At 38.8% G+C, this 254,220-nt stretch overlaps 8 protein-coding genes and 1 non-coding gene across 22 annotated transcripts; 5 read left to right on the forward strand and 4 right to left on the reverse strand.

Annotated features, from left to right (window-relative positions):
- Nucleotides 1-38,443: 38,443 nt before the first annotated feature.
- On the reverse strand, nucleotides 38,444-49,467 carry NDUFB3 (NADH:ubiquinone oxidoreductase subunit B3). Its single transcript, XM_066233054.1, has 3 exons — nucleotides 49,324-49,467; nucleotides 43,370-43,523; nucleotides 38,444-38,721 (listed from the first exon to the last, which is right to left on the reverse strand). The coding sequence occupies exons 2-3, from the start codon at nucleotides 43,519-43,521 to the stop codon at nucleotides 38,565-38,567; spliced, it is 309 nt and encodes a 102-aa protein (XP_066089151.1). The 5' UTR covers nucleotides 43,522-43,523; nucleotides 49,324-49,467; the 3' UTR covers nucleotides 38,444-38,564.
- HYCC2 (hyccin PI4KA lipid kinase complex subunit 2) lies at nucleotides 49,442-118,390 on the forward strand. Of its 7 annotated transcripts, XM_066233051.1 has the most exons (16): nucleotides 49,620-49,773; nucleotides 50,562-50,595; nucleotides 63,516-63,615; nucleotides 69,267-69,465; nucleotides 70,999-71,071; nucleotides 71,926-72,027; nucleotides 72,626-72,680; nucleotides 88,556-88,735; nucleotides 92,060-92,140; nucleotides 93,462-93,577; nucleotides 96,499-96,594; nucleotides 101,570-101,686; nucleotides 102,682-102,769; nucleotides 104,712-104,871; nucleotides 105,626-105,793; nucleotides 110,739-118,390. In XM_066233051.1, the coding sequence occupies exons 6-16, from the start codon at nucleotides 71,954-71,956 to the stop codon at nucleotides 111,338-111,340; spliced, it is 1,737 nt and encodes a 578-aa protein (XP_066089148.1). In that variant the 5' UTR covers nucleotides 49,620-49,773; nucleotides 50,562-50,595; nucleotides 63,516-63,615; nucleotides 69,267-69,465; nucleotides 70,999-71,071; nucleotides 71,926-71,953; the 3' UTR covers nucleotides 111,341-118,390. The 7 variants fall into 7 exon arrangements, with proteins under 7 accessions (XP_066089146.1, XP_066089148.1, XP_066089144.1 ...); XM_066233047.1 differs by lacking the exon at nucleotides 72,626-72,680; XM_066233052.1 differs by lacking the exon at nucleotides 69,267-69,465.
- Nucleotides 118,391-122,563: 4,173 nt separating this feature from the next.
- ORC2 (origin recognition complex subunit 2) lies at nucleotides 122,564-178,662 on the forward strand. 3 transcript variants are annotated; one of them, XM_066280833.1, is made up of 19 exons: nucleotides 122,564-122,828; nucleotides 122,937-123,024; nucleotides 130,923-130,971; nucleotides 132,165-132,268; nucleotides 133,234-133,377; nucleotides 139,772-139,861; nucleotides 144,616-144,708; nucleotides 145,765-145,796; nucleotides 148,165-148,225; nucleotides 152,508-152,695; nucleotides 153,708-153,806; nucleotides 156,703-156,812; nucleotides 159,628-159,760; nucleotides 160,583-160,679; nucleotides 164,455-164,601; nucleotides 165,187-165,358; nucleotides 172,548-172,609; nucleotides 173,668-173,786; nucleotides 176,301-178,662. In XM_066280833.1, exons 4-19 carry the CDS (start codon nucleotides 132,172-132,174, stop codon nucleotides 176,382-176,384), a joined length of 1,728 nt encoding a protein of 575 aa, XP_066136930.1. In that variant the 5' UTR covers nucleotides 122,564-122,828; nucleotides 122,937-123,024; nucleotides 130,923-130,971; nucleotides 132,165-132,171; the 3' UTR covers nucleotides 176,385-178,662. The 3 variants fall into 3 exon arrangements, with proteins under 3 accessions (XP_066136930.1, XP_066136929.1, XP_066136931.1); XM_066280832.1 differs by lacking the exon at nucleotides 122,937-123,024 and having other exon boundaries at nucleotides 176,301-178,661; XM_066280834.1 differs by lacking the exons at nucleotides 122,564-122,828; nucleotides 122,937-123,024 and adding an exon at nucleotides 123,408-123,439.
- On the reverse strand, nucleotides 129,291-129,790 carry LOC136337936 (large ribosomal subunit protein eL42). Its single transcript, XM_066279860.1, has one exon. The coding sequence runs from the start codon at nucleotides 129,704-129,706 to the stop codon at nucleotides 129,386-129,388; it is 321 nt and encodes a 106-aa protein (XP_066135957.1). The 5' UTR covers nucleotides 129,707-129,790; the 3' UTR covers nucleotides 129,291-129,385.
- A 6,717-nt stretch (nucleotides 178,663-185,379) lies between the features above and the next one.
- Nucleotides 185,380-202,449, reverse strand: NIF3L1 (NGG1 interacting factor 3 like 1). Of its 5 annotated transcripts, none has more exons than XM_066279751.1 (8): nucleotides 202,139-202,376; nucleotides 197,786-197,799; nucleotides 196,826-197,286; nucleotides 195,381-195,543; nucleotides 192,035-192,161; nucleotides 190,108-190,246; nucleotides 187,962-188,045; nucleotides 185,380-185,793 (listed from the first exon to the last, which is right to left on the reverse strand). In XM_066279751.1, the coding sequence occupies exons 3-8, from the start codon at nucleotides 197,259-197,261 to the stop codon at nucleotides 185,609-185,611; spliced, it is 1,134 nt and encodes a 377-aa protein (XP_066135848.1). In that variant the 5' UTR covers nucleotides 197,262-197,286; nucleotides 197,786-197,799; nucleotides 202,139-202,376; the 3' UTR covers nucleotides 185,380-185,608. The 5 variants fall into 5 exon arrangements, with proteins under 5 accessions (XP_066135848.1, XP_066135850.1, XP_066135846.1 ...); XM_066279753.1 differs by having other exon boundaries at nucleotides 202,335-202,373; XM_066279749.1 differs by lacking the exons at nucleotides 197,786-197,799; nucleotides 202,139-202,376 and adding an exon at nucleotides 202,383-202,449.
- A 57-nt stretch (nucleotides 202,450-202,506) lies between these two features.
- Nucleotides 202,507-223,004, forward strand: PPIL3 (peptidylprolyl isomerase like 3). Its single transcript, XM_066279754.1, has 7 exons — nucleotides 202,507-202,813; nucleotides 203,356-203,425; nucleotides 204,441-204,515; nucleotides 205,548-205,641; nucleotides 206,361-206,428; nucleotides 216,226-216,344; nucleotides 221,293-223,004. Exons 2-7 carry the CDS (start codon nucleotides 203,423-203,425, stop codon nucleotides 221,417-221,419), a joined length of 486 nt encoding a protein of 161 aa, XP_066135851.1. The 5' UTR covers nucleotides 202,507-202,813; nucleotides 203,356-203,422; the 3' UTR covers nucleotides 221,420-223,004.
- Nucleotides 223,005-226,136: 3,132 nt separating this feature from the next.
- CLK1 (CDC like kinase 1) lies at nucleotides 226,137-235,613 on the forward strand. 2 transcript variants are annotated; one of them, XM_066280105.1, is made up of 13 exons: nucleotides 226,137-226,278; nucleotides 227,530-227,690; nucleotides 228,175-228,403; nucleotides 229,386-229,476; nucleotides 229,870-229,936; nucleotides 231,431-231,547; nucleotides 231,629-231,795; nucleotides 232,488-232,582; nucleotides 232,671-232,800; nucleotides 233,325-233,407; nucleotides 234,170-234,249; nucleotides 235,061-235,151; nucleotides 235,262-235,613. In XM_066280105.1, the coding sequence occupies exons 2-13, from the start codon at nucleotides 227,530-227,532 to the stop codon at nucleotides 235,403-235,405; spliced, it is 1,455 nt and encodes a 484-aa protein (XP_066136202.1). In that variant the 5' UTR covers nucleotides 226,137-226,278; the 3' UTR covers nucleotides 235,406-235,613. The 2 variants fall into 2 exon arrangements, with proteins under 2 accessions (XP_066136202.1, XP_066136203.1); XM_066280106.1 differs by lacking the exons at nucleotides 226,137-226,278; nucleotides 227,530-227,690; nucleotides 229,386-229,476 and having other exon boundaries at nucleotides 228,268-228,403.
- Nucleotides 235,614-238,188: 2,575 nt separating this feature from the next.
- Nucleotides 238,189-250,936, reverse strand: BZW1 (basic leucine zipper and W2 domains 1). Its single transcript, XM_066280108.1, has 12 exons — nucleotides 250,816-250,936; nucleotides 249,591-249,664; nucleotides 247,359-247,535; nucleotides 245,912-246,006; nucleotides 245,077-245,142; nucleotides 243,954-244,089; nucleotides 243,231-243,340; nucleotides 242,925-243,095; nucleotides 242,373-242,519; nucleotides 241,545-241,683; nucleotides 240,208-240,330; nucleotides 238,189-239,821 (listed from the first exon to the last, which is right to left on the reverse strand). Exons 2-12 carry the CDS (start codon nucleotides 249,652-249,654, stop codon nucleotides 239,790-239,792), a joined length of 1,260 nt encoding a protein of 419 aa, XP_066136205.1. The 5' UTR covers nucleotides 249,655-249,664; nucleotides 250,816-250,936; the 3' UTR covers nucleotides 238,189-239,789.
- On the forward strand, nucleotides 248,897-249,024 carry LOC136307271 (small nucleolar RNA SNORA27). Its single transcript, XR_010725928.1, has one exon. It is a non-coding gene; the product is annotated as a small nucleolar RNA SNORA27 (small nucleolar RNA).
- Nucleotides 250,937-254,220: the final 3,284 nt, after the last annotated feature.

The raw sequence follows: 254,220 nt of genomic DNA on the forward strand, positions 1-254,220 counted from the left end.
TCCGAGTTTTCATAGAATCAAAGGCTTCCACCTAATCAGTCTTTTTTCTTCTTTTTTTGTATCTTTCTGAAGCTGAAAACGGGGAGAGACAGTCAGACAGACTCCCACATGCGCCCCACCAGGATCCACCTGGCACGCCCACCAGGGGGCAACGCTCTGCCCACCAGGGGGTGATACTCTGCCCCTCCGGGGCGTCGCTCTGGCGACCAGAGCCACTCTAGTGCCTGGGGCAGAGGCCAAGGAGCCATCCCCAGCACCCGGGCCATCTTTGCTCCAATGGAGCCTCTCTGTGGGAGGGGAAGAGAGAGACAGAGAGGAAGGAGAGGGGGAGGGGTGGAGAAGCAGATGGGCGCTTCTCCTGTGTACCCTGGCCGGGAATCAAACCCGGGACTTCTGCACGCCAGGCCGATGCTCTACCACTGAGCCAACCAGCCAGGGCCCATCTAATCAGTCTTATTCACCTCTGTTCCCTATCTCCTTCTCCTCTATGAACTGGCTTCTCCTTTCCCCATTCCACCATTCTGGCTGCCTCCTCTACATGGCTTCCCTGCCCTGCTACACCATGGGCTCTTCCTTTTACAAGAACAGATCACTATCTCCAAAATGGCCTCCTAGCTCTACCTTTTAAAACCTTTTGGCACAAAAGCCCTCCCCAACACATTTGCATAACCACGCCCCTTCCCAAGCAAGAAGGGCATTAATATTTTCACCTGGGCGACAGGCAGCACCATCTTTAACAATAAGGGTGAAAAAAAAACTTGATCTGCCCAACAGTGGCCCTGGCCAGTTGGCTCAGCAGTAGAACATCGCCCCATGTGTGAAAGTCCTGGGTTCAATTCCTGGTCAGGGCACACAGGAGAAGCAATCATCTGCCTCTCCAGCCCCACTCCCCTCTCTCTCTCTCTCTCTCTCTCTCTCCTCCTCCTCCTCCTCCTCCTCCTCCTCTTCCAGCAGCCAAGACTCGAACAGTTTGAGCAAGTTGGCCCTGGGTGATGAGGATGGCTCCATGGCCTTGCCTAAGGCTCTAAAACAGCTCAGTTGCCAAGCAATGAAGCAAAGCCCCAGATGTGCAGAGCATTGCCCCCTAGAGCTTGCTGGGTGAATCCTGGTCAGGGTGTATGTGGGAGTCTGTCTCTCTCTGCCTTTCTGCCTCCTAATTAATTAATTAATTAATTTTTTTTTAAAGAAGAAAAGGAAGATATGATAAGAATGTCATATTAAGACTCCGGTCAAGATGGTGGCATAGATAAAGATGGTACTTGCAGCCCACCCTTTCACATCAAAATCAGAACTAATCTACAGAACAACCATCATACAGAACCACCTGAAAACTGTCTGAGTGAAAGTCCTACAACTAAGGAATTATAAAAGAGTCAACCTCAGACTGGTAAGAAGGGCAGAGACCCTAAATGAGCTAGTCTCACACCCACCTGTGGCAGTTTTTTTTAAGACTTTATTAATTCATTTTAGAGAGAAGAGAGAGAAGGGGGGAGGAGCAAGAAGCATCAACTCTCATATGTGCCTTGACCAGGCAAGCCCAGGGTTTCAAACCAGCAAACTCAGCATTCCGAGTTGACAATTTATCCACTGAGCCACCACGGGTTAGGCCCACATGTGGCAGCTTAAAATTGGGGGGTGGGGACCCTGGCCAGTTGACTCAGTGGATAAAGCCTCGGCCTAGCCTGCAGACATTCCAGGTTCAATCCCGGGTCAGGGCACACATGAGAAGCAACCATCTGCTTCTCATCCCATCCCTCTTCCCATTCTCTCCCTCTTCTCCTCTCGCAGCTGGTGGCTCAATTGGTTTGAGCATTGCTCTGTGCTCTGACGATAGCTAAGTTGGTCCAAGCATCAGCCTCAGGTGCTGAATATAGCTCAGTACTCAAGCATCAGCCCCAGATGGGGTTTTTCAGATGGATCCCAGTCAGGGCGCAGGCAGGAGGCTGTCTCATCATCTCCCCTGCTCTCGATGAAAGAAAGAAAAGAAAAGGAAAGGAAAGGGAAGGGAAGGAAAGGAAAGGAAAGGAAAGGAAAGGAAAGGAAAGGAAAGGAAAGGAAAGGAAAGGAAAAGAAAAGAAAAGAATTCACTGGTATTCTGAAATCTCACAGTATATGCCTTGGATCCACAATTGGCATACATTGTACTGGACACCCAAGGTCTTCAATCTTGAAACATAACCTTCAGTTCCTGGAGACTTTAAGTATTTAGTTAGTGATTTGTCCCATCCATTTTCCATTCTCTCTGTCTGTCTATCTGTCTGTCTGTCTCTGATATTTTTGTGTCTCCTGAACTTGTTTTGTACTTTTTTCTCCTATTTTCCCCTTTTTCTTTGTCTTTTAACTCTACATGCTGGAACTTTTAAATTCTATTTTCAAACCCTTTTATTGAGGTTATTTATTTATTTTTCATCACAGAGGTAAGAATTACAATAAAGCTAGAGTTCTTTGATTTTTTTTTTAATTGTAAAAAGTAAATGAATTTTTTTTGTATTTTTGTATTTTTCTGAAGCTGGAAACAGGGAGAGACAGTCTGACAGACTCCCACATGCGCCCCACTGGGATCCACCCGGCACGCCCACCAGGGGCGACGCTCTGCCCAACAGGGGGCGATGCTCTGCCCCTCCGGGGCATCGCTCTGCTGTGACCAGAGCCACTCTAGCGCCTGGGGCAGAGGCCAAGGAGCCATCCCCAGCACCTGGGCCATCTTTGCTCCAATGGAGCCTTGGCTGCAGGAGGGGAAGAGAGAGACAGAGAGGAAGGAGGGGTGGGGGATGGAGAAGCAAATGGGCGCTTCTCCTATGTACCCTGGCCGGGAATCGAACCCGGGTCCCCCACACGCCAGGCCAACGCTCTACCGCTGAGCCAGCCGGCCAGGGCCGTAAATGAATTTTTTAAAAGTGCATAAAACATAAAAACACACACATTAATAAAGAATCATTAATAAGACTGACCAGGTGGTGGCGCAGTGAATAGAGTGTAGGTCTGGGACCCTGAAGACCTAAGTTCAAAACCCTGAGGTTGCCGGCTTGAGTTTAGGATCACAGACTTGACCCCACGGTCACTGGCTTGAGCCTAAGGTTGCTGGCTTGAGCAAGGAGTCACTGGCTTTGCTGGAGCTGCCTCCCCCCATCAAGGCAGTACGAGAAAGCATTCAATGAACAATGAACAACTAAGGTGCCACAACAAAGAATGGATACTTCTCATCTTTCTCCCTTCCTGTCTGTCTAGCCCTATCTGTTTCTTTCCCTGTCTCTGTTGCTCTCTAGCAAAAAAAAAAAAGGAATCTTTAATCCAACATTCAGGTAACAACTACCCAAGGCACAAATTAGAAGCATCTCAAAGGTCTCCTGTGTGCCTCTGCCTTTTAATAATACACTTCTGCCCCCTAAAGGTAACTACTACTATCCTAAATTTGGAGATAATAATTTCCTTCGTAAGTTTTACCACTTATATATGCATCTCCGAACAGAATGGCTTAATTTTTACTGTTTTTCACTTTTTATGAATGGAAACAAATGTTATTCTTCTTGTTTTCCTTTTTATGCTCAGCATCATGTTCATGAGATTCATCGTGTTATATATGGATATAGTTCATTGCTGTATGCTATACTGTGGGAGACTACAAGTAGCAAAGCTCTTGTAGTTTGAGGCTTAGCAAAAGGCTAACTTCTCCCTCTCCCCCCTCCATATTGGCTATAAAGCTGAGTATTTACACTTACTCCAATTCCCCACCGTACTTGCTTGGTTAAGTTGCTAAAGGCTAAGTTTTTCTCCACACCTCCAGGTTAGCTGTAATGCTGAATTGTTTGTACTCATCCTATCCTCCATGTCCCTCAGAGAGGCTGGAGGCAGTTTCTTTTTTATTCTTTGTTTCGTGAAGTTAAGATGTTATGTATGATGGGGTTTTTCTGCACTTGAGAGAATTCTTGGGTTGCCTTGGAAATGTGACTTTTTGTTTTAATGAAGTTTGATTTGTTAATGACTTCACTTTGCCTTATAAATAAAGCAGGTAGGGTGGTGGAGACTCGCCTTTTGCAAGCTATCCTTTGCGTTGGAAGGAGTCCTCCTGAGCCCATCCTATTTCTCTTTAAGTCTTTTTTCTTAATTCCACACTCAGCTGTTCCCACTCAGGACCTGGAATTACTAGCCACACTGGTTCGCAGCACTATACAATTTTAGAAGAAAACAGGAGAAAAAAATTGCAACGTTGGGATAAGCACATATTTCTTAAACAGGACATCAAAAAGCACTAAAAAAGTTTTATAAATTGAGCCCTGACCAGTTGTCTCAGTGATAGAGTATCGGTCTGCAATGTGGAAGTCCCAGGTTCAATTCCCAGTCAGGGCACACAGGAGAAGTGCCCATCTATTTCTCCACCCCTCCCCTCTTGCTTCTCTCTCTCTCTCTCTCTTTCTCTCTCTTTCTCTCTCTCTCTCTCTTCCTTTCCTGCAGCCATGGCTCAATTGGAGTGATTTGGCCCCAGGCACTGAGAATGACTCCATGGCCTTCGTCCCAGGTGTTAAGAAGGGCTTGGTTGCTGAGCAATGGAGCAATGTCCTAGATGGGCAGACCATTGCCCTCTAATGGGCTTGCTGGATGGATCCTCATTGGGGCATATGCAAGAATCTGTCTCTGTCTTCCCTCCTCTTGCTGAATAAAAAAAATTATAATTTGTCATCCACCAAAATTTTAAAATCTGTTCTTCAAAAGACCACCATTGGCCTCACCTGTGGTGGTGCAGTGGCTAAAGTGTCGACCTGGAAATGCTGAGGTCGCCGGTTCAAAACCCTGGGCTTGCCTGGTCAAGGCACATGTGGGAGTTAATGCTTCCAGTTCCTCCCCCCCTTCTCTCTCTCTATCTCTCCTCTGTCTCTCCCTCTCCTCTCTAAAATGAATAAATAAAATTTTTTTTTAAAAAAGACCACCATTAAGTAAATGAAAAGGGAAACCATAGACTAGGGGAAAATAATTCCATTCCATTTTTCATGATGGACATAAAGATTGAATATGTAAAGAATTTCTGGCCCTGGCTGGTTGGCTCAGTGGTAGAGTGTTGGCCTGGTATGTGGATGTCCCAGGTTCGATTCCCAGTCAGGGCACACAGGAGAAGTGAACATTTGCTTCCTCCCTCTCCTCCTCCTCTTTCTCACTCTCTCTCTTTCTCTCTCTCTTTTCCTCCCACAGCCATGGTTCGATTGGTTAAAGGGAGTTGACCCCCACCACTGAGGATAGCTCTGTGGCCTCTGCCTCAGGCACTAAAAATAACTCAGTTGCCAAGTAACTGAGCAACTTCTCCAGATGGGCAGAACATCACCCTATGTGGGGTTTGCTGGGTAGATCCTGGTAGGGGTGCATGTGGGAGTCTGTCTCTCTGCCTCCACTCCTTTCACTTAATAAAAAATAAAAAAAAGAATTTCTATTCTGAATAATAAAATAAATGACCTATTTTAAAAATGGGCAAAATATTTGAACAAACATTTACATGATAGGTTACACAATGGCCAATAGTACATTAAAAAGTACTTGATATCAGTAGTTATCAGGGAAATATAAATTAATATTCTACCAGAATGGCTAAAATAAAAAAAACTGACAAAGTATTAATGAGAATGTGAAACAACAACAATAATATGTTGTTGGCAGAAATGTCAAATGGTACAACTTGGAAAACAGTATGGCTGTTATAAAGTATACTTACCATTTGTCCCCAAAAAAGCACTCTTAAGTACCTACTTAGGAGAAATAAAAGCACATATTCATACAAATACATGTATCCCAACATTCACAGTAGCTTTAATCATAATAAGTAAAACACCAAAATAACTTAAATATCCATCAAATGGATAAAGCATCGTGGTATATTGATACAATGGAATACTATTCCGCAGTAAAAAGGAACAAACAGATGATTTGTGCAACAACGTGGATAATTATGCCTGCTTATGCATGCTAAAGTATTTAAGGGAAATATACTGCTGTCTTTAAAATACATCAAAATATAAGATGGATTTATAAGATATATTGTTATGTAAGATAAGTTACCATATGCATATAAGCAAGTATACTAGAATCTAATGATATAACCTAGTGGTAGGTATTTGGTTGCTCACTGTAAAATTCAGCTTTGCTTTATGATTGAACATTTTTATAACAAAAGATTTGAGAATAAAACATTGTGCTGAGTCAAAGAATCCAGACACACAAAAAGTACGTACTGTATGGTTTATTTATACAAAATTCTGGAACAGACAAAACAAATCTATAGTGACATAGAATACATCAGAGGTTCCTATGAGAAGTGTTGATTATAAAGGGGCATGAGGTACATTTTGGAGTAGTGGAAATATCCTATATATTGACTGAGTAGTAGTTACATGGGATATACATTTATCAAATTCAATAAACTGTCCACTTAAAATGAGTGTATTTATTTACATTCTATGAATTTTACATTGATCAAGTTGATTTTAAAATAAACAGGCAAACAAAAGTGGATTGGCAGCTCTGAGCTCCTCTTCTATGAATGATCTTCTAGCTGAGCTATTAACTTGGGGAACTTTCATTATCGATATTTTTAAAATTTTCCTTTTAAATTGATCAGATTTAGCAGAGATGACAATTCTAATCTGTCCACAGAGGAAGGGCTGGGTTGCCAGAACTCTCAAAGGGGAGAGGGAAGAAACTGATGAGGTTTCCTAATTCAAAAAGCATACCTCGGCCCTGGCCATTTGGCTCAGTGGTAGAGCATCAGCCCGGCATGTGGAAGTCTCAGGTTCAATTCCCGGCCGAGGCACACAGGAAAAGCGCCATCTGCTTCTCCATCCTTACCCCTCTCCTTTCTCTCCATCTCTCTCTTCCTCTCCAGCAGCCAAGGCTACATTAGAGCAAAGTTGACCCAGGTGCTGGAATGGCTCCGGTTGCAGCAGAGCAACAGCCCAGTTGGGCAGAGCATCGCCCCCTGGTGGGCATGCCAGGTAGGTCCCAGTTGGGCGCATGCAGGAGTCTGTCTCTCCGCCTCCCAGCTTCTCACTTTGAAAAATACAAAAAAAAAGCATACCTCTCTTTGTTGGACACTCCTGACCTCCCCCATTCATGAAACCTTTTCTTTCTTTGTTTCTAAACCCCAACTCTCTAGTTTTACCTCCCATATTTCTGAGGTTGTCTCTCTCTCTCTCTTTTTTTTTTAGAGAGACACAGAGAGAGAGAGAAGGGAGAGGAGCAGAAAGCATCAACTCCCATATGTGCCTTGACCAGGCAAGCCCAGGGTTTTGAACCGGCAACCTCAGAGTTCCCAGGTCGACACTTTATCCACTGCGCCACCACAGGTCAGGCCCCTCAGTCTCTTTATGCAGTTCCTTTTGTTTATTTGTCCCTTAAATATTGGTTCTTCCTTGACCCTCTTCTTTTGGTCAACCAGGGTTTATCTTTTGCTTTAGCGATCACGCATCTCTCTACTGCTCTCTATTGTGTTTGTGTAGTTTTCATGTCCATCTAATTTGTCCCATGGCCTGTTGCAGTTCTGTCTATCTGTTGACTACCTTTACAAAGCACTAAAGGAATGTGTTGAGTACAGAGTATGACACAGAAACACTCAAGGCCAGAGGTGAGAAAAATCATCAGAGTTCAAAGGGCACCAGCTGAGTCAACAACATGCCAGGCCTGGAGGTAGATGTTGACACAGATGAGGACCAAACCCAGGTATAGAGGTGGCATTCCTGTGTCATACTGCTGCTGGTTCTTACTTATGATGACTTACTTCATGATGTGGCTCCCCAGCAAGGAGCCCCTTCCCCACACAAAGTAAACGCTCTGGCACTCATTATGACTGAACATTTTATTTATTTATTTATTTATTTATTTATTTATTTATTTATTTATAGCAAGAAGGACAGAGACAAAGAGAGAAACAGAGAGAGGGACAGACACAGACAGACACACAGGAAGGGAGAGAGATGAGAAGCATTAATGCTTCCTTGTGGCACCTTAGTTGTTCATTGATTATTTTCTCATATGTGACTTGACTGGGGGGCTGTAGCAGAGTGAGTGACCCCTTGCTCAAGCCAGCGACTTTGGGCTTCAAGCTAGAGATTTTTGGGCTCAAGCCAGCTACCATGGGGTCACATCTATGATCCCACATTCAAGCCAGTGTGACCCTGTGCTCAAGCTGGTGACCCTGTGCTCAAGCCGGATGAGTCTGCGCTCAAGCTGGTTACTCCAGGGTTCCAAACCTGGGTCCTCTGCATCCCAGTCCTACACTCCATCCACTGCACTACCTCCTGATCAGGCTGATTGAATATTTTATAATAAAATGTTGAGGAAGAAAACATTGTGTTAAGTGCAAGAAGTCAGATACCAAAAAATATGCACTGCTTCAGAGCCTAACACTGAAGTTAGAGATCGGGCTATTCTAGTCCCCCAAGGCTGAAGGCTTAGACTCCAAGGAAGAATCTGTCGTATCTTTTCCTGGGGTTTGCAAAGGTAGTTTGACAAGGGGAGTTACTATTTATTTTAAAGTAGGTATGTAGTAAATGGTAGTTATTATTTTAGCCTGTATATATTTTCATGCTTTTTATACACATCAGCTAATGTAATTCTCTGATAGGGATCATTACCCCCATTTTACTAATGGAAAAACTGAGGCTTAGAGAGGTCAAATAATTAAGTAATCAAAGTATAAAGTCATATAGGTAATGAATGGCAGAAGTTGGGTTCAAAAGCAAGGAGTCTAGCCTGACCAGGCAGTGGGGCAGTGGATAGAGCGTCGGACTGGGATGCAGAGGACCCAGGTTCAAGACCCCAAGGTCACCAGCTTGAGTGCGGGCTCATCTGGTTTGAGCAAAGCTCACCAGCTTGGACCCAAGGTCGCTGGCTTGAGCAAGGGGTTACTAGGTCTGCTGAAGGCCCGCGGTCAAGGCACATGTGAGAAAGCAGTCAATGAACAACTAAGGTGTTGCAATGCGCAACGAAAAACTAATGATTGATGCTTCTCATCTCTCCGTTCCTGTCTGTCCTTGTCTATTCCTCTCTTTGTCTCAATAAAAATAAAAAAAGCAAGGAGTCTAACTCTAGAGCTCAGGCTATAAGAGAGGTCTGTTGCCTGTTGTTGATCAAAACGGTGGCCATTTTGGGAATAGAGACGCCCCCTGTTCCCATCCCGTATAGAGATACTGCTATGACGAATTTTTTACTGTGTTCATCGTTTTAACTCTTTTAGAATGTTGCATAGTTGAAATCATACAATATGCAGCCCTTTCAGATTGGCTTCTTTCACTTAGTAATATACATTTACGTTCCTCTAGGTAGTTCAGTTGGTTAGAGCATTGTCCGGATATGCCAACGTTATGGGTTTGGTCCCCGGTTAGGGCACATACAGATCAACCATTGAATGCATAAATAAGTAGAACAGCAAGTCAATGTCTCTCTCATTCTCTCTCTTTCTAAAATCAATCAATAACATTTAAAAAAAAAATTTCTCCAAGTCTTATCATGACTCGATAGGTCATTTTCTTTTTAGCACTGAATAATATTCTATTATCTGGATGTACCACAGTTTATTTTTCTTGGTTTCTTCCAAGTTTTGGCAATTGTGAGTAAAGCTTTATAAAGCTATGTGCAAGTTTTTATGTAGACATAAATTCTCAACCCCTTTTGTCAAATGCCAAGAAGCATAATTGCGGATCATGTGGCAAAGGTATGAATAGTTTTGTCAGAAACTGCTAAACTGTCTTTCATACACATCATTTTGTTTTAAAAATGTATTGAATTTTGGAGGGATATAAATACAAACATTTTCTATACAAATATTAGTCAAAAAACACTGTTTCAAGGCAGGAATACATTCTCTGAAGTTTGGGTTTTAAAAATCCAGATGCATTCTACTGGGAAGCCATGAACCAGGCAGGTGCTTTGAGGGATATGATAGTGTATGCATTTCTTTTTTTGTTTAATTTTGTTCTTCTTGACTAACCTTTAAGATACATGAAACCCAAGATACATGTCTCTTTCTTTCTTTTTTTTTTTTTTAGTGAGAGAGAGAGAGAAAGAGGGAGAGGGACAGATAGGGACAGACAGACAGGAAGAGAGAGAGAGATGATAAGCATCAATTCTTCATTGCAGCTCCTTAGTTGTTCACTGATTGCTTTATCATACGTGCTTTGATGGAGTAGAGGGTGGGACTCCAGCTGAGCCAGTGACCCCTTGTTCAAACCAGGGACCTTGGGCTTCAAGCCAGCAACCATGAGATCATGTCTATGATCCCACGCTCACGCCAGCGACCTCAGGGTTTCGATCCTGGGTCCTCAGCATCCCAGGCCTATGCTCTATCCACTGCATCACTGCCTGGTCAGGCTGGATCTTGACTCTTCTGTTTCTCTTTAGACATTTAGCACTTAGCACAGTTCCTGGCACACAGTAGGTCCTTGAATTAACTGGTTAACACTTACTCCTTTAACAAAATAACTCCCAAGGCCCTGGCCAGATAACTTAGTTGGTTAGAGCATTGCCCGGCAGTGCAGAGGTTGCCAGTTTGATCCCTGGTCAGGGCACATACAGGAGCAGATTAATGTTCCTGTCTCTCTCTCTCTAACTAAAATTAATTTAGAAAAATATAAGAACCCCCAAATAGCGGTAGCTTAACACAATAGAAATTTATGTTGTCAATATCTAACTGATCAATGCAGGTGTTTCTGGCAGGCAGCTTCCCTCTATTCAGTGATTTCAGGGACTGAGACCCTTTCATATTTTGTCTTCACCATTCCCAGGGGACTTGTGATTCTCAGCAGTCAGTCAGCACCTCACTTCCAATCACATCCCATTGGTGAAAACTAGACATATGATCACACTGACAAGCACAGTGTGTGTATGTGTGCGTTAGGGGGGAAAGCGTGTGGAAAACCATAGACCCTGGCCTGCCAGCCACTTTTCAAGAACAACTCCACTATATCAAAAAGGGAAAGATTTTAGAAGGCAGACAGCCATCTCTGCCATAGTGTTTAAATATTTGTCGAATGAATGAACACGGTTTTTGGAACTGCCTTATTCTTTGCAAATGTAATGCCATGTAATTTCAGGATATGGAGAAGCTCAGATGCAGTCCATGCAACTATGCAACTATTAGTGGTTCTGTTGACTTTATAAGTTCTTTGGCAACATGTGGTAACAAGGTGTGGAGAAACCTCCTGCCTGAACCAACTAAAAAAAAACATCAAAAAAATGTTTTCAGACATTGGACATCAAGTAGTACAAGGCAGTGATCCTTCAGACAGGTGAGCCCTATGATTACCCTTGCTTGCTGCCTGGAAATACTTTTTCTTTTTCTTTTTTTCTTATTAAGTGAGTGGCAGGGAGGGGGTGAGAGACAGACTGCTGCATTTGCCCCAATCCCCCAACCAGAATGTACCTGCAAACCCCTGAGTGATGCTCTGCTCCTCTGAGGCCGCTGCTCTGTTGCTCCATAACCGAGCTATTTTAGTGCCTGAGGTGAGGCCATGTAGCCATCCTCAGTGCCAGGGGCCAACTTGCTCGAACCACTTGAGCCATGGCTGCAGTAGGGGAAGTAGGGGGGAGTGGAGAAGCAGATGATCACTTTTCCTGTGTGCCCTGACCGGGAATTGAACCTGAGACTTTCACACGGGCCAACGCTCTACTGCTGAGCCAACTGGCCAGGGCTGAAAATAGTTTTCAAGCCATAACACAGAAAGGGAAAACTCAAGGAGAGCCTGGTAGTCTCCTTAAATTGAGAAGACATAGTCCAGAGAGGACAAGGTGCCTAGAGTTTGCAGGGCAAAGGACAAGAGGTGAGAAACCCGCACAGAGAGCACAGAGTCCCTCTTGAGTTTTCTGCTGAATTCTAATTAGTACATTTGAGGAAGGAAACTACCTAAGTCTGGACAAGAACTACCTGAAAGGATCATGGAAAATTATTTTTAAAGACCAACTAAGGGAGTGACGTCACGGAAATGGCGCCGTGAGAAGTGCGTCCGACAGCTCTCCCCTAAATCACAACAAATTTATCAACTAGAAACAGAAAAATTTATCCTCGGAGCATTCCGGAGTTCCACACAAACTGAAAGCAAAAGGACTGTTATCACTTGAATCTGAGAGACGAGGGTGTGGAGGAAGCTACCGCAGCAGCGACGCTCATTCAAGCCGCGAGGGAGTGCGCCTGCGTGCTATCAATAAGACCACCCTCAGATGCCGATAAGAAAGAGGAAATCAAATATTATGGATACAAAAGAAAGAGAGGTAACACAAATAGATGTGGAAAAATCTATGGAGAAAAGACTTAACATATTGGAAGCCTTGCAGCTAAATGACAGAGAATTTAAAATACAAATCTTAAAAATACTCAGAGATATACAAGAAAACACAGAAAGGCAATATAGGGAGATCAGAAAACAACTCAATGAACACAAAGAATATATTACCAAGGAAATTGAAACTATAAAAACAAATCAAACAGAAATGAAAAACTCAATTCACGAGCTGAAAAACGAGGTAACAAGCTTAGCTAACAGAACAGCCCAGATTGAAGATAGGATTAGTGAAATAAAAGACAAACAACTTGAGGCACAACAGAGAGAAGAAGAAAGAGACTCAAAAATAATAAAAAATGAGAAAGCCCTACAGGAATTGTCTGACTCCATCAGAAAGAATAACATAAGAATTATAGGTATATCAGAGGGAGAAGAGAAAGAAAATGGAATGGAGAATATACTCAAACAAATAATAGACGAGAACTTCCCAAGCCTGTGGAAGGAACTAAAGCCTCAAATTCAAGAAGCAAACAGAACACCAAGTTTTCTTAACCCCAACAACCCCACTCCAAGGCACATCATAATAAAGATGACACAAACCAATGACAAAGAAAAAATTCTCAAGGCAGCCAGGGAAAAGAAGAGTACAACATATAAAGGAAGGCCTATTAGATTATCATCAGATTTCTCAGCAGAAACTCTACAAGCTAGAAGAAAGTGGACCCCAATATTTAAAGCCCTGAAAGAGAGGAACTTTCAGCCAAGAATACTATACCCATCAAAGCTATCCTTCAAGTATGAAGGAGATATAAAAACATTCACAAATACAGAAAAGATGAGAGAATTTATCAACAGAAAGCCCCCACTCCAGGAAATACTAAGGGGGGTTCTCCAACCAGATTCAAAGAACAAAAGAAAACAACACCACAAGTAACAGCTCCACCAAGAACACAATAAAACCAAACTTAAACTGTGACAACAAAGGAAAAAAAGGGGGGAGAGGATGGAGATTAACAGTAGCAAAGGATGATGAAGTGCAGAAATACTTATAAGATAGGGTACTACAATGAATATGGTAGGTACCCTTTTCATTACTTAATGGTAACCACCCTTAAAAAAACCACCACAAAAACACTTGACTTAAAAAAGGTAGCAACAGAGGAAAGAAGTATGGAACACAAACAAACAAAAACAAATGATAGAAAAACAAAAGAGAAGAATCAAACTAGATACAAAACTAACAGAAAGCAATTTATAAAATGGCAGTAGGGAACCCACAAGTGTCAATAATTACACTAAATGTAAATGGATTAAACTTACCAATAAAAAGACACAGAGTAGCAGAATGGATGAAAAAAGAAAATCCAACTGTATGCTGCCTACAAGAAACACATCTAAGCAACAAGGATAAAAACAAATTCAAAGTGAAAGGCTGGAAAACAATACTCCAAGCAAACAACACCCAAAAAAAAGCAGGCGTAGCAATACTCATATCTAATAATGCTGACTACAAGACAGAAAAAGTACTCAGAGACAAAAATGGTCATTTCATAATGATTAAGGGGAAGTTGAATCAAGAAGACATAACAATCCTTAATATATATGCACCAAACCAAGGAGCACCAAAATATATAAGACAGCTACTTATTGACCTTAAAACAAAAACTAACAAAAATACAATCATACTTGGAGACCTCAATACACCGCTGACGGCTCTAGATCGGTCATCCAAACAGAGAATCAATAAAGATATAGTGGCCTTAAACGAAATACTAGAACACCTGGATATGATAGACATCTACAGGACACTTCATCCCAAAGCGACAGAGTATACATTTTTCTCTAGTGTACATGGAACATTCTCAAGAATTGACCATATGTTGGGCCACAAAGACAATATCAGCAAATTTAGAAACATTGAAATTGTACCAAGCATATTTTCTGATCATAAAGCCTTGAAACTAGAATTCAACTGCAAAAAAGAGGGGGAAAAACCCACAAAAATGTGGAAACTAAACAACATACTTCTAAAAAATGAATGGGTCAAAGAAGAAATAAGCGCAGAGATCAAAAGATATATACAGACAAATGAAAATGAAAATACGACATATCAGAATCTCTGGGATGCAGCAAAAGCATTAATAAGAGGAAAGTTCATATCACTTCAGGCCTATATGAACAAACAAGAGAGAGCCGAAGTAAACCACTTAACTTCACACCTTAAGGAACTAGAAAAAGAAGAACAAAGACAACCCAAAACCAGCCGAAGAAAGGAGATAATAAAAATCAGAACAGAAATAAATGAAATAGAGAACAGAAAAACTATAGAAAAAATCAATAAAACAAGGAGCTGGTTCTTTGAAAAGATCAACAAAATTGACAAACCCTTGGCAAGACTCACCAAGGAAAAAAGACACAGGACTCAAATAAATAAAATCCAAAATGAAAGAGGAGAGATCACCACAGACATCATAGAAATACAAAGAATTATTGTAGAATACTATGAAAAATTATATGCCACCAAATACAACAATCTAGAAGAAATGGATAAATTCCTAGAACAATACAACCTTCCTAGACTGAGTCATGAAGAAGCAGAAAGCCTAAACAGACCAATCAGCAGGGAGGAAATAGAAAAAACTATTAAAAATCTCCCCAAAAATAAAAGTCCAGGCCCAGACGGTTATACTAGTGAATTCTATCAAACATTCAAAGAAGACTTGGTTCCTATTCTACTCAAAGTCTTCCAAAAAATTGAAGAAGAAGCAATACTTCCAAACACATTTTATGAGGCCAACATAACCCTCATACCAAAACCTGGCAAGGATGGCACAAAGAAAGAAAACTACAGACCAATGTCTCTAATGAATACAGATGCTAAAATACTAAACAAAATACTGGCAAACCGAATACAACAACATATTAAAAAAATAATACATCATGATCAAGTGGGATTCATCCCAGAATCTCAAGGATGGTTCAACATACGCAAAACGGTTAACGTAATACACCATATCAACAAAACAAAGAACCAATACAGTAAGGTCGCAGGATACAAAATTAACATACAAAAGTCCATAGCCTTTCTATATGCCAACAATGAAATATTAGAAAACGAACTCAAAAAAATAATCCCCTTCACGATTGCAACAAAAAAAATAAAATACCTAGGAATAAACATAACAAAGAACGTAAAGGACCTATATAATGAAAATTACAAAGCATTGTTAAGGGAAATCGAAAAAGATACAATGAGATGGAAAAATATTCCTTGTTCTTGGATAGGAAGAATAAATATAATCAAAATGGCCATATTACCCAAAGCAATATACAAATTTAATGCAATTCCCATCAAAATCCCTATGAGATTTTTTAAAGAAATGGAACAAAAAATCATCAGATTTATATGGAACTATAAAAAACCCCGAATAGCCAAAACAATCCTAAGGAAAAAGAATGAAGCTGGGGGCATTACAATACCTGACTTTAAACTATATTATAGGGCCACGATAATCAAAACAGCATGGTATTGGCAAAAAAATAGACACTCAGACCAATGGAACAGAATAGAAAGCCCAGAAATAAAACCACATATATATGGTCAAATAATCTTTGATAAAGGGGCCAACAACACACAATGGAGAAAAGAAAGCCTCTTCAACAAATGGTGTTGGGAAAACTGGAAAGCCACATGCAAAAGAATGAAACTCGACTACAGCCTGTCCCCGTGTACTAAAATTAATTCAAAATGGATCAAAGACCTAAATATAAGACCTGAAACAATAAAGTACATAGAAGAAGACATAGGTACTAAAATCATGGACCTGGGTTTTAAAGAACATTTCATGAACTTGACTCCAATGGCAAGAGAAGTGAAGGCAAAGATAAATGAATGGGACTACATCAGAATTAAAAGTTTTTGCTCAGCAAGAGAAACTGATATCAAAATAAACAGACAGCCAACTATATGGGAACTGATATTTTCAAACGACAGCTCAGATAAGGGCCTAATATCCAAAATTTACAAAGAACTCATAAAACTCAACAACAAACAAACAAACAATCCAATAAAAAAATGGGAAGAGGACATGAACAGACACTTCTCCCAGGAAGAGATACAAATGGCCAACAGATATATGAAAAGATGCTCAGCTTCATTAGTTATTAGAGAAATGCAAATCAAAACTACAATGAGATACCACCTCACTCCTGTTAGATTAGCTATTATCAACAAGACGGGTAATAGCAAATGTTGGAGAGGCTGTGGAGAAAAAGGAACCCTCATTCACTGTTGGTGGGACTGTAAAGTAGTACAACCATTATGGAGGAAAGTATGGTGGTTCCTCAAAAAACTGCAAATAGAACTACCTTATGACCCAGCAATCCCTCTACTGGGTATATACCCCAAAACCTCAGAAACATTGATACGTGAAGACACATGTAGCCCCATGTTCATTGCAGCACTGTTCACAGTGGCCAAGACATGGAAACAACCAAAAAGCCCTTCAATAGAAGACTGGATAAAGAAGATGTGGCACATATACACTATGGAATACTACTCAGCCATAAGAAATGATGACATCAGATCATTTACAGCAAAATGGTGGGATCTTGATAACATTATAAGGAGTGAAATAAGCAAATCAGAAAAAAACAAGAACTACATGATTCCATACATTGGTGGAACATAAAAATGAGACTAAGAGACATGGACAAGAGTGTGGTGGTTACCAAGGGTGGGAGGGGAGGGAGGACATGGGAGGGAGGGAGGGAGAGAGTTAGGGGGAGGGGGAGGGGCACAGAGAACTAGATAGAGGGTGACGGAGGACAATCTGACTTTGGGCGAGGGGTTTGCAACATAATTTGATGACAAAATAACCTAGACATGTTTTCTTTGAATATATGTACCCTGATTTATTAATGTCATCCCATTACCATTAATAAAAATTTATTAAAAAAAAAAAAAAAAAAAAAAAAGACCAACTAAGGCCTGATCTGTGGTGGCGCAGTGGATAAAGCGTCGACCAGGAAATGCTGAGGTTGCTGGTTCGAAACCCTGGGCTTGCCTGGTCAAGGCACATATGGAAGTTGATGCTTCCAGCTCCTCCCCCCTTCTCTCTCTCTGTCTCTCTCTCCCTCTCTCTCTCCTCTCTAAAAACAAATAAAGAAAAAAAAATTTTTTTAAAAACCAACTAGGGATGAAAATAGTTTGTTTGCACCAGAGAGGAAAATCTTACAATTCATGGATCACTGAGTAATTGGGGAAAATTAGTCCTAGACAAAAGGCTACTGTGGTCCCATACAACAACGCTTAAGAAAAAGTTTCAAAAGGATTAAACTGTTTATAAATAATAACTGCTTCTCAGAACAAAGCTAAAAAATATTTATAGGAAAGCAAAAAAATATCTAGAATCCAACAAGGTCAAGTTCACAACATCTGGCATTTAATTAAAAATTTTTTTAAATGCAAAGAACTGGGAAAATATGATCAGTATCAGTGGTAGTCAACCTGGTCCCTACCGCCCACTAGTGGGTGTTCCAGCTTTCATGGTGGGCGGTAGCGGTGCAACCAAAGTATAAATAAAAAGATAGATTTAACTATAGTAAGTTATCTTATAAAGATTTATTCTGCTAAACTGAGTGAAAATCTGATATAAAGTACTTGGTAAGTAATTATTATTATATGCTTTAACTTGCTGTAACTCTGCTTTATAAATTTTATAAAGTAAAGTTCCTTCCCTACTTTATAAATCACCATTACTGTGGAACCAGTGGGCGGTTAGAAAATTTTACTACTAACAGATACAAAAGTGGGCAGTAGGTATAAAAAGGATGACTACCCCTGATCAATATGATGACTACAATCAGTCAATAGAATCAGACCCAGAAATAGCAACATAATTAGCAACAGATTAGACACTGAAAAAGAAAAGATTAGTGCATCTGAAGACAGAGATATAAAAACTATAAAAAAAAGAACACAGAAAAAAAGACTGAAAGAAAAAAATAAACACTATTAGGATAGCTGTAATTGAACTCCAAGCAGCCTAATATACATGTAATTGGAGTCCCTGACGGAGGGTGTGGAAGACAGAAAAAAATACTTGGAGAAATAATGGCTGAGAACTATAAATTACATAAAAGCTGTAAACCCACAGATCAAAAAAGGTTAAAAAAAAACACAATCAAGTATAAAACACATGAATAAAATTACATCAAATGGCATGATAAACTGCTTAAAACCAGTGAGATGCCCCTGGATATAAATGACCTTTCCCTTTGGACTGGAACTGACTGAACTAAAGACACAGTATCCCTGGAGCTTGGCCAGAATGTGAAGTTTAGCATCTGTTCCATTCCAGACTCTTTACATGAATTAGGTCAGCTCTAAAACAGGAGATTCAGTCTCAAACAATACCAACTATCAACAGGTTTTATTCAAAGAGGTTGCCATTTATTTACTCTTTTTTTTTTTTCCTTCCTGGCTTGGCGATCTTCTTGAATTTTTTATCTATGCTCACGTCCTTTTTACTTGCACAATCCATTTGGACAGGACTTTTTGTCTTTAAATCCCAGTGTTTGCTCCAAACCTGATTTAGTCACCACCTTCTGCCCTAGCCCTCAGGACTTATTCCAAATAAATCAACCACTTCCCTACCAGTTTCCTTGTGAAAGTTTTCCAGGAAATTTTAAGAGAGTTGATCTTAAAAGTTCTCAACACAAGAACAAAAAACCTGTAACTATCTGAGGTGATGCATGTTAATTAAACTTATTCTGGTAAGCATTTTTAAATGCATACATATATCAAATTACTATGTTGTACACCTAGAATGAATACAAAGTTGTATGTCAATTACATTTCAATAAATAAAAATTTTCAGAAATAAGTTAAACCTTCTGACTATGTGGCCAAACTCTAGACAATGTTGGGATCCACTTCAGTGGTATGAAATTTTTATCAAATTTAAAGTTGAGTTGTTCAATTGCATTTGTTATATAAATTAGAAGCCTGAATTGAAATATGCCTTCACATCAAATACACTTTATGAAAAATACCTGTATTCTTGAGCAATAACGACTAGTACTATTGACACAAATATTTATACTAACTCTACAACAAGGCACTTTTGTATAAGTAAATCTGAATAAAGTATTTTGGAACACTTTTTGCATTACTGCAAAATTGAATATTTTTAATTGCTTGCTTCTTCAATGGTATTAAAATCATTAGCCTTCCACAAACATGGGTTTCTGATCATATAGATCTTTGTCAAAGACACTTGGACACACTTCTGCTGTATATAAAAAAAAAAAGCTTAAATGTCTATATAGAATCATATGTGTATAGCCCTAACATAAACCAGAATGGATGGTATAGCTTTAGTAACCCAAAAGGAAGCCACCAGAGGCAGATTTAACAGCGGGCACACCGGGCATGCGCCCTGGGCCCCGACTTCTGAAGGGCCCCGCAAAACCCCAACCTTACACTTTTTTCTAATGACACCGAGTTTGGTTTCATATGTGCAATTTTAACATTAATACTACATAATATTTTTTATTTCTTTAAAAATATGGTTAACACATATTTTTATTTTCCCTGTCTTTCCTTTTTTTAAGGGGCCCAATATTTTCTTCTGCTCCCGGGGCCTCAACCAACATTAATCCACTTATACTAAGACCAAAGAAGTTCTAGAACACAGCTTTATTTTTATATTGGTGAACATTTGGACCTGCAATGGGGTAACAGGGAAGAAGTGAAAATATAAAAGTGGTTTTTGTTGGAATCCATGGGAGTCCGAAAAGACCAGAGTAACAGGCTTTATTAAAGGAAGAAAGGAACCCTGCTGGGCACTTCTCTGGGGGAGAAGAGCGCTGGTTACAGACTAGGGGTGAATTTTATAGCGTTTGGGGGAGCCTGAGGGGGTATTGAGTCAAAAGTTCTGGTATGTTCCCTTTTACGGTTTTATGGTTTCTGCTTCCTGGAATGCTTCTCCTTGAGAGGTTGATCAGCTTTCTGGGACTCTTCCGCCTCAGGGGCGATTTTCCAGTAAGTAAAGGTGAGGTCAGGGACAACAAAAGGGCAGTTTGGATTTCTGGTGAATTCATATATCTATCAGTTTTAGTCTCAAAAAGTTCAGAAAGCAAGACAATAGTCAAACAAAGGCAAATAAGGTGAATCATAAATTAAATATTTATATAAGCAGCAGGCTAGGGGCATGAAGAAATGAAGTTTATTACAGTTTTGTCTGAAATTAGGTTTCATTAAGTAAGCAAGGAGTGAAAGGGAATGTGGGACACTAAAGAAAACAACCTGGGTTTTAAGCAGTTGCTAGATGTTGAGCTTTGAAACTTTTATGACACAGAAGCTAAAATCTATGTGGTTTGTGGTTTAGCGAACAGATGTTTCAGTATTTCCTGTGGCCTTTGGAGACTGTAGGACCCTGAGAACAGAAGACAACGTTTTTCTATTAATCTAGATAATCAGGTTAGCTTCACTCTATCATAAACATACACAAGTCACCTCCCGGAGGAATGAACTATTTAATATATGAAGCAAGTATAATAAGTGCTTGTAAGTAGATAAGGAGAGGCAATCGATATATAAATTGGGTAAAATTATCTATTTTGATAAAGATGGAGATTTATCTGATGTAAAAGAGAAGACTGGTATACATTAAATAGAAAAGTGACATTTTAAAACTCTTTCAACATCTGATGGTTGTGTTTTTATTTCCCAAGTTACTCTTTTATTTCTTTCCTATTTAAAGGATTGATTTTAGGTGGTCAGGCAAAAGGGAAATGTATTGCCCTCACAAAAGCTGATTCAAAATAAAATTTAAAGTAAAATTACTTTAAACATTTTCAATTCAATTCAGCAAATATTTATTGAGGGTTTTCCTTTTACAAAGCACTGTGGGAAAAATAATGTAATTGTGTATAACTAGTTCAAATGAGAATTTATACTCATTAAAACAATTTTGATAAAGTCTTCACTGGAAAACAGAATTAAGTCCAAATTAAATATTTGTTGAACATTTACCATGTTTAAGGTATTGCATAATGTTGTAAGGTACCAAAAAGCTGAAAATTGATATTAATATTCTGGGAGGAAAGGTCACGCTTTCCTATCAGGCTTTCCTGTCCTGTCCCTCCTTTAGGGAGGGGAGGGAGAAGAATGTAGAAGTTTCTGGCTTGCAAGAACAATGTGTCATTCAGTTTTAAATCTAAAATAAAGGTTAACCTAGAAACTTCTTCTCTTTCAATAGGAGGCAGAATTTACATACCACCTTGCATTGATTGTAGTTCCTCCCCCTTCGTGGAATCTTGAGGGTAAAATATCTTCACTAGTGAGTGAAGATGAACCCTGAAAGATTTGTAAACATCTTTGATTGTGTTACCTTGAAAGTCTTAATGTTTCTATGTATCCCTAAACAAATGTTACCAGCTCCTATGGTGATGTCATGCTCTCCCCTGTCTGTGTGTGTGATCAAGGGTATATAAGCAGCCCCTGAACTATTTTTGGGACTGCACAATTTGGGTCTGATGCCCTGTGTCAGCCATATGCAGCTGGCATATTTAATAAATCTCCTCCTCTAATAAAATTCCTCAAAATTCATCTGGACTGGGTGTCTCTACGTGAACTCGATGAAATGAGGTACAGTGCCTTTCAAAATCTGGGGTGCGGTACTTTATAACAATAAGAGATAAAAGGATATATAAAGGAAGGTTTTTCAAGACTATAACTTCTGGACAATAGGCAAGTATAAAAATACCTAAGTTACAAGATATGACAAGAAGGCCTGGCCGGTTTGCTCAGTGGTAGAGCGTTGGCCTGGTGTGCAGGAGTCCTGGGTTTGATTCCCAGTCAGGGAACACAGGAGAAGCGCCCATCTGCTTCTCCACCCCTCTCCCTCTCCTTCCTCTCTGTCTCTCTCTTCCCCTCCCGCAGCCAAGGCTCCATTGGAGCAGAGTTGGCCCGGGCGCTGAGGATGGCTCTGTGGCCTCTGCCTCAGGCGCTAGAATGGCTCTGGTTGCAACAGAGCGACACCCCAGATGGGCAAAGCATCACCCCCTGGTGAGTGTGCCTGGTGGGTCCCGGTTGACCCCATGCGGGAATCTGTCTGACTGCCTCCCCGTTTCCAACTTCAGAAAAATACAAAAAAAAAAAAAAAAGATATGACACAATATGTTTTATTAAGAGTACAAAGTTCTGTGCAGATGGCAGTGAAAAGATTACTGTCAAGAATCAAATCTCACTGATTCCAACTACACATGTATGTTCCACACACAAAAAAATATCTGGTTGGCAAAATATACCATATGTGGACAAAACGTCTGTGGACTTGCTCAACAGTAACGAGTCCCACTATCAGTCAGCATCAGGAAAAGAGTACTATCAATCTGCACCAATGTGTAAGTACCAAGAGGAGAGAAATTTGTTTGTTTCATACATTGATGTATCCTGAAGGCCACGGAGATCCCTGCTACAAGAAGGTGCTCAAGAAATACATAAGTGAATTAATAGAATGTGAAGAAAAAGTTGAAATCTCTGCCTCTGTTCTAGTTGAAACTCCCTGGAGCTCCTTGACTTGGACCGTGGAGGTAGCCTGGGGAAGAATGTCCTATTTTTTGTGTGCAGGGGTTCTGTTCCTTGTAATTTTGACAAAACAGAACAAAAAATGACCAGTGTGTTGAAGGAAAAACATTTATTGCATGCAATGACCATAGAATAATTGGTTGCTTTTAGCAGAAATTGGTCTTTTTGATGGGTAGTATTTTTATCATCAACTCATCAATAGTAGGGAAGGTTACATAGCATGTGTCAAAAAGCTTAGGCCTAGCCCAATTGTAACACCTTTGAATTGGAACTGGGGAGTGTCTTCTAATCTCATAATCCCACTATGCCCAGGTCACCATAGTGGGCCTTTTGTAAATGGTCTCAGTTTTCTAACAAGCAATTAGAATGTAAGAAGCCTCCAAAACATTGGAAAGTATGTGAGTCTTTCCAAACTTTCATTCCCACTAAACCTTTAAAGATTCATAAAAAAGGTGTTAATCCTGTGACAAGTCATCTCTTAACCTCACTTGTATTTTTAGATCTCTAATTATTAATTCGTTCATCAGAGACATTCTAAATAAGTATTTACCTGTTACACAGGTGTGCAGGTATGGTTCCTGTTTTCAAGGAGGCCAAGTAAATAATTACGATGCATTATGTTGTTATAATAGAAATGTATATAGGGCTTAAGGCTATAAAATTTTTCTTTCATTTATTTATAAATGTATAAATTGATTATTAGAATTATAATTTCTGATTAACAGCCTTGTCCCAAAGTGCGGAGGTTGCCGGTTCTGATCCCTGGTCAGAGCACATACAGCAACAGATCCATGTTCCTGTCCCTCTCTCTCTCTCTTTCCCTTTCTCTCTCGTGCTAAAATCAATAAATAAAAATTTTAAAAAATTACTGATAAATATAGATCAAATATAAGGAAGCATTTTATAGGTCATGAATTAAGAAATTAATACCCTGAGTTTAATTCTTGTGCTGTTAAATAAATGAATGTGACAGGGTTCCTTGTTGGAACTTAGTAGCACCTATAGATACAGTTGTAATTTTTAATTATGTTTCACTAGAAAGTCTGGTCTAAATATATGCCTCTGTATGTGTATTAAACCCTCAAGCTCTTGTATTATGTTACTGTCTAGTGGGATTCCCAGCTCCAGGTGATACCACTGCCTGGGAACTTGATTCTTCCTCTGTAAGAGGAGCCCATCTGTGCTGATACAGGCACTCTTTATTTTTAGGACAGTTATTGCTATGGTTACTGTGAACCACAGAGTTGGCCTTCAGTACGGTGTTTCTGAAGTTGGTATTTCCCATGGCAATTTTGTAGCAAGAAAATAAATATATTATACATATAGCATAAGAAGAACTATAATCTCAAAACATTTACTTAATTGTGTAATTCATTTAAATATATAATGTAAATATTTTTTTAAAATCTTTTAACTATTCTACAAGGTAAAAATGACCAATGTACTTAAAATAAGTAAATTTAGAAAGTTGTTTGATTAATTACCAGATCAGCAGAAAAATGTAAGTTAGATGTTATTATTTCCAAATTCAGTTTAGGAACTGAGTAATTAAACTGAATTGGAACATTCAGTTCCAAAAACTGAAGGGGATACCAAATGCTTTATTTAGAATGAGATTTAATTAATAATTTACAAATACTATAATTGATAAAAATCTAAAAGCAAAATATTTCTTTTTAACCATAATATGCTTTAAAGAGCACTGGAAAATTATTAAGAATTATCCTTTTGCCTGACTAGGCAGTGGCACAGTGTATAGAACATCGAACTGGGATGCAGAGGACCCAGGTTCGAGACCCCGAGGTCGCCAGCTTGAGCGCAGGTTCATCTGGTTTGAGCAAGACTCACCAGCTTGAGCCTAAGGTCTCTGGCTTAAGAAAGGGTTACCTGGTCTGCTGTAACCCCCTGGCCAAGGCACATATAAGAAATCAATCAATGAACAACTAAGGTGCTGCAATAAAGAATTGATGCTTCTCATCTCTCTCCGTTCCTGTCTGTCTGTCCCTGTCTGTCCCTCTCTCTGTCTCTGTCACACACACACACACACACACACACACACACACACACGAATTATCCTTTCATTTTTAAAATAGAAAATGCAAACATATGGTATTTCCAAATTGCACAAAATCTTCTGATTTATATCTGAACTGTAGATAACGTTTTTATTTTGTAATGATTCCCAGAAACATGTCTTTAGCAACAACTAAATTTTTTTTCAGTTAGTTTTGTAATATGTAACCACATTTCAAAAGAGTTACTTCACCTTCTGGCATGTGAGATTAAACAGAAAAATGTACAGACCTTGAGACAAGGGATTTTGTCTTTTTCCAATGGCTAAAACCATGTTTTAAATTGTCTATATTTATCAAAGGTAAGTCAATCAAGTAGAATATGGAATTTAATCTTTTATATGAGTGAGCATTTTGAATAATAGTTAATTTTTGTGTATATAATTTTATACTATATAATGTAATACTATATAAAATAAAATGCAGAATACATTTTATATTTAACATAATATTTAAAATTAAAATAAAACTTTTTTGCAGTAAATTCTTTCTGATAGAACTATTGGCAACTGAATACAATTCCCACTGGGTGTTTTAGTCTCTGATTCTCTGAAGTTGCTGTTCTGACCCAAAATGAAAATAAACAAAAGCAAAAACAAAATAAAACAACCCCCCACACACACCTCAACCCCCCTCTGCAAACTAAAGCTGAAGTTAAACCAGGACTCAACCTGAAGATTCTACCCTGGTTAGCATATCTATTTGAAGTGGGATACTTTACAACTCTAGAGATTTTAAGAACCCAGGAGGATTATACCACAAAATTTTGAAACTCATATTGACAACTGAGTGATAGGTCATATAAAGTAAAATTTAATTTTTCTAGCTATACTACCTGGGTTTCATATAAAAGATTCATTTAATAAACACTTTAAAAACCCACTACCTGGGTTTCATATAAAAGATTCATTTAATAAACACTTTAAAAATAGCATTCTTTGAATGCTATTTTTTAACAACACTTGACTACTATGAGGAGAAATCATATTAAACCTCAATCTTTGTCTTAACCTTCTATATGTAATATATAAATATTATCATCTATGTACACTAAGAATGCACAAATTAAAGGTAAAACAGAGATTAAACATTTTTAAGCATTTTACTAAACAGGATGACTACATGCTATCACTAGTTAATACATGAAATCAAGACACTCTTGGGGCAAGGTTCATTTTATACTACTAATAATGAGTCAGAGTCCATATTTCAGTCTTCTTGATTACTATTATTATTTTTTTTTTTTTTGCTGGATTTTTTTTCATGATTAGATCATTGTATTTGCCTGGTAATGTTGCTGACACGGAGTCCACAGCTCTGTTATTTTCTTCTTGTTTACTTGTTCTTGCCTTAGTGGTATTAGCTTTAAGCAGCAGTTTCTTTGTAAAAATCTTCTTAAGCTTCTTATCTACTTTATGAAGGTTAGTTTTGTTAACACTAGTAAACAGTAAAGTTCATGAGCACACATCAAGTACAGTCTGTAACAATTTGCTGAATAGTCTCTTTGTTCTGCCTGGTGGCGGGCAGAACTCTGCCTTTCCCCTCACAATATTTTACCGCCATTAATTTTATGTGGCCACTTGGTATCCACAAAGTGAGGGAAAGCCCATTATCAATCTGTACATGAAACAGTAGCAAAATCGAATTCATTTTTATTAAACATAAAAATACATAGGCCTGACCTGTGGTGGCGCAGTGGGATAAAGCGTCAACCTGGAAATGCTGAGGTCGCTGGTTCAAAACCCTGGGCTTGCCTGGTCAAGGCACATATGGGAGTTGATGCTTCCAGCTCCTCCCCCCTTCTCTCTCTCTGTCTCTCCTCTCTCTCTCTCTCTCTCTCTCTCTCTCTCTCTCTCTCTGCCTCTCCCTCTCCTCTCTAAAATGAATAAATAAATAAATAAATACATAAATATAAGTTTAAATATTTTTTTCTTACCCTAATGGATGGTCTTGCCCATTCCCTGAGTTGTGTTGTTTTCATTTGTGGGATCACCAGGTTAGAAAATGAGTCTATTGCCTGACCAGGCTGTGGCGCACTGGATAGAGCATTGGACAGGATTGCAGAGGACCCAGGTTCAAGACCCTGAGGTTGCCAGCTTGAGTGCGGGCTCATCTGGTTTGAGCAAAGCTCACCAGCTTGGACCCAAGGTCGCTGGCTTGAGCAAGGGGTTACTCTGTCTGCTGAAGGCCCATGGTCAAGGCACATATGAGAAAGCAATCAATGAACAACTAAGGTGTGGCAACGAAAAACTGAGAGATGCTTCTCCTCTCTCTGTTCCTGTCTGTTTGTTCCTTCCTATCTCTCTCTCTGACTCTCTCTCTGTCTCTGGGAAAAAAAAAAGAAAAAGAAAAGAAAATGAATCTATTCTCTGACAACCAAATTCTTACTTAACAAATGGCAAATATGACCAGTCATAGGAAAGAAAAAGAGAACAATGAAGGTTAAGACTCGATTTATTTCTACTAGAATACGTTTATCTAGCCCCTACTCTAAGACATTGGGGTTTGCCAATGTCCTACCTCTCCGAAGTTAAACAAATTTTGCATTCATGTGCAGACTGTGCATTTTCTTTAAAATCTAATATTAAACATTTTCCCACAGTATCATTAAGGTTTACAATTAAAACAGAAGGAAATGATTGTAAGTTCACCCTACTACATACCAAGTTCTGGTTTCATCATATCAATATCAAAAACACGTTTTTTACCTTTTTTATTTTCTCCTAATTTGTTTCTTCCACCATATTAACTTTCCACATGGATAATTCCGTTCTTTTCATGTTTTTGTTTTTGTACACATTTTAATGCCACTGAAGTCCTTATACATTTAAAACAATGTCTGAATCTGTTTCATTAAATTATTTCAAAACACAGTTCCCTTTCGCAGGGGTCCCCAAACTTTTTACACAAGGGGCCAGTTCACTGTTCCTCAGACCGTTGGAGGGTCGCCACATACAGTGCTCCTCTCACTGGCCACCAATGAAAGAGGTGCCCCTTCCGGAGTGCAGTGGGGGCCGGATAAATGGCCTCAGGGGGCTGCGTGCGGCCTGCAGGGTGATAGTTTGGGGACGCCTGCTGAGTTTAAAGTATAGGTATACAGTAAAATTACTGTAATCATTATTTTTTCTTTTCATGAAATATTACATGACATATTTTAGATTTTTAAAAATTCTTTTTTTTTATTTTTTATTTTTCTGAAGCTGGAAACCAGGAGGCAGTCAGACAGACTCCCGCATGCGCCTGACGGGGATCCACCTGGCACGCCCACAAGGGGGCGATGCTCTGCCCCTCTGGGGCGTCGCTCTGTCGCGACCAGAGCCACTCTAGCACCTGGGGCAGAGGCCAAGGAGCTATCCCCAGCGCCCGGGCCATCTTTTGCTCCAGTGGAGCCTTGGCTGCGGGAGGGGAAGAGAGAGACAGAGAGGAAGGAGAGGGGGAGGGGTGAAGAAGCAGATGGGTGCCTCTCCTTTGTGCCCTGGCCTGGAATCGAACCCGGGACTTCCGCAAGCCAGGTCAACGCTCTACCACTGAGCCAACTGGCCAGGGCCTAGATTTTTAAAAATTCTTACTCGTTACATCAAGCATAATTAGAAAGTAGTTCTAAGAAAATAACCAAAAGACAGTGGTTAAAGTCCACCATTTCATAGTAAAGGAACTAAAGAAAACCTGGAATCATAAATCGTCTCTTAAAGATGACTTCATAATCATACTTTAGGCTGCAATTACTTGAGTTAGTAAGGTTCTAGCTGGTGCACAAGGTCTTCTGCTCTTCCCCTGTAATTTACTCATAATTCACAAGGATTCACTTTTCTTTATTTTTTTTAAAAATTTTATTTATTGATTTTAGAGAGATGGGAGAGAGAACGGCGGGGGCATCAACTTGTAGTAGTAGCTTTTCATATGTGCCTTGACTGGGTAAGTCTGGAGTTTCAAACCAGAGACCTCTGCATTCCAAGTCAATGCTTTATCCACCGGGCCACCACAGGTCAGATACAAAAATTCACTTTAATTTTTATTTTTTATTTATTCATTTTAGAGAAGAGAGAGAGGGAAGGAGTGGGGGAGAAGCAGGTCACATCAACTCCCACATGTGCCTTGACCAGACAAGCCCAGGGTTTCAAACCAGCGACCTCAGTGTTCCAGGTAAAAAATTCACTTGAATAGGTGAGGAAATATTCCTGCTGGTTAGTAACAGACTAGGAATTAAACTTCTTGCTCCTGAAGTCCAGTCCTTCATTTAAGCCATATTGCTTTTTCTCAGCACCATAAGGATTGTGGATACAGAGTAGCTTTTCCTTTGACTTAATGATATAAGAGATGTTTTATTTAACTGGTTTTCTGACCAGCACTCTTGTTGCTTTAGCATTTTCCATAATTTCATACATGGCCTTATGACCATTTGTATTCAATATCTACTTTGAATTGTATAGCCATCTTGCTTATACCAGGCTATTGTTACAAAGTAAAGCTGCAAATATAACTTTTACCCTTACCAAAAAATAATATAAAAGGCCCAAAGAATAATTTTATGGCATCTTATGGTACTTATCACCTATGACATGATAGTATAATATAGTGGTTACTATGGGCTGTGGAGTCAATCTGGGATTCAAAATCTAACTCAGGAACTTGCTGGCTATGCCATCTTAGGTTTTGTTACTTTACTATGGACTTGCCCTCCATAAAAAATGGGGCTAGCCTGACCAGGCCATGGTGCAGTGGATAGAGCGTCGAACTGGGATGCGGAGGACTCAGGTTCAAGACCCCGAGGTCACCAGCTTGAGCACGGGCTCATCTAGTTTGAGCAAAGATCACCAGCTTGGACCCAAGGTCGCTGGCTTGAGCAAGGGGTTGCTCAGTCTGCTGAAGGCCCACGGTCAAGGCACATATGAGAAAGCACTCAATGAACAACTAAGGTGTGGCAATGAAAAACTGATGACTGATGCTTCTCATCTCTCTCTGTTCCTGTCTGTCTGTCCCTATCTTATCCCTCTCTCTGACTCTCTCTCTGTCTCTGTAAAAAAAAAAAAAAAAATTGGGGCTAATAATTTTATATATAATCATCTACAGGGCTTATTTTTAGCCTAACAAACACATAATTAGCATTATTTTTTATTGTACTTTGGATATACATCAGAAGAACAAATACCACGTTAAGTGGCTTTAGTCCAAGTAATGGCAATAGCTCTACAGTTCCTATGGAATCCAGGCAAAAATTCTCAAATTAACAAATATAAGAAAAACTTCACTCCTTGCTTCCAGTAAAAGTTACAATGGATAAAAAAATCAGCTCTACAATGGGAAAGCAAAACTACTGTTATTTTCCCTACAAATGTATTAAGCACTGCACTTTCCATCTTTTCTCTACCTAACCCAGCAAAGGAGTATATTCTTGGCTATTTGGGTTACCTACTATTTGAGGTTATTTGTCTTTTTTATGGACATTGCCAATTTCATCAAAATTTATTGGCATAAAATTGCTGGTAAAATGCCCTTATTTTAATTTTCTCTATAATCTGTACTGATGTCTCTTCTTTCATTAATATACGGTCTACCAGAAAGTTCTGTCCGTTTCTGGAATAAAATAAAATACAAATTTTTCTTACCATCAATAAACTTTATTAAATAATATAATTGCCATTATTATTAATGATTTCTTGCCAGCGTGAGGGCAATTTGTATATCCCATTTTTGAAAAATGTTTTATCTTTGGATGCGAAAAATGGAACCAGTGCTTGTTTGATATCTTCTTCATTTTTGAATTTTTTGCCCTTCAAAAAATTTTGTAAGGACAAAAACAAGTGATAGTTGGAGGGTGCTAAGTCCGGGGAATATGGTGGATGCAACAGAATTTCCCAGCCTAGTTCTGCAATTTTTTGACGAGTCCCCAAAGCAGCATGTGGCCTGGCATTATCATGATGCAGTATGATGTTCTTCCTATTGAACGTCGCCGGCCTCTTTTCTTTGCTGTCTTTAAATTATCCAGTTGCTGACAATACTTCTCCGAATTGAGCTTTTCATTCGGTTTTAAAAGCTCATAATGTATTGGTCCTCCAATGTCCCACCATATACACAACATTTTCTTATTCAGAGTCAAATTTGTTTTAGAGGTGGAAGGGCTAGGTTTTCCGGGTTCACAATATGCCCTTTTCCTTACAATGTTTTCGTAGGTAATCCACTTTTCATCCCCAGTTATCATCCTGTTCAAGAAGGGCTCGATTTTGTTCCGAGCAAGCAGAGATGTGCATATGATGACTCCATCAACCAAATTCTTCTGACTTAACTCATGTGGAGTTAACCACATGACTTAACCCATCTTGAATATTTCCGCACCAATCCTATCTTCCGAATATGGTCCGAAATGGTTTGCTGAGCTGAATTAAGCCTTTCTGCGATCTCCGATGTTGTCAGAAAAGGATCTTGCTCCAACATGGTCTTATCAACATCTCATCATTGATCAAAGATGGTTGCCCAGAATGTGGCTTATCAGAAAGGTCGAAATCACCTGTTTCGAATTTTTCGTACCATCTTCTGCATGTCCTATCAGAAACTGTACCTTCACCAAACACTTTTAATAAATTTCTACATGCTTCTGTAGCATTTCTCCCTTGTTGAAATTCATAAAAATTACAGTGGCGTAAATGAACATTATCAGTAGCCATGGGTACACTATCGCTTCACACATAAGACTAATGTGCATCAACTTTGTTTTAGTTAATTTGCTACGTCAGTATGTATACATTAAGTGATAAAAATAGAGAGGCATACATGAGCCAAATAAACATGTGCTTACGTGTCGAAACTTGTTGTGATAGAAACGAACAGAACTTTCCAGTAGACCTGATAGTATTTCTATTTTATGTCATTTTTCTCATCAGTCTAACTAGAGATCAACTTATGAGCTGCATCCCATACATTTTTAATTTTGTTTCCATTTTATTGAGTTAAAATATTTTCTAATTTCCCTAGAATTCTTTTATGAGCATGACATATTTACATGGGGTATTACCCAGTTTCCAAATATTTGTAAATATTTCAGGTATTATTTTAGTCTAATATTTTTGTGTTCTGAAAATATAGTTTGTGTGATTTCAATTCTTTTAAATATATTGTGCTATGGCCAAGATTACACTCTGTTGTAGTAAATGTTTCATGTACACTTGAAAAGAATGAATGCTGTTTTGATTGGTCTATAAATATTACATCAAGTTAGTTGATAGTGTTGTTCAAGTCTTGTCTTGCTAATTTTTTATGTACTTGTTAATCAATTGCTGAGAAAGGAATGTAGAAATCTCCAACTATAAAGTAGATTTGCCTGTTTCTCCTTGTAGTTCTTAGTTCTTGCTTCATATATTTTGGAGCTCTGTGCACATACATTTAAGATTTCGATGTTTTCTTTTTTTTTTTTTTGGCAGAAACAGAGTCAGAGAGAGGGATATATAGAGACAGACAGACAGGAAGGGAAAGAGATGAGAAACATCAATTCTTTGTTGTGGCTCCTTAGTTGTTCATTGATTGATTTCTCATATGTGCCTTGACTGGGGAGCTATGGCAGACCAAGTGACCCCTTGCTCGAGCCAGTGACCTTGGGCTCAAGCTGGCGAGCCTTGCTCAAACCAGATGAGTCCGCACTCAAGCTGGCAACCTCGGGGTCTCGAACCTGGGTCCTCCACATTCCAGTTCGATGCTCTATCCCCTGCGCCACCGCCTGGTCAGGCTCGATGTTTTCTTAATGAACTCACTCCTCTATTATTACGAAATGTCCCTCCTTATGACAATATTCTTTATTCTAAAATCCGTTTTGTCAATATTCTTTTAATTAGTGCTTGAAAGCATATCTTTTCCCATTGTTTTGGTTTTTTTAACAACAGAAATTTATTCTCACAGGAAACCATGAGTCCAAAATTGAGGTGTCAGTGGGGCTGTGCTCATTCTGAAGGCTTTCAGGAGCAATCCTTCCCTCACTTTCTCCAGCTTCTGGTGGCTGCTGCTAATCCTCCATGTTCCTTGGCTTGTAGGTGCATCACTTCAACAGTGAGCAGTACCTATTACCTGTTCAGAGGACTAAATAATAGGTAATGAGTATGAGAGCTAAGCACAGGGTTGGCTGGATACATGCCAAAGTTTTTAGTAGTATTAGTCATTTTCTGTTGTAATTATTATGTTACTGGCTGCTCAATTATATGCTTTTTGAGGAGGCACTGATTTGAACTGCCAGCAGCCAAAATCACAAGAGCAATGCATTGCCAGAAGATAACTGTGGTTTCTGACAAGTGAATGCCTAGGGAGTCAAAGTTAATTTAATTACCAAGGAATAATTAGCATGTCAATCTAGATCTCAATCTCTTACACTTTTTTTAAAAGACTTTAACAAAATTTATTATAGGGGATGTAAGGTCAGAGCAGAAATATCAACCAGCAATTCTGCACAAATTACTCTCCACTACCAGATGCCTGTTATAGTGCTATTTTATAGTATAAGTCAGAAAGATGAAGTTTTGTGGTTTTTTGTTCACAACCACTTTTATACAGTGGGTTTGATGATATTATTAAAATCCCAGGTTCTCTTCATTTTCCCTCTCAGCTGTCCACAGCATCAGTTTCATCAAAGGTCAATTCATGGTCACAAAGTGGCTGCCAACAGCCACTGAAGCATCTTGCTCTCCTTCAAATATATGAAGATAATTTTCACATCACTGCTTTGAGTTCTCTTTTCCTGGATAAAGAGCCCTAATTCCTTTGTCCACTCCTCATGTGACACATGTCAGATTCTTCTTGCCTACTTCTGTTACACCTAGATCCTGGCGAGGATCTTCTAAGGTTGTGGTGTTGATGTACAAAATGTTCAAGCCTTTAGATAATTTTTGTGTGTTTATTTGAGGCAAACGAATGAAATATGCCAGGTAGCAATATCTCAGATGGTCCCACTCTGTTGGGGATCGAAAGCCAACAGGGTCTTTGCAGTTTAGATTTTTGGGGGACTGAGGTGTGGGGAACTGGCAGTAAACTGACAGTCTGCCCAATCCCCCACCTCACCGTTCTGTGAAGTTGCTAAAGGCTATTTTGCTATGGTGCTGGATTGTTTATACTCATCCTACCCCCCATGTCCCCCAGAAAGACTGGAAGTAAGTTTCTTTTATCCTTTGTTTTGTGAAGTTATGTTATGTATGGTGAGGGTTTTCTGCACTTGGTAGAATTCTTGGGTTGCCTTAGAAATGTGATCAGAGATCTCTTTGATTTGCTAATGGCCTTACTTTGCCCTATAAATAAAGTAGAAAGTGGGTGTTGAGCACACTCTGTTCTTGCCATCAGCATTGCAGAGGCCTCCCAGCCCAACCTTTTTCTCTAAGCCTATTTTCTTCATTCTGTGCAGTTCCCACTCAGGACCTGGAATTACTAGCTGCGCTGGTTCACGGCAACACTCTGTATCTTTGAAGGGGTTTTCATATAAAGTTTATAATTGGGTCTTGTTTTTTGCCCAAGTTGACAATCTATCTTTTATTTATTTCTATTAAGTTTCAGATGTGTTGGTCAGGACACACAGGAGAAGCAACTATCTGCTTCTCCACCCCTTCCCCTCCCCCATCTCTGTCTCTTCTCCTCCCACAGCCATGCCTCGATTGGTCCGAGTGCATGGGTCCCAGGTGCTGAGGATGGCTCGGTGGAGCCTCTGCCCCAAGTGCTAATAGCTTGGTTGCAAGGACAGCCACAGATGGGCAAAACATTGGCCCCAGGTGGGGGTTGCTGGGTGGATCCTGGTTGAGGCACTGTGAGAGTCTGTCTTTCTATAGCCCCTCCTCTCACTTGGGAAAAATATATATAATATGTGTAAAATTAATAAAAATAGAATATTACTCAGCCATAAGAAAAGATGGACTACTGCCATTTGCAACAACATGGATGGGCCTCGAGAGCATCCTGCTAAGCAAAATAAGACAATGTCTTTTACCTGGAATGCTTTAAAGTTTAAATTTTAGACAATTTACACTTACTATAATTAATATGATTTTTTTGTGTGTGTGTGTGACAGAGATAGACAGAGAAAGGGACAGATAGGGACAGAAAGGAATTGAGAGAGATGAGAAGCATCAATTCTTTGTTGTGGCACCTTAGTTGTTCATTGATTTTTCTCATATGTGCCTTGACGGGGCATGTTTTTTCTTTTTCTCATATTGCTTTCTCATATATCCATACAGCACAGTGAGTGACCCCTTGTTCAGGCCAGCGACCTTGGGCTCAAGCTAGCAACCTTGTGCTTCAAGCTAGTGACTTTGGGCTCAAGCCAGCAACCATGGAGTTATGTCTATGATTCCACACTCAAGCCAGCGACCTCTCAGTCAAGCTGGTGAGCCTGTGCTGAAGCAGCATAAGCCAGCACTCAAGCCAGATGAGCCTGCGCTCAAGCCAGCAACCTTGGGGTTTCCAACCTGGATCCTCTGTGTACCAGTCCAATACTCTATCCACTGCACCACCGCCTGGTCAGGCTATAATTAATATGATTAAGTTTAAATCTACCACCTTGCTATTTTTACTTGTTCTATATCTTCTTGTTTCTTGTTAAACTCTTTCCTTACTGTCTTTTTATTTTATCATTCCACTTTACCACATTCCATTTACCACTATCAGCTTACTGTGAATTTGTCCCATTTACTTAGTGATTTCTCAAGCTTATATTTACAAACAAAAATTTATAAAGAAAAATCACTCAAATTTTATATTAGCTTTGTTATTCAAGCCAAAAATATTACCTCTTAAACCAGTTAAGTTTTAAAAATCAATTTTAGAGATTTAATTAAAAATTTGTGATTCAATGATGTGGGAAAAAGGTATTGTTAGACATATAGGAAAGAAATGTCAAACTTTTCATAACATGAGAAAGAGGACAGAGGTTAAGAATAGAAAATATCATAAGGAAAAATGAGCCTGAGCAGGCAGTAGTGCAGTGGATAGAGCACTGATCTAGGATACTGATGACCCAGGTTTGAAACCCCGAGGCCATTGGCTTGAGAGTGGGCTTACCACCTTGAGCAGTGTTGCTGGTTTGAGCATGGGATTATAGACATGACTTCATGGTAGCTGGCTTGAGCCCAAAGGTTGGTAGCTTGAAGCCAAAGGTCACTGGCATGAACAAGGGGTCACTGGCTCAGCTGCAGCCCACCTGCCCAGTTTCAGGCACATATGAGAAAGCAATCAATGAACAACTAAGGTGCAGCAACTATGAGTTGATGCTTCTCATCTTTTTCTCTTCCTGTCTGTCTGTCCCATTCTGTCTCTCTCACTAAAAATATATATACATATACATACATATATACATATATATACATATATATATAAATGTGCATGCCCTGGTTAGTTAGGTCAGTTGGCGGGCAACCAGTGGAGCCTGACCTGTGGTGGTGCAGTGGATATAGCGTTGACCTGGAATGCTGAGTTCGCCAGTTCAAAACCCTAGGCTTGCCTAGTAAAGAAATATCTGGGAGTTGATGCTCTTTGCTCCTCCCCCTTTCTCTTTCTCTCATCTAAAATAAACAACCCAAAGATTAATAAATAAAAGAATCAACCAGTGGAACAACAAATTGATGTTTCTCTCTCTCCCCCTTCAAAGCCAAAGACTGGGAGAGAGAAAAAAAAAAAAAAAGAAAGAAAAGCCCTGGCCTGATAGCTCATTTGGTCAGAGCAGGGGTCAGGAACCTATGGCTCTTGAGCCAGATGTGGCTCTTTTGATGGCTCCATCTGGCTCGCAGACAAATCTTTAATAAAAAAATGTTAAAAATATAAAACAGGCCCTGGCCGGTTGGCTCAGTGGTAGAGCGTCGGCCTGGTGTGCAGGAGTCCCAGGTTCGATTCCCGGCCAGTGCACACAGGAGAGATGCCCATCTGCTTCTCCATTCCTCCCCCCCTCCTTCCTCTCTGTCTCTCTCTTCCCCTCCCGCAGCCAAGGCTCCACTGGAGCAAAGTTGTCCTGGGCGCTGAGGATGGCTCTGTGGCCTCTGCCTCAGGTGCTAGAATGGCTCTGGTTGCAACAGAGCAATGCCCCGGATGGGCAGAGCATCGCCCCCTGGTGGGCATGCTGGGTGGATCCCAGTTGGGTGCATGCGGGAGTCTGTCTGACTGCCTCCCCGTTTCCAATTTCAGGAAAAAAAAAAAAGTGTGTGTGTGTGTGTGTATATATATATATAACATTCTCATGTATTACAATCCATTCATTTCCTACCGCTCATGTTCATGGTTGTGGGTGGCTGAAGCCAATCACAGCTGTCCTCCCAGACAACACCAAATTTTTATTGGATAATGCTTAACGTACATGGGTTGTTGTATAGCTTTCATGGAATTACATTTTAAAATATGTGGCGTTCATGGCTCTCTCAGCCAAAAAGGTTCCTGACCCCTGGGTCAGAGCATCGTCCCAAACTAAACAGGTTGCTAGTTCAATCTCCAGTCAGGGGACATACAGGAACAGTATGTTCTCTCTCTCTCTCTTTTTTGCTAAAATCAACAAATTCTTAATGAAAAACAAAATTTTTTAATGAAAATAAAAAAGACAAATGAACATGATACATAGATATGTCAACCAGAACTGGGCAGGAAGCTTTTGATAGTATAATCTAGGTCTCTAAACCACCTGCAGAGGATGGTGAAAGCAGCAAGGCCAACTCCCACTTAGAAACCTATTAGAGCCATGTTCATAGGAGCACTATTCACAATAGCTAAAATGTGGAAGCAACCTGTGTCCACCAACGAATGAATGCAAAGCAAATTGTGACATATACATACAATGGAGTATTATTCAGCTTTAAAAAGAAATTTTGACACATGCTATAACACGGATGAAACTTGGGGACATTATGCAAAGCCAGTCACAGAGAAAAATACTGTATGATTCCACTTACATGAGGTACTTAGAGAGTAGTCAAAATCAGAGATAGGAAGTAGAATGTGGTTGCCAGGTGCTGATGGAAGGGGAAACAGGGACTTATTGTTTAATGGGCATAAACTTTCAGTTTTAAAAGAGTTATGGAGATGGGTGATGGTGATAATTGCACATTATGAATGTACACTATTCACAAAAATTAAGGGTTTAGGGAACGTGCAGATACTCCAGTACTTTCAGCCTTTTATATAGTGCGTTTTCACCAATGAAATAAAAGCTGGTTTTGCATCTCATTTGTATAATTGAACAATTTTCTTTGATTTGATGTTTGCTTTTCTGATGCTTTTGTTTAATAAAAAAAAATCAAATGCTTCTTTTTATCACTTCATATTCATTTTGAAATATCCCCTAATTTTTGTGAGCAGCATATTTAGAACACCGTACACTAAAATATAGTTAAGATAGAAAATGTTATTACAATTTTAAAAATTAAAAAATAAAATTCTGTTAGAACATGCCCATTTGTTCAAGTATATGCTGGCTGTTAGCTATATATGCAGAATGCACTGCTGCTTGTACTCAAACCCTGTGTTCAAATCTCAGATGGCATAAGACACTTTTGTTTTTTTTAAAGAATGACAAAAACAGATGTGCACATATATTCTTTATTAAATCTTACTTGTATTCTTTAAGGGACACACAGATGAGTGAAGAAATCTTATTTTTATAAGAAAGTGAAGAAGCTACTAAGATACTTCCAGCTATGATCTTCAGTGATGCTTATTATCTTTATTCTGGGACTCCAGGTAATATTCAGCCCCTACAGCCACCACAAATGCAGCAAATCCCCATTTGAATCCTTTTAAGATTGCACCAAAAAAGGAAACATTGTTTGCAAAGCCACCCATGTATCTCCAAGCTTCGTTGCTAGAAGAAAAGGAAAAAATTGTAATCACACACAACTTATGTATAGTCATTGAGTAAAATACATTTAACTTTCATCTTTATAACAGTTATAAATGCAATTTTATGTAAGGTAAGCTAAGTGGACCAGGAATCTTTCTGAGGCATTGGATAATGCAGTCTATATGACCACATTTCACATATAAAAGAGAAGTAAAAACACTTGATTTCACATTCACAGCCATAATACTCAGAATTTTAGAAAATTCTCAAAAGCGAGACTTTCTTTGGCCCTATCTGCCACAGGTCAGCTGTGTGGCTTTGCCCATACTAGTCATTACAGCATCATGGGAAGAGGTAGTTGAAAGGTATTAATCTTTGCTCTGCCACTTACACTAGATTCACACACTTTATGGTGGGCAAGTTACTTAACCTGTTAGGGCCTGCTTCCTCTCCTACTCAGTGATGATCTATTTACCTTATAGTGTTGATATAAAGAATAAAAAAAGTAATGTATGATATATTTTGGCACAGAGAGTAAGTATATAACATATGACATTATTATTACTATTAATAAATTTCCCTGTCACTTCAGAAGACTGATTTCCTGCTCTGGCAATCATTTTTCTGAATACCCTAAAGAGAGACTGAAACAGAATTCAAAATAGACCTCTCGTGAAAGAATATCTTCTCTCACAGGCAGGGTAAATGAGTGGAAAAAAATCATGTTATAGAGGACAAAAACAAAAATCTGACTTAATAGAAAACATGAGAGCTAATCAAATATAATTGAGATACCAAAATCAGACAAACATATTAGAAGAAAGCTACAGAGTAATATCCTTCATGAATAGAGATGCAAATATTCTTAACAAAATTTTAGAAAATTGAATCAAGCAACATACATAAAGGATTATATATCATGATGAAATAGGATTTACCTTAGAAACTCAAGATTGATTTAATCTTTGAAAATCAATTAGAGTAATTCATCATATTAATAAAAAAACTATGAGCATCTAAATAGATGCAGAAAAAGTGTTTTACAAAATTCAACACGTATTAATAACAATAATAATAGCAATTCACAGTAACCTAGAAATAAACGAGAAATTCCTCAACTTGGTGAAGGGCATGTATGACCAGCCTATAGTTAAGATTATACTTAGTGGTGAAAGACTACATTCCCCCAACTAGGAAAAGGCAAGAATGTCCATTTATACCACTTTTATCCAACATTATACTTGCAGTGTCAGCCAGTATAATAATGTAAAGAAAATAGAATTAAAAGTTTATAGACTGAAAAGAAAGAATACTGTATTTGTACACAAAGGGATCAGTTATGAAGTAAAGTCTAAGGAATCTGTAAAAATAACAACTGTTAGAACTAGAAGTGAATTTAGCAAAGGAACATGATGCAAAGTCAATATATAAAACTGAATTGTATTTTTATATATTAGCAAAAACAATTGGAAATTGAAGTTTAAAAATACTATTTACAACACTATAAAAACATGAAATAATTCAGAATAAATTTAATAAAATACTGTATGTACAATACCTGTATAGAAAGCAATGAAACATTGCTGAGAAATTAAAGAGGATCTAACCTGTCCATGGACTAGAAGAGTCTATAGTGTTAAGATATTAATTATCCTCAACTGAGCTATAGATTCAATGAGATTCCAATTAAAATCCAAGCAGGTTTTTTATAGATACTGAAACTCAGTCTAAAATTTAAATGTAAAAAAAAAAATAAAAAAAATTAAATGTAAAAAAAAAATTTTAATGTAAATGCAAAAAATCCTGAATAGCTTAAAAAAATGGAGAGCTTATACTACCTGATTTGAAGACAGTGTGGTTTTGGCATAAGGATAGACATATTGATAAGGATAACAGAATAGAATCCAGAAACAGACCACACAGATACTGTCAACTGATTTTTGCCAAAGGTTATCAGCGTAAATCAATAGAGGAAAGACTGTCTTAACAAACAATGCTGGAACAAATGATGTCCAAATGCAAAAACATTAACTTTCACCTGACTGTTGGTAATACATTGGATAGAGACACTGAGGTCTCAGGTTTGAAAACCCGAGGACACCAGCTTGACTGCAGGGTTACCAGTTTAAGAGTGGGATCACGACATGATCTCATGGCCGCTGGTTTGAGCCCAAAGGTCATTGGCTTGAGACCAAGGTTGTTTGCTTGAGTACTTTCATTTTTAGCTCACGATATAAAAATTAACTAAAAATGGATCCTATGCCTAAGTGTAAAAAAGAACACCATAAAAACTTCTAAAAGACAGCATAGAAGAAAATTTAGGATGCAGAAAACACAAAACATAATAGAAAAAAAACGCCAGACTGGGACTTCCATCAAGATTTAAAACTCTGATAACATTACTAAGACAATAAAAAGATGAGCCACACTCCAGGAAAAAAAACATTTGCAAGACTTATATCTGATAAAGGACTTTAACATTAAAAATATAAAAGAAACTCTCATAAGTCAATAAAAAAATAAAAGAAGACAAACACCTGATAAATGGGCAAAAGATTTAAATAACAAATGTATAAGGTCTACTGGAAAGTTCTGTCCGTTTCCATCACAAGTTTCAACATGTAAGCACATGTTTATTTGGCGCATGTATGCCTCTCTATTTTTATCGCTTATACATACTGACGTAGCAAATTAACTTAAACAAAGTTGATTCACTTTGTGTGAATCGATAGTGTATCCATGGCTACTGATAAAGTTCATTTACGCCACTGTATTGTATACAAATTTCAACAAAGAAGAAATGCTACAGAAGCATGTAGAAATTTATTAAAAGTGTTTGGTGAAGGTACAGTTTCTGACAGGACATGCAGAAGATGGTACGAAAAATTCGAAACAGGTGATTTCGACCTTTCTGATAAGCCACGTTCTGGGCGACCATCTTTGATCCATGACGATGTTAAGACCATGTTGGAGCAAGATCCTTTTCCGACAACATTGAAGATCACAGAAAGGCTTACTTCAGCTCAGCAAACCATTTCGGACCATATTCGGAAGATAGTATTGGTGTGGAAATATATTATTTAATAAAGTTTATTGACGGTAAGAAAAATTTGTATTTTTTTTTAATTCCAAAAACGGACAGAACTTTCTGGTAGACCGTATATAAAACAAACAAACACCACAAATATCAAATAAGCACTGGAAAAGACTTATGATCATCAGTCTTCATGGAAATGCAAATATTAAAATCACAAACAGGCATCACATTCACTAAAATGACTAAAATGAAAAGACTTATAATACCAAGTGTTGATAAAAATATTGAACAAATGAAATTCTCATACATCGCTGCTGGGAATGCAAAATAGTACAGCTACTTTGGGAAACAGTTTGGCAGTTTTTTAATGAAAATAACCACATACTTATTATATGATCTCAAAACCCTACTCTTAGGTATTTACCCAAGAGAAATGAAAACAGTATTCTTGGGCAGATAAAATATATTATGCTCACTTTGTTAAAGATGGTGTGGCCCAGGTGATATTATTAGTTGCCCTTCCTGCTTGGGATGGGTGTGATTATGTTAATATGTGTTGGAGGAGGGCTTTCGCACCAAAAGGGTTTAAAAGGAAGAGAGATCATGTAGTTCCGAGAGAAGAGTGATTACGTTCTAAGAGGAGCCCATTCTGGAGGACAGCACAGAAAGGCCACATGGAGGAGGCCAGGAGAGGCAGCCAAGATGGTAGAGTGCTGAGAGAGAAGCCAGTTTGTGCAGTTTGTGCAGAGAGAAGGAGATGGGCAACAGAGGTGAATAAGTCTGGTGAGCTAGAGACCTTTGACTCCAGAAACTTGGATAAGTCAGTAGCTTTGTGAGCACTGAATGTGAGTGGGTTTTGGAGCCCAGTGTGTGTTTTTACTTGCCCGCAGGGTGCAAGCTAGGATTAAAGATGATGGCCCACTAGTTATTGGCTCCGATGTTTCATTACCGTCTGTCTGAATCTAATGCGAACCTGCATAGGCCAGGCGGCTGTAATGGTGGCTGTGGCTACTAGCTTTACAAGTATATTCACACAGACTTGTATTTGAATGATTATAGCATCTTTACTCATATAGTTAAAAACTTGAAACAACAGAAAAGGCAATTAATTGATTAACTGTAAATAAAATGAGGTATATACATACAATGGATATTATTCAGCAATTAAAAAAGGAAGGAACTACAGATATAATTTAACAATGTGCATAAGTCTTAAAAGCATTACACTAAATACAAGTGTCCATAATGAAAGGCTACATACTGTATGGTTCCAAGTGTATAAGAATCAGGAAAGAAAATACTATGGAAACAAAAAGCAGTTCAATGGTTGCCAGGGGTAGGATGGCATTGAAAGCAAAAGGGACAAGAGGAAACTTTTGGGGTTGATAGAAAGAGTCTGTATCATGACTGTGGCAGTGGTTATATAATTGCATACATTTGTCAAAATCCAGGGAATTAAATACTTAAGATGGGTAAATTTTACTATTTGTGAATGATACGTCAATAAAACTGATTTTAAAACTTTAATGTAAAAGCCATTTCCAGTGATTTTTTTTTAAAGGAAAATGCATTAAGAAGAAACATACTGATTCTCTAGGGTAAACTCTATCTAAATTATTTAATTAGTCTTACCGGCCCCACGGATCCCTGAGCCCTCGTGCAGCCAGCCTCTCCTGTACATTTTCTAATGGCGTCCCTTCTATCTTCCACTGTCTATAATCTGGAAGTTCCATTTTACTATGACCATGTTCATGTCCATGTCCATGTTCATGCCCATGGGCCATGTCTATATGAAAAGATTAACATGAGAGAAATATGCATTGTAGATATCAAATAACCAAGTTCATTATTAATGGTTTAAGGTGAAACATTTAAAGTTAACGTTTTAAAAAGGAGAACCAATAAAAATACTCAAAAATTCTGAGTTAAGAAGTTTTAACAAATGGTGTATTATCAAATAACTAGTGAAATGTTAAGTTAGAAAATACATATAAAAACATAAAAAAAGAAAAATAATCAGTAATCCCATCAGAGATAATCATTTATTTTTTCATTTCTTCATTAAAATAATGGCAGACATTTATTGGGCCCTATGTGCCAAGTACTTTATAGGTATTAACTCTGTTATTTCCAAAACTCTATGAACTTAAATTATGATCATTATCCCCATTTTATAGATGACAACAATGAGGGTCCATGAAGGTAACTTTCTGAAGGTAACAAAAATAGTAAATGATCCAAATGGATTTTGAACCGGACAGTTTGGTTTCAGAGCCCTTGTTCCTAATTTCTAAGCAATTCTTGTTTCCTTCCTTTTAGTCCTTGCATACTGCATAGATATGCATAACAAAGATATTTTACATACTGATTTGTTACTGCTCTCTTCAGATGATCCTAGTAAAATGCAGCATTGTGTTTAAATACATGTGATCACATAATTTTTTTGTAAAGAGCCAAATAGTAAATATTTTAGACTTTGTGGGCAAAAAGGTAAAATCAAGAATATTGTATAGACACTTATATAACGAGAGAAAACAAATTTCCACAAATACTTCATTGAGAAAATTCAAAACATACTGAGTATAATTCTTTGTAATACAGGTCTATTGATGAGGAAAACTGATTTTTTTTTTTACAGAGACAGAAAAAGAGTCAGAGAGAGGGATAGACAGGGTCTGACAGGAACAGAAAGAGATGAGAAGCATCAATCATTAGTTTCTCATTCTGCGTTGCAACACCTTAGTTGTTCATTGATGCTTTCTCATATGAGCCTTGACTGCGGGCCTACAGCAGACCGAGTAACCCCTTGCTCAAGCCAGCAACCTTGGGTCCAAGCTGGTGAGCTTTTGCTCAAACCAGATAAGCCTGCGCTCAAGCTGGTGACCTCAGGGTCTCAAACCTGGGTCCTCGGCATCCCAGTCCGACACTCTATCCACTGCGCCACTGCCTGGTCAGGCAGAATTCTTTTTTGGGGAGGTAACATTTTGGTTAACTAGAACTTAAAGTTTAGTGTTCCTTAATATCAAATTGATTGTACATGTTTGTCTGTAAAAAACCATTCTTAGCTCACAGCCTGTACAAAAAAATGAAAATGGGTTAAACTTGGCCAGCAGGCTATAGTTTGCTGACTACTAAACTATAGCAACAGAGACCATAGGATCCCTTTTTAATTGATGTTTGCATCCTTAAATAAAATATGCCTTCAATAGTAATATAAAGAGTTTAGTTTGACCAGGGTTATTTTTATAGATAACATAAAAAAAAGATTTCAGCTTAGTTTCCAGTTAAACTGCTATGAATCTGAAATTAAGCAAGTATTAATTAATAATGCAATACTGTAAATTTATATAAAATTAGCAGTAGCAAATTTTTTAATTCATTTTTAGAGAAGAGAGAAAGGGTGGGGGAGGAGCAGGAAGTATCAACTCCTATATTTGCCTTGACCAGGCAAGCCCAGGGTTTCAAACTGGTGACCTCAGCATTCCAGGTTGATGCTTTATCTACTGTGTCACCACAGGTCAGCAGTAGCAAATCTCTGCTCTCCAGAAATAAAACCAAACCAAATAAATATTACCATTATTTTTGCATTTATAACTATGAACAGGACCAATAATAAGGCAGGATTCTTTAACTGCATTTTAGAAGACAGTGTTCAATATTAGCTAGTGTATACTGAAGATATATTATGTGAAATGTGCATTCATTAAACAATTTCCAAGAATATAAGGAAAAACTGTACACAGTAATTCTGAGAAATTAACATTTAATATTTACATTTATAGATGTTAAGATATGACAAAACATTACATTGATGATTTTCACATTTAAAAGAATAAAAACCAATACTCACCAAACACAAGTTAAAACTACAACATTCATTAAAAAACTACAATATTAATAACTATGAATGAAATATTTAACCCATTATTTCATTATTTGGTAGAGTCAATACGTAACACAAAGAAAAAATTTACGGTTTCAGATTTCAGACTGACCTATGAATTTCAATGTCATTACAAAAAACTTTCAGAATAGTTTAATTACAATGATAATATTTTGACTTCTTCAAACCGTGTTTTTAAAAAAAAATTTTTTTGTAAGGAATGTTTCATTCCAAAAATGTTTAAACAGATTACAAGATAAACCTTTATTTTGGCAAATGTCAATTCTAGAATATTAACACTAATTAAGTATTAATGTACTTAGAAGAGAATACAAGAACATCAAAATTTTTTTGTCAAAAAGTTTGATTTTAGCCCTGGCCGGTTGGCTCAGCGGTAGAGCGTCGGCCTAGCGTGCGGAGGACCCGGGTTCGATTCCCGGCCAGGGCACACAGGAGAAGCGCCCATTTGCTTCTCCACCCCTCCGCCACGCTTTCCCTCTCTGTCTCTCTCTTCCCCTCCCGCAGCCAAGGCTCCATTGGAGCAAAGATGGCCCGGGCGCTGGGGATGGCTCTGTGGCCTCTGCCCCAGGCGCTAGAGTGGCTCTGGTCGCAACATGGCGACGCCCAGGATGGGCAGAGCAACGCCCCCTGGTGGGCGTGCCGGGTGGATCCCGGTCGGGCGCATGCGGGAGTCTGTCTGACTGTCTCTCCCTGTTTCCAGCTTCAGAAAAATGAAAAAAAAAAAAAAAAAAGTTTGATTTTGAAAATAAAATAGGAACATTACCATAGTATGGAGGTTATTTCAAAGTTACAGTATTACTATGCTTAAAACATTAGGTAATTTGGAAGACATATCTTTGAAAGAAAACATGAAAGTAGACATAACTTTTCCTAAACAAACTTCTTTTAATAAATGCTATGTTTTCTCTCCTACCTAATTAAAATATTTCAGTACTAAATAGAATATTTCAATAATCTTCGCCAGAAAGAACAAAAAGTTGAACACTATTTCTATGGAACTTTTCATTTTCTTTTAAAAATCATTTCTACTTCAGAATAGGCATAAGTCAAACAATGATATCCTCATCACTCGAGGGAAGTTTGGAATTCTACTTAAGTGCATGTAGACTTTGGTACTATACAGATCTGGCATCAAATTCTGGATGACCATCAATAGCTGTAAAATGGCAAATCATTTAATCTCTATGAACTTTAGTTTATTCATGTAAATGATAAAACCTACCTTGCAGCAGTGTGAGAAATGGGAAAAGCACATTGTGATGAGCCTTCTCCCTTCAAACCCAAGTGGTGAGAATGTGACAACATACTACCCTGTAAAACTGTTTGGCATAACCTAGAAAAGCTTACCATTTGAATACCTTATGGCCTAGCAAATCTGCACTATCCAATATGGCAGCCACTAGTATTTGAATGTGGTTAGTGTGACTAGAAAAAACTGGGGAACTAGACTTTCTATTTGATTTTAATTTCAAAATGGATTCTCAAATTAGTTACTGGAAAATTTAAAGTGTATTTTGAATACTCAGTTAAAAATATATTATAATTTTATGTTTCTTTTCACCTTTTTAATATGGTTACTAAGAAATTTTAAATTACATATGGGTCTTCCATTATATTTCCATTGAACAACACACTACTCTAGAGAAACTCTTGCATGTGTATGATGATATATTTTATAAGAATCTTTTTAACCACATTGTTGACGCTAGCCCCCAAACTGTAAACAACCCAAATATCCAACAACAATAATGGACTGATTATGAAAGAGTCACCTATGGAATATAGTCAATGAAAAACAACATGCAACAGTATAAAATAATCTTAAAAATATAATGAGCCATAGGTGAATGATAAAAAAATATATACACTTTGATCCCATTAATATAAATTTAAAAACCTAACTATTCATTTTTTAGAATGTACTTTAGATGGAAAATTAAAGTAAAACAAGTGAGTGCTTATCACAAGTCAGGATAGTAGTTACCTCTTGTTGGAGGACATAAAATAAGAGCTCTAAAAGGAGCTTGTAAGGCAGTGTTTTCAAAATTTTTTTAAGTGAGAGGTGAGGAGGCAAAGAGACAGATTCCTCCATGTGCCTGGACGGGGATCCGATGGGGATCCACCGGGCAAGCCCCCTACTGGCCAATGCTGTGCCCATCTAGGGCTGCTGCTCCCTTGCTTGGCAATTGAGCTATTTCAGCGCCTGAGGCAAAGGCATGGAGCCATCCTCAGTGCCTGGGGCCAACTTTGCTCAAACCATTGGAGCCATGGCTGCAGGAGAGGAAGAAAGAAAGAAAGAGAGAGAGAGAGAGAGAGAGAGAGAGAGAGAGAGAAAGAGAGAAGATGGAGCAGTGGAGAAGCAGATGGTTGCTTCTCCTGTGTGCCCTAACCAGGAATTGAACCTGGGACATCCACATGTCAGGCCAATGCTATACCACTGAGCCAATTCAGTTTATTTTTAATTCTTATACCTCAAAGGAGCTTTTTTTGGACAGCTGTTTTCCTTATCACATTCTCACCTCCCACCCCCAATTAAATTTTAATACCACGGGTATATTGTATATGTTTATGTATTGTGGCTCTTTGGAGGGCCACACACCACTGTAGTATCTAAGATTTTTTCAACACCCCTTCCATCCTCTCAGAACCAATTTTCACCTGCTTGAAGGTCATTCTCTTCTGTTGAGAATACACGTTCTAAGTTATTGGCAATGCTTTATTTCCTAACTTGAAGGGTAGTTACTCAAGTGTTTACTTAATTATAGTTTAAAATGTACTTATGTTTTATATGTTTTATATATCCTTTTGTTATGTATACTTTACAGTAAGAAAACTAAATAAAGTGACAAATTATGTCAAGGACTCAACAATGGGTCATTACGTCCAGCCCAGATCTGTTCAAACAATAGCAAGAAAATTAGTTCAACAAAGAAAAACCATGTAATTATTAAATTTTAAAAAGCTACCCACCTATGTTTGGAGTGAACTTACAGTTTGGTGAATATTAACCTCTACTAAAGGAGGCTGACAACCCTAAGAAGAAAATAAGATAATGCCACCTAAATTACATGTAATTTTACGGTTTACGAAGGACTTTCAAGTATACATATCAATTCTCTCCCACTTTTAAAACTGTGGATACTATAAGAACATTAGAAAATTAAAGACAAATGTGTCCCATCCAGTCTCTGCACTTATGTATATGCAAATTTAAAATAGTAAAATATTTAGGGTAAATCACTCTATAAATGGATGTGATTTTGTACCCTGTTTACATTGTGTCAAAAACATTTGTACCAAAAAAAAGAAAATTCACTTAAAACTATACATATTTATGAGGCAGGCATAATTACTTTTACTTCACATATTTTCGATTTGGGGGCTGTTTTGCTTTTATTCAATTCAAAGGTAATCCAAAAAACACGCGGCGGCTGGTGGCAGAGGAGGGAAAAAGTATCTGGACTTATTAACTACAGTAATTCTCACTGTATCCATTTACAGCCACCCTTGACGACCCCAGAACTTCGTAGTTCTCTCTCCCTAGTTCTTGGATCTCCTTTCCTGTGGAGCTACACACTGTCATCATCCTTGTTTACTTAGTCTCTTCCTTTCCAAATTCCTCAATATAAGAGTCTCATTCTTATTCCCAGTTAAGAGATCTCCCCCCAACTCTCTTATTTACCTGAAAGCAATCTGACCTCTCAGGACATTCAATATTCAACCCTTCAGCCGGAGCCAACCGGAAACGGAAGTTATTACTTCGAGTACCTTTCCGCAGGAAAGCCGAGAAGTCGTTTAACGTTCCGGCATGGGGTCACAGATTTACGGACGAGGTGGTGATGACGCGAAGGACGCTGAACGTTGACATTGTTCTGCATAGCTGTGCATTCGTAGTCTGATTAAGAGAAATTGTGGAGGACAGAGGGTGAGCAAGAGGTGGTGTTTCCTTGCTTGGAGACCGGAATCCTTAGACATTGCACAGAGAGGAGGGTCGCGGACATCCTGCAGCCAATCAGTGAGACTGTTGTTGGAGCGTGGACTCACCCAGTGGGAGGGCTGGTTGTTGCGCTGCAGTTGGCAGGCTGCTGCGGGAGGCGGTGGCGGTAAGAAGGCAGAGGCAGCCGGGTGACAGGTAGGCGGCCGCGCTGTCCTTGGGGGACGCAGAGGACTGCTACATCAGGAGGGAGTTTCATCTCCTCCAGCTGCAGGAACAATAAAGGGGATCTGACCAAGGTGGTCCAGGAAGGTTATAGCTGGAGTGCAGGTGGTTCCGGAATCTTTCGTAGACCAGGTAGCACCTTGGGAGGGTCGTGAGGAAAAGGCGGCTGAGGCGGGTGGAGGGTGAGCCCGGTGCGGCGACGTGGGGGCCCAGGGCGTGGGGGGCTGCGGTGGCGCCAGCAAAGAGCAGAGAGGCGGGAGCAAGACGGTGTCGTGAGGGCTGGAGGAATTCCTTGCACGAAGCTCGGAGAGAGAAAAGGACGCAGCATTTCAGGCACCTGAGAGAAATCCTAGAGCTTGCTTCTTAGGGCCGTTTCCCGGGGTGAGAAGGGGGAGCGGAGAAGAAAGGTAAGCTATTTACTGGCGGTCAGACTCTCGGAATTCTTTATAGCTATACATTATGTAACCCTTGGCTGTTACTTACTCAAACAACTAGGTTGTCCCTCTTGGAAGAGGAAGTCTAGTAAACCATTGATGTATCACGATAGTTTTTTAGTTGGTTGAGGGTTTTCCACCCTGACAGACTCTGGAAGCGTGGAAGCGTGAAGGGTAGAGAAGTCACGACGAGCTCATCCCAGACATGGACTTGAGAGAGTCGTTAGCTTGAGATGAGCATGGCCAGGTTCACGTTTTGTAGTTCATGAATGTATTTGTTTTGAGGGTCAAGGCTTATTACAAATGCTTCTTTTTTCTAATCTTCAGGAAATTGGAGAGCCTCAAAAATCAATAGTAGGAGGTAAGTGCATATTGGAAAATGACAAGAAATTTCATTTTTAGATATTACTCCCTAGATATTGTGTATGTTAGAGACTGAAAATAAGGTCTGAATGGGGAGACAGGGCATGCAAAAGTCATTTATTAACTGATTTACTCTATAAGTCTGAGAAACTGGTTCTGTATTATTTCTAAGGTTTAAAAAAATGCTTTTGAACCTTTCTGACAGAAGATGTATTTACATACATAAATAACTATGAACACATAATTATGTTTTTTCTTAGTTTTTATAATTCATTTTTTATGCAATGAAATGTACAATTAATAGAGGAATTTCATTAAGTATGTGTTATGGCAGGACAAACTACGATAAAAAGTTGGTTCTATATTAGTGTGTCACAAAACCTAAATCAACAACTCATTTATTTGTCTAAAAATATTTGGTAAGGAGAGTTGGATCAGTAGAGTTTATTTGTTAATTCTGAAATGTTTGGAGTACTGACATATTTATCAATGCTTCAGATAAAAATTTTGACACTTGGTGTTTTCGCTGTCTTTATTATATTTATACTTTTTACAAGAGTAATACTGTCTCAGTCACAAAGAATAGTTCTGCTTCTATTTTAGTTGCAGTTATGTAGTGTGAGTACCTGTGAACAAATCTGCTTTTATGTAGGGTGGTGTGTGTATGTGTGAGTGAGTGTTTCTTATTATGTAATCAGCCTACTAGAGCTGTCTTAGAGAACTAATGGCTGATTTTGAATGGCCAATAGGTGTCATTGTAGAATGCAATCAAGTTGAACAATTGAGTAGGAAATTACTAAGTGATTTAAAACATTAGTTCAAATTAAAATATAGTAATAATTGGCTGATTATGCATCATTTGAAGTCTACTTCTCTGACACATTTCAGTATCTGAGATGTTTATAAGGAATTTGAAACAGTGGCTATTAAGAAATATAATCATTTGCTCTAAAATGGACTTTGAAAGCTTGTTTTTAAATCTAACTCTTAAGCCATCCTCACATGCAATGGATTTAGTTTGATTTATTTATTTTTTTGTGTGTATGTGAGAGAGAGGGACAGATAGGGACAGACAGACAGGAAGGGAGAGAGAGGAGAAGCATTAGTTCTTCGTTGTGGCACCTTAGTTGTTCATTGATTGCTTTTTCATATGTGACTTGATGGGGGGGGGGCTCCAGCAGAGCGAGTGACCCCTTGCTCAAGCCAGCGACCTTGGGCTTCAAGCCTGCAACCTTTGGGCTCAAGCCAGCAACCATGGGGTCATGTCTGTGATCCCACGCTCAAGCCAGCGACCCTGTGCTCTGGCTGGTGAGCCTGCACTCCAACCAGATGAGCCCTTGCTCAAGCCAGCTGCCTCAGGGTTTTGAACCTGGGCCCTCTGGGGTTTTGAATCTGGGCCCTCTGTGTTCCAGGCCAACAATCTATCCACTGCTCCACCACCTGATCAGGCTGATTATTTTTTAATAAACAATTTGGGGATCTTATAGTAGTTTATTAAGTTCTAGAATGATTAAGATTTTAGCTTGACTCAGCTTTATAATAGAAAAATCAATACTGCATAATAAAAAAACTAAAATGATAAAATATGGGCAGAAAGTCTCCAAACAAGTTGTCAGTAGCACAAAATAGTACTTTGTTATTATTCTTTTAGTTAAATAAAAGAGGAATTTTTGTGTTTCAAGATCTTTGGCTCCTTAGGGTTTGGTTGTTGTTTTTTGTTTGTTTTGTGGCAGAGAGACAGATAGAGGGACAGAGAAGGACAGACAGACAGGAAGGGAGAGAGAAGCATCAATTCTTTGTTGCGGCTCCTTAGTTGTTCACTGATTGCTTTCTTATATGTGCCTTGACCGGGGGGCTGCGGCAGAGTGAGTGACCCCTTGCTCAAGCCAGTGACCTTGGGCTTCAAGCCAGTGACCTTTGGGCTCAAGCCAGCAACCAGATCCCACACTCAAGCTGGTGACCTTGGGGTTTTGAACCTGGGTCATCTGTGTCCCAGTCTGATGCTCTATCCACTGCGCCACCGCCTGGTCAGGCTTAGGGTTTTTTTGATGTCCAGACTAGTTTTGGTTTACTTTTTTGTCTAGCTAGTAGACTATTTTTCTCAGGATGATGTACTGAACGTTTTTGATTGTTTAAAATATGATGTGGCCTGACCTGTGGTGGCGCAGTGGATAAAGCGTCAACCTGGAAATACTGAGGTTGCTGGTTCAAAACCCTGGGCTTGCCTGGTCAAGGCACATATGGGAGTTGATGCTTCCTGCTCCTCCCCCGCCCCCTTCTCTATAATAAATAAATAAAATCTTAAAAAAAAAAACTTAAAAAAAATAAAATATGATGTGATGGATTATGGAGGAAAGTGGCACAGAAAGCTCTGAAGGTGGCTTACAGTTGGTGTGAGTACAGCTCCTTACCTGAAGATCCTTCTGTTGAGCTCTTGTCATTTTTTAGCTCTGCTCCTTTTATTGCTATTAATACAATGTTAAGAATAAAGTTGGGCCTAATTCAGAAAATCTCCGTGAAAGTGGATTATATCAGAATAATCTTGGAGTTAATTTTTTTTTCTTAAGGCATATGGACACATACCCCTTAGTGGTAGGGGGAATGTGAGGGGAAATAGATACACATATTTTGAAGGAAAAAAACCTAGATTATATGATTCACCACTGACTTCTACTTTCAATCATTGATCTAATTCAAAGCTCTCCTACCTGTGATATGAACCAGTAACAGTAATTTTTGGTTGAGAGAAAGGCCTACCAAATCTACCAATAATTTTATAGCTCAATAAATTTTTATCATTTAATGTCATAGCTAAGACAGATTTTTTAGCCAGGAGCTAAAGTTGCCAGAAATAAAAATTGTGCTGAATGTTTTGGTTTGGATTAGTTTTTACTTGACACTTAGCTGCTTTTCATAAATCAAACTAATTTCTTTCACAATTCAAACTTGTGAAAATTTGCACAGATATTTATTTATATCTTGTTCTCTCAGAGTGTCTGAAAGCTATCTAATTCTAGAATCAAAATACAATTGGAAAATAAGAATTGGAAGTTTTCTTGATTAAAGGTCTTTTTGCAGTATTGTTGCAGTACAAAATAGATGCATGTTTAGCTTTTGTGTAAACATTCACTCAATAATATAAAGTAAAACTTGGAGTTGTGAATGTGTTGACTTTGACACAGGTCCTTTTTAGAAATTCATGGTTCATCTTTATGAATTCTAGACTTTCTGTTTAGGTATCTATTTGCCATGAAGACAAGTACTAGAAAAATTAAATTTGTAGACTTCAATGTTGGAGAAAGGAATAAAAACTCACTTATGTAATATATTAAGAGGTGTGACTTTTATTATTATCGAATTATAGTTCTTTCTAGTTTTGAAATATAACTGCCAAAAAGTAGTCATAAAGTATGTTAAGTGGCACCAATTTATTTAATGGTAAAGACATGGGTTACAAAATAGTTATTTTGTTCTATTGTAATGTTAGAATCAAATTTATCTATCACTTTTGTCATTATGGACCCTTTACTTTTTTTTTAAAGATTATTCATTTTAGAAGAGAGAGAAAGAGAAAGGGGGAGGAGTAGGAAGCATCAACTCCCATATGTATGTGCCTTGACCAGGCAAGCCCAGGGATTTGAACCAGTGACCTCAGTGTTCTAGGTTGGCGCTTTATCCACTGCACCACCACAGGTCAGGCCCGATGGGTTTCAAATGAAAAGAGCCACTCTCAAAAGATTACATACTGTATGATTTTATTTATATAACATTTCTGAAATAAAATTACAGAGATGAAGAGCAGATTAGTGGTTGCCAGGGGTTAGGGATCAGGGAGAGGGGAGTGGGTGACTACAAGGGAGTGTCTTGGTCATAGAAAAATTCTGTATCTCAATTGTGGTGGTAGTTACACAGACCTACATGTTTTAAAATTTAATAGAACTAGCCTGACCAGGTGGTGGCGCAGTGGATAGAGCGTCGGACTGGAATGCCGAGGACCCAGGTTTGAGACCAAGGTCGTCAGCTTGAGCACGGGCTCATCTGATTTGAGCAAAGCTCACCAGCTTGGACCCAAGGTCGCTGGCTTGAGCAAGGGGTTACTCGGTCTGCTGAAGGCCCATGGTCAAGGCACATATGAGAAAGCAGTCAGAGAAACTGAAGTGCTGCAACGAAGAATTGATGCTTCTCATCTCTCTCCATTCCTGTCTTTCCCTATCTGTCCCTCTCTTGGACTCTCTCTCTGTCTCTGTAAAAAAAAAAAAAAGTTTAATAGAACTACACACAGAGAGAGAAATGAATGCTTATAAAACTGGTGCTATCTGAATAACCTCTGTGTGGGTATACTAGTGTCAGTTTCCTGGTCTTGATATTTTACTATAGTTATGCAAGTTATTATCATTGGAGGAAACTGGGCAACAGTATATGGTACCTTCCTATGAGTCAGCCTATAATTATTTCAAAGTAAAAAGTGTTTTTGAAGTATTGTTATAAGAATTTAATGAGCAAATATATGTAAGGTTCTTATCACAGTACTTGGTGTGTTACTACTACACAATAAATATAAGAGTAGTAGCGGCAGTAGCAGCAGTGATAGTTCAGGCCTCTGACCTCTTACTAGGCCTCTCCGTAGGTTCATTCCAGCAGTCTTATTGGCCAGCCTGTTCTCAGTCTTTCCTTACTCCTGACCATTCTACAACACAACCAGAGTGTCTATCACATATTACTCATTTCACACAAAAATCTTTTAATGGCTCCCCATTGTACTTTCTTTTTTTTTCTTTTTTCTTTCTTTGTATTTTTCTGAAGCTGGAAATGGGGAGAGACAGTCAGACAGACTCCTGCATGCGCCCAACCGGGATTCACCCGGCACGCCCACCAGGGGCGAAGCTCTGCCCACCAGGGGGCGATGCTCTGCCCCTCCAGGGCGTCGCTCTGCGGCGACCAGAGCCACTCTAGCGCCTGGGGCAGAGGCCAAGAGCCATCCCCAGGCGCCCGGGCCATCTTTGCTCCAATGGAGCCTTGGCTGCAGGAGGGGAAGAGAGAGACAGAGAGGAAGGGGGGGGGGTGGAGAAGCAAATGGGCGCTTCTCCTATGTGCCCTGGCCGGGAATCGAACCCAGGACATCCACACGCTGGGCCATGGCTCTACCACTGAACCAGGGCTTGCCAATTTATAAGAGGTTTAAGATGGAGAGGAAGAGCAATATTAATGGGAAAAAATCAATTATTCTCTGTTCCTGAGGGAAAAGGATGAAGGCTGTTTACCTTCCCTAAAGCCATAGAAAGAGGTCCCCCCCCAATAAAGTCACTTAATTGTTTTGTGTGCCTTTAAGAAGAGAGACTGTTTTTGAAAACAACATTTTTATCCAGAGAAATGGGGTATGAAATGGTGATTAGCATAAATGATATTTTGATGTCTGCAGCAACTGTAATTTGATATGAAGATATGTGTGATATCTACTGGTGTGCAGATCACAAAAAATACTGTGGGGTTTTTTGGGGGGTGGTTTTGTTTTGTTTTGCGTATGTCCATAATCAAATGAAATGATAAATTTTAGTTGGAGATAAGTAAAAATAATGATACAATTTTTTCCTCTCATCAAAGTTTATGAATTTTACTCATAGATCCATGTGTGTGGGTGGGTGGGGGGTCTATGGACTCCAGGTTGAGAATTTGTAAGGGGAAAGAAAGGGCTTTGGATGGATACAGGGTTGTATGCCAGGAAAAGGCTATATAGAGGAGGTGACTGTTGATGTGAGTCTTTTTTGTTGAATGTATTTGTGTGACATCGATTAATAAAAGTATACAGGTTTCAGTGCATAATTCTATAATATATCATCCGTATATTGCACTGTTCCCCACCCAAGTCAAGTCTCCCTCCATCACCATTTATCCCCCCTCCCCCCTCTTCCACCCCTACTCCCTTCCCTCCTGCACTCTACATTGTATCTCTAAGTTTTTCTTTTGTTTTTACTCATTTATAAATGGTTTATTTTTATTTTATTTTATATTTTTACTGAGACAATTAAATTTAACAGGGTGATATTGGTCAACCAGAGTATATAGATTTAGAGAAAACATCTCCACATCATTTGAACAGTTGATTATGCTGTACACCCATCACCCAAAGTCAAATCATCTTCTGTCACCTTATATTTTATTTCTCTTTAAGCTCCTCCCGTTCCCCCACCCCCCTTCCTCTCCACCCCTTCCTTTTCCCTGGTAACCACTACACTTTTGTCTATGTCCATGAGTCAGTTTTGTGTTCCACCTATGTATGGAATCATATGGTTCTTAACTTTTCCTGATTTACTTATTTCACTCAGTATAATGTTATCAAGGTCCATCCATGTTGTAAATAATAATATGTCATAATTTCTTATGGCTGAGTAGTAATCCGTTGTATATATGTACTGCATCTTCTTTATCCAGTTCTCTATTGAAGGGCACTTTGGCTGTTTCCATATCTTGGCCACCATGAACAATGCTGCGATGAATCTCTTAAGTTTTTTTTCTTTGCTTAATTCCTTCACTTTTTTTACCCAGCCCCCCAACCCCTATTCCCTCGACAGCTGTTAGTCTGTACTTCATATGTACGAGTCTGTTTCTATTTTGTTTGTTTATTTTGTTCATTAGATGTCACATATAAGTGAAATCATATGGTACTTGTTTTTCTCTGACTGGCTTATTTCACTTAGCAATGTGTGAGTCTTGAAAGAAGGTAGAATAGGTAGTTGAAAGGAAGTCCAGAAGGGAAGGTAGCTGAAGAAAATATGTGGAGGTTTGAGACAGCTTGGCATATCATGGAATTGTAGAATAATGTTGGTATGGGGAAGTCTGTTTTAAGCAAAGGTATAATTTTTTTTTTTTTTGTATTTTTCTGAAGCTGGAAACGGGGAGAGACAGTCAGACTCCCGCATGCACCCGACCGGGATCCACCTGGCACGCCCACGGCGGGAGGGGTGCTCTGCCCACCAGGGGGCGATGCTCTGTCCCTCTGGGGCGTCACTCTGTTGCTATCAGAGCCACTCTAGCGCCTGGGGCAGAGGCCAAGAGCCATCCCCAGGCGCCCGGGCCATCTTTGCTCCAATGGAGCCTCGGCTGTGGGAGGGGAAGAGAGAGACAGAGAGGAAGGAGAGGGGGAGGGGTGGAGCAGCAGATGGGCGCTTCTCCTGTGTGCCCTGGCCGGGAATTGAACCCCGGACTTCTGCACGCCAGGCCGACGCTCTACCACTGAGCCAACCGGCCAGGGCCCAAGGTATAATTTTTATTCCTGCTGACATTTTGTTCGTAAGCATATTGAACAAGTACTGGTATGACAGAGCCTGTCTTTCCAAACCATAGATCTGAACCTCTGGTCATCTCTTTTCAGGTGTGTTGAACAACCAGATATGACTCCTTGAAAATCTGCCTGCTGGGAGGATTTCTCTTTTCTCCTGCAAAGCCAACTCTGTGTAGGACTAATGCCAGCGTAGCATATGAAACCGTGTATACACCAGGCCTGAATTTTTATTTCTTCTTTTGTTTCTCTACATGGCCAAAGATTAGGGGGGACTTGACATATCATAGATGCGTGGGCAATGGGTGTCTGGGCCATTTGTGCTTTTAGGGCCTGCTCTAACCTCATTGTATATATAATAATTGAAGTCCAGATTAGCTGCTTATGTAGCGGTAATAATTTTCAAATAATGGCTTAAAATTTTAAAAAAGTTTTTCTCATGTAAATCTGCTTCAAGTCTGGATTAACGTGAGGGTAGCTGAGTTTTGTTTTTTATTTGGTTGGTTTTTTAAGTGAGAAAGACAGAGAGAGGGACAGGTAGGGACAGACAGACAGGAAGGGAAAGAGATGAGAAGCATCAATTCTTTGTGTGCGACATCTTAGTTGTTCATTGATTGCTTTCTCATATGTGCCTTGACGGTGAAGAGGGGAGTTCTAGCTGAGCCAGTGACCCCTTGCTTAAGCCAGTGACGATGGGGTCATGTCTATGATCCCAGGCTCAAGCCAGCAACCCACACTCAAGGTCAACCTGGCAACCTCAGAGTTTCGAACCTGGGTCCTCTGCATCCCAGGCCAGTGTTCTACCCACTGTATAACCTGTAGTCAGGTGAGGGCATCTGTTTTCCATACAATGGGTCAGCATTGCATCTCTGTATTTCTCTAAAGGCTAAAGATTAAGGGAGACTTGCCATGTCCTGGATGCAGGTACAATGTGTGTCTGGACCATTTGTGCTTTTTTGTGCATTCAGGGCTTGTCTTAACCACACCATTTATATAACCATTGTAGTCTGGTGCCTTGAGATGCTATATGAAGTTTAGGGTGGATTTTTCTAGTTCTGTAAAAAAGTAATTGGGGTTTTAATAAAATTGCATTGAATCTGTAGATTGCTTTGGGTAATATTGACATCTTAACAGTGACTCCTTTTTGGTACTATTTTAAATAGAATTGTTTTTATCATTTCATTTTCAGATTGTTTATTCTTAGTGTATAGAAATGCAACTGAATTTTGTGTTGACTTTTACCCTGCTACTTTTGAATTCATTTATTAATTCTGACAAGTTTTGTTGTTGTTGTTGTTTGTGGCCTCTGTAGGGTTTTCTACATACAAGATCATACAGTATACAGATAGATGATTTTGTTTTTCTTTTCAATTTGGATGTCTGTTATCTCTTTTTTATTGCCTATTTACTATGGCTAGAACTTATAATATTATATTGAATAAAAGAGGTAAAAGCAGGCATTGTGCCTTGTTCCTGATTTTAGAGGAAAGGTTATCAGTCTTTCACTATTGTGTATGATGTTCTCTGGGTTTTTCAGATATATCTTTTACTATGTTGAGGTAGTTTCCTTCTATTTCTAGTCTTTTAGCTGTTTTTATCATAAAAGGTGTTGAATTTTGTCAAATGCTTTTCCTGCATCTATTGAGATCTTCATGTGTTTTTTCCCCTTTATTCTAGTACTGTGGTGTATTACATTTTTAAAATGTTGAACCACTCTTGCATTCCAGGGGAAGAAGTCCCACTTCATCATGTTATATAATCCTGATTATATACTGCTGAATTCTGTTTGCTGGTGTTTTGTTGAGGATTTTTGCATCGGTGTTCATAAGGTGTCTGTATTTTGTTTGTTTTCTGTAGTAGTGTCTTGGTCTGATTTTAGTACCAGGGTAATGCCTCCTAGAGCCAAGTTAAGAGATTTTTACTTCAGTTTTTTGAAAAGGTTTGGTAAGGATTAGTATTAGTTCTTTACATGTTTGAAGGCATTCACTGGTGAATTTAGTAATTTGTGTTTTTCTTTTTTTTCTCCCCGCAGTCCATCGAACTAAAGCTTTTTCTATTTTGTTGACCTTTGCAGAGAACCGACTTTTGCTTTTGTTTATTTTCTCTATTGTTTCCTAGTCTTCATTTCCTATTCTATTCTTTGCTCTAATCTATTATTTCCATCCTTCTGCTAGCTTTGAGTTTAGTTTATTCTTTTTCTAGTTCTTTAAGTTATAAAGTTAGGTTTTGATTTGAGAGCTTTCCTGTTTTATTGTGTGTGTGTGTGTGTTGACAGAGACAGTGAGAGAGAGAGAGGGACAGATAGGGACACAGATAGGAAGAGAGAGAGAGATGAGAAGCATCAGTTCTTGTTTGCAGCTCCTTAGTTGTTCACTGATTGCTTTCTCATATGTGCTTTGATGGGGTCCGAGGGGAGGCTACAGCAGAGTGAGTGACCCCTTGCTCAAGCCAGCAACCATGGGGTCATGTCTATGATTCCGCACTCAAGTGGGTGAGCCTGCACTCAAGCCGGATGAGCCTGCTCTCAAGCCGGGGACCTTGGGGTTTCAAATCCAGGTCCTCTGAGTCTCAGTCTTACGCTCTATCCACTGTGCCACTGCCTGGTCAGGCCTTGTTTTTTAAAGTAAGCATTTTAAAAAATTTTATTTATTGTTTTTAGAGGCTAAAGAGAGAGTGGAGGGTGGGGGGTGGGAGAGAAGGGGCGGGAAGTATCAACTTGTAGTTGTTTGTCATGTGTGCCTTGACTGGGCAAGCTTATGGTTATGAACCAGTGACCTCAGTGTTCCAGGTTGAAACTTAATCCATTGCACCACCACAGGTCAGACAAACAAGCATTTATAGCTATAAATTTCCCCGTTAGCATCACTTTCACTGTGTCCCATAAGTTTTGGTATATTGTGTATTCTCATTTAGCTCCAGGAATTTTCTAATTTCCCTTGTGATTTCTTCTTTGACCCAGTAGTTGTTTAAAAGTTTGTTAATTTTCACAATTTTGTGAATTTTCCTTCTTTTGATTTACTTCATCACATTGTGGTCACAGAAGATATTTTGCGTATACCTATCTTCTTAAATCTGTTGAGACTTAAGTTGTAGTCTAACATGTGGTCTATTCTGGAAGATGGCCCATGTGCACCTTAGAGGAATGTGTATGCTGTTTTTGCCTTGCTTTCTCTTAATTATTGGTTATATTTTTGTTACTTTGCATATTTAGTGATTTTTTTATTATGTGCCAGATTTTCTATATGAAACAACTATAGAGACAGTGTTACCTTCCAGACTGGGTTCCTATTTCTTTCTGTGACTCAAATAGATGAGAGGATAATTATCTTCTATTAATCAGGTATTGAGCTGTCTTAAAGCTATGTTAAAAGTTAAAACTCAGTTTTCCTATGGATTGCCCTGTTGAGTTTTTTTTTTCTTCCTAAGTGAGAGGAAGGAAGATAGAGGGGCAGACTACAGACTTCCTCATGCGCCCCGACTGGGATTGCCATCTGGGGCTGATGCTCTTCCCATCTAGGGCCATGCTCGCAACTGAGCTATATTTAATGTCTGAGGCTGACGCTCCACGGAGCCATCCTCAGCGTCTGGGGCGATGCACTTGAACCAGTCTAGCTATGACTGCGGGAAGGGAGAGAAAGGGGAGGGGTAAAGAATCAGATGGTCGCTTCCCCCTGTGTGCCCTGACTGGGAATCGAGCCTGGACATCCACATGCTGGGCTGATGCTCAACCACTGAGCCAACTGCCCAGGGCCTCCTGTTAAGGTTTTTTGTTAATTTTCTTTTTTTTTTTCAATTGAATGTCTAGTGACTATCTGTAGTTTGGCCCTGAAAGATTTACAGAAACCCATCTTTCCAGAGGTTCCTAGCATAGCTCTCAAATCTGCTTGCCTGTACTGCTTCAAAATCTGACAGTTTGCCTGACCAGGTGGTTGCACAGTGGATAGAGCATCAGACTGGGGCACAGAGGACCCAGGTTTGAAACCCCAAGGTCGCAGGCTTGAGCGCGGGTTGCTGGCTTGAGCAAGGTGTCAGTTGCTCTATTGTACTCCCCCCCCCCCCAGGCACGTGAGAAAGTAATCAATGAACAACTAAGGTACCGCAACAAAGAATTGATGCTTCCCATCTCTTTCCCTTCCTGCCTGTCTGTCCCTATCTGTCCCTTTCTCTGTCTCTTTTGCTAAAAAAAAAAAAAAATCTGACAGTTTGCCTTGGTGGTTCACAGTTTTCAAGGTACAAAAAGGTAGAGTCTACTTAATATCAAATGCCCCTTCCCAAACAGCAGTGGTTACTAGTTTCTTGTATATCTTTCCAGAGATATTCTTAGTCCTTTTCAAGTTTTTTTCCCCACTGCTGAAGTTCTCAAGAAATAAAAATATCATATGATAGCCCAATATATAAGAGATAAAGTCAGCTGCTGTAGTTGATATAAGAGGTCTTGACTGATTTTTAGTTTGAAAAATATTGAATTACAATGATGATGTATGAAATTTCAAGAGACTTATTGATGTATTTTTTTTAAATCACTTTTTGGGCCCTGGCCAGTTGGCTCAGTGGTAGAGCATTGGCCCAGCATGTGGATGTACAGGGTTCGATTCCTGGCCAGGGGACACAGGAGAAGCACCCATCTGCTTCTCCACCCCTCCCCCTCTCCTTTCTGTCTACTTCTTCCTCTCCCGCAGCCAAGGCTCCATTGGAGCAAAGTTGGCTCGGGCGCTGAGGACAGTTCCATGGCCTCTGCCTCAGGTGCTAGAATGGCTCTGATTGCAACAGAACAACGCCCCAGATGGGCAGAGCATCGCCCCCTGTTGGGCATGCCAGGTGGATCCCAGTCAGGCACATGTGGGAGTCTGTCTCTCTGCCTCCCTGCTTCTCACTTCAGAAAAATACACACACACACACACACACACACACACACACACACACTACCTTTGGTTAACAAATAGATTTTAAAACATTAATTTTCTTTTGGTGTTTTAAAGTTGTGATACAGTTTTGAATCAAAGAGGTAGAACATAATGTGATCAGCAAGTATATGAAAATAGCTATCAGTTTATGAGAAAAGTATACCTTTAGCAATTTGAAAATTATTCTCTTTGATCAAAAAACTCTTAACATCTTTTTGTGCCAAAAATTCAAGTAATAGTATTTTTTGTGTTCTTTTTTTAATGTTAAAATTTTTGGTTCTGTGAAACTTATCCAAAATGATTTTATAATCATTGATACTTATTATTTAAGCTTGGTTTTATACTGTATATTAAATTTAGTGATTGTTTGCATTGTGTGTGTATGTTTGTGTGATATTATTGTAATATTGAATTCATAGAATTATTGGTTGGAAATCTTAATTTTATGGATTATTCAAGTGAAGCTCTATAAAGTTTAAGCTACTCAAAGTCTTACAGATAATGACTAATTTGAAACTAAAACTCAGACTTTCTCTAAATCTAATTTTTTAAAAATTATTTTTGGTGATGATACATAGTATATGCTAGTTACTATAGAAACTTTTGAGTCGCTAATTATTTTTTAAATTAGATAAACTGTATTATAAATATTTTACCAAAATTGTTCTTTCTTCTTTGTATTACATTCTTGAGAATATTTCTCAGCATTTTACAGTTTTCTATTTTTATTTTTTATAGAGTTGGAAAATATTTAAGTCTCAACAAATGAATTCCACACTTGAACTCTGCCGCATTCCTGTGCCACCTCCTCCTTTAGAGAACTGATCTTAGAACAGAGGTAAAAATTACACAATTTAACTTTTAAAAGGATAAAGAATGAATTTCCCATACAGTTAGATGTGTTAGAATATTTGGTCATCTTTGTTGGGTGGCTTCTATTTTTTTAAGCAATTTTACCTAGAACACTTAAAATAATCACATCTTAATGCCTTTGAAATTTACTTTTGGAAGTGTTTTCTTTTTAATAGTTATGTCTTTTAACTTCTTTGTTGCCTAAATTTTATAGTTACTGATTTATCAAATTTACTCAGTATAACTGTATTGTTTAGCTATATTAAATCAGTGCTGTCCAAATAGAATTTCTGTGATCATGTCTATGTTCTATGTCTGTGCTGTCCAGTATGGGGTACAAAGCCCCATTTACCTACTGAGCACTTGAAATGTAGCTAGTGAAACTAAGGAAATAAATCTTTAGATTTTACTTTATCTTAATTTAAATTTAAATGGCCACTTGTAGCTAGTGGCTACTGTATTGGACAGTATAGCTCTTGGTTTTTCCTTAGAGAATTTGGTATTTACAATAACAACACATTTTAGATGCTTAGGTTTCAGAATTAATCTAAATAGTAGCTGACCTAGTTTGATAATTTGCAGTAGCAAAATTCATGTTTTACTGTCTTGTATGTTGTCCTGATACTTGTGTAGCTTTGTTTATCCAATAATTTTGGTCCACCAGAAACTCTTAAAAACAGTTATAATAGTTTTGCTCAATGATCTGTTAGCTTATTTAATCTTTTTTTAAAAAAGGAAACCTTTGACACAGGTACTTATATTATCCCCATTTTATAAATGAGGAGTTTTAGGTTACAGATTAGCTAAGCAAGGACACATAACTTGGTCTAGAGCAGTGGTAGTCAACCTGGTCCCTACCGCCCACTAGTGAGCGTTCCAGCTTTCATGGTGGGTGGTAGTGGAGCAACCAAAGTATAAATAAAAAGATAGATTTAACTATAGTAAGTTGTTTTATAAAGATTTATTCTGCCAAACTTAGCAAAAATTCAACATAAAGTACTTGGTAAGTAATTATTGTTATATGCTTTAACTTGCTGTAACTCTGCTTTATAAATTTTATAAAGTAAAGTTACTTCCCTACTTCATAAATCACCATTACTGTGGAACTGGTTGGTGGTTAGAAAAATTTTACTACTAACAGAGATACAAAAGTGGGCAGTAGGTATAAAAAGGTTGACTACCCGTGGTCTAGAGCCAGAGCCCATACTCTTTAACCATTTGGCTGTACTACCTCTTATATTTTGATTGTCAGCTTTACCCATGTAGGTAATGGAGAGCTTATTATACTTTACAAATACTATGAATCTGCTTCTCAGTAATTATTGACCTCCCTTAGATCATGTCCCAGCAGTTTAGTATTTTGTTCATTATATTGTATTAGGGCTTGCTAATAAAAGTTGCTATTTCCACGGTCACCAAAAAAGATAATAATTTTCTGTGATATTTTCTTTACTTTGTTATTATTCTGGGAGTGAGGCAGTACAGGCTGCATTGAGTTGTATGTTGGAATATCAGCTTGATTTTTGCTCATATATAGTTTTTGTTTGTTTGTTTGTTTGGTATTTTTCTGAAGTTGGAAACAGGGAGGCAGTCAGACAGACTCTCGCATGTGCCCCACGGGGATCCACCTGGCACGCTCACCAGGGGGGCGATGCTCTGCCCATCTGGGGCGTCACTCTGTTGCAACCAGAGCCATTCTAGTGCCCGAGGCAGAGGCCACAGAGCCATCCTCGGTGCCTGGGCCAACTTTGCTCCAATGGAGCCTTGGCTGCGGGAGGGGAAGAGAGAGACAGAGAGGAAGGAGAGGGGGAGGGGTGGAGAAGCAGATGGGCGCTTCTCCTGTGTGCCCTGGCTGGGAATCGAACCGGGGACTCCTGTACGCTGGGCTGACGCTCTATCACTGAGCCAACCAGCCAGGGCTCATATATAGTTTTTATATACCAGGTAATAGAATGGGTATATGAAAAAGTAGAAGAAATGATGTTAAGAATTTTATATTTTCTGATTAAATAAAAAGAAAAATTGCAGTATATTTATATCTGTGTTCATAACCACCTCTAGATACTAAAAGATACTGAGTTTAGTTAGAAAATACATATTTACAAAATTTCTCTGTAACCAGTATATTCTATTTTTTTCCTTTTTTTTTGTGACAGAGAGAGAGAGAGAGAGAGAGAGAGACAGAGAGGGACAGATAGGGACAGACAGACAGGAAGGAGAGAGGTGAGAAGCATCAATTCTTCGTTGCAGCACCTTAGTTGTTCATTGATTGCTTTCTCATATGTGCCTTAATTGGGGGGCTACAGCATACAGCAGACCGACTGACCCCTTGCTCAAGCCAGCAACCTTGGGTTCAAGCTGGTGAGCTGTGCTCAAACCAGATGAGCCTACACACAAGCCAGCAACCTCGGGGTTTCGAACCTGGGTACTCTTCATGCCTGTCCGACGCTCTATCCACTGCACCAGCATCTGGTCAGGCTATATTTACAAAGTTTCTCTGTAACCAGTATATTCTATTTTTCAAATGAAGGTACTAAAAAGTATTTATAGGATTTTAGCTTTAGAAAGTAACTTATCACCTTGACTGAGTAGCTTAGTTGGTTAGAGCATCATCCCAATACACCAAGGTTGTAAGTTTGATCCCTGGTCAGGGCACATACAAGAATCAACCAATGAATGCATAAATAAGTGTTATCAACACATTGATGTTTCTCTCTCTTTCTTTCCTCCCTTCCTCCCTTTCTCACTTCTTCCTTTTTTGCCTTTTCTCTCTACCTCCCTTCCTCTCTAAAAGCAATATAATAAAGGAAATCATATTGCTGCACTAAACCACTAGATTATATTGCCTCTCATTAAATCAGATAAAATATACAGCTAATACATTGTTTATGCTTGATAGGCTCACTAGTAACTTTTTCCTCACTTTTTTTTTAAATGGGTAATTCAAATTTTATTTTTTAATCCACTCATCTATTTTTTCATTAATTTTAATTTATTGTATTTACATGGATTCAAGTGTCCCACTCAATATAACACCCTCACCCCTCATCCATATGTCCCTATTACACCTACTTTGCTTCCCTCCCCCTAACTCTCTCCCCCCTTCCTTCTGGGATTTACTGTTCTGTTATCTGTATCTGTGTTATGTATATATAATTTCACTAATCCCTTCACCTTCTCTGATACCATCTCTTCTGACAGCTGTCCCTCTGCTCCCTGTGACCCTGCCTCTGCCTCTTTTCTATTCCTCAGTTCTCCCTGTTCATTAGGTTCCGTGTATAAATATTATACGATTTCCTCACTTTTTTAAAAAATTCATTTTAGAAAGGAGAGAGAGAGGGAGAGAGAGAGAGGAGAAAGACAGAGAGAGAAGGGGGGGGGAGCAGGAAGCATCAACTCCCATATGTGCCTTGACCAGGCAAACCCAGGGTTTCGAACCAGCGACCTCAGCATTTCCAGGTCAACGCTTTATCCACTGCGCCACCACAGGTCAGGCCCGATTTCGTCACTTTTAAGACAGCTTTTTTCACATTTTAACATTTTTGAAATCAGAATGTGTCTTGTCTGAATAAACTTTTTGGCAACCAGGCAAGTAAATCGTGAAATAGCAGTAGTTATCCCCTCTTTGTGTATTTATTTATTCAGTTATCATTTCAGTTGATATTAGTAGCATCTCATAGGGTTGAATTTTTAATTGAATTTGCATCCCTAATTGTTGCTTCGCATATTTAGACAACTGTTCAAACTGGAAGTTACAATGTGTGATGAGTTGATGCTTGTTATTTTTTATTGAGGTATAATTTGCATAGAATAAGATGCACAGTAATCATATTTAAATCATGCAATTTATTTTTATGCAAAGAAGTAGGTTTTAAAGCATGTCCATGCCTTTCTTCCCTCCAGTGTGCATCTCCTAGACTCTTAAGGGTCCCTATGAGACTTGTAACTAGGGGCAGCGGCAGCTTGTTGTGCCCTTGAACATGTTAAGTGCTTCCTTGTTTCACTGTGCCCAGCTTTGATAAACGTACTCTCAAAATAAAAAAATAACATTTTTAAAGAAGAATATTTAGTATCACTTAACTAATTGATATTTGAAAGGAAAAAAAGAGAGAATTCGGACAGTGACTTGAACAATTATTGTAATAAAGGTAGGAATCTGATAAAATTCCTCTTGAGGACATTATCATTTGTATGTGTAGAGGTGCTCTATTTTATGAAGTTATTTTTAAGAGTTTCATTTCTTCAGCAAGAATTTTTAACATGGAAGTCCATGCCTACAATAGCTTTACTAGATCTAGGAGCTCCCTAAAATTATTGCAAAGTTGTGTACATACCGGCATCATATTTATCTTTTTCTGAGTTAGTTTTGTTTGGATATCAAGGCTGGAGGTTCTTTCTGCTTTTGCCCCCATAAAGGTTAAGAACCATTGCTTTATATCTTGTATATCATGATATATATGTAGGGTTAGTTCATCAATTCTATTTATTTTCTTACAATTTATTATGGAACATTTCAAACCTGTGACAAAGTAGAGAGAGTAGTGTCAAGAAATTTTTATGTCAATATCTGATGACTCAATTTTAGTGGTTTTCAACTCATCATAATCAGTCATGTTTCATTGCACTGTCCTCCTTTGGCATTCTTCTCTGTCCCCTGCTTATTTTAAGGCAAATCCTAACCATCGTTTACTAGTGAATATATCAGTATGTGTCTATAAGACAGCAGTTCTCAACCTGTGGGTCGCGACACCGGCGACCCCTGTTTCGGTTGTTCGACCGCCGCCGGGGTCGCGACCTACAGGTTGAGAACCGCTGCTCTAAGAGGTGAACACTATTTTTTTTTTAGCAAGAGAGAGTGAGTGAGAGAGGGACAGACATACAGGAAGGGAGAGAGATGAGAAGCATCAGCTCATACTTGTGGCACCTTAGTTGTTCATTGATTGCTTTTTTCATATGTGTCTTGAACAGGGGGGCTCCAGCTGAGCCAGTGACTCCTTGCTCAAGCCAGCGACCTTGGGCTTCAAGCCAGTGACCTTTGGGCTCAAGTCGGCGACCATGGGGTCATGTCTAGGATTTCATTCTCAAGCTGGTGACCCTGTGCTCAAGCCAGATGAACCCACACTTAAACAGGAGGCCTTGGGTTTTGAACTGGTTCCTCAGCGTCCCAGGCTGATGCTTTATCCATTGTGCCACTGCCTGGTCAGGTGATAAGTACTATTTTTAAAAACTATGATATCATTATCAAATATAAACTATAAGCCCCTGGCCTGGTGGCTCAGTGGATAAAGCATCGTCCTGGCATGCCAGAGGTCACAGGTTTGACCTGCAGTCAGGTTATGTATGAGAAGCAATCAGTGAGTACACAACTAAATGGAACAACTAAGTGCAATAGCGAGTTTCCCCTCTCTCTCTTTTCCTCTCCCTCAAATTAATGGAAGAAATTAAAAATAACCTGTAATTCCTTACTTTAATATAAAAAATAACCAGTCACATTCAACTTCCTGCCCTTGTATCAAGCATGTTCTTTTTATTTGTTTAAATCAGAGTCTAAATAAAATACATACTTTGATTATTGATTTTCTTTTTACGTCTCTTTTAATCTGGAGGTTTTCCTACCATCTTTCTTTTCTGTTGCAGTTTATCGGTCTATCTTCAGAATGTTCGCTATTTGAGCCGACCTGTAGTGGCACAGTGGATGAAGCATTGACCTGGAACACGGAGGTCGCTGGTTCGAAACCCTGGGCTTGCCCTGTCAGGGCACATACAAGAAGCAACCATGATAATTTGATGCTTCCCACTTCTTCCTCCCTTTCTCTCTCAAATAAAAAATAAAAAGGTTTGTTACTTGAAAATGAGGGTCATGTCTTACTCCTTTTTGTACTCCTTGCTTACCTAGTACTTGATAGAATGCTTTTTATAGGGATATTTTTAAATCCTTTTGGAATTGAGGGAGGAAATTAGAAAATTAATTTTGTTAGATAGCAATTTAGTATGGAATTTGATACACTCTTAGGAAATGTTGTCTTTTAATAAAGGAAATTCCAGTGGCTTTACTCCTTCCCCAAGAAGTGCTATATTTCTTCTAGTGCTTACTTTTTGAGCCTCAAATTAAAAACTAAAACCTTTTATTAATTTTCTTACTTTAAAAATAGTACATGCTTTTAAAAAAAAATAATTTAAAGTTACATAATCAGCGTATCCTCAGTAATCCTTCTCTGGGGCCAACACTTAAAGTTTAATGTATAAATCAGTGGGCAAAAGTAGGTTTACAGTTGTTAGTATGCAAAATTTATTCTTGTATTATTTATTAATTATTGTCTTATTTGTCTTTTTCCATATGAACAACTGTAAACCTATTTTTATTATTCACCAATCCTATATATACTTCCAGGTTTTCTTTTATATTTTATATAGTTGTGTTTTTGGTTTTTTGTGCTTTTTAAAATTTTTTTGACAGAGACAGAGAGAGGGACACTTAGGGACAGACAGACAGGAAGGGAGAGAGATGAGAAGCATCAATTATTCGTTGGGGCATCTTAGTTGTTCGTTGATTGCTTGTTCATTGGTGGCTTTCTCATATGTGCCTTGATCAGGGGCTACAGCAGAGCAAGTTACCCTTTGCTCAAGTCAGTGACTTTGGGTTCAAGCCAGCAACCTTGGGCATCAAGCCAGTGACCTTTGGGCTCAAGCCAGTGACCATGGGGTCATGTCTGATCCCACACTCAAGCCGGCGACCTTGGGGTTTCAAACCTGGGTCCTCCACGTCCCAGTCCAACGCTCTATCCACTGCAGCACAGCCTGATCAGGCACATTTTATATAGTCTTTAAAGGAATTACATTTTTGTATAACTTGTATTTTTTACTTGGGCATTTTTCTGTTTTAGAAAACAGAAATTACCTTCTTCAAAGACTTTATTTTGTATAGTATATACACATTTATAATCAGTTTACTGACTTTATTACTCTTGATTCTAGCTTTTCTATATTTTTCATTTATAATCTGTTACATTGTTTGTTCTATGACATATAACTTATTCCTGTTGTATATTTGGTATAAACTCCAAGCACAGACTGCATTTGTCTTGAATAACGTTCAGTTTGATATCACTCACTAAACTTGTTTTTGTAATCTAGAAGTATAATTTTGGGGAAAATATAAAGGCATAAGGAAAATAGGTTTTAAATGTACCATTAAAAATAGAACTTCTTTCTTTAAAAAATGTAGTTTGAGTTTTCTTCTAAGAGTAAGCCTCCTTTGTAAAGTATATACTAGATGTGATTTTCCTTTAGTGAAAAGCACACATCATTTACCTTTGGTAGTTTCTTTAAAGAGTAATGCTGTCCTCATTTTGCTGCTTTTTTCTTACAGAGATAAGAGTAACAAGAAGAAGATGCTGGGATCTGAACGAGGTGTTGTAGAAGAATGGTTATCAGAATTCAAGGTAAATTAGATTAGGGATAAGATGTGTTATACAATTCTATATGTCAGTAATTCAAACAGTGAATGTGTTCTTTGGAGAAACTGAAATATTATGGTGTGAAGTGGAAATAGCAAAATATGAAATAACTTTTGATAACTAACTTTTTAAAAAAGCACTAATATGAAAAATGGCTAGAAGATAATATGTAAAATGAAAACAGTTTTTAGGATTGATGAGGAGATACAAATTTTAAAATATTTCAGTAAAAGAAGGGGAAACCTCAAATTGCTTTTTTATTTAAAATTTATTTATTTATTTATTTTAGTGAGGGAAGGGAGAAAAGAAGGAAGGGGAGAGAGAGACAGGAACATTTATCTGTTCTTGTATGTGCCTGACTGGAGATCTAACCGCAACCACTGCTCTTTGGGATGAGCTCAAACCAGCTGAGCTATCAGGCCAGAGCAACTTCCAAGTTTTAGTAAGGCATAGACATAGGATTTTTGCCTTATATTTTATTTCCTATAATTTAAAATCATTCATTGATTTGGTTAAAAACTATAATTTACGAGCACTATGGAAGAGTTTTATAGACATAAATGCAACAAATGAAATATATCCTACACTACTTTTTTAGACTAGATTAGTTTAAGATAACTCACTTTAGCAAATCTTGGTATAATATGTGATTTGTAATCATTTTTATGGTTGAGTAGTTAGAATAATATAACTTGTTTTATTAAAATTCATGTTATTTCTTGTTAATTATATTTTTCTTAGTTGACTGTATTAGAAATAGGAACTTCTTTAAAATAAAGTTTCTGGCTTCCCAAATATTAAATTTACAGTTTTTTTTTCTTTAATTTTTTTTTTTTTAGGCATTACCTGACACGCAGATAACCAATTATGCAGCAACTTTACACCGGAAAAAAACACTGGTACCAGCCCTCTATAAAGTTATTCAAGATTCAAATAATGAGGTAGGAGAGTTTATAAGAAAAATAATTTTAACATAGTAAAATGAAATATGTGTACTTAGACACATATATTTAAATTTTGAAATTTTCCCACTTTTTTTTTTTAATCCTTATTAAGGGCTGGAAAACTCTTTCTGCTGTTTTTCATTCTGATAGTTGCTTTGGCTTTCCACATGCCCTCTTCATATTTTTAAATGTTTTGATCAAATTTATTCCTCTGGAAGTAGTATGTTTTGATTCTTCATCTAAGTAACAGTCACCTCAATAGATTATTTATTTCATTTGTAACTTTCTGTGTTTCCTGTTCTTGAATGTTTCCTTTTCTGGAAGCCAAATTTTAACTATACACTGATTGAGATTTATTTATAAGTATGGTTTACAGTTATTTTATTGACAGTATTAGAATAAGAGTTTCCTATTCAGTTTTGTCATAAAAGGGGAAAAAATTCAACTATTGAATCTATTTGTTATGTAAAATACACACATTATCTTTTCATTAACACGATTAGTATGACATACAGTTTTATCAACACTGGATTCATATATGCTTTAAAATGAAAATGAAAGGAACACACAGGAAAGTAGCTTCTTATCTTCCCAGATACAGCCTCCATGGTGCCTCTGCTGTGTACTGGAGTGAGTTTGAAGAAGTTCAGGTAATCATCTCCTAACCAGCAGCTTAACTTAAAGTGCATCTTCATTTTTGTCCTATCACTAAAAGCTTGCTTATTGACTTCTTTTATTTCTATTTCCTAAACTTGGATTGGCTCTCAGACTTGCACCTATTTGTAGCAGCAATTGCAGGATTCATTTGCTTTTTTTTCTCTTGCTATGTATTTATGAATGTTTTATAACTTTAGGTGTGGTAATATGCATATCCTTGGTCAGCAGTTTTCAAAATTCTGTTTCAATAATAAGTGTGTATTCCCCACCCCTTGTTTTGCACTTTCTTAACATTTAAGCTTTGCTTATTAAAATTTGTTTTAGGCTTTCTCTTTAGATTGTAAGCTCTTTATGAGCAGTGGTCATATAGTCTATATTTGTTACTTCCTAGAATCTAGTATTTTATAATGTACATAATGAACACTTCATAAATATTGCTTAGAAAAATAGTGAAATACAAAATAAGATTTTAAAATGCTGCCATTTTCATTGGGACTCGATCAGATTCCTAAAAATTGGAAGCTATGACATTAAAAAGTTATTTACATTATTTTATTTTGTCATACTTCAGAATATTAAATGTTAGACCTTATCAATGCTAGAAATGAGAAAATTACAACTTGAGAGATTCAAGGTCAAGACCCAGCAGTTATTATAATCAACCAGTTGCCAGAGCAGGTCTGTCTCCTGTCAGGTCATAGGTTCTAACCTTGTGTTCATACTTCAGAACAACAAAATGTTAAGCTCTCTAGAATCTCAAAAACAATTCTGGGCTTTAATACTAAATTAGTCTTAATTTTGTCATATTCTAAAATATAATCAAATATATTATTTAGTTAATAGGAAATTATTTCAGAAAAATGTCACATGCCATATATGATATTATTTGAAATTTATGATACGCTTATAAACAATTTTACTTTAAAGACCATAAAAGTTCTTGGCCCTGACTGGTTGGCTCAGTGCTAGAGTATTGACCTGGCATTAATAAGTCCCGGATCAGATTTGATTCCCAGTCAGGGCACACAGGAGAAGCGACTATCTGCTTCTCCTGACCTCCCCACCCTCCTCTTCCTTTCTCTCTCTTTCTTTCTCTTCCCCTCCTGCAGCCATGGCTTAATTGATTTGAGCATGTTGGTCTCGGGTGCTGAGGATGGCTCCATTGAGACTCTTCCTTAGGCACTAAAAATAGCTCCATTGTGAGTGGCCCCAGATGGGCAGAGCATCCGCCCCAGACAGGAGTTGCCAGGTGAATCCTGGTCGGGGTGCATGCATGAATCTTTCTTTGTATCTCCCTTACTTTCACTTAAAAAACAAACAGCTTTTTCAGTGACTGAGCCTAACAGGCAACCAGCAGATAGAGGCAGGTGGAGGCAGATCTTGGAGTGCCTTGGAACTTTTGCTGAATTGTTCCCATGCCCAGTTCTGGTAAAAGCCAGCTTTGGCATATAGCGTGGTCCCACCTGTGAGCCTTTTCCAAGAGACCAGGAACCAACACACCCACTGGCATTCTTCAGACTAACATTGGAGCAAGGTTCAAGAAACTGCACAAACAGCAAATCCAAAGGGAGATCTTGGCAGGCACCAAGACCTGCTGATTCAAATTCCACTTCATGTGGTCAGCATGTGCACATTGTAGTTGGGTTAGAGCCTCATAGCCAGCATGAGGATTGATCCCATGCTCTAATGAGCCAGAGGCAGTCAATTACAACAGAAGGGCCCACATAACCCATAGAAGAGACATTCCTGGAGCACCTAGCTTAGGTGATAAAGGAGACTATACCACTAGACCCCACAGGACACCTATTACATAAGGTCACTGCATGAAGACCGGTAGTCATACCAGATCTATCTAATACATAGAAACAAACATGAAGAGGTAGCCAAAATGTGGAGACAAAGAAACAGGCCCCAAATGAAAGAACAGGAGAAATCTTTAGAAAAAGAGCTAACTGAAATGGAAGCAGTTTATAAGATACCGAGTTCAAAGTAATGATTGTAAGAATGCTCAACAAGATGGAAAAGGACATAGAAACCATAAAAAAAGGTCCTGTCAGGAATGAAGAATACAATATCTTACATCAAGAATATACTGGAAGAAATAAATAGTAAGTTGGGTGAGGCAGAGGTTTGAATTAGTGATTTTGAAGACAAGGTAGAAAAAGATACCCAGTCAGAGCAGCAAAAAGAAAAAAGAATTTTAAAAAATAAGGACAGTTTAAGGAACCTTTGGGATGACATGAAACATAACAACATCCACATCATAGGGATACCAGAAGGAGAAGAGAGAGAAAAAGGGATCATGAACCTTTATAAAAGAAAATAATGATAAAAAATTTTCCTAACCTGGTGAAGGACAAAGACACACAACTCCAGGAAGCACAGAGTCCCACACAAGATGGACCCAAAGAGGCCTACACAATGATATATGATAATTAAAATGGCAAAGGTTAAAGACAAAGAGAGAATCTTAAAAGCAACAAGAGAAAGACAGTTATCTACATGGGAACTCCTGTGAAACTATTAGCCAATTTCTCAACAGAAACACTTCAAGACAAAAGGGATTGACATTTAATATTCAAGGTGATGAAAAGCAAGGACCTCCAACCAATACTACTTTACCTGGCAAGGCTATCATTTAAAAAAATAATAATAAAAATAAAGTTTAAAGAGAAGTAAAGGGCTTCTCAGACAAGTAAAAGCTAAAGGAGTTGTTACCACCAAACCAGTATTACAAGAAATGTTAAAGGTCCTGCTTTAAGAAGAGGCGGAAAAGAAGGAAGGAGAAGACAGAGGAAGAAGAAGAACATAGTTAAAAGAATAAAATGGAAGTAAATACATACCTATCAATAATCACATTAAATGTAAATGGCTTAAATGCATCAAGGAAAAGACAGGGTAGTAGAATGGATAAGAAAACAAGACATATATATATATATATATATATATACACATACATACATATATATATATATGCTGTCTACAAGAGACCCAACTCAGAACAAAAGATACACACAGACAAATTAAAAAGATGGAAAAAATTTGTTTCATGCAAATGGAAATAAAAAAAATATTGTGGTGGCAGTACTTATATCTGATAAATAGACTTTTAAATAAATAAAAGCTATAGTAAGAGACAAAGAAGGACACTACATAATGGTAAAGGGAGAAGTCCAACAGAGGCTAGAACCTTTGTAAATATTTTGACACACAACATAGGAACACCTAAATATGTAAAGGAAATCTTGATGGACATAAAGGGAGAGTTTGACACTATTACAGTCATAGTAGAGGGTTTTTAACATTTCTTTGACATCAATGGATAGATCTTCCAGACAGAAAATCAACAAGGAAGTGTGGCCTTAAGTGATACACTAGATCAGATGAATTTAAGTGATCTAGTGTGAAATTCAAAGCATTTCACCCCAAAGCAGCAGAATGAACATTCTTTTCAAGTGTCCAAGAAAAATTTTCCAGAACTGACCACATCTTAGGATACAAAACAAGTCTCAATAAATTTAAGGAGACTGAAATCATATCAAACATCTTCTCTAACCATAATGGTATGAAACTAGAAATTAATCACAAGAAAAAAACTGAAAACACACAAAGACATGGAAGCTAAATGACATGTTATTAAACAATTAGTGGTTTAGCAATGAAAACAAGGAAGAAATCAAACTATACTTTGAAACAAAGGGAAATGAGAACACAACAACCCAAAATTTATGGTATACAGTCAAAGCAGTCATAAGAGGGAAATTCATAGCATTACAGGCCTACCTCAAGAAATAAGAAATATCTCAAATGAACAATCTTAACTTGACACATAGAAGGATTTGAAAAAGAACAAAAAAGCCCAGAGTGAGTAGTGGAAAGGAAATAATACATAGATTGGAGCAAAAATAAATGAAATAGAGTCTTTAAAAATACAAAATGAAACTGAGAGCTGGTTCTTTGGCAAGATAAACAAGACTGACAAACCTTTAATCAGTCGCTTCAAGAAAAAGAGAGAGGACCCAAAATAAATAAAATGAAAGGCGAGAAATAACAAATGACACCAAAGAAATACAAAGGTTGTAAGAAAATATTACGAACAACTATATGCCAACAATTGGACAATCTGGAGGAAATGTGTAAGTTTCTAGAAACAGTACCAAAACTGAATCATAAAGAATCAGAGACTCTGAATTGACAGATTACAACTAGTGAAAGCAGTAATTAAAAAAACACAAACTCCCAACAAACAAAAGTCCTGGACTGGAGGACTTCAAAGGTGAATTTTACCAAATATTCAAAGAAGAAACACCTATCCTTGTCAAACTATTCCAAAAAATTCAAGCAGACGGAAGATTTCCAAGCTCATTTTATGAGGCTAGCATTAGCTCAATTCCAAAACCAAATAAAGACACTACGAAGAAAGAATATTATAGGCCAATATTCTTGATGACTTAGATGCTACAGTCCTCAACAAAATATTAACTGGATACAGCAATGCATTTATTTCTAGAATGCAAGATTGGTACAATATCTGCAAGTCAGTAAATGTGATATACCACATAAACAAAATGAAGAGTAAATACCACATGATCATATCAAGATGTAGAAAGCATTTGATAAAATCCAGCACCATTTATGATAAAAAAAACTCTAGGGCAAAGTGGGAATAGAGAGAACATAGCACTATGTAATGAAGGCCATATATGACAAACCCACAACAACATCATACTCAAAGGGCAAAAACTACAAGTGTTTCCCTTAAGATTGGGAACAGGTCAGGGATATCCACTTTCACCACTCTTAGCATAATACTGGAAGTCCTAGGCACAGCAATCAGACAAGAAGAAATAAAAGACATCCAAGATGGAAAAGAAGTAAACTGTCATTATTTGCAGTTGACATGAGACTGTGTTAGAGAACTCTAAAGATTCCACCCAGAACTACTAGAACTGATAAATGAATTCAGTAAAGTAGTAGGATACAAAATAAACATTTTAAAAAGTGGTTGCATTTTTATACACCAATAATGAACTATCAGAAAGGAAAGCTAAGAAAACAATCCTTTTCACAACTGTTTATACCTAGGAATAAATGTAACCAAGGATATAAATGACCTGTACTTGGGAAAGATACTGAAGAAAAAACCTTGTTTTACAAACAAGTGAAAGCATATACCATGTTCATGGATAGGAAGAATTAACATCATTAAGTTGTCCATACTACCCAAAGCAATCTATAGTTTCAGCGCAATTTCTACTAAGGTACCATTGGTCTATTTCACAGAATGATAACAAATATTCCAAAAATTTATATGGACCACAAACAAGCCAAATAGCAACTGCAACTCTGAGAAAAAAAACAAAATGCCGCAATTACACTACATGATATCAAACTATACTACAGGGGATAGTAATCAAAACAGCATGGGCCTGAACAGTGGTGGCAGTGTTGCCCTGGGACACTGACCACCCAGGTTCGAAACCTCGAGGTCACCAGCTTGAGTGTGGGCTCCTCTGGCTTGAGTGCAGGCTCACCAGCTTGAGCGCCGGATCACTGGCTTGAGTGTGGTATCATCAACATGATCCCATGGTTGCTGATTTGAGCCCAGAGGTTGCTGGCTCTCAGCAAGGAGTTACTGGCTTGACTGGAGCTCCCTGAGCAAAGCACGTACGAGAAGCAATCTATGAACAGCTAAAGTACTGCAACTACAAGTTGATGCTTCTCATCTCTTTCCTTTTCTCTCCTTCTCTCTCTCTCTCTCTCTCTCTCAAAAATAGTTCTAACATAAAAACAGACATATCAATCAATGGAACAGAATAAAGAGCCTGAAATAAACCCAGGCCTTTATAATCAGTTAATATTTGACAAAGGAGGTAAAAAACATATAGTGGGGTGATAGTCTATTCAATAAATAGTGTTGGGAAAATTGGACAGATATGTGCATTAAAATAAAACTAGACCACCTTCTTACACCATGCATAAGAATAAACTCAAAATGAATCAAGACTTAAATGTTAGATTCCAAACCATAAAAATCCTAGAAGAAAACATAGGTAGTAAAATCTCTGACATTTCTCATAGCAATATTTTTTCTGATATATTTCCTTGGGTAAGGGAAACAATAGAAAAAATAATACTACACCAAACTGAAAAGCTATTGCACAGCAAAGAAAACTCATCAACAAAATGAAAAGACAGTTCACTGAATGGGAGAACATATTATATTGCCAATGACACATCTGATAAGGGATTAGTATCCATATTTATAAAGAACTTATAAAACTCAACATCAGAAAAACAATCTAATTAAGAAATGGGCAAAGTACCTGAATAGATTCTTCTCCAAAAAGGACATACAGATGGCCAATAGACATATGAAAAGATGCTCAACATCACTAGTCAGAGAAATGGAAATTCAATGAGATATCACTTCACACCTGTCAGAATGGTTATCAGTAAATCCACAGACAAGTGTTGGCAAGGATGTGGAGAAAGGGAATCCCTGTGCACTGTTAGTGGAAATGCAGACTGGTGCAGCCACTGGAAAGCAGTGTGGAGTTTCCTCAAAAAAGTAAAAATGGGGCCCTGGCCGGTTGGCTCAGCGGTAGAGCGTTGGCCTGGTGTGCGGGGGACCCGGGTTTGATTCCCGGCCAGGGCACATAGGAGAAGCGCCCATTTGCTTCTCCACCCCCACCCCTCCTTCCTCTCTGTCTCTCTCTTCCCCTTCCGCAGCCAAGGCTCCATTGGAGCAAAAGATGGCCCGGGCGCTGGGGATGGCTCCTTGGCCTTTGCCCCAGGCACTAGAGTGGCTCTGGTCGCCGCAGAGCGACGCCCCGGAGGGGCAGAGCATCACCCCCTGGTGGGCAGAGCATCGCCCCTGGTGGGCGTACCAGGTGGATACCGGTCAGGCGCATGCGGGAGTCTGTCTGACTGTATCTCCCCGTTTCCAGCTTCAGAAAAATACAAAAAAAAAAAAAAAGTAAAAATGGAACTGCTTTATGACCCAGCAATTACACTTCTGTGAATTTAGCTGAACAAACCCAAAATACTAATTCAAAAGAATATATGCATCCTATTTTTATTACACTGTTATTTATAATAGATAAGATTTGGAAACAGCCCAAGTGTCCATCGGTAGATGAGTGGATACAAAAGCTGTGGTATGCTATGGATTGCTATTCAGCCATAAAAAAAGAAACCTTACCCTTTGTGACAGCATGGAGGGACCTAGAGAGCATGATGCTAACTAAGTGAAACAAGCTAGTCAGAGACAGGCAAATAGTATATGATTTCATGCAGAATGAACTAACAAGCAAAATAGAGACAGACTCATAGAGAACTGGTTGACAACTTTCGAGGGTACAGCTGTGGAGGAATTGAGCAAAAAAGAAAAGAAAAAAACTCATGGGCACAGACATTAGTATGGTGATTGTGATGAAGGGGATTGGAAGAAGGTACTGGGGCAGTGGTAGTCAACCTTTTTATACCTACCGCCCACTTTTGTATCTTTGTTAGTAGTAAAATTTTTTAACCGCCCACCGGTTCCACAGTAATGGTGATTTATAAAGTAGGGAAGTAACTTTACTTTATAAAATTTATAAAGCAGAGTTACAGCAAATTAAAGCATATAATAAGAAATACTTACCAAATACTTTATGTCAGATTTTCGCTGTTTGGCAGAATAAATCTTTATAAAACAACTTACTATAGTTAAATCTATCTTTTTATTTATAGTTTAGTTGCTCCGCCACCATCCACCATGAAAGCTGGAATGCCCACTAGTGGGCGGTAGGGACCAGGTTCACTACCACTGTACTGGGGGATAAATGGTGATAGACGGATACCTGACTTGTAGTGTGAACACACACTATAGTTGGATGATGTATTGTAGAATTAATTGTGCACCTGAAACGTGTTAACCAGTGTCACCTCAGTAAATTCAATAAAAAAGTTTCATGATATTAAAAAATAGAAGTTTAGTATTACATATCTTGACCAACCTGTACTACAGCTGAAGTTTTAACCTCGACACCAACATATTGCTCTACTTTTCTCTTTTCCCTCCTTCCAGATACCATAGTTAATCTAGCAGTTCCTCCACATCAAGGATGCCTCCATCTTTCTCCCCCTTAAGTGCAAGACTAAAAATCTCTGCTTTCTTGCTTCTTTAGTACAGTATCCCACTGTTCTTTTACAACTCTTTTATCCTACTCTTACCCTCATTACTCATCATTTTCAGCTTGCTTTTTGTGTCATTTAAAAATAAGGAGAAAGTAGTTGGGAGCTCTCTTATTTCCCATTCAAATATACCACTCTACCATCCTCTCTAACCATCCTCTCCTGACTTTTCTGCTATTCAGTGGATGAAGTATCCCAGGTTGTATCAGAGGCCATCTCTTTCACTTAGGCCTGGAGCTCATCTTCTCTAGCCTCCTCAGATATTGCTCCTGTGATTATCTCTCCTCTTTTCTCCATGATTACTTTCCTTTCCTAATGAATAAAATTGGTAAGCAACCATATTCTATTTTTTAAAAAAACCTTCTGTGACTTACCTTTTCATTTTCTACCCCATTTCTCTGTCCCTCTTTACAGATGAACCTTATAAAATATTGCTTAATTATAACCTCCTTCTACTTGACTCCTTTTCTTCACCTTACATTCTCTCTTTAATCCAAATTAGTCTTTAGTCTCCATTATTCCACCCAAACTATCTCAGTGTGTTCATCAGGTAGTATGTGTCTTAGTAATTATCATACCAAACTATTTGCTAAATTTGTGGAAGGTGTCAGTTATTCTTAAGCTTTTTTTAAAAACCAGAAGTGAATGACTTATAACACCTTTTGATATGGGTGATAGATAGTGCCATTTAGGGGAGGTCAGAATCATTTATGAGCCTGACCAGGCGGTGGCGCAATGGATAGAGCATCGGACTGGGATGTCGAAAGCCCAGGTTCAAGACCCCGAGGTCGCCAGCTTGAGTGTGGGCTCATCTGGTTTGAGCAAAGCTTACCAGCTTGGACCCAAGGTCGCTGGCTCGAGCAAGGGGTCACTTGGTCTGCTGAAGGCCCACGGTCAAGGCACATATGAGAAAGCAATTAATGAACTAAGGTGTCGCAATGAAAAACTGATGATTGGTGCTTCTCATCTCTCTCCATTCCTGTCTGTCTCTCTCTGTAAAAAAAAAAAAAAAAAATCATTTATGATAAGAGAAATTGAGAACACGATGGCCTGATACATATGTTTAGAATGAAAGATTTTAACAGCATTAGCAAGTTCTTAACAGTTTTATTTTGCATTCATATCTGATAAAAATTAATGAGTTGGTCCTGGCCGGTAGTAGCTCAGTAGTAGAGTGTCAGCCTGGCATGCAGGAGTCCCAGGTTTGATTCCCGGCCAGGGCATACAGGAGAAGCGCCCATCTGCTTCTCTACCCCTCCCCCTCTCCTTCCTCTCTGTCTCTCTCTTCCCCTCCCGCAGCCAAGGCTCCATTGGAGCAAAGTTGGCCCGGGCGCTGAGGATAACTCCATGGCCTCTGCCTCAGGTGCTAGATTGGCTCTGGTTGCAACAGAGCGACGCCCCAGATGGGCAGAGCATCGCCCCCTGGTGGGCATGCTGGGTGGATCCTGGTTGGGCGCATGCGGGAGTCTGTCTGACTGCCTCCCCATTTCCAACTTCAGAAAAATACACACACCAAAAAAAAAAAAAAATTAATGAGTTGACAGCCACTCCTCTTCCCAGTTTTTTTTTAAGAAAGCAGAGTAAGAATTTTTCTTACTCTGTATTTTTTTTGTTATGCTTAATTAAAATATAGTTTCCTACATGCCACTATACTTCTTGCTACTGAGGAAGGGAAATTAAGGTCTTTATGATATATATCATTGTTCCATGGCCAATACAGTTTAGAGAAGGCGATTTTAGAGTCTTTCACTAAAGAGAAAAGTTGATTTGAAACTTGTATATATTTTTTAATAAATAAATTTATGAGAGTAACTGTCTTTAATTTTCTAAAGACCTGAATATTATTTTCAGTACTTTAAAAAGATGCCAGCAACCCTGACTAGGTAGCTCAGTTGGTTAGAATGTCGTCCTGATATGCCAAGGTTGTGGGTTCAATCCCCAGTCAGGGCACATACAAGAATCAACAAATGAATGCATTAATAAGTGGGACAGCAAATCGATGTTTCTCTCTCTTGTTGTCTCTCTTTCTCTCAGATCAATCAATATATATTTTTTTAAAAAGATGCCAGCAAGAAGAAGAAAAAGATGCCAGCAAGTGACTTTTCACTTCATTATTGGCACTATATGGAATATATTATACTGCTCACAAGAATTAGGGGATATTTGCCTGACCTGTGGTGGCGCAGTGGATAAAGCGTCGACCTGGAAATGCTGAGGTCACCGGTTCGAAACCCTGGGCTTGCCTAGTCAAGGCACATATGGGAGTTGATGCTTCCAGCTCCTTCTTTCTGTCTCTCCTCTCTCTCCCTCTCTCTCTCTCTCTCTCTCCCTTTCTCCTCTCTAAAAATGAATAAATAAAATAAAAAAAAAGATTAAAAAAATGTTTAAAAAAAAAGAATTAGGGGATATTTTATCACTTCATATTTATTTTTGAAATATATCCTAATTTTTGTAAGTATATTTGTAATTAACTCTCACCTCCTATTCTAGGTTTGTTCTACTATAAGAAATGGGGTATAATGTAAGGTGACCAACTTTTTACACTGAAAAAGAGGACAAAAATAAATTGAAGAAAACAATATCATAAATAAACATTTTATTCATTGCAACAATAATACACTATAATATGATAAATGCATAGTAAAAAGATTTGTAATATTTTATATTGTAATTATGCTTACATGCCTATTAATTTTTTAACAATGTAAGAAAAAATTAGATAATATCTAAATGAGTACTTTTCCATTGAATGAATATTTTTTGTCAATGTATCATCTTGTAACAATATATTGGAAATATCTGAACGAGAAATATCCTCTATATTGAATTTTACAGCAAGTGCTGCAGTTGGAGTATTAACATTCAATCTCAATTTCTCACTTGTCCAAAAATCATTAGCAATTGAAAAAACTCTTTCAACTGCTGCATTAGTTCCAGGGCAGCACAATGTACATTGAATAAGAATAAATAAATTTTCTCATGGAATATGTTCTTTTTTTTTTTTTTTTTTTTTTTACACAGACAGAGAGAGACAGTCAGAGAGAGGGATAGATCTGGACAGACAGGAACGGAGAGAGATGAGAAGCATCAATCATCAGTTTTTTGTTGTGACATCTTAGTTGTTCATTGATTGCTTTCTCATATGTGCCTTGACCGTGGGCCTTCAGCAGACCGAGTAACCCCTTGCTCAAGACAGCGACCTTGGGTCCAAGTTGGTGAGCTTTGCTCAAACCAGATGAGCCCGCGCTCAAGCTGGCGACCTCAAGGTCTCGAACCTGGGTCCTCTGCATCCCAGTTCGACACTCTATCCACTGCGCCACCACCTGATCAGGCTGGAATATGTTCATTTTTGAAATGGCTGAATATTTCCACCCATCTTTTATCAATTTTGACATGTTTATTTTCCCATTGTATTAATTTTTCAGAATTTAAATATACATTCAGTCTTCTAACTTCTTCAAATAGACAATTGTTGTCTATTTTGATGTCTGGCATTTCTTTAGAGAAAAACTCAAGACAAAATTCAGTATCTGTTCAATATACTTGTGTTGAAGTCAGAAAACACCATTGAAAACTGTTATTTCCCATGATGTTTGTTTCAGACCATTCTTCGATATATTGAAAACATGTCTGGTAAAAATTCTGCACTTCTTTGATAAACTTTTATGCTATCCCAGATTTGATTCCTCTAAGTCTGACAATTTTCTTTTTATAATTAAAGGAAGAAATTTTTCTTCAAAATGAGATTTATATTGAAGGATAAAGTCATTCAAAAGAAGACTAACTCGTATCAGAAATGTGTTCACCTTCGATCTTTTGAATCGTTTTGTGAAAAATAGATGCTTGATTATGTACAAAATACAGTAATATCTCAAATATTTTATTATTATTATTATTTTTACAGGGACAGAGAGAGAGAGAGAGAGTCAGAGAGAGGGATAGATAGGGACAGACTGGAATGGAGAGAGATGAGAAGCATCAATCATCAGTTTCTCTTTGCGACACCTTAGTTGTTCATTGATTGCTTTCTCATATGTGCCTTGACTGCGGGCCTTCAGCAGACCAAGTGACCCCTTGCTCGAGCCAGCGCCCTTGGGTCCAAGCTGGTGAGCTTTTTACTCAAGCCAGGTGAGCCCACACTCAAGCTGGTGACCTTGGGGTCTTGAATCTGGGTCTTCCGCATCCCAGTCCGATGCTCTATCCCAGGGGTCCCCAAACTACGGCCCGCGGGCCACATGCGGCCCCCTGAGGCCATTTATCTGGCCCCCGCCGCACTTCCGAAAGGGCACCTCTTTCATTAGTGGTCAGTGAGAGGAGCATAGTTCCCATTGAAATACTGGTCAGTTTGTTGATTTAAATTTACTTGTTCTTTATTTTAAATATTATATTCTCATTTTGTTTTTTTATTTTAAAATAAGATATGTGCAGTGTGCATAGGGATTTGTTCATAAGTTGTTTTTTTATAGTCCGGCCCTCCAATGGTCTGAGGGACAGTGAACTGGCCCCCTGTGTAAAAGGTTTGGGGACCCCTGCTATCCACTGTGCCACCTCCTGGTCAGGCGATATTTTATTATTGAAAAACAATTCCAGGATTTTAGGACATTAGTCTAAACTTTAAAAATATGACCAGAGAGGCTCCAATAATTGTAGAACATGCTCTATAGCTGATGTTAGAGCAAGCCATCTAACTTTTGAATGTCCTAAAAGTTTTTGTATTCAACATTTACTTCTTCACAAAATTGTTTTAAAGTGGCAACATGAATGGTAAAATGACTAACATGCAAATAAATTGTAGTTTTTATTACTTCTACATCAATTGGCATGGCACATGAAGCTGTGTTGATTGCATTTGACAAAATATGTGCATTACAACCTATTCCTAGTATTTTCTTTTGGAGTAACTTGTAATTTTACATACACATTATTCACCCCTTTGTGTCTTCGCCCACCTAAATTTGTATTTGTATTATCAGCCATTATTGCAAAAACTTTGGATTTCAAATTCTTTTCATTTATTATTCTGTATAGATGGTTTGACAAAATTTCTGAAGCTCCACCTTCACTGGATTCTCAATTTAAAATTTTTACTTGAATGCCTTTGGTAACATTAAAATATCTTGCTATTACTGGATACAATTTAATTTCATTATGATTTGATGCATCAGATAAAATTGTTACAAATGCTGCAGTTTCCAAATCCTCTGTTAGTATTTTGTCACAGTAATTTTCAAATACTGATTTCAAAACAGCCTCCATTTTGTCCTGGCACATAAAAATTTTGCATTGTGAAACTTTTTCAGTAATTTAGTTGTACAATCCATACTACGAAAACTTTGTGAATTATGGTATCAAATGCAAATGTTCCCCCCATTGCAGCCAACTGTTTTTCATCTTCAGAATAATTTGAAGTTTTAAAAACACCTGTTACTTTACAACTGGGAGCTGATGCATCTAATGATTGCTTATGTTTGTTGGTGGCCAAGTGTTTCGTTTCCGCTACTTAGCCCCCAACTGCAGTACAAAATTCTCCGCTGCAAATATTTCAGAATACAACGGTATCTTTCTTTGATATGAGGAATGGAAATTTCTTTTTCAATTTATCATTGAAATGGCATTTTCTTATTTTTGATTTTTCCATCCCTTAAATGAAATTTAAAATTAAAAATAAAATATAGAGCTACACAAACGATGCAAGCACATTAGGAACTGAAAATGTTACATCACGGTAGGCCAATTTTCCAGAAGCTAAATTAACAAAACTAAATATCAAACAAAACCACTAATTTAGAGTGATACTCGAATATATTTATCATTTTCTAATTAAAAAATATCTGTTTTATGTAGCTATTTAATCAAAATGCGTTATTAATCGATATGGTTTGAGGTTAGATTTCCACTTTAAAACTCGAATCTCAGGAAAATACTTGTAAATAAAATTATACATATTTGGAAATTATTAAATAGATAATGAATTAATAAAATGTGAATTGTGCTTACCCATGATTGAATATTCACTGAGAAAGAAATAATCATGAGTCTGCAATGTTGTATGTGCTGTGTCGAGTTTCAGTAAGAAGTACACAAAGCCATTTGCACGCTCGCTCGGTGTATCACGCGCTCTCTCAAGGTCTCCTGTGCGGAGTGCATGCATCTCATAATCGCATCTGGCCGCACTCTACTGATCCTTGAGGAATCGTCATGTCAAATACAAATGCATCACATCACATGCAATGGATCAACTCTGCATCGATCGAATACGGACATTTACAGATTAGTTTTCCAATATCAAAAAGGAGGACATGTAGGAGGACAATCTTCAAGGGAGGATGGAACTTATAAAAGAAGGACTGTCCTCCCTAAAGGAGGACGATTGGTCACCTTATTTAATGGGAACATCACCTTGATGTTGAAAGACCAGAATTCTAGCGTGTTCCTCTGCCACTGACTTGTGTGACTTTGGGCAAATTGTCTGATCTAGACTTCAGTGTAAGTGGAAGTTGGAATTTTTATAAGATTTAAAATACAATGGTAGTGACGTTACATAAAGGGCTTAGCAGTCAATAGACTAGGATGTGTGTGTGTAAATTTTAGCTGTAGAATAATTCCTTAACACCTTAGTTTAACTTGTCTAAATATATTAAGTGTACAATCAACATAGGATTTGTTGAGTTTTAATTTACAGTTATGAAAGTAGTGACTTTATTCTATAGTATTAGATTATTACAGACATATATAACTATATTTGAGCAGATTTCCAAATGTATGTGCATTACTTTAATCATTCAGAATAGAAATAGTCATATGAATTACTGAATAATTCATTTTTAAGCTAGTGTTAAATTTTAAACATTATTTTATACTTTTCTGTCAGTATTTTATCTGAATTTTAAAATCATAGTTTTGTTAGGCTTCAGTTATTCCAATAAAATCATTCTAAATTGGCAGTATGTGTTTAGGGAAAAGGGGAAGATTTATTTAAACTGCTCATTCTTTTTCAGTTTTAAAGGTCATGAAGTGCCTTGTAAGTTATATTGTGTGATATCGTATGAAGAATTATCCAATTAAACATTAAAAAACCTATTGCTGTATAATTTCCTTCTTTTCAAAATCTTTCAAATAAATAAGTAGAATTTGTCAGTTTCAAAACAAAAGTAATCTGTTTTGTTCTACTTATTAACATTAATTTCAAGTATTAGCTAGCATTTTGGATGTCCAAATATTATAATATTACAAAATTCCTTTCTCTGTTGAGCGGTATATAATTTGTTTAAATCATAGTCCTAAGTTGGTATTTAAAGTTTGTTTTGAACAGGATCATTTGAAATTATTTTCTTCCAATATGAACTTTTTTAAATGGAGGATAATAAGGGTTGGTAAGAACAGTAAAGGAAACTCCCTAAATATAAGTGTAGTATATTGATTAAAGAACTAATCTAATAAATTTAATATTGTGTATTAAAAGTTATGTTGATGTTATATGGGCTCAAAACACTTTTTATAGTTAGTATATTTGTCAGTTTAATATGTATTCTATGTACATGGAGATTAAGGTTTTGAATGCATCAATTCAAAATCTGCAAGAATTAATGTTGAAACTTTAATTTGAAAATATTATGGAGGTCTATGTGCCTTTTAAAATATAGTTAGAGCCAAAGAAATGGAAATAATTATGCACTTTAATTTCTTTTAGCTCCTGGAACCTGTTTGCCACCAGCTGTTTGAGCTCTATCGTAGCTCTGAAGTTCGACTGAAGAGGTTCACGCTGCAGTTCTTACCAGAATTGATGTGGGTTTATTTACGGCTTACGGTTAGCCGAGACAGACAGAGTAATGGTTGCATTGAAGCACTTCTGTTAGGAATTTATAATTTGGTAAGTTGAAAATGGTAGCTTGGGAAATATTAAGTATTTTTTTAAAGTTCTCTGAAACAATACTTAAGGAATATTTAGAGAAAAATATTGAAATGTTTACTGAATAATTTATTTGAGTTAATTAAATTGAGTACACAAGTGCTTTAAACGTTAATGCTAATGCATTTTATAAAGTAAGTGAAACTTACAATTGACAGCATTGTTAATATTTTCTGATTTACTTCTTCAAATTAATTTATTTGACCAACATTTTTAAGTGCTGTGCATTTAAAAATTTAAATTTATTTTCCATAATTATTTAATAATATATATCTGATATTATATTGTTTATGAAACTTTATTTCTGAGGAATATTTTTTTTTCTTTTTAGCAAGAGGGGTGGGATGTAGACAGACAGGAAGAGAGAGAGATGAGAAGCACCAGCTCATAGTTGTAGGCACCTTACGTGTTCATTGATTGCTTTCTTATATGTGCCTTGACGGGGCTAGGGAATAGGATCCAGCTGAGCCAGTGACCCCTTGATCAAGCCAGTGACCTTGGGCTCAAGCCAGTGACCACGGAGTCATGTCTGTGATCTCATGCTCAAGCCACCAACCCCGTGCTCATGCTTGCGACCTCAGGCTTTTTAACCTGGGTCCTCAGCATCCTAGACTGTCACTCTATCTAGTGCCCCACTGCCTGGTCAAGCTGTTTTTTCTTTTAAGGCAGGAAATTTGTTTCACATACCACTGTGTCTCCTCTTCTCCTCTAGTGCTTAGCACAGGTACTTAATAAACGTTTATTGATTTAATAATTGAACTTAGTGCTTTAGATTATGTTTAACACTATGCTATCATTTTTATTAATTTGATTAGTGTTAGAAAATTCAGTAGTGGGACTGAATTTTATTGAAGCAAAAATATTTTGTATAGCAGATTGCTTGACAAGTTCTTGACAGTACTGGTGCTGAGATTAAATTATGTTTTGACATCTCAAAAATAGTGTACTATAAAACATTACTCAATTACTTGTCAGAAACGTAACCTCAGGCTTCTGCCTTCTTTTAATCCCCTTGATATCTGTGTTCTCTTTTCTCGGAGGTTCTCAATTTTTCTTACCACACCGGTTTTCTTTTATGAATTCATTTTTCTTTTTTTTTTTCTTTCCTTCCCTAGCATTTCTTTCTTGTTTCAGATAGCCTCAAGGAGAGTTTTGTATTGCCCTCAGCTTAAACAAATTTCAGGGCACCCTTGTCCCCAAATACTCACAAAGTAGATCAAAAGTATTTGGCTTAATTTAGGAATAAAAATTAAAAGTTTACTGCATCACTTAAATAGGTCCATTCATCTTAGCTAGCACAGATTTCCTCTGAGGCACAATGGCCCAGATGTGTTAACTAGTTTGACTACAAAGTAGTTAAATAATCTCTCTAAGAAATTTTTTTTTAATTTATTCATTTTTAGAGAGGAGAAACAGAAAAAGTGAGGGGGAGAAGAGAGAGGAGAGAGAGAAAGAGAAGGGGGGAGGAGCTGGAAGCATTAACAGCCATATGTGCCTTGACCAGGCAAGCCCAGGGTTTCGAACCGGCGACCCCAGCATTTCCAGGTCGACGCTTTATCCACTGCGCCACCACAGGTCAGGCTCTCTAAGAAATTTTTAAACCCATTCTCCTGCTAAAAATAGAGGTAGGACCATTGTTGACATAATCGGTACTCTCCTATGACATATAAAACTCAGAAATGAGCACTGTAGGGATGTTCTTCTGGGTTTGTGTTTTGGTGATGATAATAGTTTTTATTGATGTTTCTTCCTTCTATTTTAACTACTTAAGTCTCTATCTGACCACCTTCCTGAAAGGTCTAGTAAGGGCAGTCTTCTATGAGTTTAATGCCTGTTATGTATACTAATATGAGTTGTAAAAGAAACGAAGACTACAATGAGGCAGTAGAGAAAGGGAGTGATGCAGGAGGATCGTTTCACTCCTCTAATTGCTGATGTCTATAGGCAGCTTTTTGTTGATGCTTATAGAAGATTGGAGGTGCTAGAGACTATAGAGATGAAGGACACCATTCATTGTCCTTTTCAATGAAAGATAAAGTGCTTTTAAAATTCACAAGAATTTGCCTGGCTTATGGTGGCACAATGGATAAAGCGTTGACCTGGAATGCTGAGGTCACCGTTTGAAACGCTGGGCTTGCCCAGTCAAGGCACATATGACAAGCAACCAATGAACAACTAAAGCGAAGCAATTATGACTTAATACTTCTCACTCCTCCATCCTCCTCTTTCAGTAAAATCAATAAATAAAAAATATTAAAAGAGGTGGCCTTGGCTGGTTGGCTCAATGGTAGAGCGTCAGCCTGGCATGCAGAAGTCCCAGGTTCGATTCCCGGCCAGGGCACACAGGAGAAGCGCCCATTTGCTTCTCCACCCCTCCCCCTCTCCTTCCTCTCTGTCTCTCTCTTCCCCTCCCGCAGCCGAGGCTCCATTGGAGCTAAGATGGCCCGGGCGCGGGGGATGGCTCCTTGGCCTCTGCCCCAGGCGCTAGAGTGGCTCTGGTTGCAACAGAGCAACGCCCCGGAGGGGCAGAGCGTTGCCCCCTGGTGGGCGTGCAGGGTGGATCCCGGTCAGGCGCATGCGGGAGTCTGTCTGACTGTCTCTCCCTGTTTCCAGCTTCAGGGGAAAAAAAAAAAAAATTAAAAGAAAAAATAGCCTGACCAGGCAGTGGCACAGTGGATAGAGTTTTGGACTGCTATTTGGAGGACCCAGGTTCAAAACTCCAAGGTTGCTGGCTTGAGCGCGGGCTCAAACCAGCAACCATGGGGTCATGTCTATGATCCCATGCTCATTGGGAGCCCACGCTCAAGCCTAATGAGGCCACACTCAAGCTGGCCACCTCAGGGTTTTGAACATGGGTCCTCTGCGTCCTAGTCTGACACTCGATCCACTGCGCCACTGCCTGGTCAGGCAGGCCAGGCTTTTAATTTTAATATGTTTAATACAGCCATGTTTCTACTTAAAAATCTAATCACTTGTAATCTCCCTGTCCTCTTTATAAATGTAATATGAAAATTTATTTGTGCGCCTGCTTCATGTCTTTGCTGTCATTATTGTATTTGATTTACTTTAGTATTGCACTCAAATCTCTCAAAGGACAATTCACTACCAAAGTGTACAAATTTGTTAATAGGTGAGCAAAGGTACTCTAGGGCAGTAATATTTTTTTATATATTACTATTTCTAAAAGTCTCTGTCAGTTACCAGTGATATTCTTGGTAACTTAAAGTAACTATTCTTATAGTCCTGTGGTTATTTCACTATCTCTGTATATTGCTTTTACTATAGGAAATTGCTGATAAAGATGGAAACAATAAAGTTCTATCGTTTACTATCCCTTCCTTATCTAAGCCTTCAATATACCATGAGGTAAGTAAGATGGGAAAGGTAGAATTACTTAAAATTATACTAAATAAACCTAAAAGTCATCTTATCAGATACAAATATTCCTAACACGTCTTTACTGATTTACTTCTTAAAAGTAGGTGTTTATTATTAGTGGTATAAAATTGAGCTATTGTCAAGAGACAGAAAGTAATTAATGGAAAATTTTCCTCTAGTTCTTGTTTATTTCTTTTGTATTCTTCACCAGTATCATTTTCAGTCTTTTTTAAAATTAGTCTTTTATGAATTTTCAAAAATATTTAATTTTTTAAAGTTTTTCCATATTAATTAGAAATTATCTATGTTAAATTGATTTTTTTAATTGGCTACTTTGAAGAATAATTCCACTGTAATTATTTTATCTCCACTTAAAGGAGTCTAACTGGTATGTTCCAGCTGTTCACTAATATTATACTTCTTATTTTTCCTTATATTTATGTGGTTGAACAGTGTGAGAACACTGATTATCATATAGGTAGATGACTCCTATTGAACTGACCTTCTGCCTCCTTAAGGATATATCTTATGAATCAAACTTCTGATCTCTAGTGGCTTTTAGTGCATAAAGTCGTGAAAAAAGCATTTAAAGAAACTTTACTAGTCTAAAAATTATATTCCATTTTCTTAACAGTATTCTGTTTTCTCATAGCTCTATGCAGCTCTTTTTTTGTCTTAATGAAGTCCTCAGGGATTTAGTTTTTTGTTGGAAATAGAATGTTTTCTATATAGCCAGGACTCATTTTTAGCATAGAACATTTTTAAGTAACTTAATTTTAATTAAGTTCTGTATATCATGTTGTGAAATAAAATGGAGGATAGTGAAATATTTCTGAATGGTTGGATGGTTCTTCTAATTGTAGAAACAAGAAATCCATTATGTCACCATTAAAGAAACATTTGATCATAGCCTTCAGTATTGTTTGTGTTTTATAGTTACAACTGTCTACACCTTTCTGTCTTGTTTGCAGAATGGGATTAATGAAAGTATTTGCCCGAAGTTAGATAAACTTCACAGTTAGAACGCACAGTCCCCAAGACTGCTCATGTTCTAGAGTACAAACAAATTAAAATTGATGTATTTGTAACCTTTAGTCTTTTCAGCAACTTTTCTTATCTGTGCCCTAAATATGATTCATTTTATAATCTTTCAAAAATTAACTCAATATATTTTTAGTTTTAAAAAAAGTTTTGAAAGAGAAGAAGTGGTCCAAAACTGTCTTTGTTGAAACCAAATTAAATAGTTATGTGATACATATTTTTACTTCATTTTAGAGACATACTCTCATACTTTATCTTATTTTTATAGCCCTCAACAATTGGATCCATGGCTTTGACAGAAGGGGCATTGTGTCAGCATGATCTCATCAGGGTTGTTTACAGTGATCTTCATCCTCAGAGGGAAACATTCACTGCACAAAACCGGTAATGGTCAAAACTTTAGGCAGTAATAATTGTTATTTATGTTTAATAGTTTACTAACTTTGGTTCAAGTTTGGTGTGAGAAGAGGCAAAAAGTTAACTATATGATATTAGTGAAGTACATCATAGCAATAAAATACCCATCCATTTAATGCTTGGTACTATGTTATGGTCATCTTATATAAAGCAATGTAAAACCTAAAAGTTTATTCATGAAGTCGCCCAAACTTACAAGCTTGCCCTCTCAGGCAATCTTATCTGTTCCCTGGCTATCTTCATTGTAGAATGGCTTAATAAGAGTGCCTGCATCACTCTTAGGTTGGATAACTCATGAGAACTCACAAAATGCAGTGAATGGAAGCTGTTATTTTAAATTATGATTTATTACAAGGAAAAAATACAGATTGGAGTCAGCCATGTTTTCACCAACACTTATATTTTATTATTTTATTATAACTAACTTAGTGGGAGTGAAGAGTGATAACTCATTGTGCTACTTAGTTTTCTTTTGTGTGTATGTTTTAGTTTTTTTGTATAGTCAACTATATCAAAAATACACATACATATATATTTTTCAAAGTTAAATATGCACAAGTTCTATACAGTTTATTAAGAAAAACTACATTCTCCAACTCTCTCTGATTTCTCCTTTCCTGGAAGTAATGACTCTCAAGTAGGGCATTCTCTGCCCTCCCTACCCTACCCCAACCCTCCAGAACATTTGGCAATGTCTGGATACTTGTTAGACTTGTTGGAGGGAGGGCTACACAGGTATGTGTAGAGGTCAGGGATGCTGCTCAACATTATACAGTGCCTTGGCAAACTCCCCACAACAAACACTTATCTATCCCAAAATGCCAGTAGTACTGAGGTTAAAAAATCTTGCTTTTGGACCTGACCAGGTGGTGGTGCAGTGGATAGAACATCAGACTGGGATGTGGAAGGACCCAGTTTCGAGACCCCGAGGTCACCAGCTTGAGTATGGGCTCATCTGGTTTAAGCAAAGCTCACCAGCTTGGACCCAAGGTCGCTGGCTCGAGCAAGGGGTAACTCCATCTGCTGAAGTCCCACGGTCAAAGCACATATGAGAAAGCAATCAATGAACAACTAAGGTGTCGCAACGAAAAACTGATGATTGATGCTTCTCATCTCTCTTTGTTCCTGTCTATCTGTCCCTATCTATTCCTCTCTCTGATTCTCTCTCTGTCCCTGTAAAAAAAAAAAAAAAAATCTTGCTTTTGGCCCTGGCAGGTTTTCTCAGTGGTAGAGCATCAGCCCGGTGTGTGGATGTCACGGCACACAGGAGAAGCGCCCATCTGCTTCTTCCCCTCTTCCCCCTCACTCCTTAGGGGGAACCTCCACAGCTGAGATATTCCTCCCAGTTTTAAACAGCCACACTTGGCTCTGGAACTAGCCTTTTTCTCATCTCTACCCCTCCTACACATTTTGTTGTGGCTTTTGTTTAAATCCCCAGCTGTAGGATTTTCATTAGCTAGATTTTAGGCAGTTTTGAATGATGGTTTTTCTGTAGTTTAGTTGTGATTTTGATGAGGTTGTGGGAGAATTCAAGTACTGTGTGTACCTACGCTGCCATCTTGACTGGAAGTATTGGAAGCTTTTTTAGAAGTACGAATTCCCTGTGGTCCTGCCCCTGGAGATTCTAATAGGTCAATCTGGGTTGAGACACAGGAATATAATTTTCCAAAAGGTCCTCAAATAACTGTAATGTACTACCAGATTTAGGAGCCACTTTCTTAGACATTGTAAAGATTAGGAAAGCATTCATAATAAATGATTTAGTAAATATTTATAAATATTCAATAAATATTTTTTGTAATACTATAATGTATTTGACACTGTGTTGGACACACGAGATACAGATGAGTAAATCAGGCTCTGCCCTAAAGTTATGTATTACTAAATGGGTAGAACAGAGACAGAGACAGAGTTATGATTCAGTGGAATAAATGCTGAATTAGAGCTACACAGATAAGCATAATAGTTTCCTTCAGCTGGGAGAATTAAGAACAGCTTTATGTCGGAGGTAAAAATTTGATCTAGGACTTGAAACTTTACCAGGAGTTTACTAAGTAAGGTCTAGTATGAAAGAGTAGCTTGAATAAAAGCAAGTTATTAAAGGCATATTCATTGAGTGGTACCATTGATGTAGTGTGGTGTATGTGGTAGGCAGTGTAGGGAGGCTAAGGTTAGACAAGTATGTTGAGGGTGGGTTTTAAAAGACTGCCTTACCAGGCAGTGGTGCAGAGGATAGAGGATCAGCCTGGAAAACAGAGGACCCAGGTTTGAAACCCTGAGGTCGCTGGCTTGAGCGCAGGTTCAGCTGGCTTGACTGTGGGGTTGCTGGCTTGAGTGTGGGATCATAGACATGACTCCATGGTTGCTGGCTTGAGCCCAAAGTTGCTGGCTTGAAGCCCAAGGTCTATGACTTGAACAAGGGGTCACTCAATCTGCTGTAACTCCCTGGTCAAGGCACATATGAGAAAGCAATCAATGAACAACTAAGGTGCTACAGTGAAGAATTGATGCTTCTCATCTCTCCCTGTCTGTCTGTCCCTATCTCTCTCACTAAAAAAAAAAAAAATCTTGTGTGCCAGATGAGTTTGTATTTTATCATGCAGTCAGTAGGAACAGTAGGCTAAGGTAGATAGGGGAGGTATCTGTTCAAGCATGATCATTTAAGTTTTGAGGAAATAAATATAGATGGCAGCTAGGAATATGACCTTTAAAAGGGAAAATGGAAATGGGAAGCATTGAGGAAGAGGGCATAGTAATCTGATTGAAAAATCATGAAAGTTAATATTAAGGTATTGTTGTTATAACCATCCAGTGAAGAAATAATTTACCATAGTCTCTAGTAGAAATGATTGTTTATGATCCTTTTCCTTTGTTTTTGGTTTTTCTAGGTTTGAAGTCCTGAGTTTTCTCATGTTGTGTTACAATTCTGCTATTGTGTATATGCCTGCTTCATCTTACCAATCGCTTTGTCAGATGGGCTCCAGGTAAGAATAAAATTATCATTAATCTTCATATGTATTTATTTGACAGATATTTACTGAGCATATTCTCTATGGTAGGCAGTATTCTAACTTCTGATAATATAGCAGTAAATAAAACTCATGAAGCTTATATTTCATATTATCTCATGCATCATGCCTTCTTGAAACTATTTCAGCTTTAAAAAAATATTTTCTATCTGAACATCAAGTTAAGCCAAGATGTCTTAAGTTTAGGGTGGTTTACTGATATACTTAATCACAGCCTGGATGCCAATTTTTATAAATCATTTTGAGCACTTTGAATAAATAGAACTGTGTGTAAAGGAAGTCTTAAGTAATTGAACATTTTTCTTTCTTTATTTCAAAAATAACTACCTCTGCTTTGTGTAAGAAAATTAGTAACAGTACCAATTATATGTCCTGCTTGTATTTTCTAATCTTTACTAAATGAGAATTTCTAATAATTTGGACAGACCTAGGCTGAAATTTAAATATCCAGTATAGTAAGAAAATTTAAGTAATATAAATCAGTTTGGAGATGGAGGACATTTAGAGTCACAGAATTTTAGTTATTAAAGGAACCCTGAGTTCATCCTGTTCAACTGATTTTTTCTTGAGGAACTGAGCTCCCCAAAAGAGTTAAATGGTATATTAGTTTTCTGCTGCCTCATAACAACCACAATCTCTGCACCTCGAAACAGCGCACATTTGTTATTTTATAATTTCAGTGTGTCAGGAGTCTGGGCATGACTTAGCTGGGTCCTCTGTGTAGAGTCTTACAAAGCTGCAGTTAAGATGTTGGCTGGATTTGCAGTCTTAGCTGAGGCTCGACTGAGGAGTTACATACTATTATTGGCAAAATTCATTTCCTGTACTTGTGTGATTGAGGCCTTCAATTACTTGTTCGCTGTCTGCTAAAGGCCTTCAATTACTTGTTGGCTGTCTGCTAAAGACCAATTTAGTTCTTTGTCATGTAGGCCTCTCAGTATAGGCTGCCTGTATAACATGGCAGCTTCAAAGTAGAAGAGTGAAAGAGAGACCCTAACTGCATTCTTAAATACCATAATCAGGTACACATAATCATGGAAATCCCATCACCTTTGCATGTTCTGTTGATTAGAAGCAAATCACAAGTCCCTCAAGAAGAGGAAATGACACAGAGTGTGAATACCAGGAAGGCAGGATCATAGAGGTCAGGGCCTCCAAGTGTCTGTTCATCACAAATTCTTTGCTCAAGGTCATGCTATTGTGCTGCTGGGAAAAGAATGTGGTCCTGTTTATAACAAAACTAAATTTTCCTAATTAGAGGAAGACCAATCCAAATTAGCTGTAAGTTTGACTTTATATTATAATATATTATTTTTTTGCCTGTATAATAACATGATTAATGACTAACAAAGTTCTTGTTTCTAACTTAGATACTGTTATCAAGAGAATGCACTGTTTAGTCTAAACAGTGGTGGCACAGTGGATAGAGTGTTGACCTGGGATGCTGAGGTTCGAAACCCCGAGGTCACTGACTTGAGCACAGGCTCACCAGCTTGAGTGCAGGGTCACTGGCTTGAATGTGGGATCATTGACATGATCTCATGGTCGCTGGCTTGAAGCCCAAGGTCGCTGACTTGAAACCAAGATCACTGGCTTGAGTGAGGGCTCACTGGGTTGGCTGGAACCCCTCAGTCAAGGCATATATGAGAAGTAATCAATGAATAGCCAGAGTGACACAACTATGAGTTGATAGTTGTTTCTCTCCCTTGTTTCAGTCTCTTTCTCTCTCCTCACTAAAAAAAAGAGATTACACTGTTTAAGTACTTACTACTTCTCTAGTTCTTTTTATTTTAATTTAGAAATTAAATTTAATGGCATGACATTGATCAATAAGAGTACATAGATTTTAGGTGAATGTCTCTATAGCATTGGTATTGTTAATTGTGTTGTTTATTGATAAATTTAAGTAACTCTCTTTGGTTCATTAAAACAAACCTACTGAATCTTTAACTGGAAACATTTCTGTGGCTTTTAAGAAAGTTTCTTAACAGAAGTGTTGACAGCATTTAATGGTTCTCAAATGGCCCTGGCCAGTTGGCTCAGTGGTAGAGCGTCGGCCTGGCGTGCAGAAGTCCCGGGTTCGATTCCTGGCCAGGGCTCACAGGAGAAGCGCCCATCTGCTTCTCTACCCCTCCCCCTCTCCTTCCTCTCTGTCTCTCTCTTCCCCTCTGGCAGCCGAGGCTCCATTGGAGCAAAGATGGCCCGGGCGCTGGGGATGGCTCCTTGGCCTCTGCCCCAGGCGCTGGAGTGGCTCTGGTAGCAACAGAGCGATGCCCCGGAGGGGCAGAGCATCGCCCCCTGGTGGGCAGAGCGTCGCCCCCTGGTGGGCGTGCCGGGTGGATCCCAGTAGGGCACAGCGGGAGTCTGTCTGACTGTCTCTCCCCGTTTCCAGCTTCAGAAAAATAAAAAATAAAAATAAAAAAATTAAAAAAAATAAAAATAAAAATAATGGTTCTCAAGCTTTTGTTCACATACTCGTAAATAATTTTGAAAAACTATGTACCCTTGCACATTTTTAAGTTAACAATTAAAATTTTTTATCCTATGTTAAATCATAGAAAGTATTATTTCCAGTGTGTAAATATTGACATAAGACAAATGGTGGTTGGGTCAATATTTTTAGTGTATATAGTGTAAACACTAGTGATCTGATACCCACTGGTGTCATCTTTTTGAGAAATAAATAAGCTTTTTTTTTCTTAATTTTTTTTTTTAGTGAGAGGAACAGACAGGAAAGGAGAGAGATGAGAAGCATCAATTCTTTGTTGCAACACCTTAGTTGTTCACTGATTGCTTTATCATATGTGCCTTCATGGGGGGCTTCAGCCAAGTCAGTGACCCCTTGATCAAACCAGAGATCTTGTGCTCAAGCCAGTGACCTTGGGCTCAAGCCGGCGACACTGCTCTCTAGCTGGTGAGCCCATGCTCAAGCCAGAGACCTTGGATTTCGAACACGGGTCCTCAGCATCCCAGGCTGATACACTATCTACTGAGCCACTGCCTGCTCGGGCTAAATAAGCTTTTCTTTAATAGTCTTACATCATATAAGGTGGGGCAAAATTAGGTTTACAGTTTGAGTATGCAAAACAATTCTTGTATTATTTTTATTATATTATTTTCCATATGAATAACTGTAAACCTACTTTTGCCCACCTTGTATTATTTATTTTTTTAAAAAAATTTTTATTTTAGTGCAGGGGTAGTCAACCTTTTTATACCTACCACCCACTTTTGTATCTCTGTTAGTAGTAAAATTTTCTAACCACCCACTGGTTCCACAGTAATGGTGATTTATAAAGTAGAGAAGTAACTTTACTTAATAAAATTTATAAAACAGAGTTACAGCAAGTTAAAGCATATAATAATAATTACTTACCAAGTACTTTATGTGGGATTTTCACTGTTTTGCAGAATCTTTATAAAACAACTTACTATAGTTAAATCTTTTTATTTATACTTTGGTTGCTCTGCTACTGCCTTCCATGAAAGCTGGAATGCCCACTAGTGGGCGGTAGGGATCAGGTTGACGACCACTGTTTTAGTGAGAGGAGTGGAAGTAGAGAGAGACTCCTGTATGCACCCTTACTGGTATCCACCCGGCAAGCCCACTAGGGGGCGATGCTCACCCATCTGAGGCCTTTACTCTGTTGCAACAGGAGTCATTTTTTTGAGCCTGAGGTGGAGGCCATGGAGCCCTCCTCAGCGCCTGGGCCAACTGGCTCCAGTAGAGCCTTGGCTGCAGGAGGGGAGGAGAAGAGAGAAGGCAGAGAGAGAAGCGAAAAAGGGCAGGGTGGAGAAGCAGATGGTGCTTCTCCTTTGTGCCCTGACCAGGAATTGAACCTGGGACATCTATACACTGAGCTGATGCTCTAGCACTGATCCAACTGGCCAGGTCTTATTTTTCTTTTTGAAATTGAATTTCTGTTATATTTTATGTATGTTTTATACTAATATAATGCTATGTTATAATTCTTTTATTGATCACCTAATTATACCTCTTTGTTATGAAAATATGTATATGTAAACTGAAATTGGAAAAATATTCCTGAGACAATGATGTACTAAAAATTAAAATATTCTTCTGGACTCACCATTACTGTTATTCTAATAAATTAATTGATTAGAATAATACAGATATATTACAATTTTTGATAATCATAATTTTCTAAAAACATCTTTTAAGAAGATGGAAGGTAAAGGATTGTTTATGGTACTTGGATTAAAAATGGTCTCACAGACCTCAGTAGTTTGAGATGTCCCTTTATTTGCTTTGAGTTTCTTATATTTCCTACTAATTCATCCTGATAAAATTTAGGATGCAAGGAAGTTATATGTTTATTTTGTGAGGAGAGAGAAGGATGAATTTGAAAGACCAGCTATTTGAGATAAGGTTTTCTCTTTTTTTATTGATTTTGAGAGAGAGGCATGAAGGGGGGGATGAGAGAGAGAGGAGAGAGTGAGAAGCATCAACTCGTAGTTGCTTCACTTTAGTTGTTCATGTTGTTCATTGATTGCTTCTCATAACATGCCTTGACCAGGAGACTCAAATCGAGCCAGTGACCCCTTTCTACCCAGCAGCACTCAATCTTTCAAGCCCACACTCAGCTCTATGAACCTGAGCTAAAGCCAGCAACCTCAGGGTTTCAAACCTAGCATTCCAGATCAATGCTCTATCCACTGCACCACCGCTGGTCAGGCAAGAAAAGTTGTTTTTATTGATATAGTCCACTAGAATGTAGGTTTTACGAGGGCACAGATTGTTGTTGTTTTTTTTGCCTAGTCACAATTATATGCCTAGGCCCAGGACAATGACAGGTACAGTATTAGTAAATGTTTGAGGAATGAATAATCAAATAAATGAATTTATAAAAGCAAAACTATTTGATTCAATGAAACAGGAAATCACACATGCTAAATACTATTTTTCTAGGGTTTGTGTAAGTGGGTTTCCACGGCAACATGAAAAACACTGGAAAGAACTCTGTGGTCGAATAGTATTGGAACCTGAATTTATGGTGCAACTTCTCACAGGGGTTTATTATGCCATGTAAGTAAATGGACTATGAAATTGGGTGAATTCCCTCTAATGTTTGGAAATTTAGTATTTTTCTTTTTTTTCTTATCACTTGTATAACACTGAATCTTTTGTTCTATGATGAACCCATTATCTTGTTTTTCTGATATGAATTCCTCTTATTAGTTTTTTTGAATAAGGGTGCATTTTTTAATTTGAAAGTAATGACTGTTGAAGATGTAATTCACATATAAAATTTTATTAGTTTTAGGTCTACAATATAATGATTAGACCTAGATTAGATATATTATAAAGTGATTACAATAAGTTTAGTTGACATAATTTTTCATAATCATTTTAGTACTTTTAAAATAACCAAAATATAACATAACTAGTCATTAAATTGGAGTCTAGAAATTCTTGAGTTTTCTTTATGGAAAACTATGTCTCTCTCTGTAGTTTATAACCCAGGTTTTCGTGAATGCATTGAATAGATTACCCTAAATGTCAGCACATGAGAAAAAACAATATATGTGAACAAACATCTGTAAACTATTTTAAATTTTTTATTGATTGATTTTAGAGAGAGAGGAAAAGAGAGAGAGAAACATTGATTTGTTGTTCTATTTATTTATGCATTCATTGGTTGATTCTTGTATGTGTCCTGACTATGGATCAAGCCCACAACCTTGGTGTATACAGATGATGCTCTAACCAAATGAGCTGCACCCAGCCAGGCTGTAAATGTTTTTAACCCCTTGAGCAGTGAGTTTTTTGTTAGCCCTTTGAGTGAGATGTATGTGAACGTTCATACTACTCAAAGGGTTAAAAGTTAGTATCTGAAATCTTTATTTTATTCTTGTAAACTAAGTATGATAGTTTAGAAATGAAATGTGTAATAATTGGTTACACATTTGGTTAAATTATTTGGTTTCAGAACCAAAATAGTAGGATTTTGAACAATAAAAAATTTGTTGTTGATATTAGGGATATTTGCAAAAGACAGTAAATGATCTGCTTCTCCTTAGGTATAATGGTCAGTGGGACCTTGGTCAGGAAGTCCTTGATGACATCATTTATAGAGCTCAGCTAGAACTCTTTTCTCAACCACTATTGGTAAGTGAAAATATTTTCTTTTCATTACATTTATTATTTACCTGTGCCTGTTGAGGGCACAAGTAGGTTTAAAAAAATAATAAAGGTAAATAATAGAGGCAATCCAAATCATTGAGAAAAAAGGTTTATTTTACAATAATAGTTGGTTAGCTGTTGGATAGAAGACAAAATTAGTTTAGATCCTCTCCTCCTATTATATAGCAAAATAAAATTCAAATAAATTAAAGAATTAAATGTTTTGAAACCCTTTAAGAAAAGAGGGGGGAGAAATAAAAAATGGGAAATAAATAAGGAAGAAAAGAGGGGAAAGGTTATATTTACTCAGATTTTTACAGGAAGAAGAAGAAGGACTTTCTAAGCATAAGTGATATGAACAGTCAAAAGGTTGATGATTTTTTTTTGACTAAACATCTAAATTCAAAACCATTAGTGTCTTAAAAACAAAATTACTCAATGCACAAACTGAAAAAGATATTTTCAATAAGCATGACAAGAAAGTCAATATTTTGTTTATTTGAAAAGATTTTATACTCTGCCACAAAATACATATATCTCCAAAAGGTAAATGATCAATCTAAAAACAAATGTAAACATCTAATAGTGAGCTAAGGAAGGCGATCTTTGTTACAGTTGCAGGATAACACAACTCTAAACACCCCTTTCAGAAGCAGTTTGGTAATGTGTATTCATTTTGTTTGACCCACTCTCCTATGTCTAGCAACATATCCCAGAAAACTTTAAATTTTTAAAGAAATGTGTTGTAAGCACAGTATTAGTGTTATTTTTCATTTCAAAGGAATCAAAACAGTTTTAAATTTTCCACAGCATAGAATCATTAAGTTATGTGATATTTGCTTTGTGAAATCATGTATTTGAAAATTTATATTAAAGAAAGATGCCAGCTTGTGTTAAGTAATAAAGCAGTATATAACTATTTTTTTTTATCTGTATGAAACAGATGAAACATACAAAGTGCCAGTAGTTGTCTAGGTGATTTGACTGTGGATGGTTTTTATTTCTTTGCAATTTTTCTGTTCTAAACTTTGTATAGTATTCTATATATGGTCTTTTGGAAATATTATTTATGTAGTTTTACTTGCAGCACTTAAGAGTACAATTTTTTAAAAGCCATTTTCTTCCTATCTTTTTTTATATTTTAAATTTCCATTTTTTTAATGCCATCATCCCTAGGTTTACTCTAAGGGTTACATTAAAAGAAATAGATAACAAGATTTTTTTTTTTTTTTTTTTACAGATACAGAGAGAGAGTCAGAGAGAGGGATAGACAGGGACAGACAGACAGGAATGGAGAGATGAAAAGCATCAATCATTAGTTTTTTGTTGCGCTTTGCGACTTCTTAGTTGTTCATTGATTGCTTTCTCATATGTGCCTTGACCGCGCTTCAGTAGACTGAGTAACCCCTTGCTGGAGCCAGCGACCCTGGGTCCAAGCTGGTGAGCTTTTGCTCAAGCCAGATGAGCCTGCGCTCAAGCTGGCAACCTCGGGGTCTTGAACCTGGGTCCTTCCACATGCCAGTCCAACGCTCTATCCACTGTGCCACCGCCTGGTCAGGCTAATTTTTTTTAATCGAAGATTAAATTTTGCATCATCTGAAGAATCAGAAACTTACTCTAATTTTTCTTATGTCAGAGTTTGAATGTTAAAGTTTTTTCTTCTTTGGAGTGAATTTTCTCTTTGAAAGTCAGCAAGTTGAAGAAATTGATAGGGTGACTGACAATTTTAAAAGTAAATTCTCATTTTAAAAGCCTGCCTAGGAAAGTACAGAACAATAGAGCTACAAATATTTCTGATACATTGTACTTTCAGATTTTATAGTACAAGTTTTGATTATTCAAAAAAATTAGAGAAATAAGGAAGTGTAGAGTAAGTACAAATTGTATATTGGGTGTAAATATGTATAGAGTTATGTTACTATTTTAGGTTGCTAATGCCATGAAAAACTCATTGCCATTTGATGCTCCCGATTCTTCACAAGAAGGCCAGAAAGTACTTAAAGTGGAAGTCACTCCAACAGTGCCGAGGATTTCTCGGACTGCAATTACAACAGCTTCCATCCGACGCCATAGATGGAGGAGAGAAGGTAAGTACAAAATCCCTGTTCACTCACAGATTCAAGTAAATTTATGAGTGTTTTTATAGACTGTATTAGCACATGATAGTATAGTACTTTATATAATTAAAGTAAAACTTCAGTTTATAAAAATAGCACTAAAATATGGTTTAAATGTCTAAATTTATTTTAATATTTTTAAATGAAGTAGAAAGATGTTATTTTTAATGCTTTATGAGTGTTAAAATAGAAAATAAGATCAAGTTAATTTTGGGGGTTTGGGGGTTTTTTTTTAAAACTGATATAGTGCTAATAATAGGAAAGAAGTTTCTTTAAGCCTTTTACCATACTGGGGAAGAAGAGGTGCATATATGAGCATTGTGGAAGAAAATTGTGTAACTAGCCAAACTAATGGAATAATACAAGCTATCCATAAAAGAAATGATTGTGTTTTAGATTTTTATCTTTGATTTTCCTTTTCTAGTAAGTGCTGAATCCAGCAGTATTTTATAGTTCTGTAGTACTTGAATAGTCAAACTGTCTTGCCTAAGAGATATTAATTGCTATTTTGATGATCTATTATTTTTCCTATTCATTTGCAAACCTCAACATTGTTCATCTGCTGCCTTATGTGTGTGTATGCTTGCACACACATATAATTATATAAATAGTGTTTGTGTTTATATCATATCCATATATACATTCTCTTATCTGCCTGGGTCAAAATGCTCAGTAAAGAATAGAAGAGCACAAAAGCACTAAAATTTTATATGTTGAATCCCAGATGGCTTTGACTTCTCAAACGAGGCTGACTCGAGTATTCCTGGCTCCCCGGTCCAACACGGCTCCACTGACCTAGTGATCAAACGTGTGCAAGAGGGGGACGTGCTGGTGTGCAGGACCCCTGAGCACGGCTCACCGGAGCCCAACTCAGCAGCAGCCACAACAGAGGGTAGGACAGAGATGAGGAGGCAGAAGTCAGTGAGGCAGTTACTGGAGAAGGATCCTGACTCTCTAACCCCAGACAGAACCATTCTAGTGTGTGTTTCCACTCCCTGGGAGTATATTAGCTCCTTTTTGCAAAGCACAACCCCTCATATGCCTAGTGCCAGGTCAAGTACAATCTTTAGTTACAATTTGTGCTGGCCTGGAGTCTGCATCCCTGTGTAATCAGAACAGCTTGGCATGGCTACTAACAAGGCAGAGGCCTGTCTCAAAGGTCTGCAAATGCTTGGAATTTTTTCATTACTGAGCATGTTTATTCTAACATTAGGAAAGGAAAATGCACCCAATGACATGAGCCTTATTAGTCAACATGAATTGATTTAATTCATATAATTTATTCTTTTAAAAAATAATTTATTATTTTTAAAAATATATGAGTCTTTTGTGTATATGTAAGGAGAATTTTAAAACATGAATAAAGTGTCTTTGAAAAATTAGACTAAAGTGGAGCAATTTATCTCCAGTCCCAGAGTGGTCAGTTAACAATAATTTCTCATCTCTTTAAGAGTTGACAGGTATTGGATTGATTGGCTTTTATAATCTGCGAGTCAAGTTGCCTGGGTCTAACTAGTGAACTACTGACATCTTTCCTCTATTAAAGTATTATCCTGGTGTATACTACATTTTATCCTTTATCATAAATATGGATTGTCTTATATAGCTCCCAAACAGAAGTAAAATGTATTCTTTAGAAGTCAGGTATCCATTATATCCTTGTTTCTGCAATATAGGTATCTCAAAATGAAAATCATTGCCTCTCTTCCAAACTACCCACTATCCCATCCCCTGCCCCCACCACCATCATTGCCACCACCATCAAAACTATCTGTAAAAGAATACTTCTCCCTGAAAGGATAGTATTTATTTAGTGCTTTACATATAATGTCATTGGAGTTGGCTTTGTGAAAGAGGAAACTGTAGCATAATCGTTTTAATGTATTGCTACTGTGGAACCTTTACACTAATTTATGAAATATAGCAACTAAGATTTAAAATAAGTTACATAGTTTTACTTAAAGACCAAATATACATGAAACAGTTACCTTCCACCTTAAGGTTGTTTCTTGCTCTTTGGTGCATTAAAAATTTGAGCATGCTCAGTAAGAATCTGTATCTACCCTCTGTTCCCTTGCCCATTTGCCCAGATGACCATAATTCCTTTACCAGTGTTGCATGTGCATGATTTAGGGACCCAAAGAGTTGGTGCTGTTTTACAGAGATCCTGTGAAAAATGCCGTCTTTTTCATTTTTCTGTATCTCTTTGTTATCCCTGGGAGTCAATTTTATTTGTACAAGGCATAAAAATAAGTTGATACTGACATAGAGTTGGCATATATTAAAAAACATCTATCTATCTATCTATCTATCTATCTATCATCTATTTATCTATCTATCTATCTATCTATTTATCTATCTATCTATCTATATTTTTAGCTAGAGCGAGGGATAGATAAGGACAGACAGGAAGTGGAGAGAGATGAGAAGCATCATTCTTCATTGCCGCTCCTTAGTTGTTCATTGATTGCTTTCTCATATGTGCCTTGATGGGGGTGAAAGGGCACTCCAGCCAAAACAGTGAGCCCTTGCTCAAGCCAGTGACCATGAGGTCATGTCTACGATCCCATGCTCAGACCAGTGACCCTGCAGTCAAGCTGATGAGCCCACACTCAAGTCGGTGACCTCGGGGTTTCCAACCTGGGTCCTCCACATCCCAGGCCAACGCTCTATGCACTGTGCTACCACCTGGTCAGACAGAGCGTTCTATTTCTTAACATTTTTCCCTCTTTTATACATTAAATTTATTGGGGTGACATCGGTTAATAAAATTATATAGGTTTCAAGTGTTTCTTAACATTCTAGATGACTAGATGAGCCACTTGATGTGTATCCCCTACCATTGTTAGAATGTTGGATTACTTGTACTAAATGTCATACTGTATTAATTAACACTTGATGATATTCTAGAAAGTGTGGGATAAGTTGAAACACTCCTTCCAATTTATCAAAAGTCATATGCTTTGAAAAAGGAACCAAAACAGTAGTTCCTTTTATATATTAAAATATTCCTTTTTTTTTTTTAAAAGAATCAGTGCAAAGTTTTTTTTTTTTTTTTTTTTTTTTTTTCCTGAAGTTGGAAATGGGGAGGCAGTCAGACAGATTCCCGCATGCCCACCAGGATCCACCCGGCATGCCCACCAGGGGGCGATGCTCTGCCCATCTGGGGCGTTGCTCTGTCGCAACCAGAGCCATTCTAGCGCCTGAGGCAGAGGCCATGGAGCCATCCTCAGTGCCCGGGCCAACTTTGCTCCAATGGAGCCTTGGCTGTGGGAGGGGAAGAGAGAGACAGAGAGGAAGGAGAGGGGGAGAGGTGGAGAAGCAGATGGGCGCTTCTCCTGTGTGCCCTGGCTGGGAATTGAACCCAGGACTCTTGCACGCCAGGCCGACGCTCTACCACTGAGCCAACTGGCCAGGGCCAAAATATTCTATTTTAATATCTCCTATCACTAGTAGAAAATTTCAATTTCTGAGGTTGGATTATAGCCACAGGAAAGAGGAATGAGTTCTTTCAGTGTATTTGAAATTCCTTTTAATCTATATTAATTGTATCTTTAAATCAGTATTAATCAAAACTAAATTTATAAGGAATGGCAGACATGAATGGGAAAGTTCATTAACTTTTTTTGTTTTCTCTTCTTTGGATCATAAATAGTATTGTTACCACCCAGGCAGAAAATCAGAAAAGAAGAAAGTTGTGAGGCACAATTTACCTTTTGTTCCTTGACGTTTTTTAAACAGATGGAAGGAAATTACTAAAACCTATGTAAAGTTTTAGTAATTCTGAAGTCTACTGGAGCTTTTTTATAAACATTAATAATTGACTTTTGAAAAAAAGAAAACATGTTTTTTTATTATGTGATTTTAAATATTTTTACAGTTAAAATTTTATTTTTTGTATGTTGAAATTGAAGAGAATATGAGCTCATCATTTTATCCTAATTGTCAAGTAACATTTTGTGACTTTTAAAGCTGGATTTAAAACTATTACTAAACTGAGGATGCCTGTGATTAAAGTATAGTCAATGTTCTACTATACTGAAACAGCATTTTTAGTACCTAAAATAACAGTAGATTCTCCTGCATGATGGCTTTTATGTTATCATCATCTTTTATGGCCATATTGCTCGGGCATCAGATCTGCATGTTGCAAGATTGAAAAGCTAGCACTAAGTCTCTCAGTCTCTTTTCCTAATTATATATATATATTTACATACATATATATATTTACATACATATATATATATATACCCACACACACACCCAATAATACATTTTTATTCACTCCTGGTTTTATATCACTAATATCAATTCTGAAGCAATAACTATCCATTCTTGGGCATTTTGGAGTTGTTTACACTAATTGTAAATAAATTGCTAAGGCATCATATGAATATAATTCAAAGTTTTTATTTGAGATACATCATATACTATTCTTTTGAACAAGGGGTTGAGAGAAGTGGTGTCAGCTGCAGTTTAGCTGCATTTTCATATGGCTTTGCATGATGATTAAAGATAATTCAACTGCTGGATAAAAATAACAAGATGCCTTTTGCCTTAACGGGTAGCTTATTTCATTCTTCTTTTGAAGGAAGGAAATAACTAATCCCTGTGAGACAATATAACTAAGAAAGCATTTTTATTTTTTCAGGTACTATGTTAAATAAAGATTGTGTTTAAATATTTCATATTTAGTTTACTTAGGTAACTCTCTCTCAAGGTAATATTCATTTAGATTTCTTTACTAACATTTACCTTCACTCTAATATTACTGTCTGTATGTAGATTCAGATTAAACTTCTCACAGTCTGGTAAACATACTTAATGACATAGCGAATCGCTATTAATTTTTGAAAAAAGCAAATGTATTATTTTCTAAGAGAATGTTGTTCATACTTTTAGTAAGATAATTGGATTTCTGGAAACCCCCAACTAAATATATTATATATGCTTTTTCCCTTCTTACAAAATCCCAAGAAAGGGATTTTTATGTTAACTGCAGTTTTTGCATGAAACATAATCGGGCACTATAATATTTGTGATTACGAAAATAATACATCTCAAACTAAAAATTTTAAAAATTATAGAAATGAATAATATAGGAAGCAAAAATCCTTCTTAAATATTCCTGCTGGTTCCCTAACTTGCCTTCTGATAATCAAGTATTTTCTTCACATTAATTGATCAAGAAAATATGGCAACCAGTGAGTAGTAGATATATTCATAAGAAAAAGTATAATTAGGAAGTAACTTGAAGCACTGTAAAGTTTTTTTTTAATTTTAGAATTAGAAAATGTATTAGTTCCATGTTAATGGTTTTAAAGCCATTTGAAAGCAGGTAGCTGTTGAAGAAATTTAAATTTTTTATTGTAATTAAAAATGATTTGGCTTATTAGGGATAAATGTTTCTGTCATTATTCTGGGTGACTGAAATTAATGTTTTATGGTGAGTTACAGAGGATATGAGGAAAAAAATACTTTTTTAAATAGATATGGTCACCTCAAATTGATAAGAGTGTTATTATAAGGATTTATGATTACAAAGTATTGTGTTTTACATAAAGTTGTTTTATATTCATAAATACCGATAGTATATTAAGTTCATTTGTGCATAGTTTTAGAAAAGTGGGACTAATTAAAATGAAAACAGAATGAATAACATTAAGAGTTCTATGCAGATTAAGGTTCTTCCTTAAATTATTTAGGGCAAGTGTTGAGAGCAAAGTCACTGCCAACCTATAGCAAACATTACCCAAGAGATAAAGTCAGTTGAGTAGTTATTCACAGCTACTTCTTATATAATTTAACTATTGCTGAGTCTTTCTGATTTTTTTTAGGTGCTGAGGGTATAAACGGAGGAGAGGAGTCGGTAAACCTGAATGATGCAGATGAAGGATTTTCATCAGGGGCCTCCCTCAGCAGTCAGCCAGTTGGGACCAAACCATCCTCCTCTTCTCAGAGGGGAAGCTTAAGGAAAGTAGCAGCTGGGCGTTCAGTCAAGGATAAAGAAACAGCCTCTGCCATCAAACCCAGTGAGAGCCCTCGGGATTCAGTAGTTCGCAGGCAGTTTGTACCGCAACCTACTGATCTCAGTGTAGATTCAATTGAGCTGACACCGATGAAGAAACACCTGAGTCTGCCTGCTGGCCAGGTGGTGCCAAAAACCAATAGTTTAAGTCTAATCCGGACAGCCAGTGCTTCCTCAAGCAAATCTTTTGACTATGTAAATGGCAGTCAAGCAGGTACCAGCATTGGGGTTGGCACTGAGGGAGTTACTAATTTAGCAGCTAACAGTGCTAATCGATACTCAACTATCAGTCTACAGGAAGACCGGCTAGGTCATGCTGGAGAAGGTAAGGAGCTCCTCAGCCCAGGAGCTCCCTTAACCAAGCAGTCTCGATCCCCAAGTTTCAATATGCAGCTAATATCCCAGGTGTAGTTTTGACATCCTCTCTCATCTTTCTGCTTACCTTTTAAACTGAGCATTTCATTGTGCAAGAAGAAACTTCATCCCACATTGTGAAAATATTGGTCATCGTAATCAGATTTGATTTAGTTTAGGTATGTTCGTTCATACTGTATTTTGTATGGAAACAGCAATAAGGTTTTCTTTCCCCTCCCTATATCACCTATTTCTTGTAAATGTGTTTGTGAAGCAGTATAAAATGTTCACATTTTCCATGCCTTCCTTTCTCCTTGGGTGATGTGCAATCCATCGTAGGCTGATCGGTCCCATTTCAACACTGTGAGATTGAGGATACGTTAGAGGAAATGGTGTATATGATCCCTATGAAATGATTCTTTGGCTTTGTTTAAAAAAAAAAAAGCAACAAAAACGGGTTTGTTCTCATAATCTATAAACTATGGTTACTGGGTCACATTTATTTCTTTCTTAACCAGGAGTGCCTCAGAGATTCTGCTCTGACTTTGGACTTCTCTGAGTCTGTGCAATCATTTTCTTGAGAAGCATGGGAAAGCTGGTAGACTGCTGCACTTTTTCATTAAAATGAGAGTGGCTCTTTTTCTCCCGTCTCCTTTAACAAATGTTTAGTTACTGAGGCATTTAAATCAAGTTATGGCCACCTCCATTGGAGGGCAGGGCTCTAAGTTGATTGTGTAATTGATAATGCACTTTCTCAATGGCTCTAGAGTCATTATTAACATGTCTTCCCTTCTCCCCACAAGGACATAAGATCATTTTTGTACTTCAAGTTTGAACAACTAACAAATCAGAGAATCCAAGGGGCATGTTCTATTTCCCAGGAATGACTGACACTTTGGTGCTGGGGTTTTGTGGGGGGGGAGGGGCTGTTTGTGTTTAGCTTGTGTAGGATTGTGTGTGTGAGGGCAAGTTTTGATTGGCTTTCTTTTCCTTTGTGAGCTGATGATGACTGAAGTAGAACCAGTGCATCTTCAGGTAAAGAGAGGGATTTCTCAACCTACTTTCTGTGATGTCAGACTATTGGAGAAACCCTTTCAGCTGCTTTCTAGATGTACCTAAATTCAGTCAGATATTTTGGATTAAGAAACCTGAAGTCCTGATATCATATACTCCAAGGAAATACATCAGGGACAGATAATTGGCTGCAAACACTGACTCTTCAATGTGACACATTTTTATAGAACATTTCTACCAGGGGGTACTGACTTGATTTCTCCTACAAGGACCACACTGCCTTTGTGTTTAATGTAATGCAATTTGTGTACCTTCTAATCATATACCTGGAAAAGTATCTCATTTTTATAAAACTTTGAAATCATGCCAGTAAGCTAAATATTGAATGTATATAAAGTAGCATTTGATAACTGTGCTACAAAAAAAAATGCATTATTGGTAAAAAAAAAAAAATTTAATTCTGATTTGGTTGGTTTAGATTTCATTGTGACTTTTTTGGGTCTCAGGTTCTAATGCTTGGTTGAAATAGAAAAGAATATATTGGTTTTTGAAAATCAGTATATTGTGACTTGAACTTCTATGTGTTATCCTTCCACACAAAACATCAGAACTATTAGTGCTTTGTACATTTAGACATTTTAATTTTATTATTGTAATAGGAAAATATACTGAATTTATAGAAAGCAAGTATTCTCCTAATTAACAAAGTTTAAAATTTTATCTCAACCAATCTCAAAATTACAATGGATTTTGATAAACTAACCAGAAAAAAAATGCCTTTGTTTTCACACCTATAAAACTCCCCCTTCTTTTTGTAATTATAAGAGGTTTATTGTTTGTTTTTTTAAGGGATTTTCTGTTAGAATTATTTTGTTTATTGTTGTTGCTGTTAGAATCTTGATAAGAACAATAAGATGCTTGTTTGAATTTGGTGGTCTGTAATATTTTTCAGCTCATACTAAACTGGAAAACTAGAACCTGAACTAGTATCTACAAAATTGCCAAAGTCTGGGGTAAAGCTAAAAGTTGATAAATAGAGATTTATTGATTTATACATATATATGTGTTTGTGTATGTGTACAGATATGGTGTGTATATGTATATAACACAGAGACATATTTTAGGTGTCCATTACTTCTGATTTAACTAAGAAATCAGATAAATGAATTATAAAATAGTCAAAATAAATGGAGTGTAAAGATCTATAATATAGTAAGGAAAGCAAAGTTTCGGTATGAAAGGAAAAGAGCATTGTACTTAAGGGAGTGCAATCTTAAGCATGGCTGGAGCTCAGTAACTTTTATGGCAAAAATCCTTAGTTGATTTAGGAGACTGAAGGATTGTTTTTAATTCAACAATTGTGCATTTATTGGCATCTATAACTCTAGTATGATTTTAGTTAAAGCACACAAAAAATATCAAATTACTGCAAAAGCTGTAATAAATATTTAAATATTTTAAGATATTCCTTTGGTTTATTATAAATCCTATAACTGAAAAGATGGTTTTGAAAATTCTCAGCTTAGAGGATTTATCAGTGTGTATACATATACATAATCTATTAATGTTGCATGGCCCATAACATTTGTATTTCATTCTTTTAAGTGATGTGATTTGGGCCCAGCAAAGAAACTATTCATTTAGTTCAAACTTTGTATTCAGAATTTTACAACAGATTTCCTGTGCAAGATATAGTTTAAGTGGATTAGCTTAACAACCATTTGCATTATTTATTGGATTTAATTAAAAATAGCTCTCAGATATACAATAGTTGTTAAAAATATATGCCAGCAATACTCATACTGTGTCCTATAACATCCTTTTGTTTTATACTTCCTAACTTTTGATTAAAGAAAAAGTCCTTTTATCTATGGAAAAGCTAGTTAGGGAGAAAATACTTGTTTTCTATAATAAAACAATTTTATTCCATTATACTAGGTTGGAGTAAGAAATATCTGAAGGTTTTGGGAACTCTTCTCTGTGACATTAATTTGAAATGTTACTAGAAAGCAAACTAAAATGTAAAGTGAAAAACTAACGTAGAAGATTTTAAAGTAAGTATTTTAGATGGGGATGGTTGTAATTTGGAATCCTGACTCCTACCCTTCTGATAACCCTTCTGTGCCTATTTACTATGGAGTCAGAATTTTTGTACTAGCAGTAACCCTACAGATAATCTTGCTAGTCAGCTGACACCCCCCCCCCCCAGATCCTTAGGAAACTGAGGCTCAAAAAGATTATGACATAATCAAGGTCACATAACTGAGAAGCAGAGCCAGACTGAGACTCCTGTCTCCCGTCAAGTGCACACTAACACCCTACTGCTTCCCTTTACTCGTGCTGTAGTAAATGCGTTGTGTAACACTCATTTCTGCAGTTTCTGTACAATTTTGGACTAGTAGTTAGTGAATACAGCACATTAAGAAAAGTATTAAATCCAGAAAATGTAGAATAATAAACATAGATGGAGAAGTATTGGAAATGAAGGTATCTATACCACAGATATAAGGATAGATACATTTTTCTTGTTCTAATTTATGCCTTACTATTTTCTGCCACATAACAGTATATGCTGCCATTTTATAGTTGATTATATTATTGAGGATTTATTTAAATGTAAAAATAAACCCAATGAAATGGCTTCAATCAGTGATTTTAAAATAATTTCTGAATCAGCCAGCTTTCACAGTCACCTAGGTAGCACGTTAATTGTATTGCACAGTGGAGTATTGCAAAGTAAAGATTAAATTTAATTCCATTAATTTCTAATGTCAAAAGTAATTTGACCTTCTTTGTGCTTAGAGCAGATAGATAAAAGCAACATTTCCTGTGTGATTTAAAAAGGTTTTTAATGGGAAGTTTATGATTCATAATGGAATGGTGACCATCATATTCAAGTGTATATACCATATAAAATGTCTTAAATGTGGTAGTCTCAGCTAGATAAGCTCAGTATTTCCAACCTATATTCTCAAATTCTATTTAGTAGCTTTAATTATAATTATTTATTAGACACTGGAATACTGAAAATAACTTCTTTAATTTTGGTTTGTTTGCACTATATTTGTGACTATTGTAATGAAGTGGGGTGTTTTCCCTACCTCACTTGTAAGGTTTGTTATGGGTCCATTTTGAGTACTTTCGATGTTGACAGTCACTTGTCTCATTTAATTCTATGCATGTTCATTTGTAAATAAAAAAAAAAATTAGTATGTGTTTTTAGGTGGTAGCACATTATTTATACAAACACTGGCAAGGAGCATCCCTCCACTTCTGATCTTGCATTACAAAGGAAATTTTGTTTTGGGGTTTCTTAAATCAGTATTTTGGTTACGTATTTAGTTTTTTAGTTTAAAAATATTTAATAGGTTATGCCATTGTTTGGAACATCCATAAGGATTTTAGAGCAACTTTTCTATACTATGGTTATGATAAACAGTCTGAATAAGATACTTTTTATCTTTCAAATGGAATGATTATTGTCATGTTTCAAACCACCAAGTTGGTTGAGACCCTTATTTGTAATACTTTAATTTTTTCCAAAGTGTTTTTTAGAAACAAATTGTTTGAAAAACTAGATAGTATTGATAACTGAAACTCTAATTATCTGGCATACTTGCCAGATTATAAGAAGTTGGAATGCAGTGTAAAATTGTGAACAGTGCAAGTAAAATTACAAGGTGTTTATGTTGATTAATGTAAGACATAAGTTTTGGTATTACCTGTGTTATATACCTAATAGGTATATCATATCGGCACTAGACATACGTAGGAAATACTGTTCATAGAGTCATTCAATGTGTACTTAAAATATACTAGATTTTTGATGGTGCCAGAATTTGTATGGTGATCCTAAACCATAAGAATTAGAGGAGTCATCACCACCCAAACTTCCCTTGCCCGTGAGGGCACATTTCTTATAAATCGAACCAGAAAATTTTCGTAACTGCAATCTCTTCCATATTTTTGTAGTTTTAGCCATGGGTCACATGGGAAATTTCTACAAGAGCAGACAGTTCAGGATAGAAGTTAGCAGAAAGCTGGGAACGATGGGCAATACCTGGCAGCATAGTAAAGAACAAAATACAATTCTTTGTTTTGCTTCTGGATTTTGAGAAAATGTTTACAACTTAGGCATATTCAGATTTCCACTATTAGGCTATTATGTTTAACATAGATCTTACCCAAAAAATTAGAAAATAGAATTATGTGTGACTTAAAGTATTAATGAATCCATATATATATGTGTGTGTGTGTATATATACATATACATATATGTGTGTGTGTATATATATATATATATAATTGTCTATGTGGAAGTAGGGTTAAAGAAATTATTATATTTTCAAAGAAAAATGAACTTAATTGGGCAGTCCATCCCCAACTATAGAATTAATATCAATCTGGTTTGCTGTATGTGAATGTCAGCAGCTTAGTGTTAGTATTATTGAGGGAATTCTTTATGTCTTCATTGATTATACAATTTACCAAAGAAAATGTATCAACCAAATATAATTTTTAAAGTACTAACTGTTAAGGGGTAAGACTACTTTAACATGAAAGATTGCTTTCTAGTCCTGGGGGGGAATAGATATTAAAATATTCTTTGAGCTGAAACATAGATGTACAGTACCTACAATATTCTATATGAGGTTTTCTTATTATGTCAGTAAAATGTCAACATTTATACTTCCAGCAAAAGTACCAGTTTAAGGTTAAGTTCAAATATTGCTGTGGCACATTTTCATGTCTCCTTAATTCAAATTAAGGATTCTGTTCATCAGTATTGAATAAAAAAGGGGTGAGTTCCTAATATTAATATATTGTATGATATTGTGACTTTTTAAAAGTAAATTTGAGGGGGAAATTACTGAAATGAACCTTTTCAATGGGCAATGGCAATTATATCTAATAAGTATGGTATGGACTGAAATAGTATGTTTACATAATTTATGTACGTGGTCACTCTGGGTGTATTTTTTCTTTGCAGAAAAACATGATTGGATTATAAAAGCTAGAATACTCTTTCAATATAGACCAATGAGAACTAAAGGATTTACTTAAGTTATTAAACAATAGGGTTTTTAGAAAACATGAAATGTAATTGTATATTAACTGATGTTCCAAACAGGTTCTATGTATTATTTTTTTATATCAGGTGGTAGTTAAAAAGGAATGAATGTATGATCAGCTGTCCTGGAAAGAAGATTGGCTAACAATTACTAATGTAGGTTTGTGGGTTGTATCATCTTAACTGAATTAAGAGATTATGCTCAATGCTCCATGTGTTTTAAAATATTTGTAATAACTATATCAACTACAGTGAATCTTTTTTATTCTGAGAATTATGCTGGCTTTACATTTCAGTTTAAATGGTTAAGTGGAACAGTATAATATGGTACAAAAATGATTTTCCCCATAATAATTGGGCTCTCCTGATCTACAGTTTCTGAAGTTTCTACCACTTGAGCATTTTGTAGTCTGATCTCTGTCAAATGGACAAGTAAAAAGGAAACATCCTACTTTCTCTTATTTGCTTCATAAAAGAATATGGAATGTATAGATCAGCTCTTTTTTTTTTTTTTTTAACCAGCATCAACCTATAGCTTGGTTTAAACTTCCCAAGTATTTAGAGAATAGTGCTGGTGAAAATTTAAATAGGATAGGCATGAAGAAAATATGATCTTTATTGACTGATGTCCTTTCAAACTAGGGCTAGTGAAAACCTTCATTTTTTTCAGAGCTGAAAAAAAAAAACTGCACATTTAAGATCATATTTATTGGTGCATGTAAGCCATTATCTTAACTGTTATACTGAAACTGGTTAATACTGTTGATTGTTGAAATGTGAAATGTAGTCACTGTTGACCTGTAAATATCTGCCAGAGATGAAAAAATGAAAAAATATTTTAAGATATTGTAAATAAGGATGTATAAAATTCATTATCAGTCTGCAATGCAGAACCATATCTAAGATGTTAAATATTGTGTTTCTTGAGAGATGTGTAATTTTTCCCTAGTTGTATCTAATTACATTAAGAATGTAAATTTTCTTTTGTACAGTATAACAATACAGCTTTATTTGGCTTTTGACTGGATTTTCCTGAATTAATTTAATATCTTACCTAAATTTGATACCTTAGAAAGATCTTTCGTTGCATTTTTTGGAAGCAGTTTATGTATGTCTGAGCCTTTTATTTATTTGACACCCTATTAAAGTAAGAGTTTATAAAATTAAGACAATATATAAAACTACATATAGCACTATAAAATAAGAGTGAAGGTGAAGGCAGAAGTAAAATTAATATATAAAATATGTGCCATATGTTTCTGTATGTTATTGTTGAGAAACAAATTTGTCTCTGAATTTTGTTCATTGATTGCTTTCTCATATGTGCCCACACCGTGGGGCTTCAGCAGACCAAGTAACTCCTTGCTCAAGCCAGTGACCTTGGGTCCAAGCTGGTGCGCCTTGCTCAAACCCGATGAGCACAAGCTCAAACTGGCAACCTCGGGGTCTCGAACCCTGGATCTTCTGCATCCCAGTCTGATGCTCTATCCACTGCGCCACTGCCTGGGCATCTCTGAACTTTAAAGCATCTAAATGCAGCCCTAGCAGGGTAGCTCAGTTGATTAGAGCATTGTCTGTATACACCAAAGTTGTGGATTTGATCCCCAGTCAGGGCACATGCAAATGCAATAATTAATCAGTGCGGGGTTGAGGGACTATGTTGAAAAGGTGAAGTGATTAAACAAAGAAACACTCTTAGACACAGACACCAGTGTGGTGATCATAAGAAGGAAAGTAGGTGGGGGGGTAGAAGAGGGCTCCATCCCCACATAACAGGAGTCAGCCAGGGACTGCACGAATCAGCGGAACAACAAATAGATGTTTCTCTCTCTCTCTTTTCCTCCCTCTCTCTAAAAATCAATAAATAAAAAAAATGAAAATAAAAAAAGAACTGTATAACCTGAAACCTGTATAATTAATCAATGTCACCTCAATGAATTCAGTTTAAAAAGGACCTCACACTACTATTCCTCTCTGGAGCATGCCTGCACCTACTTCCCTTATTCCCTGTGCGCACTCTCTCTGGAGCTTGATGGTGCCTGACCCTACCCCCCCACCCCACCCCACACAGGGTACCTTTGCCTTTCTCCTAAGCTCCAAGGGCCCTTCTGCCCCTGTAACTTGCTTCCTGAGCCCACACAGCCTAGCTGGCTCACTTCTACTACCTGTAACTTTCTAAATAAACTTTAGCTTATAATTTGGAAAAAATAAATCAACCACTGAATGCATAAATAAGTGGAACAACAAATCAATGTTTCTCAAGGGGAAATAAAAAACAATTTAAAAATTTAATACTTGTTCATTTTGAAAACGATAGAAAATATAAAAATACAAAAGGGAAAGTCATTAAGATATTCCAATAAAATAGTGAATATTGATAAGATCCTCCTCCACACATACATAACTGTGGCCCAGGTCACAATATTTTATAGTTCAAAGATTACTTTTCCATTTGAATTAGATAATAACAACTACCATTTATTGGGTGATAGAATGTGCCAGACACTGTTTAAACACTTTAAAGACAATGCATTACTTCAATGCTTGATTAATACTGAGGCAGGATAGTAAAAAGCAAAATTCCTGGGCAAGTAGAATAAGGAAACTGATACAAGATCATTAAACAAGGCCTAACAATTTGACCAATTTACAGCCATATAACGAATCCAAGGCTTTATCTTTCCTAACCCAGGACACTTGAGAGCAAATGGTTTATACCTCTCCTCCATGACCAGAGAATAACTTAAATCACCCTGGTCAGGGAGCTAAAGGACAGAGACCCAATTAATGCTATTTGTGCCAGTCAAATCCAAGGATTGATGAAGTCAGGGGAACTAATAAAAACCTGGTTAGAGCCAAGCAGACCCAAGATAAAAGTTACCAGGAAAGCTAACTAGAGAGTAATCTCAAACTCTCCTATATGCTCACTTTGATGAATCAACATAATGAAGAATGTACCTAGAAAGCTGATGAATATTCTTCTGACACCCTCCCCTATGAGTCTCACCCACAAAAGAGAGATTTTGTTTACTTATTTTTTGTGACAGAGAGAGAGAGGACAGACTGACACGGGAGAGAGATGAGAAGCATCAATTCTTTGTTGCAGCTCCTCAGTTGTTCATTGATTGCTTTTCTCATATGTGCCTTGGCTAGGGGGCTACAACAGAGCATGTGACCCTTTGCTCAAGCCAGCAACCCTGGGCTCAAGCTGGTGAGCCTTGCTCAAAACAGATGAGCCTGTGCTCAAGCCAGTGATCTTGGATTTTGAAACCTGGGTCCTCCGTGTCCCAGTCTGACACTATCCATTTGCGCCACTGCCTGGTCAGGCCACAAAAGAGAAATTTTAAAAGACACTCAAGATTGCCCTGGCTGGATAGCTAGGTTGGTTAGAGCGTTGTCTGGAAGCACAGAGGTTGCTGGTTTGATTCCCAAGTCAGAGCACATACAGGAACAGATTGATGTTTCTGTCTCTCTTTCCCTCTTTCTCTAAAAATAAATAAATAAATAAAATAAAACCCACCAGTGCAGCACTCCCATGCCCCTTCTTGGACATGAACTTTTAATTTCCTTTATCCTAAACCCTAAGGGTCCCCCTGGGACTTGCAACCAGGAGAGCAATGGGCAATGGCAGTTCATCTGAGCTAACCCACTGAACCTGTCTTCAAACCTCCTTTTCTCAGACTTTCCAGTGAGCTGACAGCAGCCCCACCTTGGCTCACTTCTTTCCCATAACATTTCTAGAGTCAAAGCAGTCCCACGTAGGCTTCTTCCTGTTGCTTCTATCCTAGACCTTTCCTTGTTTCACTGTCCCCAGCTCTCAAAAGATTTTTTTATTCTAGTGTTCTAGGGTTTGCAAATCAGAAGCACAACTAGGCCAATACCCAGACCCAAAGAAGAAAGAAAACCTGAGTTCTTATAGTAAAACTACACTTGCCTGGCCAGGTGGTGGTGCAGTGAATAGAGCATTAACCTGGGACACTGAGGATCCAGGTTGGAAACTGAAGTCAATAGGCACAGGCTCACCAGCCTGATGGTCTCAGGCTTGAGTGTGGGATCATAGACATGACCCCACTGTTGCTGGCTTGAGCCCAAGGTTGCTGGCTTGTGCAAGCGGTTACTGGCTCAGCGAGAGCACCCCCCCACACACACACACACACAAGGCACATATGAGAAAGCAATCAGTGAACTAAGGTGCTGCAACTATGAGTTGATGCTTCTCATTTTTCTCTCGCAAAAAAACCCAAAACAATACAATACATTTGAGAAGAATGAGTTCTACTTTCTCAGCCTCTGGATTGGTCCAAGATAGTAATCTTTTAAATAACTGATGGTCTGGATAACAGTCAAGTGGTCTAAATATGAGAACATCTTTTCCTGAGTCCTTAAGGGAGAAATCAGAGGGTTATAAAGAGGTTTGCTGTATATCCAGGCATTGCCAGGGGACTGGAAAGTTCGAGTGCCCAGGCTAATTAAAAGTAAGAATGGAACTGTTTCCTCATACCTCAACCTACAGTACTTGATTACAATATAGCAGCATGACTATAGTGACTCTACTTCTTCACTCTATTCCTCACAGGCGACTCTGCAGTTTTGTTTTGAATGAATGAATCCAAATATATTGGCTTTCTGTTAGTGGGTAATACTGTCTCAGCAGGTTCATTCCCCTTCTTCATTATCTCTTCCCATTTCTGATCATTCCGTTTTTCCTGTCTATTCATTCCATTAGCAATCTCACCATATCTCCATATTGAGTGCCCCCGCACTAATTCTCCTCTTTATAGAGTACTGTCTTCCCTCCTCCTTATTTCTAACCTTTGAGATACGCGGGATCCCACCTTTCACGCCAAAATAGGTAAAAGTTTAAACAAAAAAGAACATGAATTCATTCCCATTATATTTTTCTTCAAGAGAAAGTATCTAGAAAAACAAATGAAGACTTTTAAGATTCCCTCAAGGTAGAAAAAAACCGCTCAGAACGTTACACATCAACAAACAGCCTCCTAACCAATCAACGGCTTCTCACTTCCCCGGAAGCGGAAAGTCCCAAACTCAGCGCCCTGGGATTTGTTTTCTTCACGTTTCTTGGTGGGCGGGACTCGCAAGTTGGCGTCGGGTGGCCCGCAGAGCCATCGCTCTCGGCCGACCCCGCTTTCTATTGGTTTCCCTGGGCTCCGCCCCCTGAGCAGGGCGGGAGATTCGGTGTGCATAGTAGGGTTCCCGTCCCCCGCCAGGGCCCAGGTATTTGGCGCTCGATCTTGCGACCCTGCTACTTTGTGACCGGCTCCGGCACCATTTAGAATTTGGCCTTCCCCCTCGGCGGAAGCCGCCTTCCCTGCGACGACCCCAGCAGGAACGCCAGACTGACGCTAGGCGGCCGGAGCCGCGCCTGGAGGAGAACTAGCGGTGCGTGGTGGGGCTCCCGCGGAGCCCGCCTCCCTCTCCTGAGCTAGGAGATTTGAGGTGAGTCACGGTGCGTCCAGCCCCGCCGTCTACCGGGAGCGCGTGTCCTCGGGCTTCCCCTCGGCACTCGGAGCAGGGTCGCTCCGTCTCCCCCTTTTTCCTCCCCAGGCTGTCCCCCGAGCCCCGCGGTCGTGAGGACCCAAGAATGCCGTAGCGCAGCCAACTAGTCAGCGACGCAAGGCCCAGGCCGAAGTCGGTAAATACATCTTGGGGTGACAGGCGCGCTCTGGACAGACCGTTTTCCTGTCTCTCCAGCAGTGACAGGACTTATGGGCAAGGGACTCCTGTTACCAGCATGCCTGTTTCCCGACATCAGGAACCTTGTGATTGTAAAGATAGTTATCTATAACGAACGAATTACAGTGTCCTGGGAGAGGAGCAGGCACCTTTAGGGCTGAAGAGGAAGAGATTTCGTTCCAGAGCTACCCCTGGAGCAGGGGTCGGGAACCTTTTTGGCTGAGAGAGCCATGAATGCCACATATTTTAAAATGTAATTCCGTGAGAGCCATACAACGACCCGTGTATGTCAAGCATTACATTATCCAATAAAAATTTGGTGCAGGAGGACAGCTGTGATTGGCTCCAGCCACCTGCAACCATGAACATAAGAGGTAGGAAATGAATGGGTTGTAATACATGAGAATGTTTTATATATTTTAACATTATAATTTTTATTAAAGATTTGTCTGCGAACCAGATGCAGCCATCAAAAGAGCCACATCTGGCTCACGAGCCTTGGGTTCCCAACCCCTGCCCTGGAGCAAAACCCTTACCCAGTCTAGAAGTACCAAATGAATCCTAACTGAACAGTCACCCTGGAACAACACTTGGTTGTAAAATGTTGCTAAGCCAGGTTCCTTTGGTAGAACTTTTTAAGTTAAAAGGATGTTGATGTATTGTCGGTTTCCAGCCAAAATCCCAGTAGAACCATCACACACCTTTCCCTAGTTAAATTGTTATCAGAAGAAAGGTAGCATGGTGTAATGTACACCTTGGTGTAATGGCAACAGACGATAAACGGACAGTTTTGTATTCATCGTTGATTCATCACTTTTTCTGTTAGTTAGATGTGATATAGAGAAGTACAAGAGATCTGCATGATTAAGTTGAAGTTTAAAGTAAAAATACCCATAATAGGGAACATTTAATTAGCATTTTCATATGCCAAACACATGATTTCATTTAATAATCCCTCTGTCTCTGACACACACACACACACACACACACACAAAGGGATTGTGTTCTTAAATTTCCTTTAAAATTTTTTTTTTACAGAGACAGAGTCAGAGAGAGGGATAGATAGAGACGAGAGACAGGAATGGAGAGAGATGAGAAGCATCAATCATTAGTTTTTCGTTGTGACACCTTAGTTGTTCATTGATTGCTTTTTCATATGTGCCTTGACTGTGGGGCTACAGCAGACCGAGTAACCCCTTGCTTGAGCCAGCGACCTTGGGGCCAAGCTGGTGAGCTTTGCTCAAACCAGATGAGCCCGCGCTGAAGTTGGTGACCTCGGAGTCTCAAACCTGGGTCCTCTGAATTCCAGTCCGATGCTCTATCCACTGCGCCACCGCCCAGTCAGGCTGTGTTCTTAAATTTTGCAGCAAATTCTTTATTTGCTCTTAAAGGAGTGGGTTGCAGTTTTTTTTGTTTGTTTGTTTTTTGTATTTTTCTGAAGCTGGAAACGGGGAGAGAGAGTCAGACAGACTCCCGCATGCGCCCGACCAGGATCCACCCGGCACGCCCACCAGGGGCGACGCTCTGCCCCTCTGGGACATTGTTCTGCTGCGACCAGAGCCACTCTAGCGCCTGGGGCAGAGGCCAAGGAGCCATCCCCAGCAGCGCCCGGGCCATCTTTGCTCCAATGGAGTCTTGGCTGCGGGAGGGGAAGGGAGAGACAGAGAGGAAGGAGGGGGGCGGGGTGGAGAAGGAAGCAGATGGGCGCTTCTCCTATGTGCCCTGGCCGGGAATCGAACCCAGGTCCCCCACATGCCAGGCCAACGCTCTACTGCTGAGCCAACCGGCCAGGGCGAGTGGGTTGCAGTTTTAACACTCATTTGGTGCTGCTGTATTTATTGCCTTGCTTTGTTGTTAAGTACCCAATCCACAATTCCACGGGTTTTCGTAGAAACACTGAGTCCAGGTAAATTTTGAAGAGTTTTATTAAAAGAGGAAATTTATTAAATATGCCAGCCGCATATAGCTTACACGGGGCTGCTGTCCCATATCGTGTGCATCTATAATATTCTAGGGGCTGGTTATATACCCTTAATTATACATGGGCGGGGAAAAAGCCTGATATCAAGGCATAAGCTTATAACCTTTGTTTTCACCTACACTACACAGGTTTGTGAAAAGGATGAAAGGGAGAGGGGATGGGACACAATTCATTAGCAAGTTTATAACTTGTCTATAGGATTCACAAAAAGATGCTTCTACACATTAAAACTAACAAGGTAACAACACAGTGGTAAAAATGTCACTTTACATATTAAAAGATATTCCTATATTTTCTAATATTCATTTGCTATTCCTTTGTCCAGAGATATATACATTAACTACATGCTTTCCGGAGGGGAGAGGTGGTTTCCATGGGGACAAATGCCTGTAAATGGCCCATTAATTTAAGAAAAGGTTTAATTTAATTTTTCTCTCCCTACACCTGGCTAGCTATTCACTCGCTTCCTTACAGGTGTGGAGGAAGGTCAGAGAATCCAAATCTCCTTCCTCTACTCATTTATAATACAATGCTATCGACCATCTTGGTTTTATGCTAATCACACAAGTACAAAGATCATTTACAAAATCTCTCTGCAGGTCCAGCCCAAATCAATAAAATGCTTTTTAAGCTTCCTAAAATATTAATATTAATTTTGTAGCTTTTGGTACCTTACAACAGTTAACTCTTTGAAAGGAGTCCACTTAAAAATTAGCAGGCTGGTCCGGGAGCTCAGTTGGTTAGAGCAGTGGTCTCCAACCCCCAGGCCGTGGACCGGTACCGGTCTGTGGGCCACTTGGTACTGGTCCGCAGAGAAAGAATAAATAACTTACATTATTTCTGTTTTATTTATATTTAAGTCTGAATGATGTTTTATTTTTAAAAAATGACCAGATTCCTTCTGTCACATCCGTCTAAGACTCACTCTTGATGCTCATCTCAGTCACGTGATACATTTATCCGTCCCTCCCTAAAGGCCAGTCCGTGAAAATATTTTCTGACATTAAACCTGTCCATGGCCCAAAAAAGGTTGGGGACCACTGGGTTAGAGCATCTTCCCAATACGCCACGGATGCTGGTTTGATGTCCTGTCAAGGCACATACAAGATTCTACCAATGAATACATAAATAAGTGGAACAACAAATTTATGTTTCTCTCAGGCAAATCAATCAATAAAAATAAAAAAAACAACAACACTCAAGACTGGTAGACTGCAAGTGGCAAAAAGCCTTTGTAAATTCAAGGCTTAGCAAAAGGCTAAGGTCTCCCCACCCACCTCCATGATGGCTATGAAGCTGAGTATTTGCTCTCTTGCTTAAGTTGCTGGAAACTATTTACATGCCCTTCCTCTCACTCTTTGTTCAGATGTTGGTTGATTTCACTTTTGCATGGTTGGGGGATTCCTGTTTATGCCTTAGGAAACTTCCTGTTTTTGCCTCAGATGTGTGACTGTATCAAGGACTTCCTTATTTGCATATGGCTATATAATAAAGCAAACTGGGGCTATGGGGCGCTCATATGTTGCCATCAGCATTGAAGAGGCCTCCTGATCCCATCATCTTTTCTTGATGAGTCTATTTTAATTCCACACCGTTCTCACTCAAGACCCAGAATTTCTAGCCACGCTGGTCCGCAGCACAAGACAGTGCATTTTATTACATTTTATTGTGATTCTCAGGTGGTGGGTTTTTTTTTAATTTTTATTTATTTTTATTTATTTATTTATTTATTTATTTATTTATTTCAGAGACAGAGTGAGAGTCAGAGAGATGGATAGACAGGGACAGACAGACAGGAACAGAAAGAGATGAGAAGCATCCATCATCAGTTTTTCGTTGCAACACCTTAGTTGTTCATTGATTGCCTTCTCATATGTGCCTTGACCATGGGCCTTCAGCAGACCGAGTAACCCCTTGATCGAGCCAGCGATTTTGGGTCCAAGCTGGTGAGCTTTTTGCTCAAACCAGATGAGCCCGCGCTCAAGCTGGCGACCTCGGGGTCTCGAACCTGGGTCCTCCACATCCCAGTCCGACGCTCTATCCACTGCGCTACCGCCTAGTCAGACGGTTTGTTTGTTTTTTTCTCCAGAAATTCTTGTAGAAAAAGGAAGGAGAGGTTTCTTTCAAGGTCTTTATAGAATTTTCTTCACTTTGGTGATTCTGTGTTATATAATAGATGCCTTAAAAATCTGGAAAAACCATGTAAGTGGATTTGGCTACAAACAACACCAAGTTAGATGGCCTCTGTCTGGACATTTCTTCTGTAAAGTACGATAGGAAAATAGCATAGGACAGTATTCAATTGTCTAGTGTTGGGCAGATAAAATATATTATGCTCACTTTGTTAAAGATGGCGCTGCCCCCATGGAAGCCTGTTGCCCAGTTGATATTAATGTATGTTGGGGGTGGGCTATGGGCAGGCAGGATCCTTGTAGCCTAGGGCTTGGTTTTAGGACTAAGCCTTTCCCACCCTTTTTGATGTGGGGTGGTACAATCCTATCATGCCTTCGATAAGTGACTTTGTATTAGAGACTTCCCTATTTTGTATATTGCATTAAAGGTTTTGATTTCTGCACTATAAAATGGGGGCAGAACAGGAGCTTGCTCTCTCGGTTCCTGAGATTAGCATTAGAGAGCAGAGCAGAGAAAGGCCATGTGGAGGAGGCCAGGAGAAGCAGCCAAGATGGTGGAGTGCTAAGTGAGAAGCCAGTTTGTGCAGAGAGAAGGAAGGAAATGGGAAACAGAGGTGAATAAGGCTGGTGAGCTAGAAACCTTTGATTCTAGGAAAGTCAGATAAGTCAGTAGCTTTGTGAGCGCTGAATGAGTGGGTTTTGGAGCCCACTGTGTGTTTTTACTTGCCCACCAGGTGCAAGCTAGGATTAAAGATAATAGCCCATCAGTTCGTGGCTCTGTTGTTTCATTACCATCTGCCCAAATCTAATGTGAACCTGCATAGGCCAGGCGGCTGTGATGGTGGCCTTGGATACTGGCTTAACATCTAGATACTTGTTTTTAAATTTTTCTTATAATTTTTTCTCTTCTGGAGGGACTTCTGAACTTAATGAGATTCATGTAATTGACCTTTTCTCCATTTTCACTTTGATTGTCAGGAAGCTTAAAGCTCAAAATTCTTCGTATTTTATTTTCTGCTTTTCTTTATATTTTCCCTGATTCAGACTCCCTGTCAGTATCTATCTGCGTATTGTCATTGCTTCAAATCCTTTGTAGAACACAGCATTACAGTTTATTTTCTTTAAGAGAGAGAGTGACAGACAGGAAGAAACAGAGAGATGAGAAGCATCAACTTGTTGCTACACCTTAGTTCATTGATTGCTTTCTCATGTACCTTCACTGGGGGGGCGAGGCTCCAGCTGAGCCAGTGACCCCTTGCTCAAGGCAGCAACCTTGGGCTCAAGCCAGTGACCTTTGGGCTCATGTTGTGAACCCAGACTCACACCAGTGATCCTGTGCTCAAGCTGGTGAGCCTGCACTCAAGCCTGCAATCTCAGGATTTCAAACCTGAGTCCTCAGCATCCAGGAAGACACTCTATTCACTGTGCCATCACCTGGTCAGGCCACAGTATTACAATTTAAAGCAACATAGATTATGCTGAATCTGATCATACTCTTAAAAGTATGCGCAGTATAGCCCTGGCTGGTTGGCTCAGTGGTAGAGCATTGGCCCAGTGTGTGGAAGTCCTGGATTCGATTCCTAGTTAGGGCACATAGAAGCACCCATCTGCTTCTCCACCCTTCCCCCTCTTCTTCCTTTCTGTCTCTCCCCCTCCTGTAGCCAAGGCTCCATTGGAGCAAAGTTGGCCCAGGCGCTGAGGATGGCTCTATGGCCTCTGCCTCAGGCGCTAGAATGGCTCCAGCCTCAACAGAGCAATGCGCCAATTAGGCAGAGCATCGCCCACTGGTGGGCATGCCGGGTGGATCCTGGTCTGGTGCATGCAGGAGTCTGTCTGACTGCCTCCCCTCTTCTAACTTCGGAAAAATACAAAAAATAAAAGTATGCGTAGTAGAACTAGTGATGGTTAACTTAATGAACTGGAAACCTAAAGCATCTTTAGATGTCTTTGGACATTTGAACTGCCATATGGGAAAATGATTAACATATATTGAATAGTTTGCAGATCAAAACAAGCATTTTGGATAACAAATTTGTTTTTAGTGGTGGGAGAAATGTGTCATGTAATGGAATGATCAGAGACTTTGTAATTAGTCAAACTTGGATTTCAGTCTTTTTTTTTTTTGGAAATCTCACTGCATTTATTTTCATACAGGTAATTTTTCTACAGCTTCAACATTTTCCTCTCAAAAATAAAAGTCCCAGAGCTTAGAACTGGATCACTTGGCCCTTTCTCTTCTTATCGCCTCCCAATTCAAAATGCTTGCATCTCTTAATGGCCAGCATCCTCTTGGATCTGCAGTTGGGCTCAACACATTCAAGCCTCAGCACAATCTTCTTTGTGGTTTTGGCCTTCTTCCGGAAAATTGGCTTGGTCTGCCCGCCGTAGCCACTCTGCTTCCGATCATAGCGCCTCTTTCCCTGGGCATACAGGGAATCCTTCCCCTTCTTATACTGGGTCACTTTGTGAGGCTGATGCTTTCCACACTTCTTACAGAATGTCCTTCGCGTTTTAGGCACATTCACCATCTTTGCAGTAGAGCTGTCTACACAAAGGAAATCCAGGAAACTCGGCGTCCACCCGCTTCACCTCGCTCCGTTGGCGCCTAACCGGAAATGCGGATTTCAGTCTTAACATACTTTCTAATAGCGTGAATTTGAGCAATTTTATTATTTAACTCAGTTTACTCATCTATAAATAGGCGGGAATTATATATATTTTACTTCAGTGAATCTGAGCGTTCAATGAGCTGGTGTACATAAAACTGCCTAAAACAGTTCCTCAAAGAAACTTTATTTTTTACAGATACAAAGAAATAGTTTATTGTATACAAATGTCACGTAGATGTGTTAAACTTTTTCTCTATAATAAGCACTGTCACACTAAAAAGTTGGCTCAAGCCTGACCTGCGGTGGTGCAATGGGTCAAGCATCAACCTGGAATGCTGAGGTCGCTGATTCAAAGCCCTGGCTTGCCTACTCAAGGCACATATGGGAGTTGATGCTTTCTGCTCCTCCCCCTTTCTCTTTCACTGTCTCCTCTCTCAAAATGAATTTTAAAAAAGTAAATGAATAAAATAAGATGGTTCAAAAGGGTATATTACACTGGCAATGGTCATATAAATTATAGATGAAGTATTATCTTTTTTATTTTATTTTTTGAGAGAGACAGAGAGATGAGAAGCATCAGCTTGTAGTGGCACTTAGTTATTCATTGATTGCTTCTCATAACTGCCTTGTGGGGGCAGCTCCAGCTGAGCCAGTGACCATGGGGTCATGTCAGTGATCCCGTGCTCAAACCCTCAAGGCGGGCACTTCATGCTCAAGCTGGTGACCTCAGGGTTTTGATCCTGGGACGTCAGTGTGCCGGGTTGATCCCTATCCACTGCACCACCACTGGTCAGTCTAGATGAAGTGTTATCACTGTACACAAAGTATAAACCTAGTAGAATTGTTGTGAGGGGTAGATGAAAATACATATAGAATATTCAAAACTATGTAGTAAGTGGTCAAATTTTGGCTTCCTTTCTTTATCCACCTCCCAATCCAGATCTTCCCAGTTTCTAAGGTTTCCTGGTTAAATGGTAGTGGTCATTTTACTCTTTACTATGCTATTATAATACCTTTGGCTTTATCAGAACTTCATTTATTTATGTATTTATCTTGTTAAAACTCATGACCTTCTGTGGTTGCTTTTCTTTTCCTATTAGCTGATGCTGACTGAGCTATTTTTTTCCAATTACAGGGGACTTCACTTGAATTTTCCAACTGCAGAATGTGTAGTACCTTTAAAGGTAAATGAAAACTAAGACAAGTCATTTAAGTGCTAGTTATAACATTTAGTAGGTTAACCACATGCAAATAATTGACCCATGAGGAGTACAGTCAATAGTTCCTCTTTTTAGGAGAAAAGGTAAAAATAGGATTTATAAGAGAGTTTTGGGTAAACTGATTAGCTGGCAGATAGTTGGAATCATCTATGAACAGGGGTAGTCAACCTTTTTATACCTACCACCCACTTTTGTATCTCTATTAGTATTAAAATTTTCTAACAGCCTACCGGTTCCACAGTAATGGTGATTTATAAAGTAGGCAAGTAACTTTATTTTATAAAATTTATAAAGCAGAGTTACAGCAAGTTAAAGCATATAATAACAATTACTTACCAAGTACTTTATGTCGATTTTTGCTAAGTTTGGCAGAATAAATCTTTATAAAACAACTTACTATAGTTAAATCTATTTTATTTATATGTTGGTTGCTCCGCTACCACCCACCATGAAAGCTGGAACGCCCACTTGTGGGCAGTAGGGACCAGGTTGACTACCACTAATCTGTGAAGCTAATTTTGTCAGAGTAGCCAGAATGGATTAATCTTTTGCTTGCCAAATTCATGTTTGTTCAGTGAAAAACTGACTATGAAGTATTGGAAAGACTTATGCTTACTATTTAGTTACCAAGATACCTAGAAAGCCATTTATATTTGTAAAATTGTTTGGTCAGCATGCAGTAATAGTAAAGGAAAGTAATAGTAAAGGGAAGAGGGTTACTGATCCAGGCTTGGTACAGCAGTGAAGTACACAGATCTTCTTCAAATGGACTAGATCTTTCTAGTGAGCAGAAATTAAGATCCACCAAACCATATTCTTTGTTTGGTTGCACCTTTTCTAAACTCTCAGGTATTAACCATTCCCTTTGTGGTAATGTTCTATAGATTGGTTACAGCTTTTTATATAGACAGAGGGTTTTCCTGCTACTACATTTTAGTTGCCTTGATTATATTTGGCTCTTTCCAAATCTCAGACACCTCTTCTTTTATTTTTCAAATAAATAATTATAAAAAACATAATAATGCATAATACATTTTTCATACTTAAAATGACTTTAAAATCGTATATACTTTTACATGTATTCATTATGTGAATGTTTATTTGGCTGTTGATACGAATTTTTCATCACTTTTGAGTACTTTATTGCTTTCGTTTAGGTTGGCAATGATGAATAAGCTGGAATTAAAGGAAGACAGGATACTGAAAGTTCGGTTTGTGGGAGATGATGATGTTCTTTACCACATTCTTGATAGAGAAGAAGGTACTAAATGTTCGTACAGTTGAAGATACCTTTGTAATGGTTATGGATTATTCAACTTTTTAAACTAATTTAACCTATTTTGAAAATAAAGTATACAGTATTTGATCTAGTAAGACTGTAAATAAAAACTTTTAGTTTCCTCTTTTCAAACTTTATTGGAAATTAAAAATAAGCCTTATGTAATATGAAATGCTCAGTAGTGTTAGTAAATAACTATCCATTGTGAGTGGAATAGGTAGTTATTTTGACACCCAAAAATATACACTTTTATATATATATATATATATTTTCTGTATTTTTCTGAAGCCAGAAACGGGGAGAGACAGTCAGACAGACTCCTGCATGTTCCCGACCGGGATCCACCCAGCACACCCACCAGGGGGGCGACGCTCTGCCCACCAGGGGGCGATGCTCTGCCCATCCGGGGCGTCGCTCTGTTGCGACCAGAGCCACTCTAGCACCTGGGGCAGAGGCTGAGGAGCCATCCCCAGCGCCCGGGCCATCTTTGCTCCAGTGGAGTCTCTGCTGTGGGAGGGGAAGAGAGAGACAGAGAGGAAGGAGAGGGGGAGGGGTGGAGAAGCAGATGGGCGCTTCTCCTGTATGCCCTGGCCGGGAATCAAACCCGGGACTTCTGCACGCCAGGCCGACGCTCTACCACTGACCCAACCGGCCAGAGCCTATTTTTTATTTTTATAAGAGTTTATTTGAGTCAAACTGAGGACATATGCCAGGGAGCAAGATCTCAAATGCTCCCAAAAAATATACTTTTAAGTTTTTTGGATTTTTTTGATACTTAGTTATATAAACTGTATAAGAGTGGTCTACTTTAATCAAAGAGAAACACTGAATTTTTTCCATTTTTTGGTAATGCTAATATAAGTAGTACAATTTATTTACTTTATTAAATGTAAAGTTTAGAAGGAATTTATACCTGTCATGTTCTAATGCTTCGAATGTTCTTATAGGGGCTAAATTAAAAAAGGAGCGACCTCAACTTTTAGTCAGCACAAAAAAAGTAATAAAGAAGCCAGAATATGATTTGGAGGAGGATGGCCAAGAAGTCTTAAAAAATGAGAACTGTGTGGAAATTTTAGGACGAGATGTTCAAGGTACTTGGGAAGCAAGGGGGAATGTTTATTTCTAAATAGCCAAATTGCTTTGCAGTATACATAAAAGTAGTCTGGTAGATTAGGCGATGGTATACCATATTATTTTTTCCAAATTATTTTTTTTTTACTGTAAATACACATAACGCAGGGGTCGGGAACCTATGGCTCACAAGCCAGATGTGGCTCTTTTGATGGCTGCATCGGCTCACAGACAAATCTTTAATAAGAAAAATAATAACGTTAAAAATATAAAACATTCTCATGTATTACAATCCATTCATTTCCTACCGTTCATGTTCATGGTTGCGGGTGGCTGGAGCCAATCACAGCTATCCTCCAGGACAACACCAAATTTTTATTGGATAATGTGTAATGTACACAGGTTGTTGTGAGGTCAGGAAGTAAACTTCCCTCCTTTTAATCAAGTAGTCAGCTAGCTAATTGCAGAAACCCTTCTGACGAAGAAGATGGCTAAAAGAAAAAAAGATGAGTATCGTACTTTTCAGCAGGAGTGGACAGAGGAATTCGCCTTTGTGCAAAGAGCAGGTTCTGCAGTATGTCTAATATGCAATGATAAAATTGCATCGATGAAATGGTCAAATTTAAAGTCGCACTTCAACACACGCCATACTACATTTACATCGAAATATCCAGCGGCGGACAGCAGGAAGAAAGCATGTTAAAAAGCTAGTCAGCAGCAACTCCGTGTTTGGACCCAACAAGGTGACTGGAATTCGGCTAGCTTTGCTGGTGCTTTAGCAATTGTGAGAAATGGAAAGCCATTCACTGATGGGAGTATGCCAAAACATTCATGCTTGATGTTTTGAACTTTTTGACGACTTTTTGGATAAAGACAAGATAAATGAATAAAAGACATGCCTCTGTCAGCAAGAACTGTTCACAATCGACCATCATGATGGCAAATCAGATTGAGGCAACACAAATGAAGAACATTTTCTCTTGCTTTGGATGAGTCAACAGACGTAAACCATTTATCCCAGTTCAGCGTGATCGCAAGGTATGCTGTCGGTGACACACTACGTGAGGAAGGTCTTGCTGTTTTGTCTATGAAAGAGACAACAAGAGGGGAGGATTTATTCAAGTCTTTCACTGAGTTCACTAAAGAAAAACAATCTACCGATGGATAAACTTATTTCAGTGTGTACTGATGGTGCTCCGTGCATGGTGGGGAAAAACAGGATTTGTAGCGCTCTTCATGAACATGAAAAGAGACCCATCCTAAGTTTTCACTGCATCTTACATCAGGAGGCGCTTTGTGCTCAGATGTGTGGCGAGCAGCTTGGTGAGGTGATGTCACTGGGTGGTCACTTTATTGTTACCCGAGCTTTAAATGATCGCCAGTTTAAAACACTGCTGGAAGAAGTTGGGAATAATCCTGGTCTGCTTCTGCACAGCAATGTGCATTGTCAAGAGGGAAGGTGCTCAGCCGTTTCGTGGCTTGTCTGAGCGAAATCTGGACTTTTCTTGAAATGAAAAACATCGAGCGTCCTGACTTAGCTAACACTGAGTGGCTCCTGAAGTTCTACTATCTCGTGGACATGACTGAACATCTGAACCAGCTCAATGTGAAAATGCAAGGTGTTGGAAAGACAGTCTTATCCCTTCAACAAGCAGTGTTTGCATTTGAAAACAAACTGGAACTCTTCATCGCTGACATTGAAACAGGACAGGTCGTTTACTACACTTTGAAAAACTGGGAGAGTTTAAAGATGCATGCACAGCAAGTGACCCTGCTCAACATCTTGATTTCCAGCAGCTAACAGGCTTCACATCTAATCTCCTGCAGTCATTTAAAGCGCGCTTTGGAGAATTTTATAAGTGAACTTGTCTTTTTAAGTTCATCACCCATCCACACGAGTGTGCAGTGGACAGCGCCAACCTGAGTTACATCCCGGTGTCTCTGTCAGAAATTTTGAGCTACAAGCTGCTGACCTAAAGGCCTCAGACATGTGGGTGAATAAGTTCAAGTCACTGAATGAAAATTTGGAAAGACTTGCACGACAGCAAGCAGAGTTGGTGAGCAAACACAAGTGGGGAGAAATGACAAAACTTCAACCCGCGGACCAGCTGATTGTCAAAACTTGGAATGGGCTTCACATCACATACTACACACTGCAATGTGTGAGTATTGCTGTACTGACAATGTTTGGCTCTACATATGCATGTGAGCAGTCTTTCTCACATCTAAAGAACGTTAAGACCAACCTACAATCACATTTAACGGATGGAAGTCTCAACGCCTGGATGAAGTTTAACTTCACCCCGTATCAACCAGACTACAAAGCCATCAGCAAAACCATGCAGCACCAGAAGTTGCATTAATGGTAAGAAGTACTTTATTCATCATTGGTTAGCAACAGTATAACAACGTTATTAAAAAGAATTCAGAGACTTACTGTACTTTAAAAGTGGTAGTCTTCTTACATAAAATGCACACATTTACTTGTATTTAGTGTTAAACATATTATATGGCTCTCATAGAATTACATTTTAAAATATGTGACGTTCATGGCTCTCTCAGCCAAAAAGGTTCCCTACCCCTGACATAACATAACATTTGACATCTTTACCATTTTTTTTTTAATTTGAGAGAGAGAAAGAGAAACATTTATTTATTCATGCATTCATTGGTTGATTCTTGTATGTGCTCTGACTGGGGATCTAAGCCTCAACCTTGATGTATAGGGACGATGTTTTAACCAGCTGAGCTACCTGGCCAGGACTCTTTACCATTTTTAAGAGTATAGTTCAGTTGTGTTAAATATATTCAAAATATTGTGCTACCATCACCACCATCCATCTCCAAAACTTTTCATGTATTGTACTATATTAACATATTTCTTTTTAATTTATTTTTTATTTTTTTATTTTTTTATTTTTTACAGAGACAGAGTCAGAGAGAGGGATAGACAGGGATAGACAGACAGGAACGGAGAGATGAGAAGCATCAATCATTAGTTTTTCTTTGCGCATTGGGACACCTTAGTTGTTTATTGATCGCTCTCTCATATGTGCCTTGACCACGGGCCTTCAGCAGACTGAGTAACCCCTTGCTCGAGCCAGTGACCTTGGGTCCAAGCTGGTGGGCTTTTACTCAAACCAGATGAGCCCACACTCAAGCTGGCGACGTCTGGGTCTCGAACCTGGGTCCTCAGCATCCCAGTCCAACGCTCTATCCACTATGCCACTGCCTGGTCAGGCTTAACATATTTCTCATGAGGAAAGCATTGCTTCAGATTTTTTCTCTACAGTTGAAAAGGCTGGAAGTAAGTTATTTTTAAGATATTTATATTTTTAACTAATTTGAAATCATTTCAAATTATTACCTTGATCTTTTTTATAGAAAGAGTTAGAAGGAATATTCCAAGAAATAATGTCATTCCAACTAATATATGTCAGATTCCTGCCAAATTATATTTAAAAGTTTTTAGGTTTGAGCCCGACCAGGTGGTGGCACAGTGGATAGAGCATCAGACTGGGATGCGGAAGGACCCAGGTTCGAGACCCCGAGGTCTCCAGCTTGAGTGTGGGCTCATCTGGCTTGAGTAAAAAGCTCACCGGCTTGGACCCAAGGTCGCTGGCTCCAGCAAGGGGTTACTCGGTCTGCTGAAGGCCCATAGTCAAGGCACATATGAGAAAGCAATCAATGAACAACTAAGAAGTCGCAACGCGCAACGAAAAAAAACTAATGATTGATGCTTCTCATCTCTCTCCGTTCCTGTCTGTCTGTCCCTGTCTATCTCTGCCTCTGTAAAAACAAACAAACAAAAGGCCAGCTCAGCGGTAGAGCGTTGGTCTAGTGTGCGGAGGACCTGGGTTCGATTCCTGGCCAGGGCACACAGGAGAAGCGCCCATTTGCTTCTCCACTCCTCCGCTGCGCCTTCCTCTCTGTCTCTCTCTTCCCCTCCCGCAGCCAAGGCTCCATTGGAGCAAAGATGGCCCGGGCGCTGGGGATGGCTCTGTGGCCTCTGCCTCAGGCGCTAGAGTGGCTCTGGTTGCAACATGGCGACGCCCAGGATGGGCAGAGCATCGTCCCCTGGGGGGGCATGCCGGGTGGATCCCGGTCGGGCGCATGCGGGAGTCTGTCTGACTGTCTCTCCCTGTTTCCAGCTTCAGAAAAATGCAAAAAAACCCCCACAAAATACAAACAAAAAAAACAACAACTGAGAGACTTTACTTTCATGGATCTCCTAGTCTGTCTCCCTCATGTACATATTTTTTTACTCATATGTGGCTTATAAATTGCCATCATGAGTACTCCTAACTTTTTTCTCACGTCTTGAGTCAATGCTTCTACTTTTGTTCCCAGTGTTAAGTGACTTGATGCATAAAATGACTATTGTCCCTCAGGATTACTGACTGGGCAAGGTGGAGAATCTAAAAAGTGTTCCAATAGAGAGTTAACATTTTTAGGACGTATTACAAATAGAACTTTGGATTCTTTTTTTTTTTTATTGATTTTCCATTGATTTGAGAGAGAGGAAAGGAGAGAGAGAAAAAAGAAGCATCGTCACTTAGTTGTCCACTCATTATTTTCTTCTTGTATGTGACCTGACCAGGTGTTGAACCCGCATCCTCAGACAACACTATCCACAGAGCTACCCAGCCAGGGCTGAGCTTTGGATTCTTGACCACCTATTATACTAGAGCTAAGGATATTGAAAGCAATATATATATATATTTAAATATTTTCTTAAAATGTTTTCTTACTATATTTGGAGTAGAAACTTAGAATTTTCAACCTTTTCCACCTAACAGCATTCACAGCAAATAATATTTGAAAGCATACTGGAACAAGTGGAGAATGCTCCAGACTGGGGACAAGTGCCCTAGGGCAGTGGTCCCCAAGCCCCGGGTCGCGGACCGGTACCAGTCTGTAGGCCATTTGGTACCGGTCCGCAGAGAAAGAATAAATAACTTACATTATTTCTGTTTTACTTATATTTAAGTCTGAATGATGTTTTATTTTTAAAAAATGACCAGAGTCCTTCTGTTATATCCGTCTAAGACTCACTCTTGATGCTTGTCTCGATGATACATTTATCCGTCCCACTCTAAAGGCCAGTCCGTGAAAATATTTTCTGACTTTAAACTGGTCTGTGGCCCAAAAAAGGTTGGGGACCACTGCCCTAGGGCTTTTGACTCTTATCCTCACCCACCCTGCAGGTCCTGACTGGCATCCTCAAAGGCCAGTCAGCACACTAGTAACCTATGCCTTTAATTTCTGAAGACTGGTTGGGAAATTTTGCCTAGAGCAATGTTTTTCAATCTCCTCTTTTTTAAAATTAGCTTCTAAGGAGCCTTTTAAAACATTTTCTCCTAATCACCCCTGTCCATGAAATTAAAAAGTAAATGGTTTTTTTTGGCGACAGAGATAGACAGGAAGGGAGAGAGATGAGAAGGATCAATTTTTCGTTGAGTCTCCTTAGTCTCCTTAATTGTCCATTGATTGCTTTCTCATATATGCCTTGACCCGGGGGCTACAGCAGAGTGAATGACCCCTTGCTCAAGCCAGTGACCGTGGTGGGCTCAAACCAGCGATCTTGGGATTTAAGCTCAGAGACCTTTGGGCTCAAGGCAAAGACCCCGTGCTCAAGCTGGTGAGCCCATTCTCAAGCCAATGACCTCGGGGTTTCAAACATGGGTCCGCAACGTCCCAGTCTGATGCTCTATCCACTGCACCACCGCCTGTCAGGCTGAATAGATATTTTAGTCTGGAGGGTTTTTTTAATGGACCTTTTTTTTTAAGATTGCATTTATTGGTTTTTAGAGAGAAGAGAGATAAAGAGGGGTTGGGTGGATCAGGAAACATCAGCTTGTAGTAGTTGCTTCCCATACGTGCCTTGACTAGGCAAGCCCAGGGTTATCATGGTCTGTTGTGTACTTTTAAATATTTTATGTATAAATATGTGTTAGAATTTTTTTTTTTTTTTACAGAGACAGAGAGAGAGAGTCAGAGAGAGGGATAGATAGACAGGAACAGAGAGAGATGAGAAGCATCAATCATCAGTTTTTCGTTGCGATACCTTGGTTGTTCATTGATTGCTTTCTCATATGTGCCTTGACCGTGGGCCTTCAGCAGACCGAGTAACCCCTTACTTGAGCCAGCGACCTTGGGCTCAAGCTGGTTAGCTTTTTGCTCAATCCAGATGAGCCCGCATTCAAGCTGGCGACCTCGGGGTCTCGAACCTGGGTTTTTCCGCATCCCAGTTCGACGCTCTGTCCACTGCGCCACCGCCTGGTCAGGCATGTGTTAGATAGATCTTTGTGTAAGGCAGTGATGGGTACAAATCTTTTTAGTTAAAATTTATCTTTTTTTTTTTTTTTGTTAAATGGTGTTGTTCATAAACTCATTTAGTATTTTCTCTTTCAGAATCCTTGAAACACGGCACTGCTACCATTGGTGGGAATAAAGTTTATTCTTTTCAGAATAGGAAACACCCTAAAAAGATGGCTAAATTAGGTATGTTGATATTTTTATTTATATCATATTTGTAATCACTATTCACTTTTTCTAAGAAGGTACGTTTAATCACATTCTCTATTGTATTCCTTAAAAAATTGATGAGAGATGTCATTTTATATCTTATGTTATCATGCATGCTTAAAAAGTCATTGGTTTTTATTTTTTCATGCTCAGATGTCTTCTGTTCTCAGCTAGGTTCTAAGCTTCTTAAAAGTAGGAACGTTGTCTTCCTTTTCTTCCTACAACAGCTAGCATAGGTTCTTAATAAGTTTTTGTTATGTAAATGAGTGACTTAAGATACATAGGCGTATCTGAAGACTTTAAGTATTACATAAGACTTTTACATATATATAGAAAAATATTGTTTGTATTATAGAAAACTTTATATAGAATTGTTGGGAATGAACTGTTCTAATATTTTTTTAACCAAATTACCACTTAATATCAGTTACACATGAATAACTGATTTTCAGAGAATTAGACTATAATAAATTACATATAACATTAAAATTAAACTGACAATTTAATTCTTTTAAAAAATTCAAATGGCACCATTTTGGGATTTTGTGGTATGAGTAGTTATCACTTTTGAAAGCTTTGAGGAAAGAAAATAGCATGTGAAAGCACCTTGAAAATTAAGGTGGCCCATATGAAAGTTTGGGAATACTAAAGAATAAAGAGCAATAGAGTATAATGGATGTATGAAAGGACTTATTTATAATTATAAAGCAGCAACATAGATTTTTTTTTTTCAGAGACAGAGAGAGAGTCAGAGATAGGGACAGACAGGAACAGAGAGAGACGAGAAGCATCAATCATCAGCTTTTTGTTGCAACACCCCAGGTGTTCATTGATTGCTTTCTCATATGTGCCTTGAGCGGGGGCCTTCAGCAGACCAAGTAACCCTTGCTCGAGCCAGCGACCTTGGGTCCCAGCTGGTGAGCTTTGCTGAAACCAAATGAGCCCGTGCTCAAGTTGGCGACCTCGGGGTCTCGAACCTGGGTCCTCCGCATCCCAGTCCAATGCTCTATCCACTGCGCCACCACCTGGTCAGGCAGATTTCTTAAATGGTATATTTTTATGCAGTCATTCTAGCCAATGTAAATGCTCAAGGTCAAGCAGAAAGCACTCTTATTTAGTGTTGGCACTGATGAGAAACCTATAAGAAGTAATTATAAGACCTGTTTCTGAAAATAATATGATTTAGTCATTTGCAAAATTCAGTTTTTTTGAAAGATGTAATATTAAATACACCATTCATTTGAACCTAACATTGTACGTACAATAATTTACATTAATTGATGTGTTTCTTGTTTGTTTTTTTATGTGTTTTTTTTAATCTGCATTAAGATAAAAGTTTTTCAATCTGTAAAAATAACTGAATTCTGTATATGCTCTGAGAAACCAGAGAAGAAATGCTAATGTAATTATGAGAGGGAGGATCAGTTAGACACCAAGACCAAAATGAAGCCTGAGGAGAGTGAAGCAGGACAAAGAACATTGGAGAAAGAGGAGAACTAACAGTAAAAAGAATGAAATCCCAGAGGAGTAATCAGGTAGAAGTTCTCCAACATGGAGAAGTGATCCAAGTGGATCATCAACATGCACATAACCATAATGATATATCTTATATTGGTATGTGCTGCAGGAAACATTGTTATGTAGTGCGTTTCCATCATCATGTCTGAAAAAAATGTAGTCATGAAAAGATAATTTTCTGGATAATTTGAGACTTACTTTGATTTCCAAAATTTGAGTTTAGTTAGGACCTCTGTTCAGTTGTGATGCTCTTCAAAGAGTTTCTTTTACTTATAAGCATTAGTGCTGATTGTGTTTATATCTAAATATATCAATAAAACAGAATGCCTTAATATTTTCTTTCCCATTGATTTGAGAGAGGAAGAGAGAATCATCAACTCATTTGTTCCACTTAGTTGTGCCATTGATTACTTCTCATATGTGCCCTGACTAACCGAGGCTTGAACCTGTGACTTCAGGTTTGAGCCAGCAACCCCAGGATCCAGCTGGTGATTGGTACCCCAGAAGGACACTATCCACTGCAACACCAGTCAGGGCTGAACGCCTTAAACTTTTTTTTTTTAAGTGAGAGTAGGGAAGTTACAGAGACAAACTCCCAAATGTGTCCTGACAGGGGATCTACCTGGCAAGCCCTGTCTGGGCCGATGCTCTGCCCATCTGGGGCCATTTGTAACCAAGCTAGTTTTAGCACCTCAGGTGGAGTCTCTACAGAGCCATCCTTATCTCCTGGGGCTGATGCGCTTGAATCAGTTAAGCCATGGCTGTGGGAGGTGAAGAAAGAGTAAAGGGGTGGTTGGGGAAAGGAGATGATCACCTATCCTGTGTGCCCTGACTGGTAATTGAATCCGGGACTTCCACACACTGGGTTGACGCCCTACTGCTGAGCCAACTGGCCAGGGCCTGAAAGCCTTAATATTTTTAAAATAACTTTTCATCTTACAGAAAATCATATATTACCCTGAGTATAAATGATGATTAAAATAATTGAGCTAACCATGATATAGGGCTAGAAATAGATCACAGAATAGATTGGAAGGCTTTGTAAATATAGACATGTCTAGGAGGAGTAAATAAATGCAAACAAAAGAGTAAAGGCAGAAATACTAAGTAGAAAGGATGGTGAGTTCAAACAACTTGGAGAAAGATAACCTTAGGGAAATTGAAAATAGATTGGTTAAAAAGGATCAGATAATAACCTGATGAGAAACTATCATAAGGCAAAGAGGAATTATACTTTAACATTTCCAATATGTTGGAGACCAGTTGTGAAAAATACAATACAAATGAATTTTTAGAAAAATAAAAGACATGCAAGTTTATGTTCTTCTAATTTTTATTATTAGAGTCAATAAATAACTATACATGAATGACTCTTATTCTTTTTCCTCTTCAACTCTTCCATTTCTTTCTTTTTTGATTTTTTCTGTTGTTTAATAATTATTTTAAAGCAGATAGAGAATTTTTTTTTAAAATTCTTCTGAAGTGAGAAGTGGGGAGGCAGACAGAGAGACTCCTGCATGTGCCTGACCGGGATCCACCTGGCACGCCCACCAGAGTGTTGCTCCGCTGTGACTGGAGCCATCCTCAGTGCCTGAGGCGGAGGCCATGGAGCCGTCCTCAGCACCCAGACCAACTTTGCTCCCATGGAGCCTTGGCTGCGGGAAGGGAAGAGAGAGACAGAGAGGAAGGAGAGGGGGAAGGGTGGGGAAGCAGATGGGTGCTTCTCCTGTGTGCCCTGACTGGGGATTGAACCCGGGACTTCTACACGCTGGGCCAATTCTCTACCGCTGAGCCAACTGGCCAGGGCTGATGTGTTTTTTTGTTTTTTGTTTTTTTTTTTCATTTTTCTGAAGCTGGAAACAGGGAGAGACAGTCAGACAGACTCCCGCATGCGCCCGACCAGGATCCACCCGGCACGCCCACCAGGGGCGACGCTCTGCCCACCAGGGGGCGACGCTCTGCCCATCCTGGGCGTCGCCATGTTGCGACCAGAGCCACTCTAGCGCCTGGGGCAGAGGCCACAGAGCCATCCCCAGCGCCCGGGCCACCTTTGCTCCAATGGAGCCTTGGCTGCGGGAGGGGAAGAGAGAGACAGAGAGGGAAAGCGCGGCGGAGGGGTGGAGAAGCAAATGGGCGCTTCTCCTGTGTGCCCTGGCCGGGAATCGAACCCGGGTCCTCCGCACGCTAGGCCGACGCTCTACCGCTGAGCCAACCGGCCAGGGCGGCTGATGGTTTTTTATTTCCATAAAAAACCAAAATGATCTCACTTAACTTACTTTGTACCTTGTGGCTTTTTGATGTGAAGTTTTTTTCCTAGCCTGTGGATCAGCAGCATTTATCCAAAAATGGTATATTGTTCAAGTGTAGTTGGAAGGCTAAGGCCTGAGCTTTAGGCATACCTACAGGTAGACTGTTGGGGAGGATGAGGACAGTGAAAAAGAGATGGACTAACTACCAACAGTAGCCAGGGGACCAGGTTAATGTTATTGAACCCAAATGGAAAAATAATTTCAAAGAACGATTAAAAAAATACTAGTGAGCCTGACTAGGCAATGGTGCAGCAGATGGAGTGTTGGCCTGTGATGCTGAGGACACATGTTCAAAACCCTGAGGTTGCTGTCTTGAGACAGGCTCACCAGCTTGAGCACCGGGTTGCCTGCTTCAGCGTGGAATCATAGACATGACTCCATGTACACTGGCTTGAAGTCCAAGGTCTCTGGCTTGAACCCAAGATCATTAGTTTGAGCAAGGGGTCACTGGCTTGGCTGGAGCTCCCTGGTCAAGGCACATATGAGAAAGCAATCAATGAACAACTAATGTGCTGCAACAAGGAATTGATGTTTCTCATTTGTCTCCTGTACTGCCTGTCTGTCTCTGTCTCTCTCTTTTTCTCTCTCTCTCGCTGAAAAACCCCCAAAAATCTCTATTGAGTGATACAGAGACCAAGAAGGTTAAGGAAAAAAAAGAAGCCAGTGCTTTTATGGGGACTCTAAGTATCTTGGGTCAATTTTAAGATAGGCTAGAAAGAGTTTGAGTAAGTAAGTGGCTTTAATTTACACAAATTCAACTATATTTTCTCTCTTCTTTTTTTTTTTTTTTAAAGAGATAATAGGTAGATTTTTAAAAGAATTTATGTGAGTGAAATAATGGACAATCTATTATTGTCCTTTAAAAGGTATTATATATATAATATGAATTTCTTCTGTTTACAGCTTCAGAATTAGCAAAAACACCAAGAAAAAATGTGTCATTCAGTTTGAAGAATGATCCTGAAATTACAGTAAATATTCCTCAATGTAGTAAGGGTAAGATTTTACCTCAGTTCTTTGAAGAGGGTTTTCATAGTTGCTTCAAGTTATAATATGTTACTTTTTCCCTTGTCGTAAGTATATTTTTATATATTTTATTTTCTATTCTGAAAATTCATTCTACAAAATGCAGTTAGTAGCCCCACCTGTGTGCCTTAGTATACCCATATTTAGCTATCAATAAATATTGCTATTGGTTTTAGTTGTACAGATTCAGAGGGCCAACTAGAAACAATCTTAAAATCCTATTGTCATTTGCTTGAGGCAGCCAAATGTTCATGGAAGATTTGCTTTGGCAGATATTTGAAATGATGCCTTGGGGGTGTGGAAGTTTTATAATTTGTGGAGAATATGTAACAATTGTTTTTGATTGACCCATTCCAACTAGGTTGAACAGTGTAGGTTTTAAATAATGAACAATGAAAAGGACTCTATTTTTCCTTTTTACATGAATGCTACAGAAATGCAGGACATTGCTGGCACTAATGGGAGTAGTTATGTAATTAATAGTGACAACTCAATCTCTAGTGGAGATGCAATTAATTGAGATTTCAATAATATGTGGTGGCTTCTGGGTAGAAACTACATCTTTGCTTTTAATGAAATTTAAGACTGTGACAAAAACTAAAGTTTTATTTATTTATTTATTTATTTATTTATTTATTTATATTTTTCTGAAGCTGGAAACGGGGAGGCAGTCAGACAGACTCCCACATGTGCCCAACCCAGATCCACCTGGCATGCCCACCAGGGGGCAATGTTCTGTTGCAACCAGAGCCATTCTAGCGCCTGAGGCAGAGGCCACAGAGCCATCCCCAGCGCCTGGGCTATCTTTGCTCCAGTGGAGTCTTGGCTGCAGGAGGGGAAGAGAGAGACAGAGAGGAAGGAGAGAGGGAGGGGTGGAGAAGCAGATGGGCGCTTCTCCTGTGTGCCCTGGCCGGGAATCAAACCGGGGACTCCTGCATGCCAGGCCGACGCTCTACCACTGAGCCAACCGGCCAGGGCTTGAAGTATTATTTATAGTAAGTAATAGCTTTTTGTTTGATTCTTTAGGACAATTGACTTCAGAGGAAGTTCAGTTGAAGGTAAGCAATTGACTGAAAAACAAGCAAAATGAGCCCTGATGGAAAATATCGATTTGTCTCTTAATTTATATAGTACTTTATAATTTACAGGTATTTGCTAATTAAGTACCTAACTTATAAGTGAAGGTTCTGAGGTTAAGAGGGATGAAGTGACTTGTCAGAGTTTATCTCGCTAGGAAGAAGAAAAGCTGGAAAAGGAAGCCATGTCCCTTGGACTCTGCTGTCATGCCTTTTTGTGTTGGAATTATCCCTTGATATATCCAACTTAGTAGACCTAATCTGAAAATTTTATGGTTTTGTTTTGCTTATTGTGTAAAATATTAAGATCTGTTAAATCCATAGTCTATCCTTTTAGGATTTACATTTGAAAATTAAGTCGGGCCTGACCTGTGATGGCGCAGTGGATAGTGTTGACCTGGAATACTGAGGTTGTTGGTCCAAAACCCTGGGCTTGCCCAGTCAAGGCACATATGGGAGTTGATGCTTCCTGTTCCTCCCCCCTTATTCTCTCTCCCTCTCTCTTCCTCCCCCTGCTCCCCTTTCTAAAATGAATAAATAAAAAAACCCCACTAAATGAAAATTAAGCCAGCTTTGGTAAATTCATACCATCGTTGCTGAAAGAAACTGACAATATTTATTCTCTCCTTTATGTTGTTGTAGTTTACTTATTTTTTTTTTCATTGAATAAAAACAAATCAGTTTAAAAAAATTTTTTTAAGGCTTCACTTATTTTTTCAGAGAGAGAAAAAGAAGGGAGGAGGAGCAGGAAGCATCACCTCCCATATGTGCCTTGCCCAGGCAAGCCCAGGGTTTCAAACCAGTGACCTCAGTGTTCTAAGTCTATGCTTTTATCCACTGCGCCACCACAGGTCAGGCTAGTTTTGTGTTTTCATTATGCCTTGCCAAGTGGCTGTGCCTGCATGTGGGCAAGATGGGGTAGGACATATCCATGACAATGAGTATATAAGTGGTGAGTGTGTCCAACTCTGGGTGACTATAGATTTAGACATTCCTGAACCTGTGTGCAGGCTAAATTTACACCCCTTATAAGAATGTGAGTGTTCAGAGCCGTGCTTTGGCCTGTGTAGGAATATCCTATTTAGGCACTCTAGGGGTGGGATTAGACATGTTAGAGACTCCTTTGTCTTTAATAATACTTCTTTCTTGTATTATATTGTATATTTTAGCAGTATAAAAGAAAAGAAATCATTTCCATAATCCAATCAATAATTTAGGTATATCAGCGAATTATTTTTTAAGTTATGGATCACAATATGTTAGTGGATCATGTCAGTTCCCCAGGGGACCATCAGAAAACCTGTTAATAAAACTACTGTACCTACCACAGTAAGAGAAAACATTACTATGACAGAATCTTAGTGCACTGTCTCAGATGGGGAAGTTCAGGAGCGAATATGTGTAGGGCTTGTGGAGATCTGGCCTTAAGGGGTTTAAGGCACATCTGTCAAAAGGAGGAACTGATTTGTGTCAGACAGAATTCATGACATGATATTTTAGGATTGATGGAAACAGTGAAGAGAGAGTCGAACTAAGTCTTAGTAAGTAAAGTACTCTTTGATAAGCACTCTTCCACTCGTGAGTAATCCGTTGTCCTAATGGGAGAACAGGTTACCCAAATAAGCAAACTGTTGGGAAGTGGTTATTTTGACATAGGTGTCTCAGACCTGATAATTAAGCTATGTGGATGGAGGTTGTTTCAACTCTTGATCTTAAAATCAATTTAGTAGGACATGACCTGTAGTTTAAAAAATAAAAGATAATAAAAATAGGAATTTTCTATTTTGCAAGTATTATTTCATTGTGATATTTGTATATGTGTACTGGATGAAGATGGCAAAATGTAAAAAAAAATTTTTTGAGGGCCTAGATCAAAAAAGTTTGAAACATACTTCATAAATCCATTGGGACCAGCTCAATTATTATAGTACTATTATTGATATCACAATTAAAAATTTATTAACATTTGTTTCTGTGACATCTGTGAATTTCTACCATATTAAAAGGCCCATTGCCACTGCTTCATTGCCCATTTTCTTGTTTACTCACCATCAATGGACATTAATACCTTTTTTTAAAGAAATAATTCTGCTAATCTAATGGACAAAAAGTGTGGTTCAAAAGGCTAATATACTTACATTTTTTCATTACATAATAATAAAAGTACATAGTTTACATACATACTGAAATGCAACTTCTAGAATCACTCTAGGAATCCTTTGGAATTTATTATTTATTATTGTTTTTTTCCAACAAATTCATTTGTCATTGTCTTCTAGTTGTAAGAACTAGGCTCATCTAGTTTTAATATAGTCTATTGAGAACAAAATATTTTTCTTCTTTTAAACAGAACAATGATAAAAGCAAGTTTCTATCAACAGCACCTTGTGGTGCAAAGAAAAGATTAATAGGTACGTATTTCTTTTTACACTGAGTTTTATAAAAAAGCATTAAACAATGGCAGTTATGGAAAAGTATACAGATTCTAGTCTTAGACTGCTTCCTTTTATCTTTGGCCAGCCTCATCTAGAGACCTCTCTATTCAATTTTTTTTATTTGTAAAATAGGGATAATAATGATACCAGCCCTAGAGTTTTAAGATTAATTGAAATAGGGATGTTAAAAGTGCTTAGTATAGTAATACTTGACTTTGCTATGTGCTTAACAGGTGTTAGCTATCATTATCTTTTATTCTTTTTTTTTTTTTTAAGTGAGAGATAGAAACAGAGATAGACACAGAGAGAGGAACAGAAGGGGACAGACAGGAAGGGAGAGAGATGGGAAACATCAATTCTTCATTGTAGCACTTTAGTTGTTCCTTGATTGCTTTCTCATATATGCCTTGACCAGGGGGCTCCAGCCGAGCCATTGACCCCTTGCTCAAGCCAGAGACCTAGGGGTCAAGCCAAGTGACCTTGGGCTTCAAGCCAGCAACCATGGGGTCATGTATATGATCCTATGCTCAAGCCAGTGACCCCACACTCAAGCTGGTGAGCGCATCCCCAAACCAACAATCTCAGTTTCAAACCTGGGTCCTCTGTGTCCCATGCTGACCCTCTATCCACTGTGCCACCACCTTGTCAAGCTATCTTTTGTTTTTATAACTACTTATTTCTTTTCATGAAAGGCAGAATATATTCATATTCTCAAACTGTAGATTCTTTAAGTGCAATGACTATATCTTTTTTAACCGCAACACTTAGCATTTTGTCTTTTACATTATAGTTGATGGATATTAAAGTTAGTTAAAATTTATCTCCAATAAAAAGACGAGCCTTAGCCCTGGCCGGTTGGCTCAGCGGTAGAGCGTCGGCCTAGCGTGCGGAGGACCCGGGTTCGATTCCCGGCCAGGGCACACAGGAGAAGCGCCCATTTGCTTCTCCACCCCTCCGCCACACTTTCCTCTCTGTCTCTTTCTTCCCCTCCCGCAGCCGAGGCTCCATTGGAGCAAAGATGGCCCGGGCGCTGGGGATGGCTCCTTGGCCTCTGCCCCAGGCGCTAGAGTGGCTCTGGTCGCAATATGGCGACGCCCAGGATGGGCAGAGCATCGCCCCCTGGTGGGCAGAGCATCGCCCCTGGTGGGCGTACCGGGTGGATCCCGGTCGGGCGCATGCGGGAGTCTGTCTGACTGTCTCTCCCTGTTTCCAGCTTCAGAAAAATGAAAAAAAAAAAAAAAAAAAGACGAGCCTTTTAGTTTGTTTTGAGACAGTTTTGGAAGTACTTAGAAATTTTATAATGAAATACTTTAAAATATTCATAATTGTATTGAATGCTTTACATAGCCAAGTAAATAGACATGGGTCCCACCTTCTGGATAATTAAAAGTGGTTTTTGATTTTTAAATATTTAACCTTTGGGTAAATGATTTGTTGACTCTTATATTTCAGAAAGATGTTAGCTTCTTCCTTGGAGTTGACCCCTTTAATATTAAAATGTTGTCAAATCCATGCTATAAGCCCTTTCTTTTCAAAGTATAAATTTCATGGAGCTTTTAATACTGTAAGACTTTAACATAAAAAGGTTAATATTGAATGATTGGATATCTGAAGCAGTAAAAGCTATGTGCATTTATGATTTTTTAAAAGTCAAATATATCCCATGTCCTATATTTTCTCCATACCCCAAATAAGGATCCTTTTTAGAGAGAAGGTGAACTTCTTCCAGTTTAATTACCACCAAAAGCTTATATTTATATGTATGGGGTGTGTGTGTGTGTGTGTGTGTAAAAATCATAGAGACATTTTCTGGTACCTCTTACTGCTTCTAACCCATGTTAGAAGCAGCAGTCTTTGCAAATCTGAATCTGCTAAGCTATATATGCTCACAAAATCAAGCCTTTATTCCCCTCCTCTTTTTGTATTTTTCTGAAGTTGGAAAAGGGGAGGCAGACTCCTGCATGCGCCCAACCAGGATCTACCCGGCATGCCCACCAGGAGGCGATGCTCTGCCCATCTGGAGCATTGCTCTGTTGCGACCAGAGCCATTCTAGTGCCTGTGGCAGAGGCCATGGAGCCATCCTCAGCGCCCGGGCCAGCTTTGCTCCAGTGGAGCCTGGGCTGCGGGAGGGGAAGAGAGAGACAGAGAGGAAGGAGAAGGGGAGGGGTGGAGAAGCAGATGGGCGCTTCTCCTGTGTGCCCTGGCTGGGAATCGAACCCGGGACTCCTGCACGCCAGGCCGACTCTCTACCACTGAGCCAACCGGCCAGGGTCCCCTCCTCTTTTAATATCTATATTTGTTATATGCAGTCTTTGGATATTCTGAAATATATCGTTCAAAATAAATACACTGATTTAGGTAAAGTTATTTCACTCATATTTTGGAAGTTAACTTTTTATAATACTTTTATCCTTACTTTGTTGAAAGTAAAACCTAGTTTTATTTATCACTTTGTGAGTATAAAACTAGCTTTATTTGAGGAGAGTGGAAGTAGCTATGGTTTGTTTAAAATGTAATTGTATCAATTCCAGGATGGAGTATGCCTGTCTATTAATAGTACTTACAATAGTAGTTACAGTGCTGTATTAGTAAGGATGACATTTTAGGAGGCAGCTTAAGCCATAGACATTTAAGTATCTAACCTCATAAGAAATCTAGGGATGTGCCTGACCAGGTGGTGGCGCAGTAGATGGAGCGTTGGCCTGGGACACAGAGGACCCAGGTTTGAAACCTGAGGTCGCTGGCTTGAGCATGGGCTCATCAGTTTGAGTGTGGGGTTGCAGGCTTGAGCAAGGAGTCACTTGCTCTGCTGTAGCCCCCTGGTCAAGGCACATATGAGAAAGCAATCAATGAACAACTAAGGTGCTGCAATGAAGAATTGATGCTTCTCATCTGTCTCCCTTCCTGTCTTTTTGTCCTATCTATCCCTCTCTCTAACAACAACAACAAAAATCTAGTGATGCAAAGTTCCGTGGTTGATATAGTAATTCAACAGTGTCATGAAGGTCCCACATTCTTCTTAGCTTTTTTCTTTGCCACTAGCATTTTTCAACTTTGATAGTTTATATTGCAAAATGGCTTTAATAGCTTTAAGCTGTAGGTATAAATAGGGGGCTTTCCTTCCATAAGCAAGGAAAATCTTTCCCATGGGCTCCCAGCAAATTTCCCCTCAAGTTTCATTGTTCAGAGGATTACATAGCCAACCCTACAGCGTGTCCGTAAAGTCATGGTGTACTTTTGACCAGTCACAGGAAAGCAACAGAAGACGATAGAAATGTGAAATCTGCACCAAATAAAAGGAAAATCCTCCCAGTTTCTGTAGGATGATGTGGCAGCATGTGCGCATGTGCAGATGATGACGTAACACCGTATACACAGCGGAGCAGCCCACTGCCATGCCAGTCGAGATGTGGAGGGTACAGAGGAAAGTTCAGTGTGTTCTGTGGCTCGCTAAATTCGAATTCGTGACCAAAGTGCAATGTGAATATTGGCACGTTTATAATGAAGCGTCACCACATAGGAATAACATTACTCGGTGGGATAAGCAGTTGAAGGAAACCGGCAGTTTGGTGGAGATACTGTTCTGGTAGGCCATCAGTCAGTGACAAGTCTGTTGAGGCTATACGGGATAGCTACCTAAGGAGCCGTAAAAAATCTGTGCGTGAGTCCACATCAAACTGCACTGAATAGCTATGAAACTGGGAGAGTTTTTCTTTTATTTGGTGCAGATTTCACATTTCTATTGTCTTTTGTTGCTTTCCTGTGACCGATCAGAAGTGCATCATGACTTTACGGACACACTGTACTTGCAAAGGAATAGACCATAATTATTTTTTATATTCTGGTGGAGAACACATTGCCACATTTTACAAAATTGGAGTTCTATTGGCAAGGAAGGAGAAAAGAGAATGGTACTATGGTATGATTAACAGTTATGCCTCAGTTTCTATATGTTAGGCATTGTTAGTTGCTTTACATACATACATTTCACGGTAATCTTCACAATGGTCTATTAAATGAGTCTCAGTTTCTATATGTTAGGCATTGTTAGTTGCTTTACATACATACATTTCATGGTAATCTTCACAATGGTCTATTAAATTAGTCTCTATTAGCCACATAACTAGGTCTGGTGATATCATCAGCAAGTAATAAAGTTAGAAGTCAGACTATCTTACTTCAAAGCCCACATTTCTTCTATTATCCCACAATGCCTCTCATCAAACTCAATTTTCCCAATTGCTTTTCCTCCCACAGTCCTAAGGTCTTCTGACAGTGAAAGTGAATATTCTGCTTCCAACTCAGAGGATGATGAAAGGATTGCTCAAGGATATGAAGAGAACACTAATGAAGTCATATTGAGCCCAAAGAGTCAAGCTCAGAATAGAGTTTCAGCTCCTGTTTGCAAAGAAACACCTTCTAAGGAAATGAAAAGAGATAAAACAGTAAGTGAAGAGAAGGACTTAAACTATCAAGAAAAATTGTTTAATATTTCAAATACATCCTACCCTAAGAGAAGAGATCCAAATAGGGGACATCAGCATAATTTTTTTCCTTCACTTTTCTATCATATATTTTGTCAACCTTTCACATAAATTCCCATGTATCTTTATCTGTTTCTGGACTTTCTCTCTTGGTCTTTCTGTATCCCTATTTATGTAATAATACCATAATATATGCTGAAGTTGACATTTCAATTCAGTTGTATAAAAATGAGCTTTTAATTAAAAATATATTGTTGGATAATTAGGGGCAAGAGTACTCTGTGTTTACCTTCTTATGTAGTTTTAGTTTTATAACATTGTTGATATATACAAGTCAATGCAAGTTATAAATAATGTGGCCATGAATCCATGCTGATCTGTTCAGAAGAATACTGTAGTCACCATGGCTTGAGACCAGGCTAATTATCCTGGTGAGCTGCATGAAAATTCAGAGCAGTCTAGGAAGCCTACTGCTTGAATGGCTTCTTATCCTTTCCTAACCACTGTGGAGGTTAGCCCTACCCCGAATCAGTAGAACGAGCATGAGCTATTTTACTGGAATAATAGTAGGGAGTCTTTTTGACCTTGCTGTTGAGGTCTTCCTCATTTTCACAGTACTTCAACTGTTATAATATTAAAGGATTTGCTTGCACTGTGTGAGCCAAACAAAGGTTCTGATTGATGTAACACCCCCTTTTTTCAATGTACATGGAAATGATAAGTTGGAACTTAAGAATTGTTTTGGGGAACAGACTACTTCAATTAAGTCATTTCTTTAACTTTTATGATTCTAAGAATTACTAAGTTTTATCACTACAATTAAATTCTGGCCCAAAATCTATATTGTTGCTTTAAACAGAAAAGGCTGACTGCCAGATAAAGAATTTCACATACCCTATATTACACTAATAGTACTGCCTAGTTTTGATATGAAACAAATATCTAAAACTAAGAACTGACCTTGCACTTTCAGAGTGACTTAATAGAAGAATATTTTGAAGCTCACAGCAGTTCAAAAGTTTTAACCTCTGATAGAACACTGCAGAAACTAAAGAGCGCTAAACTGGATCAGGTATGTTGCAAGGAGTGTTACTTCTGAATTTTTCTTATTGCAGGCTGGAAAATATACTACATAAGCCGCAAATTTGAAGAGTAAGTGTACCTAAACAGAATTATTGTCCTGATCAAGTCCAACAGAAATTAATGTGACATAACTATTACATATTTTATTATATATGTACTAAATGGTTCACTGGATTAGAATTCTATTTGTCATGCTGTAATTACATATTTTCCCTCTTATTATTTCTTCAGGATCTATAATAATCATCAGAGTCATAGTTTATTTGATATTCACATACCATTAATCTCTGTTATTCATTTAACCCACCTATTTATTGAACCTCACACTGGTCATAAAACAACTCTAACTCTCTCAGTTACAAACCTTGAAAAAAGCAGAGGGTATTTTGCTTCCTGATATTATGGAAAACCTGCTTAGTGCAGTAGGGTAACAAGTTGTTATATACTGTGGTTCCAATATTTTATTTTATAAGAAATACCACATGGCTATACTTGTTGAGGTTTTGACTCATACCTCCCTAAGAGAGGAGATAGAACCATTTGGGAGAGAAAATCTTTCAGTAGAAAGGGGGGTTGGTAAGCTAAGAAGAAAGATTGTTATTGGCTCAAAGAATATCAAAATTTATCATCTTCTGCAAGCTAGATTTTAATGCAGTTTTCTAAATTGTACACGGTTTCTGTCCAAGTTTTCAACCTATAGAAAAAAGGAAAATATAGGATAAATCTCTATGACCTGGATGACAAGATGCTGTGTGGTGGTTTTTGTTCTTGTTTAGTCACCTGGCTTGTTGGTATTGATTGAGACTCAGATCAGAGAGTAGCTGAAAACATGTATCAAGCAGCCATATTGTTTCAAGGAAGAGATGGCACTAACATTTTATACAGAGGTGGGCAAAAATTGTTCATAATTTAAAAACTAATACTAAAATAAATAATAATAATACAAAATAAGTTTTGCATAGTCACAACTGCAAGCCTACTTTTGCCTACCTTGTATAAGTAACATGAGAAAAGGAGAGACTCATCTAGGGTCAAAGTAGGGCTACATAGAACTGAGAAGCAAAAGGACATCTAGGAGGATGGAAGAAACACCTGTTACCAATAATGAGAAAAGGGGAAGGTCTTTCAGTAATTGTGGACATAGCTAACCAATGCAGTCTAGTAGCATGTGTCAATAAGCATTTACTTCTCTTGTCTGGTGGGTCAACAGGAGGTTGGCTGATCTAGGATTTGCTTCATGTATCTCTCTCTTCCTCCATGGACCAGCAGGCTAAGTGAGGCATGTTCTTATCATGACAGTGTCAGAAAGGTAAGAGAAGTAGGAAAACGTAGACCTCTGAGACCTGGGCATCAAACTGACTCAGTGTCACTTCTGCCTCATTTTAGTGGCCACGGCAATCACATGGGTGAACAACAAAGTAAAAAAACGGGGAACTAGACTTCACTTCTTCAGTGGGAAGGACCGTAAAGTCATGGCAAAGGGTGTGGATATGGATAGGGGACAAAAGTATGGGGGCCTGTTATGTGCCATTCTCCACAGATACTAAAATTTGAAAGTTCACAGATGAGATAGCATTCCAGAGTTTGCACTCAGGTGTGAATGTGCTTTGATAATCCAGTGTAAATGACTACTAGAAATGATAATAATGGCTTGGCCTGTGGTGGCGCAGTGGATAAAGCGTCGACCTAGAACACTGAGGTCGCCGGTTCAAAACCCTGGGCTTGCCTGGTCAAGGCACATATGGGAGTTGATGCTTCCTGCTCCTCCCTTCCCCTTCTCTCTCTCTCTCACTCTCCTCTCTAAAGATTAATAATAAAAAAAAAGAAAAAAAATTAAAAAAAAAAAAAAGAAATGATAATGCGTTATCTGCTTTTCCTGTGCTCTAAACTTCAGAAGGAATGAGAAGAAGAAATTTAAACTACTTAACCGTTTTACTTAAAATGTCCTATTTCTCTTTACGTATGTGGATAAATAAAAAGTGTACAGGCCAGAATGCCTGGGATGTTGATTGCAACTCTGGTCTTTTTACTTAAAGGGTAGAATCATGAAAACATGGGGGTTCCAGGGTAAAAATGCTCTTACAGCTTTGGGCTAGAGTTTCCATTTCAGAAAAATGAGTTACATGTGATTCGCGAGCATGAATTTCCAAGTTTTGGGTGCAGGGTAATATGCCTTCCTCAGTTTTATTTACATTATTGTTTAAAAAACTGCAAAACTTATCAAAGTTAAAGGATTTGTTAGGAACAGGAGTAGTGATAGAAGTTTATTTTACTAATAATAAAGGTACATTATAAAGAACATTAATGTTTTCTGAGAATTAATGTTGAACTGTTACCTCAGCTTTTACAGCATTTCAAATCCAGAGGATTTTAAAACTCTGGGTTTGTTGTCAAAGCTGGGAGGCAGGTTTAATCATCTCTTTATGTTAATAATCTTTTTAGTAATGAAAGCCTTATATTTGGAATTTATAATCATGTAATTGGTTCCGGAAAAAAAATTATCAAATTCTTCACTGCTATCCCATATTTGTACCAAAAAGAATGTTAAAAATTTAACAAGCTGTGGCCGGGTAGCTCAGTTGGTTGGAGCATCGTCTCAAAGTGCTGAGGTTTCCAGTTTGATTTCTGGTCAGGCCACATACAGGAATAGTTCGATGTTCCTGTCTCTCCCTTTCTTTCTCTAAATCAATAATATAAACAAGACAAAATTTAACAAAACAAATATTTAAATCATATTTGAAGTGTTATGTGTATACAGTTGATGCACTTATTACCAAAATAATGGTCTCTTGTAACTCTACCTCTGAGGAAATAGTTTTAGATTGGATTGATTTGATTTATACAGTTTAAAAATGACTTTCTTCCCTCTTCCTTTTTTATAAAAGCAAACTTTGCGTAACTTATTGAGCAAAGTTCCTCCTTCCTTTTCTGCTGAGCTGAAACAACTAAATCAACAATATGAACAATTCTTTGATAAATGGATGTTGCAGTTACAGTAAGTACTGTCATCATTGTAAACCCTTGTAAAATAAAAAATAATATAGTGCTTGCTTCAGCAGCCATATACTAAAAATATATATTTATATAATTCTGTGTGAAAATCAAAATAATTTAATATACAGTACTTATTTTTCTTTCTGCAACAAGCAGTATATATTTTTATGTATATATAAAAATTTGGAAAAAATAGGTGTTTTTTCAGTTTTATGATGCAAATGTGAAAATGTCATTATTGTACAGCTCTTCTCAGAAATTGTAGTTTTTAAGAAATTTGTTTCCTAAGTTTAACAAATGTGAAGCCATTGGAAAGGTAAATAGCCTTTCTTAGAATTGTATTATTTGTAAAAATATTTAAAAATCTACTCTGTCGAGATATATCAATTTTAATCTAGTTTTCCATAGTCGAGTTTCTAAAATGAAAGATATACATATTTCTTTTTTAAAAATCTTACTCTAAATACATACTGTAGACCTTTAGAATTTGGTGAGATCTGTTGAACATTATTTTACTATTTCAAAATTATTTCTTAGAATATTTTTTCAATTTTATCATTTTTCAGATACCACATGTTAAATTTTAAATTTCCATTAAAATACCTAGAAGAATGATTAAAATTAAAACATAGTAATTTTTTGCCTAACCAGGCGGTGGTGCAGTGGATAGAGCGTCAGACTGGGATGCGGAAGACCCAGGTTCGAGACCCCGATGTCACCAGCTTGAGCACGAGCTCATCTGGGTTGAGCAAAAAAAATCTCACCAGCTCGGACCTAAGGTCCCTGAGCAAGGGGTCACTCGGTCTGCTGAAGGCCCACGGTTAAGGCACATATGAGAAAGCAATCAATGAACAACTAAGGTGTCGCAACAAGAAACTGATGATTGATGCTTCTCATCTCTCTCCATTCCTGTCTGTCTGTCTCTATCTATCCCTCTCTCTGACTCTCTCTTTGTCCCTGTAAAAAGATAAATAAATAAATAAATTTTGGGAAAAAAAACCAACATAGTAATTTTTTTAACTATAATTACTTTTATACGAGGACTTTAGTATAATGGGGTAAATAAGAAGGAAGGTCCACCAAACAATAGGAACATAGAAATTGCCAGTTTCTCCCAATTGATCCTGGTGTTTTTTTTTATTTTTGTTTTTTTTGTTGTTAATAATAGGTCAGAAATTTATGCTAGTTAGAGAATGATTATCTTCCTTGCTAGGACCTCAGCTCCTCAATAATTCTTTATGTTCTGTTTATTTATTTATTTATTTTTCTGAAGTTGGAAATGCAGAGGCAGTCAGACAGACTCCCGCATGCGCCTGACCAGGATCCACCCAGCATGCCCACCAGGGGGTGAAGCTCTGCCCATCTGGGGCATCGCTCTGTTGCGACCAGAGCCATTCTAGTGCCTGAGGCAGAGGCTCCATGGAGCCATCCTCAGCACCTGGGCAAACTTTGCTCCAATGGAGCCTTGGCTGCAGGAGGGGAAGAGAGAGACAGAGAGGAGGGGGAGGGGGAGGGGTGGAGAAGCAGATGGGCGCCTCTCCTGTGTGCCCTGGCCCGGAATCGAACCCAGGACTTCTGCATGCCAGGCCGATGCTCTACCACTGAGCCGACTGGCCAGGGCCTCTTTATTTTAAATTGATAAAGCAGCTCTTTACCTTAATCCCATTCCCCGATCCACCAATTCTTCTTTTTTCCAGCATGTCAGCTTAAATAACTTGATTGGATTTACTTCCTAGCCTGCACCCTCAACAGAATTGCTAGCTTTCTGAATTTCCTTGGTGCTTTTTTTCTGCTGCTGCTGCCTTGCTAATTTCTACCTTTGGGGTTATCTCCTCATCTTCTATTCTAGGATATCCTGCATTGCTATAGTGGATCACATAAATACTCTTTCTGACTGATCTTCATAAATAGTCATGGAGTTGAATGTTAGCTTGACCCATAGTGCACGGTGTTCTGGGTCATTCACCTCCCAGAGCTATCTCTCATCTAGCCCAGCTCAAATTTCACTCCTCAACAGCAGACATGAATATCTGAATATTGAAGATTTCCATGTGGGTGTCCTGTAAATGTGTACATAAAACTTATCTTAAACCCATCATTCCCACTGGCCCCTGCTGCCTAGAACAGTGAATGTCACCCCGTTCATATAAAGTTGCTTATGCCAAAAACTGAGTTAGTCTTCATATTCTCTTTCCCTCGCTTTTCACATCTAACTGCTCTCCAGATCCTATTGATTGGACCTATAAAACTTTTTGACACCTTACATTTTTCTTCTTGACATCTAATTTTAGTCAGTTTTGTCCCTCCTTATCCAGTTCTCCCATTCAACCAGTGTAATCTTTCTAAAAAGATCATGTTACTTGCCTACTGAAAACCTTGGAGTTAACAATTGACTAGATACCAATAAGTGCTTATAGTCCTTGGAATAAAAGCTAATTAATGTCTTAGTTGACTTACCAAGAACTTTGTGACCTGGCCCCTGCTTACCTTTCCAATTTAATCTATCAATGAAAACTCTGCTTCAGCCTGTGAAACTTTGTAGTGCCTTGTACCTGCCATGTTGTCCTTTTACCTCCCTTCATCTGCCACTTGAAAGTAATGAGCTGGAGAGAAAGCTAATGAACTTGGAACTCTACCTTGATGTACAGACAATAAAATTGTGCTTTTACCTTGTACAAGATGGGAATCAGTATAGTTATTTAGCCATCCCAGTTCTTCTGTATTTTTCATAAGCTTAAGTTAAGGAAACTGGTATTATAAAATGGTCAATAAGAGGTACTGAACTTTAATTTCATGAATGCTATCTTTCCTAACAGCCTGGGGTTCAACATTGTGCTTTATGGTTTGGGTTCTAAGAGAGATTTACTAGAAAGGTTTCGAGTCACCATGCTGCAAGATTCCGTTCATATTGTCATCAATGGTTTCTTTCCTGGAATCAGTGTGAAATCAGTAAGTTTCAAAAAATGTTAAAAGGAACAACATCCTATCTCCTGCCAGTCTATATGCCTGTGTTAATGAGGATGCTACTTCTCATTTTGGAGTATTCAATTTTGTTTCTAGCCTTTCTGCTAGTAGAATTATTTAGTTTTTAAGATCATGTGCTTGGACTGAGAAGGTTTTAGCTATGAATCCCCATCTTTGAATTTCCTACTTTGTAACTGATAATGTATTAAATCGTAAGGAAAAGAGAGCTTTGTGTACTACATCAGATACTAACAGTACTTCTCTAAAGGACAGGATTATGGGGAGCTTCAATTTTCATTATGATTTTGTGTCACTTTGGTACTCTTAAAAAATAAAAATAAAAGTAATAATACTTTATGGTTTTATAATGTATTTATAGATCATTTTTACTCCAAATGCTCATATTTCTTCATTATTTGATAATATAAACCTCTGGGTGCTGAGTATTAACTGATGTAGTAGTCTTTTCTAAAGGTGTCTTTAATGTTTGTGTCCTGTTTCCTTTGATGAATCTGTAGTTTTCTAATGTTTCTCATATTCTTGGCTTTTGAGGGGATTTTTTGCATCCCTCTTATATTATCTTAACATCTTTGCTATTCTCTTTTTTTTAAAACATAACTTATGCAAAAATAAATATAAATATACTTAAAGTACCAATAGAATTTTTAAGAGTGATTTTTTTTCATATCTAGTGGGCATTCTAAATTTATTTTTAATTTATAAAAAAGGATTGACTTTCTAGTTCTATTTATCTTTTATGATAGAATTAGTTATAATTAATGTATCTCTTGCACATTTATGATGTAGATCCTGAATTCTATAACAGAAGAAGTCCTTGATCATACAGGTACTTTCCGCAATGTACTGGATCAGCTAGACTGGATAATAAACAAGTTCAAAGAAGGTAACATAAAGTAGATGCTCTAGTTTTAGGGTGAAGCTAAGCATACACTTTACTTATTTATGTATTGATACGCACTTTTCTTAATGCTGATTTAGCTTACTCTAAAATACCTTGTGGGTTTTTTTCTGTGAACTTACCTAGTTACCTAATAGGGAAGAACTACTCCTACCACCTTGAATTTGTATGCCTAAGCTTCTTATATCAGAGTAATTTTCAGGTTTTTATCCTCAGCACCCAGCCAACTTTGCTCCAGTGGAGCCTTGGCTATGGGCGGGGAAGAGAGAGACAGACAGACAGGAAGGAGAGGGGGTAGAATGGAGAAATAAATGGATGCTTCTGTGTGCCCTGACCTGGGATTGAACCCGGGACTTCCACACGCCATGCTGATGCTCTACCACTGAGCCAGCCGGCCAGGGCCTCATCCTCTCTTTATCTTGATTTCTGCAGTATTTGATGGTGTTGGCAGCTTCTTCCTCCAAATTCTTCCTTCATTGACTTAGGATATTTTACTTATGTCACTTTCCTGACTTCTTGATCAACAATATTCTAAGTCCCCCCCTTCCCTTTTTTGTGATAATAAGGGTTTTCTACATTAACTCTTAATGCTAAATGAAATATTTTTTTTGTCCTCTCCCTCCCGCCCCCTCTGTTTTTCCTTCACTTCCACCTTGCAATTCATCATGCACAGATTCACCTCCAATCCAATATGCATCTTGCCTTATATCCTATGCTTTATTAAAACTGCTTTCTTTATGATCTGATTCAAGTGCTAACCATTCCAGTTAAGTCTGTAATCACTCCAGTTGATTTCACTGGGGAACAAAATTTTTATTGCATCCACTAAAACACTTGTTCTTACCTAATCTGAGTGTGCTGATCTCAAATCTGACATTAGTTTTTCTCTGTAAGCTACAGTTTTTTTGCAATTCAAGATTTAGGTTTTCATCTTGTAAAATTTTCAACATTTAGTTTAACATAATGAAGTAGAATGTCTTCTTGGGCATCATCTTTGTGAAAATATAATTATATAATGCAGTAAATACACTAATACACTAAGATATGATTGCATCTGAATTTGTCTACAGTTTTGAAATAGAACATATTAAAATATTTATTTTAATTATAAAATCTGCGCAAAACTTATTTAAATTCTATTCAGGCAAAAATTTGCGTTTGTGTACTTGTTGAGGACAATCTCGTTTGATGCTCCAGCAGTCGTCTGCTCATCACTAACAGCTCCAAGATTTTCAGAAAACTTATCAAGATGACTGTTCAGGAAGTGAATCCTAACGCTCGTGTTACATCCAATGTCGCGGAAAGCCAACGGCATCCTTTGAACCAGAAGTTCATAGTTTTCTGTTTTGTTGCCAAGGAAGTTCTTTGTAACTGCCACAAAAGACTGCCATGCTGCTTTCTCCTCCTTATTCATTTTCCTGGAAAATTCTTCGTCATGTATGAGGGTTCGAATTTGAGGTCCATCGAATATACCTGCTTTTATTTTCTTGAAAGACAAGGCAGGAAAAGCAGAAATAATATGTTGAAAGCATTCACTTTCTCTATTCAAAGCCTGAACAAACTGCTTCATTAAGCCAAGTTTGATGTGAAGTGGGGGAAGAATGATCCTGTCTCGATTAACTACAGGTTCATTCACAATATTTTGCATCCCTACTTCCAGAGCTTCAGATTTCGGCCACTCCTTCTCTGTCCAGTGTTTCTCCTGAGCTCTGTTGTCCTAGCAGGAAATTGACCATTTTAAGACCACACAAATGATCCAGTTATGCTCCTCATAGTTCAGAAAGTCGAGGACAGCCTGACCTGTGGTGGCGCAGTGGATAAAGTGTCGACCTGGAAATGCTGAGGTCGCGGGTTTGAAACCCTGGGCTTGCCTGGTCAAGGCACATATGGGTGTTGATGCTTCCAGCTCCTCCCTCCTTCTCTCTCTCTGTTTCTCTCTCTCTCCCTCTCTCTCTCCTCTCTAAAAAAATGAATAAATAAAAAAAATTAAAAAAAAATTATTAAAAAAAAAAAAAAGAAAGTCGAGGACAATTTTTATGTCATTATAATCTTCTCGCAGATGAGTTGAATAACCAATTGGAACCACTGCATAAACATTACTGTTGTGTAGAAGAACACATTTCAGACTCCGTTTAGAGCTGTCAAGAAATAGCCGCCATTCTGTTGGACTGTAAGTGGTAACACCTAGCTGGTTGAGAAGACTACTGATACCATGACAGTAAACAAAGTGTTTGTCTTTGGAAAAAAAGTCCACAAAAATTTGTTCATCCTTCCTGTAATGGGATACTTCAGCTGACCAGTGAAATACATTCTTTTCTTGAAGCCTGGAGGCTAATAACTCAACTGCTTTCTTTGATAGGCCCAAATCTCTTCTTACTAAGTCATTCATGTTAACTAAACTGCTGAGGGGTCAATGACTGCTTGGCATCAGAAGAAGACCCTTCAGATTCTGCAACCATTTCCTCATGCATCTTATCAAAATACACTTGATCACCATGTTCACTTTCTTCATCCTTAGAAGAAATAAAACCATTGAAAACTGGAACAGGGAGTGTCTCAGAGTGTGGGATAGGTCGTATTGCTGAAGGAATATTAGGATATGCGATCATATGCCGTTTTTTCTTGCCGATGCCCTTTGTATGGATCAGACAGAAATAACAGTCACTGCTGTGGTCCTTAGGTTCACGCCAAACCATAGGAATACCAAAAGGCATTCCTTTACGTTTTCCTTTTGTCCAGTCACAAAGCATCTCCTCACAATTATGACACACAATATGAGGAGCCCAATTCTTGTCTTGATCGCCAAGGGGAACTTGAAAATAGGCAATCTATGCATGTATCACAAATGATGAAATATTGCGCCTTTGATGTTGACGTGTGTAACAGCCACATATATAATAGAAAGTCTCAGAACTATTCTTACATGTACGCCTACTCGAAGAAGCCATGATTCAATCTTAAAACAAAATAAGAGGGTGTTTGGCGGTGGCGCAGTGGGTAGAGCGTCGGACTGGGATGCCGAGGACCCAGGTTTGAGACCCCGAGGTCGCCAGTTTGAGCACTGGCTCATTTGGTTTAAGCAAAAGCTCGCCAGCTTGGACCCAAGGTCTCTGGCTCTAGCAAGGGGTTACTTGCTGAAGGCCCGTGGTCAAGGCACATAGGAGAAAGCAATCAGTGAACAACTAAGGTATTGCAACATGCAACAAAAAACTAATGATTGATGCTTCTCATCTCTCTGTTCCTGTCTTTCTGTCCCTGTCTAGCCCTTTTTCTGTCTCTGTAAAAAAAAAAAAAAAAAAATCCAACTACAATTATGTAAAAGTGATGTTTGTAAAACATTAATTGCCTTGTGGTTTGTCCAATCCAAGAATTGTTGCCCTTTTACTCCAATTTAAAAACCAATGCATGCCATTAACTGTAACAAAAAGAAATTAAAATTGCATAAAAACTAGAGCATGCAGCAAAAAACGAATTTCAGATTTGGAATCAGTGATGCAGAAATATATAGAAAAAGTTCTAAAACCTCATGCAACAGAAAATGAAAAAAAAAATTGTTCCCCAGTGTTTTCAATGAATTTTATGTTTTTTAAAGACTTTAATAATGTCTTGCTTTTTATGACTGACATATTTTCTAAGGTACATTGTGTATCCCTAAGCAGTAGTTATTTTATCCTTTGATATATTCTTTAATCCATATTGTGTGTGATAGGGACTTTACAAATATTTCATGAAAATAAAATTGAATTATCTTGCCTTTTAGATTCCTCTTTAGAACTGTTCCTTCTTATTCACAATTTGGATAGCCATATGTTGAGAGGAGACAAAAGCCAGCAAATTATTGCACAGTTGTCTTCTTTACATAACATATACCTTATTGCATCTATTGACCACATCAATGCTCCTCTCAGTAAGTTAAATATTACTATTTTTCTTTCTTAAGATATTAGACTTATAAAATTTTCTTAATGTCACATTTTTATTGTTTTTTAGTACAGGTTTCTTTTGCATCTTTAAAAACACAGTTTGCCAAAAATCAAGGTATTCTCAATCTGATTTAGAATATAATTCTTGTAAATAAAAATTCAGGTTCTAAAGGTGTTTTATATTCTAATATTTCATGAAAGAGAGACCCAACTGTTATTTGGTCTTTTCCTACTCTTTGTAGTATTGCAACATTCATTTTATGCAATTTAATTCAGAGGCTATAATAATCATAGTGAACAAAATGTTAAACTATTAAAACTTTTTAAAAGAATGCCTTGGTAGTGCTAATGTATTCTAACTTGTATTTAATATATACAAGTGATTCAAATGTTGATCGATAATGAAATTAGATTGTCAGGTACTGATTTGGAAATGGCAAAAATGGAAGTTTTCAGGATTCACTTTTTATTTAATGCTTTCTCAATTCTTTCCTAAAGTGTGATCTAGTAACATGATAATATGAAAATAATTAGTAATTTCCTTTTTTTTTTTTTATTGTGTGCTCTAGTGTGGGATCATGTAAAGCAGAGTCTTTTTAACTGGCTCTGGTATGAAACTACTACATATAGTCCTTACACTGAAGAAACCTCCTATGAGAATTCTCTTCTGGTTAAACAGTCTGGACCACTACCACTGAGTTCCCTAATTCATGTCTTCCGAAGTCTCACCCCTAATGCAAGGTAAGAATGAAAACTATAGTTTCTTATTTTAAAAAACTATATTTTAAAACATGTACTACTGGATTTTAATGGCAATACTAAAGTTCCTACTTAGTCTGAAGGATGAAGAGAAGAGTAGTAATAATAGTTGCTAGTACCAGATTATATAATGGACTATTTAGTAGTCTACCAATTTGCATAGTAATAAAGCAGGGGTACCAACATATTTTTTTCCTAATAGATTTTTATATTTCTGAGTAAGAGTATCTCGGTGGTCATTGTGGAGGAAAAGCAGAATTTTGATGGACTTTACTTAAATCTGATTATTATGTTTAATTATATATGAATATATATGATTCAAACACAGGTTCTTTTACATGAAATAGTTCATTTGATATTCATAACCACTCTAAAGTAGTTAGCAAAGGGCACAGAGATTTTGATTCCAATCCTCCTGACTCTAAAGCTCATGCTTTTCAAAATCTTTGAATAATGTGTCCAGTGATGCACTTTCAGTAGCCTAACCAAAAGTATATCTGAATTAATAAGATCTTAGATGAGCTGGATATAGCATAAGCCAACAAAAAAGTAAATTGTTTGAAAATTAACCTGTTGAAAAGGCTTTTATTAGCAGTTCCCTCTCTCAAAGCATAGAATTCCAGAACTATTTTTAACAAGATGAAGTATTGAAAAACAACAAATCTTATTGAGAATAGATCATTAAGATTTCAATAGATGAAGAGAAATGTGACCTTGGATAAGTGGACTGAGTATATAATGATAGCAGCAGTTCCTTCCAAGTTAGAAATGTATTAGATTTGTAAATTAATCAAGACGTAATTGACTTTTTTTTCTGCTTTAAATTAAGGAGAAATTTTTAAAAAATTAGACTTTTATTTAAAATGTAATAAGGGAATTTGTGGAATAGTCGCAGAGATGTAGATTACAGCACATGGAATACAGTCAGTAATATTGTGATAACTATGCGTGGGGCCAGGTGGGTATCTGAAGCAGGGGGATCACTCTACATCACATGATTTTCTAACCACTTTGCTGTACATCTGAAACTAACACAGAATAATATTGAACATACTCTATTTCTCCATGTATAAGATGCACCCTTTTTTGAAAAATTTGTGGTATAAAAACTAGTGTGTCTTGTACAGTGGTTGTAGATTTTTTTTTACTTGCATTTCCCACACTTTTGTGCTTGTTTTTGCACTCATTGTTGTAGATTTTTTTACTTGCATTTCCTGCTTTTTCGCACTTGTCTTGGCGCTCATTATTTTGCACTTGTTACTGGTATATTATAGTAGGTTACATTTTTCTGCATTCTGCCCAGAAATGGCTCAAAAGATTTTTGTACAGTGCTGAATTCAAGTTAAAAGTGATCCAGTTTGCTGAGGAACAGAAAAGAGGCGGAGAAGGGGTCAAAGAGTCCAGAGGGAAAGTGGGCAGAGGGAAAGGGGATGAGAGGAGGGGATCAAAGAAAGGAAAGGCATTAGTGAAAGTATATAAACACAACAGAGAGATAGAGGGCAGGATAGTAAATCATGGAGGAAAGGGAGGAAGGTGGTGGGGGGAGGGGGCAAAGGGGGTGTCAAGGAGAATAAGGGAGAGAGGGAGATATATTTGGGGGTACACTTGTAACTATATAAACACAACAAATTAAAATCAATTTAAAAATTAGAAAGAAAAGATAATGCAAATAAAGAAGTTCAGTTAAAAAAAAAAAAAGTGAGCCAGTTTGCAAAAGTGAATAGAAATTGTGCTGCTGAACATAAATTTGGCCCTCCTCCAACTGAGAAATCGGACTGACACTGGCTATGGGAATAAGAAACCCCACTAGAAGCACCACAGCAGAAGAAGGCCATGAGAGGCAAGTCAGCAAAATGGCCTGATTTAGAGAGGGAATTGAAGATAGTGATTGAGGAGCAGAGGGCAATTGGAATTCTTGTGTCCACAAAGATGGTTCAGCATGAGACAAGAAGAATTGCTGATGATAAAGAAGTTACTGATTTCAAAGGAGGACACAGTGGACGCTTCAGGTTCATGAAACGGGATGGACTCAGCATGCGTACATGCACCAGACTTACCCAAAAGATGCCTGAAAGTTATGAGCAGAAGGTCCTTAAATTTCATTGTTTTGTCATTCAATGTCAGAAGACACATCAGTTTGAGTTGGGACAGATTGCTAATACGGACGAAGTCCCCCTTCGATTTGATGTTCCAAGTAACAGAACTGTTGTTAAAGAAGGGGGTGAAAACTCTAACTGTGAATACAAGTGGACGTGAAAAGAGCCATTATATAGTTGTTCTGGCTTGTGCTGACAGAACCAAGCTGCCTCCTATGCTGATTTTCAAACACAAACACAGTGCCAACAGAGGACATTCCTTGAGTGATTGTCTGCACTCATGACAAGGGTTGGATGGATCAGGATGGGATGAAGATCTGTTTTGAGAATGTTTGGAGAAGACCAGATGGTCTCTTACGCAAACCTACCCTATTGGTGCTTGATCAGTTCAGGGTACACATAACAAAAACACAAAGAAGATTGCTGCAGAGCTAAAAACAAAACAAAACTTGCTGTCATATCTGGAGGCTTGACGTTCCAGCTCCAACCACTTGGTATCGGTATTAACAAACCCTTCAAAGCTGCCATAAGAGACGAATGGAACCAATGGATGAAGTCTTCTGGGGACAATTTGACACTGGCAGGAAGAGTGAAGAAACCAACTATAGGAGAAGTTTGTACCTGGGTGAAAATATCCTGGGATAATATCAAGATTGAGTTCGTTGTCAAGTCATTTAAGAAGTGTGAACAGACACTTCTCCCAGGAAGAAATACAAATGGCCAACAGATATATGAAAAGATGCTCATCTTCTTTAGCTATTATAGGAGTGCAAATCAAAACTACAATGAGATACCACCTCACGCCTGTTAGATTATCAACAAGACAGGTAATAACAAGTGTTGGAGAGGCTGTGGAGAAAAAGGAACCCTCATCCACTGTTGGTGGGAATGTAAAGCAGTACAACCATTATAGAAGAAAGTATGGCGGTTCCTCAAAAGACTAAAAATAGAACTACCTTATGACCCAGCAATCCCTCTACTGGGTATATACCCCCAAAACTCAGAAACATTGATACGTAAAGACACATGCAGCCTCATGTTCATTGCAGCATTGTTCACAGTGACCAAGACATGGAAACAACCAAAAAGCCCAATAGATGATTGGATAAAGAAGATGTGGTACATATATACTATGGAATACTACTCAGCCATAAGAAATGATGACATCGGATCATTTACAACAACATGGATGGACCTTGATAACATTATACGGAGTGGAATAAGTAAATCAGAAAAAACTAGGAACTGTATGATTCCATACATAGATGGGACATAAAAATGAAACTAAGAGACATGGACAAGAGTGTGGTGGTTACGGGGGGGGGGGGGGGGGGGGGGAGCACAAAGAAAACCAGATAGAAGGTGACGATAAACAATTTGACTTTGGGTGATGTATATGCAACATAATTAAGTGTCAAAATAACCTGGAGATGTTGTCTCTAAATATATGTACCCTGATTTATTAATGTCACCCCATTAAAATTAATAAAAAAAAAACTCCACAAAAAAAGTGTGGCATTTCAAATGCCATAGATGGAACTGAGGACAAGGCAATATATGAAGAGTGATTCATCATCAGACACAGATGAGGACAAGCTAATGGATGAAAGTTTTGACAGTGAGGAGTTGTATGAACTTTATGATGAATAAAACTTGAGTTCAATAACTTTATGTAATACATTTTTTTTTCAGATTTTGGGCCCCAAAATTATGGTGCATCTTATACATGGGGAAATATAGTAAACTGTAATTGAAAAATAATTTGAAAAAGAGCAATGAGGAGATATTTCTGTACAAGATGATAGAATATTTTTACATTTTAGTTCATTTTCTCTCATGCCAAACACACTGCGTAATAGATTAAATATAAAATAACAAAGAATAAAAATATACAGCCTGACTCAAAAATATGAATATCTCAGTGGAATAAAATCAGAGCAGTGAGATAATTGAAGCCACCGCCGTGCTATGTTCTGGATCTAGAAGCAGCCTTGGCAGCTAGGAGTCTGACTTACATGGGGTAACAGTAGTGTGACAATATCATTTATTGTCCATACCCAGAAATTCTTGTTCAGGACAGATATTAAACTGGACAGACTAGTAGGTGTAAAAATAAAAAACATAGCTTGACCAGGTGGTGGCGCAGTGGATAGAGCATTGGACTGGGATGCGGAAGGACCCAGGTTTGAGACCCCAAGGTCGCCAGCTTGAGCGCGGGCTCATCTGGCTTGAGCAAAGAGCTCACCAGCTTGGACCCAAGGTCGCTGGCTCAAGCAGGGGGTTACTCGGTCTGCTGAAGGCCCGCGGTCAAGGCACACGTGAGAAAGCAACCAATGAACAACTAAGAAGTCGCAACGCGCAACGAGAAACTGATGATTGATGCTTCTCATCTCTCTCTGTCCCTGTCTATCTCTGCCTCTGTTTAAAAAAAAAAAAAAAAAAAGTAAAAATAAACATGTAAAACAATACTGTATAATATTTAAATATATATGTATATATAGGCAAAAGTAGGCTTACCATTGTGAGTACGTGAAACAATTTTTGTATTGTGTTATTTTTCATGTGAACAACTCTAAACATCGTTTTGCACACCCCTATATATGTGGGTATGTGTGTGTATGTGTCCATTTATATATATAGGAATAAAATTTTTAGATATAGGTAGATAGGAAAAATTCTTAATGTAGGATAGCAGTGACCCTAGAAAAGAAGAAAGGGAATAGATAAGAGACAGGGTACACAGAAATTTTCAAATAGACCTTGGGGTATTTTTTGCCAGTAATTTCTTTTTCATTTATCAGTTTCTCTTCGCTTTTTAAAAAACATTTTGTTTTGAAATAATTACAGAATCACAGGAGGCTACAAAAAATGTACAGGGAGTCCCAGCACCTCTTTCCCAACTAGCCCTCATGCCAGCGTCTCATACCACAGTGCAGTGTTAAAACCAACAAACTGACGGTGGCACGACCCCTGGAGCGTAGTTAGATTTCACCACTGGTACATGCACTCATTCGTGTATTTGAGAGTGTATGTGTGTGTTTAGTTCTGCAGGTTGTCACAGGTGTAACTTTGCATAACTACCACCACAGTGAGGATACTCAACTGTATCATCACCATAAGTCTCCCTCATATAACCCTCAAATGCTAATGAGTTCTGTTACTTTAAAAGATGTTTTTATACACTTGAAAATAAGAGTGCCTGACTAGGCAGTGGCATAGTAGATGGAGCGTCAACCTGGGATACTGAGGACCCAGGTTTGAAACCCTGAGGTCACTGGGTTGAGCACGGGCTCAGCAGCTTTAGTGTGGGGTCGCCAGCTTGAGTGTAAGATCATAGACATGACCCTTTGGTCGTTGGCTTGAGCAAGGGGTCCCTGGCTCAGGTGGATCCTCCTGGTCAGGGCATGTATGAGAAAGCAATCAATGAACAACTAAAAGTGCCACAACCACAAGTTGATGCTTCTCATCTCTCTCCCTTCCTGTCTTGTCTGTCCATATCTGTCCCTCTGTCTCTCTTGCTAAATAAATAAATAAAATTAACATTGTATTAACATTGAAATAGGTATTAAATGAGTAAAAATTTTTTATACTTTATTTATAGAGAGAGGAAGGAATAAAGAGGAGAGAGAGAGACCAATTTTTTCTTCCACTTATTTATGCATTCATTGGTTGATTCTTGTATGTGCTCAAACCAGGGAGCAAACCCAAATATTGACATATCTGGACGATACTCTAACCAGCTGAGCTACCCAGTCAGGGCCTTTGATCATAATTTTTTATGGAATTAGGAACAAAAAAGTCTTCATTCAATTTTATTATTATGCTTACTGCTAATGGACTTTTGCAAGTTGCTATATATGAAGCTGGGGATCCATACAATATAAGCACTCACAACGTTAAATGACACTGCTCTAAAGCAAATATATTTTAATTTGGCATACTTAAATGTGTGCTAGTCTTCAACACTTTTTAAAAACTATATTTAAACTACTTTGAAATTTTGGTTCATTCTGCAAACTCCAATGTCATTTAGTCTTGGTATACTTGGTGTAAATGTGATTGATCAAAAATTTTAACCAAAATTTAGCTGTGGATTCAGTAGCGGAGCAGTTGACCCTTGAACGACATGGGTTTTAAATAAATATGTATTTAGCCCTTTGTATCCCCTTATTTCATGTCCATGAATTCAATCAGCTACAGGTCAAAAATAGCGTTGTCAGACCATGCTCTGGCAGATGCAGAGAAGCAACTCTGTATATTGTTCTACACCATTTCATATAAGAGCCTGGAGCATCCTTGGAGTGTGGTATCCACAGGGTGTCTTGGAACCAATCTCCCAAAGATACCAAGGGACAACTGGGAGTCAAACTTATTCTTGGATTTTCAACTACATGGGGTGTCGGTACCTTTAACTAACCCCCTCAATTGTTCAAGGGTCAACTGTACTTGATTATAAAGTGGTCATTCAGATAATCCAAAATATGCTTATAGTAATTATTTTCTAGATTATCATAAAAATGAAAATGCTGAGGTTTAAATTTTTTGTTATACCCAAAGATTCCTGGAAATCTTAATTTGTAACACTGCTTCCAACCCCATAATTCCACTTGGTTCAGTCTGATGGAAATAATTCAAAATCAGTAAGTGAAAAAGTGAAGTGTAAAATGGTTTAGATACTATATATACATGCATGAATTTATGTGTCCACCCTGCCTCGTTCCACAAAGATTTTAGAAAGCAGCATACACAAATATTGTCTCCACATCAAACGTTAGTGGTTGTTATTTCAGGGCTATGGGATTGATATTTTCCTTGTTAGATTTTATTTTATATTCCAAATTTTCTATATTGGACTAATCTATTGACTAAAAAATAGCCATATATTTTCCTTAAAAGGAAGTAAAAAAGCTTTTCCTTTTTAAGTAGACCAGTGTATAATGTTCTTGGAGAAAGGAATAGAAGCTAATACAGACAAGCCAAGTATTTCACATCTTCTTAATGTAATTTACTACTAGTTGTTATCGTTTGATGTTAACGTTCTGGATTTGAATTCGTTTTTGGTTTTTTTTCCTTAGGGGGATTTTCAGGCTGCTAATAAAGTATCAGCTGGATAACCAGGATAACCCTTCTTACATTGGTATTCAATATTTATGGTATTAAGTTGTGTGTCTTTTGTTTCACCCCATAAATTCTTTTTTCTGGAATCTAATAATAGCATTGCAGTTTTTCTCAGCAATGAATAAATGGTTTTCTCTGTGCTCAGTGTGTCTGCCACATGCCAAATATTCTAATAGCTCTACAGGTGCACTGCTGAACAGGCTGTTTGCCAATTTTTTTTTTTTTTTGTATTTTTCTGAAGCTGGAAACGGGGAGAGACAGTCAGTCAGACAGACTCCCGCATGCGCCCTACCGGGATCCACCTGGCACGCCCACCAGGGGCGATGCTCTGCCCACCAGGGGGCAATGCTCTGCCCCTCCGGGGGTCGCTCTGCCGCGACCAGAGCCACTCTAGCACCTGGGGCAGAGGTCAAGGAGCCATCCTGAGCGCCTGGGCCATCTTTGCTCCAATGGAGCCTTGGCTGCGGGAGGGGAAGAGACAGAGAGGAAGGAGGGGGGGTGGAGAAGCAAATGGGCGCTTCTCCTATGTGCCCCGGCCGGGAATCGAACCCGGGTTCCCCGCACGCCAGGCCGACACTCTACCGCTGAGCCAACCGGCCAGGGCCTGTTTGCCCATATTAATTGAAAGTAAACCCAGCTTGCTTTTTAAATTTCTCACGCTAACTATGGATGCGTGTCTTCCATTTTACATATATTTCATGCATTGGGCATCTTATATTTCCTTCCCTTTGAGTACAGATAATATGTTAACATAAACATTTTCATAATCATTCAGCTCTCATGACTTACTAGTTCCCTTTTTAGAAGTCAACTTTATTCACTGTATTTAAAACTGCCCACAGGGTTATGTAATTCTTAGTTACAATTGACTATCTTCAACCAATCAGTTTTGTTTAAAAAATTTAAGGCACAGTAATTTTGCTTCTTCCAGAGGCACTTTTTTTTAAAATTTATACTTAATGACTGCTTTGCAATACTGTGGCCACAGCACTTCCTTTCTGTTCTTTCGTATAGATATCCATTTATGGGGTCATGCCTTAAATGCTAACTTATATTCACGTCTTTTGAACTCTATAGGACTTTCTTTTCAAGATTTTTACCAGCAGTGTCGGGAGACATTCCTTGTCAATAGTGATCTGACCCTTCGGGCCCAGTTAACTGAATTTAGGGACCACAAGCTTATAAGAACAAAGAAGGTAAGACTTTGCTATTACAGAATTATATTCCAGGAATAGGATATCTTGTTTATTAAGGATACATATGCCTTTGACTGAGATCTGATTATGAAACATAGGTTCTATGATAGATCACATGGATCCATTTAGGCAGTGTATCATTTGAGTTCTGTGGAGAGAGAAAAGGTAGAACTACACTGTTTTAGAGCAGAGCACAAAACCCAAGTGTTCTAGTCTAGAGTAACAGGCCATTAGAAATAAGAGTCAAATAATTGTTTCCTTCTTCCTCTCTTTCCTCTACCCCATTTATTGATCTGGTCTGGTTTTACTGAGCACTATTAGGATATAGTAATAAGCAAAACCCTCTTCTCCTAGAGCTTTAAGTCCAGTGGAGGACATGGACATGTTGAGTAATCTCACACGTGTACAATTTTATCGGATAAATCCTGTGATTAGAAGGCACATGGTTCTGATAGAGCATATTAAAACTGTTGGATTTAACTTAATTATGGATATCAGAAACCACTGAACTGAGATCTGAAGGAAGACTAGGTGATCACTAGTCAGACAGGGAAGGGAAGAACATTCTAGGCAGGAACAACATATAAAGGGACATTGGAACAAAAAGAAGGCCAGCATAACACAAGATAATCCTGAAAGGATAGTAATATAAGGGCTAGACCATGTGCAACTTTTAGGCCAGGGAAAAGAACTTAATCTTTATTCAAAGATAATAGAAGACATTATAAATAAAGTGTTCTGACTGGTGTCAGAGTGGAATAGGGATTGCCAAAACTGTGCACAGAGATCAGCAAGGAGGGTGGTCGCAGTCTGGGTGAGAGGATGGCGAACAGGAAAAAGGGCTGGATTCGGGATACACTTAGGAGGCAAGATTAACAAGGATTGATGATAGATGGGACAGTCTTGGGAAAGTGTCAGAAGTAATCCTAGTTTCTGCCTTGGATAACTAGAGAGATGGTGGGATCACTGGATGAGAAAATGGAAGAATAACAATTGGGGGAACATCCTAAGTTCATGGTCTTAGTATGTTTGGACTTACTTTGTTTGAGGTTCCTTTGAGATTTCATGTGGAGATATCAACTAGGGAGTTGGATTCCTGGGACGAAGACCAGAGGAAAGATCTGGGCTAGAGATAGAAGGTTGTGATCCCTACATACTTAGTGTGTAATTGAAACCAACCATTGGTGCAGCTACCTAGAGAGAAGGGGTAGTGAGATTAGAGAGCCAGGAACTAAGCCCAGAGGTGTGACACTTAATGGCCAAGTAAAAGAAAAGCCTGCAAGGTGAGAGAAACAGCCAGAGTCAGGAAAACCAGACAGAGAAAGCATGCTTTAAGAAAAAAAGATTGTCAAATTAAAAAATGATAACTGCCAATACAACAATAGCTATTTTGTATGAATGAAACAAAGTTATACTTTTTTAAAATCAGATTGGCAAAAAATATGAATTTTGGTGTGCCACAGGATTTTAGTAGTTTTTGTGTGCCATGAGGTGAAAAAGGTTGAAAAAGCTCTTGGTGACTTGATAATGGTGGCAGTGTGACTGGGTTTAGAGCAGGGGTCTCAAACTCAACTCAGCATGTGGGCCGCAGAGCAAGATCACAGCCATTCGGCGGGCCGCACTAGGTCTACAAAAGGCAACTGTTACGCAACACTTTTCTCACTGCAGTTGAAAACAAAAAAAAAATCAGTACAACAAGCACAATCGTACATGCAGTTTACTCAGTGTCACAAAACGACCAGAAACTGTAGTTCGCATCACAACTGCTGTTAACTAAGCTAATATCTAGCTAGGATGCTAGAGAAATGAAAAATACAAGTAGGCCCCTAGGCTTACTTAATTTTATCCAAAATATTTTGAACTTTGTGGATTAGTTTGTGGGCCGCACAAAATTGTTCGGCGGGCTGCATGCAGCCCGTAGTCCGCGAGTTTGAGACCCCTGGTTTAGAGGGAAATGAGGAAGTGGAGACCACTGTGATAAGACTAGACTTCTGGAAAGGTGCAGGTTAGGTGACAGTTGGAAAAGAATGAGTCCAGTGACGGTTTGTTGTTTTTTTTTCTTTTTTAAATTTTTATTCATTTTAGAGAGGAGGGAGGGAGAGAGAGAGAGAGAGAGAGAATATCCATTTTTATTGGTGAGAGAGAGAGAGGAAAGAGATAGAACAGGGGAAGGAGCAGGAAGCATCAACTCCCATATGTGCCTTGACCAGGCAAGCCCAGGGTTTTGAACCGGCGACTTCAGCATTGCAGGTCGACGCTTTATCCACTGCGCCACCACAGGTCAGGCGGTTTTGTTTTTTAATTCATTTTAGAGAGCAGGGAGAGAGAAGGGGGGAGGATCAGGAAGCATCAGCTCCCATATGTGCCTTGACCAGGCATTTAAGTCGAGATGTGTGGCATTTTCCTTTAACCTTTATGCTTCCATATTTATATAAATTAAATCCATACATATGATAGGATTCAAATCTATCCCTTACAAATGACTGACATTCAGGGTATTCTTACATCTTTTAGGGAACTGATGGAGTGGAATATTTATTAATTCCTATTGACAGTGGAACGTTGACTGATTTCCTGGAAGAAGAGGATGAGTCTTGAAGTTACCCTTTATTTTACTCTTGGTATTTTGTGGAAGGTGGTTGTACTCCAGCTGCCACTCCTGCAGTCTAAAGTGTTGTGTTTACATCCACCATCAGACCTTTTTCCCATTGTACAGGATTTAGAATCGGGAGGGGGGAATTAGAATCGTGATTAGTCTGGCTGGTGTACCATCTGTAGTACTGCTATTCATTGGTCCTCAAGTTGGAGAAAATGTGCCTTTCGTTCATTACCTCTCTGGAGATTCTTGCTGGAATAAACAGTGCGCTCAGGGACTATTTGGAACTGGATGTATTTGAATTCTTTTATACCAGAAATGATATTACTCCTAATTTTTTTAGGGCCTTTTAACACTCCTGGAGCTGACTGTTTGCAAAAGTGCTTGTTGCAGAGTGTGTAAGGACAAAAACACTGATACCATAAAATCTGCTTTATTTGTTGTTCTGTATGTCAGAACTGGTAAGTGAAATGGAGAAGGCAGCTTACCTCTTACTGTTTCTGAAATGGCTTAACAAAAGTTGTAAAACTGGGGGAAAGTAGGTGATCCAGCTTTCTCCTTTCAGATTTAGTCCACATTATGGAGAGGAAGCGGGGAAAGGAATGACACTATTCAGTTGTGATAGTGGGAAAAGCCTAACAAGTATATGGCATATATACCCCGCCTAGAAATCACATGAAAAATAATAAAACATGATATTCTGAACAGTTAACATTTGTGCCATCACCTTTATGATCCAGGTGAGAAACCAGGCTAGAGAAATACACTTCTGAATTACATATTAGTCATTATTTTCAAGACAACAGAAAATAAAATTTTATTCTTGTGTACCATCTGATTTTTCTTATCTTGAACAGTATGCAGGTGAGTAGCATATTAATAGCTGACTTTAGATTAATCTTGATTTCTCTATTATATATATCTAAGACATTTAAAATTTTTTCTTACAGTGACAATTTCAAGCCTCCTAAATATTTACACAATATTAACCTTGGCCACTGTAGTCAGCTTAGTCGTCACAATACTCCATGAAATACTTCATTCTTGGAAATGAAATTCTTTATTAATATATTCACTGTAATAAAGTATGTACTGCATCAGCATTTGAACTCATTTTTTATCTTGTAAATGTCTTTCATGAAAATATTTCCAAAAATGCTCAGAATTATTTTTCCAGAATTTTGAGATCATTTCTTTGTGGCATATACCATATTTCCCCATGTATAAGACGTTCCCATGTATAAGATGCACCTTAATTTGGGGGCTCGATATTTAAAAAAAAATTATTACATAAAGTTATTGAGCTCAAGTTTTATTCATCATAAAATTCATACAACTTCTCATCACTGTCAAAACTCCCATCCATTATCTTGTCCTAATCTGTGCCTGATGAGGAATCCCTGTGTTCGTTTTATTGCCTTGTCCTCAGTTCCATCTATGGCTTTTAAAATGCCGCAACCACTGTATAAGACACACCCAATTTTTAGATCCCAACATTTTTGGAAAAGGTTGCATCTTATACATGTGGAAATATGGTAATTTTATGTTAAATCCATGTATTAAGGGTTTGATTTTAAATATAATTACTAATCAAAATATTTAAGAATTTATACATGATTGACTAAAAAATTTTTTAAATTACACCAAAGTTATAATCAATGAAAAGTGGTTTGTTTGGTTTTTTTTCCATTTTTCCGAAGCTGGAAACAGGGAGGCAGTCAGACAGACTCACGCATGCACCCTGCCGGGATCCACCCAGCACGCCCACCAGGGGGCGATGCTCTGCCCCTCTGGGGGGTCGCTCTGTCGTATCCTGAGCCATTCTAGCGCCTGAGGCAGAGGCCACAGAGCCATCCTCCAATGGAACCTAGGCTGCAGGAGGGGAAGAAAGACAGAGGAAGGAGAGGGGGAGGGGTGGAGAAGCAGATGGGCGCTTCTCCTGTGTGCCCTGGCCGGGAATCAAACCTGGGACTCCTGCACACCAGGCCGACGCTCTACCGCTGAGCCAACCGGCCAGGGCTGAAAAGTGGTTTCTTTTCCATTCCTCGATCCAGTCCCTTAAGCAGCCATTGAGAATAATCTAGAGGTAGTTTATGCATATATAAGGGTTGCCTATTTTTTCCTTTTAAAAACAAACGGTAGAACATGATACTTGCTGGTTTGCACCTTGCTTTTTTTCCCCTTAATATATCTAGTTTATAACGTATTAAAAAAGTATACAATTTTTTTTTTTTTTTTTTGCATTTTTCTGAAGCTGGAAACGGAGAGACAGTCAGACAGACTCCCGCATGCGCCCAACCGGGATCCACCCGGCACGCCCACCATGGGGCGATGCTCTGCCCATCCTGAGCGTCGCCATGTTGGGACCAGAGCCACTCTAGCGCCTGGGGCAGAGGCCACAGAGCCATCCCCAGCGCCCGGGCCATCTTTGCTCCAATGGAGCCTTGGCTGCGGGAGGGGAAGAGAGAGACAGAGAGGAAGGCGCGGCGGAGGGGTGGAGAAGCAAATGGGCGCTTCTCCTGTGTGCCCTGGCCGGAAATCGAACTCGGGTCCTCCGCACGCTAGGCCGACGCTCTACCGCTGAGCCAACCGGCCAGGGCCGTATACAAATTTTTTAATGACCTAATGTGTGAACTTGACATTTGTCCTTAAATATATACTAGTTTATTTTTATAATTTTTGTGCCTATACAATTTGCAAGCAGTTTGTGTCAATTGTCTTTACTGTTAATAAAAAGCCAATTTGGATAGAATCACTCCTTATTTATAGCATCAGTTGTTTTGTTTTTTACTAAAAACATCTTGGAAGTTCCTCAAAAATTATTTGAATCTATCTTACAGATCTGGTGAAGATTTTGGTAGAATTCTATGCTCTTCATTACTTGTTTCAGCAACATCAATGTTCCTTAAGCTCTATCAGTTAGAGTTTGTCTGCTAAGGCTTCAATTTTTGCTGTTACTTGCTTCTGGCAACACTGAACAGACCTGAAACCTTGAAAGATTTTTACGGCTACTCAATAAAATAGTAAATAAGCCAAGAAAAGGTACAGATGTTGTAAAACAGACGTTTACACTGTACAAACGTGGCATGACTTCCTTATGAGGTGATCAGTTCCTGTGATACTCCAGAAAATGCTAATTCTTAGCATCATGTTTGTCATTTTAATATATGAACATTCATATACAAGGTCAGTGAGTTTGGGAGATAGTTAACAGATTTTGCTTAACTTTAAAAATTACTAAAAAAGACTTTTAGGTGGGTCCCCAGCCCAATCCCGACGCCAGCACACTTGCTTTGTGAGCCAGCCCCTCAGCTGCTGGCCTCCACCTCTACTTCAAGGAAGTCATGTGACTAACACATTTTCATCAGATTTCCTCTGATTTACTCTGAAGTGTATGTGAGAAGGATGTGCACTGCCAAGAAATGTGGAATTAGGTTCCAGTCTCCAGCTGTTCCCTTAACCGATGAGGATGAAATGAAGGGGAAAGGTCACCAGCGCATGCATCATGCCTGCCTGAAACTTATCTAAGTTTTCTGATTGCCACAGCTGCTGAACAATTGAAGAGTTACCTGGAACAAGTGTCCCTGAGACAGAAGTTATTCAGCTTTCTACGAGGTGACTTGTTAAGGCAGAGTTTGGCAGAAACAAGGGAACATATTTGATGGGAAACCATTGATCCTGAGGAAGACCTAAACAAACTAGTAGATGACAAGAAACTTGCCAGAAGGAAGAGCATCATGGATGCTGTTTTGGAGAAAAATCAGAAGTATGATCCAAATTTTGTTGATGACAAAGTTCAGTTCTCACAGGATAATCCCGAGCCTGGAACAGAGCCAGCTGAAGTTTATTGGGCTAGCACCCTGGTTGGCAAACGTGGCTTGCGAGCCACATGTAGCTCTTTAGCCCCTTGAGTGTGGCTCTTCCACAAAATAGCACGTGTGGGCGCTACCTCGATAAGGAATGTACCTGCCTATATAGTTTAAGTTTAAAAAGTTTGGCTCTCAAAAGAAATTTCAATTGTTGTACTGTTGATATTTGGCTCTGTTGACTAATGAGTTTGCCGACCACTGGGCTAGCAGAAACTCTTTATACAAAGAATGTAGATTTGTTCCAGAAAAATCTGTAAAGAACACTAAATGTATACGTTGGGTCATATTTGAACAGTATTATTTTTCAAAACCAGAATATATGTAGAGCCTCTATGATGTAGGTACATGAGGAATGTAGGAGAAACAAGATAGCCACCTGACTAAGGAGCTTACAATCTAACTGGAAGACAGTAAAAAATGTGAAAAGCACCTAACTAAGTGGTGGCACAGTGGGTAGCATGTTGGACTGGGATGCGGAGGGCCCAGGTTCGAGACCCCGAGGTCACCAGCTTGAGCGCGGGCTCATCTTGTTTGAGCAAGGCTCACCAGCTTGGACCCAAGGTCACTCGCTCAAGCAAGGGGTTACTTGGTCTGCTGAAGGCCCACGGTCAAGGCACATATGAGAAAGCAATCAATGAACAACTAAGGTATCACAACAAAAAACTGATGATTGATGCTTCTCATCTCTCTCCATTCCTGCCTATCTGTCCCTCTCTCTGACTCTGTACAAAAACAAAAATGTGAAAAGCCAATTAACAGTGTTAGGCAGCAAAAGGATTAATGCCAAATACCTGATAAAGGCAAAAAAGGGTCAGAGCCTAGATTACTATCGAGTACAATAGGGAAGACTGATCCGTTAGTGGAAGTAGCTAACACTGGAGTAGAGTACCCCTCCCTGCACAGTGCCCTGCAGCTGCAAGTGCATGTCATCCGGACAGCAAGGGAATTCTGCCCCTCAGAATCAGAAAATATACACCAGACATTCTGAAACCCTGAACCTCTTCCCATAAATAAGAGGTTTGCTTATAAAATGGGAAATCTATGATAACAAATGAACAATAGGTACTGCAAAAAAATAAAAACCTTTTAGAAGTTGACATTTTTTCCCAGCTAATTCAAATGTGAAGCCAGCAGCATTGTTCAGAACGTTTTCTTACATTCTAGGAGATGAGATGACTCAGTTTGCTAGTCTGTAAAATTGGGAATAACTGGACTATAAGGGATTGAAAGTGTTTATGAAGCACCTAGTAGAATACTTAGCACAAAATTAATACAGTACTGTATAAATAATTACTATTATTTGAACGCTAATCATCTTTACATATTACCAATAAAATTACAGGTGAGTTACCTAAAAATAAGTTATATAAATAATGATCATATATATTAAGAAAAAAAATAACCTCATCCTGATTCTGAATTTAGAGATTAGTAATCTAGAAACAAGAATACATAGACCTTATCACCTAGAGGATACTACCTAGAAATAAATGTTCCAATTCTAAGTCTTCAAAGTATATTCTAAAACTCACCAGGGGCAGGTGGCACAGTGGATAGAGTGTCAATTTGGAATACTGAGGTCCCAGGTTCAAGACTCCTAGGTCACTGGCCTAACCTTGGGCTCATCAGCTTGAGCTCAGGGTTGCCTTGAGTGAGGGATCATCAGCATGACCACAAGGCCTCTGGTTTTAGCAAGGGATCACTGGCTCAGCTTGAGCCCCCACCCCGCCCCCTGTCAAGGCACATATGAGAAACAACAAACAACTAAAGTGATGTAACCATGAGTTGATGCTTCTCATCTCTTCCTTCCTATCTCTATTTCTTTCTCTCAAAAAAACAAAACAACCCAAAAACAAAAAACCTAACCATGGGCAGAGATCTATTATTAGAATGACATAATTATACACACACACACATACACTGGGGAACAAAACTTTTGTTGCATCCACAAAAACACTTGTTCTTACCTAATTGGAGTATGCTGATCTCAAATCTGACATAAGTTTTTCTCTGTAAGCTACAGTTGTTTTGTTTTTTTTGCAATTCAAGATTTTAGGTTTTCATCTTATGGTAAAATTTTCAACATTTAGTTTAACATAATGAAGTAGAATGTCTTCTTGGGTATCATCTTTGTGAAAATATAATTTATATAATGCAGTAAATACACTAATACACTAAGATATGATTGCTTCAGAATTTATCTACAATTTCAAAACAGACCAACATATTAAAACACTTATTTTAATCATAAGATTTGCACAAAACTTATTTAAATTCTATTCAGGCAAAAATTTGCGTTTGTAGCTCTTGTGTTTGTGTACTTGTTGAGGACAATCTCGTTTGATGCTCCAGCAGTAGTCCGCTCATCACTAACAGCTCCAAGATTTTCAGGAAATTTATCGAGGTGACTGTTCAGGAAGTGAATCTTAACGCTCATGTTACACTCAATGTCGCGGAAAGCCAACGGCACACTTTGAACCGGTTCATAGTTTTCTGTTGCCAAGGAAGTTCTTTGTAACTGCCACAAGACTGCCATGCTGCTTTCTCCTCCTTATTCATCTTCCTGGCAAATTATATCTTTTTTTTTTTTATTCATTTTTTTTTAGAGAGGAGGGAGACAGGGAGAGAGAGGAGAGAGAGACAGAGAGAGAGAAGGGGAGAGGAGCAGGAAGCATCAACTCCCATATGTGCCTTGACCAGGCAAGCCCAGGGTTTCGAACCGGCGACCTCAGCATTTCCAGGTCGACGCTTTATCCACTGTGCCACCACAGGTCAGGCCTCTTCCTGGCAAATTATTCATCATGTATGAGGGTTCGAATTTGAGGTCCATCAAATACACCTGCTTTTATTTTCTCGAAAGACAAGGCAGGAAGAGCAGAAATATCTAATATGTTGAAAGCATTCACTTTCTTTATTCAAATCCTGAACAAACTGCTTCATTAAGCCAACTTTGATGTGAAGAGGGGGAAAAATGATCCTGTCTCGATTAACTACAGGTTCATAAACAATATTTTGCATCCCTACTTCCAGAGCTTCACGTTTAGCCACTCCTTGTGTCCAGTGTTTCTCCCAAGCTCAGCTGTCCCACAAACATGGAAAGCAAGGATACTTCATGAAATCTCTGTTATCCTAGCAGGAAATTTATCATATTAAGATCCACACAGGCCCTGGCCGGTTGGCTCAGTGGTAGAGCGTCAGCCTGGCATGCAGGAGTCCCGGGTTCAATTCCCGGCCAGGGCACACAGGAGAAGCGCCCATCTGCTTCTCCACCCCTCCCCCTCTCCTTCCTCTCTGTCTCTCTCTTCCCCTCCTGCAGCCAAGGCTCCATTGGAGCCAAGTTGGCCCAGGCGCTGAGGATGGCTCCATGGCCTCTGCCTTCAGGCGCTAGAATGGCTCTGGTTGCAACAGAGCGACGCCCCAGATGGGCAGAGCATCGGCCCCTGGTGGGCATGCCTGGTGGATCCCGGTCGGGTGCATGCAGGAGTTTGTCTGACTGCTTCCCCATTTCCAACTTTGGAAAATACCAAAAAAAAAAAAAAAAAAAAAGATCCACACAAATGATCCAGTTATGCTCTTCATACTTCAAAAAGTTGAGGACAATTTTTGTCATTATAATCTCGCAGATGAGTTGAATAACCAATTGGAACTGCTGCATAAACATTACCGTTGTGTAGAACACATTTTAGATTCCATTTAGAGCCGTCAAGAAATAGCCGCCATTCTGTTGGACTGCAAGTGGTAACACCTAGCTGGCTGAGAAGACTGCTGATAACATGTCAGGAAAAAAAGTGTTTGTCTTTGGAAAAAAAGTCCACAAAAATTTGTTCATGCTTCCTGTAATGGGATACTTTAGCTGACTGGTGAAGTACATCCTTTTCTTGAAGCCTGGAGGCTAATAACTCAGCTGCTTTCTTTGATAGGCCCAAATCTCTTACTAAGTCATTCAATTCGGGTTGGCTAAACTGCTGAGGGGTTAATGACTGCTTGGCATCAGAAGAAGACCCTTCCGATTCTACAACCACTTCTTCATGCATCTTATCAAAATACACTTGATCACCATGTTCACTTTCTTCGTCCTTAGAAGAAATAAAACCATTGAAAACTGGAACCGGAGTGTCTCAGAGTGTGGGATAGTTCGTATTGCTGAAGAAATATTAGGGTATGCAATCATATGCCTTTTTTATGAGGAGCCCAATTCTTGTCTTGATCGCCAAGGGGAACTTGAAAATCAGCAATCTATACACGTGTCACAAATGATGAAATATTGAGCCTTTGACGTTGAAGTATATAACAGCCACATATATAACAAGGTGTCAGAACTATTCTTACATTTACGCCTACTCGAAGAAGCCATGATTCAATCTTAAAACAAAATAAGGGTGTTTTTATCAGATAATTTTTTAAATTTAAAAACAACTACAATTCCCAGGTTCGATTCCCGGCCAGGGCACACAGGAGAAGCGCCCATCTGCTTCTCCACCCATCCCCCTCTCCTTCCTCTCTGTCTCTCTCTTCCCCTCCCGCAGCCGAGGCTCCATTGGAGCAAAGATGGCCCGGGTGCTGGGGATGGCTCCTTGGCCTCTACCCAGGCGCTAGAGTGGCTCTGGTTGTGACAGAGCGACGCCCGGAGGGGCAGAGCATCGCCTCCTGGTGGGCAGCGTGTCGCCCCCTGATGGGCGTGCCGGGTGGATCCCGGTCAGGCGCATGCGGGAGTCTGTCTGACTGTCGCCCCGTTTCTAGCTTCAGAAAAAATACAATAAATAAATAAATAAATAAATAAATAAATAAAAACAACTACAAGTATGTAAAAGTGATATTTGTAAAACATTAATTGCCCTGTGGTTATGTTCAATCCAAGAGTCATTGCCCTTTAACTCCAACTTAAAAATCAATGCATGTCATTAACTGTAACAAAAAGAAATTAAAATTGCATAAAAACTAGAGCATGCACCAAAAAACTGATTTCAGATTTGGAATCAGTGATGCAGAAATATATAGAAACAGTTCTAAAACCTCATGCAACAGAAAATGAAAAAAAAAATTGTTCCCCAGTTAAATTAAACTTAAGCTAGAGGGATTACCTGACCTACTTCCCAAGGATGTTAAACAAATTTTAGTTAATCTTGCCTAGTGTTTATAACATATTCTTTAATTTGCTTTTATAATGAATATTCTTTAATGACAGTTACAGTCTTTGCCTTAAAAATTACAGAACATTTTAAGCAGATTAACAATAAGAAATGACAATGTACTTTCTAAGACATTCTTCCAGAAGGACACAAACTCCACTGATTCATGTTATGCAATCAAATTAGGAGCAAAATGATTTGTAGATTGTCATTCTGTTCCTGTATGTATTATACCACCTGAAGAGGGTCCCTGTCTGTTTCTGACTGGATAATATTAATCTTATTCTCCAAGTGAGCACTCAGCATATCTCGAAGATCAGAAAGAAAACCTCGTTCAGTGTTGCTATGTTCACAGAGGATGACATTTATTCCTTGGGAGGCAGCATCTAAAACATTATGATGGGACATCTCACCTGCCAGCAAAGGAAAGAGCAAATATTTAAATATTAGACACAGTCTGTGGAATGCTGAACCACAGCAGCACAAAGACTAGATCTGCATTCTGTACAAAGCAAATTAATACTAATTAATATGGAACCTCACATATAAATCTAAAAAGGTATGTACAGGTTTTTTACATGTCTTCCAGCTTAAGTTTCCAAATTAGCATATCTAACAACAATATCTAAGACTGTCAGAGCAAGACCTGTAAGGACACCCACTCATATTGTTTCCACAATAAAATAAATGACCTGCTAAGTAACACAGGCCTTTCAGAAAGGTTCTTTTTTTTAGTGAAAGAGAGAGGGACAGACAGGAAGGGAGAGAGATGAGAAGCATCAGCTCATGGTTGCATCACCTCCTTAGTTCATTGATTACTTTCTCATCTTTCTCATATGTGCCTTGACAAGGGGGGGGGGTTGTCTGGGGTTGGGGCTTCGGCTGAGCCAGTGACCCCTTGCTCAAGCAAGTGACCTTGGCTCAAGCCAGTGATCTTTGGGCTCAAGCCAGCAACCATGGGGTCATGTTTATGATCCCACACTCAAGCCGGCAATCCTGCGCTCAAGCTGGTGAATCTGCACTCAAGCCAGATGAGCCTGCACTGAAGCTGGTGACCTCAATGTTTCGAACCTAGGACCTCAGTGTCCCAGGCCAATATTCTATTACTGCACCACTATCTGGTCAGGCATAAAGTTTCTTATGTATTAAATAACAAATATTTCAAGAAATCCTAGGTATACTTCCCAGAAGATTCCTTGTTTTGTGAGAACCAAAATTTTCAGCATCAACACTAGTCTAATTCCTATGGGTGAAATGAGCTTCACATTATTTCTAAATTAAAAAAGATATTTTCCTTTGACTTGAGCAGAATTCCTAGAAATTCTGTTACTGCTGGGAGAACTCATCTTTTGTGAAAGAGCATGAGAAAACTCAAATGTTTTGAATTATAAAAAACATCTGTGAATCTGATAACTTCTAATTTAAGAGTAAATATATTTTGTGCACAATTTGGCTTGTTCATAAAAAGTTAATTTTTAAATACATATACAGTGTGTCCATAAAGTCATGGTGCACTTTTGACCGGTCACAGGAAAGCAACAAAAGACAATAGAAATGTGAAATCTGCACCAAATAAAAGGAAAACCCTCCCAGTTTCTGTAGGAGGATGTGGCAGCATGTGCGCATGCACAGATGATGACATAACACCGTGTATACAGCGGAGCAGCCCATGGCCATGCCAGTCGAGATGTGGACGGTACAAAGGAAAGTTCAGTGTGTTCTGTGGCTCGCTAAATTCAAATCCGTGACCAAAGTGCAACGTGAATATCGGCGCGTTTATAACGAAGCGCCACCACATAGGAATAACATTACTCGGTGGGATAAGCAGTTGAAGGAAACTGGCAGTTTGGTGGAGAAACCCCGTTCTGGTAGGCCATCAGTCAGTGACGAGTCTGTAGAGGCTATACGGGATAGCTACCTAAGGAGCCCTAAAAAATCTGTGCGAGAGCCCACATTGAACTGCACTGTATAGGTATGAAACTAGGAGAGTTTTCCTTTTATTTGGTGCAGATTTCACATTTCTATCGTCTTTTGTTGCTTTCCTGTGACTGGTCAAAAGTGTACTATGACTTTACGGACACACTGTATTCCAGATGCAATGTGGGATCATGGACTGGAAATTAACCAGTAAAAGAAATGCGCCTAACCACACAGTGGCACAGTGGATCGAGTGTCAACCTGGGATTCTGAGGACCCAGGTTCGAAACCCCAAGGTTACCAGCTATAGTGCTGGCTCACCAGCTTGAGCGCAGGGTCACTGACCTGAGTGTGGGATCATAGACATGACCCCATGGTTACTGACTTGAAGCTCAAGGTCGCTGCTTGAGCCCAGGTTTGCTGGCTTGAGTTAGGGGTCACTGGCTCAGATGGAGTCCCCTGGTCAAGGCATGTTTTAGAGAGCAATCAATGAACTAAAGTAATGCAACTATAAGTTGATGCTTATCTCCCTCCCTTCCTATCTCTGTCTCCCTCTCTCACTTAAAATAAGTAAATAAAATAAACCAAGATTGGGAAAGGATACACACACATACACACACGTGTGCGCGCACAAGGTAGAAAAAATATCCGGAAGCTATCTCACCTGTGAGGTACAGGTCGGCCTCTGCCCCCTGCAGAACACTGCTCCCAGAACCAGCACACAGAGCCACAACTTTGACTGGGGACTCTTCAAGGTAAAGGAAACAAGACACCAATATTTTACAATTCCCCTTCATTTTAACATAATTTGTACCAAGAATCCCAAATGTAATGCAGATTTCACTCCTGGTCTCATCACCAGTATATGAATTTTGCTTACTGAATTTAAAAAAACAACAAAACATGTCCTCATGTTGACAAGCATTATTCTTTGGTATTGCATAGTTAACCCCAAACAGGGTTATTACTTCTTTGGACACACAAGGCTGCACAAGCCAGTATCAGGCACAGCTCTAGACTTGACTGCAATACCACCAGGAGAAGTAGCCTCACCTGGGTCCCCAGGCAACAGGGAGAGGTAGGCAGATACTATCTCTGTTCTCAGAGGAGGAAGCAGAGGAACTAAAAGGGCTAGTTATAGGAATGCTACAAATGGAGTTGACACATCTTAAAATATCCTATTTACTTTAAAAGAGAATTCTCTGAAGAGTGAAATAACAAACTTCCAAGCAAAACTCTAAATATTTTACACATAGCTTTCAGGGATGTATAATAGTGTGTAATGTGTAATAGCTTCGATAGTGATCACACAATAGTGTTATTTCAAAAGAGAGGCTTTGGAGTTGAATCCAAAGTCAAATCCTACCGCTGTCATCTATTTTCTTTGGAAATTAACTCCCATGAGTTATGTGATCTAACTGTGGACTTCTGGATAAGTAGTTCTCTCTCTGAACCTCAATGTTTTCACTGACGCAATGGGACCACAGACCTAATAGCTAGCATTTACCACCCTTAATGTACAGCAGTCACTGTGCCCTGTCACATGGATTATACTTTCTACCTCAATGAGTTTAGCTTTTATTATTAGCACAGTTTTTACCGATGTGGCTACCAGGACACAAAGGGGTTAAATAACCTGTCACAGTCATGCAGCAAATGGGACAGAAAAATTTGAACCCAAGGCATTCAGAATCCAAATTCACAACCTCTGGACTCCTCTGCAATGGAATCTCATACTTAAGACACTCAGCACAGTGCCAGGCAAACTGCAGAGGTCTGACAAATGTTCTGTTCATTCCTTCTGTGCCCAAAAGTACTGGGAAAAGCCAAAAGAAAAGACGGCGCCTTCCAGACTCAGAAACTGCAGTGGATCACTTCACTTAGTAGCACCTCACTATAAAAAATTTCACCAGTATTGTAAGATGCAAGGGTTTGTATGGTAATTGAAGCAGTTATAATTCCCAAATTCCCAGCCCTCTTCCTGGCATGTGGTAGGACTGAACTTCATGCCCAATCTGAGTTAGACTGGGCAATGCAATTAACTCTGGACTATGAGTTATATAGAAGTTCATTTCTAGGCTAGAATGTTTAACTGGTGGTCTAAGACTCAAAATCTCCTGCTGCAGCATCCAATGGGCATACTTGCCCTGCTAATCAGATGAACAGAGTGTGAAGGAGAAATAAATATTTTTTTTAATTAAGTGAGAGGCAGGGAGACAGAGAGACAAATTCCGGCATGCACCTCGGCTGGTATTCACCTGGCAAGCCCTCTACAGGGTGATGCTCTGCCCATCTGGGGCCACTGCTCTGTTGCACAGCAACTGAGCTATTTTATCTTAGCGCCTGAGTTGAGGCCATGGAGCCATCCTCAGCAATTGGAGTCAACTTTGCTAGAACCAATTGAGCCATAGCAGTGGGGGGAGAGGGAGAGAGGGGAGCGGAGTGGGAAGGGTGGAGAAGCAGATGGTCGCTTCTCCTATGTGCCCTGACCAGGAACTGAACTCGGGATTTCCATATGCTGAGCCAATGCTCTACCACTGAGCCAACTGGCCAGGGCTAAATCTTCTTTTTTTAGAAAATTAACTTTAACAGGGTGACACTGATCAACAGGAGTAAGTACATAGGTTTCAGGTAAACATTTCTAGGGGAAATAAATCTTGTTGAAGCCAATGACCCAATATGTAAACCTGTTATCTCCCATGACTGCTAACACATTTTCCTTCACTTACAGTAATACAATGAATGAAGAGATTCAACTTTTGCCAATGGTAACAGTATGTACACTGGACAAATAAAGGAGACATATTTACCTAAGGTCCTCCCTACCCCAAGAGCAAGGCGAACATGAGATAGTTTTAGGTGCCTTTTGATTCGTTCAATCATGGTTGCCAAGGAGACAGATTCATCCAGTGTGCATAACCGTCCCATTCCAGTGTTCAGAAGCAGAGGCTGAAGAGAAACAGAAGTTAGAAAAACTATCCATCATCAGTCCTAGAAAACAAACCTATAGAACAAACAGCAAATATAACATGCACACTATGAGCTCACTACTGCCAGCTCTAGGCTAACATTTGTACCAGAGGGTACCAATCTAACAAAAATAGCCTTTGACTTATAGGAGCCCACAGTCTCCTGTGAAGGCAGATGCTTAAATAAATTATCACAATACAAGTATTTAAATACAAGGTAGGTACTACTTTTTCATGAGAGCACCAAGGAATGACAAAATAAATGATGTAGGAGGAGGTATTTGGAGGAAGTAGAATCGAATGTTTTATAAGGACTTGAATCTCGCAGACAGACCAAAAAGGAGTTATAAGGAGTGCCATCAAGTGCTGTGTAGAAGGAAAGAGATGGGAGGACAGGTGGGGAAGTATTCTCAATAGAGGCATGTACAAAGGTGTCAAGGTGTGAGAGAGCAAACTGAGGGCGATCCCAAAGCAGACAGCATGGCTGCGGTGCAGAGTGAGAGGCGGGACCAGAGCTGGAGACACGCCAGTCAGGAAGGGCTTTGTACACTGTGCCTGAATGATCTCCTGTAGGTGCTCACTCAGGGGACCACTCACATCCTGAGGAAAGATGAGTCTTCAACTTCTGTGGTGGTGAAGTAAATAGAGGGGAGAAACCTTTTATAGATTTGGGGACAGAATTAGCAGGGCTTAGATTTACAGGGGCAGAGAGAGTTGTAGAAACTTGGAAAATAAAGTAGATGATGATGCTACCAATGAAACAGAAAGAAAGAAAGTAGTATTTAAAGGGGTGGTGTGGGGATAATCTTTGTGTATATTTACTGCATTTGAAACACTTGTGCGCCCTGGCCGGGTAGTTCAGTTGGTTCGATTCCCTTTTCAGGGCACATACAAGAATCAACCAATGAATGCATAAATAAGTGGAACCACAAATCAATGTTTTTCTCTCTCTCCCTTACTATCTCTCTAAAATCAAGAAATATATTTAAAAAAATTAAATTAAAAAAAATACTTCTAGGATCCGTAATTGGAAAAAGTCTAGAAACTAATTGGAAACGGTATGTTTTTTTATTTTTCAACTCAAGAAAGCATACTGAGCCAGAAAGTAAAGATATAGGAAACATAAAAGTGACTGTCAAGTTAAAGGAGTGAATAAAATGGTCCAGGCAGAGGGTAAAAAATAAGACACCAAACCTGTAACCCTGTGACTTGAGTCTCTAAACCTCAAGAGCACTGCTATGGTCTGAATGTTTCTGTCTCCCACCCACCTCAAAATTCATGTTGAAAATCTAACTCCCAAATGTTTTAGGAGGTGGAGACTTGGGCAGGTGCTCAAGTCAGGAGGGCAGAACCCACACAAATGGAACTGGTTCATTATGAGAGACCCCAGAGAGATCCCTGACCCTGTCCGCCACGTGAGGACACAGAGAGAAGGCACCGCTGGGACCCAGGAGTGGGCCCGCACCAGACACCGCCCCCAATCTGCCAGTGCCATGATCTTGCACTTCCAGCCTCCAGAACTGGAGGAAATAAATCTGTTTATACGTAAGTTACCCAGTCTAGGGTATACTGTTAGCAGCCCAAATGGACTAAGACAAGGACCAACATTTTTCTATTGCCAGGATGTCTCCATTTCTGAATATACTTACCAGGGAATGTGATGCCCTCATCATCACTTTGTGCTTGTTTAGGTAACAGGAGCCTACTGACTTAACAATTAACAAATGAAATCTGCCAAACAAAAAAGCTCAGCAATCCTTTTTATTACCTTCTCCAGTGACAGAATTTCAGTCTTCTGATAAAGTTGCCTGTTCTGAGAAAGAAAAGCCACCACCTGAATCAACGCCTGCTGACTGCAATTCAGGCTGATCCGTGTTTGTTCCTCACCATTGGTCCTGAAAAATAAGTCACACACAGGTTTTGGTTAAATATAAACAAAATGTATTTTGAATAATCTATAGTTTACAACCTCCTATAAAAGATATATTTATATGGAATTTAGGATTTAATCCTAAGTCAAGTTATTTTCTAGAACAGTGACACTCAAACTTTAGCATGCATCACACTCACCCTGGGGACTATTTAATCAGATCCCTGGACCCTACCCCGTTTCTGACTCAGCAGGTCCAGGTGGGATCTGAGAACTGGGGCCCTACCCCGTTTCTGACTCAGCAGGTCCAGGTGGGACCTGAGAACTGGGGCCCTACCCCGTTTCTGACTCAGCAGGTCCAGGTGGGATCTGAGAACTGGGGCCCTACCCCGTTTCTGACTCAGCAGGTCCAGGTGGGATCTGAGAACTGGGGCCCTACCCCGTTTCTGACTCAGCAGGTCCAGGTGGGACCTGAGAACTGACTTTTCTAACAAGTTCCCCGTGACACTGACATTGCTGGCCCAAGGACCTTACTTTGAAATCACTGTTCTGACTGTTCTTAATCTGCTGTGCATCACCTCCTAAAATGAGAGCTGCTGGACCCTTTTACAGATCCAGTGAAGCAACACAGGATGGGGCAAACTGAATTCTTTTCAAAGCCCTAGAGAAGTTAATTTTGAAACATCACACAAAGAAGAACTTGGTGGACAGATTCCCAGGCAAACCCCATTCTAATTACAAAGATCAAGGATGAAGCCAAAATCAGCATTTTCCATAAGTACCCCATAACAAGGATCCAGGGAGTCCTTGAATCACACATTTGAGAAGTAAAGCCTCTCCAAAAGTATTGGCATCAAGAAAGTTTTTTATTTTACCATAAACTCTCAAGATAGAATTCTAGAACTAAAAGGCACCTTAAAATATAATCTGGAAGTGTGGTTGTCAATATCAGAATCATCTGCAGAGCTCTGAAAAGAAATAGCAGTCTGACCAGTGGTGGTGCAGTGGATAGTAGTATTGACCTGGAATGCTGAGGTCCCAGGTTCAAAACCCCGAGGTCACCAGGCTGAGCACAGCTTATCCGGCTTCACAAGCTGTGAGCTTGAGCGTGGAATCATTGACATGATTGCTGGATGGTCACTGGCTTAAGCCCAAAAGTTGCAGGCTTGAAGCCTAAGGTTGCTGGCTTGAGCAAGGGGTCACTGGCTTGGTCTGAGACCCTTCGGTCATGGCACGTATGAGAAGCAAGCAATGAACAAGTGACGCAACTTATGAGTAGATGCTTCTCATCTCTTTCCCTTCCTGTCTCTCTAAAAAGCAAAAATAATACCTGGGCCCTGACTAATGGTAAAACCCAGATATTATCTGTAGTATGGTAATACGAGAACCAAACTAAATGTGCATCAGTTTTTTAAAAAAAGTCCATCAGTTAGGAGGAGGACTGCTTAGAGAATCTACCGTACATCCATAACAAGAAACATTACTTTAGCAGTCAAAAAAAAAAAAAAAGATATATACCTACATGGAAAGATCTCTAAGACATTTTATTAGTAAAAAGGCAAACACATCATACCATTTAATTAAGAGAACAATGAATAAAACAAAACTATACATTTCTTCATGATTCTATATGTTTGGAAAGATATCCACCTCTCTGAAAGCAGGGAAAAAGACAACCTGAGGTGAAGATACTTGGGTTCAGTAGAAGAGACAAGGACAACTTTTGTATTCTTTGAATTTTTCATGCTTTGTTTATTTTTCTTGTATATTTACACAGTATTTCAGCATGGTAAAAGACATCCATAACCAGAATCTCTGCAATGTCCTATAAATCATTTTTCTTGAGATTCTTGAAATTCCTCAATGCTGTTAGAAGACATTTGTAATGATTTTTCTATAAGATATCTACACTTGCCTGACCAGGCAGTGGCACAGTGGATAGAGCATCGGACTGGTATGTGGAGGACCCAGGTTCGAGACCCCGAGGTCGCCAGCTTAACACAGGCTCATCTGGTTTGAGCAAGAGCTCACCAGCTTGGACTCAAGGTCGCTGGCTTGAGCAAGGGGCTACACAGTCTGCTGAAGGACCATGGTCAAGGCACATATGAGAAAGCAATCAATGAACAACTAAGGTCTCGCAAGGAAAAACTGATTGATGCTTCTCATCTCTCTCCATTCCTGTCTGTCTGTCCCTGTCTATCCCTCTCTTTGACTCTCTCTCTATCCCTGTAAAAAAAAAAAAAAAAAAAAAAAAAAAAAAGATATGTACACTTAAATCACTCATCAAAGTGGTCACTTTTTGGTATATCCTGATACAGACTTCCATTTTATTAAAGGTCATTATATTTATCTTTGTTTTTAAACAGTTATTTAATCCTAGCTTTGTGCCCAGGCTGGACAGCTTGGTTGGTTAGAACATCGTCCCAAAGTGCTTAGGTTACGAGTTCGATCCCCGGTCAGGCACATACAGGAACAGATCGATGTTCCTGTCTCTCTCTCACCCTTCCTCTCTTTCTAATCAATAAAACATTTAAAATAAACAAATCCTAGCTTTGTTTATTTATAGCTTTGTATAACTTATCTTTTATAGGATAAATTAACCTAAAAGAAAATCTCCTATGAGGCAACATTTTGATATCTGTCTTAAATAAATGATTGACCTTATAAAAGGCGCCTTAATGTAATTTTCCTTTAAAGGACTTGGGGATCACTGATTTTGCTGGGAACTGATCAAAGTAAACCTGTTATCAGTTTATCACCAGGGTTTATCTATATACAGACATACATCATTATATTTAGCTTCACAGGTGTTGCATTTTTTTTATAAACTGAAGGCAAGACTCTCTACCAGCAAAACGATTACAGCTTGTTTTATTACTATACTCGCTTTATTATGCTTGTGTAGAACCAAACTCACAGTATCTCCATGGTACACTTGTACCCTAAAATAAAAACCGCTACCTTTCACCATTACCAGGAGGGTGAGAAATACTGTACATAAAACATACAGTACAGTCCCTCCCACAGGAACTGTACACTTTCAGGAAAGAGTGTTACTATCATTTTTATTGTTTTGAAAACCTCCTATGGTTCTCCTCCACTAGAACCCAAATGAGAAGCGTGTTGCTTTGTAAACCCAATCTGAGAACAATTTGTTTCAAACCTAAATGGCAGGATAATAGAATCTGTATGGAGGATCCTTACAAATAAATACACAACAATAAAAGAGACACATCTATTGTACCTAGCAGAAAAAGAAGTGACAGAAACATCTGAAATCCCTCGCACTGTAGAAATGACTTTGTCCACATCTTGGGTGCGGGAAACATTAAATTCTACTCTGTGCGTTCCCTCTCCTGGGTGGTTGGGTGCTTTGGAAGGATGGATGGGCCTGGAGGTGCAAATGCCTAGAAAAAAAGTATAGAAAAAAGGAGTTTGTGTGTGTGTTTTTAATTAAAAAGATAAACTATGATGGGAAAAATGTGTAAGAAATTAGTATCTTTTTAAAAAAATTCATTCTCAGATGCTTACATACTATACACACATATACATATCCCTTACATGTACATTGAACAGTATCTCAAAATGAGGGATTTAATACGGACATACAAAATCCAATTTAGTTTTAGAATTATTTTCCAGAAGACTCCATTTTTTTTTTCAGAAGACCCTTAAATATTACAAAAATTTGGACAAGAAAGACTGATGCATGAGTTTTTAGATGATAGATAAAATTGTGATTGCTTATTGAATTTACTCATGTAAACTTATGATTCCGGGTGCAAATGTTCATATGTACTTGACCACATCAATCCAAATTGTAGCCTCATAAAAGCTTCAGCCCAAAATGAGTGAGTAAACTAAAACAACTTACTAACAAGAAAGCTAAAGCACATATGCTGGATTCCCTCATAAAAACTCTGACTTAATTTGAGTGACAAATTAAGTTTATTCTGGGGAAACCTGAGCTTTCCATTCAATTTGACAAGCATTTCTGGAGTGCCTCGGGGGTAGGTACTAGGCTGCATGAGTAAGGACTCACAAAGCTCAGCCTAGCAATGATTTCCTATGCTCTCCTTATTCATCAATATTAAAAGTTTTATTTTTCAAATGCAATTTAATTGCCAAATTTCAGCAACATTATATTTAAAATATACTATGTAAACATAGAATAATGGTCCCACCTCTAAAGCAGTTAAAACTCTATTGAGCCCTGGCCGGTTGGCTCAGCGGTAGAGCGTCGGCCTAGCGTGCGGAGGACCCGGGTTCGATTCCCAGCCAGGGCACATAGGAGAAGCGCCCATTTGCTTCTCCACCCCTCCGCTGCGCTTTCCTCCCTGTCTCTCTCTTCCCCTCCCGCAGCCAAGCTCCATTGGAGCAAAGATGGCCCGGGCGCTGGGGATGGCTCTGTGGCCTCTGCCTCAGGTGCTAGAGTGGCTCTGGTCGCAGCATGGCGACGCCCAGGATGGGCAGAGCATCGCCCCCTGGTGGGCAGAGCATCGCCCCTGGTGGGTGTGCCGGGTGGATCCCGGTCGGGCGCATAAGGGAGTTTGTCTGACTGTCTCTCCGTTTCCAGCTTCAGAAAAATGAAAAAGAAAAAAAAAAAAAAACCTCTATTGAAAGACATTCTAAAATTTCAAAGCATTTATAAGGAGAATATGAAACAGGAGAGAACAAGAGGCTTCTCACCAAGCCCTTTAGCCAGCCAGCTGTTGACTCCCTGGGGTGCAGCATCATAGGCTGTGTGAGGAGAGTAAACTGCAACTCTGTTCTCCAGAGCTCGGACCACCAGGCGCTCCTTCCAGGTTTTCCAGGTTACACGCTTCATGGGTTGGAAAATAGGGGGATGGTAGGAGAGAATGAAATCAGCCTTCTTTTGCAGCGCCTCCTCCATTACTTCTTCGGTCAAATCATTGGTCAGGAAGAGTGTGTTTACAGTGTGTGGTGGACTTGGTTCCACTAGTAATCCAACATTGTCCCAACTCTCAGCAAATGAAAGGGATGCAAAGTCATTCAAGGAGGAAAGGAGAGTCTTCAGATCCATGAAGGAATGGGAGGGACTGTGGATCAAGGAATGAACTAGCCGGACTGGTGTAGGGACCAGGCGTACACGAGATGACAACATACAGAAATCAGGTAAAACTGAACACCTGAAGTCAAAAATACAGAAATTGGTACACATATACTTTAGGCCCAAACCTTTGCAAAACATGAGCAGAAGAGCTGCAGTCACACATACCCGCTCTACCACTTACCAGCACAGGTATCTTAGGTAAGTCATTGAACCTCTCTGGGCTTGTTTCTTCATCTATAAAACACTATAAACTATCTCACAGGCCATCGGAGGAGCGAATGGATTAATACGTGTAAGTCACCTGGCACAAGCCTGGTACATAATGCACAAATGTTCACCCCCTCCTCTCCAGCCCCTTGTTCTTATTCTCCCCGTCCCTGTTTCAACCACCCTTCTGCCTTCTTTATTTCTCCAAATATTAGCCTTCCTTCCAAGTCCCCCTCAACTTCCTAAATAAAACTTTTCTTGACTCGTCCTTTCCAGTATCTCCCTCTGACCTGCCCCACCCCCTTCTGCCCTAGTAGTTTGTTATCATATTTCCCCATGAATAAGACGCTCCTATGGACAAGACACACCTTAATTTTGAGGCCTGAAATTTGAAAAAAAAAATGTATTACATAAAGTTATTGAACTCGTTTTATTCATCATAAAATTCATTCAACTCCTTATCATTGTCAAAACTCCCATCCATTAGCTTGTCCTCATCTGTGTCTGATGAATCACTGTCTTCAACAATGAACGCAAAAACAAGCGCAAAAAAGCTAAAAATGCAAGTAGAAAAATCTATAACCACTGTATAAGATGTACTGAGTTTTAGACCTGAAATTTTTTGGAAAAAAGTGCATCTTTTACATGGGGAAATATGCTATATTCCTGTTTGTCTGACTCCTCAGTATGTTAATGCTACCAGAAAACAGAAACTATCTTTTATTTTTATTTTTTTATTTTTTTGAATTTTTCTGAAGTGAGAAGCAGGGAGGCAGACAGACTTCTGCATGGGCCTGACCAGGATCCACCCGGCATGTCCACCAGGGGGTGATGCTCTGTCAGGAGCCAATCAACGACAGCTGGCTGACAAGGTCACAGCAGGAGAAGACCCACAACTGCTGGCTGACAAGGTCACAGCGGAAGAAGACCCACAACTGCTGGCTGACAAGGTCACAGCAGAAGAAGATCAAAAACTGCTGATTGACAAAGTCACAGCAGAGAAGACCAACGGCTGCTGGTTGACAGAGTCACCACAGTGAAGACCAATGGCTGCGGGTTGACAAAGTCACCGCAAAGGAAAGGCACAACGATACTTCCCCCTTTGACTTTTTGAATTAATCTGGCCTTATATCCCCCCTTTCTGGGTGTGTGCTATTATTTATGCCACAGGGATAATAGTACCGTGCTTTCCCTGTAGATTCGTAGTGATTTCTTTGGAAATGAGACAGAGGGTGTGAGTTCCACAGAAAAGCCTGTGGGCCCCTTGAGCTGGGCTCATAGACATAAGAGGCTGGCTATGATATCCCTCGTAAAGGGTTAAGTTTGTAGGAGAATTCCTTCTTAATCATGTTAGAAAGAATAGATTGTGACTTGTGAATGGGTAGGAGGCAGTGGCTGTGCACAGAGCACCTTTCGGCCTTCACTTAATTCAACATTTTTCCTCCCTAGCCTTTTCATGTGATAGAGTAGAGAAACTTTCCTTTCTTCTTGCTTACCTGACCTGCAGATGGTGGAACACTCTAAGAAGAATATAGTTAGGACTTAACTAGTGTGTGAATATAGTAAATAAATAAAATTTGACTAGACAATAGAATCTTAGGAAAGGAGTAATGGAATGGCCCGTTGCATGGCCTGGGATGGGAATGCAGTCAGCAAGAAAAGAATGTTTTGCTAAGAGACTTGTTTTATGACTGAAGGCAGTTGCTGGGCTTTCTCAGTGAGACACTCTCATGAGGTTTGTATACTTCCCAAGATTCTTTCTTCAGATAATGAGAGGAATGTGGGGGGATCCACAGAAGCAATAGCAATTAATGTCTTCTGAAATTATGTTGCTACTAAGCTATCTTGCAAGTGCACTCTATATATCTTTAAGTAAAAGTTACTCTTAATGTTATGTCAATTTCTTAATGGGCAAGCCTTTTGTAAACTTGTGAGAAAAGTTAGGACACTGCATGAACTCAAGGCCATTTGCCTGAGCAAGCGGTGGTCCTTTGCTAATCCTTAATGATTTTGTCTGTTAATCTCTCTCTGCCCCTTGACTCACAACAACAGTAAAGTTGAGTTATTAGTTAGTACTAATCCTTTAAAAGCTTTTACCGATGTTGTTATCGCTATTCAAGTTATTTTATAGTTGTACTTTGAGTGAATTGCCACCTGATTTGTAGGTTATAGATGTAAATTAACTGTTATCTGGAAACATGTAAACATAGTGAAACAGAAGCAATGATTAATACCATGTAATTGTAACTTGGTGTGTGTGTATAAAAAAGGAGCTGTACTAGCATTTGGCAGAGATGCCTGGCAGTAAATGCTAACTAGAGAATAAAGAGAAAGAAAAGAATTCGGCTCTCTCACTCGAATTTCGCCGACGCCGTCTCCTCCTGTGGGACCCCTGGATCTCCCCTCCGGGGCTGGACCCGGGCAATGCTCTGCCCATCTGGGGCGTTGCTTTGTTGCAACCAGAGCCACTCTAGCACCTGAGGCAGAGGCCATGGAGCCATTCTCTGCACCCAGGCCAACCTTGCTCCAATGAAGCCTCGGCTGCGGGAGGGGAAGAGAGAGACAGAGAGGAAGGAGAGGGGGAAGGGTGGAGAAGCAAATGGGTGCTTCTCCTGTGTGCTCTGGCCGGGAATTGAACCCAGGACTTCCACACGCCAGGCCAATGCTCCACCACTGAGCCAAGCGGCCAGGGCCCCAGAAACTATCTTTTATATATCTTAGTATCATCAACATAGTCCAGAACTAAAGGATTACTGCACAGACAGTCCCCCTTCTCTATCACAGCAGAATTTAGAGTAAGGGTGGTATATATTGGCATTAAAAAGTATTTATCAAAAAGTAACAATAATATATATAAATAGTTAAGTGATTAATTTATTTATCTTTTTACAGGGACAGAGAGAGAGTTAGAGAGAGGGATAGATAGAGACAGACAGACAAGAACGGAGGGAGATGAGAAGCATCAATCATCAGCTTTTTGCTGTGACACCTTAGTAGTTCATTGATTGCTTTCTCATATGTGCCTTGACCGTGGGTCTTCAGCAGATCGAAGTAACCCCTTGCTCAAGCCAGCGACCTTGGGTCCAAGCTGGTGAGCTTTTTGCTCAAGCCAGATAAGCCTGTGATCAAGCTGGAGACCTTGGGGTCTTGAAACTGGGTCCTCTGCATCCCAGTCCGATGCTCTATCCACTGTGCCACTGCCTAGTCAGGCAATAGTTAAGTTACCTATAACAGTGGTCCCCAACCTTTTTTGGGCTACGGACTGGTTTAATGTCAGAAAATATTTTCACGGACTGGCCTTTAGGGTGGGACAGATAAATGTATCACGTGACCGAGACAAGCGTCAAGAGTGAGTCTTAGACGGATGTAACAGAGGAAATCTGGTCATTTAAAAAAAATAAAACATCGTTCAGACTTAAATATAAATAAAACGGAAATAATGTAAGTTATTTATTCTTTCTCTGCGGACCGGTATCAAATGGCCCACGGACCAGGCCATTTGCATCACTCCAAATGGGCAGGGTCAAGGCAGAGCTGCTGCCCCCGACCAACACCTGCTACGGGAAGGCCAGGCTCAAGAAGAGCTGGGAGCCTTACCTGGCAGTGGTGCAGTGGATAGAGCATTCGCCTATTAAGCAGAGGACCCAGGTTCAAAACCCCAAGGCTGCTGGCTTGAGCGTGGGGTTGCTGTTCTGAGCATGGCGTGGCTGGCTTGAGAGTGGGATCATAGACATGCCGCCATGGTCGCTAGCTTGAAGCCCAAGGTTGCTGGGTTGGAACACCCCCCCCACCCCACCCCCACCACCAAGGCACATGAGAAAGCAATCAATGAACTAAGGTGCTGCAACTATGAGTTAATGCTTCTCATTTCTCTCCCCTCCGGTCTGTCCCTGTCTCTCACTTAAAAAAAAAAAAAGAGGTGGGAGTGTGCCCTGAGTCTGGAAGGCTTCTAGACAGCTATATCCAATACAAAAGATAACACTGTCAACTTCATTCTTAAATTTAGTGTCCATGAACACTTTTGTTTTGGAAGAAAAGCATTTCATAGTATGCACAATAATTGACAAGAACGCGTATTCAATTGTAAATTTAATTAAAATATTCATAACTCAATAATTTCAAAAGCAACTTCTAAAACATTCCTACAGCAAAAATATTTAATATGAGATGTGAGTACTTATTCAATATATGACTTGAAGTGATGTGGAGCCTCCATTAACCACTAGAAACCTAGGGTCCTGGAAGATCTTCTAATGTCCTTGCATCACTTCCCACTCTGCAGACTCCACTATCCAGACTCTTCCATCCATGCAAGCGCGAAAGTTAAGCTCTAGTGGGCCATCTATACTTGAGTTACCTATTGTTACATTTGAAAGAACCCTTGGCAATAACAGAACAACTCTCATTTCAGATTAGGAAACGGCAAAGCTGGATCGCTTGGTGCCACCATTAAGGACAATGGAAGGCGGCATAGCATGCTGGATAAGAGCACCGACTCTAAAACCATACTGACCCTTTCCGCCGGAGTCACAGCTCTGTAACAAATTACTTAACCTCTGCAGTTTCCACCTCTGAAGAATGGAAGTGCCCAGCTCAGAATGTAGTCTCAAGATTTAAACATAAAGCTGTGGACAATACCTAACCTAGAGTCAGCATTGTGCTATTAAGTAACATTAGTTGGTCCCACTTTACAACCTGCAAACTGCACCATCTTACCTTACCTCATCTACATTCAGGACTTTTCCAGGATAATGAAGAGCCCAGGTGGCACGACCCGTAAGCCCTTGACTGAGGACTAGAGTCCTGTGATCTCAAGCAAATTTTCTGAGCCTGTCTCCTCTCCCGCCTCCATTTGCTGCAGCACTCGGATAACAGCCACGGCTGCACAAATCTCAGCCTGCACAAACCACCACCTACCGCGGTCTTAAGCTCTGACCGCGCTGATTTAAATCGCCCAGAACTCACCGGCTCGGGGTGAGTCCTCTTCGCGCGACACTTCCGGTCCCGCGCGGAAACCCAAAACTGCTGTGGGAACAGACTGGGTAAGGGAGCCAGGCGGAAGTGGTCCGTCCCATTTTACCGCTGATCTTAAGGCACTTGTAGGGTTGCCCGGAATAGTTCCGCGTGAGGATCCCTGTCCTAGTGTTATTATTGAAAGAGTTTCTTTTCACTGTCCAAAGTGTTCCAGGTGGGGAACACTCGTTCCCTAGTTCTAGTTTTTGGTTTGAGAGGGAAGTGGAGGTGGAGGCGAGCCCTCGAGGGGCGCTCTCTTTAATGGGTCCCGTGTTCGGCTTCCGGTGGCTTAGAAAGTAATTGCAAATCTACAGACATGTGGGGGGTGTCTGCAGTTGCACCTTTTTTGTTTTAGTAACAGCTGTGCTAATCGAAGTGGTGAAGTAAGTATGGGGTAACGCGCTCATTCTTTCATTGATTTATTCAAATACTTGCAAAGCGCCGTGTGTTTTAATTCTTGAGCTGGCTTCGAGTGAGCATTCTGGGCGGAGAGGGTGCTGTCAAACAACGGCCTTAATAAATTAATAAAGTATGTGGTATGTTAGTGATAAGTGCTACGGGGAAAAGAAAATCGGTAAGGTACTAGGATGAATGCATTTTTAAAATAGAGCGTCAGGTCAATGAGACCTGACTTTAAAGCAGAGACTTGGAGGGGAGGAAGATTGCCGTACAGACGTCCAAGTGGAAGCTTTCCAGGGGCATAGAGGGGGCTTGTTGGAGAGCTTGCAAGGAGGCTCTTGAAGAGTGAGCAGGCGAAGTAGAAGGTTGAGGGGCTTAAGGAGGGTAGGATCTCTTCATCATTTCCATAACCGGATTTTTATTACTTGGGGGGGGGTGCTCTTTGAAACTTTCTTTTAAATATGCAGTAAACATAAGCATATATGAAGTAATAGAGAAAAATGAACTTATTTTTTCTTTTGGGAAGGGATTCGTTTTCGAACTTTTCTCGTTAAGACTGAGAAATTAAGTAACAGTAACCATCAAGAAGAAAAATGGTAAGTTTTATACAATTATGAATATCTTTCATTATAAGTAATTTTTATAAGTCAGAAAAGGGAAAGAACTGCATAGAAATATCAATGGCAAGACAAACGATAAGTTGTAGAAACATACAGTGAAAAATGATTCTAAACAAATGAAATAAGCAAAATTACTTTAAAGTTATTTATATTTTTACTTAAAACACACAGAATTTACCTTTTATAGAAAAAGACTGATTACAAAATAGAGATGAAAGCAGAAGGGTATAGTCCAGGTGTTACCATTTTAATTGGAATGTTTTACTCTGTATCTAAGGTGGGCATCTAAGAACTTGAAGTAGAACAGCAATAAGAAAAATGCTCCACGTACCTCTCCCCCAAAAGACGTGGATGCGTGCACACAAACACACACAACACACACATACATCTGCTTTCTATCTTCAACCTGGCCATATTCTGACAGCTAGATACTATTGTAAGAACAAGAGGAATGAAAAAGGAAGCCCCTGAATAATCATTTTCTTTCTTTCTGGAATGGGACAACAAAAGGTGTATTCAAGCTACCAAAACAACAGATAAAACAAACAAAAATCAAGAATAAGGAGTACTACAAAAAAAAAAAACTATAGTTAACCTCTGTACATTTAGATGTTTTTTTATGTCCTGTCTTTAGTTGAGAAAGGATTTGTTAAATCAATAATTCTAACATTACAATTGTTTTTATTTTTATTGATGAAAAATTCAAACTTAAAACAATTATTTCCATCACAATATTTGCTCTGCAATTTTTAACATAAATGCTATTTTACTCTAACCTTATTAGTTATCTTCTGGAGTTTTTCTACTGCTGAAGTAAATTTTGAAGGAATACAACTTATCTCTCAGAGCTGCTATGTCGACAGGTCATCTCCCAAACAGTATTTCTGTTTTCCTTTAGATTGTCATCTTTCATATCTAGATAGGGAAATCATATAGTGCATAAGGTCACCTGAAGGTATCTCATTTGCTCTCACATTCTCTCTTTTTTTAGTCGGTGACACTGCATACAGATGTAGGTGATATTAAAATAGAGGTCTTCTGTGAGAGGACACCCAAAGCTTGTGAAGTGAGTACCATTATCTACAAATAAAAGTAAAAGATGAGTTAATGCAACAGGATAACCATTTTGAAACTAAAAAGTCAACAACCCCCTCCCCAAACACACACACACACACTTCTGTATAAAACTATTGTCAGGAAAAAGCCACAGCCATCATACTATCTGACCTAATTTTCACTTACCTTTTTCTGATATTGAAGGGCAGATAATTGGAGTGGCTGGTATCTTTTTCTTTTGGCTTATTTTCCTTAGGAATAACATAAGTAATCATTAGATTTCAGGTAAGAGAACTCTTCTTTACATTATTTCGCTTGTTTAAATGACAAGGATAGAAGAATAAAGAATCAAGCATTATATATTCATTCATTCAACAGTTTTTTTATGAAAGGCTGTATTTACAGTGTCAGGAAATTCAGCCACAAACAAGAGACATTCCTTGCCTCGTGGAGCTAATAATAGACTAGGTGGGAAAATAGGCGAGGGGTGGTATTTATTCTAGAAAAAAAAAGTAATTCTAGAGGGTAGTAATGCCTTAAAGGAAGTAAAATGTTGAGAGAGAGAGAGTAATGGGGAAGAAATTATTTTTTAAAAAGGTGATGGTGGACTTACCACAAGAGTGTGAAAGGAAATACAGGCATCTCCGTGAAAAGATATATAAAAAGAACATTCCAGATATAGAAATAGCAGGTATAAAGGCATCAAGGTGGGAAAGCCTGCCTCTTTGGGATGAATTTTCAGAAGGCTGAATGGGGTTAACATATGAAGCAACGGGGAAAGGGGTCATTACCATATGAGATGCAGAGGTAGGCCAGGGCATGCAGAGCTTTTTAGGCCCTGCTTAGGAGTTTGTGTTTCATTCCAAAAACGGAAGGAAGCCATTAAATAGTGCTTTCGGCAAGGAAGTGGCATCATCCAAAGCAATGCCTAAAAGACATAGTTTAAATATGCTGTTACAGTGTTCTCAGTAAACACAGTTAGTTCTTTATCTTAAATGTTTCTGCTACATCATTTCTCATTCATTCTTTTTGCTCTCTTCAGAATTTCTTGGCTCTTTGTGCCAGTAACTACTACAATGGCTGTATATTTCATAGGAATATCAAGGGTTTCATGGTTCAAACAGGAGACCCCTCAGGTAAATTATTCCATTAGTATCTGGAGAATATGTTATATAGTGTGAAGAAGGGGGATTAGACAAAGCGTGGAAAAATAACAGTATGTAGAGTTTTTTTATAATTGGACTACCTTAAAATAGCAAGCAGTTTCCAAGCTGAAGCTACCAGCATCTTGCTCTAAAACAGTGGTCGTCAACCTGGTCCCTACTGCCCACTAGAGGGCATTCCAGCTTTAATGGTGGGCGATAGCGGAGCAACCAAAGTATAAATAAAAAGATAGATTTACCTATTGTAAGTTGTTTTATAAAGATTTATTCTGCCAAACTTAGTGAAAATCCAACATAAAGTACTTGGTAAGTAATTATTATTATATGCTTTAACTTGCTATAACTCTGCTTTATAAATTTTATAAAGTAAAGTGACTTCCCTACTTTATAAATCACCATTACTGTGGAACTGGTGGGCAGTTAGAAAATTTTACTACTAACAGAGATACAAAAGTGGGCGGTAGGTATAAAAAGGTTGACTACCCCTGCTCTAAAATATGAATAATATTGATAAAGACGGTTTTATTTTGTTTAGGGATATTTTATATTTCTGGTTTATAAAGTGAAATTTTGGGAAGAGAGGACATAGCAAATTCTATTGGTATTTAAAGAGTTATAGTTTAAACTAGTCTTTAAATTTTAGAAAATAAACCATTTCTCTAATTAGAATTTTTATTTGTCTTGTCATATAGGTACCGGAAGAGGAGGTAGCAGTATCTGGGGCAAGAAATTTGAGGATGAATACAGTGAATATCTTAAGGTATGTCCTCAATGCTTCAAAAACCTTTTTTTCCGTTGTTTTTTGAGAGGAAAGGGGAGAGAGAGAGAGAAGCATCAACTCATGTTTCATTTAATTCTGCACCCACTGATTGCTTCTCATACATGCCTTGACCAGGACTCAAATCAGTGATCCCAGGATCAAGCAGGTGATCCCAGGATCAAGGTGATGACTTCAGCACTCTGGGACAATGCTCTATTCACTGCTCCACGGGCCAGGGCCCTAATGCTTCAGTTATTTTCTCCTGCCATGTATATACTTGGAAACTTTGATGCATATGTTGTACTAACACAAGTTAACATCACTATTAAAAAAATATACATACTTTTTTGTATGTAGTTTCTGCACACTTGATAAATGAGATCGGGGAGAAAATATAAATGGCAGTTCTACCCTAAAAATTATACCAGAAACTCACCATCACATAGATCTTGAGATTAAGTGAGCTCATTTCTGGTTTCAGCTTCACATGTTTAATCAGTAATATACCAAAGGGGCTTAATATCTCACTGTAAAACTGTTGAGTGACCTGAATCATTCGCCTTTTTTGAGAGTGGGGAGGAAAGACTGTCAGACTCCTGATTGCAATTGCTATTATCTATAACTTTTATCATTGTCTGTTAGTTAATGTTACTTAATGCCTGCAGTAGAGCTTAGTGTGGTTAAAAAGAAGTACATTTCTAAAATTAACTCAAAATGGATCAAAGATCTAAACATAAGACCTGAAACAATAAAGTACATAGAAGAAGACATAGGTACTAAACTCATGGACCTGGGCTTTAAAGAGCATTTTATGAATTTGACTCCACAGGCAAGAGAAGTGAAAGCAAAAATTAATGAATGGGACTACATGAGACTAAGAAGTTTTTGCTCAGCAAGAGAAACTGATAACAAGATAAACAGACAGCCAACTAATTGGGAAATGATACTTTTAAACACCTGCTCAGATAAGGGCCTAATATCCAAAATATACAAAGATCTCATAAAACTCAACAACAGACAAACAATCCAATAAAAAAATGGGAAGAGGACATGAACAGACACTTCTCCCAGGAAGAAATACAAATGGCCAACAGATATATGAAAAGATGCTCATCTTCTTTAGTTATTAGAGAAATGCAAATCAAAACTGCAATGAGATACTACCTCACACCTGTTAGATTAACTATTATTAACAAGACAGGTAATAGCAAATGTTAGAGAGGCTGTGGAGAAAAAGGAACTCTCATACACTGTTGGTGGGAATGTAAAGCAGTACAACCATTATGGAAGAAAGTATGGTGGTTCCTCAAAAAACTGAAAATAGAACTACCTTATGACCCAGCAATCCCTCTACTGGGTATATACCCCCAAAACTCAGAAACATTGATTCGCAAAGACACATGCAGCCCCATGTTCATTGCAGCATTGTTCACAGTGGCCAGGACATGGAAACAACCAAAAAGCCCATGAATAGATGACTGGATAAAGAAGATGTGGCACATATACACTATGGAATACTACTCAGCCATAAGAAATGATGACATCGGATCATTTATAGCAAAATGGTGGGATCTTGACAACATTATACGGAGTGAAATAAGTAAATCAAAAAACCAGGAACTGCATTATTCCATATGTAGATGGGACATAAAAGTGAGATCAAGAGACATTGATAAGAGTGTGGTGGTTACGGGGGGAGAGGGGAGAGAGAGAGGGAAGGGGGAGGGGGAGGGGCACAAAGAGAACTAGATAGAGGGTGACAGGACAATCTGACTTTGGGTGATGGGTATGCAACATAATTGAACGACAAGATCACCTGGACATGTTATCTTTGAATATATGTATCTTGATTTACTGATGTCACCCCATTAAAAATTAATTAATTAAAAAAAAAGTACATTTAAATGTATCTTTAGCAAAATTAGGAATTTTATTTTATCATATTTTTTTCTAAAACTTTCTAAAGAATTTTCTTGTTTTTTCCCTAAAATTAAAAAATTAATTTATTTAAATATATATATATTAGTTCTACTTCCCAGAAATGACATCAGTTAACAATTTATTATGTAGTCTTTTAAACTTTGTATCTGCATAGAATATTAACTTTTTTTTAAATTAATTTTACTAGGGTGACATCAATAAATCAGGGTACATATGTTCAAAGAAAACATGTCCAGTTTATCTTGACGATCAATTATGTTGCATACCCATTACCCAAAGTCAGATTGTCCTCCGTCACCTTCTATCTAGTTTTCTTTGTGCCCCTCCCCCTCCCCCTTCCCATCTCCCCCACACACACACCACACTCTTGTCAATGTCTCTTAGTCTCGTTTTTATGTCCCACCCACGTATGGAATAATGCAGTTCTTGTTTTTTTCTGATTTACTTATTTCACTTCATATAATGTTATCAAGATCCCACCATTTTGTGGTAAATGATCCAATGTCATCATTTCTATGGCTGAGTAGTATTCCATAGTATATATATACCACATCTTCTTTATTCAGTCTTCTATTGAAGGGCTTTTTGGTTGTTTCCATGTCTTGGCCACTGTGAACAATGCTGCAATGAACATGGGGCTACATGTGCCTTTATGTATCAATGTCTCTGAGTTTTTGGGGTATATACCCAGTAGAGGGATTGCTGGGTCATAAGGTAGTTCTATTTTCAGTTTTTTGAGGAACCACCATACTTTCTTCCATAATGGTTGTACTGCTTTACATTCCCACCAACAGTGTATGAGAGTTCCTTTTTCTCCACAGCCTCTCTAACATTTGCTATTACCTGTCTTGTTGATAATAGCTAATCGAACAGGTGTGAGGTGGTATCTCATTGCAGTTTTGATTTGCATTTCTCTAATAACTAAAGAAGATGAGCATCTTTTCATATATCTGTTGGCCATTTGTATTTCTTCCTGGGAGAAGTGTCTGTTCATGTCCTCTTCCCATTTTTTTTATTGGATTGTTTGTTTGCTTGTTGTTGAGTTTTATGAGATCTTTGTATATTTTGGATATTAGGCCCTTATCTGAGCTGTTGTTTGAAAATATCATTTCCCATTTAGTTGGCTGTCTGTTTATTTTGTTGTCAGTTTCTCTTGCTGAGCAAAAACTTCTTAGTCTGATGTAGTCCCATTCATTTATCTTTGCCTTCACTTCCCTTGCCTTTGGAGTCAAATTCATAAAATGCTCTCTAAAACCCAGGTCCATGAGTTTAGAACCTATGTCTTCTTCTATGTACTTTATTGTTTCAGGTCTTATATTTAGGTCTTTGATCCATTTTGAATTAATTTTAGTACAAGGGGAGAAACTGTAGTCAAGTTTCATTCTTTTGCATGTAGCTTTCCAGTTTTCCCAGCACCATTTGTTGAAGAGGCTTTCTTTTCTCCATCGTGTGTTGTTGGGCCCTTTATCAAAAATTATTTGACCATATATATGTGGTTTTATTTCTGAATATTCTATTCTCTTCCATTGGTCTGAGTGTCTATTTTTCTGCCAGTACCATGCTACCATCAAAAGATTGTCATGGCTCTATAATATAGTTTGAAGTCAGGTATTGTAATGCCCCTAGCTTCATTCTTTTTCTTTAGGATTGCTTTGGCTATTCGGGGTTTTTTATAGTTTTATATAAATCTGATGGGTTTTTTTCCATTTCTTTAAAAAAATGTAATTGGAATTTTGATGGGAATTGCATTAAATTTGTATATTGCTTTGGGTAATATGGCCATATTGATTATATTTATTCTTTCTATCCAAGAACAAGGAATATTCTTCCATCTCATTGTATCTTTTTCGATTTCCCTTATAATGCTTTGTAGTTTTCATTATATAGGTCCTTTACATTCTTTGTTATGTTTATTCCTAGGTATTTTATTTTTTTTGTTGCAATCGTGAAGGGGATTATTTTTTTGAGTTCGTTCTCAAATGTTTCATTGTTGGCATATAGAAAGGCTATTGACTTTTGTATGTTAATTTTGTATCCTGCGACCTTACTGTATTGGCTTATTGTTTCTAGTAGTCTTTTTGTATATTCTTTGCGGTTTTCGATGTATAGGATCATGTCATCTGCAAAAAGTGATACTTTTACTTCTTCTTTTCTGATATGGATGCCTTTTATTTCTTTATCTTGTCTGATTGCTCTGGCTAGAACCTCTAGTACCACATTAAATAAGAGTGGAGAGAGTGGACAACCCTGTCTTGTTCCTGATTTAAGGGGGAAAGCCTTCAGTTTTGTGCCATTTAATATGAAATTAGCTGATGGTTTTGTCATATATGGCCTTGTTAGCTGATGGTTTATCATATGTGGCCTTTATCATGTTGAGATATTTTCCTTCTATACCCATTTTGTTGAGAGTCTTAAACATAAAATTGTGTTGTATTTTATCAAATGCCTTTTCTGCATCTATTGATAAGATCATGTGGTTTTTATTCTTTGTTTTGTTGATATGGTGTATTACGTTAACCGTTTTACGTATATTGAACCATCCTTGAGATTTTGGGATGAATCCCACTTGATCATGATGTACTATTTTTTTAATATGTTGTTTATTCTATTTGCTAGTATTTTGTTTAGTATTTTAGCATCTGTATTCATTAGAGATATTGGTCTGTAGTTTTCTTTTTTTTGTGCTGTCCTTGCCAGGTTTCGGTATGAGGGTTATGTTGGCCTCATAAAATGTATTTGGAAGTATTGCTTCTTCTTCAATTTTTTGGAAGACTTTGAGTAGAATAGGAATTAAGTCTTCTTCGAATGTTTGATAGAATTCACTAGTATAACCGTCTGGGCCTGGACTTTTATTTTTGGGGAGGTTTTCAATAGTTTTTTCTATTTTTTCCCTACTAATTGGTATATTTAGGCTTTCTGCTTCTTCTTGACTCAGTTTAGGAAGGTTGTATTGTTGCATTTCTTCTAGATTGTTGAATTTAGTGGCATAAAGTTTTTCATAGTATTCTATAATAATTCTTTGTATATATCTATGATATCCGTGGTGATTTCTCCTTTTTCATTTTGGATTTTATTTATATAAGTACTTTCTCTTTTTTCCTTGGTAATCTTGCCAAGGGTTTGTCAATTTTGTTGATCTTTTCAAACAACCAGCTTGTTGTTCTGTTAATTTTTTCTATAGTTTTTCTGTTCTCTATTTCATTTATTTCTGCTCTGATTTTTATTATCTCCTTTTTTCGGCTGGTTTTGGGTTGTCTTTGTTCTTCTTTTTCCAGTTCCTTAAGGTGTGAAGTTAAGTGGTTCACTTGGACTCTCTTGTTTGTTCATAAAGGCCTGAAGTGATATGAAATTCCCTCTTATCACTGCTTTTGCTACATCCCATAGATTCTGATATGTTGTATTGTCATTTTCATTTATCTGTATATATCTTTTGATCTCTGTGTTTATTTCTTCTTTGACCCATTCATTTTTTAAAAGTATGTTGTTTAGTTTCCACATTTTTGTGGGGTTTTTTTCCTCTTTTTTGCAGTTGAAATCTAGTTTCAAGGCTTTTTGATCCGAAAATATGCTTGGTACAACTTCGATTTTTCTGAATTTGCTGATGTGATTTTTGTGGCCCAACATATGGTCAATTCTTGAGAATGATCCATGTACACTGGAGAAAAATGTATACTCTTTCACTTTGGGATGAAATGTCCTGTAGATGTCTATCATATCCAGGTGCTCTAGTGTTTTGTTTAAAGCCAATATATTTTTATTGATTCTCTGTTTGGATGACTGATCTAGAGCCGTCAGCAGTGTATTAAGGTCTCCAAGTATGATTATATTATTTTCAGTTTTTGTTTTAAGGTCAATTAGTAGCTGTCTTATATATTTTGGTGCTCCTTGGTTTGGTGCATATATATTAAGAATTGTTTTGTCTTCTTGATTCAACGTCCCCTTAATCATTATGAAATGACCATTTTTGTCTCCGAGTACTTCTGCTGTCTTGTAGTCAGCATTATCAGATATGAGTATTGCTACACCTGCTTTTTTTTTGGATGTTATTTGCTTGGAGTATTGTTTTCCAGCCTTTCACTTTGAATTTGTTTTTATCCTTGTTGCTTAGATGAGTTTCTTGTAGGCAGCATACAGTTGGATTTTCTTTTTTAATCCATTCTGCTACTCTGTTCCTTTTTATTGGTGAGTTTAATCTGTTTACATTTAGTGTAATTATTGACACTTGTGGGTTCCCTATTGCCATTTTATACATTGCTTTCTGTCAGTTTTGTGTCTTCTTTGATTCTTCTCTTTTGTTTTTTTATCCTTTGTTTTTGTTTGGTTGTATTTCATACTTCTTTCCTCTGTTGCTATCTATTTTAAATCATGTGCTTCTGTGGTGGTTTTCTCAAGGGTGGTTACCATTAAGTAATGAAAAATCAGAACTACAGTAGGAATCTTAGAAACATAGCAAGCGTAGAGAGCATTGCCTAGGAGACTATAAATGGTATATGATACTATTTTTATAGAACTCAGACAAGGAAAAGGAAACAATACAGTTGATCCTTGAACAATCTAGGGGTTAAAGGTGCCCATCTTCTTTGTGTAGTCAAAAATCCATGTAAACTTTTCATGTCCTGAAAAACTTTGGTTGTCCCTCAAAAGCCATGGAGGATTGGTTTTAGGATACCCTCCACCACCTGTGGATACCAAAATCCAAGGATGCTCAAATCCCCTATTAAAACAGGGGAGTGTACCTGGCCGGTTGGCTCAGCGGTAGAGCATCGGCCTGGCGTGCGGGGGACCCAGATTCGATTCCCGGCCAGGGCACATAGGAGAAGCGCCCATTTGCTTCTCCACCCCCCCCCCTTCCTCTCTGTCTCTCTCTTCCCCTCCCGCAGCGAGGCTCCATTGGAGCAAAGATGGCCCGGGCGCTGGGGATGGCTCCTTGGCCTCTGCCCCAGGCACTACAGTGGCTCTGGTCGCGGCAGAGCGACACCCCGGAGGGGCAGAGCATCGCCCCCTGGTGGGCAGAGCATCGCCCCTGGTGGGCGTGCCGGGTGGATCCCAGTCGGGCACATGCGGGAGTCTGTCTGACTGTCTCTCCCCATTTCCAGCTTCAGAAAAATACAAAACACAAAACAAAACGGGACTGTATGTGTGGATCAATGCATGGAGTTCTCTCCAAATCTATGGACTCCCAACAGCAGATTTAAAAAAATAAGTATATGCCTGACCAGGTGGTGGCGCAGTGGATAGAGCGTCGGACTGGGATGAAGAAGGACCCAGGTTCGAGACCCCGAGGTCGCCAGCTTGAGTGCGGGCTCATCTGGTTTGAGCAAAGAGCTCACCAGCTTGGACCCAAGGTCGCTGGCTCCAGCAGGGGGTTACTCGGTCTGCTGAAGGCCCACGGTCAAGGCACATGTGAGAAAGCAATCAATGAACAACTAAGAATTCGCAATGCTCAACAAGAAACTGATGATTGATGCTTCTCATCTCTCTCCGTTCCTGTCTGTCTGTCCCTGTCTATCTCTGCCTCTGTAAAAAAAAAAAAAAAAAGTATATACCATATTTCCCCATGTGTAAGAGACGTTCCCATGTATAAGACGCACCTTAATTTTAAGGTCTGAAATTTGAAAAAAAATGTATTACATAAAATTATTGAACTCAAGTTTTATTCATCATAAAATTCATACAACTCATCACTGTCAAAACTCCTATCCATTAGCTTGTCCTCATCTGTGTCTGATGATGAATTACTGTCTTCAATATTGCCTTGTCCCCAGTTCCATCAGTGGCAGTAGTCCCCAACCTTTTTTGGGCCACGGACAAGTTTAATATCAGAAAATATTTTTACGGACCGGCCTTTAGGGTGGGACGGATAAATATATCACGTGACTGAGACAGGCGTCAAGAGTGAGTCTTAGACGGATGTAACAGAGGGAATCTGGTCATTTTTAAAAAAATAAAACATCATTCAGACTTAAATAAAACGGAAATAATATAAGTTATTTATTCTTTCTCTGCAGACTGGTACCAACTGGCCCACACACCAGTATTGGTCTGTGGCCCGGGGGTTGGGGTCCACTGATCTATGGCATTTGAAATGCCACAACTGCTGTGTAAGACGCACCCAAATTTTTCAAAAAAGGGTATGTCTCATACATGAGGAAATACGGCAAGTGGACCCACACAATTCAAACCCATGTTCAAGACCTACTCGGGAATCAACTCTGTAGGCATGTATAAAGATACTACAATAGCAGTTACTTCTTGGAGTGGCTAAGGTAGTAATACATGAGAGGAGCACAGGCCAGGCAGTGGTGCAGTGGATACAGCTTCAGACTGGGATGCAGAGAGGAGCACACAGACATAGATAACAGTTTGGTAAATTTTAATTCTTAAAGCTTAGAAATAGGTTAATGAGTACTTGTTACAAGTGGTACATAAATTTGTGTGTATGTATCAAATATTACATTTGGTTAGCAGTCCAGTTTTAGAGACTGCTACAATAAAGCATTATTATCTTGATGTAGCTGCATCATTGGTATTGCTAAAAGTGTGTCTTCTCCAAAGTAAAAATGAAATTGGTTGGGGAATATGCACTTCTATTGCTTGTCTTGTTAGTGTCCCCTGATATCATTAAAGTTATTTATAGTGTATTTCATATTGGGGCACTTCACTATAACATGGGTCTGTCATGTCTTCAATCTTATCAGTAAAGTTCTTTTAATTCCTGCACACAATCCCTTTTGTAACAAATAATATCATGAGCCTGACCTGTGGTGGTGCAGTGGATAAAGCGTCGACCTGGAATGCTGAGGTCACAGGTTCGAAGCCCCAGGCTTGCCTGGTCAAGGCACATATGGGAGCTGATGCTTCTTGCTCCTCCCCCCCCCTTCTCTTTCTCTTTCTTTCTCTCTTTCCTCTCTCAAAATCAATAAAATCTAAATAAATAAAAATACAAATCAATAAACAAATAGTATCACAATTAGTAGAGCTGGAAAGGGACCTTCCTTAGATCATGTAGTCCAATTTCATGAAAGACCCAAAGATGCATTCTCTATGGCCATTGGTTAAAAATATATTTTTAATGCTATTAGACAAGAGACATACTATTCCTTTAGCCAGACTTCCCCACTCCATAAATGTTTACATTCTGCCCACTTAATCAATTTGCTTTCTGCTGACCTTTCGGAGCATTTAAATTATGAACAAATCCCTGAACTAGTCCCAACTCCTTTGTTTTACAGATAAACAAACTGGCCTGAGTCCAATATATATGTGAAGAGATGGGGATTTTGGTTTTATTGTCTGCCTGATCATTTTATACCAGCACACAATTCCTTAATAAATGTAAGGATTATTTCTATTATACATTGGTGTTGCTAAAAGTATTTGTGGCTGAACTTCTCCAAAATGAAAATGAAATTAATTGGGGGATATGGCTTTATAGATAGTGTAAACTATTTACATATAAGTTTTCAGAGATACAGATACTACAGCAGCTGAACGTTTGGGTTTGCCCAAGTAGAGGCTAATTAAATGTTTTCTTGGTTCCTTAAGTATTGGGAAGTTAAAGAGTGCATGTCTTGTTTAAATCCTGTATTTAGAATATTTATTTAAAAACACAGTTAAATTGCCTGACCTGTGGTGGTGCAGTGGATAAAGCGTCGACCTGGAACACTGAGGTCACCAGTTCAAAATTCTGCACTTGTCTGGTCAAGGCACATATGGGAATTGATGCTTCCTGCTCCTCCCCCTATTCTCTCTCTTTCCTCTCTCTCCCCCTCTCTCTCTAATAAAAATGAATAAAATCTAAGAAAGTAAATAAATAAAAACACAGTTAAATTAATACTTTGGTCTGTCTGTTTCAGCATAGTGTTAGAGGCGTCGTATCGATGGCTAACAATGGCCCAAACACCAATGGATCTCAGTTCTTCATCACGTATGGCAAGCAGCCACATTTGGACATGAAATACACAGTATTTGGCAAGTGAGTGTTCTGGTTATGGCTTTCTTCTTTGGAATTTCATTGCAAGGGATGCATATGAGTGGCTGTGATGGCAGCATAACTAATATTGAGAGAGCAGTATGAGAGCTAAACATACCTGGAATTAAAGTTCACTACTTACCAGCCCTGTGACCTTGGGAGGTTAAAACCTCTCTGAGCCTCAATTTCCTGATTTTGTGAGAGAGGGGCTAATACTTTTTTTTCAGGTTCATTCTGCAAATTAACAATAATATGTCTGTTTTCTTTGAGAATAGCATTTCAAAGCAACTAAACAGATCTGAAAAACAATGACTTAAACCAGATGGACTGGGATGGTGGTTTCATCACGTCACCAATGTTCTAGGTGCCTCTGTCTTCTCAACCACCTATAGCTTTCATTCTCAAGTTCACCACATGGTCATAATATGTGCAACACAGCCCCAGAACACTTGTGTTTCAGGCAGAATGAAGAAAGAAGGGCAAAAGGTGCCCACCAAGCTGAGTTTGCCCCTTTTTAGAAGTTTTCATAGAAGACCCAGAACTTTGCAATGTGGCCATCTCTTCCTTATAAGGAAGGGTAGGAAGTGTTTTTCAGCCAGACACATTACCACTCAATGAAATGAAGTTTCTTTAAGAAGAAGGGGAAACTGGATGCTAGGAAGGTATTTAGCAGTCTCTGCCAGAATATCCATTATAAACAGTATAATAGGCCTGACCTGTGGTGGCGCAGTGGGATAAAGCGTCGACCTGGAACACTGAGGTTGCCGGTTCGAAACCTTGGGCTTGCCCGGTCAAGGCACATATGGGAGTTGATGCTTCCTGCTCCTCCCTCCCCTTCTCTCTCTCTCTCTCCTCTCTCTCTAAAAATTAATAAATAAAATATAAAAAAAAAACAACAACAGTATAATAGGAAATTGTTTTTGTTTTTGTGACAGACAGAGGGACAGATAGGGACAGACAGACAGGAAAGGAGAGATGAAAAGCATCAGTTCTTCGTTGCAGCAACTTAGTTGTTCATTGATTGCTTTCTCATATGTGCCTTGACTAGGGGGTTACAGCAGAGCGAGTGATCCTTTGCTCAAGCCAGCGACCTTGGGTCCACGCTGGTGAACCTGCACTCAAACCAGATGAGCCCGTGCTCAAGCCAGCGACCACAGGGTTTTGAACCTGGGTTTGATGCATCCCAGTCTGATGCTCTATCCACTGCAGCACCGCCTGGTCAGGCGGGAATTCTTTTTACAAATCCACAGGAAGTCATTTTGTTTATTCAACAAATATTTACCATGCTAGCATGATTGCTGGTGGCACAGAGGATAGAGCATCGACCGGAACACTGAGGTCCCCAGTTTGAAACCCGCTGGTTGCCATCTGGAGCATGGGGTTGCCAGCTTGAGTGCTGGGTCACCAGCTTGAGGGCAGGATCATCAACATGATCCCAAGGTCACTGGCTTGAACAAGGCGTCACGGATTTGGCTTGAGTCCCCTGCCCCCCAAAGCACATATGAGAAGCAATCAATAAACAACTAAAGTGAAGCATATATGAGTTGATGCTTCTCATCTCTCTTCCTCAACTCTCTCTGACTTGCTTTCTCTCAAAAAAAAAAAAAAACCTAAAAAAAAAAATACAGCCCACAAATATTTACTATGCTCAATAAACTAAGGCACAGTTCTAGAGTTTGTTTTATTTAATAATTTGAATGCCAAGTTAGACTCATTAAAAATAGAAGACTATGCCTGACCAGGCAGTGGTGCAGTGGATAGAGCGTCAGACTGGGATGCGGAAGACCCAGGTTCGAGACTCCGAGGTCGCCAGCTTGAGTGCAGGCTCATCTGGCTTGAGCAAAAAGCTCACCAGCTTGGACCCAAGGTCGCTGACTCAAGCAAGGGGTTACTCTGCCTGCTGAAGGCCCGTGGTCAAGGCACATATGAGAAAGCAATCAATGAACAACTAAGATGTCGCAACGAAAAACTGATCTCTCTCCGTTTCTGTCTGTCTGTCCCAATCTATCCCTCTCTCTGACTCTCTCTCTGTCTCTGTAGAAAAAAAATAAAAAATAGAAGACTGCAGCATACCTGTGGTGGCACAGTGGATGGAGCGTTGACATGAGGTCACCGGTTCAAAACCCTAGGCTGCTCAATCAAGGCACATGCTGGAAGCAACTATGAGCTAATGCTTCCCGCTCCTACCCCCTGCCTTTCTCTTCTTTCTCTAAAATCAATTGAAAAAGTTTTTTAATAGAAGACTACAACTTTCTTTTTCATTCCATATACATGTCTAATCTCAATTATTAATAATTAATGAAACTACAATCTCTAGTATTTTTTATTTGTATGTAGGTAATCCAGGTTCCCTTCCTTTTATTTTCCCCCTTAACCCACCATTCAAAATTATTGAACAGATCTTACTGGATTTGTGACAAAACTGTAGAGTTTAGAAGAGAGAATCTTAACCTTAGGTCCATCAACTTCTTGAAATTGTGTTTAATATATATGCACACATTTTTCTGGGAAGATGGTACATAGCTTTCCACTAGTTCTCGAAGGGGCCATGTCCCAGATACTTGTCTGGACTTACTTAACTCAATTTGCATGCTCTTAATTGCCTGAGATCTGGTTTCTATATCCTTTGTTTCTCTTACTGACCCAGAAGGTGGAAAAGCTTTTAAAAGTTACAATTTAAAGGTTTTAGTTGTCATACATTTGGGAGTAAAATCAAAAGGTTATTGGTTACATTACCATTTTAGTGGAATCACAAAATTAAATGGTAACACATACTATAAAAATATCTTGAGCCTGACCAGGCGGTGGCGCAGTGGATAGAGCGTCGGACTGGGATGCGGAGGACCCAGGTTCGAGACCCTGAGGTCGCCAGCTTGAGCGAGCGCTCATCTGGTTTAAGCAAAAGCTCACCAGCTTGAACCCAAGGTCGCTGGCTCCAACCAGGGGCTACTTGGTCTGCTGAAGGCCCGCGGTCAAGGCACATATGAGAAAGCAATCAATGAACAACTAAGGTGTTGCAACGCGCAATGAAAAACTAATGATTGATGCTTCTCATCTCTCTCTGTTCCTGTCTGTCTGTCCCTGTCTATCCCTCTCTCTGACTCACTCTCTGTCTCTGTAAAAAAAAAAAAAAAAAAAAAAAATCTTGAGAGTTGATTTGAATTGCACTATGAAGTGTTACCTAAAAAGGCACCTTTACTTAACAAATATTTTTTTGTTTTGTTTTTTTCTCTTCTTTAAATAGAGTGAGGCTACATTGGGTATTTATGACTTTTTTTTTAACAGAGACAGAGAGAGAGAGAGAGAGAGAGAGGGATAGACAGGGACAGACAAACAGGAATGGAGAAGGATGAGAAGCCTCAATCATCAGTTTTTTGTTGCGACACCTTAGTTGTTCATTGATTGCTTTCTCATATGTGCCTTGATTGTGGGGCTACAGCAGACCGAGTAACCCCTTGCTCGAGCCACCGACCTTGGGGCCAAGCTGGTGAGCTTTGCTCAAACCAGATGAGCCCATGCTCAAGCTGGTGACCTCAGGGTCTCAAACCTGGGTCCTCCCCATCCCAGCCCGATGCTCTATCTACTGTGCCACCGCCTGGTCAGGCTTAACAAATATTTTAAACTAATTTCAGAACATATTTGAAGGACAGTTCTCAATATTTCTTTTTCTTAACGGAAACATGAAGTAAGCTTGCTGCAAGTGAGCTTAACTGTTCATCTTCTCTTTTCCTAATTTTATTATTATTGCTTTTTGTTGTTGTTTAGAAGCAAAAAATTTGAAACACCATATTTAAACAATCAAGTGCAAAGAAAGTGGGTGCACTGAAGGAGCATCAGTGGAGGGCAATATTTGTAATAATAGTGTCGTGCCTGACCAGGCGGTGGTGCAGTGGATAGAGCATTGGACTGGGATGTGGAGGATCCAGGTTCGAGACCCTGAGGTCGCGGGCTTGAGCGCAGGCTCATCTGGTTTGAGCAAGGCTCACCAGCTTGAGCCCAAGGTCACTGGCTCGAGCAAGGGGTTACTCGGTCTGCTGGAGGCCCATGGTCAAGGCACATATGAGAAAGCAGTTAATGAACAACTAAGGTGTTGCAACACGCAATGAAAAACTAATGATTGATACTTCTCATCTCTCTCTGTTCCTGTTTGTCTGTCCCTATCTGTCCCTCTCTCTGACTCTCTCTCTGTAAAAAAAAAAAAGTGTCATACCTACTTTCTCTGGATATTTCCTATATAGCAAAGACAATCTAGCTCTGACTGGTGGTACAGATAGAGCATCATCCTAGAGCACCAGGGTTGCTGGCTCGATCCTGGGGTCACTGGCTCAATACTGGGGTCACTGGCTCAATCCTGGGTTTGCCAGTCTTGAGGTCACTGACTCAATCCCAGGGTTGCCAGCTCATTCCCAGGGTCTCCAGTTCAAGCCCCAGTCAGGGTACACATGAGAAGCTATCAGTGGATATACAGCTAAGTGGAACAGTGAGTTGATGCTTCTCTCTCTCTGCCCTCATCTCTCAAAAAAGATGCTTTTAGGTGATGGTTAACTAAGAGATATAATGAGAGGAATAAGAGGGAAACAGGAAAAAATGGAAAAAAAATTAAAAAATAAAAAAAGAAGAAAGAAAAACGTCTGCTGACCAGTTATATTGGCCTCGTTGTACTTATGCTGTAAAATGCTGCAGAATACATTGTTTAGGTACTTTGGTGGGGATATTGCTACTCACTGCTATTGTTGTCTAAAGGCATAAAAATAAATTTTGGTTTCTGAATTTTGGCCCATATGTATGGTAGAAAATCAAATTAATATTTTATTGTACATTCAACTAGGGAATTCAAAGAACTATATGAGACATGGTCCTTTTCTCTTAAGGATACTGGAATTTCTAAGGTATTTGGAAATTGAGTTTCAATCTGAGAAAATTTTCATACATTCTATTGTTTCTCTTTCAGGGTAATAGATGGTCTGGAGACTCTAGATGAACTGGAGAAGTTACCAGTAAATGAGAAGACATACCGACCTCTTAATGATGTACACATTAAGGATATAACTATTCATGCCAACCCATTTGCTCAATAGCTATAATAGACGTGTACAAATACTTGGCAAACTATTTGAGGAAAACACCTATGTGGTTTATCCAGTTTTAATTATATCAGAGATTACATCATCCTGATTGTTTACAAGCAAGATCTGAGTTGATGGTACCAGGAGGAACCAAATAGCTTTTACTCCCATTCTTTGAGCGTATTCTTTCCTATAAATATTATCCAATGTATTCAAGTTTAATTTTTTTTTTAAAAATTGTTTAATTTTTGTTACATAAAAACATCCATTTTTAAATGCTGAGCCTCAGATCAGTCACTTTTGAGCACCCTAATTATTCCTACTAATCTAATCCACATCGTGAAAGTCTTGTTTCCATTACTTGTTCACTTTGTGCGTTAGAAAGAGGTAGGACAAGGTAAAGAGATCGTCTGGAAAGGCCAGCCAATAATTTGCTGTTTTCTTTAGTCTGTAGATTTATAATAAAGGTTCAGAGATATCCTAGAGTCCAGTAAACACTGAGAATTTCCCAGCTGATTTTCCTATGGAACATTTTTTTTAAAGCATTATCTTTTAAAATATTGCAGGATAAAGTTCTACAGATGACCCATTTGAAAAATGCAAAGAACATTATAGAGTCCTGGTCTGTGTTTGAATCAAAGCTCTGTCTCCTGCTAGTAACTGTAGGCAAATTAACATCTCGAAACTTTAGTTTTCTCAGTCATAAATAATATTCTCTCATAGATTATTGTGAGGATTACAATAATGGGTGTACAGTTTCTAGCATGTACTAAGTGTTCTGTATTAAGTGAATGGAAGTTGGTCTCCTAACATCTCTACCACAGGGCTCTTACCTAATCAGGCCATTTATCAAACTCTACCATTGATTTTATTAAGAACCATGTTCTTGATAAAATCTACTTACTGCCTCGATCACCTTGATTTGAGTTGGGGTATTCCTAAAACCAAACATTTTTTGGTTTGTATCATTTTTGCAGATGGCTGATCCAAATGTTTTGGTTCTTAACTGCAGTTTGGGGGTTAGCTTGGTACCATCTATACCTTCCACTAAACTGAGGTGCCAGTTATACTAATGTCCTCATTTTTTTTTCAGCCTTTTAATCATTTTAGGTATCTAGAATTAGGACTAAAGGCCCTTTTTGGCTAGTTTGTTTTGCCACTTCTTATGCCTGATATCTTTCTTCTCCAAACATGTCATTAAATTTTTTGTCATCCCTTTTAAGAGGTTTTTACCAGTTGTCAAGATGTTCTTGCACTGTTTGGCATTCCCTCAGTTTTTATTCTAAATTCTTCCCTTTTATCAAAGTTTTTATGTATTGATTTCAATGAAAGAAGGGGGAGAGAGAGACAGGAACATGGAGCTGTTCCTGTATGTGCCCTGACTTGGGATCGAACCAGCAAGTTTTGTGCTTCAAGACAATGTTCTAACCAACCAAGCTATCTGGGCAGGGCCTGGACTCTGCCATTTTTTAAAGTAGTACCAATACAGTCACGTTTTGGTTTCTAAAGCTCATTCTTATAAAGTCAGCTAAGTTATAGCCATAAGGATCTCATAGATAGGGAGTATTGGCTGCCCACCTCGGGCATTTTGTAATCATGGTGAGGATAAAAATCCAGAACATTACCCTGGCCAGTGGTACAATGGATAAGAGTGCCATCTTGAGTACAGAGGTCACCCACTGAGCCTGGGTCACAAGCTTCATCCCGGGGTGGGGGTTCGAGCCCCAATTGGAACATATGAGAAGCAACAAGTGGCACAAATAAGTGGAATGAGTTGATGCTTCTCTCTTCTCCCTCTCAAAATCCAGAACATTGATTTCTGTCCGCTTACACTGAGTGGCTCACACTGATCACATTAGCCGTTAGGTGACTGATGTTCCGTTTCATGCATTGCTGCTAACCAGTAGGACTCGAAATTGTCCAGATCCTGAGGGAGAAGGTGGGAGATTAAGGAATAAACAGACCTGACCTGTGGTGGCACAGTGGATAAAGCGTCGACCTGGAAAAGCTGAGGTCGCCGGTTTGAAACCCTGGGCTTGCCTGGTCAAGGCACATATGGGAGTTGATGCTTCCAGCTCCTCCCCCCTGTCTCTCTCTCCTCTCTCTCTCTCTCTCTCTCTCTCTCCTCTCTAAAATGAATAAATAAAATAAAAATAAAAAAAAATAAAAGAAATAAACAGAAAGAAAAAGGATGGGGTCGGGAGGCTTCCTGTAGGCTGATGGCATACAAGGAAAAAGGGTAAAACCCCCTGCCCAGCTTTATTATAGAGTTCAGAGAACAAATCCATTTGTAAAACAAGGAAGTTTCTGCCACAAAATCACGTATCTAAGGTAAATGGGAATCCTCATAAGAGTGCACCCCCCCCCCACCTTGCAACAGCCAAGGGTCTGCGGAAGAACTTAGTCTTAAACTAAGCCCTAAACCAGTGGTTCTCAAAGTGTGTGCCCTAGAAGATTTCCAGGTGTGCCCTATGGTATTCCAGAGAAATATATGCCTGTTGGGGACCAAAAAACCAACAGGATTTTTGGAGTTTAGATTTGGGGGAACAGGTGTGGGGAATTGGCTGTAAGCTGACAGTCTGCCTAACCCCCCACCTCTCTTGCCTGATGAGGTTGCAAAGGACTGTTAAGCTGTGATGCCGGATTGTTTACCCCCCATATTCCCCGGAGAGACTGGAGGCAAGTTTTTTCTATCCTTTATTTGGAGTAAAGTTAAGATGATGGGTATAGTGAGGGTTTTCTGCACTCAACACGAGTAAAAAGAGGAATTCTTCAATGTAGTGATGAGGAAATGAGAGTTTGCTTTTCAAATATATGCCCAAACATTGAAATTACTAGGACATATCAGGCTCATGTTTCTCGTAAACACAAGAATGAAAAAACACATTCACGCCAAGACCTGCCAAATTTACTAAATGCTACTAAGAATGTGTATATATATAAAGATAACTTTATTTTTTAACCCCTTTTTTTGCAAGTTCTAAAAAGCATAACAAAAAATAACAAAAATGTTTTTTGGTTTTTTTTCATTTTTCTGAAGCTGGAAACAAGGAGAGACAGTCAGACAGACTCCCGCATGCGCCCGACTGGGATCCACCCGGCACGGTGGGGGCTACGCTCTGCCCACCAGGGGGCGATGCTCTGCCCATCCTAGGCGTCGCCATGTTGTGACCAGAGCCACTCTAGCGCCTGAGGCAGAGGCCACAGAGCCATCCCCAGCGCCCGGGCCATCTTTGCTCCAATGGAGCCTTGGCGGCGGGAGGGGAAGAGAGAGACAGAGAGGAAAGCACGGCGGAGGGGTGGAGAAGCAAATGGGCGCTTCTCCTGTGTGCCCTGGCCGGGAATCAAACCCGGGTCCTCCGCACGCTAGGCTGACGCTCTACCGCTGAGCCAACCGTCCAGGGCACAAAAATGTTTTTTAATGTCAAATTTATTTTTTTATTTATTTCATTTAATTGTCATAAAAGCACGCTTGGCGTTTATATTTTTTCTTTAATATTTGACTTAATTATTATAACCTATTTCTCAGAAATTTGTATATAGTGTGCCTACAATTATTTTTAGGATTTTAAATGCGCCCTGACTTCAAAAAGCTTGAGAACTACTGCTTTAAGCTATAAGGACTTTGTCAGTTTATAACCTGTCTCCTACAGTGCATATTTCTTTGAGTTTTTTTTTTTTGTTGTTGTTGTTCGTTGACTTCTTTCTCATATATGCCTTGACCAGGGGGCTACAGCAGAGCAAATAACCCCTTGCTCAAGCCAGCAACAATGCGGTCATGTCTATGATCCCATGCTCAAGCCAGCGACCCTGTGCTCTTGTGAATGAACCTGCACTCAAACCAGATGAACCTGCACTCAAGCCGGCGACCTCGGGGTTTCAAACCTGGGTCCTCTGTGTCCCAGTCCGATGCCCTATCCACTGTGCCACTGCCTGGTCAGGCTGTTTCATGCATTAATTGGCAGTAAATACAAACTACTATTAAGAATAAAATATTGCTTGTAACCAAAATTCTCTTTAAAAGAATATGGTTCCCCTTCTAGATCAGAGACTGGCAAAAAGCAGGCTGGACACCTGTTGTAAGTCACGACTTGGAACTCAGCCCCATCGCTTTATGTATTGTCTCTGGCTGGTTGTGCTACAACGGCAATATTGATTGGTTGAGACAGAGACTAAATAGCTTACAAACGTAAAATGTTTACTGTCTGGCCATTTAAAAAACAGTTTGCCAATCCTTGATCTAATATTTCAGAAATTGGGAGATCAAGGTGTGGGCAGGGCTTTTTACTCTGACGCGTCTGGGCTTGTAGCTAAGGGTCTTTTGTTTTCACAAGGTCTTTCTCCTATGTGTGCTTGTGTCCTAATCTCTGTAAATATAGACACCAAGTCAATCCAGTTAGGACCCACCCTAATGACCTCTTTCGAACCTTATCTCTGTAAAGGCCCTTTTTACAAATACCAACACATCTGAGATAGAGGGAATGACTGAAACACTCAGCTCATCCATAACGAGCACTAAACAGCACACCCTTCCGTGTTTCCAGCGTTCACACACTTCTTGATAGGCAAAGGCTGAACTCTGCCCCCAAACGTGCGCGGTTCCCAGCGCCGGAACCGACCAGGGCCCACAGAGCCCCTGCAGCCCCGGCGCCTGCGCACACAGAGGCCCCGCCCCGTCTCGCCCCTCCCGCGTGCACGCCCCGCCCCGCGGCGAAGACGCGCCCGCCGCGTCACCCGTGTTTTCGAGAAGAATCCTGACGCAGTGACCGTCAGCTCCATTTTGTTGTTGGAGCTCGTCGCAGCCAGCCGCACGTTGTCTGTGGTCGCGTTGCAGCTTTGTGTCCTTGGGCTTGGACTCTCTGGCCGGGACGGTGAGACGGGGAAGGGAGCGGGCGAGGTGTCAGGGCCCCCCTCTGTGTCTCGAGAGCGCCTGGTTATCCCCCCCGAGGCCTCCTCCACGACGACCCCTTTCTCCCTCGCCCGCTCCAGCTCTGTGGAGCCTGTCGCAACGGGGTTCGCTTGAGCCTTGCCGCCCTAGCCGCTGGCGGAGGGTAGTGCCAGTGTTTGTGAGGCGGGGGCGCTCCTTGAAGCTTCGCCTCCCTCGGGGTGCGGGGAGGGCGAGCCCGGCCGCCCGCGGCCGCCATCTTGTCTGCAGCGCCTCCGCGGCCGCGCTCTAAGATGGCGGCGGCGGCCTGTGGCCGTGCTGTTTACTTGGCTTCTGCCTTTAGTTCCGCTTCTTTGAGGAACTGGGTTCATAGCAAACGGAGACGAAGACTGGGCTTGTGGACCTGGCGTAAGCAATATCGCTTGGCGTCGAGTTGATTCTTACGGGATTGAAGAGAAAATCGCCAGTGCCTTTCCCCTTGGTGTTTGTCCAGGAACCCGAGGAAAGAAAATAAATGATATAGTATGTGAAGGGGTGTGTGATCAGACATTTTATGCGTTAAATTTCTCGCCCCCGTTGGAGTATTTTGATTAAGTGCAGAGACGTGGTGGAATTGTTAGTGATTTTTGTTTTTAAATTTAAAAAAAAAAATTTATTTTAGGAGAGAGAGAGAAAGGGGAGGGGGAGGAGCAGGAAGCATCAACTCCCATATGTGCCTTGACCAGGCAAGCCCAGGGATTCGAACTGGCGACCTCTGTGTTTCCAGGTCGATGCTTTATCCACTGCGCCACCACAGGTCAGGCGATTTTTGTTTGAAACAGTTCTGAAAGGAAGATGCCCCCCCCCTTCCCTAAAATGATTGTGTAAGCGTGTGTTTCGGTGAAGCTTTTACTACATGCAGTGCGTGTTGGGGAGCGGCACTGAAAAGACGGCATTTTGTAGTTATGCCTTCTGCCGCCAGCTCGGACTGACGCCCTTAGCCGTTTGAGCGGTTATGTCCTTGACAGAAACTCTCGGTACAGGAATGTTCTGTTGAAGACCGTTTATGGCCGCATGTGAGTTGGAGGCTAGTTTCTGGTTCACGTTTAAGTGGGGAGAACTGAGTGTGTGGACCTGCAGTCCGTTTCTGCGAGCAGGAAAGGGGTGCGATTTCCGCGACTCCGCAGAGAAGAGTTTTATAATTGCTCGGTGTTGACATGGGGTTCTATAAAACTGGGGGAATTTGTCTTTTACGTAGATGAGACACTCGAAGAGAGCTTACTGCCCTGACTGGGATGAGAAGGATTGGGATTGTGGCAAGTGGCGGAGCCACAGTGGTCATAAGAGAAAGAAGAGGTCGCCCAGCAGCGCCCGGGAGAACAAGCGCTGCCGATACAACCACTCTAAGACTTCGGACAGGTAAGGGGGGTGTTAGAGAACAGATACATATTGAAAAACATTTTTACTAATAATTAAAAGTAATAAATGTATAAATAATTGTAATTACCATTCCTTTCTGTCTTCAGTGGCTTTTAACGTTTGTAAAATTGGATGGCTTTTTTGGTTGTTTGTTTTTTTGGTTGGTGAGGAATACAAACTCCTAAGAGATTTGCTGAGACCTGACCTGAGGTGGCTCCATGGATAAAGTGTCACCTGGAATGCTGAGGTCGCTGACTAGAAACCCTGGGCCTGCCTGGTCCAGGCGCACACACAAGCAACCAATGAACAACTAAAGTGAAGCAACTATGACTTGATACTTATAACTCGTGCCCCCCCCCCCCCCCCGCATCTGTAAAATAAAATCTTTAATAAGGCGAGAGAGATTTACTGAGACTTTAAGAATATTTTGTATAAGCATCAAGTATTGATAAAGTGGGTGTTGTTTTTTTTTTAATTTTTCTAGCCATTATTTGGAAAGCAGATCCATAAATGAGAAAGATTATTATAGCCGACGCTACGTTGATGAATATAGAAATGACTGCAATCAAGGATGTGAATCTGGACATCACCATAGGGACCATGAAAGCAGATACCAGAACCATAGTAGCAAGTCTTCTGGTAGAAGTGGAAGAAGTAGTTATAAAAGCAAACACAGGATTCACCACAGTACTTCACATCATCGTTCACATGGGGTATGAGCCGTTTTAAAATATTTTGGGAATTTTATTTTCCATGTGAAACAGGAAAGTTTAATTTATGTTTGATTATTTGAGAATGTTTTGCTAAAGATGAAGTCATCTCAGTTTTAACTTGCAGGATTCTTTCTATTTGTGCATTGGATAGGAGATTCCCCAAGTACAGAACATACTAGTTACATAATAGAATTTACTGCTGATTGTCATTTTATTGAAGTAGTGCAGGGAATTTAAATTATTTAATATCAATGATTGCAGAGTAGTATGACAGATTTTTTATGGTACTTAAATCTGATTTGTTTTGATAAGTTGAAACCATACTACAAAAATTTTTATTTTTGTATGATTGGGTGTAACTTCTAGCAAAGCATGCTCTCTAATCTTTTTTTTTTCACTAAGCAAACCATTTAACAGATTTGATCATTATGGGATGGGTATTATTTTGGAGATCAGCTTAGATGACATTTAAAATGTCCTGGTGTTATTATATACCAAATCATTTTTTCTCCCCAAAATTAGAACTTTAATTTTATTTACTGTTTTAATACTTTGTTTTCTTAGATTAGGAAATCTTAACTTGGCCACAGTCTGTTTTGACAAGTAAATATTACATCCTACAATATTGCAACATAATAAATTAGGACACTAGACACTTAAAATTATGTTTCAATGAATGCTACAACTAAGCTTTTTTTTTTTTTAAGAAAACAATTGTATTATGTTTTGTTGCCTTGCCACTTTGAGTATCTTATCTGAAAATCTGTTCCTTGCCATGTTTTTCTCCTGTTAACATAAACTATGTGCCCTGTGAATTTCTGGGGACTGAATTTGAAATTGCTCCTGCCAACCGTTTGTGGCCTGGCGTGTATCTGAATGCCTGAATATCTCCCCGCTGAATGAATTTCGTATTCTGCCCTGAATTCACTCGGGTATATTGATTGGCTGGATGATCTTGGTGCCGCCCACTTGACGTTTCCAGAAGAGTCACCGAAGGAAAAGAACCAGGAGTGTAGAGGATGATGAGGAGGGTCACCTGATCTGTCAGAGTGGAGACGTACTAAGTGCAAGATGTATAGAATATTTTTCAACACTTATTAACTTTTCACATAACATAATCTATATATATAGATTAAGATTTCAGGGATTTGGAAATCTTTTTCTTTCTCTGTTTTTTTTTTTGGTTTTTTTTCCATTTCTTTTGGTGGTGGGGGGAATTATACTTTTTGCTTTCTTTAGAAATTTAATGTTTGTTATGTAGAACTTCCAAAATAGTAAATCAAGTTAAATGAAATTGGCTTTAAGACTGAAATTAGACCTAAAAATAATTACATGTCTTTTGACAGTGATGACCACTAAAATAGCAGTAAGGGAATTTGTAGCATCAACTAGAATAAAGTTGCATTTATAGCATTGATTATAAGTAAAATGTTTTCGTGTGACTGAGATTTGTTTTTCTCTTTTAGATGAAATTGTTGATACTTTAGGTGAAGGAGCTTTTGGGAAAGTCGTGGAGTGCATTGATCGTAAGGTGTAAGTTTCTGAGCCTGAGATTGTACTTGGAGTGATCCAACAGTATAGAAAATAGAATTTACTTTAGACCAGGGGTCAGGAAACTATGGCTCGCAGACAAATCTTAAAAAAGAATAAAAAAAATAAGAATAACGTTAAATATATAAAATATTCTCATGTATTACAATCCATTCATTTCCTACCGCTCATGTTCATGGTTGTGGGTGGCTGGAGCCAATCACAGCCATCCTCCGGATACATGTATGGCTTTCATGGAATTACATTTTTAAATAAATGGTGTTCATGGCTCTCTCAACCAAAAAGTTTCCCGGCCCCTGCTTTAGACTGTGCTCTGACCATGCCTAAAGATACATTGTATTTACTTTTTTAGTTTCTATGTGGGAAATTCCCAGTAAAGATACTGTTCGTATTTCGTATTTCGAAGTAGTAGTAATTAGTATATGCAGCCTCTAACTTCAGTTTTGAGCTGAGAGCAGATTTTAATTTAGAAAATGATGTGTTGTGTGACTAGGCACAATTATGGCCATTTTTTTTGCTTTAGATAGTGGTTCTTTCTCAGGCTTGATTTTATATTATTCATTGGAGCTTTGCTTACCTTATACCTCTTGAAGCCATCTTCAGAGTTGTTACCTAGGAACCTATACTTTTAGAAAATGCCATTGTTCATCTTGGTAGCAAGTCAGGGCTGAGAACTTGCCTGGATTGGTGTCACAGGTTTATGCCCAATAAACTACTGACTGGAATTTCTTAAGATAGTATAAGAAATTTTTCTGTTACCTTTTGTTCCCTATTTGAAATTTTTTCCCTTTAGCCCTGGTCGGTTGGCTCAGTGGTAGAGCCTGGCGTGTAGATGTCCTGGGTTTGATTCCCCATCAGGGCACACAGGAGAAGTGCCCATCTGCTTCTCTACCCCTCCCCCTCCCTGTCCCTCACTCCCTCACCTGCAGCCATGGCTTGATTGGAGTGAATTGAGCAAGTTGGGCCCACTGTGCAGCACAGCTTGTCTCCATGGCCTCCCCTAGGAAGAGCTCAGTGACAGAGCAAGGTAGCAATGACCTAAATGGGCAGAGCATCACCCCCTAGTGGGCTTGCTGGGTGGATCCCAGTTGGGTCTCATGAAGAAGTCTGCCTCCCTCTCGAATTAAAAAAATTTTCCCCCTTTGGAATGACAAAGCTTTTTAAAATGATTTCTTAGAGGAGGCTTTCTACTATTGGTTGGCAGGATTGAGAGCTACAGCTTCTTTCTATGCCCTCACAGATCCCAACTTTTCTGGTAACTTGAGCCAAAGGAAGATTTGTGATATTTGCCAATGACAGGCACTATAGGAAGAAACTGCTTTATCTACATTTGTTTTGGGTCTTAGTTGGCATGCAAATTGAAGCAGTAATACCTAATATTGTATATAATCACATAATCAAAGAAGTGTACAGTTTGAAGATAATGATAGAAAAATGCAATTATTCTCTTTTAATTTGAGACTTCCTTTCTCACAGGGGAGGGAGACATGTAGCAGTAAAAATAGTTAAAAATGTGGATAGATACTGTGAAGCTGCTCGCTCAGAAATACAAGTTCTAGAACATTTAAATACAACAGACCCCAGCAGCACATTGTAAGTATCAAAGTAGAACTTAGAAAATGGCCCCAGTAGATTTTAAGAAGCTGTACTAAGTTATCTTTTATGTGTTTATAGCCGCTGTGTCCAGATGTTAGAATGGTTTGAGCATCGTGGTCACATTTGCATTGTGTTTGAACTGCTAGGACTTAGTACTTACGATTTTATTAAGGAAAATGGTTTCCTGCCATTTCGACTGGATCATATCAGGAAGATGGCATATCAGATATGCAAGTCTGTGAACTGTAAGTACTTTTGACTTATTTTCCAGAAGCTTGAGTTTATTGACTAATGTCAGAGTGATTTGGATCTTTTTTTAAGAAAAAATGGGATCTTAAAAAGTAAATTGGCAGCTACAAAAATAGTCACAGGGATATGTGAAGTACTGGGTAGGGAATATAGGCAATATTGTAATAGCTGTATGGTGTTAAGTGGGTACCAACTTATCAGAGGGATCACTTTGAAAGTTGTCTAATTAACCACTGTGTTGTACCTATGAAACTACTATATTGTCAACTATAATTGAAAAATAAGAAAATGGGATGTAACATAATAAAGAGTTGGTGTGAGAAAGATAATACAGATGGTTGATAACAAGTTGGTCAGTTTAATTGCATTTGAGTAAAGTATATTAATACATTGTCATCTTCCAATTAATATTAACCTAGAGTCACTAGTTTTAAATTAAAGGATGATAAATCTCCACTTCATGAGAGAAAGATAATTATTTTTTAAGGAATTAACTGTTAGTGGGCTAATTATTAAAAGGGAGTGGTGGGTTTCGCTTGTCTCTGGTGGGTTTCTAGCACACTATTGAATGTTGACCACTTCAGATGTGTGGAAAAGGCATAAGGTTTTTGTTGTTGGTAGGGGGTTGGGGTTTTTAATTAGTTTTCTTTTGGCTTAGATTACAGCAACTTTTATGTTTCATTCTCAGTTTTGCACAGTAATAAGTTAACTCACACAGACTTAAAGCCTGAAAACATCTTATTTGTGCAATCTGACTACACAGAGGCTTATAATCCCAAATTGGTAAGTCTTCAATTATCTTCAGTTTTAAATGAATGTTTTGTACCTTAATATTATACCATACCCCTTAACCATCATTTATGATGTTTAGAAACGTGATGAACGTACCTTAATAAATCCGGATATTAAAGTTGTAGACTTTGGAAGTGCGACATACGATGATGAACATCACAGTACGTTGGTATCTACAAGGCACTATAGGGCGCCTGAAGTTATTTTAGGTATGTCTTAATTGTGCTTTGGTAACCTTTATATTGAAGGCAATTTTAAAATTTAGCATTCTAGGTTTTATTTTTGTGGGAGTTTTAAAAACTTTCTAAAGAATTAGTATCATAAAACACATTAAGGATTTTGAGCTTTTGTTACAAATAGTCAACTGTAGGACATTGAGTAAGTGGCTTAACCTTTTTGGAATTCAGTTGTAAAACATCATCATTAATGCCTGTTATATATATGTCCAGTAGTTATATGTTGATAATACCCATTTTAAAGGTAAGGAAATTGAGGCTCAGGAAAAAAAAATTTTTTTTTTCCAACTCACTAGTCTCAAGAGCCCAAGTTAGGACTTGAGACCAATGTTTCCAGAGCCCTACCTCTTACACACTATGCTATTATATTTAATCTTGGGTTAAGTGATTTCTTTAGACTCTTGCCCAGGTCAAACATCAAAATGATTTATACTTTTAAAATTTGTTTTTAAGAAATATTGAGGATTTTCCCCCTCACAGTTTTCTTTGTTTTGCAGCTTTAGGATGGTCCCAACCATGTGATGTCTGGAGTATAGGATGTATTCTTATTGAGTACTACCTTGGGTTTACAGTATTTCCAGTAAGTGCTTTGCATAGGAAAAGTGCTGTTTATGTGAATGAACATTACCTCAAATACACAATTTTATTTAGGTAGCACCTTTTTTCCCTTATCATACTCTTAGTTGTAAAGTATAAAGAAATAAAAATTACTTAATTCTGACATTTATTTATTTTGTATTTTTCTGAAGTTGGAAACGGGGAGGCGGTCAGACTGACTCCCGTATGCGTCCTACTGGGATCCACCCAGCATGCCCACCAGGGGGCGATGCTCTGCCCATCTGGGGCGTCACTCTGTCACAACCAGAGCCATTCTTGCACTGAGCCAACTTTGCTCCAATGGAGCCTTGGCTGCTGGAGGGGAAGAGAGAGGGGGAGAGGAAGGAGAGAGGGGGAGGGGTGGAGAAGCAGATGGATGCTTCTCCTGTGTGCCCTGGCCGGGAATCGAACCCGGGACTCCTGCACGCCAGGGCGACGTTCTACCACTGAGCCAACCGGCCAGGGCCAATTCTGACACTTTTATAATTAACTTTTCTAACAACAAATTTTTAGTTATATTTAAGATATTTTTATCTTAAATATAACTAAAAATTTGTTGTTAGAAAAGTCTGGTGATTTTGTTCTGTAAGCCTTAATATTTTTTATTGGCTATAACTTTTGGCCTTTTTTAGCAATCATCTTCCTTGTGTCTAATGTGGGGACTAGAAATGGTGCAGCTATGTTAAATGAGAACAAAGCACAATCTGCTGAAGTATAGGTAGTAAACAAATTTTCTTTATTTTAGACACATGATAGTAAGGAGCATTTAGCAATGATGGAAAGGATTCTTGGACCTTTACCAAAACATATGATACAGAAAACCAGGTATGTTTTAAGAGTAAATAATACCATCCTTAATACCACTTGGTTACCTGTCTGGATTAGAACTATAAAACAGTGAAGTTAGACTAATGCTTTTCATTTAAGTAGCTGATTACCTTGATGGGAAGCCAGCAATGATCTCTATTCTTACTTTTAAATCTCTAGAAAAGCATTAGTCTTTTGATCTATAAAATATAAGGTCTACTGGAAAGTTCTGTCCGTTTCTATCACAAGTTTCAACACGTAAGCACGTTTATTTGGCGCATGTGTGCCTCTATTTTTATCACTTAAAGTATACATACTGACGTAGCAAATTAACTATGATTCACGTTAGTCTTATGTGTGAAGCGATAGTGTACCCATGGCTACTGATAAAGTTCATTTACGCCACTGTAATTTTTACGAATTTCAACAAGGAAGAAATGCTACAGAAGCATGTCTGTCACATCCACCATATTCCCCGGACTTAGCACCCTCCAACTATCACTTGTTTTTGTCCTTAAAAAATTTTTTGAAGGGCAAAAAAATCAAAAATGAAGATACCAACCAAATAAGCACTGGTTCAATTTTTCGCATCTAAATAGAAAACATTTTTCAAAAATGGGACATACAAATTGCCCTCACTCTGGCAAGAAGTCATTAATAATAGCAATTATATTATTTAATAAAGTTTATTGACGGCAAGAAAAATTTGTATTTTGTTTTATTCCAAAAACGGACAGAACTTTCCGGTAGACCTTATGGAACCAATCACTTTTGCTAGGTAAGTTTGTTTTTATTGTTAACATAAACATGGGTATCAACTTACTCTTAGGAAACGTAAATATTTTCATCATGATCAATTGGACTGGGATGAACACAGTTCTGCTGGCAGATATGTTTCAAGGCGCTGTAAACCTCTGAAGGTAAGCCTGGGTCATTGATCGAAGGATCTTTGAATTTCCTTCCCCTCTTTATGGTACAATAAAATTATAAATGGTAGTAGAAAAGCCTGTTGACTGTCTTTTCCTTTCAGGAATTTATGCTTTCTCAGGATGCTGAACATGAGCTTCTCTTTGACCTTATTCAGAAAATGTTGGAGTATGATCCAGCCGACAGGATTACTCTCAAAGAAGCCTTAAAGCATCCTTTCTTTGATCCTGTAAAAAAAACTACATAGATTTCTAATCGTACTCCTCAAAGAAATTTTATAGACTGTATCAGTCTACTTTTTAAATATTAAGTTATTTTGTACAGCTTTTGTAAATTTCTTACATTTTTGTATTCCCATAATTTGATGTTAAATACATAGCTAAGTAGTGAAGCTCTTTTTCCTTAATTTCTGTATAAAGTGATTTATTCTAAATAAATTTTTGTTTAGAAATTCATGTGAATCTACCATTTATTTGTTTTAGGTTTGTTTCTTAGTCTCGTTTTTGTCTTATGGTTTTAATACTTTTTAGAATTTAGATTCATAGCAAAATTGAAATTGAGAAGGTAGAGATTTCCAATATATAATTCCACCCCACCATCAGCATCCATTACCAGAGGATGTATTTCTTAATTGATAGTGTTGACATAATAGCCCAAAGCCTGTACATTATCTTCAGGTTTATTTTTGCTGTTGACATCATTGTCCAAACAAGTACAATATACATCATTGTATGGTGACACATCCATCAACAGAATAGTTTTTCACTGCTCCTAAAAATGTTTATCCCTCCCTCTTGACCTCAACCTCTAACCACTGATCTTTATCAGTCTATAGTTTCACCTTTTCCAGACTGAGATCTCAACTGAACTGGTATCCCATAAGAATTTTGGAACATTCTAGTACAGTTTTAACAAAATAGTGGTCCCTCTAGATACAGTCTGCAAAGTAAAGGATTCAGTAATTTGTTTACTATGGTCTCCTCTAGGGCACTACAGTAGGTACCAGAAGCAGTTGAGGTGTTTTGGGGTCCTCTGTTTTGTTTTAGCAAGCAAGAGATGGGGAGGTGTGAAGCATCAACTCTGTAGACATGGCACTTGTTTGTTTCTTCTGTGTCTTGACTGGGGAGCGCCAGCCAGCCAAGCCAGCGACCGGGAGCTTCAAGCGGGCAACCCCGCAGTCAAGCTGATGAGCCTGCACTGGAGCTGATGACTTCAGGGTTTCAGACCTGGGACCTAAGTGTCCAAGGTCAAAGCTTGATCCACTCACTGTACACCACCAGTCAGTAACAGCTTTTAATTTAACCAAAGTTCTTTCGTTATTAAATTGACAGTTAAGTGCATATATAGAACAGCCTCACCCTTTTCTCAGTTTGTTAAGAGGTCTGACTATAATTCTAGAATGATGGTACAAGGATTAAGTACGTACACTGGGAAATTAAAATGATTTGATATGGCTGGGAAAAGGAATTGGGAAGCCTTTCTGATCCACACCAAGTTTCACACAGTTATGCATCAGATTACGTTTAGATACAAATTCACTGCCATTTATAAATTATTTTGGAGTCAAAAAGTACTTATTACAAAACTTACATTTTAAATTTAGGCCTCAATAGACTGGTGAACTAGGTATACTTTACTAGGGGGCTAGTTATATGAAAAAAGCCATTTACATCTCAATTCTCACAGAAATGCTTATTAACCTATTTTACATGGCACCTTAAACCAGCATCTGAGAAAAATTTTTACAAAGTAATTCAGTAGTCTAAGGCTAAGCAATACACACTAAAACTAGCATCTGTGTTACATTTAAAGCTCAAGTCTGCCAGTTCCTGCAAGCGACCTAATTGAGTATGACAGTAGACCCAGGTTTTATGCCAAACAACTTTAAGTCAGTTATCTAAAGTTCTAAGTATTAGAGAATGAATCCAAATTACTTATATTTACAATCAATCTCTTTAAGACTTCCAAAGTCAATGGGAAATGACTTGTCCGGGGCTAAGTGTGCTGTGATTGGAAAACAAACTCTAGAAGAAAAAATACTGCTCCAGGTTATGGATCTGCATGAAGATACCACCTCAACCAATGCAAACATCTTATCTCTAGGTCCCCCTTTAAAAATAAGACATACTAGGGTATGCATTCTAAGTGAGGGTGATAACACCCCTGAATGGGACCCAAAAGAAACCTTTTCTCTTGATGTATAAAGCAGATAACAATACACATAACTTATCTATAGTAAAATTTATTGGGGTGCTATTAGAAAAGGCTTCTTAGGGAAGGGTGATAATGAACTTGGAGAAACACTGAATTAGAAATCTGTCTCGGTCACATGCATTTCCTCTCAGCACCACCATTACGCTGTCAAAAGATTTTGTTTTTGGTACTTGGAGTTTTCATTAGAAAAGCATAAGTATCTCTAGGACAGTACTCCAGAATAATTAAGAAACTTATGATCAGCTCTAAACATTTAATTATGGCATCTGAGAGACTTATCCTTTGAAACTGACACCAAGTTAGGAAAATCAACATCCAATCAAAGAAGTACAATCTTAACATCTATATTAAGAATTACATATTTGAGGCCATAGGCTGGCATTGGCAGCTGAGTTCCAAAATTATCACTTAAAATTCAAAATGATAATCTGCAGTCTTTTCAGAAAGCATTCCCTTTCTTTATACTGTTATAGGTGACATCCATTTACTATATGTTGTAGTAAGTAAACACTACTTTTGTCACGAAGAAAAAACTATGATCAAAGATCATAATGTAGTTCTGGAAGACTACACATTCTTTCACTATACACAGTATATAATAGAACAGGGTACACTTTGGCAGTAACATGCAATGATTTGATTGGAGAAATGCTTATGTAGTTTCTGCTACATCAAACTCAGTGTAGGTGTTTACAATTTGGGAGCTATAAGAAGGAAAAGAGCAATTAATGCTTACAGAGTAGAGACGCCTGAACATATCACAGTTATAATTGGACATTAATGGAACTTACAAAAAATAAAAAAGACTGACCTATATAACCCTAAGTGTGGACTTTATTTTTTTTTCAAGTCTCCTACGGACTACAAATGACAAAGTAAAAGCAGATCACTACATAGAAACCTAGTTGAATACATTTTGCCTGTGCATGAAAATTTTATCAGTTACTCATTTAACAATTTTGCCCCATTCACAATGGTATCAGTAATAATGCTCTTCTTCATAAGGTTATTTATTATACAACTCTACTTCAATAGTACATATTATTCCTTCCAGATGAACTGCTAAACACCAAATTATTGAGTCATAAAAATGGCACCTTGGAAAGGGACAATTTCCACTCAATCTCTGGAGGCATTGTTCTAAGCTAGTTTCTTTCAACAATCAAAACTTTCAAAATCTTCACTTTTAAGATGAAATCTTTCCACCAAAAAGTGTCGTCATATTTTGTTTTCTATTGACTACATATATAGATGGGTGGCAGCAAGAAAAGAGGAAAATTAAAAGGTAACCATTAAAACAAATGAGTCAATTGTATGGAAGAGATATTTGGCTCATGGCAATTAAAAAAAAAGGCAACTAGAGTATGTTAATAGCCAGATGCTTGAGTCATTAGTAAATATGTTAAGAAATGAAGCTAGTCCTATACAACAAAGTAGACAAATCATTATCACTGTACTCCATTCTTTATATCAAATACTCTAAGCCAACAAACAGGAAATGAGTTATATTTAGAGTCCCCAAAAAACATGCTGACAAAGACTTAACAATTTCAACAATTTACTGGGTTTAGTAGTCATTTCCTTTACTCACACCATTTCATGAGTCCTTTCTTATCTAAGTGCGTGACAAGTGTTAAATTTGTTAAATGACGAGACTTTTCTAAGGTACAACTGAAAATGGTATGAAAAGAAGACCCATTTGTTTTGCCTGGAAATACACAATGCAGAAATTTCTCAATGGGAAAAAGCTCAACTTTCTTCCTCTTACCTCTGCTACATATGATTTCCCAAAGACCTCACTTTCAGGTTTGTTTTCCATGGCTTCACTAAGAAATGAAAACTAGAGAGCAAACAATTGAACTCAAGGACATCTGGGTTGAAAGTGCAAGAAAATATTAACATGTAAGCAATGGTCCAAATACTCTAGATTCATGTTATTAAACTCAGTTACCGTATATGAGATTTTCATTGATGAGGGCTCTGGGCATACCGAATTATCACACAAATCATTGCTTTTTGAAACTTTGGATACTTTTACAGTTTAATTTGCAAACAGAATTTTTATAACAAATTATTTTTAACTAAATCATATCTCGAAAACTGTTTATATAGAAAACCCAGGAAAAAAAGTGAACTGTTCATTGTGGAAGGCCTTAAATTACATTATTACAGTAAAAAATACAGGAGGTAGAAGATAACTGAAAAGACTAATGCAACATTAGATTCTAATCTATAGCTTCTGCAGCTGAACCCAACATTTCCAGTAACGATAGAAACAGTTAAAATAAAATTTGCCATGAAAGCCCTTATATCATGCTTGATATAGGGAGGTAGGAAGATGTAAGAACCAGGACACATGAGACATGACATTGTATCTACAACTCCTGTTTGCTTTACTGAGGGTGTAGTTTCAAAATTCAGTCCCCTTCTTCAGCTTCAGACTCAGATTCTAGAAAAAGGGGGAAATGCAATTAAGCATTATATATAGTAGTATCAGAAAGCAAAAACTCCCACTTATTACAATTAATGAATTTTATTAATGCCCTACTTATATGAGGGATATTCAAAAGTAATCATTTACAAATTTCAAAATACATAAATATTCTCAAAATTTTCAAATTTCCTAAGAATGTTTAATATTATGACCATCAAAATATTTCAATAATCAAGTTCTTCTCACCTGTCCTACAGCAAACAAATGAACAAAAATCTGTAGTCTAGGTACAACAATAGTAGCGGAATGAAAAAAGGCAGCACATGTGGAGACATTCTATGGTCACACTAAAAGAAGTTCTCATACTTGACCAAACAAACTGCTCAAAAGAAAAGCCTCACCTTCTTCAGCGTTTTTAAGCCACTCCACAAACTTTTTCATTTGTTCAAGGAAGACACTTTTCCCCTTTGCAACATGTGCATCTTTATACCACTTCAGAATGGGTTCTTCACTCAGGACTTCGGCTATAAAGAAGAGAGCGATCATTACATTCTGGGAATTTTCATCCACTTCTCTTAACTCATGCAGCATTAGAATGCATCTCAGGTGCAAAGGCCTGCATGGCAAAAAAGATCCTACTGAAAAAAATAAGTCTGTATTCAAAACTCTCTTAATTGGTTTCTTCAACAAAATAATTTTTAAAGAAAAATGTAAAAGGTAAAATGAGCCTGACCAGGCAGTGGCGCAGGACACAGCGTCGGACTGGGACGCTGAGGACCCCGGTTTGAGACCCTGAGGTCACCAGTTTGAGCGTGGGTTCATCTGGTTTGAGCAAGGCTCACCAGCTTGGGCCCAAGGTCGCTGGCTTGAGCAAGGGGTCATTCGGTCTGCTGGAGCCTCCCGGTCAAGGCACATATGAGAAAGCAATCAATGAACTAAAGTGCTGCAATGAAAAATTGATGCTTCTCATCTCTCTCCCTTCCTGTCTGTCTCTCCTATCTACCCCTCTCTCTCTCTGTCAAATAAGTAAGTAAATTAAATGTAAAAGGTAAAATGATAGCCCTAAAATAACAAAACAAAACTTTTTATCAACTTGTTGCCAAATTATGAACCTCCTACTAGGAAAAAAAAACTAAACCAGTGATTCTCTCAACTGAAGGCAATTTTACTCATTGTCAGGGACATCTGACAATGTTTAGAGACATTCCTGGGACACTGGGGAGAGGTACTATTAGAACCTATTGGGCAGATGTCAGGGATGCTTTTGAACATTCTATAAAGCACAGGATAATGACTTACAAGTGTTATTTGGCCCAACTTTGTGATAAATGATCAGGGATATTTAATACTTTGTTAATATTTTTTAGGTGTGAAAATGGTACTGTAGTTTTATTAAAAATAAAAAAGTCCATGTACTTTACAGATCTATACTGACAAAATTAAGCATTAAAGATTTCAAGGATTTGTTTCCAAATAATCTGAGTGGCAGAAAGTAAGTAGGAGGTATAGATATTTTCAAGAAACATAACTATAAACTGATAATCACTGAGGGACAGGCTACTGGGAATTTATTACTCCACTCTTTCTTTTAAAAAACACCCAATTCAATGGGAGACAATTCAATCCTGTGAGTAGAGTAAAATATTTTAGGGAGCTGATAGTTCAGACAACTATACTCATTGAAATTATTTTGATTCTAGGGTTATTAAATGTATTCACAAATAAAAATTTAAATTACCTTTATAAAAAAGCACCACTATTTTCTGGAAGGCTTTCATGAAATGAATGTTATCATAGCAATACTCCTGAATCTTCAGTAACAGAGTCAGCTCAGACTGACCTTGAGTAGTAAAGGCAGCAAGGAGAGGGCTGTATTGCTTTTGAAGGGAAGGGAGAAAAGATTTAGTCATTCGTTTTGTTGACCATCCATTATAAAATTTCTAAAATACAGAAATAACTCATCTTCTACAACCACTATGAATTATATTCTATTTACTGGAAATAAAATAGTAAAGCAGAAAAATCTGCTAAGCACCTACATCAAATAAAGCAATACTGCATCAAGGATTCCAGGTAACTTAATACTATGTTTAGTATTTTAGTGGAAAAAGAAGAAAATGCTTCTCTTTTCCAATACCTCAAAAGCAAATACCAAATTGCAGGCTTCAGTTTCTTTTAAAAAAGTTTTATTTATTGATTTTAGAGAGATAGGAAGGAAGAGAGAGAGAGAAAACAAAAACCAGAAACACGAATCTGCTCTTGCATGTGCCCTGACCAGGGACTGAACAGCTAACATCGGTGCTTCAGGACAAAGCTCTAACCAACTCAGCTATCTGGCCAGGGCTTAAACTACTTTTAAACACGTATTTGTTTTTAACCTCTGAACCAAACAAAGCCCAAGTTAGGCTTTTAAAAAAGTTACATCAATAATTAGTATGTTATTTGTCTATTTACTAATGAATTATCCCCCAGGAACCACAGATGTGATAAAACACTTAGAAAAGCAAATAATAGTTCACTTTTCCCAACTTAAAAACAATGTTCTGTCAGGGCACCAATCTAATACCTTCAAGTGCTTGATGGCTTGCTCTGCTACAAGCTCCTCTTTTTTGTTCCATTCCACAGTGCTCATTACACTGGACCAGACTATTCCAATGACGACAGGTTCTGGTATGTTATTTTTTTTCATTTCCTCCTTGACATACAAAATTATCTACAAAAGAACCCAAATCATATGTACATGTATGTATGTATGTACATACTCCATACATCAAAATTAGATATTAAACAAAAGCATAAAAAACTCCTTTCCATCTAAGTGGCCACAACCACATGGGCACCGCATTTAAGAGCTTTTAAAATTGGGACGGATCTCTAGTTCAAACCTTAATTTACATACAGGTAAACTAGCTAGGAAGGAACTGAGATAGAATAGGTCTGAACCCTACCGAATCCCTAAGTGTTATGATTTCTGGGCACCAGTAAGGCACTAAATATGAAAAAGACCAAGGCAAAGCCCCAATAGAATATTCTGTAGCTATTAATTAAAGCTCATTCTGCTGAAATATTTTTAAACTTTTCTTTGCCAAAAACAGCCACATAGATAAAAATATCTTACATCCTTAAATGGATCACCACGGGACATCTGTTCCTGAAGTTCTTTCTGGAGTTCCTTCCGAGCTCCTATGGTTTGCTGATTGCGAACATATTCTGAAAGCTCTTTTAAGCCTGCCTCCGTAAAATACTTCGTGAAGTGTTCAACGCTTTGTTTATTGGCAGGAAAAAGTTCCTGAAAGAATTTAATCTAGTTAAATGATTTTTAAATCAGATTAAGAAAAACTTTCCCTCACAGATTAAAAATGACAAAGTTCCCTTATTACATTTTCCTTGCAAGAATGGGGTAAAAATGAAAGAAGTTACATACCATCAGTCTGTTATCCATGCTGACTTTCCGAAGACTTGCAGCTACTGCATTGATATCTTTTTCATTTATCCATGATTTAAAGAGCTTTACAGCAAAAGCTGCTGAAACCCCTATAGAAGAAAAGAGCACACTTAACAGAGTATCTTCTTGGCTTCAAAGACTACACCTCCCCATTTTCTCCCTCCATAGCTCAACCACACAGGATTACTCATTTTATGACCACACCCACCCCTGAACTTGCCTCTGCCAGTGCTTACGACTTAACTCCAATTCCTCTATCTAGTCTACCATTTGCTAGTTGTCCCTTCTTAGTCAAGTTACTTAAACTTTTCTAACGTGTAAAATGAAAGTAACAGTTCTTACACTTGACAAGGTTGTTGTGAGAATTAAAATAAGGTACATTAAATACTCTGTACTCCAAGTCTCCCAATTGGAATTAATCTCCTGGGTTACCACAAAAGTGGAATTTTTCTACTTTATAATCACATTGCAAATGGACCCTGGATATTTGCTATATGCCTAAAGCAAGCCATTAACCCTGGATGCCAAAAGGACACAATAATGCCTAACTAATTTGAATGAATCTATTAAATTTAAAGAGTTAAAAAGACTATTCCGTAAGTCAAATCTACATAAACTATAACCCAACTTTATCAGTTTGTCTTTCATGCGCTTATCTAGCCCACCCTCAGTCAACTAAAGACTATCCTAAAGGTTAATTACCTTCTTTAACCAAATTCTCATTATAAAGGCTATTAAGAATGGATGCATTAAGTGTTCCATTAGCCAGAAGAACACCAGTCAACATAGCCAGCTTGTTCCTCTCGGACTCTGAAAAACCCTTTAAGAACAGGAGCAGCTATAAAAATAGAGAGTTTTGAGTTAAAAGATCAATTGCATTATATAAAGAATAATAATAAAGCACACTATACTAGTTACAAGTATGGGCTCTGAAGTACTATCCATGTTGGAATCTTAATTATAATACTCATTCTCATTAGCTGAGTGATCTTAGGCAAGTTAACTTCTGTGCCTCAGTATCCTCATATCTAAAATGTGGGTAAAACTTGCCTCACAGTTTTGTGAATATTAAATGAGTTAGTAACAGTGCCTAATATAAAAACATCAGATTATCTGTGCACCACCACAGAGTATAGCTAAGACTCAAATAGCAAGTAAGCTAAATTTCTCTTTTTCAGTGTTTAGCTTTTATCCCCTACCCCCTATCTTTTGAACAAATCTTACTTTGATTTTTAGTCTTTGCCACTTGTTTGGACAGAGCTAAGAGTGTACGGCAAATTAAACTAAACAATTTATTCAACTGCATTTCAAGACAGCCTACCCACATATCTAAAATTATCTCAAATCTAGACAGTATGAAGGTTCCTCAAAAAAATTAAAAATAGAACTACTGTATGACTCAGCAATCCCACTTCTGAGTATTTAGCTAAAGAAATCCAAAACACTAATTTGAAAAGATATATGAATTTCTATATTGCACTGCAGCATTATTTACAATAACCGAGATATAGAAATAGCCCCAAGTGTCCCTCAATAGACAAGTGGATATAAAAGCTACGGTACATAAACACAATGAAATATTACTCGGCCATAAAAAAGACAAGTGCCATGTAATTTCACTTATATGTAGAATCTAGAAAACAAAATAATGAACAGAGAAACAAACTCATGGATAGAACAAACTGATGGTTGCCACACAGGATGGGGATTGTCGAAAAAGGGGAAGCAATTATTTAAAAGTATCTCCAATCTGTAGCAGAATTAAGAATATGTACTCCCCTCTTTGACCTCAACCTTTTTTCACAAAGCATATTGCTTCTCATACCTTTTTTACTTCATCTTCAAAACCTTTCTCCAGGTATTTATAGCGCCTGATTAACTTGTTAAAAACCTAAAAGAATAAAGAAGTTTAATAACTTTTTATGTATAGAGGCTAGATTCCTTTAAAAAGATTCTGTCAATTAGGGCTCCTGAGATCTAATAGTAAAGAAGTGACCTTTCTACTAGATACAAATTTGTAAGTTGTTTAAATTAGCTTGGGAAGACTGTCAAACTCCCAAATCCTACAGTGTACCAATGCAGTGCTCTTAACACTTTAACAGCACTCTGCAATAGATTTTTATTGACAAATATTAAAGCAAACACTAATTATTGCTCAAATATAAGTCATTTACCCATTTGTAGGATATTAGTAGAATACAATCATACAATATAGTTCTACTTTCCTAATGACATATATTATCCGTTAGATGCACTTGAAATCTTTGCTCACAGTAATGCAACATAACTATGTACGAAAACCTCAAATGAGATTTTGATTGGTAAGCTAATCTGCCTAAACTCTTTCACCTTAAAAGTTACATGCAGAATGATGGAAATCATGACAGGGAACTAATTTTTCTTTTCAGTTAGACATCCTTTCTTAAAAATGGATTCATTTTAGAGGGACAAAGAGAAAAAGATCTAATTCAATCTTTTTCTACTTTGCTCTCAACACATTTTGAAGTTTCTAATTCATCTTATTTTACCAAGAACACTGTCTCTAAACAATTCAATTAAAATTCCTTCAATCCTCTACCTGCAACCTCTGAAACACAGAATTTTCCTTAAACGTTACGCAGATGGATAGTAGCTAACTGAAATGATCTCGTTTTCTTTACCTGAGCAAATGCCTGCATGGTCTCTAGGTCTTCTTGTGCTGCAAACACACAGACATCTGTACGCATCATGTCATCTGCCAGTGTACCACCTGGGGCTAAAGCATATTTCACAAAAAATTTGCAGTGACTATCATTTAAAATTAGTAATCATTTCAATCTTGCTTTTAGTGAGGATACCCATAAAATAAAATGATAAAAGTTCCAACAGATGATTTAAAAGCAAGCCAATTTCTCAGGAACATAGCTAGGTTGGTTCAATATGTGTGAATAAAGTGAAACAATTTACAGGAATAAAATAACCCACTTCAGCAACTCAATGAAACTCATGGCATTAACCACTTAATCAATAGTGCCAAATCTGTCACTCATCTGTCACTCAAGTGGAACTGTTCAAAGTTGGTTTTGATATACAACTTTACATACAGAAAACCACCCTTCAGGCTTCCATAGAGGCTGGCTATAAATGTCCAAAAGTTAGACACTTGATCTTTTAATTACATTTGTTAAGTGTTTGTGGATTAATGTCTGATGCACACTTTAAAATATGGGGAAGAGGGGATGAAATTTGTTAGGGACATAGAGTAAGATTGTTAATAATTACTCAAGTTGAGTAACAGATTATGAACAGAATGTTTATCATATTATTCTAAGATATGTTTGAAAATTTCTTTTTTTCTGTTCTTTTTGTGACACAGAGAGAGAGACAGAGTGAGGGACAGACAGGGATAGAGGGATGAGAAACATCAATTCTTTACTGTGGCACCTAAGTTGTTCATTGATTACTTTCTCATATGTGTCTTGGGAGGAGGGCTACAGCAGAGTGAGTGACGCCCTGCTCAAGCCAACGACCATGGGGTTTCGAACCTGGGTCCTCTGCATCTCAGTCCGATGCTCTTATCCACTGCTCCCTCGTTTGGTCAGGCTGAAATTTTCTTTAGTAAATATTTTAAGAAGAATTTTATAAACAGGTTTACTGATAGCAGTATTATAAATAGTAAGCAGATATATGAAAATCTACTTACCATCATTTGAAGATATATAACTAAGTAGCACATTGTTAAGATATCCTGAGCTACTGAGGGTGAAGGTAGGTGTTAAGTTACAGCAGTACTATACAACAGAAATATGTGAGCCACATAATGTAATTTCAAGTCTTCTAGTAGACATATTAAAAATAAAAGGTTAAATTAATTTTAATACATTTTAATCCAAAATATCAAAAGTTTTTAACATTTCAGTATTCAATTATTGAGATGTCTTACATTCTTTTTTATTATATAATGCTAAACAAAGCCAGGCAATCTGCTATTCTGCTATGATATGGGAGTTAGGGGGTAAAAAAAAAAAAAGTCATCCCAATTTGACAGGTTTGTCAAATAGTTCATATTCTGGAATCTAACAATCTTCTCCACATACAGCACACTTACCACAAAACCAAGACACTTACCCAGCATTCCCCCGGCCACCAGAATGTCAAAGAGTGTTTCTGCATATCGGCGGTAATCAAGTTTTGCTCCAGAAGCATCAAGAAACTTTGCTACTGCTTCCAAATCAGTACCAGTTTCAGTTAAGCCTTGAATAATACAGTCTTGAAACTGAGTAGGGTCAAACCTCTCTTTTTCATCTGGGAGGAAAACCCCAAAACAGTCAGTTTTAAAAGGCTTACCAAAAATGCCATGAAACCATTACCTTATAAAGTTATAACCACTGAATAAATTAATCATATTCATCACAATTTATTTTAACAGCTGGAAAAAACACAAGCTAGATTACCTAAGACCTGGAACACTAGCAAATAAACAAGAGGACACTAAACACACATCTTGTGCAAGTTTCCTCTCTGCTAGCATAAGGCAGGATTGCCCGGGCACAGACCTGTATAGCTTTCTTCCACTATTTAGAACATGTTCTAAACTTCAGGTAAATTTTATTTCTGAGTGAAATTTTGTCCAAACACTAGAGCTGTTGATTCTTTTCTTTAAGTATCCATAACACTTTTTATGCTTCTTTAAAAAAATTACTCCTTTGGCACTTACTAAGATCCAGAATACGGCAGCAGTAGATTGCTTGCTTCAATCCCCACAATAACAGTCTTGTGAGGTAGACCATTTTGTTCCCATTATTTAGAAGGAAAATTGAGGCTGGAGAAATTAAAGACTAGTAGCTAAGAAAAAGGGCTCTCAAGTCAAATGCCTGATCCAAAACCCCAATCACCAGCATTTAACTAAGCCACTCGCCTCATTCTTTATGACTAAGAGTACCTATTGCATAAAGTTGTTGTGAATATCAGATGGTATAAATTAGATGGAAAGCACTCAAAGTATTGCCTTGGGTACATACCTAGCTTTTATTAAATTGCTATCACACTCCATGATCGGGTTTGATTTCTCTATCTATGTTAACTGCTACCTTAATGTTCACACAGTGAGGTGACCAACTCCTTCCTGTTTGCCCAGGACTTTTGTTTTTCGAAGTGAAAGGCCTATGTCCTAGGAACTCTATTTGGTCTGGGAAAAATCAGGATGGTTGTCCACTCTACCCAAGACCCAATCATCAAGAATTGGGAGGGCATGCGTGATCTCAGTTTGGAAGCAGAAAGTGACATCTCTTCTTGACGCTAATAAAATTACTTGATACTTTATTCATATAAAAGTGATGCTAATAATCCACATACTCAAGAGGGTAGTCTCTTCCCCATTATTGCTAAATTGCTCTGATTTCTAACTTCTGTTCTTCCCCTTGAGAAAATCTACAGGCTTAAATGTAAATGAACCTGCAAAGACTAGAATCAAATCTCTGGTCTCCCCACTATAAGGGGACAGACTACAAGTACAGATTACAGAAGATTCTGTAATATACATCTCAGTGTCTACTCAGATCTGAAAAACAATTTATAACCAGTAACTGCCCCAGTTCTCTTTTTCCTCAAAATCTCCTATAAAACAATGTCAGTGTGTGCTTTTGAGCAACACTTAAAAGTTTTGAGGACCTCTTTTCACTTTGCCAGTAGGACTTGTGTCTTTATTGGTCATTCAAGTGGGGCAAAGGAAATAATCCTTTTAAAACTCAAGCAAACTGGGTGTGTGTCTTGCATCCTGTCAGAGGAAACAAATTGGGAAAAAAAAATTGGGGGGAAAATATTAAGCCCAACAGAAAATATATCAGACTACATCATCTCAATTAACTTTGTATCACAAGTGTAGCAGTGCCTTGCTCAATATTCATCAAAGTGCCCACTAATATATAGAATAGTTCTTATAATCTTAGTACTTTTCTTAGCCTGTGAAACATTTAATTTCAAAAAAACTTTACAGTGTTAACTCTGTTCCATAATTAACTTGCATCGGTCAAGTCTGATTTTTTCTCTCTCAGGAATATTCAAAGTTTGGGTGAAATTAGTAATCACATTAGGTGATCTCTTTTTATAAATAAACCATTTCCCTCCATTAAGCAAAAATTTGCTTAAATGAAATTTGCCACTGAAAATGTAGCCCACACTTTTCAAAAAGAAACTACCCAGAAATACTAAGGGTATATCTGAAATAGTCAACTAAAAATTCAAGCTCCTTTCTGGTATTTTCTCTTTAAGGTTTTAGCACTGAGCAACTGCCAGCCAGAGGAACCAAGATATGAGTTATTCTGGAGGTTTGAAGAGCGAGATTTTTAAAGCATAATTTACCTCTTTTTCTGGTTTTAAAACGCTGGCCTGATAGCGTTGGCTTTTGCTGCTTTTGATTATTCATAAAAGACACCCTAGGAGGAGAAAAATAAGGCCTTAAAAATCAGTGCCACAACATTCCTTTAAAAAACAAAGCATCAAACCTTAGTTTAGTCACATACGAAACACTGAAAACACACTTTCAGCCTTGACAACTGACCTGAGCAGGCAGAAATAATTACCTTCACTTTAATTAAATATAACTTCAAAACTTGGGTTTCTCCTTACAAGCACACTTTTAGGTGGCTTTACAGCGCCAGTGAGTGGTGGCAAATCATCCACCACAGACATATTTTTCGGTCCCTTCCTCGGTCCCCTTTAAATTCGCCGACACCTTCCACTATTAAGCACCCCAGAAAGTTAGGAGAAACTACCACCTGGTATAGAGTCTGGGTCCATTTTAGGACACTGTCAAAGGCGAATCCATTCTTCTGAGGGACCTTACCCTCAAGTAGTGCCTGTGACCGCAGCGACCGCTCCACCACTCCCGCCTGCATAAAAATTAACTGACCTCCCTGGCCCATCCCAGACAACACAGTCTCTTCCAAGGGCACATGTCTCCCCATCCGCACCCTTCCCGTGCCTCCCGCGCGAAGGACAGACAACCCTCGCTCAGGATCCCCTTGGTCACAGCGGGGCACCGTAGGGGCTGCTCCTCGCCCGGCAGCCCCTTCTTACTGACCCCGTCGCCAGCGCTGGCGGCCGCCGCAACGAGCGGATCACAGGCGCCGAAGCGCTCCGCGCCGGGGGCCCAGCCGCCCCGTACATCCGCCCGCCTTCCAGCGAAAGCAGCTGCGGTGGAGGCGGCCGCAGTGGTGGTGGCGGCTCCTCCGCCCCGCCCGCCGGAACCCCCCACGCGTACATCACCCAACAGAGGCCGCGGTGGCTTTGTTACCCAGGCCGGGAGGGTCGGCGGGGCAGCTGTCCCCGCCACTGCCTCCCCTTCTAGCGCAGCGCCGCACTCCCGGGGCCCCAGTTCCGGCCCAGGTGGCCGTCCCTCGGCCTCCCTGATGAGGCGAGGGAACCGGCCCTCGAACACTGCAGCCGGATCCGGCCCGGCCTCATGCCGCGGCCTCCGCTCGGGCCGGTCCAAGCGGGCCGCAAGGGGACTGCCGCCTCCCTCGCTCTCTGCCGGGCGACGAGGGGCCATAATCCGGACCCCAGACAAGTGGGAGCCAAACCTCACCGAATTTAAGGCGAAGAGAAAAGGGCCAAAAATCCCAGATTTGGCGACAACGGTGGCGATCTCTGCTCTGCGACCGGAACTAACGCGAAGAGGAGGAGGGAAGAGATGCCACCCCGCCCCACCGGTCTCCTATCGCGAGATTTCCTCCTCCGACGCCGTGCCCCGCCCCTCTCGTGGCGCTGAGCATCATCCTTTTTCGCTCCTTTGAGTTGGGGATGGGAAAATAGGGAAAGGGAGAAAGGAGGATTTTTCAAGCTCTTTTTTATTCCGTTATTGAGTTCCAGGTTTCCAGGACAAGTATCCTCTACTAGCCTATCTTCTCTCACCGCGTCGTTATCTGGCCTCTTAGCACATGGAAAGGTTAGGAAAACAAAAGTTTCCCCATCACCCCGCCAGTCTCATGAAAGTTGGACATCTAACGCCCAGCCCCTTCCCCTTTCCTTTCCCCTTCCCTTTCCCTTTCCCATTGACCCTCTCTTCTTGGGCCGGAAGTCGAAGCTAAAGGGGGGGGCGGAGTCAACCCTTAGTGATTGGTCTCTTACACTCTCTCAGGTGATTGTGGGGACTTGGCATCCAAGTCCCCAGGAGGGTAGCTCAGTTGGTTGGAGCTGTCAAGGTAGGCCAAGGTTGTGGTTTGACCCAGATCAGGGCACATACAGGAACCAACCAATGAATGCATAAGTGGATAACAAATCAATATTTCTTTCCCAAATCAATAATTTAAAAATCTCCTGGAGGACTTTATAAAACACAGGTTGCTGGTCTTCACCCACAGAGATTATGAAGATCTAGAATCTGATGTAGGACTCAAGAATGTGCGCTTCTAACAAGTTTCTAGTGATGCTGATGCTATTGATCTAAGGCAGGGGTCGGGAACCGTTTTGGCTGAGAGAGCCATGAACACCCCATATTTTAAAATGTAATTCCGTGAAAGCCATACAAGGACCTGTGTATATTACACATTATCCAATAAAAATTTGGTGTTGTCCTGTTGTCCAGGACAGCTGTGATTGGCTCCAGGCACCCGCAATAATAAACATGAGCGGTAGGAAATGAATGGATTGTAATACATGAGAATGTTTTATATTTTAACATTATTTTTTTTATTAAGATTTGTCTGGGAGCCAGATGCAGCCATCAAAACAGCCACATCTGGCTGGCGAGCCATAGTTTCCCAACCCCTGATCTAAGGATTACTGTTGAGAACCAAAGGGTGTATAAGGAGGGAGCTGGAGGAGAATAAGATAATGCATAATACAGTACAAGTTGAAATGCAGTGTCTCCAGGATCTAGCCTTGTGTTTATTTCCTCTTTGTATCTTAATTGTTTGCCTCTCCACTGCTTCCTTACTCTCCTCCTACCAGGGAAACCTCCACAACAGGGTTTGTCTCTAAAATGATCTTTCCTGGACCCTGCTTCTCTTTATCAAACATTTTGGTAAATTCGTCTATTTAAATTGACTTATTTTCTCCAACTATCTACCATCCCCATTCCCCCTCTTCCCCGCCCCAACTTCACAGAAAATTACTTTCTGAGTTCTTTTCTGAAATTATTGCTAAATCCAGTAATTCTCTCAGTACTCACCCTTTTTGCCTCCTCTTAGCATTTAATGTGTTGCTACCTATCTTCTTAAAACTTTCCTCCAACTGTCTGACCAGGCAGTGGTGCAGTGGATAGAATGTCAGCCTGGGATCTACAGGACCCAAGTACAAAACCTGAGGTTGCCACAAGCTTGAGCACAGGCTTGTTTGAGCATAGGCCTGAAGCCCAAGGTCACTAGCTTGAGCAAGGGGTCACTGGCTTGGCTGGAGTCCCCAGTCAAGACACATGAGAAAGCAGTCAATGAACAACTAAGGTGCCACAACTATTAGTTGATACCTCTCATCTGTCTCTCTCTCTATGTCTCTAAAAAAATTTTTTTTGCTCCAACTGTTCTTGTTACTTCTCCAATACTTCTTTGCATTTGCTGGCTGTTCTTTTCTGTACTTACCTCTTTTATAGTCTCTCATGCTTTCTTACATGTGTCAACTTAAAAAATGTCCAGCTCTGGACAGAGAGCTTGGTTGGTTAGAACAACAGCCTGAAGCACAGAAGTGGCCGGTTTGCCTGTCCAGGCGGTGGCGCAGTGGATGGAGCGTTGGACTGGGATGCAGAGGACCCAGGTTCAAGACCTCGAGCTCGCCAGCTTGAGCGCGGGCTCATCAGGTCTGAGCAAGGCTCATCAGCTTGAGCCCAAGGTCGCTGGCTTAAGCAAGGGGTCACTCAGTTTGCTGTAGCCCCCCAGTCAAGGCACATATGAGAAATCAATCAAAAAAAATAAAAAGAGAAATCAATCAATGAACAACTAAGAAACCGCAATGAAGAATTGATGTTTCTCATCTCTCTCCATTCCTGTCTGTCCCTCTCTCTAACTCTCTCTGTCTCTGCCACAAAAAAAACCCAAACAAAAAAAAGAAGTGGCCGGTTTGATCCCCCATTGGGGCATATACAGGAACAGATCGATGTTCTTGTCTCTCCCTCTCTCCCTCTTCCTTTCTTGCTAAAATCAATCAATTTTATTTTGATGTCCAAACCTGTAGAGAATTTTTATATAAGGGTTTATGTGAGCCAAACTGACGACATATGTTGGGAAGCAAGATTTCAAATACTCCAGAGAAGGACAGTTTTGAAGTTTCTTTTATATATTTGGAATTAAGAAGGGAATGAAAGGAAGATTAAGTGAGAGAAAGTAAGGTAGGGTGGATTACAGGAGAATTAATAAAATTATGTGCTTTCTTGAGGGTGGTTACTCCAGAAGGGGAAGAGAGATTCTGCCCCCACCACTGAGAGGTGCGGGAGGATTTCTTTTCTTTTTTTCTTTTAAAATTATTTATTTATTTATTCATTTTAGAGGGGGGGGGAGAGAGAGAGAGAGAGAGAGAGAGAGAGAGAAGGGGGGAGGAGCAAGAAGCATCAACTCCCATATGTGCCTTGACCCGGCAAGCCCAAGGTTTTGAACCGCCGACCTCAGCATTCCAGGTCCGTGCTTGATCCACTGCGCCACCACAGGTCAGGCCTGCGGGAGGATTTCTTCTTCCTCCCTCATCCCTTGCCTCCCAGGGGAAAAGCAGGTTTCTGCTCTCCCCTTGGCTTTCATGTGGCTTGTCTGTCTTGGTGAGACACCAATAAACAGAATGGCCCACCATCCTTCAGCTCTGCTGTTTCTTTACCGTCTGCCCGATTTCAATGAGAACCTGCATGTGAGTGGCCACAATGGCGGCAGCCCTTGGCCTTACTCCCCTCCTCAGTGGAGCAGCCCTCAGTTTCCACCTTTCAGATATGGTCTCCGTTGTGCTCTTCAATTGTACCCACTAGTCATATATGGCTATTGAATGCTTGAAAAGTGGCTAAGGCAAGTAAGGAACT

Source organism: Saccopteryx bilineata, chromosome 5 (genome assembly GCF_036850765.1).
Source record: "Saccopteryx bilineata isolate mSacBil1 chromosome 5, mSacBil1_pri_phased_curated, whole genome shotgun sequence".
Classification (NCBI taxonomy): Eukaryota; Metazoa; Chordata; class Mammalia; order Chiroptera; family Emballonuridae; genus Saccopteryx; species Saccopteryx bilineata.

What these genes read in the sequence shown, in the direction of transcription:
- LOC136337936 (XM_066279860.1), bottom strand. Translation starts at nt 129,706, where the DNA reads ATGGTGAATGTGCCTAAAACGCGAAGGACATTCTGTAAGAAGTGTGGA.
- BZW1 (XM_066280108.1), bottom strand. Translation starts at nt 249,654, where the DNA reads ATGAATAATCAAAAGCAGCAAAAGCCAACGCTATCAGGCCAGCGTTTT. An exon ending in GGTGGCCGGGGGAATGCTGG is followed by an intron (nt 246,007 to 247,358) that starts GTAAGTGTCTTG and finishes AATATGCTTTAG; the next exon opens with CCCCAGGTGGTACACTGGCA. An exon ending in TGAGAATTTGGTTAAAGAAG is followed by an intron (nt 243,341 to 243,953) that starts GTAATTAACCTT and finishes TTTCTTCTATAG; the next exon opens with GGGTTTCAGCAGCTTTTGCT.
- ORC2 (XM_066280833.1), top strand. Translation starts at nt 132,172, where the DNA reads ATGATGAATAAGCTGGAATTAAAGGAAGACAGGATACTGAAAGTTCGG. An exon ending in CCACATCAATGCTCCTCTCA is followed by an intron (nt 164,602 to 165,186) that starts GTAAGTTAAATA and finishes TGTGTGCTCTAG; the next exon opens with TGTGGGATCATGTAAAGCAG. An exon ending in AGCTTATAAGAACAAAGAAG is followed by an intron (nt 173,787 to 176,300) that starts GTAAGACTTTGC and finishes TACATCTTTTAG; the next exon opens with GGAACTGATGGAGTGGAATA.
- NDUFB3 (XM_066233054.1), bottom strand. Translation starts at nt 43,521, where the DNA reads ATGGCCCATGGGCATGAACATGGACATGGACATGAACATGGTCATAGT. An exon ending in CTCAGGGATCCGTGGGGCCG is followed by an intron (nt 38,722 to 43,369) that starts GTAAGACTAATT and finishes CTTTTCTTCTAG; the next exon opens with CAACGAAGCTTGGAGATACA.
- NIF3L1 (XM_066279750.1), bottom strand. An exon ending in GTCACTTCTTTTTCTGCTAG is followed by an intron (nt 192,162 to 195,380) that starts GTACAATAGATG and finishes CTTATTTTTCAG; the next exon opens with GACCAATGGTGAGGAACAAA. An exon ending in TGGGGTAGGGAGGACCTTAG is followed by an intron (nt 188,046 to 190,107) that starts GTAAATATGTCT and finishes TTTACCTTGAAG; the next exon opens with AGTCCCCAGTCAAAGTTGTG.
- PPIL3 (XM_066279754.1), top strand. An exon ending in GGACACCCAAAGCTTGTGAA is followed by an intron (nt 204,516 to 205,547) that starts GTGAGTACCATT and finishes TGCTCTCTTCAG; the next exon opens with AATTTCTTGGCTCTTTGTGC. An exon ending in AATACAGTGAATATCTTAAG is followed by an intron (nt 206,429 to 216,225) that starts GTATGTCCTCAA and finishes TGTCTGTTTCAG; the next exon opens with CATAGTGTTAGAGGCGTCGT.
- HYCC2 (XM_066233049.1), top strand. Translation starts at nt 71,021, where the DNA reads ATGCTGGGATCTGAACGAGGTGTTGTAGAAGAATGGTTATCAGAATTC. An exon ending in AATGGTTATCAGAATTCAAG is followed by an intron (nt 71,072 to 71,925) that starts GTAAATTAGATT and finishes TTTTTTTTTTAG; the next exon opens with GCATTACCTGACACGCAGAT. An exon ending in AGCAGCAGCCACAACAGAGG is followed by an intron (nt 105,794 to 110,738) that starts GTAGGACAGAGA and finishes GATTTTTTTTAG; the next exon opens with GTGCTGAGGGTATAAACGGA.
- CLK1 (XM_066280105.1), top strand. Translation starts at nt 227,530, where the DNA reads ATGAGACACTCGAAGAGAGCTTACTGCCCTGACTGGGATGAGAAGGAT. An exon ending in AGACGTACTAAGTGCAAGAT is followed by an intron (nt 229,477 to 229,869) that starts GTATAGAATATT and finishes TTTCTCTTTTAG; the next exon opens with ATGAAATTGTTGATACTTTA. An exon ending in CATATGATACAGAAAACCAG is followed by an intron (nt 234,250 to 235,060) that starts GTATGTTTTAAG and finishes ACTTACTCTTAG; the next exon opens with GAAACGTAAATATTTTCATC.